This window comes from Pelobates fuscus, chromosome 5, assembly GCF_036172605.1.
Source record: "Pelobates fuscus isolate aPelFus1 chromosome 5, aPelFus1.pri, whole genome shotgun sequence".
Classification (NCBI taxonomy): Eukaryota; Metazoa; Chordata; class Amphibia; order Anura; family Pelobatidae; genus Pelobates; species Pelobates fuscus.
In genome coordinates this window covers 39,746,863-39,999,163 of record NC_086321.1, presented here as the reverse complement: position 1 = coordinate 39,999,163, position 252,301 = coordinate 39,746,863, and the positions used below count along the sequence as shown (strand labels likewise).

Here is a 252,301-nt window from a genome sequence, read left to right as displayed (position 1 = left end):
TGCCTCTTTGGTCTCTCCCATGTGGCTCTGTGTTTTCAGTGGGAGGAAGTGATGCGCGGCTGTCACTTCCTCCCAGGCGGTTGAAAAGCAGCAGCTTGGTCGCGCTGTTAAATGGCCTAAGTGCATTGGCCACCCGGTGGGCCTCCTTAGTGTGCGGGGGCCATGGGGGAAAAAGTGAATAGTTGAGGGCAGCAGGGCCCTGCTTTAGGCCCAACCGGAGTAACTGGGCCCGAGGCAGTTGCCCCGTTTGCCCTATGTTAAAGACGGCCGTGTCATGATTCCTCTTCAGCTTTTTGTCCAGTCCAATGCTTCTAATAGAGCAGTATTGGAGAAGAGAAGCACATGTCCTCCAAGCGCCATGCTCCTCCAATCAAATGCACTGACATCACTCTTCACGGAACTGACTCTCCCAAACTAGATTGTCAGCTCTTGTGAGCAGAGTCTTAAACCCATTTTATTTAATTCTGCATTCCCACACAGACATCTGCTGTATCTCCCTAATATTATCCCTGCATAACATATTGTCAGCTTGTAAACAGAAGATAATAATTACAATTAATTTATCTTGTTAAAAAGTACCAAAAGCAGCACCATCTAGCAATTTTCTATTCCTAGAATTAAAAATAAAAAGCTATGGGTATATGACAAAATGTTCTCTTTTCATTCTGCGTTTGATATATTTAGACAATCCAGTTCATTCTAGCATGATATTTCATTCTTTGCAGATAGCACTCAGTTACTATAGCTACTGTACATAATTTAATCCATAAAGACTGCTGTACTTCACACTAAGTAACCCAAGGGCACATTTAGCTGTTGTGGTTTAGCTGGCAATAGTATGTAAGGGCATTTGGAATATCATGCCCAATTCATTTCCTCGCTGTTATGATGTACTTTGTCAGTTTTTACACTAGTATAAAGCAGGGATGCACTGTGTGCCTGCTTTCCCTCTTGGTTATATAATATTTAGATTATATAAAGGAATGATCCTTTTAATTGTAAAGGACTGTCACTTATTTTTTTTAGCCCATGGGGATTTTATTGGGAGATTTTTTTTGACTTGAAATAGGACATAGAAATTACCATGTTATCCGGGATACATTGTAACTGATTCAGCCAGCCATTAATTTGTGGTCAGAATCAGTTACTCGAGGAATCAGAAAAAAAAAATAGACACCCTGCTTTGAGACAAACAGAGATACGACTGGTTCATACATTTACTTGGTACTAATAAGTGTAATGAATCTTAATACTGAGCAGCACATACTGCAGTGGGTGCATTGTTATCAGTCTCAGTTTCAATGGGATGAATTGTTTTAATATATTAAAGTGATGGGGAGGCTGTCATGTTCTATAATCTTTGTTGCAGGAATTATGTCATCAAAAGTGGCAGAAAAACCAGGGGCATAACAGTCACTACAATGGCCAGGGCCTTGATTTCCGCCTGTCAAGGGGTGGCCCAGGTCCCTCTTCGAAAGTCGAAAGTTTTTTTAATATATTGCCATTTTGGCGATATGTTAACTCTTAATGTTTGCAAAGGCGTCTTGGCAAGTGTACCCTAACAGTCCCATCACTCATTTGACGAGTCAAAGTGCTGCAGATAGGTCTCCGTGACAACAGTCTGCACCCACCCGATGTGCAAACACTATTTTCTCCTCCACTAGACCGGATCCTGCCAACAGCACCCTCAGGGACACTGCCAACACCCACTGGATAACCAGGGATTATACTCCTCTAGCTGCCAGCTCAGAGGGGGGATTGTTTAATAATAAAATAAATCAGTTTGACACTCCCACAGAAAATTATACTCAGCCAACCATACACGCAATTATACACAAAACCTCATTCAGCCAACCAAATACACAATCACACACTCCACCAACACTGCAGAGCTAAACAAAACAACAAAGTCCCAGTTATATTTTCTCCAGCAGTAATTTGAGCCCTGAAGAAGTTTACAATTCTGCGGCTAGGCCACAATACTTGTGACTTTGTACATATGTCTGTTTTGTCATGAAACTGTATGTGGGCACTTGTATATATAATTATATATATATATATATGCATGTATTTGTCGAAATGATTGTCAAGACAGCAGATTAAGCAGGAAGAGATTCACACCCAGACTCTGCAAATGAATTTAAAACCATTTACATTTATTTCTTAATTTAGTATCCTCAGCTGGGACTGTACAGCTGTGGGAAGGTCCGACGACGATGACACTTACACGTTTTGTGCCTTCTGGGCACTTTATCAGAGCATGATAAGGTATTTGTAGAAATCTGACTTCTAAAAAAAAAATCATAGTTTTCTATCTAAATACCCATAACCAGGGAATTTGATATTATCTCTGTTTGTCAAACATGTTACATGTAAAAAACAAATGTACTAATGTAATAGCTATACATCCCATGTACTATTACATGTCCCATATATAATTGTAGAGATACCAGCCCTTTCCCGGCGCCGTGCTATCCCGGACTATCCTGTGACTGGAGGGGGTGGGAAATGGGCAGTTTCATCATAGCCCTTCAGCACACCATTGCTTCATCATGGCACCCTCTCACCCAATACGCTATCCTTTTATCATAGAATCTTTGTACAAACTAAAGGGTGCTGAACAAGTGTGCCAGAGTTAATACTCCCATGGTGCTTGGTTGTACTAGATTATAAAAAATATGGAGGGCTGTCTGGGTTTGCCTTATTTTCCCTCCCCCCAGGTACTGACCCATGATTGTCCAGCTCTGCTCAGAATAAAGAAAAATTGAGAATGGGAAAGAAAAACACTCTGGGGAAAAAAGAGGATGTTGTTTTTTTGTTGTTGTTGTTGCTAAAATGTGAATTACTGTCACTTTAAAACTGTATTTTTTAGCTCTTTAACCCCTTAAGGACCAAACTTCTGGAATCAAAGGGAATCATGACATGTCACACATGTCATGTGTCCTTAAGGGGTTGAAAAAAAAACACTTTTGCCATTTGCTTAACGCACTGCAAATCTTCCCCTATGTTGAGACATACAATGGGGAATAGGGGAATATAATGTGTGAATTACTGCAAGGGAGGGATAAAAGAGAAGAAACGTGATTAGGATGACAGCTGAAGAGAGACCATACTATGCTGGAAACTGATAAAAGTACATACACTAATAAAACATCGTATCACTGGACAAAAGGTTCAACAGGAAAGGAGATTACAACGTTTACTTTTACATTCAAATAATATTTATATTGAATATAATCATTCCCTTTACATGTTTAGCACGGTCCCCTTTTATATTAATGGAGATCGTTTTCACTTCAGGAACTGTGATTCTTAGCAGTTAACCATATATGTGCTAACCATATATGTAGTTTGATACAAGGTATGGTTTATTAATATTGAATAGATACTTTTGTTACTGTATTATGGCAAGTTAGTACTAACTATAAATGTTATGCTTACAAAACATCCTCTGGGAGTGCTGTCATGGAGTCTCTATTTCCCTGGGGTCCAGTGGGGTGCTGGGCTTAGTGCGGTGCGTGCGAATGAGCTGAGCAGGGGAGAGTGCTCCCTCGCCGCCCGTCTCAATTGTCAGTGGCGGCCATTTTGTTTCCCAGAATTGCGGCGGAACCCTATTTGCGGAATACTCTGCTATAACAGGGGGGAAAATATATCTTGGAATCTTGCATATTAATACAAATTTGACCAAAAACCAGCCAATGTGTGGGTAACCTCTGGACTCAGGAAGAAGAGTCATCGCTCATGGTTCAGCACTCAGGAAAGGAAAAACCTCCTGTGGAGGAAACCTCTGGGGAACTATGGCTTGAAGGACTGTAAGAGGCAATTACAGAGACTTCAATAGATGCAGGGCTTACAATTTCATAAACTATTTAACATCGCAGAGAGACAGACAGACATAGAAACAGGCAAACATATATAGAGACGGACAGGCAGATATATAGATAGACAGATTAAACAGAGATTGATAGATTGAGAGATGATACCGATGCCTGGAAAAAAAAAGCTGTACACTGGACAATTTCCTCCTTTCCCTATTTGCGGTCCACCTAACACATTGCGTGCAATGCTTAGAGTCCCCTTTGAAGAAGCACCAGTTTTTGATAATGGGTATACGAGTAGCTGCATGAAATATAAGGTCCCCTGCTAGAACCTCCATTTCTGAGATCAGATTGAGGGTCATCAAGCTCCAAGTCATCAGACACATCCAATGAGGCATAGATCTCTACGCCATTGAGATGGTACCAGAACCACAAATACAGGTGAATAGTTATCTGAAGCAATTATTAGCAGGATTCAATATTAGCTTTGTTAAAGGACCACTCTAGGCACCCAGACCACTTCAGCTTAATGAAGTGGTCTGGGTGCCAGGTCCCTCTAGGATTAACCCCTTTTTTTTTATAAACATAGCAGTTTCATAGAAACTGCTATGTTTATAATAGGGTTAATCCAGCCTCCAAATCCTCTAGTGGCTGTCTCACTGACAGCCGCTAGAGGCGCTTGCGTGATTCTCACTGTGAAAATCACAGTGAGAGCACGCAAGCGTCCATAGGAAAGCATTGTAAATGCTTTCCTATGAGACTGGCTGAATGCGCGCGCAGCTCTTGCCGCGCATGCGCATTCAGACGAAAGGGAGGATCGGAGGCGGAGAGGAGGAGGAGAGCTTCCCGCCCGGCGCTGGAGAAAGGTAAGTGTTTAACCCTTTCCTCTCCCCAGAGCCCGGCGGGAGGGGGTCCCTGAGGGTGGGGGCACCCTCAGGGCACTATAGTGCCAGGAAAACGAGTATGTTTTCCTGGCACTATAGTGGTCCTTTTATAGGCCACTGGGGTAGAGATAGTATGACCTGTGAAGCTGAATTGGACAGACAAGTTTGTTATGTCACAATAGAGATAGTAAGCATTTCACGAGAGACAGTAGGGACACATGGCACATGGTAAAACAGCACTTTTTTGGTACGAGTGTGCTGATTCATAAGTAATACAGGCTATGGCAATTGACAGTATGGTAGCAAGATTAGATCGGTATGGCAAGTTAGTACTAACTATAAATGTCATGCTTACAAAACATCCTACATAGAGTAAATTTGGGGGCTGTAGTCGAGGCCATGGGACACAGTGAGCATAAGATAGGAAAATAAAATAAAGTTAAAATACAAAAGGTATCAGGGCCCTGGTATGTGGCAGCACAAACCCTGGTGCTCAACACCAGGAGGCGTGTGGTTACCCTGAACCTAGCCCTGATTGTCCATTTCCACACTGAGACTCCTATCATCATCATTAGGCATACAGGGGTTCCAGTCTGTGGACCACCACCCGTGACAGAGCTATGCCGCCCACCGGCATTTAGAGCCCAAGGACGGCACCAGGCCACAGTACAAGCTATGCCTCATAGCCGAAGGCTTGTATTGGCACAAATTTGGAATCGCAGAGTTCCCACTCGGTACCGGTCAGTCCACAGTGCTTGGGATGCAGCAACCAGTGTGGGTTTGTATATTTATAGCAGGTTTTGTGCTGAAAGCTTGAAGCTAAGAGAAAACACGTCCGGCCATCTTAGTTGCCAGGCCTCGCCCCCGGCAAAAATATTATTTTAACGTAAGGGTAGTGATATTGAAGAGAGGGTGGATCTACAAGCAGAATAACTTGGAAAGTTATTTATTTATCGGCACAATATTTTTTTTACTTTAGGCACAAAATAATGTAGAACCACTCTTCGAATACCGAAGCAGTAACCCAACATTTAAAAAAATAAATAAATAAAAAATTCTACATGACTGGCAGCATACTTTTAATAATTTTGTACTCACAGTCTACAACTGCATTCCCAGCAAGCAGTAAAGCTAGATGATCTTTCGCTGCTTTAAAAGTGACGTTTCTTCTTATGCAATGTTGCTTCTTTATGGACTGGTTTCACCCATATTGAAAACCTGTGATGGTGAGTAATTTCCCTTTTCCAATATTTCTGCTAATTTTGTAGGGAATAATCTAGCCACTTCTGTACCAGCACTTGCAGATTCTCCAAGGATTTTTAAGTTATGCCAACCAGCTCTTTTTTTGTAACACTCACCCACTGCTTGCACAAAACGTTTCTTCAATGTCGCCTCCTTTTTTTTTTCTCTTTCAGCATCTTAAAAAGTTATAAAGCTTTAGCACAAATGGTGGCAACCATAAGAGACCTATGGAACTGTCCAGTTTGATCTCTTATCCATGCTGTTAAAAGGTTTCCATATGAGGAACGAGGCTTTCATTTTCCTTTGTTCGTATCCAAGTAGAATGCCGGGATTGCACATTTTTGACTTCCTTTAAATATTTTTCTTTGTCTTTTAAAATTGCACTCACAGTTGATTTACTTAGTGAACATTTGGTAGATAATTCTTTACTGGTATTTCCAGCATCATGTTCAATTATGGTGTTCACTTTTGTTTCCAATGTTATGACTTTTTGTCTTTTTATGTTTTCATTACATGCACCAACATTAGTATCCTTTCTTTTTGGCAACATTTTAAGTCCTCCATCTTCACTTTCTTCCCCCTCTCCTTTATCAATTTTTTGTATAATTTTTACACCTCTCTTAATCCCTCCTCCTTCACTTTCTTCTTTATCAACTTCCCCCTCTCCCCTATCACTTTTCTTTTCCTCCTCCTATTTTTACAGCTCTCAAACTCTATTCCTTCTCCCCTTTCTTCAGCCCTCCTCCTGCTCCTCACTGTGCCAAAACATGGTATTATGTCTGACACATACAAACACGTTTTTTAGACTTACCCTTCGCACATGGGAGACAAAAAGGCGTTTAGAGACACATGGTGGGTTAAGAGACACAAAAGGGGTAATAGACGCAAGATGGGTAAGTGACACAAAAGGGTGGTAAAGAGACACAAAGAATCTAGCTCAGGCAAAGAGATTCTCAGCTACGAAGTCAAACTGTTTTAAAATGGTTTATCAAAATAAATTGGGGTGTGCTAGGGTACTCCTGACACCATAATCACTACAATGCCTGTAGTTTTTATGGTGTTTGGATTGTTCCTTCAAGCATCAATACAACTATAATGAGCTACAAATTTATTACATTATTGTGATGGACCCTGTCCTATCACATTCAGTTGCCCATATCTATTCTGGAGTTTCCCGAATGTTCCCTCGTTTTCCCCTTTTATACTACCGAACATCGACCACTCCCTGGCTCATTAACTTTAAAAGAACCCATTAACTCAAGTGCTCTCTCTGGGTGGCCACCATTCAAATGACCAAAAGTACGTGCTTTATGGAATGGCGGCTATTTTGTCTCCTGAACCAAGGCAGCGGTACTTGGTCATCGAGCGCCTGGAACTACCATAGCTCGCGAACCCCTGAGAAACTGTACTGCTGCCTGCTCTGCTCACAGACAAGCCAGGAGAGCGCTTTTCGGGGAAAGACTCGTTCGTCTGAGGGGAGCATTTGCTCCTTAAGAGCCTGGGCGAGCATTCTGTAGTATGCGTACAGGAACTCCCAAAAGTTGTCCGTCCATTGCCTCTTTTTCCCTGGAACTATTTTGGGCTACCACCTCGTCTCCGGCCGGTCAGAACTTTACCCGAATGGCGATTCCGTTACACCGGATGGATATGAGCGCTATTTGGACAACTTGGGCGCTCAGATCCGGGTTATTCATACTTGGTTTGAATGTAGTTTTGGGGTGTTTTCTGTATTTTTTGGTCTGGTTCCTGTAACTGAGAGATAATCGAGTTACCAGTTTTTTACTCAATTATCTCCCAGACACAGGGACGCCTGGGAGGGGTTTGAATTCTCTTGTATGGAGACCGGCATGCTCGTCTCAGGACAGCAACTCAGCTACAATTATATTTTACATCATGCTAAAAAAAAACCCCAAAAAACAGGGCTATCACATCTGCTCCTCTCACATATTTTGGTGCCATGCCAGATTAGATAAAAATTCTTGAAGACGAAGAACAGCTGTCTGACAACCACTGGTCTAAACTCAGGTACGCAGATGTACACCATATGGCTCCAGCGATCCACTTACTGTGAACTGATCTGTTTTCAAGGACAGAGTTGTATTCTGCTATTTGCAATAGAACCTTTCACTATACCCCACGTCCTTCCTGTGTATTTGAGTTATAATCATGTGTATTATGCACTGTGCAGTTAACCAATAGTCACAGCTCCCAGCAGCCCAATGTACATAAAAAACTGCCATATTTTCTTCTTTGTCTGTAAATTCTATTTATTGAGATTCTGTCTATAAAATACAAAGAAAACAACTGTTTGGAGAGTGAAAAGGAAGCAGTGATGTTATGGATAAACAAAAAGATGATGAAAACCAATATTAAACAGCTATACGTATTGCATAAAACAGGAAAATGATAAGTACCAGCAATCACTGCAATAGAAAGCAGATGAACAATGATACATTATCAAGTAAAGTAAGATGAACAGAGAGGGTTTCTGGGAATTTAGCAGGTAGAATCTTTATACGGCCTTCATCAGTATGGATGTTATGGGTTGGAACAGAATCAAGTGTCAAATGTATGTATGTATAATAAGTCTGATAGTTGCCTCTAGAGACAATACCCGATCCCTTTTAATTTTAGTACTATATTCTAACCTAGACATTTTCTAGCTTTTCTTGCTTATCAATTTTATTACTTTGATTGAATAAAAAAAAATATATATATTAGTTGGACGATGTAGATGCAGAATGATGGAGAATTGCCATATGTAGAACATCATTTTGGAAGACTGAACTTATCAAAGTTGCTTTTTTTTAGTAAAAGCACACTCTAAGAAGCAAAAACCACTACAGCTCATTTCAGTGGTTATGATTGTATATTGCTATGGGATCCATCTCCCCATAAGCCAAACCTACTTCACTAAAAATATGCAAAAACTTCACTTATCAAGTATAAAATTACATAGCCTGTTTAACAGTGATAGGCTCTCATGGGGTGGATTAGCCCTATCCTCTCAGCCTTTCACTGATGCCACACTTAGACGGTTTTACACTTAATAATATGGAATTGTAATTTATTTTTTGCCTGATAAGTGCAGTTGAAGAGGGTACACTCTCTGGGTGCTGAGGAGAGTGCCATCTTTGGTCAAACCAGCGTCAAATGGCTTAAAAAAAACAAGACATGGAGCCAATAGACTTATAGCACCATAACCACTAAAATAAACTATAGCGGTTATGGTGGAAAGAGTACCCCCAAGAAGTCTAAAGCAGTTCAGAAATCCTTTAGACCTGATAAAGAAAGATCCCGCAAAATTCTGTTCTAAAATTCAGTTTGACTGATAAAATACTAAAAAATAATGCAATAATCCGATAAATTATTATTATTATTATTGGTATTTATATAGCGCCAGCTTATTCTGCAGCGCTTTACAATAAGAGGGAAATTTACCAAATGAAACAATAAAAAAAATTTAATGGGAACAATAGGTAGTTGAGGACCCTGGTCAAACGAGCTTACAGTCTAGAGGAGGTGGGGTAAAAAACCACAATAGGAAGGGTATTGAGAGGGACAGCAAATAGACATGGTGGGAAAATAGCAGAACTGGAGGTGAGAGTGGAGTGTGGCCCTATAGGAGAGACCAAGAGGAAGGTTTGAGAGATAGAAGTTACTCTTGAAGGCCATAAGCAATCCTTAAAAGATGGGTTTTGAGGGACTTCTTAAAGGATTGAAGACTCGGGGGGAGTCTGGCAGGGGTAGGCAGGCCGTTCCAAGGGAAAGGAGCCACCTGTGAGAAGTCTCGCAGGCGTGAATTTGCAGTAAGGGTGTGAGCAGACAGGAGAAGGTCACCAGTAGAGTGGAAAGACTGAGAGGGGGCATACCTATGAATCAATGAAGAAATGTAAGAGGGGCTAGAGTTGGTTAGAGCCTTATAGGTAAGGGTTAGTATTTTAAATTGACACCTGTAGGGTGCAGGAAGCCAGTGTAAGGATTGACAGATACTATATAAAGAATGTGAACACTCTGATCCCACATTGTAGTAAACAATGTTCTCATCAACAGTCATTTGGCACAATTCAAGATTTATCCTTGGTAGACAGTGAGATATTATTTGTAGAGCTAGAACACGATGTGAATCTCAAAAGAATAAATGAAAAGCCAGCTGTTCAGTTCAACCTTAAAAAAATAAAATAAAATAACATCCAGCCCTATTAAAAGCACAGAATAGTTTGTAAATAATAATTGTAACATATACAAAATTAACACAGAAACATCACAAATTAAAATATAAAGCAAATGTTCAGGTAAAGGGAAAGTCATTTTAAACAGAGTCTCTGATAAACACGTCAGCATTGATCTAGCAGTTCTGCCAGCACGCCCTAGCCTTAATATGAAGTAAAAGTAAAGGTTGGTTTCTCCGTACCGGTGCAGATTGAGGTGTTTCTCGTTTCTAATAGAGAAGATCTGGCCGTTAAGTTGAATAGTAAAAGGAGATACATAAACTTCACAAATGGATTATTTTTTAATAATGATACTCTTTCTTTAAAGTTCCTTCTGTTACCATCTCTCACTCCGCCATTGGTGGAGCTACACCTATAGTAGCAATATATGATATCTATGTATGGCCATCTTTTTATACTAACCCTTTAAAAGAACTCTCTAAGTAACATCCTGCATCCTCCCAGAGTAAGTAGTCAAACTGCTTAAAATAACGTTAGCAATGCAGCACTATTAAAACATGATACCAATACAATGGTTGTGGTTTTTTAAAGAACCAAGAGCCAAAACCAGCTTAGACTTTAATAAATACCAAAAAATCAAATATGAGCTCTACAATATTGACCTTTAGGGCCTCATCAGCATAATATCAATTGTGGTCGCGGATTTTCAGTCTTTCTGGTAGTAATAGAGCTAAGTATTAAAGACCGCTAGGATTTCAGTAAATACGCTAAAACGCTCCACTGACTGTTGCTTTACCCAAGCCCTAACTTGTGATATGTAGGCGATACACAACAGGCAACTTAGAATGAACCCAAACAGTGTCAATTTATAAGGTACCAGAGTTCCTTCCAGTTACGTCCACCCAGGTGAAATTAAAGACCTTATATATTATTATAATGTGATCAATACATATAAAGCAAATTCAAACCAACGGTTACATATTACTTTCTATGCACATTACGTGAATGTTTGTCAAAATGCTTTATACATTTCCGATTAATCCCCTGAGCGACGTAAAATCTCACTGCAAGCAAAAGGGCATCTTGTCACAATCCGCAGTTTTTAAGTATACTATCTGCATTTCGGAAGCATTCTGCATCTTTTCTTAGAAAATCCAACTCCATATGGCAGGGTCTGTGTCAGTGAATCTCGTGCAGGGATAAACACAGGTGCTGGATGTTATTGCTTCACCAAGTGGCAGATTAACAGAGGACAATCACTTAGCTTCCAGGAGCTTCGTATCCTGGATATTGTAATGAGAGTCACAGCAGTTTGTTATAAGAATGGATACTCGAAAAAGCTAAACAAACAAAACTATTTAAGAAAGGATTAAGGCATTGGATAATTCTCTTGTACAAGTTAATGCATTCCCATAATTCAAAAGCTACATTTTAACACACACACACACACACATTTATAGTTTTTAACAATGTATTCTGTCACACCATTGCATTACATAGTATCAACATTTAAAGCCATGCTTTCAGTAACAATAAAAAGGACAGTCTATACACAATAAACACAGCATGCAGAGGTAGTAGGTAGTAGTTATGGTGCCATTAAGTCACTGGCGCGGTCCCCTGGTTCTGCAGATGTAGTAGTTATGGTGCCATTAAGTCACTGGCGCTGTCCCCTGGTTCTGCAGAGGTAGTAGTTATGGTGCCATTAAGTCACTGGCGCTGTCCCCCCGGTTCTTTGACAATTTTTTTAAGTGGTTGATAAAATGTACTATGTTCTATTTGGACCTATTAGTTGGCCATGTCAACATTAAAGGGAAACTCCAGTGCCAGAAAAACGATCCGTTTTTCTGGCACTGGAGGGTCCCTCTCCCTCCCACCCACCAATCCCCGGTTACTGAAGGGGTGAAAACCCCTTCAGTCACTTACCTGGGACAGCGGCGATGTCCCTCGCCGCTGTCTCCGCCTCCGCGACGCTCCTCCTAATGATTACGTCGGCCGGTGGGCGAGACTAATCTCGCTCACCGGCCGAGGAGACCTAATGCGCATGCGCGGAAATGCCGCGCATGCGCATTACGTCTCCCCATAGGAAAGCATTGAAAAATCATTTCAATGCTTTCCTATGGGGTTTTGAGCGACGCTGGAGGTCCTCACACAGCGTGAGGACGTCCAGCGACGCTCTAGCACAGGAAACCTGTGCTAGAACCCAGGAAGTGACCTCTAGTGGCTGTCTAATAGACAGCCACTAGAGGTGGAGTTAACCCTGCAATGTAAATATTGCAGTTTATGAAAAACTGCAATAATTACACATGCAGGGTTAAGGGTAGTGGGAGTTGGCACCCAGACCACTCCAATGAGCAGAAGTGGTCTGGGTGCCTGGAGTGTCCCTTTAAATGGATTTATTTGTGATTTTATTGATTTCTCGAAATGTACCGATACATATGTAAATTAACATACATTAATCATGGCTTGCAGTTTGAGCTATTTTACACAAAGACACCTGGAAATAACATTCAAAAGAATTGTGGCACTTGAAAGTGGCGGCAGGTTCATCCAGTGCGGAAATTAGTCTTGGCATGTCAAGTGCAATGCAACAGTCACAAAACAATAGAATAAAGAATGCAATGCTTAACCAATGAGTAGGGTCTATTAAAAGAGGTTTGCCCATCTAAATTCTGCTGCCATTAGACGTTAGACCATAAAGGACACCACAGACATGCTCCGTAAACGTGATGAGTAACTAAAAACCTGGCAACTGAGTGAGAGATGGAATAACGGTACAGCCAATATTTCGGCACTCAAGCGGTGGGTGTTAGCCTATAGTCTATCCATGATAAGAGAGTAGCTTTTGAAAATTAAGTAAGGCAGAACTACTGCATTCAAATGCTGGTGTAAATCTGTAGTCTTCACTGAGCAGAGACAACCATCTCCTCCAACAACCCCAACACTTCCATTTTTACTAAACCAAAGGTGTAAGGGGGAGGTGAAATGTACTGCTTCCAGAATAATGGGACTTCCTGTTTGACAACATTGAGTACACCTAGTAAGTGATTCTTTTTAAAAATTGAGGTGGTGGTATGATGTAGAAGGTTTGATGCAGGGCGACTATCTAAGAATTTATGTAAAATAGATTGTATCTTTTCCCAAAATAATTTAATCAGGGGAGCAGGAGAACATGACTGTTTTTTATTGAAGTCAAAGGAAGTGTACAACCTCCCACCCAAATTCCAGTGGGAACACATTATATACTATATACAGTAGTTTTTATGGATTAGGAGAACCCGTTTCTGTTTGAAACCAGATAAAGTTAAGATCCAAGTGGTCCAGAGAGATGGTTATCATCACACAAGTTATCTTGTATGGCTACCTGGGCTTTCTACGGACATGCTCATGTAAGCTCTCTGGGATAGCTGCTGTCATTGTAGATCACTTGTAAAGTGGCCGCCAACCTCAAATGCCAAAAGGAATGAACAGCAGCTCAACATCTATGACCCAGGACAACAAAACACCCTTGAGAAAGGCAGCCAGGAGTAGCAGAAATGTTGGGGGTTTTAGGGGCTCATGTTTCTGCCAGAATAGGCTTGTGTAAACTGTGGTTATTGCAATTAATTTATTTGCCTTATTCTTGTCACTTTAATTATTTTGCTCCATTTGATGTTTTGCTTTGTGTTTGTTACACCATGTTTTATCTAATAAAACATTTATGTGTATCTCTTAGGAGAAATCTAGTGTGCGATCTCTTCTTTATTATACAGGACAACAAGACTATCACAAGAATAGTTTTTATCTCTACTTCCTATAGGTTTCATCACTTACCCTGAATTCTGAAGTTTTTTTTTTTAATTAAGGCTTGTTAATTAATTAGGCTTGTTAACACCAACAGTCAGAAGATGTTTGTGGTTAAGAGATGGGTTTTCTTTTGTCCACCAGAGCATTTACCAATTGTACAGAACTCACGGCTGCCTCCACTGATATCGACCACAACTTACCTTTATTGTGCTCTGCCCAATTAATATTAACTCCACCACACTATATAAGCACATGCACATTAGAGGAGGCTGACCTCTCCCTGTGGAAAGTCCTCCCACCACATATTCAACTCTCCCAGTCTCTGTTGTCCTTCAACATAAATCACTGAAACAAACTTCTTTAGAGAAGCCCATTGACTCTCCTCTTTAAAGGGACACTTCAGGCACAATAACAACTTCATCACTATGAAAGTTGCTATGGTGTGATGAAGTCCTAGGTGCCATCTTACCAAAGTATGGAAGATGGTGCCCTAACACACTCCCCTTGGACTTCCTATGAAGATGAAAGGCTTCAATCATGAATCCTTGAAATAGCTCCTCCTGATAGTGTCAGCTGACCGTCTCAGTCTCTCATTAGCTCCCTGTTCTGGAGGAGAAACTAGCAATAGGCTGAGTGTCAGTACCAGCCCAGAGTGGTTTGTTAACTCCTCATCTTTTATAATTGTCCATCTCCCATCTACTGCTTTCTGTCTTCCCAAACAGCTCATTCATCCTTTCATACATCTCACTTGATTTGTGTATTTGTCCCTCATTTGGACAAGGCCCTCTTCACCTAATGTTCCTGTATGTCACACATGTTTGGTTAGAATCTTGTTTTACCTATTGTACAGCACTACAGAATGTATTATTGCTATACAAAGAATTGTAATTGTACCTGTGATCATCTAAGCAAGTTGCTCTTACCTTTCCTGACTTGTTTTTGACCTTTCTATCTTGTATATAGCTGACTTACCAAGTTTCTCAGTGTTTATTGAAAACGACACCATGCTTATAGACAGGCTTTCATGTTTAAATGTATTTAATTATAGAATAAAGGTATTGTCTAATTTATAACTTATTGAAAATTTGCAGCCATTCACTTTTCTTTTCCTTTTTACACCAAGATGAGGTAGGTATAAGTTTTAGTTCACTAAAATGAAAGCTACAGGTGGTAATTTTTACAATCTTGCATGGAAACCGGATGTTATAATTACCAGTACATAAGTAAGTTAAGAAGCATAGAAACCAGCCATTTTACCAATCACCGACGGTAAATGACTGTGACAAGCATGAAAACTAGATCATAGATTGGTATTTATGTATGCGTACAAACATTTGTATTTTATTAACACTAGTACTCTTTACACAAATATATACACAACATATAATTTTTCATATCACGAATTTAATGAGATTAAAATTTCAGTGGGTAAAGAGTTGCTCTGATTTGTAAAAACATGCACGGCTGGCCAAAATTTAATAAATGAATATTTGCAGACTGGGGTGAATCCTTCGAATATACCACATGGACCAAACGCTATGGTGCATTTAGGGGAAAAGTTATTTTAGGTACCAGGTTACGCACTGATTATCCAAAAACCTATGTTACTGCAGACAATGAATGGTGATGGCAGTGCTCCCACATTGGTAACGTTTAGCATCTTGGTCTTTGACTTCAATGTCGTCACAAGGGTTCATTTACTTAAGTGAGGATATTTGTGGGAAATGTTCCCAATATGCTAGAAGTGACTATTTGGAGCATCCAACACCATATGGTCAGGTCCCCCTCACCCCGTGTAATTTCTTTTTTTTCATAGTTGTCTTTTCCAGATAGATTCCAAGCCGTGTATAATTATGCTCCTATGTTGTTTACACTTGTGTTTAATCCCATTGAGCATGGTTATCAGGGTCAGAATCACAGTGTTATAAATGTGCAGAGCTGCGATTGTCAAGTGCAAGAAGGTTTGACAGCCGCTCTCGACTTCAGCTTATATTATCCTGAATGATGAGCCCCTAAAATGTGTGTGTTTAATTGAATTTTGCAGCTCACACCTCAGTTGTAGGCATGGTCATTAAAATGTGCTTATAAAGATATTGAAGCGTACTGCCCACTCACAGATTCAGGAACAGTCTTTTCATCTACTGCAAAACTGATCACCTCCATGGAAGTGTTGAAGTACAGATGTATCTCTCCTACTTAAATGGATTTACTAAAATAAAAATCATTTCATTCTTGTACAATGTCTTGGGCTAGCCAAGCATATTCAATAAGTGTCTAAACTCTGAATACCAGTAAATTAACTCAGAGCTTTCCTTTACACACTTTTATTTACATAATATCTGGGCTACTTAATGCCATAATGACCTAAAGCCAACCGTAAGGTAATCAGTGTATTATTTTTTTATAATCACGCTGTAAATGATGTTTGCTGGAGCAAAGCTGAGTTATCGGTTCCATGTTTAGCCATCACACGTGATACTAGATGCTGACGCATGACCTTTTACAGACACAGCATGCATCTAATGACTAGAAGCAGAGGATTAAAATGCTTTAACATGGCAGGTTAATTGGAGCCCATTTAAAATGGTATTTACTAAGGTCTGACCTTCCTGTGGCCAGTGCACAATAAATCTATAGAGAGCTGCCATTTCTTCTTTTTACAATTTCTCAGAATGATCTGTGTCTTCTCTATTGATCCAGAACAGCTCTCTGCAACACAGGATGCAAAAGAAAATACATAGACGAACACAACGGAATAAAATAAAGATCGAGAGCTGATGTTACATATAATAAGCAGTGAGATGATGGATTTAAGTGTTCTATAAAATAACCACATTTTCAGATTAGGAGAGCCCATGTTGACATCTGCGGGTTAACAACTATTTCTTTTATCGTGATTTACACAGTAACACCGACTCTTCAAGGCTTTCAGGGTTTTATTTTCTTCACTCTGTTGCCTCCAGCAATTCTGCAAGTTCTGCAGAACAAAAGATATTCCAAGCCTTTTGAAATGTTTTCATTTTCTTTCTAAAAAATAAAAAAAAAGCAAAATCTCACAATTATTTATATAAACAAAAAACTATGTTTCCCTTTTTATATTCACACAATTTACTCCTATACACATTAAAAGAAAGTGTAAACACAAATTGAAGTGGTAGTTTGAAAAAAATGTAAGATGGCAGAGTTATTATTTACTCAGATGGGGACTGTTGAGATCAGGGAATATCTCTATACCAGCTCTATATGGGGTTGGAGTAAATACACTTTGTTGCTGCATGTATAACCCCACATCTGGCAGCATTATTGGATCATGACTAGTCAGTCCAGAACAAGACTAAAGGCAAATGTCAATTCTGTACATATATTTCTGAGCACAGAAGTTCATTCATTGGCTGGGAGAGGTCAGCTGATGCTCTCAGCCAATGAATGAAAAAGTGGTGAGAATAATGATAAATCCGTTACACCCTGAAAATATGGCATTCTTTGAAGTAACGATGGCTAGGGGGAAAATAAGAGACATATGAAAGAATATGTCAAACCGGTTTCATAAACTGTGCTAAATATTCTCAGAATTATAGTCCTACTAGTGTCTACAACACTTTGATAAACCTTCCCCACAGTCATGAGTGTAGACATGCTCTCTAGCTAGCCTGGTTAGTCTCTGTACTATGACCACATGGACTACTGCAACATTCCAAACTGACCCTATTTGGAACAGCGCTGTAATGACACTACGATTACAGCGTCAATCAACAATGTTCCAATATTAACCCCTTACGCACCAAACTTCTGGAATAAAAGGTAATCATGACATGTCACACATGTCATGTGTCCTTAAGGGGTTAAACTTAAATGCCATTTTTTTAACGCATAGAGAGACAGAAAGAGAGAAAGGGAATGAAGGGGGAGGAGTTCTGGGAGTAAGTCGTTGTTGAGAACTAGAATGAACCACATAAATGTTTAATCAATATAGTGCTGTACGAACCCTTCCTCTCCCAACAATACTTGGGCTTTAGTTTACACCTACTTGCATTGCATTCTTTTCTATCCATCCGCATCTCTGCAGGACTGGAAGTGTTAGCCCTATCCTTCCCCCCCAAACAGTACAGAAAATTAAGAACAACAAAATGTATTGCTGAAATCTAACAGGCATGAAGAGGGGGATTTAAACTGGGGATTATTTTCTAACCGCTAGAATAACTTGCAAGGCCCTGTTTGTAGTATAAATAGATAATGTAAGTACACCTTAGGGCATTGAGCCTCCAAATAGATGTTAATTTTACATCCTGTTGGCATTTCTAATAATCTGCTGCATTCCTACAAATACCATCATGTTCCATAACAATACCTGTAAGCAGGATATATGACTAGGGATGCACCGTAATTTCGGCTGAAAATGAGCCTATCCCATTTCGGCTGAAAAAGAATCCAACCTGCCAAAATATTTGGCAGTGAGATGGCCCTGGATAATAAATGAAGCAGCAGACACAGAGCTGATAGCATGGTGCAGGCTGCCCCGTCCCTCCATGTTGGTAACTCTGGGTTATCTAGCGGTGTGCCGGCCCTCCCTCTCTCACATACCCTGTGGGTGACACATTCCCATCGGTTTGGGCCAAGAACCCGCAGGGAAAGTAGACCCGGTTGGAAACATGGCTCCACAGGGAATCTAACATGGCCCAGGAGAGACACAGGAGATAAAGTGGAAGCCTCCACCGCTCCTGTACTCAGCGGGATCTCTGACTCGTCCCTCCCCACCGAAGCAGCGTGCACATGAAGAGAGACCGGCCAAGATGGCTGCCAGCACCTCATCTTTGTATGTGGGCGCTGCGTTCCATGGTGAAACGCATTAATAGCGACAGTGGTGGGGTCAGGACGTCAGTAGGAAGCGACCCTGCCAGAGAGGAATGGGGATTGGTCATCGTTACTGGAGATGAAGTAGATAGAAAGCACTGGTAAACACTGCTGTGAGAGCTTTACATATTATTTATTCAGTGTCTGCTTATATAACGGCTTCAAACTCATAGCTGTTATAACTGCAATGTACTTAGTGTATAGTGTGAGGGCAAATTGTGCAATGGTACAGTAAGGAAGAGGCTTTGTGATTGCTGTAGTGTGTTTTACAAGTGTGGCTGATTATCAGAGTACTAAATATGGAATTACTAAATACGGAATTGTGGTGAATATAAAATGGTTTTAAAATCATTTGGTGAAAAATTTAATTTTCGGTTTCGGTTTTCGGCCAAGGGCATCCTGAATTTTCGGTTTCCTCACAGAATTTTCATTTCGGTGCATCCCTATATATGACCACATTATATTCATCTATTTTGTCACACCAACTTTACAAATCCCTGCAAACAAAGAGAATACTCTAGAATCGCAAACTCCCTATTGTCACAATATTTCTTACAGGATAAACTAAGTAAAGTATGTATGTATCTCTGAAGAGCAATCCATAGACAAAATTACTGTTTGACCCAACAGTGATGTCGGGCGGGTGGACTCATAAGGAGCAGCCTCATTGTGTTTGATGGAGCGGAGGTTTGTGGGAAAGTATTCAGGTGAGTGCGAGGAGGTAGCGAGGGCCTAGTGTCAGGTGCAGGGCAGGGAGCTACCTAGCGGCAGGAACCACGGGGGTATAACTTTAAAGGTGCCAAAAAGGACCTCAGCTCGTGCCAAACAAATAGAAGGTTTGCTCTCTAGTTACTAAGCTGAAGCCCCACCCACCCTCCCTCATCCCTTTTCTTTCAGCTATCACTGTTATGACTTTATTATGGGATATAAGTCGCCCTCCAGGGCATCACAGGCTTATTTGGTTGGAAATATTTATTGCTCCTGGCTTTAAGGGGCGGAGCCTGGAAATGGTGATTGGTTATTTGGTTTAAAGTTATGGTTTTTTGTATTATTATTATTTGGAAAATCCGGAATAAAAGTCATGGCCATTCGCCAAATGTTGTCAATTTTATAAGAAAAATAAACATTTTAAAGGAAGAAGTTGTGTTTTCTTTATACTATGTATAGAAACATAGAATGTGATGGCAGATAAGAACCATTCGGCCCCACTAGTCTGCCCAATTTATCAGGAATGTATCAGGAAGAATGCAACATTCAAACCCCATGTGCTAACTATGCATTACACGTTTCAAATAAATGCTGCGCTGATTTGTTTAAAACAAACAGGTCTCGATAGTGGAAGAGTTAATGTAATGGCTTCTCATGCACATGTCTACAAAAGGACTAATCCTAGTACAAATAAAATAAACTGAGCTCACGATGAACAAACTGACTTTCATTCTGTGATCACAAGCGTATGTAACTGTGAGACTGTAACATTGGCAGGGCTGCAGTGTGCACGTATGTAACTGTGAGACTTTGTAACATTGGCAGGGCTGCAGTGTGCACGTATGTAACTGAGAGACTTTGTGACATTGGCAGGGCTGCAGTGTGCACGTATGTAACTGTAAGACTTTGTAACATTGGCAGGGCTGCAGTGTGCACGTATGTAACTGTGAGACTTTGTAACATTGGCAGGGCTGCAGTGTGCACGTATGTAACTGTGAGACTGTAACATTGGCAGGGCTGCAGTGTGCACGTATGTAACTGTGAGACTTTGTAACATTGGCAGGGCTGCAGTGTGCACGTATGTAACTGTGAGACTGTAACATTGGCAGGGCTGCAGTATGCACGTATGTAACTGTGAGACTTTGTGACATTGGCAGGGCTGCAGTGTGCACGTATGTAACTGAGACTTTGTGACATTGGCAGGGCTGCAGTGTGCACGTATGTAACTGTAAGACTTTGTGACATTGGCAGGGCTGCAGTGTGCACGTATGTAACTGTGAGACTTTGTAACATTGGCAGGGCTGCAGTGTGCACGTATGTAACTAAGACTTTGTGACATTGGCAGGGCTGCAGTGTGCACGTATGTAACTGTGAGACTTTGTAACATTGGCAGGGCTGCAGTGTGCACGTATGTAACTGTGAGACTTTGTAACATTGGCAAGGCTGCAGTGTGCACGTATGTAACTGTAAGACTTTGTAACATTGGCAGGGCTGCAGTGTGCACGTATGTAACTGCGAGACTGTAACATTGGCAGGGCTGCAGTGTGCACGTATGTAACTGAGAGACTTTGTAACATTGGCAGGGCTGCAGTGTGCACATATGTAACTGAGAGACTTTGTAACATTGGTAGGGCTGCAGTGTGCACGTATGTAACAGTGAGACTTTGTAACATTGGCAGGGCTGCAGTGTGCACGTATGTAACTGTGAGACTTTGTGACATTGGCAGGGCTGCAGTGTGCACGTATGTAACTGTGAGACTTTGTGACATTGGCAGGGCTGCAGTGTGCACGTATGTAACTGTGAGACTTTCTGACATTGGCAGGGCTGCAGTGTGCACGTATGTAACTGTGAGACTTTGTAACATTGGCAGGGCTGCAGTGTGCACGTATGTAACTGTGAGACTTTGTAACATTGGCAGGGCTGCAGTGTGCACGTATGTAACTGAGAGACTTTGTGACATTGGTAGGGCTGCAGTGTGCACGTATTTAACTGTGAGACTTTGTAACATTGGCAGGGCTGCAGTGTGCACGTATGTAACTGTGAGACTTTGTGACATTGGCAGGGCTGCAGTGAGCTCTGTTTATTATATTTAATAAGGTTTATAAATGAGGTTTCTCTGTTAAAACGCTATTCCATATAAAGCGATTCCTACATATCTCACCTTCTCGTGTTGACTAGTAGCTCGAGCTCTTTTGATTTGCAAGCTGCTTTCTTTAAAACTTCCTCTGGGATATCTGCCAGTTTAGCAACATTCAGTCCATAGCTCCTTGCAGCTATCCCTTTGGTTATCTGGTACAAAAATGTAATATACTCTGGATGCTGTACAACAACAGATTCTGTAAACGAAGAAAGGAGGGCATCACGAATTAAACTAAAAATAAATAAATAAAGCACAAAAGAGTCTTGTATAAAAACTCAATTTGGATTAAACAAATAACCGGCTATACACACGTAAATACAATATATAGAAAAGTGCAAGAAAATAATAATTGGAATGGAATGTTCAAATTTCATTTTCTCCTGCACAGGTTGGACTATCTGCTAGCTTCAGAGAACTGTTACTGTAGCACAACTTCAGTTTGCTACACAAGTGGGCTCTTTGTGTAGGCTGGGGAGATTTTAAAAGTGACAACCGATCTCTGTCTAATTCAATACATAGGAAGTAATGTTTATATGTGATATTTTGCACCTATAAATCATGGATAACAGTATTAAATGGGATTTATGTCTAGAAACATTGGGTGAGATTTATCAGTGTTACGTTCTAACAAGTAGTCTAAAGTACTAAAAGTGTTTCAGTCACCATGGAAACCAGTGGAGCCAGCATGCACATTACATTGATGATTGCTCCCTTTTCCCATTATGCACCATTTTTTTGAACAGAACAGTTTGATAAATCTCCCCCATGGAGTTTATTAAGGTGACCATGTCCCATACATCACAATAAGTTAGACATATACGTATGTAACCAGCCACACAAATAAATGCATGCTTAAACAGTATAGGCACCCAAACCAATTCATCTCATTGAAGTGATCTGGGTGCAGTATCCCTGTCCCATTAACCCTGCAATGTTAATTACTGCAGTTTCTGAGAAATTGCATGTGAAGGAGCTCCCATACTCCGACCAACTACCTCTGCCAACTTGGGTCTCTCAGGAACCCTTCCACTCGAACAGGTTGCCGCTCACTCCTTCCAGGCAGGTATCGTCCCCCCTGCCTTTGCCTCTTTAACTCCTTTCCAGGGGAGGTATGCACACCTTTGCCTGCACTGTCACAAGCTACCGTCTTTACTAATTCACTTGTGGATCTCAGACCTAGCTTTTTTGATTTGACCCGGAATCCAGGGACCAAGTAGCCAGCTAACAGGTCCGAAGACTCTATTATTGGGATCCCCCCAAAAAACAGGACACAGCTCCAAAAGGACCTAACACACAATTTCATTTTTTGGGACAAGGACTAGCCTTTGGGGACTTGCTCTTGTGGTGAAATGCAATTTAAAATACAAATCTAGCAAACGAGCAATTATAATTAATATATGAACTATTTAATACAAATAAAATGTTCAAACACATTAAAAAGCAACAATATATACATTCATTTAACTACGTGTTTGGTTGCTCTAATTTGCATAACCACATTCTGTAAATGTACACACTTCAGCAGAGGACACTGAAGAGTTATCAAGTAACAATTAATAGTTTGTATATCAATTGCTACCCTCAGTTTGTTTATCAATTGCTCCTGGGACCAGTCCCATAGTCTGTGGGTAAGAGGCTGGCAGTCTCTGTCACACTGCAATAATTCCTCTTCTAGTGGCGGTCTACCAGAGAGCCACTAGAGAAGCTTTCTGGGGTTTCACAGAGTTTAACTCCGTAAAATGACGCTGGACATCTTCATGCAATGCATGAGGACGTCCAGCATCTTCAAAAACCCAATAAGAAAGCGCTGAATCAATGCTTTCTTATGGGGAAGGTCTAATGCGAGTGTATTACTCGCCACGCATGCGCATTAGGTTTCCTAATCACCATGACATTAACAACGGAGGAAGAGCCTGATTGGCACTGGAATCAGGCAAGTGAAAAAAACACTTATCATTTGCTGTATTGGGGGGCACAGCGGCCAAATGTTAATAGCCTTTTTGTGTCCCACTGTTAATATCCCACTATAGTGTCCCACTGTGCAGAGTGACACTATAGTGTTAGGAATACAATTTTGCATTCCTTGCACTATATTGTTCCTTTAAAAAGCCTTCCTACCTCATTACCATACTCCAACAGAGGTGAGAAGGGAGGTAAAAAGAAGAATTCCAAGTGTTTGGTGTTGCTGGTATCTCGCATGGTAAGAAGGATGACTTTAGAGCATTAGCTTAAGCAGCAATGGGTGGCGGTGATTGGCTTTGTGCGCCAGCTGACTTCTTTAAGCCTATCGCAGTTGCGCACTGCTAGTATGAATTGGTATGGTTAAGCTACTGTGTAATTTCTGCCTTTGCCATGCCTCCAATGACCATCAGCTTGGGGGATGGCAATAATGTAAATGTCAGTAATGTGAGGATATTTATGGGGTGATAAATATTAAAATAATATCAAAATTGATATCTCGGCACTGTTCCCCAAAATTAATAATATAATAAAGCTGAGCCTTACCCACTATTTTAATTCTCTTAGATCCTAGAGAAAGTCATCAGAGGATTTTACTTCACACAGTAAATCACAATTTCTTTATAAAAATACAATTTATTGTGACAATAATAATAAAAATAATAATAATAATATGTAACATGCGTGACAATCAGTGAATATTTAGGTACAACATAGGCATATAATATGGCAATGGTTTAAACACAATACAGCGGCTAAAACAACCAGTTGTCAAGAATTTACAAGATTTATGACAGGACACTTCACTTAGAAATCTTCACAGACAGAAAAACAACCACCACAGAATGCAACAGTGCAGCGAGAAGCAATAAAACCTTGGCTAACAGTTCGATCACACTGAGTAACCCTTTCATTGCTGGCTACAATACTCCTAGGCATATAATATCCTATTATGTCATAACTTTACGATTAAAGTAATGTTCATACCAGATCATTAACCATTACTGGAACCATCCAATAAGAATAATTCTACCAGATTTTACGTTAGCCGAATTTTAACTTTCCTACATAAGATATACTTACTATATCTTATTTCAGACTTCCTCGGACCCACGCAGCACAGCGCCCTCCTTCACTGAGCGGCACGGCACTTCTGACGCCGGCCGCTCGATCAGCTCGGAATTTCTAGGTTCGGCGCATGCGCGCCACTGCCGTCGGCTTGAAGCCGACGAGGTGCTGACGTGGCCACGCCCCCGGACCTTTTGGGGGCGTGGTTTTAAGGCTACACACACCACACTATAAAAGGGCTGCCCTGACAGCAGTAAGACGCCCTAGTGTGGTTCTTGCTGGTTCCCCTAGTGCTATTTTCTGTGATTTTGTATTCTACCCTGGTATTTGACTTTTGGCTTCTCTATTCGACTACTCTACTCTCTGGTTCCCTGTACTTTGGCTTGCTTATCGTTATCCCGTCTTCTGTTATCCCTTGACCTCTGGCTATCCCATTTGACTACTCTAACGTGAGTCCGGCCATTCTAAGGTCCGGTATACGTTCTATAGTTAGGTTACACTCTGCGAGAAGGGGTCACTGTCGTGACATTACACTAGGGCCTTGGACCCTGCAGGTGTTAACCCTCTTGGGCTTGGTACTGACAATAGGTTTGAGGAACTGGACCAGATCGCTCTCGCCGTACAGACGTTAATTAACCGTACTGCTTATCTCCAGCCGGAGGAGCAGACTCCTAGTCAGAGACCCCAGGAACATCCCATGGAAGTGCTACCTACAGGCACTCCAAATCAGGCTACAGCGCCTCTCAGGTATGGGGGTGATCCTAAGGGATGCAGGGGGTTCTTGAACCAGATAAGCATCTATTTTGAACTCCATCCTAGAGCGTACCCTACCGATAGGGCTAAGATTGGGTATGTTATCACCCTGTTAGTAGATAGGGCCTTAACCTGGGCTAATCCCTTGTGGGAAAATGACAACCCAATTGTCTTTAATTATATAAACTTTGTTGCAGCTTTCAGGAGAACTTTTGATCCCCCAGGCAGAAAGACTAACGCTGCCAAATCCTTGTTACGTTTAAGACAAGGTACCCGTTCTCTAGTAGACTATGCTTTAGAGTTCCGTACTTTAGCTGCAGAAGTCAGATGGAACGAACAAGCTTTCGTGGATGTGTTCCTGAATGGAGTGTCTGACAGAATCTTAGATGAAGTGGCCACAAGAGATTTACCAGACACTCTAGAGGAATTGATAACATATTTGGCTCATATTGACGAACGCCATAGGTATAGGCAGAATACCAGAGAGAGACCTAGGAGGGTACCGGAACGTCTTGCTCTGACTTATCCCTCGTCAGAAACCCCAACAGTTACCCCTCCAGAACCCATGCAATTAGGGGCTACAAGATTGTCTGAGACAGAGAGACAATACCGTAGGAGGGAAGGTTTATGTTTATATTGTGGCAGGAAGGGACATACACGAGTGAATTGTCCTAGCCGGCCGGAAAACTCTCGCACCTAAGTCCGCAGGGGGGACAGGCCTTGGGTGTTATGTGTATGTCCTCCTTCAATGATAAAAAAGATCTCCGGCTTCTTCTACCTATTACTCTAGAATGGGAGGGAAAGAAAGTATCCACCCTTGCTTTAATTGATTCTGGGGCTGCCGAGAATTTTGTAGATCACTTGTTCGGGCAGAAAAATACTCTCCCATTCCAAAAAAGATCTGCACCCTTGGCCGTTGAGGTCATAGATGGTAGACCACTGTCGATACCTCTTATTACCCAGGAAACCATTCCCCTAGTATTATCTACAGGTCTCCTTCATAGGGAGGTTATCACCCTGCAACAGATAACATCCCCTATTTTTCCTGTAATACTTGGGTTTCCTTGGTTAGCCCAGCATAATCCTTCGATTGACTGGGAGAAGAGGGAGATTCTTAAATGGGGAGAATCTTGTCACAGTAAATGCATTACTCCGATCAAACCAGTGGGGTTGATCAATATACCTACTATGGAACCATTGACCACCCAAATACCCAACCAATATATTGATCTTAAAGATGTCTTTGAACCTAAAGAGGCAGAAAGATTACCTCCTCATCGTCCCTATGATTGTTCTATTGAATTGTTGCCCGGCACTATGCCTCCACGAGGTACAGTTTATCCCCTGTCGATAGCCGAGAATAAAGTATTGGAGGAATACATTGCTGAGAACTTAAAGAAGGGGTTTATCACTAAATCTTCATCGCCTGCGGGCGCTGGGTTTTTCTTTGTATCTAAGAAAGAGGGGAATTTAAGACCCTGTATTGATTACAGAGGGTTAAATAAGATTACTATACGTAATGCATATCCTATCCCCTTAGTGACTTAACTATTTGACAGGTTGAAAGGAGCTACTGTCTTTTCTAAACTGGATTTGCGGGGAGCATATAATTTAATCAGAATAAAGGAAGGGCATGAATGGAAGACTGCTTTTAATACTCGTTATGGTCATTATGAGTATCGAGTTATGCCCTTGGGGTTATGCAACGCCCCAGCAGTCTTCCAGGACTTCATTAACGATGTGTTACGAGACTTTTTACAAATGTTTGTAATAGTATACTTGGATGATATCCTGATTTACTCTAAAAACATGAACGAACACTATGAATGTAGCGGAGAGCCGATCTTGCACAGCTATTCTCCACTAGAGATCCCAGTGAGGCTCAGGAACAAGGTGATGATCAGTCCACAGGCAAGGTTTCTAGCAGGTAGAGTAATACAGCAATATCCCCATCGCAATCCCAATAACTGGACGACACACAGTTTCAGGAGTAGAACTGACAAGCTTTATTTCACAGTTCCTTATAAAGCCCTCTCCCATGCAAGGGAGGAGGTTCTATCACTTAAGACATTATCCAATCTACAAGCAGTAACCTCCCACAGATCTCCTCCCCTCCTCTAGCATCATAATCCCCTTATCATGTACATAGTTTTCCCCGAGTTTTGGATGTACCCTAAATACTTGGGGTACATCCACAAATCTAATATCCCCAGATAGCTCTATTCTGGGGGACCAACATACTTTAAAATCAGCCCATTCGGATAAAGCGTTCGGGAGTTATGGGACTTTGAAGTTTGGACCGACCGCAGAGGTAAAGTATCCGAAAACAGTTCCATGCATTTTGGCCCTGCGGTCGGTCACAAACAGGCGAATACAAACGGGTGAAATATTGCTGTTAAGTGGCCTGACGGGGATTCGGATGAATCCCCTAGTTCGTGGGGTTCTTTCTACCGAACGGCGGGCCGTTCGGTAGTTTCCCCACAAAGTATTAGGAGTCTGGAGGTCTCAGCGGTGGTTGCCTAGTCAAGTGTCCGATTTCGGTTCCAGACACTCGACGGCAAAACACCGCTGTTCGGCAGTTTAAGATGGCCGCCGCCACGTGTTCGTATCCCGAATGGCGGCCACCCAGAGGACAAAGACCACACTGCACGAATAGGTAATTACCCGTTTGCAACATTGTTGCAAACGGTAATTGAAGGCACACTTTACACAGGGTGGTCTGGTTGTTCGGTAGTTTCATTCCCTTGTTTTATTTGAATGATTCTACCGAACAACTAGAGGAATACAGTTCTTTACATACATTCAACTGTCAATATAACCGGATACCATGATTTCTATACATGTTCACACACATTAAACCAGCAATATGACCAAATACAATTATTCTCATACATGTTGTGGGACAGCCCGGTACCAATCCGCTACAATGAACATGTCAGATTAGTTCTTTCAAAGTTATTAGAGAATGGTCTCTATTGTAAATTGGAGAAATGTTTGTTCCACAAGGAAGAAGTGCATTTCCTGGGATACATCATTTCTAGTACGGGTTTCCAAATGGAGCCGAAAAAGTTAGAGGCCATTTAGCAATGGCCCTTACCAGTTGGACTTAAAGCAATCCAACGCTTCTTGGGGTTTGCCAATTACTATAGGAAATTCATTAAAGGATTTTCTTCAATAACAGCCCCTATTACTGCTATGACTAAGAAGGGAAGGAATCACAGGGAATGGTGCCCAGAAGCTAAGAGAGCTTTTGATTCATTAAAAGAAGCCTTTTCTTCAGCGCCAGTATTACGGCATCCTGATCCTTCCCGTCCTTTTATACTGGAGGTAGATGCATCCGAGTCAGGGATAGGAGCGATACTATCTCAAAGACCTTCGGATGATCAACCATTGCACCCATGTGGGTTTTTCTCTAAGAAATTAACAGAAACTGAGAAAAGATACGATATAGGGGAGAGAGAGTTGTTGGCAATTATTTCTGCCCTTAAAGAATGTCGATACTTGCTTGAAGGGTCACCCATCCCTGTTACCATTTTGACAGACCATAAAAACCTCTCTTACTTCAGTGAAGCCAAGAAAATGTCTGACAGACAAGTACGTTGGTCTCTATATCTCAATCGTTTCAATTATATTGTTACATATAGGCCGGGGTCAAAAAATATTAAGGCTGATGCCCTATCCCGCCAATATGAACCTTTTACATCCTCCAACAAAGTTATGTCCTCTTTAATCCCTAAGAATCGTATTGTCGCCACTGTCTATGCTAGAGTCTCATCGGGATTAATAGAGGAACTCTCTACGTTCCAAGATCGCACTACCTTGACTGTTCCACAAGGAAAACTATATGTGCCATTGGCCTATCGGGACAGAGTACTATCCCTCATGCATGATTCCAAAATGGCAGGGCATCAAGGGATACATAAAACCACATCATTGCTGGTGGAACGGTTCTGGTGGCCTTCCTACAAGAAGGATGTTCGTGAGTTTGTCCTTGCTTGTGGTATTTGTTCCGCTACTAAATCCCCTAAGGGTCGTCCTTTAGGTCTCCTCATGCCCTTGCCTATTCCGGAGACTCCGTGGTCGAGTATTGCCATGGATTTTGTAGTAGACCTACCTCCTTCTAAGAACCACACTGTCATATTAATGATAATTGACAGATTCTCCAAGATGTCTCATTTGGTCCCTCTTTATAAATTACCTACCTCTTCTGAACTGGCTTCTATATTTATAAGGGAGGTGGTCCGCTTACATGGGGTACCCCATGATATTGTCTCTGATAGGGGACCTCAATTTATTTCTCGTTTCTGGAAAGCGTTTTGTGGACAGTTGGGTATCAACCTTAACCTTTCCTCTTCTTATCATCCCCAATCAAATGGTGTTACGGAAAGGATGAACCAATGCCTGGAACAATACATCCGCTGTTTCACTTCGGTTCATCAAGATGACTGGGCGGAGTTGTTATCATGGGCAGAATTTGCTCACAACCATCATGTCCATGAATCCACTTTACACAGCCCCTTTTTTTATCAATTATGGGTTTAACCCTACGACTCTACCAAGTTCCGTCCCTTCTACGGGAGTGCCAAGTGTGGATGACACCGTCCGGAATATGAGGGAGACTTGGCTAGGGGTTAAACAAATCTTGACTCAAAGGGCTAGTGTGTACAAAGCTAATGCGGACAGGCATCGGAGACCTGCTCCCACGTTCATGATCGGGGATAAAGTGTGGTTAAGTACCCGTAACATTAAACTTAAAGTCCCGTCTATGAAATTTGCTCCCAGATTCATTGGCCCGTTTCAGGTCCTCAAACGTGTCAACCCTGTTTGTTACAGTCTTCGTTTACCCTCTAATAGGAAAATACCAAATTCGTTTCATGTCTCACTTCTCAAGCCATTAATCTGTAATCGGTTTACTCGTAGTACCCCTCCTCCTCTTCCTGAAGTTGTGGAGGGACAAAACGAATATGAAGTGAGGTCTATTTTGGGTTCTCGTTTTTCTAGGGGTAAACTTCAATACCTTTTAGACTGGAAGGGTTATGGTCCTGAAGATCGTTCGTGGGTGGACGCTTCTGATGTTCACGCCCCTCGCCTGGTTCGTTTGTTTGAAAGGAGGCGTTCTAACCGCCCTGGGGGCGGTCCTTGTGGGGGGGGGTACTGTCACGATACCTTACCTGACTTCCTCGGACCCACGCAGCACAGCGCCCTCCTTCACTGAGCGGCACGGCACTTCTGACGCCGGCCGCTCGATCAGCTCGGAATTTCTAGGTTCGGCGCATGCGCGCCACTGCCGTCGGCTTGAAGCCGACAAGGTCCTGACGCGGCCACGCCCCCGGCCCTTTTGGGGGCGTGATTTTAAGGCTACACACACCACACTATAAAAGGGCTGCCCTGACAGCAGTAAGACGCCCTAGTGTGGTTCTTGCTGGTTCCCCTAGTGCTATTTTCTGTGATTTTGTATTCTACCCTGGTATTTGACTTTTGGCTTCTCTATTCGACTACTCTACTCTCTGGTTCCCTGTACTTTGGCTTGCTTATCGTTATCCCGTCTTCTGTTATCCCTTGACCTCTGGCTATCCCATTTGACTACTCTAACGTGAGTCCGGCCATTCTAAGGTCCGGTATACGTTCTATAGTTAGGTTACACTCTGCGAGAAGGGGTCACTGTCGTGACACTAACCCTTTGTGTCACTATACCCCACTCCCTCTAGAATGTAAGCTCATTGAGGAGGGCCCTCAACCCCCTCTGTTCCTGTACGTCCAGTGGTCTGATCTCAATTATGTGTCTGTTAGTCCACCCATTGTACAGCGCTACTGAATTTGTTGGCGCTATATAAATAACAAAATAATAATAATAATCAAGAAATTCTGTGTCTGTCTTGCCTGAAAATACAAAATGGAGTCAGCTTTGACAGAAATTAAAAGTGTGACTGGCAATATACACTTTTAATTTCTGTCTAAATAAAAAATGTCTGCCGATATAAATATACTGACACTAAGTGTGGGAATGTCAGAGTTGAAACTGCTTATTTTACTATTTTTGAGTTTGGAGGTCAGAGAGGTGAAGACATCGAACCAAGTTGATGCAGAAAGCACTTGCCATTGATTTCTTTCATTATCCATTATTTATGTGTTTCGGATAATATGAAAGTTGCTTGGACTTTGCTGAGTTCTGTATTATTTGTGTATGTATTTTAGGTATTTCACATTTGGGTGTGAATTTTGGCGGCAAATTTCAATTTAGTTTTAGTCATAGTCTTTTGACTAAAAAGCCATTTTAGTTTTAGTCGTAATTTAATTATCTGAATTGTTTTAGTTTTAGTCTAGATTTAGTTGACTAGATCTCAAAAAGTTTAGTCGACTAAAATTGTTAGACAACAAAATTAACACTGGTGTGATCATATGAAAAGTTTTTTTTTTTTTGTTGTTTTTGTTTTTTAAAATCATTATGTCCTTGAAGTTTCTCAACTGTGTCCAACATAACTAACTTTTCTAGAATGCTGAGTGAAAAAGGAGAGTTGGCAGGTCAGTTCATGTTTAAGGTGAATTATTCATATATCAATGTATTTAATGTGCATAAAAGCTTTAACCAAGAATATCCAAAATCTACATAAGTGCAAAACACCATTGTGTTGGCTTTTAGCAGTGATACTCTCAGGCATATTTACTAAATTGAGAATTCAAAGTGAATTTCAAATTTAAAGGAACACTACAGGGCCAGGAACATGCATTCCTTACCCCATAGTGTTAAAACCACCATTTAGGTAACTTGCCTCTCCCAACCAAGTTAGAAAGGGTTAAAATGTACCTAATGTCCGGAAGCCCTAATCCGCCTCTTTGGCTGACATCATCAGAATTGAAGATCTCGGCCAATCCAATGCTTTCCTATAGGAAATTGTATTGTATTGGCTGAGATAACCAAGAAGGCGGGGTGGGAGCAGGGCCAAACGCCGGTCTGGCCAATCAGAATCTCCTCATAGCGTTGCATTGAATCAATGGATCTCTATGAGGAAAGTTTAGCGTCTCCATGCAGAGTGTGGAGATGCTGAATGTCAGTGCTGCACACACTGTGCAGCACTGCCCCAGGAAGAACCTCTAGTGGCCTTCTGAGGAGTGGCCATTGAAGGTGTCCCTAGACTGTAATGTAAATACTGCCTTTTCTCTGAAAAGACAGTGTTTGCATGAAGATGCCTGAAGGCAATGATTATACTCACCAGAACAACTACATTAACCCATTAAGGACCAAACTTCTGGGATAAAAGGGAATCATGACATGTCACACATGTGTCTGTAAGGGGTTAAGCTGTAGTTGTTCTGGTGACTATAGTGTCCCTTTAATCTGAAACTTACGTAAACAGCTGATCTGGACAAATGATCTCATTCAGGTATTCCTTCTGGTTTGGCGACACTGCCATAAATTAAAAAAATCATGTTGAATTCACTCTTTGGGATCTCACTTTAGTAAATATCCATCTATATCTAGAATTGCCTTAAAATATAAACCTATATTAAACTCAAAATACAAGATATGTAGAAATGATATCTGTGTGAGTTTGGAAGTAGATACATTCCAGACAATGGGAAAAACTTTATGTATCTTAAAAAAGTTACATGGTTACATTCTAGAAATACTTTTTACTAATTCAAAAGAACCAAAAGTTATTTGTAAAGTTTAATAACATACCCAACTAGATATGAAGCCTAACATGACTCAAGACAATCCAAAAACTAGAATATCTAGTAGATTGAAAAGAAACAAAATATATTAACCACCTAAGGACTACGTGACTGTCTTTGTTGTCATGCAGTGCAGGGCTTAAATGCTCATTGGCATCTTGGACCATCATGCAGTAAAAGATAACAGCAGGGTTAAATCCCTGCTGGTATCAAAGGACTCCAGGTATAATTAGACACCTACCGATAATCTAAGGGTCCCCTCCGTAACTGTAAACTGTTAGTGCCCCCAGTCTGACAGATGAGCTATGCACAGCACTCAAAGTGAGCCCTACCCATAGGCCTATAAAACCTTTCAAATTCTGCGGCTATGCAATCTCGCTCAGCCACGGTATTTCTGAGTGTGCCCGAACCTGCCAGCAAAGAATATCTGGGAAACCCAAGTATCTTTCGCTATCTGAGGGTCCCCTCTAAAATTGGGCCACAAATAATACGATTAGAGGGTGTTTTAAGGGTAGGATTAGGACTGGAATAATGGGTTATATTATTATATTAGATTATGAATAGAATTAGGGTCGGATTATACGTAGGTTTACAGGATAGATTATCGGTAGGATTAAGGGTTGGATTATAGATAGGATTAGGGTCGGATTATAGGATAGATTATTGGTAGGATTAAGGGTTGGTTTATAGGTTAGATTATGGATAGTATTAGGGTTGGATTATACATAGGATTATAGGATAGATTATCGGTAGGATTAAGGGTTGGATTATAGATAGGATTAGGGTCGGATTATAGGATAGATTATTGGTAGGATTAAGGGTTGGACTATAAATTAGATTATGGATAGTATTAGGGTCGGATTATATTTAAGATTATAAAATAGATTATGGTTAGGATTAGGTTTGGATCATAGGTTATATTATAGATAGGATTAAGGTCGGATTATACATAGGATTATAGGATAGATTATTGGTAGGATTAGGGTCGGATTATACATAGGATTATAGGATGGATTATCGGTAGGCTTAAGGATTGGATTATAGTTTAGATTATGGATAGGATTAGGGTTGGATTATACATGGGATTATAGGATAGATTATCGGTAGGATTAAGGGTTGGATTATGGATCGGTTTAAAGTGTTGAATTAGGTGAATAGATAAAAACGTGTAGGGTATCAGTGATATTGAGAACAGAATACAAATATGTGGTGTCTACAGGAGTGGGACACGCATAATCTGTGAATATCGCCAAAATAGAACAAGTGTGAAAAAAAGCACAAAGACTTAAATATTTTGACCTAGGTCCATAATAACATGGCTAGATGAAATGTGTCCAAATGCTCTGAGTCTGGGGGATGTACCTTCTACAAATATATACTTTTGTACAGCAGTATTGGATTCTGTGATTACTATAAATGTTGTAATCTCAGCATCCTAGCTTGCAAAATTTTAGCTTTGAAATTCACTCCATAGAATATTTGCTCTATAACGTCTAAAAAGTAACTGAAATTCTAGATATTGTATCAATCAGGACTTAATCGGGAATTAGTGAATCTATCTGAAGTTAGTTTTCTTTAGTTGCATGTGGTGTGTAGAAATTCTTAAATGTAAAACTGAGAAAAAAAGTAGTTTTTTTTCTCCCCTCTATGTTCCAATATTTTTTCCCTATTTAATATTATGTTACGTTTACACATTGGATATCAAAAGAAAGCCCTATTTCTCCAAGGGCTTGGTAACAAACGTGTCCCATCTCAAAATATCCTTTGTCCTTAAGTGGTTAATTTCACGTATTGTTTTCCATTTGCCAAACATGAAAGAAAAGTTACAGTATTCAGTCTTACAGAATTTTTACTGCGACACAGGGGAGAATGTTTACTGCGACACAGGGGAGAATGTTTACAAATTTATTTATGTTTTCTAAAGGGACAAAAAAAAAATATCTTCAAATCTTGGGGATTTACATCAAATTTATGAACCTCTATCAAATGGTATTTTTTTATTTACGTTGCGTTAATTTTTTTTAAAAAATATAATAATTTATTATCCATATAAATGCATGAGAACATATGGATCAGCTGTCACCATAAGATATTGTTGGTATTGGTTTATCTCCCACTATTTTAGTTTTCAGTTTGTTCATTGCTTGTTTTAGTTTTCAGTTTGTACCCCAACACGCAAGAATAGTCCAGTCTAGAGGCAAGAAAACAAGATACGTCTTACCGGACCTTAGAATGGCCGGACTTGACGAGGACAAGAAAAGACAGAGTCCAGAACGAGCCGAGGTCAAGGGGACAGAGAGACAGCGTAACCTAGAACAAGCCAGGGATAAAGAGAAAACGGAGTCAGGAACAAAGCCAAGGTCTAGCACCAAAAACCACAACTGAACGATACAAGCATTAAAGGGAACTGAACCAGAAACCATGATAGGGCAGGGAGCTAAGGGAAAGGTGAGTATAAATACCTATTAGATTGATTTGATTGGCCCTTGTCATATCCATGCCCCCAATATGTGAGAGTATGGGGAATGTGGAATGACATGGGCCAATGGGAGACCTTTTTATTTTTTTGCTCCCGCTGTCCCTTTAAATGCGCGCCCACTCCCAGTATCAGGCGGGTCACTTGGCTGCTTCTCGCGGTCCGTGCACGCCTCCCCTTCAGAAGCAGGACGGCGTGCGGCGGAGAAGGAGGACCTCGCCCGGCCCCTGGAGAGGGTAAGTACCGCTACAATTTTGATGATTTACAAAACAAAGCATTACATGGAAATCACCTTGGAACCATGGAAAATGGAGCACAATATTCACTTTTTGCCAAATTCACAATTTTATAGCAATCTTACCATTGTCTAAACTCTCCCCGTCATCAAGAAAGAATGCCATGTGATAGTTACCAACATGTGCCGGGTATGTCTTTTCCAGTTCACACAATGGAGGGTAATGTGTAACAAAAAGTGTTAGTGACTGAACCTGAAAACATGAGAGATATATTATAAATACATCATAAAAAATATGTTGTATATGAAAACAAATACCGTACATAACAAAATGATCAATAAACCCAAGATAATAGTATTAATTGGAATTGCTATTATAAAATGCCCTAATATATTACATATGATATACTCCTACTCCTTTGCAAGGGCTACTATTTCAAATGCACATGCTCCCAAAGAGCTCCCAATACTTTTTGTAGGAAAAAAAATTAAAAAAGGTACCGAGTCATTTTTGTAGAACATCAAGCAAACTGCATAAAAATAAGTTAACTTCAGTTTAAATCTTTCTTGTGTAATGAATAATGCAGGGCAGTCATGGCTAACATGGCAAACATCACCAGAAAATGTCCTCTATCTATAAGGCTTAACATGCCTTTCTGTACATTGCTAAATTATTACGGTGAGGGTTGCTGACGTCTTACCCAGTTCCTCCGGCGTTCTCCCGGAAGCTGCACGTTTTCTTAGTGTGTCCTTTTATTCATCCAAATTACGCATTCGCCGGACCAAATCCAGAGTGCTCCGATGGCATCATGGGTCAGACTGATATGGTTTTGTACTGCCCTAAGTCATCTGAGACTCTAAGATGATGTTTTCCAATAGTAAACAAGCCCTGCCTATTTATACTCACCTGTCTCTCTCACCTTTTGTGGTTCAAGTTAGCCCAATAGAGTGTTCTTATACATTCCGTTTCTCTGGTATCCGACCCTTGGCTTGTTTATCGTTACTCCTGACCTCTGTATTCCTTGGACCTTGGCTGGTATACCATTTATCTTGTTTTTTCCTATCCTTGACCTTGGCTATTACTCTCATTCTGCCCACCATTAGCCTGGCAACTCTAAGGACCGGTACAGGGCTAGTCTATCCTTTGTTGTGTTCTGCGTCTATGTGATTTGGTTCCTACCCTATCCTGACAAATACAACCACGCCATGTGCAGTAACACAACTGATGTCTCAAAGATGCAGGCATTTCTACAAAATAGGTTTTATGTTGTTCCAGCACAGGATATTTGCTGCACTAGATGGTGACAATTCTGTATACTTTTATACCACATAGATAAGGGATACAATTAGTCAACAGAGAACAAGGAAGTTGGTCAGCAATGTAGCTTTGATTTTGCTTAAAGGACACTAAGCACCAAAAACAAGTTTAGCTTAATGAAGCAGAGTTTGTGTATAGATCAAGCCCCTGCATTCCCACTGCTCATTTTTCTGCCAATTGGAAATTAAATTGCTTTGTTTATTTAGCCCTAGCCACGCCTCCACTGCCTGTGACTCATGTAGCCTCCCTACATACTCCCTGTAAACAGAGTAGTGATTAAAGTTCAATTCAACAGAGCAGGAAGTAAGACATTCTAAAGTAAACAGACTGTGTTGTAAGATGTGATTGAAAGTGAAATCATGTTTTCACGTTGGTTGTATGAGTCACAGCCAGAAGAGATGTGGCTAGGGCTGCATAAAGAGAAAGAAAACTGATTTAACCCCGATTGGGTATCCGCGAGAGAACACAACTGGAGTTCTGACATGATAACTGAGGCAGGCGGCGAGGGAGCTGAGCAGGGGAGTGCTCCCTCGCTGCCTGCTTCAATTATCGCGGTGGCCTTTATCGCGGCGCGCACAGCAGTGATGCCAGAGCCGGGTTATGATGCAACTCCGGCATCACTAAGAGGCACGCAAGGGAGTTGAGCAGGAAGATCACTGCTCCTCCGCCGACCGCACGCCAGACGCTCAGCCCTGGACCCCAGGGACTGCACGCCAGACGCTCAGCAGGGCAAGTGCCACCTGTAAGGCGACCTAGGCAGCCACCTAGGGCGCAACTTAGCAGGGGGCGCCAGATTCCTGCACCCGGAATCACCGATGCGTCTCCTCATGCTGTGCCGCCGGATTTGAGTGACCGGCAGGAGGAAAGCGCAGATCGCTCCCTCCTGCCGGTCTCTCAATGTAGCGTGGCCGGGCGGCGCGGAACGTGGGACAGGTACCTCTGTTTCCTGTACCCGGCCGCCGGCGGACTGACAGGAAGTGCCCACTTCCTTTCAGTTCGCCGGCGGCAGGGTACAGGAAACAGAGGTTCCTGTCCCGCGCCGCCCGGCCACGCTACATTGGCAGGAGGGAAGAGGAGGGTAAGGACCACTGGGGGAGGAGGGAGTGGGGACACTAAGGACCACTGGGGGAGGAGGAGGAGGGGGGGGGACAAAGGACCACTGGGGGAGGAGGGGGGGGGGACTAAGGACCACTGGGGGAGGAGGGGACTAAGGACCACTGGGGAGGAGGGGACTAAGGACCACTGGGGGAGGAGGGGGAGGGGATACTAAGGATCACTGGGGGAGGAGGGGGGGGATTAAGGACCACTGGGGGAGGGAGACGGGACACTAAGGACCACTGGGGGAGGAGGAGGGGGGACTAAGGACCACTGGGGGAGGAGGGAGGGGGGACACTAAGGACCACTGGGGGAGAACTAAGGACCACCGGGGGAGTAGGAGGGGGGACTAAGGACAACTGGGGGAAAAGGGGGGGACTAAGGACCACTGGGGGAAGAGAGGGGGGGGGCTAAGGACCACTAAGGGGGAGGGGACTTAGGACCACTGGGGGAGGAGGGGACACTAAGGATCACTGGGCGAGGAGGGGGGGAGTAAGGACCACTGGGGAGGAGGGGGGAAGGTCCACTAGGGGTTTGCCAGAGGGAAGACCACTAAGGGAGGAAGAGGGGAAGGACCACCAAAGCGGGGGAGGGAGGACCACTGAGAGAGGGAGGGCCACTAAAAGGGGGAGGGGGAGTGAGAAGACCACCAAGGGGGGGCTGCAGAGGGACAGGGGGCCAAGGGAGAACACTGAGGGACAGGAGGGAAGGGGAAATCACTAATTGACAGGAGGGGAGAGCACTATGACATTTTTAAAAAAAAATAAAGAGCTGCTCCCCTCTCAGTCCCTATCCTGCCCCACAAACCCTCTCTTTTACACTACAAACATACACAATTCATCCCCACACACACACACACACACACACAAACATACAATGCATCCTTACACACAGACACACCCGAAACACACAATGCATCCCTTAGGCTCACACAAACACTCATTCTCTTACACACAGAAACAAAATGCATCTCTTACACACTCAATGCACCCCTTACAGACACACACTGCATTCAATTACATACACAGAAACACACCTTGCATCCCTTACACACACACACACACACAGAAACATACAATGCATTCCTTACACGCAAACACACACTGCATCCACTATACACACACTACATCCCTTACACAAATTGGTATCCCTATACACTACATTCTATAAGAACACACACATTACATCCACTACAATAACACATAAAACATCCCCTACACACATACACTCCACTACCTGTGAGAGAACTCATGGGTGGGCCACGTAGGTGGATTTATGTGTGGGCATTGTAGGCATACTCACGGTCAAGACCTGGGGGCCCAGACCTTGAGCTGTGTAAGGGGCCCAAAAAAATGGCGCTGCTTCCTGTTCTACACCAGACTTGTGGAGCCAGACTGAGCCCATCATCAGCCTATTGTCCTCATCTGGTGGTAAGTAGGCAATCCAATATATTATTAGTGGCACTAATCTCTAATTTACCTCACATTAAATGGATACTATAGTTACCAGAAGCTTAATGTAGTGGTTCTGGTGTCTATAGCCTGTGCCTGTAGGCTTTTTAATGTAAACACACTGTCTTTTCAGATAAAAGACACTTTGTGCAGACTGACGTTGGCCCATATGGCAGAGCATATGAGCGGGGCATTGTGAGGTCACATGGTGGGCAGGACATATGGGGGGGTTGGCAATTTTTTTTTTGCCTAGGGCGTCAAAAATCCTTGCACCAGCCCTGCCCACTGGACCCCAGGGACTGCACGCCAGCCGCTCAGCCCAGCAGCCCCACTGGACCCCAGGGACTGCACGTCAGCCGCTCAGCCCAGCAGCCCCACTGGACCCCAGGGAAATAGAGACTCCATGCCAGCACTCCCAAAGATAGGGAGGCTAGGTGGAGTGAAATTTAAAAAAATAAAATAAATTGTGTGTGTGTCTGTTAAGGAGTTTGTATGTGTGTATGTCAGTGAGTGTGTGTGTATTTGTGTTTGTCAGTGACAGTGTATGTGTGCTTGTCAGTGAGAATGTAATGTTCCCGCAGGGACGCATGATGTATGAACACGCTGTCCTCACTGGCGGTATTATCACAAGCGCCAAGAAATTTAATCTACATCCATCCGAGTACAATCCGAAGGTCTCTGAATAATTCTGACTTCAATATTGACTGGTAACATCTGTATGAATTTCTCCTGATGCATATTTTTTAACAATACCTATTTTTTCATATATTTTATTCTTTGTCTAATAAACTTTTTTATTCCCATCCAGTTTCAGAACCATTGCTTTTTAGTACTGCTGTTACATTGTAACAATTTTTAGCTTACAGTTCCACATACTGTATCGCTATTATATTCCCATTGTGTACTTTTTCCATCTGTTTCTTTTTAAGACACAGAGTATACTATTAAGTACAAGTGACAGCCATTCTGTTTCATAGCAGTAATAGAGGCACCTGCACTGCACAGTTTCGCTTCGGACAAGAACTTATCCTTTTTTTTTTCCCATCCATTCACTTATTCATTTATTCATGCATGTTATGTATTATATGTTTATAAGATACCGATTTCTTATCCAGATATATCCCATTTATGCTTTTTAAGTATATCTATTTATCTTGCTTTTACCTTTTATAAACATCAGTTCCCTCTTAAAGGCACAGTACCATTGCACACATACTCACTTTCATATCCATATATTCAGGGCCGGCGCGTCCATAAGGCGGCACAGGCGGCCGCCTTAGGGCGCCAGAGGAGGGGGGCGCAAAAATCCGAATCTCCTGCCTCTGGCTGGACACTCGGATTTGTAAACTCACCTCTCTCCCTGCAGCCAGCACACAGCAGAAGCAGGGCAGTGAAGTCAGCCGTCCTCCTCTGATGATGTCAGAAGGGGGCGGGACTTCTACTGCTCCCAGACTCCCCAGCGGTCCTGACTGTAGCTCCAGCCTCCCAGCCGACCACCAGTTGAAAGGTTCTCCCTCCCTGGCCCAAGGTAAGCTTCTGGGAGGGGAAGGGGGTGGGGAAGAAGCATTTTTATTTATTTATTTTTTTTAAATCAAAACGTTTTTTTTTCAGCCCCTTTCTACAGCCCCTGCCCCCACTATACTCCCCCCTGCCCCCACTATACTCCCCCCTGCCCCCACTATACTCCCCCCTGCCCCCACTATACTCCCCCCTGCCCCCACTATACTCCCCCTGCCCCCACTATACTATCCCTGCCCCCACTATACTATCCCTGCCCCCACTATACGGCCCCTGCCCCCACCATACGGCCCCTACCCCCACCATACTCCCCCTGCCCCCACCATACTCCCCCTCTCCCCACCATACGGCCCCTGCCCCCACCATACGGCCCCTGCCCCCACCATACGGCCCCTGCCCCCACTATACGGCCCCTGCCCCCACCATACGGCCCCTGCCCCCACCATACGGCCCCTGCCCCCACCATACGGCCCCTGCCCCCACCATACGGCCCCTGCCCCCACCATACGGCCCCTGCCCCCACCATACTCCCCCTGCCCCCACCATACTCCCCCTGCCCCCACCATACTCCCCCTGCCCCCACCATACTATCCCTGCCCCCACTCTACGGCCCCTGCCCCCACTCTACTACCCCTGCCCCCACTATACGGCCCCTGCCCCCACTATACGGCCCCTGCCCCCACCATACGGCCCCTGCCCCCACCATACGGCCCCTGCCCCCACCATACGGCCCCTGCCCCCACCATACTCCCCCTACCCCCACTATACTATCCCTGCCCCCACCATACAGCCCCTGCCCCACCATACAGCCCCTGCCCCACCATACAGCCCCTGCCCCCACCATAGAGCCCCTGCCCCCCACCATACTCCCCCTGCCCCCCACCATACTCCCCCTGCCCCCCACTATACTCCCCCTGCCCCCACTATACTCCCCCTGCCCCCACTATACGGCCCCTGCCCCCACCATACTCCCCTGCCACCTCTATAGCCCCTGCCCCCACCATACTACCCCTGCCACCTCTATGGCCCCTGCCCCCTCCAAACTGCCCCACCATACTACCCCTGCCCCTTTACAGCCCCTCTATAGCCCCTGCCCCACCATAGTGCTCCTGCCCCATTTGCCCCTCTACAGCACTTCTATTTCCCTCTATAGCCCCTGCCCCACCCCCACCATAGTGCCCCCACTATAGTCCCCTGCCCCCACTATAGTCCCCCTGCCCCACCATACTGCCCCTGCCCCCACCATACTCCCCCTGCCACCTCTATAGCCCCTGCCCCCACCATACTACCCCTGCCACCTCTATAGCCCCTGCCCCCACCATACTGCCCCTGCCCCCTCTACAGCCCCTGCCCCTCCAAACTTCCCCACCATACTACCCCTGCCCCCTTTACAGCCCCTCTTTAGCCCCTGCCCCACCATACTGCCCCCTTTACAGCCCCTCTATAGCCCCCACCCTCTATGTCCCTCTATAGCCACTGCCCCACCATACTGCCCCTGCCCCCGCCCCCTCTACAGCCCCTCTATGCCCCTGCCCCACCATACTACCCCTGCCCCCTCTATAGCCCCTGCCCCACCATACTACCCCTGCCCCCACCATACTGCCCCTGTCCCCTCTACAGCCCCTGCCCCTCCAAACTTCCCCACCATACTACCCCTGCCCCCTTTACAGCCCCTCTTTAGCCCCTGCCCCACCATACTGCCCTCTACAGCCCCTCTATGCCCCTGCCCCACTATACTGCCCCTGACCCCTCTATAGCCCCTGCCCCACCATGCTACCCCTGCCCCTTAACAGCCCCTCTATAGCCCCTGCCCCACCATACTACCCCTGCCCCTTAACAGCCCCTCTATAGCCTCTGTCCCCACCATAGTGCTCCTGCCCCCACCATACTCCCCCTGCCACCTCTATAGCCCCTGCCCCCACCATACTACCCCTGCCACCTCTATAGCCCCTGCCCCCACCATACTGCCCCTGCCCCCTCTACAGCCCCTGCCCCTCCAAACTTCCCCACCATACTACCCCTGCCCCCTTTACAGCCCCTCTTTAGCCCCTGCCCCACCATACTGCCCCCTTTACAGCCCCTCTATAGCCCCCACCCTCTATGTCCCTCTATAGCCACTGCCCCACCATACTGCCCCTGCCCCCGCCCCCTCTACAGCCCCTCTATGCCCCTGCCCCACCATACTACCCCTGCCCCCTCTATAGCCCCTGCCCCACCATACTACCCCTGCCCCCACCATACTGCCCCTGTCCCCTCTACAGCCCCTGCCCCTCCAAACTTCCCCACCATACTACCCCTGCCCCCTTTACAGCCCCTCTTTAGCCCCTGCCCCACCATACTGCCCTCTACAGCCCCTCTATGCCCCTGCCCCACTATACTGCCCCTGACCCCTCTATAGCCCCTGCCCCACCATGCTACCCCTGCCCCTTAACAGCCCCTCTATAGCCCCTGCCCCACCATACTACCCCTGCCCCTTAACAGCCCCTCTATAGCCTCTGTCCCCACTCTACTGCCCCATGTGCCCCTCTCCAGCACTTCTATTTCCCTCTATAGACCCTGCCCCACCATACTGCCCATGTCCCCTCTACGTCCCTCTATAGCCCCTGCCCCATGTGCCCCTCTACAGCACCTCTATAGCCCCTGCCCCCACCATACTGACCCTGTCCTCTACTGCCCCCTGTGCCACTCTACAGCACCTCTATTTCCCTCCATAACTCCTGCCCCACCATACTGCCCCTCTACAGCTCCTCTATTTCCCTCTACAGCCCCTCTTTCCCTCTAAAGCCTCTGCCCCACCATACTGCCCATGTGCCCCCTATACAGCCCATGCCCCCCTCTACAGCCCCTGTCCCCACTATACTGCCCATGCCCCCCTCTATTGCTTTTGTGCCCCCCTCTTTATCCCGTGTGCCTCCTCTATTTCCCTCTACAGCTCCTGCCTCTGCCCCCCTTTCACACGCCTCTACTGCCCCTGTCTCCCCCCTCTACTTCCTCTACCCGCCTCAACAGCCCCTGTCCCCCCCTCTACTTCCCATTTACCCCCTACCATACTGTCCCTGTGACACCACTTTATTGCCTCAGTGTCCCTCGTTACAGCCTGTGCCCACACCATACTGCCCGTGTCTCCCTCTACTGCCCCTGTTTCCCACCATACTGCCCGTTTCCAACCACATTGCCCCTTTGCTCCTTTGCTCCCACCACAGCCCCTATACTCCCTTCTACAGCCTCTAACTCCCTTACTTCACATCCCTTCCACTCCCTTTTACACCCCATAACTCCAGTACAGCCCCTATTCCCTTACTACAGTCCTTACCCCCACTACAGCCCCTCTCCCCCAATTGCTGCCCATATCCCCCACACTACAGCCCCTGTTCCCACTTGCAGCCATCAACCTACTTCAGTCCCTAACCCCCTACTACAGCCCCAATTCCCCACTACATTTCCTAAGCCCCCAAATACAGCCCCTAACTCTCAACTACAGCCCCTGTCCCCCTACTACAGCCCCTAACTCCTCAATTAGAGCCCCTATTACCCCACTGAAACTCACTACCCCCCCCCAAGATTAGGTTCTGGATCTGCCCCTGCTCTGTATACCTGTCTGCATGTCTCTGTATGACTCTGTATGTCTGTATGTCTCTATGACTGTGTCCGTGTGTTTCTGAATGTCACTGTATGCCTGTGTCTGTATGTCTCTGTATGACCGTATCCATATGTCTCTGTATGCCTTGTTCTGTATATCTTTGTGTGACTGTCTGTGTATATATGTCCCTGCATGCCTGTGTAAGTATGTATCTGCATGCCTGTATGTATCTGTATGCCTTGTTCTGTATGTCTCTGTATGCCTGCATCTTCATGTCTCTGTATGTCTGTGTTTGTATAAATGTGTCTTTATTTATCTATATGCCAGTGTCTGCATGTCTCTGTGTGTGTCTGTATGACTGTATGTCTGTGTACCTGTATGTGTTGATTGTATGACTGTTTGCCTGTATGGCTGTGTTTGTTTGATTGTGTGCCTGCATATTTCTGTGACTATGTGCCTGTATGTGTGTGTAGCTATATATCTATGTCTATATGGCTTGGGAGGGAAAAGTTACACAAAGGAGCCTGAGGGGAAGAGGGACACACAAAAAACAGGCTGAGGGGAGAGACCCACAGAAAAGGGCTGTGGGAAAGAAAGACACACAAAGGGGCTGGGGGGGGAAAGGAGATACATATGGGGGTTGTAAGAGACATACAAGGGGGTGTAAGACACACTAAAGGGGGGTACAATACACTACATGGGGATTTCAAAAGGCTGGATATGAGACACCGCTAAAGATACATCTTATTCGTGTGGGGGGGGGGGGGGGGGGGGGGCGGCAAAATTCATCTTTGCCTGTGTAGCAAAAAATCCTTGCACCGGCCCTGCATATATTCACCCTATGTCAGCCATATTCTAGGCCAGCTCCTGGTATCTGCACACACTATCAGTGTTTATCCATAGTGAGAATGTATGTGTGCTGGTCAGTAGTATATGTGTTTGTATGTGTGCCTGTCAAAGGGTATGTGTTTGTCAGTGAGAGTGTATGTGTGCCTGTCAAAGGGTATGTCTGTCTCTGTGTGTCACTGGCACATACAAACACAGATACACACACCTTGACACACACCGGGACATACAAAAATGGCGCAATTTTTGTTTTTTTTTTTACCTGGGGGCGGGGAAGGCGGGGGTTCCACAATGTTGATACACTATGTCTAAGGGTTCCACTGGAAAAAATAATTGGGAACCCTTGCCTTAAAGGGTTTCTTGAACCCTTTTTCATTTATGATAGAATAATGCCCTATTGGCGTTTTGCCATCATTCCCTCATACAAAAATGCTTCAATAGCATTTTTAAATAATATTTAGCTCACCTAAACCCCTTAAGGACACATGACATGTGTGACATGTCATGATTCCCTTTTATTCCAGAAGTTTGGTCCTTAAGGGGTTAATCCAGCACTGGGTGATGATTCCAGTGCTGCTTAGTGCACTCATAGGGTGATAGGAAGGAGGGAGGAAGGAGGGAGGAAGAAGCAGTTACGTCTGTCACCAGGATGCTGTGAGCGCTGATGATCGACATAAAATACACACAGGATTGATATTAGGCAGCCAGGAACAGAGTTCTGTTACGCGTGCCGGCGGTGCAACTAGCCCTCAGCACACAGGTGCAAGTAACTCAGGATGTGCAGTGTTTTTATGAGAAATAATGCACATACAGACTCCTACCACCATGACCACTTCAAAAAGCAAAAGTGGCGGGGGCGGGGCCGGACCGCCATGCTGACCGGTCGCATGCAGGACAGGCTCCGCAGAAATCTGGCCTGTTAAGCCAACTTCTCAGCCCTGGTACTCGACATGAGCCCACAAGATATCCACACGGTGGTGGAAGAGGCGGTGGACCCCGAGATCGGGAGCTTTGGGTCCCCTGAAGGGGGCACAGGGCTTCGGGAGCTGCGGCCTACTCGGGAGGAGAGCGGGGTGGACGGCCGCCTCCCTGCCTCCCTCCCCAACTGCCACACACCGGCTTTTTGAGGGGCTTGCCGGTCCCGTTTCCCCCCCCTGTGGGCCGGGGGGGTCATCCCGGCCTGCCCCCCCCCTGGAAAGCTCAAGAGAGAGGAGAAGAGGCAGCACGAGACCCCCAAGGCCTACCTTACAAGATGGCGGCAACGGAAAGCGATGCACCATCACGCCATCCACCTCGACGACAGCCCGCAAAGCAAGTCCGGCGAGATATGCCGGGTACAGCATGGAAACATTCCATGCAGTCCTCGCAGCTACATCGCAGCTCAGGTTCACAACAAGCGAGGAGGGCTAGTCCGGGCAAATCCAGAGGGGCTCCAGCTGCAACACCCATGGAACCAAGGTACCCTGCCAGACTAACGAAGAGTCCACAAACTCGGAAACCTTGCTCTGCCCGTGCATGGCGCCGGACGAGGGGGAGAATGGGACTTGGTCTCTAGCATGGTGCCTGACTATCACCTCTGACTCAAACACCTACCGAGTACTTGTTTTGGCACTAGAGACTTTTATTTCACGTCCAGATCAACTGCACTTACTATTACTACAGCAGCAGGGGTGACAATGCCATGTAATTATCAACTGCCCTGTAACTAATCAGGCAATGGAGACGGGCAGGCTTGGGGGGCTAGTAATATGTTGTTCTTGCTTTATTCTCTAATGTTTTGCCTAATTATATGCATTCTCTGATCTGTCTGCCACCTCACGTTTAACATATATGCTATGGCCAGACTAAGCTTAGCCTTATGTTTCAGCTAGTCTAAGCGAGCACCAAATAGAAAAATAAAAAGCATTGATTTATAGATATATCAGCGAAGTTACCTTTTAGTTATGAGACAGAATTAGCTGTCCGACCCTCTACTGTTTACCACTTAAACAAGCGAGTTACTTAGCAAACTGTTTATTATAGTTCAGACATAACTGCCTAGCTTATCAATATGCTCTTCAAAACAAAATATGTGCAAATTCTCTATGCCACTGTTTCACCTATGTTCAAATATAAATGCACGCTGTTGTGGCGTATGACTATCCTATGTACTCACCTGCACAACAAAAATAAAGAATTATAAAAAAAAAAAAAAAAAAAAGCAAAAGTGGCCAAGGTGGTTGGAGTAGCCCTAAACTGCATCATCAAGCTAAAGTTGTTTTGGTGTTTACAGTGTTAATGAAATTCTCTTGCATTTGATTGAGAAGCACGTCTGAATTGGTTATTCAGTGGAAGCGCCCCTAGTGGCTATCAGGATAATAGCCATTAAGAGTTGTGTTAACCCGGCAATCATAATATGCCACATCTATAAAATGGCAATGGTTTATATTGCAGGGTTAAAACCAAAAGGCCACTGCACCCAGACCACTTCATTGAGATCAATTGGTCTGCGTGCCTTAGGACGACTTTTAAAATATTCGTTTTAAAACTTTTAAAACATTTTCTGTTATGAACACAAAAAACAATAATTCAGGTTTTACTTGAAACAAAAAACAAACAAACAAAAAAACGAAAGCTACACTTACATCTCTTATAAAATATTCAAGTGTGGCATAGGCAATAGCTATTCCATCATGGGTACTGGTGCCTCTTCCCAACTCATCCAATATAACAAGCGACTTAGATGTTGCAGCCTTTATTATGTCTGCAGTCTCCGACAACTCTTCCATGAACGTGCTTCGACCTTTATATATGTTGTCTGCAGCTCCCATTCTATAAAATATATATAATGTCAATGATAACATTTTAATTAATAAATTGTTAGTGTTTTTTAATAACAAAACATAGTAAAGTAAATATATATATATACATATCACATACACACATATATACAATTCTACCCATGGTAAGTAGATATTTACTCCTGGTGAGTGTACCATGAACCACACAGGCTCGCAATGGCGAGAAATCTTTAAGGGCTGACTAGTTGCATAGGTGTGTGTTCATATATGTATGTACGCACACATACACAGTAGAGCAGGGATAGACAACCTTTGGCACTCCAGATTTTGTGGACTACATGTTCCATGACGTTTTGCCAGCATTGTGGCTGTAAGAGGATTATGGGAGATGTAGTTCAAAACATCTGGAGTGCCGCAGGTTGCCTATCCCTACAGTAGAGGATTTAAACGTGGAATTAGATAGATAGATAGACAGACAGACAGAATGGCAACATTCACCTATAGATACAATGTGCTGATGACAAAAAGAGTCAACATACACAATTCAGCACACTATATTATAAACTAACTTTAAAGTGCACAAATATTTTCAAAACAATCTAACTATAGAGTAGAATCTGTCAAAGCGGAGGTACATTGATGTTGTGATCAGCTTACATAACAACAATGTAGGATCATATAGTGAAACCAAGTGTCCATTATTTTACCAAACTCAGGTGTATATTACTAAAACATCAGGACCAATAATAGTTGTTTTATTTTTTATGAAGTCCTTGAAGTGTTGTCATTATTGTTGTCTTACATATTTGCTAAATTATGCACAGGGCATATCTTTTTATATTTATATAATCATGGGAAATCCAGTGTACTCCACTACATAACCAGGTAAGCCAGAAAATGCACCGACTTATATCTAATTATTTAAAGGGACACTATAGTCACCAAACAACTTTAGCTTAATGAAACAGTTTTTGTGCATAGATCATGAGGTTTCACTACTCAGTTCACTGCCATTTAGGAGTTACATTACTTTTGTTTCTGTTTATGCAGACCTAGCTGTGAGAGCCACAGCCTGCATGAAAACAAAATTGTTTCATTTTCAATTAAATGTAACTTACTTCAAAAGTGTGTATCTCCTGCTCTGTAAATGTAACTTTAACTAAATACAGGAGGCACCAGCAGGGTCTAGCAAGCTATTAACAGAGCAGGAGATAAGAAATTCCAAAATAAAACAGGATTTGCAACAAAGGAAGTGTAAACATTAGATGACTATTTGCAGGAAGTGTTTAGGCAGGCCGTGTATGTCACATGCAGGGAGGTGTGTCTAAGCTGCATAAACAAAGTGATTTAACCCCTAAATGGCAGGGAATTGAGCAGTGAGACTGCAGAGGCATTAACTAAACACCAAAACTGCTTCATTAAGCTAAAGTTGTTTTGGTGACTATAGTGTCCCTTTAAAAATAATACTGTAGCGGTACTTACCCTCTCCAGGGGCCAGCCGGGGTCCTCTCTTCTCGCCGCGCGCGGTCCTGCTCCTGCACGAGCCGCGCGCGGCTCAGCCAACGATAAGATCAGTCAGGCGGGCAGTGACCGCGAGAAGCGGTCACGTGTCCCGCCCGACACTAAGAGCGCGCCGCGCGTCTCGGGCGCGCTCTTAAAGGGACAGTGGGAGACTAAATTAGAATCAGTCTCCCATTGGCCCCTGTCATGCCACGTTCCCCATACACTCACGTTTTGGGGGCGTGGATATGACAGGGGCCAATCAAAGTGAACATTAGGGTATTTATACTCACCTGTTTCCTTTGCTCCTTGCCCTATCGTGGTTTCTGTCCAGTTCCCTTCAGTGCTTGTATCGTTCAGTTGGTTTTTTGGTGCTTGACCTTGGCTTTGTTCCTGACTCCGCTCTCTCTTTATCCTTGCTTGCTTATCCGCTGTTTTGTCCTCTGTGTACCAGTCCTCGGCTTGTTCTACGTTATGCTGTCTCTCAGTTCCCTTGACCTCGGCTTGTTCTAGACTCTGTCTTTCTTATACTCGTCCAAGTCCGGCCATTCTAAGGTCCGGTAAGACGAACCCTGGTTTCTTGTCTCTTGACTATCTGAACTATTCCTGCGTGTTGGGGGATATTTACCGTGACATTACGATAGGGCCATGGACCCCGCAGGTTTAGGACAACAGATGGGGCCACTCATGAGGCTAGATTCGCAGAACAGGATCACCGTATGGATCAAATGGCTCAAGCCATCCAGACACTGTTATCCAGATCAGCTCCGGTACCTGTACCTGCGCCTCCTGTAAACCCTATACCAGACACAGCTAATATGCCTAATGCTTCAGCACATCTAACCCCGCCACCTAGGTATGGAGGGGACGCCAAGACATGTAGGGGATTCCTTAATCAAGTGGAATTCCACTTTGAAATGTACCCACGTTCATTTCCCACTGATAGATCTAAGGTGGGTTTTCTTATGCACCAGCTTACGGATAAGGCACTAGAATGGGCAAATCCTATTTGGGAGGCTAATGGGCCTATGGTACACGACTTCAATAGCTTCCTCACAGCGTTTCGTAGAACATTTGACACGACTAAAAGGTCAAAAAATGCCGCCAGGGCATTAATGAGAATAAAGCAAGGATCTAAATCTGTAGCCGATTATGCTATTCAGTTCCGTACCCTTGCCTCACAGGTAGATTGGACTAATAATGGGCTTACTACTGCGTTTATGGAAGGTCTGTCTGAAACTATGTTGGATGAGGTAGCAGCTAAGGACCTCCCTGTACCCCTGGAGGACCTGATTGACTATCTTATCGATATAGATAACAGGATCCGTGACAGGTTATATACCAGGTCCAGAAATAGACGTTTTGTTCCCGTTAACTCACCTAGAGCTGAGACTCCCGAGGGATCTAAAGGGCTGGTTTCTTCTTTGTATCTAAGAAAGATGGCGAATTAAGGCCTTGTATTGACTATAGGGGCCTAAATAAAATCACCGTCAAAAATGCGTACCCCATACCTTTGATCACAGAACTATTTGATAGGCTTAAACAGGCCACAGTTTTTACTAAATTGGACCTTAGGGGTGCTTACAATCTCATACGTATCAAAAAGGATCACGAATGGAAGACCGCATTCAATACCAGGAGTGGCCACTACGAATATACTGTGATGCCCTTTGGCCTTTGTAACGCCCCAGCAGTTTTTCAAGAATTTATTAATGATGTCCTACGTCAATATATACATACATTCGTTATAGTATACTTGGACGACATATTAATTTATTCTACTGATTTACAGACTCATCACATGCATGTTAAATTAGTGTTGAGAACTCTTCTGGTTAACGGTCTCTATTGCAAACTCGAAAAATGTTCATTTGATCAATCTGAAGTCCAATTCTTGGGTTATATAATCTCTGCCAAGGGTTTTCGTATGGATCCCAAGAAACTTTCTGCCATTATGGAATGGCCTCTACCTCAGGGTTTGAAAGCCATTCAGCGTTTTCTGGGGTTCTCAAATTATTATAGGCGTTTTATTAAAGGGTTTTCTGCCATTGTAGCACCTATAACCAGAATGACCAAGAAGGATGGTAATACTCATGTCTGGAAACCAGAAGCACTCGAGGCCTTTGAATTCCTGAAGGCTTCATTTGCCTCTGCTCCTATTTTACAGCATCCTGTCCCTTCACTGCCCTTTATTCTTGAAGTTGATGCTTCTGAGATAGGGGTAGGTGCTATCTTGTCTCAAAGAGATTCACCTGAAAAGCCGTTACACCCTTGTGGCTTCTTTTCCAGACAGATGTCCAAAGCAGAGAAGAATTATGATGTAGGCAATCGTGAACTCCTTGCTATCATTTTGGCGCTCAAGGAATGGAGACATCTGCTAGAGGGTACTAGGGATCCCATCCTCATTTTAACAGATCACAAAAACCTCTCCTATCTCAGTGAAGCAAAAAGATTGTCTTCTAGGCAGGCCAGGTGGTCTCTGTTTTTGTCTCGTTTTAATTACATAATCACATACAGACCAGGTGATCGTAATACTAAAGCTGACGCTCTGTCCAGACAATTCGAGACTACTGACAAACTCGAGATCGATGTTACCCCTGTCATTCCGCCTGACAGAATAATAGCTACTACTGTTCTTTCTATTTCGTCTTCCCTCTTACAAGCTATTCAGGCTAAACAAAACTTGGCTCCTGGGGAGAGGCCTGCTGATAAGCTATTCGTTGATATACCGGAGAGACGAGACATCTTGTCATTATATCATGACACTAGAACTGCTGGACACCCTGGTATTTCTAAGACATTCTCAGCAGTTTCTAGATATTTCTGGTGGGCTTCCTTGCGCAAGGACGTCACCGATTACGTTAATGCCTGTAGTACTTGTGCCAGTATGAAGTCCTCCCACAGAGTTCCCTGTGGGTTGTTGCATCCGTTGCCCATACCCGAGAGGCCGTGGTCCAATATATCCATGGATTTTATTGTTGAATTACCTCCCTCTAATGGTAAAACTGTCATCCTGATGATTGTGGATCGTTTTTCTAAGATGGCTCATTTTGTGTCTCTTGTCAAATTGCCATCATCCAAGGAACTTGCCTCTATCTTTGCCAGGGAGGTGTTTCGGTTGCATGGTATTCCCACTTCGATCGTGTCCGATAGGGGTAGCCAGTTTATCTCCAGATTCTGGAAAACGTTTTGTACAGAGATGGGTATCTCCCTCTCGTTTTCTTCCGCTTACCAATCCCAGTCTAATGGAGCTGCTGAACGTGCCAACCAATCCCTAGAGCAGTATCTTCGTTGTTTCGTGTCCCACCATCAGAACAATTGGGCTGACCTTCTTCCTTGGGCTGAGTTTGCTCGTAATAATGCTGCTCATGAATCCTCCGGTAACAGCCCTTTTTACGTTGTTTATGGCCGGCATCCCGTGGTTCTTCCAGCTGCGTTCTCCTTGCAGGGCATGCCAGCTCTGGATGAACATTTGGCTAGTCTACGTAATACTTGGGAGCAGGTTCAGTGTTCTTTGGTGGCTTCCGCTGCTCGCCAGAAGGTTCAGGCAGACAAGCATCGCAGGGCGGCTCCATCCTATGCTGTGGGAGACCGGGTTTGGCTTTCTACTCGCAATATTCGTCTTCGTGTGCCTTCTATGAAGTTGGCCCCTCGTTTTATTGGTCCTTTTCGTATCTTGCATGTGGTTAATCCTGTCTCGTATGCATTGGATCTTCCTAGGAATCTACGCATTCCTAACGTGTTTCATACCTCCTTGTTAAAACCCCTCCTGTGCAACCGTTATACTCGGCATGTCCCTCCTCCTCCTCCGGTTTCTGTGGAGGGCCATGAGGAATTTGAAGTGGCGGCTATAATTGACTCTCGTTTTCTTTGGGGTCGCCTCCAATATCTGGTACATTGGAAGGGCTATGGGTCTGAGGAACGCAGTTGGATTTCCGCTGGCGCTGTTCACGCTCCTCGCCTTGTGCGTTCTTTCCACGCTCGTTTTCCTGCCAGGCCTGCTCCTCCCCGCCCGGTGGGCGTGTCTTCAGGGGGGGGTACTGTAGCGGTACTTACCCTCTCCAGGGGCCAGCCGGGGTCCTCTCTTCTCGCCGCGCGCGGTCCTGCTCCTGCACGAGCCGCGCGCGGCTCAGCCAACGATAAGATCAGTCAGGCGGGCAGTGACCGCGAGAAGCGGTCACGTGTCCCGCCCGACACTAAGAGCGCGCCGCGCGTCTCGGGCGCGCTCTTAAAGGGACAGTGGGAGACTAAATTAGAATCAGTCTCCCATTGGCCCCTGTCATGCCACGTTCCCCATACACTCACGTTTTGGGGGCGTGGATATGACAGGGGCCAATCAAAGTGAACATTAGGGTATTTATACTCACCTGTTTCCTTTGCTCCTTGCCCTATCGTGGTTTCTGTCCAGTTCCCTTTAGTGCTTGTATCGTTCAGTTGGTTTTTTGGTGCTTGACCTTGGCTTTGTTCCTGACTCCGCTCTCTCTTTATCCTTGCTTGCTTATCCGCTGTTTTGTCCTCTGTGTACCAGTCCTCGGCTTGTTCTACGTTATGCTGTCTCTCAGTTCCCTTGACCTCGGCTTGTTCTAGACTCTGTCTTTCTTATACTCGTCCAAGTCCGGCCATTCTAAGGTCCGGTAAGACGAACCCTGGTTTCTTGTCTCTTGACTATCTGAACTATTCCTGCGTGTTGGGGGATATTTACCGTGACAAATACACAATAAAGCAATTTTATGTGCAAACTTTCATTTTTTAGGAATAATAAAACCTGTCAGTTTTCCTTGAAGGATTGTGCAGTGATGAACAGTGTGCAGTGATGCTAGAGATCCCTGGAGTCCAGTGGCCAGGAGGGGCTAATGGCCTCCTAACATTCTTTCCCTGGAGTTGTGCAACCCAGTGTAGTGTGTGCCCAGCTTTTCTATTTCTGGTTACATTTTAACAAGTTACAAAGAAACTCCTGGTATGTTAATGTGAAAAATTCAGGATTTGACTCAGAATCTCAAGCGATTTTTTTAATCGTTTATTATTGAAATCGCAACTGGGGGTATTTTGATTTAAGTGTGCACAGTGACTGCAAATCAATATCATAAATTGAATAAATACAAATAAAATAACAGATGCTAGCGGATATTTATTGGTATACAGCGTAGCATAAAACTCCCCAGATTGCCTTTAAAAACAGCTGCGGGACATATGACGGCGATCAATACAATACTCTTGTGGAGCTTCTCATTCAGTGCTCAGTCAGTAGCTATATCTGTAATACGCAGTACCTCACACAGAAGTGAAGGATTATAACATGCAGAAGCTCATTCAGACTGAAACACTGTATCTTTCCAGTAATGTGCAGTACCGTATTAAGAACTGGAGCACTGTACCCAGGGCCACCCATACGGCTGCCTTAACATGGCTCTGTCACCTCTAACTTTCATTTATCCTACTGTTTCCTTTTGTATTTTTGCTACACTTGACAATCTAGACAAATCTAAAACAGAGACAGAGCACTGTATCAAGCTCTACAACCAGAAATTCTGGGGCCCTTACAGAACCTTTTGCGGGGTATCCAAAGAACTGGGCAACGTCTTTCACTTAAGGGACTAAAACACACATGGGATTACTACTTGAAAATAACTTAAATCTGTGTATAATTCACAAATTAACCCATTTACCCTGTAAGGACATGTCATTATGTAATGATGCGTCCTAAAGTCTGTGCCCCTGCAGTCCCCCAAATTATACTCGGCTCGCCGGATCCAATCAGGAGGACTGCCTGGCAACCCAGGCAGTGCCACTGCGGCCAATCTAGTCAATCTGAGTCATGTGATTGCGGTGACAATGCTATCACGTGACTCAAATCGGCTTGATAGACAGGATTGACTGCAGGGGGATTGCCTGGATTGTCAGACATGTTCCACAATATAATTAGCAAAATAAACTAATAATATATAAATAATTTATATTTACATGTACAATTAAACTTTATTCATATTTATATATAATTTCATTCTAAGCGCAATTTTATGTTATAGATAATGCCAAAATACCAGAGTATTGCAGTATGCAATGATACCTTTTTTATTGGACTAACATAATACTTAAAAGACAAGCCTTTGAGAGTTTTCCTCTCTTCCTCAGGTCTGAAGCAATACCGATCTATATGATAGTTTAACACTTAAAATAATTAATGTTGTTAGAGAAGGGGATGGGGGTGAATGGGGTGTCATAAGTAGCAGAAGATGTGCCTGAGAGTGAAAAGGGCAGATTGGTTGAGAAAAGACATAACAGGTAAATAAACAGAGGAGAGTCAATAAGCTAAATAAAAAAAACAGCAGAAAAAGGCATACAAAAATATAGCTGCGTACGGTCATGGCAAACTCAATACTTGCATTGTTTATTTACAATAACTGCATAGTTTACAATAGCTTGTATTGTTTATTTGCAATAGCTTGCATTGCTTATTTACAATAACTGCATAGTTTACAATAGCTTGCATTGTTTATTTGCAATAGCTTGCATTGTTTATTTACAATAACTGCATAGTTTACAATAGCTTGCATTGTTTATTTACAATAGTTTGCAGTGTTTATTTACAATAACTGTATTGTTTACAATAACTTGCATTGCTTATTTACAATAACTGCATTGTTTACAATAGCTTGCATTGTTTATTTACAATAGTTTGCATTGTTTATTTACAATAACTGCATTATTTACAATAACTTGCATTGTTTACAATAACTTGCATTGCTTATTTACAATAACTTGCACTGTTTACATAATATCATCAAGGTACTCACACATGTTTAACCCCTAAGCAGTAAAATATTACAAAACGCCTTTCCCCCCAGTAACTGGATGACACACAGTTCTGGGAGTCAACTCATTTTATTTTGGCCACACTCTGCTTTTATGGATCACACACAAAATTACAGGGCTTTTCCTCCCAAGATCCTCTGTGTCTGAGATATAATTGCATGAGAAAAATCTATAACTTAATTATCTCTCGGTACAGAAAAATCTAAAATAATTTCAAACACCCCAAAATTGCACTTTAATATTTCAGAACCGCACAAAATAACTTGGATCTGAGCGCACGCTTTGACGAAATATCACTCAGATCCCTGCGGTGGTTCGGGAACGCCATTCGAATGAAGTTTTGACCGGCCAGCCACGAGGTGATGCCCAAAAACATTTCCAGAGAAAACAAGGCAACGACAGGTCATCTTTCCGAGGTCCTAGCATGAACACAGATGAATGTTCCCCCCTGGCTGTTAGCATACGAATGTTTCCACTGTTCGGTAGTCTGTCTCCCGAACGCGGTTCTCCTAACGGTTCGGGAAGTTGATTGGGCAGCGGTATCAGTTTACTGGGTGTTCGCGGGGTTGTGTAGCCGAAAACAGTTCCATGTAGTCGACGACCATGTACCGCTGCCCGCGTTCGAGAGACCAAATTTACAAGTTATTGTAAATAAACACTGCAAACTATTGTAAATAAACAATGCAATCTATTGCAAACAATGCAGTTATTGTAAATAAACAATGCAAGTAAATAATGCAGTTATTGTAAACAAACAATGCAAGCAATTGTAAACAAAAAACTGACATAAAATATTATATATAAATAGTATATATATATATATATATATAAAATTATTATTGCCATTTATATAGCGCCTATATATATATATATATATATATATATATACACACACACACACAGTGAGGGGAAAAACTATTTGATCCCCTGCTGATTTTGAACATTTGCCCACTGACAAAGAAATTATCAGTCTACAATTTTAATGGTAGACGTATTTTAGCAGTGAGAGACAGAACAACAACAACAAAAAATTCCAGAAAAACGCATGTCAAAAAAGTTATAAATTGATTTGCATGTCAATGAGTGAAATAAGTATTTGACCCCTTCGACTTAGTACTTGGTGGCAAAACCCTTGTTGGCAATCACAGAGGTCAGACGTTTCTTGTAGTTGGCCACCAGGTTTGCACACATCACAGGAGGGATTTTGTCCCACTCCTCTTTGCAGATCCTCTCCAAGCCATTAAGGTTTCGAGGCTGACGTTTGGCAACTCGAACCTTCAGCTCCCTCCACAGATTTTCTATGGGATTAAGGTCTGGAGACTGGCTAGGCCACTCCAGGACCTTAATGTGCTTCTTCTTGAGCCACTCCTTTGTTGCCTTGGCTGTGTGTTTTGGGTCATTGTCATGCAGGAATACCCATCCACGACCCATTTTCAATGCCCTGGCTGAGGGAAGGAGGTTCTTCCCAAGATCTGACGTTACATGGACCCATCCATCGTCCCATTGATGCGGTGCAGTTGTCCTGTCCCCTTTGCAGAAAAACACCAAATATTCAAATACCCCCCCCCCCTCACTATATATACACACAATGTCCCACAGAAATGCACTTAGAGGGCTTGTAGTCTTGTGCAATATATCCTTTATGTGTGCAAAGGTCCAGCCAACGTTTCAGTCCGACTTCAAGATGGACTGAAACGTTGGCTGTACCTTTGTACAAATAAAATATATATTGCACAAGACTACAAGCCCTTTGATTGCATTTCTCTGGTACGTTGTATTGGGCATGAAATAGCTCCAAGGCAAGAACAGGAATGTGAGTGACAAGCCCATGTTGGAAATATATATATACACATACATACACACACAATTAATATCAAAATACAACTAGAATGTATATTTATAACATTAAAAAACGTTTAATGTGCCTTTAAAGTCAGTGTTTAAATGTGTCTGTCAAGAAAGAGTGATACAATATTTTATTGCTGTATAAACAACTGAATTATTTATTTAAACTTCTGATTTTAATTCCTTTTTCTCTTACATGGGAAAACAGATATATAAAGAGTGAATAAATATTTTAGGCTTTTTACCTCTACAGCATTTTGTTGCATACATCACTCTTACTTTGGCCAACAAAATGGCCATTTTGGGGTCCTATAAACCATTTAAAGATCAATAACGGGTTAATAGCATCCATCTCTCCTGACTATTCTTCTGAATAATAGAAGCCCTCCTACTCCTATAACTGGACATCACTGTGGTTGATTCCCGTCCCTGTGCTTCTTTAATTCTATGCATTTTCCAAGTAAAATAAAATGACCTTGCACAATAATATTAAAATGGAAAAGGCACTTTAACGGTCAATACTTCACTTACAAATCTGTAAAGTCAAGGCTTTGAAATAGCATTTTCCAGAATATGTACTATTATACAAGAATACTTTTCTCAGCTCTTGTTAGCCTTCGGGACATAGAACATTTGGCAGACATAGTAATGTGTTCATGATCAGCTCAAAATAAAATTGAATTTTTAGTCTCAACACTTCAATTAATGCAGTAAGGTAAGGGCTAGGATCCGAACGTGTAACTGCGGTCAATTTATCTTGAGTTTGGTTACATACTGTAAATGATAGCAGTAAGATGTACGTGTCCACACTAAATCAGCATTGACATAGTCACTGTGCAATTACTCGCCCCCAATCTGAACCGCTTCATCTCGGTAATTAAATTAAAATGATCCTTCTCATAAAAGCACATAATACATAACCCAACAGAGCATATGAAATTATCTATGCATTAACAGTTGTTAAACCATTCACGTGTGTAAAGTTAGAAGCACACTGGGTATGGTAATTATGTATCTTGACATCACAGAGTAATAAATGAGACAATAACTTTACACTTCTGGTCAAACACTGGGGGCAAGCAGGGCTCCTGAGGACTTATAGAGAATAACGGATTTTAGTACAATTATAAAAAGTGTCACTAGTGGGGTAGGTTGGGGGTATTACTGTAAAACACAGCTAAGATGCCAAACAGCATCTGCTGCCCCCCAAGAGGTCAATGTAACAGATTCTGATTATTGTGTGTGCGCTGTGACAGTAAATGGAACTAAAAAAGGTGTCTATACATTTACCATAAATATAATTCAAGCTGTGTGTAACATTTAATTAGCAAACAAAAACGAAAAAAAAATGCCAAAATGTATCTCCATTCCAGTGCTGAGACCAAGGTTTATCTTCAGCCTGACACTCCCTCGCTGGCGGGGTATCAGGGACAATGGTCTGAGAGAAGTTCATCACTGACATGGAGGAGGTGGGTCATTGGCTGTCTGGCGCTAGCATTCAAAGCGTGCTGGCATCGTGCCAATTTTGCACCCAATTTATATTCTCCAGCCCGAACTCTTGTTCCGCCCCAATGATGCTGTCGTGTTACACCTTTAGCAGCAAAGAGGCCAATATCTTTACCTGCAGTGTTTTTTTAAGGCACAAGACATCGTGATCGCTTCAAATCACTGAAGTGGTCATGGTGCTTTGAGTAACACTTTAAGGTTAAAATTGATCACTGAGAAAAATCAGTTAAGCTGTTCTAAAAATAAAATGTCTTTGAACTACTGATTAAATCTTCTTAGAGAACATGCCTGCTTTAACAAAATCCACAATGTATTATTTATTAAATCAGCTACAATCTATTGCGAAAAATGATGATGGGTATTTTAGCAAGAGGTATTTTTATTTGCATAGCGACTACTGTGGATTTATGCAAGTTATTAAAAAACTGTAGTAAGCGTGCAGCTGCTGATACGGAAATGGCTTTTCAAGTTATTCTGAATATTTCTAATGGAAAATACAAGTCTCCTGAGATATGGTGCAGGAAATAGTCCTAGATCTGCTATATCATGCCAACAAAACTGTATGTTTTATTTGTATAAGACGGGGAGTTGGAGGGAGGGGGAATGCACTTTCTCATAAGAACATATTCTGCAACGTCAACATCACGTTACATTAGTAGGAGTGTATCAGAGAGCGAGTATAGTTTGGGGATAACAGAGAGGGGAAAACGAGGTGAAAAAGCTCCTATAAAGATTCTTGGTAGGTTAATGGCACAGTTCTAATTCATATGCAAACATTTAAACCGTGCCTGAGTTGCTGTTATTGAGGAATAATGCAGTTTTTGAATCAGCCATAAAAGGAGTATGGGAAAGCTAGTTAGAGGTATTGTTCCTGCAAATTCCATCTCATTTCAAAGTTTTGACCCAGCTGACACTCTCTGTCTATCACTGCTGTCCAAATAGTCAATGCATAAGTGTGACCACCACGTATGCAAAATGGCAAGTTAGGGGCAGGGCTGCAGGTACCATGCGAAAACAGTTTTACACCTGCAGCCTGCAAGCATCATAATCACTACAAATGGCAAAGTGGTTGTGGTGTTTGAATGACAGTAAAGTGTCCATAGGTGTGCACAAAAACCAGAGGGGGGGGGGTGGTTGCATCCTTGCATTGAACTTTTTATCCCTACATGATTTTATTTTTCCACTTTCTGTATTTGAACTATTTTATTTTAAAAATAATGTGTTATGTAAGTTTTATGAATTAATGCAATATAAAAATGGATATTTTCAAAGATACATGCTTAAGGGTGATCCACCCAAAATAAATCAGTACAATCAGATAGGTTTAATAACATCATGATTTTAGGAGAATACAAGACACTGCATGTAATCCAGTGACTGGTGTAAAGGAATAAGAGTATAGAACGTAAGAGAGAGGGAGCTAAGGACCCATTGTACAGCGCTACGGAATTTGCTGGCGCTATTTAAATAATAAAATAATAATAATAATAAAAGGGGCAAATAAGGGTTGCAGTCAGTGCGTTAAAAGTGGGCTTCACAGTGTAATGGAGCCGAGAAGTAAATTTTCATATATACACACAAAATAATGCTCTGCGCAAAAAAAAAAAATTCAATTGAAAACCGTATGTACAGATAACAGCAGGTACAATCGGTTCCTTGAGGATGGACATTAGCTCTAACCCTAGAAAACAAAAATAAAACAAGTAAATCAATTCATTTCTTTCTTTACTTCCCATTGCAAAATATGTCCAAAACATTAAAACAATTGTCAGATAAACAGAACCAAAACATACTGTAACATTTTTTAATTATAATAATAATTACTGTACTGTTCAAACACTGTAATGTACTGTTAGCACATTATTTCACAAATATTTTTGGTGCAATTTATCTGCCGTTGTTTTAATGTTTTGAATATATTTTTGGGGTGTTTTATAAAGAAAGTTATTCATTGATTTACTCTGAAGAATTGTTCCTTTTTGACAGAGTGCATTATTGTGAGATTTTTTGTTATTTTATTTTTGGATAGAAAGTGACTGCCTGACTGCTACTGCTTAACACTGCATTTGAGCTTTTCCATTATCAAAACGTCAATCTTAAATGCTGAGTTGCACTTTAAGGCGTAAGGGCTACATCAGGGCCACAGGCTCCAATCTGGGCAATCCAACTCCAAGCCCAATTCAATCTGATGATACAGATCATTCTTCTAAAGACAATATTGATTTAGAATCCTTAGTGGTCACCCACAGAGGATGTTTTTCCAGAACTTGTAGGGAATTAGCGTTTAATGCTTCACTGTCAAATACGCCTAGGGCGCTTTAAATCGAGAAGCAACACATTACAAAGTAAATCAATCTAAACCACTAGAATGAAATACAATATCATGTGCGTTACTCATTCCAGTAACACTGCAGACAGTTATAAAATTCAACATGGCAAGTGTGATAAAGGTTTACATCAACATGTGACAAGTGTGACAAAAATGATAGTTATTTCCCCGAGATGAGTGATACATTGTGCATACGGAACAAATACACAGCCAAAACAAAGAGCCAATCACATTCTGACAATCTACAGAACAATAGATTGAATCTATTACCGGGGTTTAAGAATCCTCCGAGCCAGTGACAGTCTAGCATCCTGACAGTCTGTCTACACGTGTAAAGAATAAATGTTCAAATATATATATGCGAGGCGTAAACATGGGAATGTTAAATTGTTAAAATGAGCAGAAATTTAAGCAGAAATACATCAATATTTAAGAATACCTGGAAAAAAAAAATATATAACCTGTTTGGAGAAAAGAAAATAATTACATTAGCAATCAGAATGTGTGATTTCAAGGGTGATTTTGGGTGGCAATGTGATTATAATACTTGTCATTGTGATCTATTGAAAGGTGAAGATTGGTTAAAGTTTACATTATTACATTTTCTCTTTTTCTTTTTAAAAACCTTTAATTGATTACAATAATATTAACAGTACCAACAGAATGCTATGTAACAGAGAAATGTAGCACAAATTATCCAAAAACAAGGACTGCTGTACACAAAGGAGTCAGCAGTAATACAGAACCAGTCAATACCTTTGGGAGCAATCTCTAATGAAAAACAGAAGAATAAGGTGATGGAAAAAAAAGGAAGGAAAAAGAAGAGAAGGAGGAATAAAGAGTGGGGCTACAAAGTGCAGTCTTCATGACAAAAGATACCATAAGATACCATGGCAAAGTGCATTTTTCTGTCCAATTTCATATATTTTACCGACCCTAGCCTGTCACTGCTAGAGGGTGGTTTGGAAGGGGGGCATCCTCTAAAATGAATACAATTTCTGCCTTCCAGAAGGACAATGGATCACCTTTTCAAATAATTTCATATTTGTAAATAAATATTTAAATATTTTTTTTCAAAACTATAAAATATCAAGAAAATGTACACATATAAATAAGTGACAATTTTCAACATATTACAGTCAAGAGAAGATCGACGTCCCACTTCTGATCATTGAAGGATTTTCCCAAATTATCTTCCAAAGAGGCCAGAAACATAAGTGGCAGCCCCTGCACTGAACCTACATTCTTACATCTTAATAAGCTTTCATTCATGCATACAGCATGTACATCTTTAACCCCTTAAGGACACATGACATGTGTGACATGTCATGATTCCCTTTTATTCCAGAAGTTTGGTCCTTAAGGGGTTAAACTAACTAAATGTAACTAAAAGAACACAATAGTGATAGGAATACAAACATGTATTCTTGTCACTATAGCTGTAATAACATTATTTAGGTGCCCGGCCCTCCTGTAACCAATGTTAAAGGTGATTTTACTTGCCTTTATTCAGGTTTAGTCGCATGTGGCTGCAATCTCAGCCAATCCAATGCTTTCCTATAGGAAAGCACTGGGAGGCTATTGCGCATGCGCTGCGAAACGCTGAGCCAATCAGCATTTCCTCATAGAGATAGAATGAATACATGTATCTCAGTGTTTACATTGCTGCCTAGGGACACTCTAGATGGCCAGAGAGGTGCTTCCTGGATCAGTGTGCAAAGTGCTCCACAAGTTTGATGATCTCAACCAAGGGGGTGGAGCAGAGGCAGAGCCAGATCCGGCAGACCCATGCAGCACTGGAATAAAGGTGACTAAACTCACTGTTTACATTGATTACAGGGGGCCGGTCACATAAATAGCGTTTTCAGAGCTTTAGTGACAGATATACGTGTTGGTATTCCTGTCACTATTTAACTATTTGTTTTCCCAGTGAAAAGCAGTTGTATGCAGAGGATTTATATTTTCTTTATTAAATTGGCAAAAGTGCCAATGGAACCCTAAAGAAGAGCCTGGAGGCCAGTTATTCCTGCATTAGGTTGTATTTGGACACACCAATCACACATTTCTATGTTCATGTACTTGCATGAGTTAAACATTGATGACCTGGCATGGTGCTTACAGAATGTGCAAACTAGGTTCTTCAGCCACTGGTTACAGAGACTGTCAGCTTGTAAAAGCCTACGTTCTTTCTTGTGATAGCGAAATGTTGCATGAATATTCATAAGATGGTGTAAAGCACTGGACCGCTCTCAGAGTCTGGTCCTCTGGCCCATACCATGTCTAATACAGGGGTGGCATGGTATGAAAGAAAATTAAATTACATGATTGGCACAAGCTGTCCTGGGAGTCTGCACTTGGATCTGCCACCTGCTTACTTGCAGCCTGATTCGAGGCCACCCATTGAGACCCCTTATTGGGTTAGGCAACCTTCAGCACTTCAAATTTTGAGTACTACATCTCCCATAATGCTCTCACAGCCATAATATGGCACAGCATCAAGGGAAATGGAGTCCCAACATCTGGAGTGCCAAAGGTTGCCCATTCATGGACTAGGTTAATGGTCACTCCTAGAATGTCTCCTATTATCGGAGCAGCAAACCTTCTTTGCCAGCCTACACATGCAGCTATGCAAGAAAAACTACCACAATAAGAGGACATAGTCTTAAATTAGAGGGGCAAAGGTTTAAAAATAATATCAGGAAGTATTACTTTACTGAAAAGGTAGTGGATGCATGGAATAGCCTTCCAGCTGAAGTGGTAGAGGTTAACAGTAAAGGAGTTTAAGCATGCGTGGGATAGGCATAAGGCTATCCTAACTATAAGATAAGGCTAATAAGGGACTAAGGAAAGTATTTAGAAAATTGGGCAGACTAGATGGGTCGAATGGTTCTTATCTGCCGTCACATTCTATGTTTCTCTAAGCTTCCTTTATTGCCTTTCTGAATCTGCACTCAGTCCGTACCTGTAGCAATGTCTACCATGCTAATGGTTTGTATCTGTTTTAAATATGTAACCTTGTAACTATTGAATTGTGCATCTCAGGAAGTACGTGAAAATGAGAAAAATTGCAATGTATTCTTCCTCATAAAACACTTTCTAAATATATCACTAGAATTGAATCCAATGTAAATGGTGAACAAGGTCACTTCATATTTTAAAAACATAATTGACATTTATAAATATATATGGGAATGAAGTAATTCCCCTTACGGCAGGTAAAATAAACTGTTGTAACTATACCTGTCCACACTCTCAGTCCAACTTATCGCAAAAGTCATGTTAAAGGGTTAATCCAAGCACCATGAGCAGTTTACTTATTTGAAGTGGTCATGGTGCCTAGAATCTGTATGTGCAGTGTTTCACTGTGAAGGTACACACACAGACGTATTAGCCGCGAGGCTAATGTGTTAATGTGAGTGTGTCTGTTAGTAAGTGAGTGAGTGTGTGTCTGTTAGTGAGTGTGTGTTTGTGTGTCTGTTAGTGAGTGTGTGTCTGTTAGTGAGTGTATGTGTCTTTTAGTGTGAGTGTGTGTGTGTGTGTCTCTGTCTGTCTGTCTGTGTGAGTATCTGTCAGTGAATGTGTGTGTGTATATATTTAGAAGGCGGGGCAAATGGTTACTGGAAGGGTGGGGTGGGTGGGGGAGGGGGGCGCCTGAGTTTTGTCCTGCCTAGGGCAGCACAAAACCAGGATACACCACTGGGTACACACATACTGTGTTTAACTCCTTTGCTGCCGGATGTATGATTTTACCACTGGCAGCGCTATGGGGTTTTATAAGCCCCATGTCAACAAGAGTTTCGGGTTATCTAATGTCAGTTCTGTGCAAACTTCGATGCACAGTCACACAACAATGGTCTGAGAGCAGTCAGGTGACTCTCTCAGCCAATGAATGAGTGGCAGACATGACATCAGGCTTCCACAGCCTACCAGTAGCCAGATGTTGTAAATCTGCCTAAGGAGGAGACTTGGTGTCCGGTAGGACTAGGTAAAAGGGCAAACTATTGTAAAACAGTTTGGTCCTTTAATGGGAAATGGCAACAGGGTACTTCTACCATCAAAACCACTCCAGCAAGCTGTAGTGGTTATGATGGTGGCAGTAACCATTTAACTTGCATTTCACATGGTTTTTCATTCCTTTGTAAGTCTATATGCTATCTAAGCTTGCAAGTTGTCTGCATCCAAAATATAATATCCATTTCATATTAGATGCAATCCTGGGACAACAATAGTCTACGCGTTTTGCATGAAAACCAAGCATTATGTATGAATGTATGTAACCCATGATGGTCAATTCATTCTCGTTTAGGATTGACAGTGAATACAATATTATTTGAGCTTCTTTATGCAAATAGGAATGCTATGTTATTTGACACATAGCACCTCAAGAGGGTGGATCAGACTGAAGCGCAGTAAATGCAATATTGCGTTGTCTTCTTGAGCTGTACATTTTGAAAGCATTTACTGTGAGATATGCCATGTGATGTTTTGGCTTAAATGTACATGACTTTTGCATGAAAAATGTTTGCATTTAGCTTGACGTGGAAAACTAGCACTCTTGTCAACAAAACAAACCAGAACAAAACAGTACAGTGGAATTTGTAAGGACCATAAGAATGAACATGTTTAGCTTGCAATTGTTAGACTTGGCATCCTCAAATGTGATGCTGGCAAAAGGATTGGAATCTCTAGTAATCAATGCAGTCAAGTGGCACAGTGCTATTTGAAAAGACAGTATGAATAAACATCTGTTTAATCATCTGTTTAGATGTCACGAGCCTCCAGTTTTACAGTTCTGGAAACTGTGTTGTACAATTGTATGCTGCTTTTGTAAAAAATAAAACATGTTGGTCCTCATAAAAGCTCACACAGAACTTCATGCCTTGTTTGAGTAATCCATTTCTACTAAATGACAAAAAAGTGCAACAAAGTAATCGAGTTCTGATTTGTTAATTTTTTTACTGCATGGCGTAGAAAAACAGTCAAAAACAAATTTAGCAAAACAGAACTTTTCAGCAATCTGTGATTTTTTTTTTTTCCAGTGTGTTCTGGTTTGTTCCTACTCGAAGATGGCAACGGTGGACAGCCACGGAGAAGTGGCAATAGTAGCTTTGACGTAACTTAATTGTTAAGACAGATCACACAGGGTTTATGTAACGACAAACGATGATGATGCTTTGTCTTTAAGTTTAGACAGTGCACCATCTGTTTTTGTGTTAGGGCTTTGTTTCTGTTAAAGCAGATGGATCACTTAAAATACTGCATGGTCGTAATACCACATCTTGGAGACAGAACAAAACGTTACAGTTTATTGATGATTTATCCCGTTCAGCCACTGAACAGATTTCATTCTCTTATCTCGTGTTTTGTTTTTTTGTTTTTTAAATGATCAAACTAACACAATGCAACTTGAACTCTATATATTAGCCCACACAATAGTATTTATAGTGGCTTAGAAATGTGTTTACAATGTATTTGTGCAGGCATGTTTGAGAATGACACTCAATGTATGGCTTGTCACATTGATACGCTCCTGAAGCTGCCTTTCTTTGAGAGATACTGCCATGATGCTGTTTAATAAGCAGTCTCTTCAATGGGGAATCCATAAAGCAGTGTTAACATTAAAATGCATTGTTTTTCACTAATCTCTCTACTGGTAACTATTATATAAGGAATCTATTTTAAAACATGCTTGATGACATACAAAGGACACAGAATGAGCTCATCACCCTACATTCGATTAGTTCTCTTCGGTCTGCCATTTTAGAATTCCTTTCAGAGTGCACATGCCGCCATACTCTGCCCAATTCAATCATTAATCAAAGCCTCTCCATCACAATAGAATAAAAAAAAAACACATTCTCAAAAAACAAAACAAAAAAAACCAAACACATTCTCAATATTTTTCTTTTTCTTTTTGTAACGTAGTTTACATCTGGTCGTCACAGATTTGCAATATGCTTTAATCGTTTTATTATACTTTTTTCTTAAGAAGTGCTCTCGCATTACACATTGAGATAATTATGAAATGGAGTCTTGTTGCTCACTCGATAATTAATCTGTATAAATAAATGTAATATATTGGATTGACTGGAATATTCCTTTTAGAATAGTGGATTGCCTGTGCCGCTCATCTTTGGGAAGTATAAAATTATAACAGGGGTGGGCCAATAGAGGGGGGGGTGTAAGTGATGTTAAGTATGTAAATGTCTAAATGGGCAGGCCCTGCTAAAAAGGTTACAAAACAAGGGCACATCAGCCTGGAGTGAGTGCACACTAGGCTGATGACTGCCTCACTACCAGTACACTTTTAGCCTTGAATGCACAATGCATGTACTGGGGGCGAATCCCTGAAAAACCCGAATTCAGGACTGTCCCGCTGAACCCGAAACAGTTTGGATGCATGGATTAATGAAAGTTATCAGAGAGATGCCAGGAATAGGGTATTTTATCTAATGTATTTATATTAGGGTGGAAAAATAAACCCAAGAGTATCCCTTAACTGGTATTTTCCGGAAAATGATTGTGATTGGAAACAGTTATTGAGAAAAAGATTAATGTTAGGGATGCATTGTTGTAAAAATCTAAAGACAGCCATACAATATTTCACAAACACGGTACATGTGTTACAATACTCTGAAAACAGTAGAATAGCTCAAAAATTTCAAGAATCAGTGGAACAACTTGAAATATTAAACAGTGAAACAGCTTAAATATTCAGCAAACAGGGGCAAAATTTTGAATTCTCATTAGATTGGCACAGTTAAAAAATATTCTGCATACAGTGGCATAGTTTAAAATATTTGGCAAACTTTACAATACTCAGCAAACATTAGCACAGTTAAAAATATTCTGCAAACAACAGCATAGCTTATAGAGTGAAAGGTGAGTGGGCATGATTCTTGTAAAAACTCTAACATGAGGCACAGCAGAAAAGAATGGACTCGGACACTCCCAGCACTACATTGCAAAAATGGTGATAGGAGCCGCACTCAATCCCAGCAGCCACCCGGTGCTCCGGAGTAGGACCAGCAACGTTTCGACCTGCTAAGAGGTCTTTGTCGAGCTTGACACGTGGTTGCTCCTTTTGTTCTATTAAAACTGCCTGCGGCTTCAACACCTTGAGTGCCTGGAGAATTTCTTGTGCTACTCCCAGCCCTTCAGAATGCTAGTGCCATCCCAGGTAAGTAGCCAAACTGATTTAGTGCAGTTTGACAGCTTTCTTGGGTCCTGTAAGATGCCCACGGGCACAGCCCGCATCCAGTCTTCTTCAGCAGAAGAACTTGGTTAGCTCTAAAGAGACAAACAGGGACATGCTGGGTCGTGCGTATTTGCTGAGAGAAGAGAAGATATGGAGCGGGTGCCCCTGGAACCCAGGTAAGTTTTCGATACATACTACAATGGTTTGACTTCTTAGAATAAGCAACACTTCAAATGGACAAAGAGGGACATTTTAAATGGGGGTTATGGCCAGTGGCAGAGCGGTTATGAGAGATTTTAGGAGATTTACTAATAATTTTTATTTATTTTTTTAATTTTTTATTTTTGCAGTGCAGAAAGGTTTAACATACAGGCATGTGATGCCCGACGGCATTTCACGTGCTTATGCAAATAAACAATAACAACAGCGGGGTATCTGATATATCTTGCACAATTTTTGGGGGTATAGGGTACGATTGCATGCAACAATAACATGGTAAGATAGGTTGTAGGTTTTCAGTAGCTTGTGGTAAACATGCTAGCTAGATATTCATGATGCTTATATCAACGTTGGTTATAGTTACGCTTAATATGTATTATATAGATTACATGGTAGAAAGTCATAACAGTAGAGGAAAAAAAAAACGATAACTTGGCTTAACAATTAGTATGACTGTTCGCTCATGGGACACTGAGGTTCGGAGCTGTGTGTTGTGATGCCTCCTTTTCTCCCTGGGTGTCAATCCTGGTCACACCGTACAATAGGCTTAGGCTAAAGATGATGGGCCTGGCGCTGACCTGTATGGAGGCTTTGTGTAGAGAGTCTCTATCATCCGATGCCTTCTCTTGTGAAGCAGTGGACAGTGGATTAGGTAGTGTCGGAGGCTGCTGCAGCAGTGGGCAGTGTGGGGACATCCTTACAGCCCCAGGCTGTTGTGTAGGCCTGCATCACGGTGCCACTAACTCTGCAGCTACTGGAGCCTGAGTTTTTTCCCCTGACGGGGGCAATGGAGGGCCTGGTGGTTTTTGGCCTCTTTCGGCAGTGGAGCCTCCTTGCGTGTGGACGATGCGTCCGGGACTTCGCCCATTTGGCCTCCAACCCGGGTGGGCACTGTGGTGTGGGAGTGTGTGGAGCGCCTGTTGCTTTGCCCAAGGGTATGCTCTCCTCTCCCCGCCGCTGTCCGCCTCCCCCGCCCGTCAACCGTGCTGAACTTTGAGCGGTGTGTGCTGCTCTCATGCGGTTTCTAAGATTTGCCCAGAAGCGGCTGAATATTACCTCCAGGCGCTGTGCGGTGTCTTGGTAGATCAGCGTGAGCTGGGGTTGATTTGGCGCGGGCGGCGTATCACTATCCACCATCTTAGGGGTGCCTCGTGGCGCCGGCAGAGGTCTTTCTCCACCTCGCTTCTCGGTGTAGCTGGCGGCTCCTAACCCACCGTGCGGACCGGGATGACCCCCACCGGTCCAGAGGGGGGGGGGGGGGGGGGGTAGGAGGTGAGTCGTGTGGAGGATTTCCCTTTTGATTCGCCCGCGAGGAGAGCGGCCGCCTCTCCCCGACGGGGCCTCGAGTAGGCCTCTTGGTGCTGGTGTCGGTTCTCGGCATGCAATTGTTGAACGGCTGGGATCATTCGATTTGCCCGGGTGTCCCCGGTTGTGCTGTCACCTTCCAAGCGTTGAACGAGCTGTTTTATTGGGGTTTTTGCCCCAAATCGTGCCATAATGCCCAGGAGCTCTAGTTCAGCACGTCCTTGCAGCCTGGAAGCCAGGCTCCGCCCGAGATTTACTAATAATTTAAGGAACTAAAACGTAAATTTGAATAACAACAATGCATCTTATTTACACAGACTGATTTTAGAACACATGCCTTGTTGTTTAACCCCTTAAGGACACATGACATGTGTGACATGTCATGATTCCCTTTTATTCCAGAAGTTTGGTCCTTAAGGGGTAATGACGGAAATATTCCGTCACAATTCCCTTTTATTCCAGAAGTTGTGTCCTTAAGGGGTTAGAGATACATTACTATGAGTATTATTGTTGTGATGCTCTGTTTTGTACTCAGGCACATCAACAATATGGAGCTCATAGAAATGGGGAGCATTAGGACCGAAAAAAGGGACATACGCATTTGGGCTCAATGTAGGGACTGCACCTTCTAAATAGGGACAATTAGGAGTTATGTTGGGGGGGTTCACCAGGGCACTAGTGGCACCATAACCACTATTGCCCTAGAGCTTTTTCTGAGCAGCTCCAACCATACATGAATCCCACTTGTGTGATCCAATTATGTCCACCACCACCTTCCTAATCCTCAGATCAGGCCAGCGTAATTGGATATATTATAGGTTGTGGAGTTGGGTATGAGTAGCAAAAGAAAAATACAATTTTATTCTCCGTGTGTAGGGTTGCTTCCCTGGGCAGTCAACAAGCTGGAATACTCTATTTCTGGATCCTTGGACCACAAATACAAAAGTAATACCAATTCTATATATTTTAGATCAGGACTAGTCTTTCACAAAACTACATTCAACTCTTGGTAAGAAATGTAAAACATAACAGTAAGGGCCAAAGAAAAGAAAATGTTACTTGCGCTTTCTCCTTAATCCCTATGTATATTTAGACAAATGGAGGTCATTTAGTTGCTCCAATGGCCATTGGAGGAATGCCCGCCTGCCAACGTCAAGGCAGACCCCCCTAAGCGGGTCCTAACACTGACCCTTCAGCCTGCTTCCTTGAGCTTCTGGCAAAGATATCTCTAATGAGACAGAAAGGGGTATTTTTTATATACACCCCTATACTTATTAACCCTTAATAGGGAACACATGGGATGGGTAGCAGCATTGTAACCAGGCTGTGTGATACAAAGTAAATACAAATACAAAAAGAGAAGTCCTGCGCTTAAGCAGCAAGGACTACAACACACATCAGCCCCAATATATAGTAAAAACCAAAGAAAAGAAAATGTTACTTGCGCTTTCTCCTTAATCCCTATGTATATTTAGACAAATGGAGGTCATTTAGTTGCTCCAATGGCCATTGGAAGCAGGCTGAAGGGTCAGTGTTAGGACCCGCTTAGGGGGGTCTGCCTTGACGTTGGCAGGCGGGCATTCCTCCAATGGCCATTGGAGCAACTAAATGACCTCCATTTGTCTAAATATACATAGGGATTAAGGAGAAAGCGCAAGTAACATTTTCTTTTCTTTGGTTTTTACTATATATTGGGGCTGATGTGTGTTGTAGTCCTTGCTGCTTAAGCGCAGGACTTCTCTTTTTGTATTTGTATTTACTTTGCATCACACAGCCTGGTTACAATGCTGCTACCCATCCCATGTGTTCCCTATTAAGGGTTAATAAGTATAGGGGTGTATATAAAAAATACCCCTTTCTGTCTCATTAGAGATATCTTTGCCAGAAGCTCAAGGAAGCAGGCTGAAGGGTCAGTGTTAGGACCCGCTTAGGGGGGTCTGCCTTGACGTTGGCAGGCGGGCATTCCTCCAATGGCCATTGGAGCAACTAAATGACCTCCATTTGTCTAAATATACATAGGGATTAAGGAGAAAGCGCAAGTAACATTTTCTTTTCTTTGGTTTTTACTATATATTGGGGCTGATGTGTGTTGTAGTCCTTGCTGCTTAAGCGCAGGACTTCTCTTTTTATAACAGTAAGGGAAATCATGTAGGTAACAGCACAACATTAAGCATGACTGACACAAGAAAGGGCAAGTCAAGGATAGTAAAATTCAGATAATTCTACCTATATTGCCTGTGTCATATAACTACAACACAGTAGCCTTCAACCAACAGATGGTGCTGTTTTCTGGCTGCCTTGGGTTCTCTAGCAGAATCCACACATGGCACAGACTGTAGGCAACAGACCATCTCCCAACAGGGCCGGTGCTAGGTGTTTTGGCTTCACAGATGAAAATGTATTTTTTTGCAGGGGGATGGGGCAAAAATGTACCTTCACTTGTCTTTCTCCTTACCCCCCTTTTGAATTTCTAGCCTACTTTTCTGTACCTTATCCCCATTTTTCCCCTTTGTGTGACTCTTACATACCCCCAGATCCTTCATATGTTTTTTTTCCAGCTTCTCTGTGCATTTTTACCCTTCAACAACTTGTGTCTGCCCCCCCAATGTGTTTCTCCTCCATCCCGGCACCTCTGTGTGTCTTTCCCCCAGGCCCCTCTGTGTGCCTTTCTTCTTCCCAGCCCTTCTGCGTGCTTTTCTCCCCCAGCCATTATATGGGTCTTTCCCACCCCCAGTTCTTCAGTGTGTCTTTCCCACCGCAACTCATCTGTGTGGCATCCCACCTAACACCTCTATGTGTCTCCCCCGACACTCTGTGCGTCTTTCTGAAATAAAAAGTTCTTGTTCCTTCACTAACATGATGTCTCGACTAGTGTTTCGGTGATACCACGATTACCCTTCTGCAAGCGACTATAATCACTGGCTAGCAGCTATAATCACTCTAGTACTGGGCACAACGTGGAAGGGGCGACCACAGGCGGTAGTAACCCATCCTCGAGCATCTTTCTCCCCTTCTCCAGCCCCTCTGTATGTCTTTCTCCACCCAATGTAGTCCGTGAATCCTCATTCATCCTCATCTATACTGTAGATCTATACTCTAGCACAGAGGTAGGCAACCTACGGCACTAGTGCCATGCACGGCACTCGAGGTGTCTTTGCACGGCACTCAAGGCTGCTAGAGACAAATAGGCTCTGGCCTATCAGGAGTCCCAGTAAAACTTCAGATATCTGCTAATCCGAAAAGGTGGTGAAGGACAATCCTCAATTTATGCATTGCAGCACGTAGAGGAAGTGATCTCAGATCACTTTCTCACAGCACTTGTGAATAGGAATCCACACTGTAGTAGAGCAGCTCGCAGTTGCTGTTGCAGCTCCTGTCCTTGACATGTACCTGGCCGGTCTGGTCCCCACTGGAACCCAGGGAAGCAACCCACACTGCTAGATATACACAGGAATGCAGAATCCTGCATTCCTGTGTAATCCCTCATACAAATAGTACGGACAGCCCACACACAAACATACACATAATCTGCACAAACGCAACACCACTAACAATCCACATACATGCACACAACCCCACATGCAGTCTCTCACATGCAATACCTCAAACAGCCCCCACACACACTACCAAACACACAATGTGACATATCCATTCACACAATTCCACAAGCAGCCCCCATACACAACTCACATTCATATGTATCATACACAATACCATAAACTACTCATGAACATATACAATATAATAACTAATATACGCAGGGCCATCTTTAACATGGGGCAAACTGGGCAGCTGCACCGTGAGCCCCGCTGGCCTCAACTATTTCTAACCCCCGGCCGGTAATCCGCACACTAAGGAGGCCCACCGGGTGGCCCGTGCACAAAGGGCCACCCGGTGGGCTTCTGTCAGCAGGGTCCCGGTGGCGCACTGAGGCGCTTTAACAGCGCGAGCAGGCCCCTTGCTTTTTGGCAACAGACTGGGAGGAAGTGACAGCCGTGCATCACTTCCTCCCACAAAGAGAGGAGCGCGCGGGAAAGAAGAGTAGGCAGAGTGGAGGGGGGCTGGCCGAGAGAGCAAGACCCCAACTCCCAACACCTTCAGCCACCAGCAGGAAAGGTAGGAAACTGGAGGGTGGGTTTAAAAGTGTAATTTTTGTGTGTGTCAGTATATCTGTGTGTGTGTATGTCTGTGTCAGTATGTCTGTCAGTGTGTGTGTTAGTATGTTTGTTTTGGTATATCTGTGTGTGTCAGGATGTCAGTGTGTGTGTGTCAGCATGTCTGTGTCAGTATGTCTGTCTGTGTGTGTCAGCATGTCTGTCTGTGTGTGTGTCAGTATATCTGTGTGTGTGTCAGCATGTCTGTGTGTGTGTGTGTGTTAGTATGTCTGTGTGTGTGTGTCAGTAAATCTGTGTCAGTATATCTGTGTGTGTGTGTGTCAGTATGTCAGTATGTCTGTGTGTGTGTTTCAGTGTGTATATATCTCTGTGTGCGTGTACACTAACACTACACACAAATACACCCCTACATTCAAATTTCAACACTACGTACAAACACATGTCTGTGTTACACACCAAAATTATATGTAAATACACACCTGAATTCAAAAACCAACACTACACAAATACATGCTTGCAGTCACGCCAACACCACATACAAACATATTCCATACAAAAACTTGTTTACATTCGAACACACAAAAACCGCTTAGTGCTAAGACCTGGAAACATGGGTAAATGGTAGAGCCCCAGCTGTCAATGCATTACTGGAGTTGCATGACAGATGGGGATCTACCTTTTAATCACTCGTGCAACAGGGAGGCCCAAAAAAATTCTTGCACCTCTCTACTTTAGGTCCGCCACTGCGTTGAGGTGGAGGACGTGATTGCACGCCTGGGGAGGGGGGACAGGGTCCAGTGGGCCCCCAAAAAATGCTTTGCCCAGGGTCCAGTCAATATTAAAGACGGCCCTGCATATACGCACAAATACAACGATACAAAGCAATTACAGTAAAAATAACACAAGCAGGATACGGCAGCATACACACCTCATTTTAAAAATAATATAGGACCGGCACGCTACGGGACATCACAATCCTATATCGGCACAGTGCTGCTAAAAGGTTGCCTACCCCTGCTCTAGCATTACACAAGCATTCCAGAAATGGATAAAACTTGTTATAGCAGTTTTAAATAACTTTTTTTTTTTTAAAATATATACTTTAACTGAATTTACTGTATGTGGGCGTTATACTCAAATGCAGACATTCTTTTTATATTCTAATTTTTAGTAACCTGTACTTTTCATAATCCCTTCTGGTTTGTTGTATATACCTATAAAAAACATATTTGACCACATTTATTGTTCTATTCTGTCACACCTACTTGTATGTGAGACACGTTTTATTTTACACTAACATTTCCAAGCCGGAGTAAAATATTGCAATATAAAGGACACTGTATACTGTCTTAAGCTTTTAATTTCCCAAAGATACTTATTTTTTAATAAAGGATGAACAAAAGTGAAAAATAAAAATGATGTAATTTTACATTAATTGAATTATAAAGTTTGTGAGGTTCAGCTAAGACAGACAGTTACATAAACAAAGTTATGTAACTCCTAAATGGCAAAGAATTGAGCAGTGAGACTGCAGAGGCATGATCTAAACACAAAAACGGCTTTATTAAGCTAAAGTTGTTTTTGTGCTTTAAATCTCCCATTAAGTCCGTACTAGTCAACAACAATGCCTCCTGTCGGTGTATGATGAATGGATCAATCAGAACCGATCTTAATGCACTTTGTTTACTACCAATAATTTGAACCTAGCCTCTCTATAGAAACATAGAATGGCAGAACGGCAGATAAGAACCATTCGGCCACTCTAGTCTTTCCAGTTTTCTAAATACTCTCATTAGTCCCTGGTAGAGATGTCCCGAACAGTTTGCCGGGAACTATTCACCGGCGAACATAGCTTGTTCGCGGTCGCCGCGGCGGGCGAACATATGCGATATTCGGTCCGCCCCCTATTCGTCATCATTGAGTAAACTTTGACCCTGCACCTCACAGTCAGCAGACACATTCCAGCCAATAAGCAGCAGACCCTCCCTCCCAGACCCTCCCACCTCCATGACGAATAGGGGGCGGACCGAACATCGCATATGTTCGCCCGCCGCGGCGACCGCGAACAAGCTATGTTCGCCAGCGAATAGTTCCCGGCGAACTGTTCGGGACATCTCTAGTCCCTGGCCTTATGCCTATCCCACGCATGCTTAACCCCTTACGGACCAAAGTTCTGGAATAAAAGGGAATCATGACATGTCACACATGTCATGTGTCCTTAAGGGGTTAAACTCCTTTACTGTGTTAACCTCTACCACTTCAGCTGGAAGGCTATTCCAGGCATCCACTACTCTCTCAGTTAAGTAATACTTCCTGATATTTTTAAACCTTTGCCCCTCTAATTTAAGACTATGTCCTCTTATTGTGGTAGTTTGTCTTCTTTTAAATATAGTCTCCTCCTTTACTGTGTTGATTCCCTTTATGTATTTAAATGTTTCTATCATATCCCCCCCCTGTCTCGTCTTTCCTCCAAGCTATACATGTTAAGATCCTTTAACCTTTCCTGGTAAGTTTTATGCTGCAATCCATGGACCAGTTTAGTAGCCCTTCTCTGAACTCTCTCTAAAGTATCAATATCCTTCTGGAGATACGGTCTCCAGTACTGCATACAATACTCCAAGTGAGGTCTCACCAGTGTTCTGTACAATGGCATGAACACTTCCCTCTTTCTTCTTCTAATACCTTTCCATTTACCGTATATACTCGAGTATAAGACGAGTTTTTCAGCACATTTTTTGTGCTGAAAAACCCCCACTCGTCTTATACTCGAGTCACTGCCTGTATTATGGCAACTTACACTGCATAATAAAGACCAGGACCGCCGGGCTCATTACAAGCCCGGCGGTCCTGTTGGGGGCTGGCAGAGAGCTCTTACTTACCTTTCCTGCAGGTCCTGTCAGCTCCCTTCTCTCTCCTCCGGTCTGGTCAGCTCCCACTGTAAGTCTCGCGAGAGCCGCGGGGTCAGAGCGTTGCCACGGTAACTCCGCGCGGCACTCAGACCACGAGACTTGCTGACAGGGGAGCTGACCGGAGGAGAGAGAAGGGAGCTGACAGGAGCTGCAGGAAAGGTAAGTTACAGCTCTCTGCCAGCCCCCCTTCTACACAGCCCATCCACTGAACCACCAGGGAGTGAGAGCCCCTCTCCCTGGCCATGTATCAAGCAGAAAGGGGGGATGAAAAAATATAAATACAAATTTAAATAGTAAAATAAAAATAATATTAATATTTAAAAAAATAAATAAAAATGCCCACCCCCCACCAAGGCTCTGCATCACACACACAAACACACTCTGCATTCATGCACACACACACCGCATTCATACAAACACACTGCATTATATACACACACACACACACTGCATTCATTATATACACACACTGTAAATAAATATTCAATTAATATAATTTTTGGGGGATATAATTTTATTTAGAAATTTACCAGTAGCTGCTGCATTTCCCACCTTAGTCTTATACTCGAGTCAATAAGTTTTACCAGTTTTTTGGGGTAAAATTAGGGGTCTCGACTTATACTCTAGTATATACGGTATCTACTTTGATATTTGCATTTATTAAGGTTGTCACTAATATTAAAATATAATTGCTCTGCTGAATAACTATCTAACTTATTTTTAAAAAGTTTAATGAATTATATATGTTTTTATTACCACTAAGACATATGTGGCATGCACATATTAAACTAAATTCAGAGGCAAGGCATAGCATTAGCATGTCAATAAAAGATAAAACATTAACTCTAAATCAAGAATCAATAACCAAAGGTCACAGTAGGTAGCAGTGACTTCCTTAAAAGAGTGTAACAGGGGCCTCCTGGCACAATAACAACTTCATTTGGATGAAGTTGGTATGGTGCCTCAAGTGTTCGTTTAAGGTTATAAGTTTTAAGTTAGAGTTCCCATGTAGTAAGTGCAGTTTAAAGAGGTTAAGTAGAAGCAGCGGGGCCTCCATGTCACCAAATACTACATTAATATTTGCTTTTGTATATATTTTAAGCATGCATGGTATAGGCATAATGTTATCCTAACTATAAGATAAGGCCAGGGACTAATGCAAGTATTTAGAAAATTGGGCAGACTAGATGGGCCGAATGGTTCTTTTCTGCCGTCACATTCTATGTTTCTATGTCCGTTATATTTTATAGGAATCTGATGTACTATTGCTAAATTATGCGGAGGTTCAGGTGGACTCCCACTAAGACATCAGTGAGGATAATTGGGGATGTTTAGAGCACAAAGTATGAAGACAGTGAAGTAGATATTTACCTTAAGCTTATTTTTAAGTTTTCTACGCTTCTCCGTATCCCTATAAATATTTTTTTTATAATTGCAGACAAGTCTCTCACTCCCACATACGAGTCTCACCTACCTTTCCCACTGCTATCAAAGTGCCCACATAACTACATAAAACAACGATGGCATTTTTAATATCTAAAGGAATGTATTTTGTTTGTAATGTTCTAAATGTCTGATGAAGCTTAAAACACCAGAGTCAATCCTTTTCAACTGCCACGATAAGATGTGGATTATAACTTTTACATTTGGATTTAATTTTGGAAAGTATTTAATAACTTATACATCTCTTCCTTTTGCAGCTACAAACTTGATCTTTTCCGAATGAGTCACATAATTACACACTTTATTATGAGGACGGCAAAGAGATCTCTTTGTGCATATAAAATTAGACAAATTTTTGTACTTTATCTGTATTACAAATGTAAGAAGTGAATTGCATTTTAAACAGTTCTTGGCCAATGCTCTTAAAGGGACTCTCCAGCCAAGCCTCTTTATTCACCTGGTTCCAGCGCCGGGAGCCTCGTGAAGCCGCGCCCCCGATTTCATAAAAATTACGAAATAGGTGGGCGCGAGCAGGGAGCAATCAGACGCTTTCATTTGGAAGCGTCATTGCTCCCTTGTGCGCATGCGCGGCTTCGCCACACATGCGCACATACTTCAGAGGGCGGCATTCAGGCCGCCCTCTGAAGTCCTGAGCGCACTACCGCGCAGTGTGCGCGGCCACGAGCTGAGTGACAGCTCAGCTCGCGGTCTTTGCCCACCTCCCTCCTCTGCTGACAGGCTGGAGAGAGAAGGCGCGCACACAGTGCCTTCTCTCTCCTGCACACGTCAGACATATTTTAATACGTCTGACGTGTACAGGGCCTTTTTAGGGCCCTGCATGATAGGAAGTCCCTCTGGTGGCCGTCTGAGTGACGGCCACTGGAGGTATTCCTATCAATCAATGTAAACACTGTATTTTCTCTGAAAATACAGTGTAAACATTAGATTGCCTGCAGGGAGCTATAGATCTCACCTGAACAACTACATTAAGCTGTAGTTGTTCAGGTGACTATAGTGTCCCTTTAATTTGTTGCTTCTTTTTAAAAAAAAAAATGAAAAATTGAAAAAAGAAAGAAAGAAAGAAGAGCACACAATCTGTTGCCCTTTCAAATTGTGCATTTCTTGAATAGAGTATTTTGTTTAACATAACAAAACTCATCCTATCCATTGAAAATTTCCATCAACAGGGGTTGCTGAAGCATAGATTATACTACACAATTCTTCTTTTTTTTCTTCTACTGGGGTGTTTTACTTTTTTATGTGCAAACTTACACCTTAGAAATGTGTCTGTTTCATCAAGCATAACCATATATAAGGTCGTTTGCCCAAAAATCTGATTAAATGCTATGAGAAGTTGTGTGACTCACCCTCAATGGACAGCCACCCCTGTTCTCCAATGTATCTTTTTCAGGCAGAAATAATGCTGCCCTAAAAGACAAGCCTGCCTACTGGGCTGTCATGGGATGCTAGCACCAGGGGTGACTCCATGAATGCGGCATTGTTTAAGTGTGGTGCTTCTGTTGCAGGGTGTGAAAAGTGAAGAGTCTGACAGCCCCAGTTCCATGGTTTGATCATTTGAAAAAAAGTCTTACTTTGTTTGTAATTTTAACGGTTTTCAAGCGATTAGCTTTTAATTAATACTCGGGTTTTTTTTTTGGGTTTTTTTTTAAATAAGTTCCTAGTTTTGTATTTAGATTTCCACTGTTCTACTCAAATATCCGTGATGGGGTTCATGCCAGCCATGCCTCAAAAAGCAGAGCAGAATTTCCTCTAAAAATAGTGAGTAGAACTAATTTTATTTTATGCATATACAGAGAGCACTACATAGCTTCTACACTATAAGTTTTTCTATGTTCTTTTTACGTCTTGAGTTTTGACATCCACTCCTGTACCCTGAGGACTTTCACGTAGGACAGTGCTGCCAGCTATTATTTATCTTCTATCAATCTTAGGATCATTATATTACCCTGATACTCTCAAAGAAACTACTGTAAATACTTATCTCGGTTATTGGTGCAACTTCCATCCTTTGTACACTGTATAACCAAATTTATGATGGATTCCCAAGAATCTGATTAAATCCTATGATAAGTTGTGTGAATCACCCTCAATGGCTGATAGTCACCTGTTCTTCCCAAGGTATCCAGTAAATATGCTGCCCTAAAAGGCAAGCCTGCCAACTGGGCTGTCAGACTTCTAGCACCAGGGGGTGGGGTTGCCAGAATCTTGACTCCATGAATGCGGCATTGTTTAAACTTGGTGCTTCTGCTGCAGGGTGTAAAAAGTGAAGAGAGTGTCTGGCAGATCTCCCTAATCTACATGTTTTAACCACATCCCTGCACTTTCCCCCTGCAGTCTCTGATAATCCTCCCCAGGCCACATGACTTGAATCCCTCCTTCTCTCACTCACTTACTCATCTGCTGACAGATCTCCACTGCAGTTATGAAGTGAGAATTTCCAGGAATTCAAAGTGGAAGAAAAGCTGACTTGGACAATTTTTCAAGTTTGGTTTGGCCTTAAAAGGAACACTATAATGTTAGGAATACAAACACTCCGATAGCTGTGAAAAGATGATTTTACCCACGCCGTCCTGGTCTCGCCACGGCTAGCCCCACCTAAATCGTGATGATGTCAGCCAATCTAATGCTTTCCCAGAGGAAAGGATTGAAAGGCTATTGCACATGGATGGCAAACCGCTGCACTAACCAGCATCTCCTCATAGAGATGTATTGAATCAAGGCATCTCTAAGGGGAAAGTTTAGCGCCTCCATGTAACGTGTGCTTACGCTGAACGTCAGTGCTGCACATTGTGCAGTACTGACACAGGAAGCACCTCTAGTGTCCTTATGAGTGACAGCCACTGGAGGTGTTCCGAGGCATAAATGTAAACACTGTTTTCTCTGAAAAGGAACCATTTAACGATCACATTAAATAACAAATTTGCTGTTCGGATGTCCAAGAACTTGTATATGTCTAATAGGAAGAGCACGGTGCGGCCAGGATCAAGTAGAGGCTTATCATGTACCACAATTCCATGTTTGAGCCACAAGAGCAAACATTTAATACGATAGAGACATTAGAAAAGTTTATAAACTCATAAATTATTCTAACAAATTCTACCAATTTCTGCCATACTTACAGTGAAGGTGGGTTTCATAATAAATGATTTGATTATGTTCATAAAGGAAGAATAACTGATTATTTTTTATCTGCTATAATAGTAACTAGAAAAGCTACAATTTCTGGGGAAATTGTGTGAAGTGTTCTTGCCTCCACCAGTAGTCTACAACTGGAGTGGGCGGAGTAACTGTTATCATTTATATTGCACATTTAATTGCAACGTTGTTGCACAGTTACATTAAACCATACATTTATAAAAACATTAGCAGGTGTACAAAAGGCCCTGTCTATGACATCACTTGCTGCTGCAGCCTGGCACAGGTCAGAGTATTTTGGTGGTTGCCATCTTCAAACGGTCATATTTTGCATAGTATGTCTCTGCAATATTAACAATGAAGGCACAGTCGCAGTTTAGAAATTGCCCTTCAAATGTGAGCTTTGCAGAGTGGAGTTTCAATGAATGTCAATGGACGGCGTGAGTTGCAAACAAATGGTCATATTGAGAAAACTATCAGGCCTATGGCTTAGACATTTTTAGTGGCAGCAGGGATAGCTGAATGTTTTGATATAATATTTGTGTAGGTGGGCCTGAAAATGAGGGAGTGGTGGCAGTTTAGAAATCATGTCCTGATTTTTCAGCTTTTGCCAGCTCCCACTCTAGCTTTGCCATTCATTCCTATAGGACAAATTTCGCCACAAGAACGACGATATTCTGTGAACCATTCGGCGAAACGTTCCACAAAGTAATAGCAATCCGATCGGGAACAATCTGCACGGTTTGGTAAATGTAGTGTAAAAACTGTGGGAGGAGTTAAGGTGGCAAATTTGGCTATAATAATAATAATATATATGTGAGATAACATTAAGTGGTCTTGCTATGCAAGAACACTTAAATATATATGTGAGATAACATTATGTGGTCTTGCTATGCAAGAACACTTAATAAATTATGAGTGAGCTGGAAGGCTTCTGGACTAAGAGGAAGTGCTACATCTGTTATAGAAATATTAATCTGATTTACCCTCCAGTAGTTTGATATGAAGGGTTAGCTCTGCCATATGTAGAGAAATGTACGTCGCCAACAAAGAGTTTCTAACAAATTTACAGATCTTCTGAAAAAGTAAATAAAATATTAATAATGCTAACAAATATACAGATCTTCCAAAAAAAGTAAATAAAATATTAATAATGCTAACAAATGTACAGATCTTCAGAAAAAATACAAATAAATAAAATATTAATCATGCCTCGGCATACCAACTTGCACTTTACATTGGCAACACAGAAACACAGTGATGGATGGATGTTATTCTATTCACGCATCAAATCCATTGACGACAGAGCAATAGGTTGGCAACGTAACCAGGTGTTCTTTGCTTTGGGAAACAAAGGGCAGCATTGAAACTGGAGGTAAGCCGGTGATAGTCTAACACCCACAAAATCTGGAAGATGGTAGTAGAGACAGAGACTGATGGGGGTAAGTATATAACAAAAGACAAATTAAAACAATACAGTAAACCAAATATCAGTATTTTATTTTTTCACTACTTTATACAAGTAGAAGACATAAAATAAAAAAATAAATAAAATAACATTTCCATGTTTACTTACACTTACTATGACTCATGTCTGCATTTCCTCAGCATCTAGGGGTGCTCTTAAAAAGCCAGACACCAGACCTACTTTATTCAGCAAAGTGATCACTTCCCAACCGGCACTTGAAGCAGCACAAAAATAGGCCGCAAACAGATCACATAGAAAAAAAACAGTGTATTCAAGAAAATCTCACGAGAAAATGAAACCTCTCTTCATACAAAGAAGGATAATGGAGTCATTTTGCCATTTAAAAAACAAAACAAACAAAAAAAAAAAACACCACCACAACACACTGATATCTGATATAACCAATAGAAAAGAAATCAGGAGAAAATGCAGAATTTGTTACTGTTAAAATCGTGAATCTATTTTTTTTTATTCTTTAAAAATAATCAGTGATCACATTTATAGTATTAATATTGTTTTTTGTACCATACATAAAAAGTACAAGGAAGCAAGCTGTAGCCCACCACTGCTACATTCACATATCTGTGACTTGAACTTTAAAGGTGCTGTTACATACTTCAGGGGCTAATAGAAATCAGACCACTTTAGTTGTATTTTTCATACATTATGAGAAAGCAAACAAACACACACAAAAACACCAATGTATATACACATACATATACACATACGCATATATAGAAACACACACTTATAATGTAATTAAGTATCAAAGAATGTTGTAGTAAGAACAAAACATGATGAAACTTTTGACTGATGGGAATTCAAAATGTACTGTTTTGCATTAACTACATATGACAAGTCAGACATACACACATACCAGTCAACACACACACCACTCAGACAATTCACAACACTCAAACAATCCACACACACCACTCAGCAAGCAGCAACACACACACACACACACATACAAAAACACAGCTCAGCCAAACCACATACATACCCAAGCTAGGCACGGAGTATATATATTTTCAAGAACTTCACATTTTTAAGGGCATGAGAAAAATAAATAGTATAAAGAAAATTCTCTTAAACAGATACTCCAAGCTCCACAGCTCCCTATTACAGTGGATACATTGCTAGCAGTCCCTGAGTTTTTTCAAAGCTTTTTTCAGGCAGTTTTATAAAATCCTGGCTGTGGCAACTAGCCACTTACTGTATGCAAGACTGTGTTGGTTCGACTATTTGGGGTTCCCGAACAGAATACAGACATATTGTTCATCAGTCGAACCAACCTCCGAACTGTGAGACCACCCGAGGGAGTTGCGTACCTCCAATTTACTATATTCACACCAGAAAACCGCAAGATTCTAAATGGTCGGATGGGTGGCCGCCTTTCATATGACCGAACACGTGGCGGCGGCCATCTTTGCTCACGAACATACAGCGGTGGTCGTCGAGTGCGTGGAACTATAATCGGACACTCGACGGCGCGAACACCACTGAACTTCTATCCTTTTCGTATGTTAGTTTCCTTTCACCTATATAGAGCGGATTCGACGAACACAAGGCACACGATCACCTATTTCATGAACAGTTGCATTCGTTAGTTTAACAGGGAAAACTCCCGAAAGAAGACCACATGGATCTGTTTTGGTGCTTCACCGAGTGGTTGACCGGTCCAAACTTCACTCGAATGGCGTTTCTATTCTACCGAACGGATATAAGCGGTATTTCGACAGATTGGGCGCTCAGATCCCTGCTCTTCGGTGAAGTGTCTTTCATGGAGTTCTGACTAATAATATAGGAGTTATGATGGTTTGAAATATTGTTTAATTTTTAATTGTCCTTAGTCATATCTTTGTTCCTTGTCCCCACCAGGGTCCACTAGGGGAAAACCCCTGGAATGTAATTAAAGAAACCCCTTGCATGGGGAATTGTATAAAAGCCAGCTGTGACTCAATAAAAACCAGTTGACTCCCAAAGCTGCGTATTGTCTGGTTATTGGGTAATTTGGATAAGATTTCCGAGCTACGCTTATAATGGATATTGTACAAGTTTACCAGCAGTATTATTGATGAGAATATTGCAGCTCCGCTAAACTGGCTACCTAAGAAGCATGAACATGGTCGGCTCAGGGGGGCGCGAAAGGGAGCAATGATCTTCTTGCAGTTTTTTTATACCCCCTCACGCTGTTTAGTGATGTTGGGAGCCGGAATATGATGTCACTCCGGGATCACTACAGAAAGTGCGCAGCGGAGCACAGAGGAACTGCAGGAAGAGAGCAGTTCCACTGGACCCCAGGGGAAGATCCACTCAGCTCTCCCAAAGGTAGGGGGCTGGGTGGATTAAAATTACAATTAAAAATGTAAATTTGTGAGTGTGTGAGAAAATGTGTGCATGTCAGTGTCTGTGGATCAGAGAGTGTGTGCATGGGCGTAGGAACCGGGGGGGATGGGGGGACGCATCCCCCCCAGCAAATCATGCGGGGGGGACAGGTAATGGGGAAATCCTCCCCAGCTCCGCCGGCCCCCCTTTTGCTGCAGCCGCCCGAGCGCTCTGCAGAGAGCCTCAGGCGGCTGCAGCTCTGCCCGGGCTGGTGCGTCCATGAGGGCGCACCGCCCGGGCGCAGCCAGAGGAGAGGGGCTGACAGGAGGGAAGCGTTCAGCGCTCCCTCCTGTCACTCCCTCAATGTAGCGTGGCCGAGCCCTGTATAGTCCGCCGATACAGGGAGCATCTGTCTCCTGTACCCGGCCGGACTAAAAGGAAGTGAACACTGAGTGTGCACTTCCTGTTAGTCCGCCGGATACAGGAAACAAAAGCTCCCTGTACCCGCGGACAGTACACAGCTCGGCCACGCTACAACACAGGTAGGGGAGGGGGGAAGAAAGAAACAGGGAGGGAGGGGGGGAGAAAGAAACAGGGAGGGAGGGGGGAAGAAAGAAACAGGGAGGGAGGGGGGAAGAAAGTAACAGGGAGGGAGGGGGGATAAAGAAACAGGGAGGGGGGGGATAAAGAAACAGGGAGGGGGGATAAAGAAACAGGGAGGGAGGGGGGGATAAATAAACAGGGAGGGAGGGGGATAAAGAAACAGGGAGGGAGGGGGATAAAGAAACAGGGAGGGAGGGGGGGATAAAGAAACAGGGAGGGAGGGGGGGATAAAGAAACAGGGATGGGGATAAAGAAACAGGGAGGGGGGATAAAGAAACAGGGAGGGGGGATAAAGAAACAGGGAGGGGGGATAAAGAAACAGGGAGGGGGGATAAAGAAACAGGGAGGGGGGAGAAAGAAACAGGGAGGGGGGAGAAAGAAACAGGGAGGGAGGGAGAAAGAAACAGGGAGGGAGGGAGAAAGAAACAGGGAGGGAGGGAGAAAGAAACAGGGAGGGAGGGAGAAAAAAAGGGAGGGAGGGGGGGAGAAAGAAACAGGGAGGGGGGAAAGAAACAGGGAGGGGGGGGAGAAAGAAACAGGGAGGGGGGGAGAAAGAAACAGGGAGGGGGGAAAGAAACAGGGAGGGAGAGGGGGAGAAAGAAACAGGGAGGGAGAGGGGGGAGAAAGAAACAGGGAGGGAGAGGGGGAGAAAGAAACAGGGAGGAGGGGGGAGAAAGAAACGGAGGGAGGGGCGGAGAAAGAAACAGGGAGGGAGTAGGGGGGAGAAAGAAACAGGGAGGGAGAGGGGGAGAAAGAAACAGGGAGGAGGGGGGAGAAAGAAACGGAGGGAGGGGCGGAGAAAGAAACAGGGAGGGAGTAGGGGGGAGAAAGAAACAGGGGGGGAGACAGAAACAGGGAGGGGGGAGAAAGAAACAGGGAGGGAGGGAGAAAGAAACAGGGAGGGAGGGAGAAAGAAACAGGGAGGGAGGGGGGGAGAAAGAAACAGGGAGGGAGGGGGGGGAGAAAGAAACAGGGAGGGGGGGAAAGAAACAGGGAGGGGGGGGAAAGAAACAGGGAGGGGGGGGGAAAGAAACAGGGAGGGGGGAAAGAAACAGGGAGGGGGGGAAAGAAACAGGGAGGGGGGGAAAGAAACAGGGAGGGGGAGAAAGAAACAGGGAGGGGGAGAAAGAAACAGGGAGGGAGAGGGGGGAGAAAGAAACAGGGAAGGAGAGGGGGGAGAAAGAAACAGGGAGGGAGAGGGGGAGAAAGAAACAGGGAGGGAGAGGGGGGAGAAAGAAACGGAGGGAGGGGCGGAGAAAGAAACAGGGAGGGAGTAGGGGGGAGAAAGAAACAGGGAGGGAGTAGGGGGGAGAAAGAAACAGGGGGGGGAGACAGAAACAGGGAGGGGGGAGAAAGAAACAGGGAGGGAGGGGGAGAGAAACAGGGAGGGGGGGGGAGAGAAACAGGGAGGGGGGGACAGGGAGGGAGGGGGGGAGAAAGAAAGAAAGAAACGGGGGGGAGAAAGTGAGTGACAAGGGGGGGACGGAGGGAGAGAGGGGGAGAAAGAAACAGGGAGGGAGAGGGGGGAGAAAGAAACAGGGAGGGAGAGGGGGGAGAAAGAAACCGGGAGGGAGAGGGGGGAGAAAGAAACAGGGAGGGAGAGGGGGGAGAAAGAAACAGGGAGGGAGGGGCGGAGAAAGAAACAGGGAGGGAGGGGCGGAGAAAGAAACAGGGAGGGAGTAGGGGGGAGAAAGAAACAGGGGGGGAGACAGAAACAGGGGGGAGACAGAAACAGGGAGGGAGGGGGGAGACAGAAACAGGGAGGGAGGGGGGGAGAAAGAAACAGGGAGGGAGGAAAGAAACAGGGAGGGAGGGGGGGACAAAGAAACAGGGAGGGGGGGACAAAGAAACAGGGAGGGAGGGGGAGAGAAACAGGGAGGGAGGGGGAGAGAGACAGGGAGGGAGGGGGGGGAGAAAGAAAGAAACGGGGGGGAGAAAGTGAGTGACAAGGGGGGGACGGAGGGAGAGAGGGGGAGAAAGAGTGACAAGGGAGGGGGAGAGAGAGTGACAAGGGAGGGGGAGAGAGAGTGACAAGGGAGGGGGAGAGAGAGTGACAAGGGAGGGGGAGAGAGAGTGACAAGGGAGGGGGAGAGAGAGTGACAAGGGAGGGGGAGAGAGAGTGACAAGGGAGGGGGAGAGAGAGTGACAAGGGAGGGGGAGAGAGAGTGACAAGGGAGGGGGAGAGAGTGACAAGGGAGGGGGAGAGAGAGTGACAAGGGAGGGGGAGAGAGAGTGACAAGGGAGGGGGAGAGAGAGTGACAAGGGAGGGGGAGAGAGAGTGACAAGGGAGGGGGAGAGAGAGTGACAAGGGAGGGAGAGAGAGTGACAAGGGAGGGGAGAGAGAGTGACAAGGGAGGGGGAGAAAGAGAGTGACGAGGGAGGGAGGGGAAGAAAGAGAGTGACGAGGGAGAGAGATTGACATCCATCACACACACACACACACACACACACACACACACACACACACAATCACACAATCATGCCACCCTTACACACACAGAAACACACAATTCATCCTTACACACACTCAATGCACCCCGTGCACACACACACAATCATGCAATCCTTACACACACAGAAACACACAATGCATTCCTTACACACACTCAATGCACCCCGTGCACACACACACAATCATGCAATCCTTACACACACAGAAACACACAATGCATTCCTTACACACACTCATTGCACCCCGTACACACACTCAATGCACCCCTTACAGACGCACACACTGCATCCCGTACATACACAGAATCACACCTTGCAGCCCTTACACATACAAACACAGATTCACACAATGCATTCCTTACACACATATCAGGACATCCCCTACACACTCCACCCCCTGTGAACAAACTCATTGGTGGAACGTGAAGGTGGACCCTGGGACCCAGACCTTGAGCTGTGTAAAGGGCCCCCAAAAAATGGAGCTGATTCCCGTTCTCACAGAACATTGATTTTTGGGACCACAGTTACAAACAGCCTCCAGAGAGCCTGTTCTACACCAGACCAGTGGAGCCAGACTGCAGCTAGAGCCCATCATCATCCTCATCAGGTTGTAAGTAGGCAATCTAGCATATTATTCGTGGCACTAATCTCTAATTTACCTCACATTAAAGAAACACTATAGTCCCCAGAAGCACTGCAGCTTAATTTAGTGGTTCTGGTGTCTATAGCCTGTCCCTGCAGACCTTTTAATGTAAACACGGCGGCACTCCAGCACTGGCGTTAGTTAACATGGCAGAAAAATAATTGGAAAGGGTTAGGGGGGCTACTAATAAGGATAGGGGGAGAGGGGTAGGTAGAAAAATAATTGGAAGGGTTTAGGGGGGGCTACTAATATGGATGGGAGGAGGGGGGAGGTAGAAAAATTATTGGAAGGGGTTAGGGGAGTACTAATATGAATGGAAGAGGTAGGGTGGGTTATAATATGCATGGAAGGGGTTAGGGGGTACTAATATGCATGGAAGTGGTTAGGGGGGGTACTAATATGCATGGAAGGGGTAGGGGGTTAAAATGCGTGGAAGGGGTAGGTGGGGTTCTTTTGTGCATGGAAGGGGTATGGGTGGTTCTAATATTCATGGGAAGGGAAGGGGTGGTTCTAATCAGGAGGATCCCGGCGCTGTATACGGGTAAGTAAAACCCCTTCCTTGTAGTGACCCTTTAATGTTATTATTTAATCATTTATATAGCGACTGCAAATTCCGTAACGCTGTACAATGGGATAAACAACTCCTAGTTTACGGAATAAGAATATACCCGGCGAGTAAAAATGCTATCCCCCCCAGATTTTTTGGGGTTCCTACGCCCATGAGTGTGTGTATGTCTCTGTTAGTGTGTGTGCATACATCTCTGTCAGTATGTCAGAGTGTTTGTGTGTACCTGTCAGAGAGTGTGTAGAGAAGAGATTGGGGGCACAACCGAAATATGCATTATGCAAGAAAGGTGCTGCCGCAGTGACCAAAATTCATACAGAAAAAACTAGTTACCGCTCACTCAGACTTGTAAAAATTCATAACTAAAAAGGCTACTATAAAACGCCTATCTAAGAGAATAAATATGGGGATTTAGTTCCACCATATGGCCATATGATGTTAAGCCCATCCCAAAGAAATTAATGTAATACACTGTAGCTTGTTTTTAGTACCAGTACTATTTAATTTGTCTCCCATATTTTGTAATTAGCGTAGGACCCACTAACATTGGGGTACTTTGAAGCAGTTATTAATTTCTTAGTTATTAATTTTTACAAGTCTGAGTGTGCCATAACTAGTTTTTTCTGTCAGGGAGTGTGTGTCTGTTTATATACCTGCCCCCATCCAGTCACATGAGATAGGTGTGTTTACTCACCTTTTTTCCCACACCATGCTGGTTTCATCAATCTTTATGATCTCAGCTAAGCCAATGCTTTTCCATAGTAAAGCATTGGGAAGATATTGCTCATGTTCTCTATGGGTAACATTAAGGGCCTACATGCAGAAAGTGGAGACACAGAGACTCTCTAGTGGCCATCTGAGTGACTGTCACTAGAGGTATTACTAGGCAGCAATAAAAACAGTATTTTTTCTAAAAATGCAACGACTACATTTAAAGGGTACAGGGACAGGCTATAGACACCATACCAACTACAATTAGCTGTAGTGGTTCTGGTGACTATAGTGTCCCTTTAATAATTGCATATTTCTTGTTGACAATTTAACTTTGTTAGTTTAAAAAACAAACAAAAGAAAAACTGGCTCCTATTTTAGCTGGCTTGTAGATTCTAAACAAAGTTGTGAAGCCCTTATGTGGGGTAGGTTTGTTTGGACCCAGCACCCATCTGCTCCCAGAAACCTTAGAAAGGGCGGTGCTGTTTAGTACATATTATTTTGTATAATCTACATATATATATATATATATATATATATATTCTCCTGTTGGAACATAACTGTGGTATTAGCTTGCTTAATTAATTAGGTTTGGTTCACCTCACACATGCGAAGTATTAATAAGTGCAACGATAGCATTAAAAGCTGGCCATTTAGGCATAAATAATGCTCAAGTTTGATGATTAGTTGTTTAGAACCCTGGGAGCAGAAATTATACTTGAAGTTGTTTTGCCAATACACAACACGAAGATGCACATATACAATAGTGTATATAAATTCTGCTGTTTCAACTCTCTGCTAGAACACTTTTTATTCAAAGTAGAACCATGACTGAGAAAAGTGTATTCACTAAACTTGACACTCACAAGCAATAACCATGCAAGAATATCACCACTTTCTATACAAATCCACACAATTCTGTAGGACCAATGGACATTGGACAATAGTCTGCCCAGCTATTTCTTGCCCAGGTATGTGTTATTGCTGCACTGTGTAATATCCAAGAGACATAAAGGTCTAGCTATGACAGTGGCATCTAAACATGAGGAAACATTTGTGTAGGACATCATGAGGTTGAAAGGGCCTCACCAAAGCACTTGGTGTGTCAGGACAATGACTCAGAACATACGGATCAAGCAACCAAGCTTATAGGGCAAGAATTTGAAAGGTCTCAGTCCACAACTCAACATCCTGTACTCATGGGTTCAGCATGAGTTTCGCTTGCTGAAGAGAAGACTGTAGAGAAAAATTAGTATTTACTACTGTTAGATGTACTGCCAAGGTAGATATAAAACACACTTACCTCTGCTGCACATTCAGGTAAAAGAAATGATGGGCAATTTGAATGTGCATTAGATATTAAGAGGACAGTTTGCAACTAATACAATTACAGATTTATTTTCTGATATAAGATCGAGGTTTTCCTTTCAGAAGACTCATATTCCCTTTTAAGTTCTCAGTAGCAGCACACATTAGGATGAAACTGACAAACATAGATCAAAATGTAAACGGGTTGATCTGCATCAATGCTTGGAGCTCACTCCTTGGTCCACTCTGTGCCTATGGACATTATAACAATGAGGTCCATCTTTAATGTCTCTCTAAACCATATTTTTCCTATATAGGTCTCCACCATTGGTGCAAACCTCTCCCTCTCTTACACCTCACTTCTCTTTTACACTTTCGCTCCCATCGTTTGTATTAACACAGAACACATTTCATTTCCTTCGCATTTCACCTAAAGGCTCTAAATACATAGAAGCAGGGTTCACCTTGTTAATAAAATATATTAATCCAGAGATAGATAGTTGGATAGCCATGTGATACAAGTTGTATTTCATTAGTGACTTAACAGCCAGAGGTTCAACATCTAGCGAGGCAAAATATGTTCTTATTTGTCCTCTTAAAGCAGTTATTTTATTTACCATTAAGCACTTAGCTGGCTAAGGACAGGAAATTACACTTTTATCTATTCAGAGACTGTGTGACATTTAAAATAACCTTGTTCGCAGAAGAAGATCATTAGTGTGTGAATCCTGCATTCAGGTTGTCTGCTTGTCTAGATTCTAACTACATCACCTGCCCAAATATCAATCCGGGTCAAAACCATAATTGTAAAGAAAATCAATGATTTAACATAATGCAGAATTATAGGAAATACAGTTTATTTAATACAGTTTGACAACCATTGCACCATTATAGCAGCAGACTAACCAACGACAGGTTTTAGTTAGAATTTTGAATGCGTATAAATTTAAGTTTTGTCATTGACAGATCGTTTAAATTGGCATTATTTATTAAAAGGTGGTGCAACTCATTTAAAACTTGGGGTCGTAAAGACCAATTCTTGTGTATAGACACTACCAGGTTCTGCAGATGTGCTGTGGGTAAAAAAAAAAAGAAAAACACAATGAGAATTGATGATCTCAGCCAATCACAATGCTTTCCCGTAGGAAACCATTGGATTGCCTTGGATTTTCAATTCTGATGATCTCAGCCAAGAAGGCAGTGTGGGGGTCAGAGCCAAACACTGTGTGGATCAATCAGCATCTCCTCATAGAGATGCATTGTATCCCACCTGTCCATACAGACATGGGTGAATGCAAAGATCAGTCATATAGCACAGCTGTTCGAGAGAAATGCTCCCTGGTGACGAGGTACAGATGCCACCAAGATAGCTCTTCACGCACATACGGATTAAACATATAATTCAAACCAACAGGGGGGAACCACCCAGGACAAGCACCTTAACCTCTATACCAAAGATGTGCCTAGGAAAGAAAACCCGAACAAACCCTTATCTGCCTGCTACGCAAAAGGACAATAAACAAACAAACAAAAAAAATAGCTTAAGGGACCAATTCCAGTAAAACAGAACAAGTTAAAATGTATTAAAAAAAAAAAAAAAAAAAAAAAAAAAAAAGACTACTGGAAAAAAAATAAAACACTGAATTATTAATTTAGGGAAAGCACAAATTCACATTAACAATCATTTGCAGAGCAGCAATGGGCAGTTGAAGGCATTATAATAAAACATTATTGTTCTTGACCATATTCAGTTCTTTAAAAACTAGACTATGCCTGTGGTAATCAATACACAATTGCCATTCCTGCAAATAGAAAAGTCATTGATTAATCTAACATATAAAGATTTAGTTATGGCTTTATGTTGTCAGGATTATTTGTAATTCTTCTAAAAAGAACCGAATTCATTGAAATTAAAGGAACTGCGTAGACCTAAACACAACGTGTATTTTATAGCTTCTGCTCTATATAATTATGTGTTTAATTTCATAAATAAAAAGCTGATAACTGAACTCATAAAGCCCTGTTGTGCAAGGATTTATGGAATACAGATTCACTTCATTGTCTGGGCAGTGCTAACTATAGTAATTGTAACAAGCAGCTATTTATAGCAATAGTAATAACTTAAACAGATGAGAATCCCTTTCACCTTTTATTATTTTGATTAGCCAGTAGTTTGTATTGATAAAAACTGGAAGACAACAGCCCTCCCAGCGGGTACACAATTTATTGTCATATTTATGATATCAAAAGAATTACAGCTTTAGCTTACTTGATTACTAGCTTCATAACACTTTATATTGTAGAAATATGGCCAATGCTTGACTACACAATTTAAATGGGACTACACATGCATCAGGCAGATATGCAGATCTAATCCATCATGTATATAAAAAGATACAATTCGGTGAAGACAATATCTGCCTCCATCAATGCGGTTGCCGTGAGAGATGCTCTATGTGCAATTTCACGCCACTCTGTGCATGTTAGGATTGGACAGTCAGATGCACACATTATCCATCGTAATAATTATATTATTGGAATTTCAAAGATCAGAAATGTAGGTGCCTATAAATATATTCCATAATATATAAATCTTCACCGTACTTTTTCTAGATGAAATCAGTAGGACATTACATAGGTTATATAAGTACCTTACAAAACTATGACTGTGTCCCTTTAAGTTCCCTCCTTTTCACAGCTTACTGCTGGAGTGGTCAGCAAAAACATGCGTTGTAAACAAAACACAAGAGCGATGCTATACAGCTGAAAGGCAAAGGGTTCCTTAGAGAGACCCTGACGTTGCTTGGAGACAGTGCAAAGTATTAATCAGACGATCCCTTTACCCAGGCACCATAATTAAAGCCATATAGTTAGTAAGTCAACAAATCTTAAAGTCAGGAGGGAAACAGAAACCTAGATGGTGGTTTAAAGTAAAGCAATTAAACTTTTTATATATATATATATTTTTTTTTTAATTTTTCACTCCCAAAGCAATTATAAGCATACAAAATCAGAAAATAATATATCTCCTACATACAGATCAGCAAGTTAAACTGACATGCGTTTTATTGACTTGAAGATACATGGCTGGGGTAAATCTAGAATAACGTGGATATGTTTATTTCCCATTTCTTTGTTATACTATCTTTTTTCTATTACATCTCCTTCCCTTCTTTTAATAAATCAAGTCATATTAAACCTACCACAAAAATAAATGCTAAATAATCCTGAATTATCTTGAAAATAACAGGGCCAGAGAGACATTAAAGTCCTAAGCTGTCTGGGGAAGCTATTAAAAATACATATAAATATGATACAATCATATTTGATCTATCGATAGCTTTTTCTTTATTAAATTGGAATTTTATTTTTCAGACATTTCCTGGACATAAAGACTGCTTTAGCTAGATAACAAATGGGCCATTCTCAAAATATAATGGGCTACATATTTTTAAGTCCAATTAATCATTTTCTGCTGTTCAGATCTGTATGCTTGATCTATCCTCTAGAATAAAACATTATTGTGTAAAGAAAATGCTAGCATAAAACTTCCATGCTGAGCTGATATGGAATTAGCCAACCAGAACCAGTCCATGCACAGAACACTGTAGAACCATTTCCACATTTTGTCTGTACTGGTAAGCCCAATGGTATACTTGTTCGGAACCACCACGGGCTTTTCTCTGATATCCTTAAAGGGCAATGACCTGCATCCCAGTACCATTCCTGTACATGCACTAATGTTCAAAGCAGTAGCTACGGAAAATCCCACGGGGCTTATCACTGCTGTATTCATGTGCTGATCTTACCATTGTATTCAAGCACACCAATGAGAGTACAAATTATCGGTCCACAGAAAATGCGTTAGATGTCATTTGTGGCAGTGGACAGGAAAAAAAAAATATGGAAAAATAGAAAAAGGTTCAGGCACTCCAGAATACAACGAAGGCAACTTTTATTGAACCCACCGCCACTCACAACGTTTTGACCTCAACGGTCTTTGTCAAGGAAAAAAAATAAACATAGAAGCTAGAAATATATTCGAAGGGACACTCCACTGCACATATACAATAAAAAGCACTATTTATTACATATGCCAATAATGAAAATGTGCATGCATTTAATTATGCATTTGTTTTAATTAGGGGTGTATCTAAAAACAGCTTGAAAAACCTGTAGATCATTTATCTGGTACCTTTGAAAGCCCACCCCTTCTAACCTCGCCCACACTTTCTGTGGCTGTCCAATCACAGACAATCCAATACAGCTCAATAAGAAGTCTTTGCAAGGCAGGTTCACTGAGCAATTGCTGCCTCTTGAGCTTACCTTCACTGAGCTAGACAGGAAGTAACTGGACCAGTTATCTGATTGACAGCCATGGGAGTGGAACAAGGTTAAATTATGCAATTATCCAATTTCTTTTGAAATCTCCACTTTTGTAAAATGAAAAAAAAAAAAAAAGGGGGGGGGGGGGGGGGGTAGACTCTTCACACACAAAGCACCTCAGCATACTAAAGTGCTGTAGGTGTGTGGAGTGTTCCTTTAATATTCCAGTATGACTTTTCCTCTGGCATAATTTCAATTTGTAATTCAACTAGGAATGCAGCACAATCTTTCATAAGTATGCACCAATTTCGTACTGATTTTATAGAAATACAAAAATAGGTTAAATGGTCAAGTTAAAATCCTGTCTGACACTGGGTTTTACTATGTGAAGCGCAAGGGTTTACTTTGTGAAACATGAAAAAAAGGTTAATCTTTACCTGGTGTAAATTCCATCCACAACACCTATGGCGGCTTCTTCTGCGGGAACGTACGAGCCAATCTGCGCCATAATGGTGATCAGAGCAACTTGTTTGATGTAGGAGCTTTTTCCACCCATGTTCGGACCTGTGATAATCATTACTCTTTCTTGTTCTGCCTAAAAAAAGTACATAAACAAAACATTGCACTTAGTTTGAGTGTCACCGAAAGTGAAATATAATATTTATTTGGAAAACAGTACTAACATATAAATACTAGAATATAAATTACAGAGAAAACAATAATTTTGTGCATTAAAGGGACACTATAGTCACCTGAACAACTTTAGCTTAATGAAGCAGTTTTGGTGTATAGAACATGCCCCTGCAGCCTCACTGCTCAATCCTCTGCCATTTAGGAGTTAAATCCCTTTGTTTATGAACCCTAGTCACACCTCCCTGCATGTGACTTGCACAGCTTTCCATAAACACTTGCTGTAAAGAGAGCCCTATTTAGGCTTCCTTTATTGCAAGTTCTGTTTAATTAAGATTTTCTTATCCCCTGCTATGTTAATAGCTTGCTAGACCGTGCAAGAGCCTTCTGTATGTGATTAAAGTTCAAATTAGAGATTGAGATACAATTATTTAAGGTAAATTACATCTGTTTTTTAATGCAGGCTCTGTCAATCATAGCCAGGGGAGGTGTGGCTAGGGCTGCATAAACAGAAAAAAAGTGATTTAACTCCTAAATGGCAGTGAATTGAGCAGTGAAATTGCAGGGGAATGATCTATACACTAAAACTGCTTTATTGAGCTAAAGTAATTTAGGTGACTATAGTGTTCCTTTAATGTTCAGGGCTTTTTTTTTTTTTTTTTTTTTTTTAAATAGGCACTGTAACACCTGAAATTGTAGAACAACCAAACAGGTAAATTAAAATTTGGCTACGGGTGGTATGCAAATTAGATAACCTCTTCATACAGCACATCTAGTGATAACGCCAAGACACAAGTGCTCGTATGGCATTTATTCATTGAAGTATAAGTGCACGGGTTCTACATACACTCTCAGATTTAGTCACCATAATAAATGCTGCAATAGCATTTACTGGGTTTAATGAAAAAGGAACTGTCACATTTCTCTTTAAATGTATCTGTTTACATGTTTCCGTAATAATAGAGTTTGTCGAGAAAGTTAGAGATAATTCGTTATGCTTGTTTTAGCATTTCTGACAATATGCATAATTAGTGCAAAGTGCCAAATATCAATATTAAAACATAGAGTATATATAATAGTGTAATACATAAATATACCAACGACAGCAACAATACAAGGTAAAAACCATGTAATGGACCAGGAGTTAGCACCTAGGAAAAGTTACAATAAGTTTACAAAATAAAATATTAAATACAGTGGAAGCTCGGAACTCGAACAGTCCCTTACCTGAACAATTCTGTAGTCAAACAAAAAAATGTTGATTCTCGGTACCCAAACATATCATGCCAACAAACATGTTCAAGTATAAAGCTATGTCTCACTTTAGACAAATTTTAAAGGCCAAAAGAACAGTTACCTATCCTCATCCCATCAATAATATCTATTCTCCTTTCCACTTATGCTATCAACTCTCATCATTACAGGTAAAGTGATGTTATATTTTCTCTTCATTTACTGTACATTGTTGCGACAAACGCTCCTTCCCACAAACATTTGCCATGGACTCCTGAAGGAGGGTGGAAGCTGGCCTCCTGCCCACCAACTATGGTCCCTACACTGCATGGATCTGAGTGCTATTTGGACCACTTAAGTGCTCAGATCAGGGCTATATATATATATATATATATATATATATATACTCACTAAGCCGCGACCGCTATGGAACTAATTTCGGCATGAGGAATTCGTGGGTCCCCGGTCACCTCAGCAGGACTTCGCCACGAATGTTATATATCAGGGGATGTAGAATATGTGGGGTTATTGTGTGTTTTATTATATTTTGGGGGTACTTTTATGTTTTTATACTTTTGTGTTTGGCTCTCGGTTTCTGGGAGAAAATTAGCTTACTGGTCTTCAACTTAGTTATCTCCGAGGCCCAGAGATTCCAGGGAGAGGCTTGTGTTGAATACAACGGAGACCCCCTGCTGGAGTCTGTGCATAAAAGGCTGAGTTTGGCTCATTAAAATCAGTTGTACTGCCAGAGCGTCGTATAGTTACTGGGAGGGGAAAGGGCTAATCAATGTTCAGCACCTTGTTCCAGCTTGTGTAGGATTCGGTAGGCAAAGTCCTTGCAAGGACTAGAGCTCCCAGAACTGTGTGTCGTCCAGTCCCTGGAAGGGAATCGAGCAAGTCCCCTATCCTGCTCCAGGAGGACCCCGGTCAAGGCACGGTGACTAGGGCAGAAACGCCGAGGTTTTCCCCGGTTACAGCTAGGAAGCGGTCCTTGGCGGAGGTACCCAGCCGGGATACAGGGATCTCCACTACAATTAAGTTTTATTACTTTTTTTATATATGATTTTATTAATGTAAGGCATTATTAAGCTGTAAAATATGTGTTAAAATGCTGTAATTTTGGGTGTCAGGAATGGATTAATCAAATTTACATTCATTCTTATGGGAAATGTTGATTGGGTGCTTGAACAAAATTGGAACGCAAACAACCTTCTGGAACGGATTAAGTTCGAGTTCTGAAGTTTCACTGTATAAACAATCTGGGATAAAAAAAAAAAAAAAAAAGATATAGAAAAAGCTAACTTAGCATCCACATTCAATATAAGGAATCCAATACAATCCTCCACAAAATGGAGTGAAATACAATCAACGGCACACTGGAAAGAACAATGACTAAAATAAATCAAAATCATTATCATTAAAATCAATGGTATATGGTCATTAATGAATAATGGTGATACAATGTATAATAAAATAACAGTGTAGAAGCAGTCTTATTATGATGAGAGTCTTGGACCAGAAGAGGATGTATTTCCAACTTTGTGGTCTGTTTATATGAATATGCTAATACTCCGAGGTATTTGTTATTAAAGTTGGTATGTTTAAAACTTCAACTATAATGAGCGTTATAAGCACAAGTTCTGTACGTAATGTTCTTGCAGAGAATGATAACCAGTTCACGGTCTTTTCTGCTCTGCTTCTCACATCAGGAACGTGTTAAAGTGAGCTTGAGGCCCCCGTAAAAGTTGTTAGGGAATGACATGTCATTCTATCTGGTCAGGTTTGACAAAAGCCTCTTAAGGGTCAGTTTAGTGATAACTAAATAAAACACCAAACTTGTATATTTAGTGTGGCAGAGCATCATTTATTAATGGTTTGCTGGTGAGGCTTTGAGTGGAGACACTGCTCAAATACACTGACCAGGGAGAGTGCTTATTTGAATTTTTCATCTGATGGAATTCAAGGGGATGATGGTCAAGTAGCAGCCACGAAGAGACTACTTTGGTGTTGGCTTCATGGGAAATACATAGGATGTTAGTGGTAACATATGGAAATGAGCCAATTACAATGCTCGCTTATTTTATCTTAGAACACTTCTATTTTTTTTTAGGATAAGTGGGCCCTGCATCTGACAGCATATAGTATATTTATTTTTAACAGTGGAGTCATACTTTAAGGTGCATACCTCAATGCTTTGCACCAGCTTTGTTGTCATTGGTTCTGCTGCTTCGAAAGTCTATTGTGTTGCAAAAAAATTAAAAATGATGTGTTCTCTCCTGAAAAATGTGCAGTCATGCTGTAGTGCCATAAAAACCCAGAATCAGGGTAGCTCCCGACCTGGCACCGAAATCTAGCCCAATCCTTCTGCTCACCAGACCCATCCAGCTCCAAAAACTGCGGGCACAGATCGGGGACCTTCCGCAGCATCCACTGATGCCTTTCTTATACACCCCGAAGCAGGGGAAGCCGAAACGCAGGTCTGGGGCCTACTACACACAGGCGCCCACGTACCTCGAGGAGCTCAAACGGAGCCTAAACGGTGCTGCTGACACGCCTGACTGCCACATTCCGACACCCTCACACCTCCCGTCAGCAGTCCGGAAACATCACGGAGCAATGGGACATCGGCACTTTACTTATGAGGCAAGTACCAACCAAAATAGCGACCACAGATGGCCCTGAGAGCCCAAACCTCCCAACAACTCCTAATATGCCAAGCCTGACCCCTAATCTGGCTCCAGTAACACAGATGACCAACTCCACAGATATCCCTGGGGGGACAGTCCCTGCCACAAAGCAGGACCTCCATAACTGCTAGAAAAACAGAGGCTCCTCACTGCAGACGTGGCTTCCCTAAAATTAAAAAGAGGGCGAACGCAGCTGAAGGGAACATAGGGGAACTACGCTGTGAACTGACGTGCAAAGTGCAATGCTCCAACTCCAAACTGCGCAGCACACCATGGTGCTACAAATGACTGCGCAGGAATACAGACACCGCCGCAACAATGTTAAAGTCAGAGGGGTACCCTCCACGATAACAATGGAGGAATTACCCGACTACACAAGGAGACTCATCGCCACTCTACTACCTATGGCTCAAGCCAAAAAGTTCACCATGGCTGGACTGTACCGCCTACCTACCATCACCAAGGCCTCGACCCCATTCACGGGCGATTTAATTATTTGTTGCTCGTCACCCCAAGACAAAAGCCACATCATGGCAGCAGTGAAGGGCAAGACCCCGTTGTTGTTCGAGGACTCGCATCTAACGTTCTACCAGGACCTCACCAAGGCCACACTATAATGGCGAAAATCACTGGCAGCCCTCACTAGCCGCCTACGTTCTGCAGAGGTGGCATACAGATGGGGGGACGCCGAGATCCCTTCTTGTATCTATCTAGCTATCCTTTCTATTGCCAAGTAATTATTTTTGCTTCTTGACTTGTGTGGACTGCTTTTAGATTGCCTTTTTTCTCGCACAGGGGATAATTTGCAACTAAGTTATATAACATAGGAAGTCCATACAGTCGTGTATTATTTTGTCATGGTTCCCACGCAGGGGAGGAATTGCAAACAGGTTATACAATATGGGGAGCAGATATCATTGTGCAAAGACTTTTTTTAAATGTTTCCCCTGTATTATTCTTATTGTAGTTCCGCTTTCTGCATAGCGTGCCGTAAGTCAACATTTAACTTGCTAACATTGTGAATGCTTTATAGCGCAAAATCAGTAACAGTTACGTATGTGGTAATATTGATAACACTAAGGTGTATCTTGCCTAGTCAGTGCCTCACAGGGTGTAGTTAGGTACCTTGGATCTCATAGTATGAAGTATGGTGGTAGTAGTGTTTGGCACACCCCTCTAAACGTGCGGAACTTGATAGCGTGGTCTCGTGGGCTTCGGCTTGGTGTGGCCTGTTGTGTTCAGGAATTATTGAGCTTCAGCTAAGCGCTGAATTCAATTGAAGGAGTGTGGTGAGCTTGGGGATGGAGGGTGTGAGAGGGCGACCGGTTTGGTAAGACGTTAGAAGGCATCTGAGGAAGAGGGGGAGGAAGTGTGGGGAAGGGTTTAGGGAGGGTAGGTAAAGGCTAAGCATCGGCCCTGGTCACCTCCCTGGCCCACCGTGCCCCCTGGTTCTCCCCGATGTCAATGTGCACCTCTCTTCTCCAGTTGTTCAGGGGTTAGGCATCCGAAGTGGCATGGTGGAGCCAGTAGAACCAGCGCTGTGTGTACCTGTCTCGTGGTGTTATAACTTTCAGGTCCTCTAATTTCCTCGTGTCTTCCACCTCCTCCACCCAGCACTTGAGTGGGGGTGCTCGTGGTTGTCTCCAGGGGCCTCTTTGCAGCGTTAAGAAGCCTCGGGACTACAGACCTTTTTTTATGCCGGTGTCACCATGGTGGTATGGTTTTAGAGGAATAAGGCCGGTGAGAGCAGTAGGGATTCGTCTGTCACCTCCTGGATCACTTCCCGAGCTGACTCCCAGAAAGGCTTGATGAGTACGATAAAGGCTTGATGAGTCAGTGCCTCTCCAAGGTCCTCCTCCCATCGTCGGTTGCAAGGAGGCGCAAGGAGACATCGGCCCGTGACAAGGCTGGAGTAGATCACGGATATGGCCCTTGGGCTCCCTATCCTGTGCACAGAGCGATTTGAATTGCGTACGGTTTCTGAGTATGTATGGTTTCTGTGGGATCTACCAAGCGTATTGTGTTATGTTTTTTTGCTAGTATATGAAGGTTCCGGGAATAATTCGGCAAGGGGGTGGACGGCAAACTATGGTTGCAGCACATACGTCATGCGAAGCACCAGAGTTCGTCTTGTGAGGGTTTGGAAAGGGTTGTTGGTCCCCTGCCGGGAAGTCTGGGTTTCCTCTTAAGGGTAGCATGGGGTTGGGATCCGTTGTCAAGTAGTGTTTCGTAACTGTACTGGGGCTAGATCTGCAGGGTCACAGTAACAAACGGGTTGGTGTGTGATATGCGTTTGCATACTTCTTTTGTAATCCATGGTATGGTTTGTAATCCATTTGGTGGTGTTGGACTCCAGTTGTACCATGGCTTGTCTCCTCCTGCTGTTGACCAGTGACGATCCTGGTAGAGTGCGCTGCCAGGAAGTATTTCTCAGTCCGGAAACGCGCAATTCCCAGCGTTAACTGGGAATGTGCTATGCTTGAGGACCTTCCCCTCCATATGAATTTACAACTTTCTTCCTTTAAAGTGATGAAGAAAGAGTTCGGGGCTGAAATCAGCAACGTTTGGAATATGAAAAGAAGCTTAGGAAATAGCATCATTTTGACTGTATTCACGCAGCCCAGCCAGGAAATGTAATATGAGTTCCAGACTTGAAGTTCTTCCGTAGCGGTCTTTAGAATGGGTAGGTAGTTGTGAGTGTACAGGTCCACCGGGTCGGGTGTGAGCCACACTCCTAGGTAACACATATGTGAGTTGTACCAGCAGAATGTGAATCGGTGCTGGAGTGTTCGTCTGAGCACTGAGGTTGGTGGTGAGGCCCAGAATTTTGGATTTAGAGTAATTCATTTGGAGGTTAGAGACACGACCATAGGCTTTAAATTTCGATTGAATGGCCTGAAGGGGGGGGGGGGGGGGGTGGTTCCGGGTCAGTCAAAATGAATAGAATGTCATGAGCGTATGCTAGTATTTTGTGATGTGTTTGTCCTATTTTAACTCTATGGATGTTCTTGTCTAACCTTGTTCCGTAAAGGTTCCAGTGTCAATGCAAAGAGTAGGGGCGATAGTGGGCAGCCCTGCCGCGTCCCATTAAGGATCCGAAATGGGTCTGAGAGGGCACCATTGATCTGAATGCGTGCGGTGGGGCATGAGTATAATGCCTCCACCCAAGAGAGATATTTTGGACCGATGCCAAGGCCTCGGAGAACCCCAAACATCAGGTTCCAGTCTACTCTGTCAAACGCTTTTTCTGCATCTGTGGACAGGAGTAGAACTGGGTGTTTTAGCTGCCTGGCCGCGGAGATCAGATTCAGTGCTCGGATAGTATTGTCACAGACTTCCCATCCTGGGATGAACCCCATCTGGTCCAGGTGCACCGTTGCAGGTAGTAGTGGCCAGCAGTTTGAGATCTACATCTAGAGCGGAAATCGGGCATTAGCTCTGACACAGTGTTGGGTCTTTGCCCTCCTTTGGGAGGAGTGTGATATTCGTGGACGTAAAGTTGGCCGACAGTCTGACCCCTTTCAGAATTGAGTTCAAGGCTGTTTGTAACTTTGGGAGGTGGTCCTGCAGGAAGGTTTTATAGTACAGAAAGGGGAGGCCATCCGGGGCCAGTGATTTTCCAGTTTTTGCACATTTTACGGTGTGTGCCAGTTCTTAGAGTGTGATAGGGGTCTCCAGGGGACTCTAACTTCTGCTTCTTGGCATATCTGCTGAATCTATTTAGCTTTGCAGTTCTTCTTGTCTGTGGGGGTCTATGGCATCTCGTACGTCTCGGTATATATGGTACAATCCCTGGTAATATTGGAGGAACGTGGACAAAATTTGGTCGGGGGGATGTTGGAGTTGTTGGTAGAAATCTTTAATTTTAGGGATGTAAATTTGGGTCTATGCGCTGTTTGAGAAGGTTCGCGAGTAGTCTCCTGCATTTATTCCCATGCTCGTATATCAGATGCTTATAGTGTTGATAGGAGCGTTGGATCAAGCGGTTCAGGATTGTGGAGAGTTGTCCTTGTTTTAGTATGAGCTCCTGGTATACCCCTTCGTCCAGCGTGCGTTTGTGCCTAGAATCCCAGGCCGCAATGTCCCTTTTGAGGTCTATGGTAGCCTGTGCCGATTCCCTTTTGCGTGTGGAACATACAGCGATTGTTGGCCACCCAGCACATCAGGAGGGTGGTATCTCCTGTCTCGTTGGTAGTGAAGTAGTCTTAAAGTGTTTTCCTCGCGGTTTCAACAAATTGTGTGTCTGAAAGGATTTATTCGTTCAGGCGCCACAAAGTTTGAGGGGGCCGGAACAGGGGTGAGCTGAGTCGCAGGTGGAAGGGACTATGATCTGACCGTGTCATTTGCAAAATTTCCGACTCCAAGAGGAATGTCAGATTACCATATGGCATGAGGAAATATTCTAACCTTGTGTAAGTGGTATGGGTCGAGGAGTAAAAGGTGAAGTCCCGTGCCGATGGGTTAAGTGCTCTCCAGCAGTCCGTGAGCTGGTGGTGGTGGAGGCGGCGGATGGTCTTGGCGTGTCTGTTGTCCGGGTTTGGTCCCGTCCGGGATGTTGAGTCTTGCTTAGGGTGCAATGCCATGCTCAGGTCTCCTCCTATTACTAGGAAGCCCTCAGCAAATCTTGTCACTGTGTTGAGGGTGGCATGGAGGAAGTGGTATTGTTTCAAATTCGGGGCATAAATATTAGTGAATAGATATCTACCTTGTTTACAGCAGAGAGTGGACAGTTCTGTATAGGGAATCCGCCTTGAGAACAGGATCTCCACCCCCTGGGTGCGGTTCAGTGGGTTCTTCATGAAGTATCCCAAAGGGTAGTTGCGGTCTCTCAGAGCCAGAGCCGGCCCTCCTGGAGGAACGCTATTGATGTGTTATATCGTTTGAGATCGCAAAGAAGATGAGTGCATTCCTCACGGATATTGAGGCTATGTACGTTATACGAGAGGACCACCAGGTCCTCATGGGCGAATCGGTCGCCCCCCAGGGTCGGCATCGCTGGGGCGGCCAGCAGGGGAGCAGCCGGTGCAAAGGGGGATAGCGGGAAGGGGATAAGGAGCGAGGAAGGGAGTGGGTGAGCTAAGGTGGTCAGGTGGAGTCCAGTAGCGGACCAATAGATGAAGACGAACGGCCGCAGCTCGAACCGTCCTCGTTGTGTTCGAGGGGTCTGTGCAGGTCAATGGACAAGGGTCCAGACAGAAGGGCGTGTGGGCTCAGTATAACCGAAGACCCGAGCCAACTCCTGGAGGAAAGCGATGTCCCTATATGTGGGGTTCGCTACGAACTATCCATGACGGGGGGTGGGAAGTCTGCTACTGTCTACCGTTGTGGGGATATTTATGGGATAATAATAGTAAACAGTTGAGAATTGCCCACTATTTCAATTCTCAGATCCCAAAGATCGTTATCGTGTAAGTGAAATGTATTACATATAAATAAAATCACAATTTGTTATAAAAATAGATACAATTTATTGTGACATTTTAAATAATAATAATAAGTAACATGCGTGACAATAATCAATGAATATTTAGTATAACATGGTATGCAATACAATATGGCAATGTAAAAACATCTCCCAATGGCTAACACAGTCTTAATTGTCAAGAAGATTTATGACGGTAGTTCACAGAAAGAAAGTGAAAGTTTCACACAGAGAAAGCTTCCAGCGAATAGCCATAAAAACTTTAGCTGACAGTTAGAATAACCCTTTCAATGCTGGCTAGACCTCCTAAGTAATTAAGACCTATTCTCATGTGATTTTAAATAAAATAACATTTAAACCAGCTCATTAGTCATTTCCTGGAACCATCCAATAAGAGTAATCTACCATGTTCCATAAGCAGAATTTTAACTTGCCTAAATAGATATTTTATCTTATTTTAGAGCAAATCAATACACCTGGATAAATATCACGATATGCTAACATGTGATATGTCACATAAATACATAATTATTGTAATTCTATCTGCAGAATAGAATGGTTATAACCATGTACTTCTTATTTAACTAAGATTTCTAAATATCGAAATCTGATCGTGATTTATCCAGTCATATATCATGCTATTAGAACATTTTTATTAATTTAGATTAATTAATTGAAGCCAGTATAATTACCAGTTAAGTAGATATTTTCATCAGATTGGTAGGTAGTCTCAGGAACTGAATGTCATGGATCTCTTTCTCCAGGCTCCTGACTTAGCCTGCTTCCAACTGCTTCCTCTGCATACTCTCTGCATTTTTCTCTCTTCCCTTTGTCTTAACTTTTAAAGGAAAAATTCACTAGGTGATAGACCAATAGGGACAATTTAAGTATTTGGTCTATAGAGGGCAGTCTCGTCCCACTAAACATACCTATCCAGGAAAGAGTTAACTTTTCCTGGTGGCTATTTTGACGTCATTTACCTTATCTTTATAGTTGTCTATAACTATAAGTTTTCTGTCAGATCAAATAGTTGTGTGTCTATGTGTCTGGCAAATTCTGCTATAATTTCTAATATGACAGTTATAACTAAATATGACCCCTAAACTTACCATGGGACGTTATACAATATCGAAAGTAAAATTAAATTATTTAATCTTCTCTGTCACAAATGTCTCGGTTTAGAATTAATTATATTCCATTAGCATTTAGCTAGCAGTCTGTACATCCCACGTTCTCATTTCTTATCACTTGATTTGTTTACACTATGCATTCCTTTAGCTTCTGGCAAAGTGGTTAGTTTTACAGAAGGGATAGAAATCTTGTGTCTTTTGTTAACTTGAAAATAACAAAATGGAGTCTGGTCTGTTCAGATTGACTCTGACAATATACATTTTAATTTCTATCATAGCACAAAATGTCTGCCGATATAAATACCCTGACACCGTGGGAAGACGTCATCCTCCCTAAGTACCCAGAGTTATCGGGAGAGATTCCGTATGCTCTCTGGAGAAAGAATGTGAGAGTACTGGACGCCTACATAGGCAATACAGGGGAAGTCACTGCACCTTCCCGCAGCGGTGTGGGTGTATGTAGTTCATAGTGAGAAGCCAGTCTCTACATGCTGTCTATATCAGTGTGTGCGGGGCTTTCCCTCACGGTCGGAATGGTGGCTCAGGTCAGAAGGGACGTGTTCTATGTGTGGGCCGTCGTGAAAGGGCTACGGGGGTCCGTCTACTACAGTCTGGGGTCCATGTGACAGGCATCTAATTTGTGTTTGTCTGACATGGGTTATTGAGAAGTGCGTTATTGGCGGGCTTGTTGCCGTGGGGCATAACTTAGCGGTAGCTGGTGGGGTCCCTGTCTTTCCTCCACACCCGCTGTATGCGGCCTCTTGAGTTTGATTTCCAACCTTTCTGGGTAGGGGTGGTCGCCTCACCACTTCCTGGCTTATATTCAGGTCTAGGTCAAGTGGGGTGACGTGGCGACCAGTGACTTTTGGGCGCCCAGTGTGTGCGTGCTTGTAGTGACAGGGTCAGGACCTGGGGACACGGATATACTGCATGTGGTGCAAAGGGGGTACTATCCCGTATTATTTCACTCAGAAGTGTTTTCACTAAACATGTAGCGTTTGGGAATATTGTTATGATAAAACTAGGATCGGTTCAAAATCAACTATACTGCGTATAGTTTGTTCGTTCTAAAGCAAATGTCTGAGTAGCGATTGCTGCTGTAAAATTAATTCTACAAAGTCACTGTGAAGCATTACCTTTTAAAACCAAGTATCTGTTCTAGTGCTAGGAGTATATAACACAATAAATTATTACTGCCATACACCATACACCATACAAGTGCGTTACAGTTGGTTTGATTAAATCAGGAATTGTGGAGAATGTCTCCGTTAGTGCACCATCGTGATCCCCCATTTCCCTTCTAAACCCTCCCCTTTGCGTCCCGTTCCAAACTCACTCACTCCCCCCTCCCAATTAAGTAGGGGACTCCATCTCTACTTCTCATAAGAAGCAGAGACATTAATGCAAGGCTATAGCGGTGCTTAGGTGACATGAAAAGCTAGATCATCAGCAACCTTTACACAATCAGTATGAGCTGCATAGTGGAGATAACAGTGCATTAATCTAAGTCCTACCCACTGGGTATCGGTATATTCCGATGTGTTTTTTTGTGGTGTTTTTGTTTTATGTTCCCCACCTGCCCCCTCCCCCTGCCACAATGGGCATTTGTAGGTTTTTGTTATGACTCCCTCCCTGTCCTCCTCCCCTCCCCCAGCACTTTCAATCCGTGCCATCCCTCCACCTAGGGTACATAAGTTCCCATGGCCTCTCCCCACGAATCCCCTGACCCCTCTCCCCAGTCCCTCCTCATGGGAGATGATGGTTTGTGTCTACAAGGAGAAGGGGTATCCCCAGCGATATTGGATACCTGCGGTTTGTAGTGCTGAAGTTACCGGGCGTAGGGCCCTTCTGGCCTGCAGGGTGTAGCGGGACAAGTCTTGGTAGATGGATATACTTTGGCCTTTCTTCCTTCAGTTGGAAGTTGTCTAGACAGCACACTGTCCCTTGGCTGGTCGCCGGGTGCGGGTGGCGGACGCAGTGCCCGGTGGGCCCGAACAAGCTCCAGTCTCGGTAAGGGTCGGCCCCCCAGCACCTGGCCTAAGATCATCCGCAGGAGTTCTGGGATGTTCTTGGTGGGGCCCACTTCTCTCACACCCTGGACACCTGTGGCATCAAGTATCCAAATTATCCACCCATGTTGTTAGGTGGGCTATGTCATCTTCGCAGCCGGTCACTGCTGTTGTGGTCTGCTCCAGGTCTGTGCAGAGTGACCTAGATTCGGCTTCCGCCACCGACATTCTGGCGTCTATGTTGGCCAGGTCTGCCCGGAGCTGGGCGACTTCCTCTCACACCACACGGCCCAGGCGAAGGGAGAGGGCTTCGAAGTCCGCCTTGGTGAGTAGGCTGGGTAGAAGGGTTCGCAGTTCTCCATCAAAGGTGGCCTGTGCTTCCGGAGAATGGGATGGCGTTGGCGAGAGCCTTGCTGGGGTAGATGGGAGCCTTTGGTTTGCATTTGTACAGCTGTGACCTAGTAGCCAGACCAGAACTGTTGCTCCCTAACATGTAATTAACAAATTATTAAAAATAGTTTAGGAAGGGATAAGTTAAAACATACCAGTGGCTCCGTGACAAAATTAGCAAAGCGTTTGATTAACTTCTGTAAAAACATGTAACTGCAAGACAGGCATTAAAATCCTCCTCTCCATAGCAACTGATTTCTATTAGAATTCTACATTAATATAGAAATAGAAACACATATAATTGGTGCAGTCACTTGTACTTGACTGCAAAGTGTTTTATTAGGAAGTCGACTAAGAATTGAGTGGAATATGTTATGTTGGTCACCAAGTGTTATGGTAAGGGATAAGAGACATTAAGTTAGGATTGATTGAACAAGAGCCGATGCTTTCTCTTGGACAGGATTGCTTTCCTACCCTAATCAAAGGGTGGTGGGAGAGTAACATCAGAACAACGTTCTAAAGTAAATAATAACTGAAAATACAATTTACAATTGTAGTTACTTTTACACAATGGTAACGGAAAATGTAATATAGCCTCATAACACTCAGCTAAAAAGTAAACAGACATACATTCTCTATTGACATGGTTAAAATATGATTTTGTCACCTTGATATTTTAATTATCAATGACATTTTAATGCGCTTTTCCTGTAAGTGATGTTGCTCCGGCCCTTCCCCAGGCTAGCCTTTGCTTACAGACGTGACCATACAGTTATGGCACGCCATAGTGCCACCTCTTGACCTGCTTGGACCTAACTTCTGTATACAAATATGTGATAGGACAGTGCTAAGCCGAGTATATGCTGGTTAAAGCTAATTATCTGCTGCATACAAGCAGCTCCTGTGGATGTTACTATTTATGCAATATACAGGCTTGGTATTCCTACTTGCGTTACATTGCTGTGAACTTAGCTTGTTGTCGATACAAGGCCAGAGGAAATGATTTGGTTGTTCCTTCGGCAAGACCCAGTGCGTTCAGCCATTATGTCTCTTTCTAGATGAAGAAATTGGTAGGGCTTTGGATGAGGTTGCAGACCAACTTTTGCTTCTGTTCAGCACAGAAATGTAGAGTTTAAAAAAAAATCGGAATGAATATGTCTTTTTTAGGAACAGAGAAATCCCATGACCCAGCACCCAGCTACATTACACAGAGGCTACACATGTGAGAACATTAACAGGCATCTGAAAGCATAACAGATATACTCACATTGAGGTTAGTACTATTAGGGACATACTGAGTTTGTTCTTCCAATAACAAATCCACCACAGGATGGCGGCCATTTTTTATATTTATCTGACTTCCACTGTCATGTACAAATGGCCTGTAAAATAAATAAAACAGTTTTATGCACACATGATGCACTTACAGTGCACACACACACAAAACGATCATTGTTTTAATTTAATAAATATATATTTACTATATCATTTACTAATTTAGTTCTTATTCATTTTATACTTAATTTAACCTTAAAGCCCACCATAATAATTTTAGGGTAGTGCAATAACGTATTTGTCAATTTTAATACATCCATTACGTATACACTCAAAAAACTAACACTAGTTATCCAAAACAAAGTATCCAATACTTAAATCACAAAGCTTTTTTATTTATTTGACGAGCTCACAGTTGACCTGCACGGGATTTCTGCCTTGATTAACCAATATTATTGACCTTTCGCCAGCCGATTTTGCCATCTGGTTCCAGAATTTAGCGCACTAACATTGGACAAACGTTCATAACTCTAACCTTTCAACGGATCCCTTAAGAGGACCACAATTCACGAGCAGTCTTTTCTATATAATGCACAATGACCTCAACCAATCATTTTCTAGAGAGAACTTTGTGGATTTCGGAATGTTAACTAATGCTAGAGCACCCGTACAGCCCTAATATCAAGCTTTTAGTGTTAGGCGGCATTTAATGCATTCTGACAGTGTGCAAATCATGTTGCTACTATTAATTAGCTCTCTAAACCAGAAGATAGGCTGCTTTGCTGTATCGGGCAAGTAAATGACAGGTTAGATCAGATTGTACAGGCTTGTTTGCTCTCTCACTCCTTATACTTCACAAGTGTAAGCAGGCAGTCACGTCTGTGGGTTGTTACGTACTCTAGATCATACAATTTCGCCTGCTTTTCTACACATTGAAAGGATAAAAATATAGAGAGAGAATTGCATAGAACTGTTGGCAACTATATAAAAACAAAGCAAATAAAACCACCTGCCAGACGATGGTGATTAAAATGAAGAGATACAAAAAATATACATTATTCATTTTATTATATAAATGTTGAATATTTTTTATATCTCCCTTTTTAGCACTAACTTTTTTTAAAGCTATCCTGCTAATTAGCAGTACGTTTAACACAAACACACAAATAATAAGCAAGACATTAATGTGAAAAGTGTAAATAAACAAAGAGGAATTCATTAGGACACACCATAAAGAGCAAAAATAATGAAATTGATTACCTGCAGTAATCACCTTGTTTTGCCACTTCAGCCAAAGACATGAGGCAGTCTGCAGTTGCTAAGTGATTAACTGCTTTAGAAACGGAGTGATAATGCTCTCCAAATTCACTAAAAATAAATGAATTGAAAACAATGAATCATATGCAAACCGGTTGATTAAATGTTTATAGGAATGTGTCTGTAACTAAGGATTTCACTTTTTTTACTTTTGCATTTTACTCGTTATCACGATCTCATTATTTTATCACTATTCCAGGATTTAAATATAAAATACGATTATCCCTATATTTAATAAATATACGTTTGTAAGGTGTGAACCTGACCTTGCAATTGGCTCACTGCCGAGCGTAGATGCCAACATAGAGAAAGCAATTAGAGAACAGTAGAAATTACCCCACAATGGCATTTGAAGTGGTTATGGTGTTTGCATCCTACATCAGCATGCTGGCAACAGACAACCAATGGCTGCATGACAAACCTTTCCATGTCGCCCTAAGCCATACCAGTAACTGTATGTGGAGCAGGATGCAGGAAGAATTTGGCCTCTGTGTTGGATTGCAGGAACGTTTATGGCTAATGACTTTAAGGGAAGGGAGATGTGCCAGAAGTTTTTTATTAAAATACCAGCCAGTGTTTTATTAAAATACCATTTTTGGTAGAAGTAACATCTTGAACACTATTTCTGGGTGGGTTTAGAATGGGAAGGCTTGCAAATGCAGTAGACAAGAGATCAGCAGCTGTTGCAAGCTATTTTTTAGATATTCCCCCAATTAAAAAATGCATAATTAAATGCGTTCATGTTTTCATTTTGGGTATACAGTCATGGGAAAAAGTACACCCACTTTGGATTCTATGGTTTTACAAATCAGGACATAATAACAATAATCTGTTCCTTCGCAGGTTTTAAAATTAGGTAAATACAATCTCAGATGAAAACCTACACATGACATATCACACGGTGTCTTGATTTAACAAAAATGAAGCCAAAATGTAGAAGCCGTGAGTGAAAAACGAAGTACACCTTATGATCCCATAGCTTGTAGAATGACCTTTAGCAGCAATACATTAAAGTAATCGTTTTATGTATGACTTTATCAGTCCCTCACATGTTGTGGAGGAATTTTGACCGACTCTTCTTTACAATGTTGCTTCAATTCATTGAGGATTGCTGGCGATTGTTTACGCACAACTTTTTGAAGGTCTCGCCACAGCATTTCGCTCAGGTTGAGGTCCAGACTTTGACTGGGTCATTGTAACATCTTGGCTCTTTTCTTTTTCAGCCACTCTGTTGTAGATTTGCTGGTGTGTTTGGGATCGTTGTTCCCTGTTGCTGCAAAACAAGTCCAAATCATCACCCTTCCACCACTGTGCTTGACAGTTGGTATATGGTGTTTGTGCTGATTTGCTGTGTTTGGTTTTCAACAAACATGGCACTGTGAAATATGGCCAAATATCTCCACTTTCGCCCCGTCAGTCCAAAGGACATTATGGCAGAAGTCTTGAGGTTTGTTGAGATGCAATTTTGTAAACCTAACATCATTCTTGCAGCCAGTTTCTTGTGTGTGGCTCTTTTGACTTCTTACCACTATGAACCATCCCCTTGCTGTCTGCACCTACCTTAATCATTGCAGCTTTTACTTGCCCCATATCTATCTGGTAGCCAACTTTTCCCTTTGTGACATTTCTTTGCACCCCGTGTCTACCGTTATGTTATTTTTCAACCTCAAATTATATGTAAGCAAAGTGCTTGCATTGTTATCCATTTGTGTGGCTTTGACAAATCCGCCTTTACTTTGTGTTTGTGTTGTGTTAATTCTGGCGTCCTCATTTCATCTATGCACCGTTTCAATGCCCCTTGTGTTTCCTACAGCCCCCTTTTGTCTGTTTGCCTTTGCCCTGACTTACGTAGCATCCTTTATTTCTGCATCCACTGACAGGCGCTCCAAATACAAATGTGCCCACATAAAGTAAGTACAACTGAACCAAGTACACTATACAGGGCATTGTAGGCTGGTATTTCCCCTACATGAAATCCCTTCAATGTGTTCAGAGCTGGTCCTTCTTCCCTTTGGCTGACATGGTGAAGTCTGACTTACAAAGGCAGCTGTACTGGGTCAGCGGTTCCATTTACATTTTCTCTGCAGAGATTCAAAGAGTTAGGAAGGGCCTTGGAATAGACTATCAAAAGTCCTTGTACAGGCAGACATGCGAAAATCAAAACTGGAGCAAAGGGCAGGATGAGTGGTGTTTTCGGAGTTGTGCAAAATCAAAGTAGGATTGTGTATACACAGTGTTGGGATTGAAGGAGTTGAATGCTAAAGTGAACATTCCTGAACCATCTATCAGTGAATTCCAAAGACACTGGACCTTAATGAAACATTCTTCGTTTCTGTTTTGGCCCAGTGAATGTAAGCCATCAGAAAGGCAGGCAGCACTAAGCCCCACCAACGGTACAGACATATGTAATGAATGCTTCAGAGACTCACTCAAGGAAGTGTAGCCATTCAGTATTGCAGTCAAGGACTAACTGCTCCCGAAGTTGATTCAGATGTCTGTAATTTTCTACAATAAAGGGAGAATGGAAACGGCTGACAGCTTTTGTACTAAAAGGAAGAGAGAGAGAAAAAAAAAATTCAGAAAATAGGAAATCAAGGTTACTAAGCAATCCGTTATATAATCACTGGGACAATTATAACAGGGCTCATTTTTATTCACACTAAGCCTTGGAATAAGTGGATTGAAATAAAAAAGGATAGTTTCATTATGGTAAAAATGAAGCTCTGTTATTGTAAATAAAGCACCAGGTTACTATGGTGAAGTGAACACAGATGCCTTTTAGAAGTGTTTTATAATATACATTTGAAAGCATAACTGCATTTTATGAGCTGAAAAAAATATGATTATATGTACCAGCTCTCCACTTACAAAATCAGAGGGAGGGGTAAGAAAATGGACTAAATGGGTACATAGGACCCTCAAATAATCAAGTAGCAGCCAGAATAATAATACATTTATAATATGTGTGATGATTTAATTGCAAATGGATTGGCAAAAGAGAAGACTGAATGAAAACATATGAAATAAAAATGAAATGTATAACAGATATAAATAGGGAAATGCACTGCATACAAACAGGGTTATTTAAGGACGGAGGCAATTGTACACGTTCTGATCAAAACAAAATGTAAACAAAACCTGGAATTTGACTCTATGTCTGTTCAACTGTGACTCACCACTTCATATTAACTTACTATATCACTTACTGTATATTATTTTGTTTAGGAGAAACGGGGCTTTCGTTTCACATCAACTATTCATATATGAAACAATTTATTATGAATAAAATCTAAAAAAGTTTGAGAAATTAAGATTTTATTTGTATTTTTTAATTCTGCATGGCATTTAAACTGTGAATAGTGTTTACTGGCATAAAATACATATATTTGTATTCAGCGATATCTCACAAGTACAACAGCACACGCCATGTACAGGTTTTATGGTGTTTTGGAAAGTTACAGAGTCAAATATAGCATGTTCCAGTTTTCAGTTTGTACACATCGAAATTTGCCAGACTGGTTATGTTGCATTTAAGACCATTTGGCAGCCCAGGAATTTAGCCCATGGAATAACAGAATAGGTGGGCTCAAGGTTACCACAAGTGTTTCAAGAAAGGTAAGGCTACACTGGGAGGGGAAAGTGGTACATTTGGCCCCCAGGGTTAACTCCGGTGAAGGTCGGCGTGATGGGGCCTTGGCTAAGCCGCTACACTAACCAGGAAAATGCGAGTTTACTGTGGGTGGGGATTTCTAAAGGTTTTTTTTACTCCATTCAGGGAAAGAGCTGTCATTCATCGCTTTCACAACTTGAAGTCCGTCCTTCAGTACCCAGGGGTAGTGCGGGAAAAATAGTTTAAGGAGGTGCAGCTGAGGAGGATGGCGGGTCCATTCCGGGTACCTCCCCTCGAGGACTTACGGATTTCGCCACGGGGGTTGTTCCTAAGAAGGAGGAGGGTAAATTCAGGTTAATCCACTACTTGTCATACCCTAAAGGGTAGTCAGTCAACAATGACATTGGCGCAATACTCTGTTCTGTTTCCTGTGCGTCATTCGACCATGCAGTTTAGTTGGTGAGGAAAGCAGGTTTTGGTGCTCTCATGGCAAAAGCTGATGTGGAGTCGGCTTTTAGGTTGTTGCCAGTCCATTTGGACTGTCATCATCTCCTGGGCTGTTTTTTCAAAGGCGCCTACTTTGTCAATCTTTGCTTGCATATGGGGTGCTCTATATCATGCGCATACTTTAAAAAATTCAGTACCTTCCTGGAATGGGTGGTTAGGGAGGAACCGGGGGGGTAGTTCCATGGTTCACTACCTGGATGATTTTCTTTGCATTGGGCCCGCAGATTTGGGGGCGTGCAGTTACGTGTTACGATCGATGGAGTGGGTGGCACAGTCGTTTGGGGTGCCGTTGGCAGCTGAAAAGATGGTTGGCCCAATGACTTGTCTCAGTTTCTTAGGCCTGGAAATTGATTCAGTAGCAGAGGAATGTCGCTTACCATCTGATAAGCTGGCAAAGGTGGGATCAGTTCTGAGCGCGCGTAAGGTAATATTAGAGGAGGTGCAGGCACTGCTCGGAAGCCTTAACTTCGCATGTTGCGTGATTCCCATGGGAAGGGTTTTCAACTGGTTTCTAGCGAAGGCCACAAGTGGGATTCAATCCACCCACCATTATGTTTGGGTCTCTTATTCCATAAAGGAGGATTTGTGGGTTTGGGCCATTTTTCTTTGGAACTTTAACGGGCGGGTTTTCTTTCGGGGCCCAACAATGTCTGCAGATCTAGAATTGTTCACAGATGCATCCGGCAGAATGGGTTTTGGTGCTTATTTTGCCGGACGATGATGTGCAGCACAATGGCCGGTAGAATAGAAGGGGAAGCCAGTGATGGGTAATCTGGCTTTTCTAGAGCTGTTTCCATTTTTGGTCACATTGTCATTATGGGGGTGAAGAACTGAGAAACAAACGGGTGCACTTTTACACGGATAATATGGCTGTGGTTCATGACAATAATAGTCTGTCGACGTGCTCTGTTCCCGTAGTGCATTTGCTTCGGCATTTTGTGTTGTTTTGCATGTCTCTGAATATCGTATTCGGGGCATGACACGTGCCCGGTTATCTGAACGTGGTGGCTGATGCATTGCCTTGTTCACAATGGAAGCGCTTTCGGATGATGGTACCAGGTGCGCAGGAGAACGGTCAAGAATGTCCGGAAGAGATGTTGCGGCTCAGGACGTCCTGTATGGAAGGCTGATACAGCAGTCTTTAGCACCAGGAACATTGGCCGCTTACGTCAAAGTCTGGAGGGCATGGAATGAGGTCTTGGGGTGTACTGGGGGGCAACATTCCAGAGAAGGGCATTTAAATTCACTCTTGAGGTTTATATGTCGACTGTTTTAAGGACAGGCATCGCAATCGATTTTTGACTGGAACCTGGCAGCGATAGTATTTCGTTTTAAATTGAATGGATGGGAATATCTGACGAAACATTTCATCATAAGGCAGGCTCTCAAAGGTTTTCGAAAGAGTAAGGCCTCGTTGGATAGCAGACGTCCAGTCACTTTTGAGGTCCTTGAAAAGTTAGTGATGCCGTTAGCTACAGTGTGTTTCATGGGTGTAAAAAGAGTACTGTTCACAGAGGCCTTTGTGTGGGCTTTTTTCGGCACATTTGGGTTGGGGAGCTAGTTAGTAGGAGCCAGACAAGTGCAGGGGGGGTTCAGCTGGCTGATGTCAAGATATATCAGGATAGGGTGCGGATTCGGCAAGACGGACGTGCTTGGAAGAGGCTGTCCGGTCACGCTGTTTTCCTTGCCGGAGTCGGCCTTATGCCCAGTTTCATATGCTACGGCATTTAGAGATGTTCGTTTGGAAGCTGCAGACTCGTTTCTGATTCACGAAGACGGGTCATCTCTGTGACGCTTCCATTTTATTCGGGTATTTAGACTGGGGCTACGGAGTTTAGGGTTGGACCCCCTAGAGTTTGGCACTCACTCCTTCCGGATAGAGGCCGCAACGGAGGCGTCTCGCCTGGGGCTTGGCGAAGATCTAGTCAAGCGGATAGGACGGTGGGAATTGATAAGATTTTGTTCCTATGTATGCCCTCATCGGATTGTTTAAGGGGTGTTTCGGTAAGAGTTTTTGTTTTTTTGTTTTTTTAATGGCCCCACAAGGTTTACGTTCTTGTTCTCGATTCAGATTGGGTGGTGTGGTTGATCGGCCACTCCATCTATTGGGCACACTGGAGAGCCGCTGTTCGAAACCAGGGAATGCAGCTGGGTTTATCACATGCCTTAGTTCAATTACATTGGATGGGTTACAGTTGGTTAGGTATATGCACAGAGATTTTAAAAGTCTGGGGGTAGGTCCACCCCCAGACATTATATTAATTCATGCTGAGGGAAATGATTTAGGGCTTATTCTCAAGAGAGAATTAGTGAGGCTTATGAAGAGGGATGTGGACCAGATACGGGAACTGGTTCCTGATGTGTTTGTTGTGTGGTCTGAAATGATTTCTCGGCAGCAGTGGAGGCATGCTAGGGACCTTGCCACGGTGGCTCGGTGTAGGGGGGAACAGGTTAACAACATGATGTCAGTTTTTATATGGCGGACAGGTGGAGTAGTGGTGAGGCACCGGTAACTGGAAGGAATGCTTTCTGGGTATTATCGGCCAGATGAGGTGCATCTCCCAGATGATGGTTATGATATGCTTAATCATGGGTTTCAGGAGGGTATCAGCAAGGCACTCTTTATGAAGGGTGGGAGCGCTCAGGTGGCTTAAGGGGGTCAAGACTTGAGCTGTGGCTGGGGAGAGTGAGTTGAGAACTTGCAGGGTTAGGTTGTGTGGCAAACAGTGGGTTGGTAGGTTCGAGCTTGTCGGTAGCTCAGAACGGGGGGAGGAGGGAGGGGGGGGGTCTAGGGGTGTACCCCTACACAGTATACCCCTAGGTTTGCTATGTATTGTTAAACATGCCACTTGGTTGGTATGGTACGTGTCATGTTATTCAGTTACTGTCGTATTATGGATCATGTGTATATGTGTGGGTCATTGCCTGGGTTAATTACATGTGGTGGGCGAAGGACGTTTAAGTAACGTGTGTTTGGAGGTGGCAATAACCTTATGTTTTTATGTGTGTTATTAAATCTGTGGACAAATATTTTCCAAAGTTAAATTGTAGTCTGCGTTTTAATGGGTGTGGGTATTAAAGTTAAGCTGGATATGCAGTTAAGGCCACTATGCGCATGTCATGAGAATGGCCTCCATCATGGCATACCATTTGCAAAAGTAGACAACTCAGGTTATTGCAAATGGGGTATATCCAGTCTTTTTTTGTAGCCAGTCACAAACAGTGGCAAAAGTTAGTGTTTTAGTTTTCGTGTGAAAAATGCAAAAAAACTAATCTGACTGCTTAATTTGGCCAGTGTTTTTCAATGTTCTAGTCCCTGGATAGACAACCTTCGGCACTCCAGATGCTGTGGACTACATCCCCCATAATGCTCTTACATCCATAATGCTGGCAAAGCATCATGGGAGGTGTAGTCCAAAACATGATGCCTATGCCTGTTCTAGTCAATGATGGAATTCCCAGAAGAGTGACAGTTGCCCTTTTAGATACCCAGTGAACGTGGCTAAACCATTCCAAGAATCAGCTAAGTATGCTACCCAGCTGTCGTACCCACCCAAGTCCGGAACTGAGAATCATGACATCACACCAGCAGTCAGAGTCAATGAAGCATTGTGGTTACTAAGCAATTAACATTAAAAATACACTACATATAACTGAGAGCTAATCAATAGAATCCCTCACGTACGTTGTATTCAGAGGCAGCTTGCTTCCTAGTAACAGGTTTCTTTACTTCTCATTTCCATTTAAAGCCTGTGGGGTTACCGTAGCAGGAAGGTACATTCTTTTTCAGTAACTGGGAGATTACCTGGGCAAATTGCCCAGTGGGAGATTACCAAAGGCTGGCTTTTAGCAGTGTCTTACTTACCCAGTAAATATTTTATGTTTAGTAACAAAACATCCACTTATCCATGTATTCCTTAATTTGGATCCGGCACTTTGTTATATAATTGTGAAATCCCTAAGCTTAACTTTCGTCGAATACCTGTATAGTATGATGGCATAACAGACCACTCTTTTACCATTTATATTTACAGATTGTTTGCTAGAGGCAAAGGATAAAAAGCACACAACAAAATGAGACAATTATTAGAATATATTTATATAAGTTTATGCACATATGGGATCTTAATGAAAAACATACCTGCAGATGTTAACCCAGTTGGAAGGAACAGTAGCCAAAAGTGAATTCTTAACTTCTATCAAAAACTAAAACAAAAAAAATAAATACAAAAGAATAATATGTATTTGCAAGCCATTACAAGCCAGAACAAGCTATTATGAAATGTACATTTCTAAACACTTTAACAAAAAATACTTTCAACTGGTTATGTGGCATATTGCAGGGAAAGTGTGATTTCTCATTAGTTGTAAGTCTCTTTGACCCTCAAAAAATGCTAATTGATATCCTAAATACCATAATCTTAACCCCTTAACGCCGTTACGACGTACCATGCCGTCCCGCATTAAATGGGCTTTAAAGCCGTTGCAGCGGCATGGTACGTCGTAACGGCTTTTAGCCCCAGGAGCAGAGGTGTACTCACCTCCGCCGCGATCCTCTTCTGGGGGGGCTGCCTGACAGCCCAGGCAGCCCCCCGCGGGCAAATGAGGCCCCCGGGGGCCATGTGATCGCTCTCAAAGAGCGATCACATGGCCCCCTATAGCTGGCTATGGATCTGCCAGCAGGGGGACTGTTTGAGATATCAGACAGTCCTCCTGCTGGTAGGTAGTGTAAAAAAAATAATAAAATTAAAGGACGTCATTAAATGACGTCGAATAACGTCATACAAAGTGTATTTTATTTAATTTAATATTTTTATTGTGCAGGTAGGTACATGAGATTTCCATACGCCACAACAGCGTTCATATAGATACACATACAGACGTTTGCGTGGCATTAGTGTGTGCACATTTTTTAAAGTATAAACAAAGTTGCTATAACAAGCTTAACATTGGTTAACAGTTACTGCACTGTTGTGTAGCGTGCAAGTGAGTTAGGTTTGTGTTGCTGTATACTACCGCAGTATAGTAAAAGCTTGAACATACAGGTCTGGAGGAAAGCAAGACTGATTAATCAATAATAGGATACTGCAGACATGTGAGTATTAATAAAATAGTTAGGCAAGTAAATATACAAGCCATGCTGAATGGTTAGTACAGTTAACCCCCTAGGCTTTACTTCCTTAATCAAAGCTACATTATGCATATTATCACAAGTTCCTAGCGACAGTAGTGTTAAAATTGCATGAGAATCAATATGAATCAGTATGAGAGATCTTAGAGATGGAGTAAAGAATGAAAGGTGAGTTGTAACAAAAGGAAGGAAACATAAAATAAAATACTTTGGGCCTTATTCTCAGATATGTTGGTGTCTGAATAGGGGTGGTATGGCATGGTCAGAAAGTCCAGCGTTAGCCTATGCCCCGGCTTCGGTGGAAATTAAGGCTGTTCGTGGGTTGTGCCATGCTGGAGCTGAGCGTGGAGACCCTCCAGCCCTGGGTCATGGTGAGAGCCGTCGAGGGGCCACAGGCTTGGGTCTTCTGTCTCCAGGCCAGGTCTCTCTGATGTAAGGGACGGCTGGTGCTCTTGTTGTATCGTCGCCGCCAGCGGCGGTGGGTCCTCAGCCTCCGTGGCAGATGTCGGGGTAGTATGCCCCTGGTGGCTTTGAGCCCAGTCTGGCCCGGTTGCGCTGTATCAGGTGTGTGGCGTGGGAGTTCGCTCTGAGGGGGCCCGCTCACGTCCTGCTGCTCTCTGTTGCACTCTTCCTCTTGGTTTTGGCGCTGTGTCTCCATTTCACGGGCCTCTAGCTTTGCCCAGAAGTTAGCAAAGAGCCTGTCTACACTGTAAAGTAGACGCTCAAACGTATTTTGGAGTGACATTGTGATTTGTTTCGTGTCAGGAGTCTCCGCCATTTTGAGATTTTTGTCAGTTGTTTGATCCTGTCGCTTGGTGGCTTTTTGTAGCCGACTAGTTGATGCTGGGTATGTCAGGGGGGGACCGGGATGACCCCCACCGGTTATTAATATATATATATCGGTAGCAAAATACACTTAGAATGACATTCTATATATATCTATCTATATATAAAATACAAATAACCGCAAATATATATATAGAGAGAGATAAATACATATAATTACATAAAAGATTACATTAGTATACACGTAGAATTTAAATACCTATAAATGCATATATATTAAAATTCTACGTGTATATTTAAATAATCTTTTTACGTAATTATGTGATTTAATTAATTAAAGTTTGATTGACATGCCTGACAACACAGGGAGAAAGTGCAGAGAATTTAATTCGCAAGCACTATATTTGACCCTGTAACTCTCCAAGACACCATAAAACCTCTACATAGGGGGTACTGTTTTACTCGGGAGACTTCGCTGAACTCAAATATTAGTGTTTCAAACTGGTAAATTGTATTACAACGATGATATTTTAAGTAAAAGTGACGTTTTTCGCATTTTTTACAAGCGAACAGCACTTTTATGGACTATATTATTGTTGTAATATGTTTTACTGTTTTAAAACACTAATATTTGTGTTTAGTGAAGTCTCCCGAGAATAACAGTACCCCCCATGTACAGGTTTTATGGTGTTTTGGAAAGTTATAGAGTCACATATAAGGCTTGCATTTCATTTTTTTTACATTGAAATTTGCCAGATTGGTTATGTTGCCTTTGAGAGCGTATGGTAGCCCAGGAATGAGAATTACCCCCATGATGGCATACCATTTGCAAAAGTAGGTATTGCAAGTGGGGTATGTCCAGTCTTTGTTAGTAGCCACTTAGTCACAAACACTGGCCAAATATTCGTTTTTTGCTTTTTTCACACAAAAACAAATATGAACGCTAACTTTGGCCAGTGTTTGTGACTAAGTGGCTACTAAAAAAGACTAAACATACCCCACTTTCAATACTTTGGCTTGTCTACTTTTTCAAATGCTATGCCATTATGGGGGTAATTCTCATTCCTGGGCTACCACACCGTCTCAAAGGTAACATTACTAATCTGGAAAATCTCAATTTAAAAATGGAATGTTCTATATTTGACCCTGTAACTTTCCAAAACAACATAAAACCTGTTAATGTGCGGTACTGTTGTACTCGTGTGACATCGCTGATTACAAATATGTGCATTTTGTTGCAGTAAAACCTAACAGTGTTATGACATTCACAGTTAAAATGTCGGACGGAAATGCAAATTTAAAAAAAAATCTTATTTTCTCACATTTTTTTTATTTTATTCCTAATAAATTATTTTCCATATGTGAATAGTTAATGATAGATTAAAGCCCTATTTGCCCTGAACAAAATGATATATAATAAGTGTGGGTGCATATAATTTGAAAGAGGGGAACTACGGGTGAACAGACATATAGCGTAAATTATAGTTTTTGTTTACGTTTTGTTTTGATCAGAACGTGCACTATTGACTCCGTCCTGAAGGGGTTAAACTAGTCAAAAGCCTTACCCCATTTCCAAATCTTTGCCATCAGCAGAGGGATTCACACACATGATGTCACTGCTCACATCAGCAGAGGGACCACCCCAGTTTACATAGTATAGACTGTGGGTGCCCGAAAGGTAGATCCCCAGATGTTGTAGAACTACAACGCCCATGATGCTTTACATGCCTTTAGAATGACAAAGCATCATGGAAGTTTTTAAAACACCTGGGGGATCTACCTTTTAGACCCCACTGGTATAGACCATGCCAAATAGTGAGAATGCATAATGAGAGATGATCTTTACCTAATATGATTCTGTATGATCGTGCAGCACCTGAAAACCACACATAAATATCTCATAATACCCCATCACTCAACTCCTGCTACAATTGTATCACTGTGCATCCACAACATACTTTGCAACAAAGAGCCCTCCAGATTTAAATCCATAAAATACAGTTTGATGCTTAAAAAAAAAAACCTAACAAAAAAACAACCGCATACAATCCATTTCTGCTGTGTTCTACAGTATGTATCTTTGTAAAGTTCGCTCTTCACGTCTGAAATGGCTGCTGTGCAGCCAATTTAGATCATCTCACGTACAGGGAACAAATTGTAACTCCACGTGAGATTTCTTTCTATCCAAATGATCTGCTACCACAACTATCTTGAGATTTTACCACCTGACAGTTAACCTGGTCTGATCCCGAATGATGTACAATTGAATGTGAAAAGGCAAGTGCATAATTTTCTCTTACTTCGGCTAATTTCGACTTAATAATTTACCTCAAGCCTTTTTTAATTAGTCTCTATGGAGACAGGGGTGTGATAATTAAGCAGACTGGGATACAGATTTTATTCAAATATTGTAATTATCCTGGGTATGCTTGCTGCAACTTGAGATGAGTGAAGATTTTTCTCAGTAGACAAAGCTAGAATTATTCAAGCCATGGCGGACTGTTGTAACCTGCCAGCGTAAAATGCACGAAGAGACTAACTGCTTAAAGAGCCATCAAAAAGCTTCATTTTTATTTTTATTTTATTTTTATTCTTTATTTTTGGACAGTCAGACAGCAATCCCTACTGTTAGGAAGACAATCGTTTTGTAGTACAACAGTATACAATCGCAGTGCCGTAAGCGTGTTAAATACATTTTCACAATAAAGAAAACTGATCGTGCTTGTTAACAGTGATATCGCTAATTGCCTGTTTTTGTAGAACTAAGAATAAAAACAAAACTAAACAAAGTTAAAGCAATACGACCATGCTGTGGCCTCAGTCGTAGTATGCAATCAAGTAACTGACATTCCCTCAAGCTTTAGGTTTCACTATTCACCAAGTGAATTCAGGTTATGAACAACCAAAGCCATTAATTAGGCTGAGCAAAATAATCAATCAGAAAGAAATTAAGAATATAAAGAGAAACAAAGAACAGATGTCAGCTTTGACCCATTCCCCATAGACTTTGCTCCAACGTTATCGGGGAGGCTTTACTAGAAATACCTCCACAGTATGAGAGTAACCAACGTCAGGACCGATGACCCCTCTTTAACACAAGCCACGGAGCTCAAACGTTTTCAAAGGGCTGTGTGGTGGTGTGAACTATGGCAGAAGTTTATCCCTAAGATAGCTCTCCTGAATCTTACATAGTACCTCTGCCATAGTAGAGGCTGTATCTCCCAGCCATACCGCAGCTAAAGCCCTTCTGGTCACCAGCGTTTTTCTGTTCACAAGTTTATGGACTCTGGCTAGTAGGCCACCACTGGTCAAAAAGCTTCATTTTTAAATTTTGCTTTAAATGTAGAATAAGGAGTTAAAGGAATTGTGTAGCCTGCCAGTGAGAAACAGCAATAGCAAATACACAATGTCTTTATATCAGATAGAGCTTCTCTTTCGGCTTTATGTTCATCTAATTCATATTATGCTAACATTACATAGAAGATATATATATTACATGTCGTATTCCGTTAATTGTGGCCTTGAGTCCACTTGCTGTCCTTTATAGCTACTAGGCTATTCTGCTAAACGGAACACTGACATTCTTGGGCTCACAGTTTGTCTCATTGTACAATCTCTCACAGCTACTAGTATACTGTCACTGGCTTAGAATATGTGGCTTAGGCCTAGGCCGCTTTTTAATGGTGAACTGCTGTCATTACCATGCCTTATTACCTTCCCTGAGTGTAAAGTAATACTATATAATAATTGATTTCCACTTCGGGAACAATTGTTTCCCCACAACGCACTCCACTACAATGCTCTGAAGACCCCCAAAAAAAAAAAATACTATTGAAACCAGTTTTTTAATAATTAACCACAAAAATGCACATTTTCTTGTCAGACTTAAAAAAACCAAACACACAACAAACAAAAACAAAAAAACTAATGAAAAAAATTCACAGTAAATGCTAGAGTGCCATTACTAGACACAAAATAACACAATAAATATCATAACATAAAGCACAGAATCACATGCATTGATTGTTGTAGATTTATTAGGCTGTCTATACCTCCTACTATTGCTGGTCTTTATTATTTCCCCTGTCTGGCATGTATATAACTGAACCAAATGAATCTGTACTGAATGTCTCTTCGTCTAACTTTCAATTTAATAGCTGAATAATAGGCATTTCAATGCAGCATAGCCCATTCCACGGCCACTAGATATACCTAATTGAAATAAAGACAAACACATCCTTCTCTTCCATTTCTCTCTTTAGGCCAATAATCCGCATATTTCCCGATTCCTGGAGCAGACGTATCTCTGTCAATAACCATAAAAGTTTTACAACTAAACTTAGATGGCTTGCCGGATTGCCTCTATTATGAAGAAAGAACACCTTCAATTCACAGGCAAAGACAAATAACTTTGATTAAACCTTAACCATACTGTTGGAACACACAGGGGAGACTAAAGATCACCACTGAAGCGTTTCATCCCTCACTGGCACTTCATCAGAGACTCTGAGGTGAGTGAATCGCCGGTGAAGAACAAAATGCGTGGTTTGAGATGGTTATGTGAAGACATGAAGGTTGGGGATACTGCAGGTAATGCAGAGATAATTCTCTTACTATTATTTGATCTGTTCAACAAATACTTTTCTAATGTTTATTTTAATTTTCATTTATTAGTTTATAACTCAATTGCAGGAAAATTGTTCTTTAGGTCATAGCTGTAGTATGAGGAGGCCCTGTGAAAAGCTCTCAATTTGTCCTATTTACAAAACCAGTTTATAGATACCATGCGTCTTCCCCATGCAAGATTAATATGTCTAATATGTTTCTCAAACAGGGCTTTTTTTTTTTCTTTTACAATGTCTCATTTCTTTAGAAATGAGACATTGTATATCCAGGGAGGGCCGTTCTTTTTATCTTTTTTATATTTTCATATGTGGCTAAGCTTGATCATTATACCAGGATGCATTTCAATAGCAATGATATTTGGAATAGTTAGGGTTGATCCAACCACATATACTGTATGACCAAACACACTGGGTTTATTTGCCAGACCTCTCTGGTATCTAAAGGAAACAATTTCTTATACCGCAACATAAACTACATTAGCAAATACGTGCGATGGTGAGGTTCCTAGCGCTTGTTAGATCTGGGTATGGCATCTGGTACTTCCCAAACCAGAGTCTCTTCTATCTGGCAGTAACTATGTAAAGGTCAGAAAAGGATACAGGGGAGCAGCGCTTTGTGGATGTCCTCAAACTCGTATGGTGGTGAGTCAGTATGGAAAATATGAGGACAGGAAACAGAATATAGTGTAGTATATTCTATAGGTGGTGAGATAAAATAAGCAAAATACCACTTACAATTTTCTGGAGCTTATGTTCAGCACCATATATATGCGCCTGGGCGATATGATCCCCGCCTGTGGATATGTCGCTCATCCACCTATAGAATATACTACACTATATTCTGTTTTCTGTGCTCATATTTTCCATACTGACTCACCACCATACGAGTTTGAGGACACCCAGAAGGTGCTGCTTCCCTGTGCCCTTTCCTGACTGATAAAATACATTATGATTAGTATCATTACATTAAATGGACTCTCCAAGTACCAAAACAACTTTAGCTTAATTAAGCAGTTTTGGTGTATAGTCCATGCCCCCGCTGTCTTGCTGCTCAATTATTTCAAAATTAGGAGTTAAATCCCTTTGCTGATGCAGCCCTAGACACACCTTCGTTGGCTGCGACCCACACACCAACACTTCCTGAAAGAGACTCATTTTAACTTTTCTTGCTGCACAGTGTGTTTACGTGTGTTTAGTTTAGAATGCCTTATTTCCTGCTTTGTTAATTGCCTGTCAAAATCTGCGGGAACCTTCTGTGTGTGATTAAAGTTCAATTAACAGAGCATGAGATAACCTCTAAAGGAAACAAACTATGCTGTAAACGCCGATTGGAAATTTAACTTTTTTTGTTCATGGAGCCAGTGATTTTACTCCTAAATGACAGAGAAGAGCAGTAAGGCTGCAGAAACATGATCTATACACCAAAACCAAGTTCATTAACCTAAAATTGCTTTGTTGCTTGGAGCGTCTCTTTAACCCCTTAAGGACACATGACATGTGTGACAGGTCATGATTCCCTTTTATTCCAGAAGTTTGGTCCTTAAGGGGTTAAGTGTTTGAGCATATACTATATAACATGGATTTGCGGGACCATGGTTATTATGTCAAATTGCTCAAAGGGGTTTGAGAAAGACAGCTGTGTGGGTAGAAACGTTGTATTTAGCATGGTTCCTAACAGGCATTCCTCTATTCATTCGTGAAGACCCTTAGAACCCAACTGTTTGGGAAAGCATGTCATTGTTCTGTGTATTTTTATCTTTACAGCAGTACTACTGTATAGCTCCTCATAATTAGTGCTTCCACAGTCCACTTCACTCTCTTATCTTCCCAGTTCTGACAAACATCACTCGGTTCCCTTTTGTGTTACCTTTACCTGCCTTCACATAGACAAACCCATTTGCGACTGATCTAATCCACATCCAGGTTCACATTATTTGATAATTACCTGCGGTTTTATATCCCCTTTGTAAAATTGTTTAAAATGAGCCACTGAATAAGTTGCCACTATATAACGAATAATAAAAGAAACGAGCACATTCATTTTAAAAACATATCGGCATATTAACAATTTTATATTATACTGACTGATGTTAAAAAGCTTGTCTCTGTTGTAGTAAATTTCTAGTTGTCAAATATCCCCCTTTTACAATTGCACAGCGCTGCGGAATATGTTGGCGCTATATAAATGATAACAATAAGAAGTACATTCTGATTAAAGGCTTCACAAATGGCTTGCCCCCATGTCAGTACAGAGCTAATATGTGGAACTTCAGAAAACACGTGAAGGCTTATTCACTTACGTGCGAACTGTCAAAAAATGTATGTGAATTTCAGACTAAAGGCCAAAATAGCTGAATTGGAAAAAGTCTCCAAGTCAGCTATGCTTCCAGTTCTACTATTTTGGTCTAAGATTTTAAATTCCTAACGATTCTCCCTTAAGTAAATAACTGACAGCCAACACCATGATTTGGAATTTGTACACTGTATACAAAATATCTAAGTGTTACATTTCCGAGCGAACAGGGATAAAGACAGTTTGGAAGTAACATTGTGCAATAGCAATCACTGCATAAATTAATGTACCGTGATAATTTTCTCACATCAAAAACCTAAAGACCGCTGAAAGCCCATCAGCTTAATTAGGCTTCATTATTCTCGGTTTCAAAGCCATGAGGCTCTAAGAACACAAAGGTCAGGTAATTGGAGACAATAGAATAGCATTTATTACCTCTTGTCCAGATACAGACGTATAACACGCAGACGGGTTCTTTAAGGTTTTACGAATATCACCCAGATGCCGGTGTATCTGTGAAATCACCTGCTCGATCTCCAACTTTCTTTGCTTTATATTTGGGAAAACTGTGAGGTCTTTAAACAATTCCGTTTTGTTTCCAGTCCTATAAAAATAACGATTTTGCTTTAGTTAAAAAAAATATATATATATATTTTTTGTTGTTGTTTTGTTTTGTGTTTTATTCTATATTATTACACAAGCATTGATTATTCAATAAACTGGGAATTGTAAAGAACTGACAAGCGAACTGTAAAATTTACGCCCAAATAACTAAACTGGGCAAATACGCTAAGTAAGCCATTTTATCTATTTAGTTTCCATTTGAGCAGCTCAGCTTTTGCTATTTCGTCATCGTTCCTGCTTTTGTGAAAACATTTTTACAAAAATGACACTTGCTTATTTAGTAAAAGAAATGCATTTCATACAGTTATTCGCCAAACCAAGAATTGTAGAGAACTAACAAAGGAATGTTTAATTAGGCCACAATAGCAAAAGTGGTTCTCCAGCTGTTATATTGCCTCAATTCCATGGTCAATTTCCGGTTTAGTAAATAACGATAAGTGCGTCCGCGATATTCAGAAAATACTTACTTTGCAGCTTCTTCATTTAAGACCTTTGCAAACTTTCGTACAGGGCTAAGCATCTGTGGGATGTCGAGGAAGATATTCTGCAGCAAAGAGGATTTAACTTGGGATTTTATGGCGGGAATCAGTGCTTCAACGTGACTGTCCAAATAGCACAATGTACTGGCTATCACAAAAAATTCCTGAGGGGAGCACTGAAAAAGAAAATTGGATCATAAAATATTTAACTTAACTATACCACGTTATCACATCATCGTCTGCTGCAAACATTTGTCAAGTGGATTTGCTTACAGCACAATTTTATTTATTGATTGGACAACCGTTCCTACTAATAACGTTTTTATCAGGTCTTTCGGAAAACTGTTACGGTAAATATTCATTCACACATCTGAAACTGCTACGGGTTTAGCACCAACATTATATAGTGACATTTTTATGGAGTGCATTGCAATATTTGTATAGAATAATACAGCAGTTCTCAAAATGTTGTGACATGGCCATAGGCCACCTCAACGTGTACCACAAACAAGTAAATAGGTTCAAGGCAGTGCTTAATGGTTAATTCTAAGAAATATATCCCTATATTTATATCAAACTATTTAGGAAGCTTTTTTTTGGTGCTCAGAGATCGGATTGTCAATGGCCAAAAATGAATGCATAATTAACACATCCACATAACCAATGTCAAAACCGATTGAGAACGCAGAACGTCTTATCTATGCAGTAGAGAGGATTGTGGTCTCTTATCATTATCATTCCACATTGAGATAAAACGGAGGGAGGGGTAGCACAAACAGTACAAAAAGCAAGCTGCAGCAGTTATCTCTAAAATGACCCTTTGAGTATGTATTTTAAAAAGTCTTTGTATTACAAATAATATTTTTATCGGGCAATTAATTAAAACGAGTACCGTATATACTCTAGTATAAGCAGAGTTTTTCAGCACATTTTTTTGTGCTGAAAAACCCCAACTCTGCTTATACTCGAGTCAATAGTCTGTATTATGGCAATTTACATTGCCATAATACAGACTGGGGGCTGTGGGGGCTGGCAGAGCTGTAACTTACCTCTCCTGCAGCTCCTGTCAGCTCCCTCCTCCTCCGCGCCGTCCGTTCAGCACCTCGGTCAGCTCCCAGTGTAAATCTCGCGAGACTTACAGTGGGAGCTGACAGAAGAGCTGCACGGAGCGGCGCGGAGGAGGAGAGAGCTGACAGGAGCTGCAGGAGAGGCAAGTTACAGCTCTGCCAGCCCCCCTCTCCCCCACTGAACTGCGAATGCCACTGGACCACCAGGGAAGGAGAGACCCCCTCCCTGCCATATATCAAGCAGGGAGGGAGGGACGAAAAAAAAATATATAATAATAATAAAAGAAAAAATAATTAAATAAAAAATAAGAAGAAGAAATAATAAAAAAAAAAAATCAAAATAATTAAAAAAATAATAATAAAATTGCCCACCCCCCACCAAGGCTCTGCAACACACACACACACTGCACTCATACACACACACGCTGCATTCTCATACACACACACGCTGCAAGTTGTATTTTTGAGGATTCATTTTATTATTGAACAACAACCATGTTCTCAATGAACCCAAAAAACTCATTAATATCAAAGCTGAATATTTTTGGAAGTAGTTTTTAGTTTGTTTTTAGTTTAAGCTATTTTAGGGGGATATCTGTGTGTGCAGGTGACTATTACTGTGCATAATTATTAGGCAACTTAACAAAAAACAAATATATACCCATTTCAATTATTTATTTTTACCAGTGAAACCAATATAACATCTCAACATTCACAAATATACATTTCTGACATTCAAAAACAAAACAAAAACAAATCAGTGACCAATATAGCCACCTTTCTTTGCAAGGACACTCAAAAGCCTGCCATCCATGGATTCTGTCAGTGTTTTGATCTGTTCACCATCAACATTGCGTGCAGAAGCAACCACAGCCTCCCAGACACTGTTCAGAGAGGTGTACTGCTTTCCCTCCTTGTAAATCTCACATTTGATGATGGACCACAGGTTCTCAATGGGGTTCAGATCAGGTGAACAAGGAGGCCATGTCATTAGATTTTCTTCTTTTATACCCTTTCTTGCCAGCCACGCTGTGGAGTACTTGGACGCGTGTGATGGAGCATTGTCCTGCATGAAAATCATGTTTTTCTTGAAGGATGCAGACTTCTTCCTGTACCACTGCTTGAAGAAGGTGTCTTCCAGAAACTGGCAGTAGGACTGGGAGTTGAGCTTGACTCCATCCTCAACCCGAAAAGGCCCCACAAGCTCATCTTTGATGATACCAGCCCAAACCAGTACTCCACCTCCACCTTGCTGGCGTCTGAGTCGGACTGGAGCTCTCTGCCCTTTACCAATCCAGCCACGGGCCCATCCATCTGGCCCATCAAGACTCACTCTCATTTCATCAGTCCATAAAACCTTAGAAAAATCAGTCTTGAGATATTTCTTGGCCCAGTCTTGACGTTTCAGCTTGTGTGTCTTGTTCAGTGGTGGTCGTCTTTCAGCCTTTCTTACCTTGGCCATGTCTCTGAGTATTGCACACCTTGTGCTTTTGGGCACTCCAGTGATGTTGCAGCTCTGAAATATGGCCAAACTGGTGGCAAGTGGCATCTTGGCAGCTGCACGCTTGACTTTTCTCAGTTCATGGGCAGTTATTTTGCGCCTTGGTTTTTCCACACGCTTCTTGCGACCCTGTTGACTATTTTGAATGAAACGCTTGATTGTTCGATGATCACGCTTCAGAAGCTTTGCAATTTTAAGAGTGCTGCATCCCTCTGCAAGATATCTCACTATTTTTGACTTTTCTGAGCCTGTCAAGTCCTTCTTTTGACCCATTTTGCCAAAGGAAAGGAAGTTGCCTAATAATTATGCACACCTGATATAGGGTGTTGATGTTATTAGACCACACCCCTTCTCATTACAGAGATGCACATCACCTAATATGCTTAATTGGTAGTAGGCTTTCGAGCCTATACAGCGTGGAGTAAGACAACATGCATAAAGAGGATGATGTGGTCAAAATACTCATTTGCCTAATAATTCTGCACTCCCTGTACACACACGTTGCTCTCATACGCACACGCTGCACTCATACACACGCTGCACTCATACACACACACTGCATTCATTATATACACACACTGCATTCATTATATACACACACTGCATTCATTATATACACACACTGTAAATAAATATTCAGTTAATATATTTTTTTTAGGATCTAATTTTATTTAGAAATTTACCAGTAGCTGCTACATTTCCCACCCTAGTCTTATACTCTAGTCAATAAGTTTTCCCAGTTTTTGGGGGTAAAATTAGGGGCCTCGGCTTATATTCGGGTCGGCTTATACTCGAGTATATACGGCAAGTTAGTTTAGTTACACATATGCGTTATGCAAGTTGCTTATCCCTCCAGAAAGGCTCCAAGTAAGTGTTAATAAGCTGCTAATGAAAGTTAAAAAGTAGATATGCATTGAACATTTCTTTCATTGGACTAGCTTTACATCTTAACGTTAAGGCAAATAATTTTCTGACATGTTTACATCTTTTTTTGAAACCCTAATGTATTTTGTTCCTTGTTTCTAGGTAACCTCTACAGACTGAAGATCGTAAAGGTCAGGAAACGACCTTCTGGGACTTTCACGATCTACGATCTACAGTCTATAGAGATTATTGATGTTGACACCATCACATCAGGCACCTACAGTGAAAGTAGAATGTCATATGAAATACACATCTTACCTATTCTGAAGATATTTTTTGTAAATAAAAAAAGAATGGTTTTATTTATCAAGGTCCGAATCTGCTTCCAAGTTGGAACATTGGATGACAATAACCATAAGACAGGATATGTTTAACTCTTACAAAGTGGTGAAAGGGAGAAGGAAGACCATTCTGCTGCACCTTTTGCTTGTCTGGAAGCCTCCTGGTAAATAACAGCTCAAAGCTGATTTCTGTGTATTTTTTATTTCATTTGTATTACGGAGTCTTGTTGCAGTGCTGCTGCCCATTCCATGCCCTTTTAATGGTAAATTAATTTGCAGGGTTTATTAAAAATACATTGCCTTTCTAATTAGAGGTTTTGTTTGTTAGCTGAAAGCAGCGAGTTGAATTGTTAGAGCAGTAGTCGAGATGTATGTATTGATTTTGGCAAGAGAGCTTACACTTTAAAGGAACACTATTGAAATGGTCTGGGTACACTGTCCTAGCACCCTTAACCCTGCAAAGCTAATTATTGTAGGTTTTTTAAATTAACTGCAATAATTAGCTTTGTGGGGTAACTCCACCTCTACCAGACAGCCACTAGAGGGACTTCCGGGTCATTAGGCAACTTTTAGGTAGGAGCGAAGGCAGGTCCGAGCCAGCATCGAACTTTGTTTTCCTTGCACTATAGTTTCCCTTTACTTGTCATTACAGTGGACCATATTCTTGGTTATCTAAATGTGTATAGGGATTCGGGGTAGTACACAAGTAACTAATTACCGATCTGAATCCAAGCATGATCTTAAACATGACAACAGCATTGAAATATGTCACACATGCTATGGCACCACATCAAAAAGTACACAAAAAATAATGAAAAGGAGTCAAAATGATGGTTTGTTGAATTCATCCATTACCACAAGCACACTGTTCCTTTAATCACTAGAGCACCAAAGTAATTGTAAATGCTGTCAAAATATTCGGTCTGTCTTGGGAGAACTGAAGCAAAACTGTGTCAATAAAAAAAAAAAAATCTGCATGCATTTTTTTAATAAACCAATTAACCAACACAGTATGCCACCAATTATCTCTGCAATCAATATCAGTGACACGTTTCTTGAATATGTATTTCTGATCTATTTCGTTAAGACCTACGAACATTTTCTTGATAAATATCAGCACCAATTACTGGATCTGAGAGGTAAGAAACATTTGGATATAGTGTTGATCTTTGCCATCAAAAGGATTGCGTACCTGCTGAAAGATAAGGTTTTAGCCCTATTACTAAGCAATCGTTAATAGACCAAATTAACTTTTCGAACACATGGCAGCCTAGGATTTTGGCTTTCGAATAGGATATGTAGGTTTACTATATAATTACACTTTACGTATGTTGCATTGCACATATTTGCACATATTCTTGTGCTCACATTTGCACACGATTGTGGTGATCGCATTCTGCACTCTTATGCACACGATTATTTGATTTTATCGGTTATGTGATTGCATTATGCACTTTTATTCACGCAATTATGTGCTCATATTGCACTTAAGTACATGATCGACGTGATCATGTTCTGCACCTTCATGCACATGCTTGTTTGTTTACATTTTGCACTTTATATCCATATGTACTCTTGCACATGATTTGTGTGTTCGCCATTTTTTTTTATATTGCACATTTTTGCACTTACCATATGTGCCCTTTTTGCACTTTATGTAAATTGTTTATGTGCGTGTATTTTGCAATATATGCATGGGGTTTTGGAATTACATTAAGCACTTTTATGTCACTTAATTAGGACACACTTTTGGGCATTTATTTGCACTAGAGTATTATTGTTTACTGAGAAGATTGGGGCAATGAGTTGTGTGTTGGATTTTTTATATGGTGGCACCATTATAATGTCAATGTATTTTTAGGCTTCAAACTGGTAGCAAGGATTGTATTCTTAAGTATTAGGGAATTGTTGTATTAACTGTATAGCTTGCACCGGATGTACATTTTTTTAAATAGTATTATAAATTACTGCTGCATATCTGTTCATCGCCCTTGGTACAATGACAAAGTTGTGTCTGAATATTTATTAAAGGGACATTACGTACAGTTCATTGTTATGGTGCAAAGAATCGGTGGGAACTGTCCTTTTTTGTCAATTCCTTTTCAGTAGATTTGAAAGTGGTGAGCTAATACAACCTCCAGTCTCTTTAGGCACTATGACCATTACAGCACCTAGCAGTTACAATGCAGAGTACTACATTAAGCACTACTGCAAATTATACACTTTGCCTAGGTCAGGGATAGGAAACTTTCGGCACCCCAGATGTTGTGGACTACATCCCCCATAATGCTCTTACACCCATAATGCTGGCAAAGCACCATGGGAGGTGTAGTCCAAAACATCTGGAGTGCCGAAGGTTGCCTATGCCTGGCCTTGGTTGTAGTGCAGGGTGATACCCATTCTGTCTTTGTTTTTGCAGTAACTAAAGAGCATTCTATTTATTCAAATACATCACACGAGAAGGCAACAAAAACAACACCCGTCAGCTCATCCCTCCGGAGGAGTCAGAGGGTTTAAAGAGGTGTCACTAACACCACACTCATAAAGAAACGGTAAGTGAAATAATCCACTGCTCCCACCCAAAAAATATTAGAAAACCGCATGCACAAAAAATAATAAGAGGGACAATCGGTTCCCTCAAAAAATATCACAGTAAACGAACAATTCACCAGAGTTAATCTATTATTTTCTCTCTTTATTAACTATTCAAAAATGTATTCAGAACATTAAAACAGTGGCAGATAAATAGCACCTTATCAACAGCTGTCAGTATGTACCGTCCTAAGGTAAGACAGAGTCCAGGACTCCAGGCACTATAACAACTTCATGTAGACGAAGCACTTATGGTGTCCAGAGTGTTCCTTTAACCCCTTAAGGACCAAACTTCTGGAATAAAAGGGAATCATGACATGTCACACATGTCATGTGTCCTTAAGGGGTTAAACGAAGCATGGCATCATTCTCATCTGTCACATGACGAAGAAGTGGAAAATAAACCATTTCTGATCTCAAACTTCTGAAAAAAATATGGTCCAAGCCAATGTCCACTTGAAAATGATCAATAAAATTAATAGGCAAAAGGAAATTCCCAAACAAAAGGAGCTGTGGGAAGTTCATGGAAAGTGAGGTCTAATGGATGATTAACAATTCTTTTTGACATTCCATACACGAGCCGTCCTTCTCACTAGAATAGTTAATAAACTATGATGTACTGAATGAGAATATTCATATCTAGAACTTCATATGCTACAAATACTTTGTGGAACCCGTGGCGTGAGACCCACCCAGTATTCTAAGGTCTATTCAGCCCATCATTTTCGTAACACTGAGATGGCCTTTTATATTATTCCTATTTATCTCTCTTCCTCTCATTTAACTACTTTCCTTCTTTGTGTTTATCCAATTAAAATACCTACGCTTCCACTGAGCAATTACTATTCTGAGAAAAAGAAAAAAAAAAAAAAAAACAACAAAAACCTGTTTTTACTATTCTTCCTTTGTTTGAAAGTAGAATTTTTACATTGTATTGCTTTATGCAATTAAAACCTTCAACAAAAAAAGAGGAATCGGAAAAAAGTAAAAGTGCTTTAATTGGATGACTTTTAGAAATCGACATTCTGTTTAGTATGCTTCCAGTTTGGTTTTATATTTCAGACAGTCTGTTTATTTCAATGGAGCCCCAGGAAATTATCTTTTTTGATGAATACTGAGCAGATGTCTTAACAAAATAAGGATATCATGGTTTCAAAGCGTCTCAGTCGGTGATCTGGTGCCTTGCCACCAGCCCAGGGATGACTCCCTATAGTACTCCACAGGCCCCGGGACCGGTGCAACTCCCCTTTTCCAACAATGTACCATTTACTTCTTTTCGCTAGGTCTTGCAATTGTGCAAAAATCAACACAGAGTGTTAGTGACGCGCCGCTCCTGGAAGTCACGTGACACTAGAAGTAGATGAGTACAGCATATGACAAAGTTGACAAAGGCCATGGAGCTTGACTAAAGCTTCACCCGTTGTCACCTTTTGTCAACCTGAAGTAGTAGTCCCTACTTTTCCTTCTGTATATCTTTAAAAATAAACTTTGTTAAAAAAACAAAACACAACAACAGAGTCGCAGGGAACATCCACACTTATCCTTGCAGGCTCTATGGGGAGGGGAAGTAACAGAGCCGCTTTAACCCTTTAAGGACCAAACTTCTGGAATAAAAGGGAATCATGACATGTCACATATGTCGTGTCCTTAAGGGGTTAAATGGACACTCCAGGCACCCAGACCACTTCAGCTAATTGAAGTGGTCTGTGTGCTATGACCCTTTTGCACTTAGTGCTGCAATGTAAAACATTTTTACATTGCAGCTCTCAGTCTGCCCTCTAGTGGCTGTTTACCAGACAGTCACTAGAGGGTTTCCGGAATCCAAATCGACATTTGGTCGGTTATCTGACGCTGGACATCCTCACGGACCTCCAGCGTCAAATTTCCCCATAGGAAAGCATTGAATAATGCTTTCCTATGGTGAGGTCTAAGGCGCGCGCACTGCCATTGCCACGCATACGCTTTAGGTCTCCCCCGCCGGTTGACGTCGCCTGGGGAGGAGCATGGGTGGAGCCTGACCCAGCGCCGAGGGACATTGGCGCTGTATTCAGTTAAGTGTCTGCAGGAGTTTTACCCCTTCAGTGACATGGGGTGGGGAGCGGGAGGGAGGGGGGCACTCCAGGATCCTTTAGTGCCAGGAAAACTGGTAAGTTTGTAAAAATAAAACGCAAATAATATTTGTGTTGTTGATAGAGTCACATATATTTTGTCATTTCTGGAGTTCTGCCAAAATAAATGGTGAGATTTACTTAACTGAACCTGCCCCTCGCGGGCACTGCCATCCTCTTCCGGTAGGTCATCTTCTGCTCTTGTCGCTTCAGCTGCCAGGAGCCGACGTCAATGCTGTACTCTCATGCATGCGTAAGAAATACAGCGGTGAAATCTATGTAGGATCCTGAAAGACTGCAGGGCCTTCCATAGAAAGACGTCATTTTTCTGCAACCATCACTGGAGAAAGCTGGGGGATTGACACAGTGTCAGGCGTAGGAAAAATACTGAGACAAAGAAGCACCGACTTTGTCTCCGTATATCTTTTGACTGGGAGGAATTTCCAAGAAAGTCCAACACAACCAAAATAAGTATTTCATAAAGATTCTATCGTTATGAAATACTCATTTAGCGGGAGGGGTGGGGGTAAAAAGAAAACAAAATACTGTGCTATTTTCACTCACTGCGTTGCGGATCTCCACTTGCCTACAGAGATTGGTTTAATAGAAATTTTGAGCCCTGTGCTTTAAGTTTAGTGTGTGTCACAATGTAGCTATATCTGCACTGTATTTGTTTGATATATGTAACAATTTATTTATATGTGCTTTTCATGACACGGTTGAAAACTAGGGAACCTTCCTGGTAAAATATTTTATAAATTAATAAAAATAAGAAGCTTTGTTTAGTAAGTAGCTCTTTTTTGTAACACTTTTTTTTGTTTATTTTTAATGGATCTATTCGCTAAACACCAAATTTTATCCGAATGGACAAAATTCTATGGAATTGCCCCAATACCAATTGGACTGGACAGTCTCATATTTACTAAATCCAATTCCTGCACATTGCATTCAGGTCCACTTTAAAATCAGCGCTTTTTGCATCTGAAGCCCATAGAAACTACATTTACAACTGATCTTTCACTTGCACTACATATATAGGTAAAAAAACAAACAAACAAAAAAAAAACACAGTAAGGGTGGTGCAAAACACACAGTGATTAATACTTAGTAATGTGAGACCTCCTGATCATTTTGGAAAAAAAAACTGTATAAAAAGTAGACATAGCATAATACTAGGATTAATGATTCTATATATTTTTGTATACTTTTTTTTATATTTGTCTACTTGAAGAAGCCTTGCAAGGCGAAAAAGCATGTACATATATTTTATTTATTTATAACAATAAAGGACTGTATTAATATCTTCTCAATTTGGCATCCTGATTTACCATCTTAAAGAGGACTAAAGAATGCTAGGTGGGGATAATACCACCAGCACCCTACTCATCGAGCAGTAAGTCTGCTCAAACAAATGTGAGTACATCTCCTATACTGTGAATTATCTTGTAAATTTTATTTCTACAGTGAGCACTATATTTGCCATTTCTTATCCGGCCTGGCTGTTCCTTTCAAGACCTTGTATCACTTTCTACATACCATTGGTATTTGGACTACACTTGTTTTATTGTATATATCACTTCTGTTATTTTTAATTTTGGTATATTAAATTAGATTAAGGCGCAACCTCACTTCCTTTTTTTCTTTCTATAGCATAATACTGTATAAAATAACAATTGATCAATGGCAGATGTATTAGGTAACTCACAATCTTCAGAGCCTTAGAAAGCAGGCTCTAGCTGTATCAGCAGTCGAATAATAAGCTTATTCAGGCTATTAGCACGACACCTCGATCTCCTTCTTTCCCAGGTAGGTATGAATCAAACTATATCAGATGAGGTAGATAAGAAGTTTTACTTAAAAATAAAAACAAATATACAAAAACAACAGCAACAAAGGCGGTGGATAAAACAAAGAAAAGTCTAATGAATCTAACGCGTTTTAACCTTTCGGTCTATGTCAACGTGTATGATAATCTCCACCCGGTGCTGGTTTTTAATCTTTGTATCCGGAAATTGATTTCCGTGCCATCTGGCCTTCTGTGGTTACTTCCGCATTCATACATCATTGTGGCAGTGGCGTCAAAGCATCATGGCGTCCTGACGTAATGCGGGAATCATCCATTCTAGCATACTAGGAAGTGGAGATATCGGAAGTCCAGAAAATGCCATTATAGTGCTGGGTGTAATTAGCTCATATGATGAATAGTTCATTAGAAATATGAGCTGGACAATAAAAGGACTGATTCAATTATTTCCTACGGGGAGGTCTAATGTGCGCGCAGCATTTGCCTCGCATGCGCATTACACCCTGCTCGTCGCGGGACAGAGGAGGGGAGGAGCTTCGACCCCGCTGAAGGGATTAAAACCCCTTCAGCCACTTGCTTTATCCAGCGCCGGGCTCCCTTGGTGCTGGTGACCTCTTCTCCCCCTGCCGACGTCAGCTCCGAATGCGCATGCGCGGCAAGAGCCGTGCACGCATTCAAACCGCCCATAGGAAAGCATTACTCAATGCTGTCCTATAGATGTCAGCGTCATCTCAGGTAGACCGCCACTAGAGGCTGGATTAACCCTCAATGAAAACATAGCAGTAAAACCAGGGGGACCTGACACCCAGACCACTTCATTGAGCTGAAGTGGTCTGGGTGCCTATAGTGGTCCTTTAACCCCTTAAGGACACATGACATGTATGACATGTCATGATTCCCTTTTATTCCAGAAGTTTGGTCCTTAAGGGCACTGGGGAGGGCCTGATCAAGATTTTTTGTTAATACATGATTTATAACAGAAACAAGGGTCACTGAGGTAATTTTTCATTTAAAGAGAACATTTCGGGCAACCCAGTCAATTTAACAGAACTGCAGGAAACAGCCTCAAAGACGACAGCTGTGATTTGAAGTCACAGACAAAAGTGCATTAGAAATGAAGGTAAAATCCAAACGACAATTCAGGCTAGCCCGGCTAATGACACTGCTGCAGGTGGTCTTACACCTCTGTATGTGCAGTGTTTCAAAGCACCATGAAGTGGTCATGGTTCTTGGTGTAACCCTTTTAACCCTGTTAGGTTCTGAATTTACTACATTTTCACTTATCCCATTAAAGTGCTGATAATTCCTTTTCAGCAGGATTGGGATCATTAACACATGAGTGTTCAAGATACTGTATTAAACAGTCACTACCAGAACAAAGTATAAATGTTTTTAGCCAAATACAATTTAGAACATAAAGCCTTATTCACCCTTATTTATGCTCTACGAATGATCACCAACCTGTAGACTCTGTCACAGATTTAATGCCTGCACGTTTGCTAAAAATATCTGATAAATGCTGATAAATATCAGTTATGAGATTTTAACTTCCATATCAGTGTGCCTACTATCACCATGTGTCAGTAAACAGGTTACAATATTGGTCGTTATGTCAGTTACATTAAAAAGTAAACAGTTCGCTGTCTGAGAACTTACAATGTAATACTTAGTATCCCCAATAATCTTTGCAAAATGTTGGTCATTGATCGATCAGTAAGCTATCAGATAATATATTTCAATGGGGAGAAAATGCATTGTAGTAGAGAATAGGCACTGGGGATACAAAAAGTTAATTGTCATTTTTCGTGAAAAAAGAACCAAGAAAATAAATGAAATTGTCCCAACAAAGAAAATTAATTTCCTTATTTTTACTATCTCTGGGAAAAAAAAAGCTGCCCACTGATCAATCTTATAAAAACTCCTGATAACAATTACCTTTTTTTTTTTTTTTGACAGCTTCCATTTTCCCATCACCAATGCAGTCAGTCACATTTCAAGTAAAAAGTCATTAAAATTCAAGAACAGGAGTCTGGTATTCTAAGGAGTTGCGGGAAGCAAAATTACAGTATTTTTAAACCTTTACAGACACCTACAGCTGATGGAATAATCCACACTAACACATCTTAGACTAAAACTATCTGTAATATCATACAATGCAGAAAAGCAAAAAAAAAAAAAAAAATCTAGAACGCATTAAAAATTGTAGATTATACTAGCTTTAGTGTAACTATAATCTTAATTTTATTAATGACAGGAGGCGAATATTTGCTTAAGTCTCTCTTTACTAGAACTCCACAGCAGCACATTAACATAGAGAGATAAACACCAAAGACAAAAACATAAGGTATCTATATAAGGCTCCTCCTAAGCCACCATTTTCTCTTTCACGCTGCGACAACGTAACGTACACAACAATGACAATAACTAAATAAAGAAAAATTTACAACATAACAATGAATGCCATCTGGAAAAACTTCGGATAATGGATGAACTTGATCTTCATCCTGCCAAACAGCCGATTCTATGAACTGAAGTCGAACCATTAAACTGAAACGAAATAAACAGAGTCGAAAACACTGATTAGTGAACGAAATGTACTGATAAGACATAAATCCCACGATCCAGTACCGATAGAATGAAGGTATGAAATCCATCACTAATGACCGTCAATACAATATAACATGCACTTCCCACAACATCACCCCAGACTACCAAACCGAGCCCAGATAATCAGACAAATCAACAGAAATACAATCAATGCAATCCATCCAAAACAAGGGAGGGGAGAAACCAAACTGGGTGGGAAATATTCGCCTCCTGTCATTAATACAATTAAGATTATAGTTACACTAAAGCTAGTATAATCTACAATTTTGTAGCATGACAGGAGGCTTCATATTTGCTGTTTTAACGCTCCGACAGCAAAGCAAAAGAAACATAGTCCGAAGGTCCAAAACGAACTGGCGCAAAAACTCCTCACGGAACCGGACCGCCACATACAAAAACGTCCCGAGGAGAAACGCCCATCAAGGAAAAAACTCGGAAGCAGTAGCGCCGCTAATCGAATGCACTCCAAGAGACACATTCACCCCTGCCAGTGTCAATAACCATCTCATCCATCGAGATTGGACAGGGGCGAAGGATCGTACATCAGAAAAACGTCTGAACGAAACCAGACACAACAAGAGGACAAACACAGTAGAAAGCTGGCGAAGGGAAAAATCAAGGAACTCCGGCCGGATCTCGAAGAAAAACGCTAAAACCATACTTACCTCCCAGAGGGAAGAGTATTTAGGCGCCGGAGGACGTGCCAGCCTCATCCCACGTAGAAATCTGCAGACCAGCGGGTCCTGAACGATGGGAAAAACCTCCAAACGGAACACGCGCCGCCTAAATAAATTACTAATTACAAGAACCAGACGGCACAACCGTCCCAAATCATCGAGGAGGGACAAGACACTCATCAAGTTTGTCACGGGCCGGAAAAAAGGGTTCAGCATCCTGTCCTAAGCCCCAAGGAAACTATGAAATCCATGCTGAGAGGTAAACATCTCCTCGTCCCGGGAGCTCAGGGATCCTAGAGAAGGTCCCTGGCCGATAGTGACGACGCCTCAACATACCAGGCACTCCCGAAAGAGTCCAAGAGGAGTATTCGAGAGGACGGTAAGAGAAGAGGATCCCGACAGGAAAAAATCCAGAAGCTCCGTGAACCCGACCGATCTCGACATAGCGGAGTCAACAACACTAAGGACACACGTCGACCACAAACTAGAAGTAACACCCGGGGAATAAAGGCGAACGGAGGAAACACCTATGCTTCCTGAGAAAAAAACCGCACCTGTCGAAGCGCGACCACCACCGCGCACGCTGAATCCGGGAGCCGACCAAAGCACGTCTGAATCCGATGGTCGTCCCGGAGGCGAATAGACCCACCATGAACAAACCCTAGCGACGCACAAGTACGATGAAGATGGGTCGAAAGAGTTCCCAGTCGCTGGCATCCTTCCAAAGTAAGGAGAACGAATCCGCCGTCAACTTCGATTCACACGGTAGATACTCTGCCTGCAATGCGATGTTGCGCTGGAAGCATAAGCCGGAAATCTCCTTCCTCACCTCCAGTGTGCGAGACCGAGCGCCTCCCAAGTGGTCGGTATATTGTACCGCTGAGACCTCGTCCCTCCGAAGGAGGGCGCAACAGTCCGACAGGTGACTTGCCAGGCAATTGACGTGGAACCCCGATTCCATGTCAGACCACGGGCCACCCGCGGACCCGGACGTGTACGTGGCACCCCAACCCCAAGGCTTGCAGTCGATTCCAGAACGAAATCCGGGGTCGGTCAGATTATTGCCTTGCCGTTCCGAGTGCAGAAGCCACCAGCTCAGTCCGGCCTTCACGCCCGGGAACAGGGAAAACCATCCGGTCTGAAGAGGGTCACATGCGTAGAACAGGGGTTTTCAACCGTTGCATGGTCCCGTGGTGTAGTGGGCCCGGGTATATTGCCTGTATCGAAGCTGAGAGAAGGCCCACCATGCGAGCAAACATTTGACGGGGAATCCGGACTTGCCGTAAGATCCTTCTCATCACCTCCTGGGCGGATGCCATCAGTGTCAAAGGCAGACGGAGAACGCAAACCGTTGCATAGACCACGACACCCAAGAACTCCACCGTCTGGGAAGGTTGTAAAACCGATTTCCTCAGATGAACTACGAATGCCAGGATCTCCAACAAGGATATCGCCGAACGCGTGTAAGATCTGAGCCTGGAGGGATCTTCGCAGAGGACCAGCAAATCATCCAGAAATAACAGGAAACGGACGCCCTCTGGCCAGAATCGGGCGACCACAGGCGTCGGCAGCTCGGTGAAGCACTAAGGGGCCGAGCTGAGGCCGAACAGGAGGCATGTGAATTGGCGAGGGACGCCCTTCCAGGCGAAGCAAACCGCGATCACTCTTGTCCACCAGGACGGAGAGGTAAGCATCCCTCAGGTCCAGTCCATGAGCAAGACTCCCGGCCGGGGAAGGTCCCGAAGGAGATGAATGCCCTCCAACTTGAAGTGGGAGCAGACAACAAAGGTGTTCCAGTCCCGAAAACTGACCACCGGGCGGAGCTCCCCCGACTTCATCTTTACTAGGAAAAAACGAGCTTGGAAAGCCCCCAAATCCGGGACTCGCTGGATAGCGCCAATGGCGAGCAGAGTCCGAACCTCCGAAACTATCAAAGAACGTTGAACCCTCGTGAAGAAGGAGACACTCTGAGGTCCAACCTGCATCGGCGGGGAGGGGAAGTCCATGACCTAACCCCGTACCGACTGACGGATCCATGCATTTGAAGACACTTCCTGCCACCTGTCTCTGCAGGGAAACAATCCGTCTGTATGTAATAGGGGTGAACTGAAAGTGGCAGGAGATGTACTCACCCGCAGGAATCTCGCTCGTCCTCTTGCACAGTCTCCATGACCTCCACCCGCTCTTCGAGTCTGGGCTGGTATGGTGGGAAAAAAAGGATGGGCCACGGGATCTGTGGGGTCCAAAGACCAGCCGGGATAACAGTAAGCAAAACACCTTCTTTATAGAGGGCAGCAAATAAATTGATGCAATCCTGTAGCTCCCTAATGAAAGGTGCCCTGAACAGTAGGTCTTACTGCCAGAGGGGCCCAATTCTTTAGATCCTAGCTCCGATAGTTTGGCGTCCATACGGAACAGAGCCGTTTACCTGCGTACGGTGCAGAACCGCATTAGCATCGCCTAGAAGGCACATGGGGCGTAGTGCCCAATCCCGCATGATGGTCGGGTCCAGGTTCGTACCAACCATGTAGGCCTCGTCCGCCAGGACCAACATCCTGCACAGGGGACCCAGCATATCCCGTGGTCTATCCTGCGCTGAGCGGAGGCTTTCCTGGGGTCCCGACCAATAGGATTAAAGCACGAGGCCACCAGGGGGTCAAAATCCGGGGCCGCTGCCACATCGTCCGGCAGGACGGGCCTGGGGTAGCCCGCCCGCAGCTTCTCGCGGGCCTCCCCTTAAGGGATTTGCGGATCCAATAGTGCACGAATTGTGCCGAGTGGCCGGGCAGTGACCATTCCGAGGGTCTGTGGCGTCTGATAGACCGAGGGATAAACAGAGGCTCTCCTGTAGCGTCCAAAAGGCATCGTCCCCCAGCATCACCGTGGGGGCCTCTGTCGCCGGTGCGCCTTCATCCTCCCAGCGCCAACCGGGACCCTCCCCACGGTCCTCATCCAATCATCTCCCTCGTCCGAGGGAGACTGGTCTGCCCGCCACTCCTCCAGCAGGCCAATGTAGGGGGGGGGGGGGGGTAAGGAGGCCACCTCCCCTGCGCCCGAAAGACGGCGGCGCCTGGCCGGTGAGATTCGATAACCTCGAACCATGTCGCTTCGCCGGAGCCTTGTCCTTCCGGGAGCGTGGTTCAGGGCCTTCACCCTTCCAATAGCGCATTTGCGCACTTGCCTGCTCTCGTTCCTGAGAGTCTGACTCAGCCGAGTCGTCTGCCAAGCGGGGGGATCCTCTCGCACCCCTCTCCGTTTGTGGTTGAGGAAGGGCCCTAGCCAGGGCTTCCTCTACAGATGCATTAATCAGCCGCACACAGCCGCATTAATCAGTGCCTGCAAAGTCTGCTCCTGTGCAGAGGTTTCCATAACGTCTGAGATGACAGCACGTGATACCTAACTGGATAGAGAACAGGTATCACTAGCAGGCAGTAGGGGCAGCACCCCTAGTATGGCAGAGGCAAGTATTAAACGCATGCGGGCTCATCAAAACTTGGTCCAGGGTATGAAGCCACCAGGTCAATAGCATGCGTAATATGGCACAGACAAAGCAGGCCAATCATGGGGCACAGACAAAGCAGGCCAATCAAGGGGCACAGACAAAGCAGGCCAATCGTAAGGGCACAGACAAAGCAGGCCAGTATATGGGCACGGGTAGGACCGCCCCAGTGGCATATGAGGCAGGAACGTAGGTCCTTATGGTAGACATGCAGGTATTACTTGACATATTGTGCGTGCGGGGTAGAGGTGTAGCCAGGTCTCCAGACCAGTCTCGGTCAATGATAGTGCAGTGGTGTTAAGCGGGTCCTACGCAGGAGGCATGCAGTGAAATGCCTAGAGCCACATAGAGCCCTAGGGAACATGCAATAAGGGCATCCACAGAAGAAGCATGCAAAGCCATACAACACATGCAATGAGAAACAAACTGTAGGCAGAGGCAGAGAAACCCCCCAAAACATGCCCAGAGAAACACAGCACATGTGTAGTAATGACCCCCTACACCGAGGGAACTAAGCAGCCAGACAAGCAACCAATACCATAAAATCGGACACTGCGCCTTTAAGATATAAACGGTGTGCGCGGCAGAGAACAAAAAAGAGCCGCGCACCCCGCAAAAATTAAAACCTTTATGCAGTGAGAATATGGAATAGAATGAATATTGCTAATTTCGACTTGGCGGCTAACTCCCACTAATCTCGGCCAGGCCAGGACATAGTGGTTACAGGGCTACGCTCAGATAGATGATCCTGTGTGACACCATGTAAGTCACCTAATAAAGAACAAGATCTGAAATCAGACAAGAAGAATATATACACTGCCCTCTGTCCCTCACTGTCCGGCCACGTGGACGCGGGGGAAAGGGCATACAGGAGCGGAGGCTCCCGCGTTAACAATCCAGCACCCTGCTCAGTCCCCACGCCGCTCGGGAAGCAGCCAACAAGCGACCGGGGGCGCGGGCAGGGAGGCAATGAGAGGATTCCCGCTCGGCGGACATCAATACAAGGGACACGTGGGACCGCTGGAGTCTTTCTCCGCGGTCCCGACGGTCAGCACGGGAAGTGGTCGGAAGACCGCTTCCCCGCGACCGCAACAGAGAACCAGTCCAGGCACAAAATAAAAGAAAAATAATCAAAACAATAAAAACAAGGAAAATGAAATAATGGAAAATGAAACCTCATGCAAAGGAAAGGAAAAAAGGGGCAAATATAACAGATTAGAAAAGCAAAGCCCAAATCCCAGAACAGCCACAGAAATAAATGCAGCAATACTATAAACCCAAGACATGAGCATAAAACCACAAATAACATATAATAGACACACAGCCACCCATATAACACAGGAGGCAGTGGTACTCTGACCTGTACTGTCTGCGGAGCAGCAAAGAAAGAGGAAATGGTGGCTTAGGAGGAGCCTTATATAGATACCTTATGTTTTTGTCTTTGGTGTTTATCTCTCTACAGGGAGTGCAGAATTATTAGGCAAGTTGTATTTTTGAGGATTAATTTTATTATTGAACAACAACCATGTTCTCAATTAACCAAAAAAACTCATTAATATCAAAGCTGAATATTTTTGGAAGTAGTTTTTAGTTTGTTTTTAGTTATAGCTATTTTAGGGGGATATCTGTGTGTGCAGGTGACTATTACTGTACATAATTATTAGGCAACTTAACAAAAAACAAATATATACCCATTTCAATTATTTATTTTTACCAGTGAAACCAATATAACATCTCAACATTCACAAATATACATTTCTGACATTCAAAAACAAAACAAAAACAAATCAGTGACCAATATAGCCACCTTTCTTTGCAAGGACACTCAAAAGCCTGCCATCCATGGATTCTGTCAGTGTTTTGATCTGTTCACCATCAACATTGCGTGCAGAAGCAACCACAGCCTCCCAGACACTGTTCAGAGAGGTGTACTGTTTTCCCTCCTTGTAAATCTCACATTTGATGATGGACCACAGGTTCTCAATGGGGTTCAGATCAGGTGAACAAGGAGGCCATGTCATTAGATTTTCTTCTTTTATACCCTTTCTTGCCAGCCACGTTGTGGAGTACTTGGACGCGTGTGATGGAGCATTGTCCTGCATGAAAATCATGTTTTTCTTGAAGGATGCAGACTTCTTCCTGTACCACTGCTTGAAGAAGGTGTCTTCCAGAAACTGAGAGTTGAGCTTGACTCCATCCTCAACCCGAAAAGGCCCCACAAGCTCATCTTTGATGATACCAGCCCAAACCAGTACTCCACCTCCACCTTGCTGGCGTCTGAGTCGGACTGGAGCTCTCTGCCCTTTACCAATCCATCCATCTGGCCCATCAAGACTCACTCTCATTTCATCAGTCCATAAAACCTTAGAAAATCAGTCTTGAGATATTTCTTGGCCCAGTCTTGACGTTTCAGCTTGTGTGTCTTGTTCAGTGGTGGTCGTCTTTCAGCCTTTCTTACCTTGGCCATGTCTCTGAGTATTGCACACCTTGTGCTTTCGGGCACTCCAGTGATGTTGCAGCTCTGAAATATGGCCAAACTGGTGGCAAGTGGCATCTTGGCAGCTGCACGCTTGACTTTTCTCAGTTCATGGGCAGTTATTTTGCGCCTTGGTTTCTCCACACGCTTCTTGCGACCCTGTTGACTATTTTGAATGAAACGCTTGATTGTTCGATGATCACGCTTCAGAAGCTTTGCAATTTTAAGAGTACTGCATCCCTCTGCAAGATATCTCACTATTTTTGACTTTTCTGAGCCTGTCAAGTCCTTCTTTTGACCCATTTTGCCAAAGGAAAGGAAGTTGCCTAATAATTATGCACACCTGATATAGGGTGTTGATGTCATTAGACCACACCCCTTCTCATTACAGAGATGCACATCACCTAATATGCTTAATTGGTAGTAGGCTTTCGAGCCTATACAGCTTGGAGTAAGACAACATGCATAAAGAGGATGATGTGGTCAAAATACTCATTTGCCTAATAATTCTGCACACAGTGTATGTTAATGTGCTGCTGTGGGGTTCTAGTAAAGAGAGACTTAAGCAAATATGAAGCCTCCTGTCATGCTATAAAATTGTTATATATAATCTAATTTGAATTTATTTTTCATAGTATCATACTATTTCCATTCTGTCATAAGCGTAACTGTAAAACAAATGGATATATTTCTGAGCATGACTTTTTAAGGGTCAGCCTGTGCACAATAACCACTGCAGCCTGCGGTACTGAATATGGTGTCAGCGTGCCAATGGCACAATCCATTAGTTCTCAACCAAATAATTTTCAAGGGGGCTGACAAAAAAAAAACAGAAAAGTATCTGAAATCCCACATTTGGCATACTGCCCTAGCAATGCCAGTTCTGTCCATATTTGGATGACATTCATTGGGTAAGAATGCTGCCCATATTTGGGCAAAACTGGCATTGCAAACGTAGACGTAAAACCTGTAGCAATATATTGAGGGGCTGGGCCAAAAAGCAGCATGTTCGAACTTAATATTTGATTTATATTGTTAAGCTAGTAAGTGCAATAAAATAACGATAATTTGTGTTTGTGTTGGGAACCCATACAGAAATTTAGAGCTCTCTAAATATAGACCAAGAGGCGGACTGTAGCACTGAAACTACTTCTATTAACCATTAGATGTGACATGTTAAACATTTACCTGCCCATTTACTGATCAAAACCCAGGAGAGGCAATGATCTGTTAAACCACACTTTCTAGAGATCAATATCATTAATAAAACCAGACATAAAAATCATTTCAAATATGTTAACCATGGTTTTTTACCCACTTCTCTTTGCTTATTTATATACAAGCTTTTACTGAAACAGTTTTCACATCTGCTGCCATGGAAGCATTTACACCTATAAATGTATTATCCTATGTAATGTACTCTACCCCATTCCCTGGTGTGATACTCTCTGTCTCGTGCAGTTTTTTTTTCAAAACTATCTGGAATGATGTTAACTTGTTTCACGGCTCCTTAGTTAACATGTGGGCCATCTGTCACAAAGTTATATTGTAATCTAAATTGAAAAAGATACATCTAGGTCGCATACCTCACAACAGACCTGGATTTGAAGAGGCAGTCCTGAAGTTGTGGCTCTTTAGTGTCTCACATTTGAGGAAACCAGAGAACAAATCACCATTAAGTATCCACAGCTTTTTGGACAAGCATATCCATTTTGGCTTTACCAACAACTAAAACTGTTCCCCTTTCCCCCATCCCCCCCCCCCCCCCCCCCCCCCCACACACACACACACACACTTTCAAGTTTAACAATGTTAAGATCAACCTTCTATCAACAACTATTAATGCTGCTGATCCAAAAAGCTTAAAAAAAAAGGTAAAAATTGAGCATTATTGCTAATCATATGTATCAATATCTATTAGTAACGCGTGTTAAGTAATAATGACATCATCCATCTGCAATTACTGAAGCACAGTCACATGACTCACAGTGAAATCACCTTATATTTGCAATTTACACACAAAAAGCAAAAATATGGAATGAGAAATGAATATGGTAAGTTGCTCAGAGATGTTAAGTCTTTTTATTATTTCCAAAAGACAACTAAAAATGAACACAAAAAAAAAAAAAAAAATACCAGAATAGAATAAAATACAGGAAACTCATTTCACTTAAGTGTTAAATCCTCCACTGGCTGCCTGCGTGTCCCTTTTCTGAGTACCTATAGGGCTCAGCATTGTTTTTTTAGGATTCCTTTATTTATAAAGTGGGGTGGCAATTCTTAGAATTTAATCTGGGAATTATCAGCAAGAGAGAGAATTTACCAAAACTCTGGGAATCGGACAATTCCCCTATAATTACCGTTAAGGCATGTCTGCCTGGGTTCTAAAATATGAAACAATATAAAATTACCAAGATACAGAAAAAAGACTTCAGGCCCAATGGGTGTTGCCACCCCTTGAGTCTTCTATCTTTAAGAGTGCAGCGCTGTATTGAGTGTGAGAACACAGTGGATTACCTGTGATTCAAAGACAATTATCCTTTATATTCTCTAATGTAGTGTACATACAAAAGAAAACAGAAATATATACAGATAATTGTGTAGTATATTAAATACTGTATTGAAGACTTAAGTGAGTAACAGATATATCTACACTCACATTTTAAAGAGCCTTTTCAAGTAAATTAGGCTCTAAACTTCCGCACGTCTGTGTCTTTAAAAGTAGACCACACGACCCCTCTCTCCAAGGTAAAGTGTGTATTTTCCTCTCCACAGCGTATATAAAAGACACAGAATTATCGAACTAAGTGTAGCATCCTTTGTAATATCTCCATATATTTAGATAAGTTAAAGTGCTCACCTTGTTTAGAGCCTTTTAGTAACTGGCTCTAAGTATGTAGGCCTAGTGTCAATTTGTGGGGTGACACTGCCCCTTCCCTGGAATCACTGGTGCTGGATACAGTGGATTGTATAAAATAAAGGAATTTATTACAGAATATATAAAATCAGTATAAAAGTATGTTTCTAGAAAATAAAAAATGGATAAGAACAAAGTATTTGCAAGTATTGGTGGTTTAAGAAAAAATAGTGAGTCCACTTTAAAAGCCAAAACACTTTTCGGCGGTAAAAACGGCTTCCTCAGTCAGCTTGTGAACGTCCTCTTGGTATTCTGTTTCATGAGTGTGGCCAGCGTTCAATTTTCGGTCATCAACAATACTCTCTTGATAATTTTTCTTTCAGCTGTATCCAAATTCTTTTTTTTTTTTTTTTTTCTTTCTACAAATCTCTTGATAGTTTGTTGTAATTATTTTAATTTGGTAGTTTCTTTTTATATATAACCACTTTTTTTCGAAGTATTTGTGGTAGGCCCATGTTTAGGTATTCTGTCCCCTTAGCATCATTATACTAGACCAGAGGTAGGCAACCTACGGCACTAGTGCCGTGCACGGCACTCGAGGTGTCTTTGCACGGCACTCAAGGCTGCTAGAGCCAAACAGGCTCTGGCCTATCAGGAGTCCCAGTAAAGCTTCAAATATCTGCTATTACGAAAAGATGGTGAAGGACAATCCTCAATTTAAGCATTGCAGCACATAGAGGAAATGATCTCAGATCACTGCCTCCCAGCACTTGTGAATGGGAATCCACAACGTAGTATAGCAGCCTGCAGCTGCTGTTGCAGCTCCTGTCTTTGACCTGTACCAGGCCAGCCTGGTCCCCACTGGAACCCAGGGAAGCCAACCATACTGCTAGATATACACAAATATTGTGGATCAAACCAAGTGTTTATCTGAGTATCTGCTCCTTTCCAAATTGTTCAAATAAATGCGTGCACGTTTTGAAGTAAATTACACTGAGACACAGGTATCAGGTTAATAAAAAACTTTGGAATGTTTACTCAGGGGGCGGCAAGCCCCTTATAAAGGCAAAAATACATCATATGGAAAAATGTAGATAACAGAGAGAATACTAATTGGTTAAGTGTCTTATCTAATGCACATCCTACAAGGCGTGATGTCACCATCATCCCGGGATTTTACTCTGGATGTAGGCGCCGTCTTGTTACACGAGGTAGTTAGTCGGTGGGAGCGGGTGCTCAACAGCCATTTTGAGTAGATATTGAATACAGGTATACACAGTAAATAGACATTTTTACTATCACTAATTTACATTCATAACACAGAAATGAAGAATAACCCTCCCCTTATACAAATAATACGAACAGCCCACACACAAACATACACACAATCTGCACAAACGTAACCCGCTAACAATCCACATACATGCACACAAACCCCACATGCAGCCTTTCACATGCAATACCCCAAACAGCCCACACACACTACCAAACACACAATGTGACATATCCATCCACACACAATTCCACAAGCAGCCCTCATACACAGCCCACATTCATATGTATCATACACAATACCATACACTACTAATAAACATATACAATATAATAGCTCATATACGCACAAATACAATGATGCAAAGCAACTGCAGTAAAAATAACACAAACAGAATACGGCAGCATACACACCTCAATTTAAAAAAATAGGACTGGCACGCTATGGGACATCACAATCCTATATCGGCACAGTGCTGCTAAAAGGTTGCCTACCCCTGTACTAGACTGACAGTATACACATCGGACCTATATCTTAAGGTTCAAATAGACACCCACAACAAGCATTTTAAAGATAAATACATTGAGAGTGTACCATTAGCCAAGTCCCACGAGTTTTAATTCATATGCCCTTCTGGGACTGATATACATTTTTTAACCTTTCTTCATAACTAAAATGCTCAATTCCTTTTATCAATTTTGTAGCTCGTCTCTGCACTTTTTCTAGTGCCATGATATCCTTCTTTAAAACAGGTGCCCAAAATTGCACAGCACATTCAAGGTGTGGTCTTACCAGCGATTTATAAAGAGGCAAAATTATTTATTCATCCCGAGAATTTATTGCCCTATTTATACATGACAAAACCGTACTGGCCTTAGCAACGGCAGATTGACATTGCATTTTACTGCCTAATTAGTTGTCTATAACCATTCCCAAATCCTACTCGTGTGTTGTTATCCCTAGTTCACTACCATTTAGGGTAAGTTGATCGTGCATTCTTGACCCCGAAGTGCATAACTTTGCATTTCTCGACATTAAATTTCATCTGCTATTTTAGTGCCCAGTCCCCAAATCTATCTAAATCCCTCTGCAGCAAAGCAATATCCTGCTCACATTGTATTACTTTGTTACTTTATTACAAAGTTTTGTGTTATCTACAAACACTAAAACATGGCTTTCAATGTCTATTTCAAGATCATTTATAAACATGTTAAATAGAAGCGGTCCCAAAACAGAACCCTGAGGGACACCACTTACAACTTTTGTCCAGCTTGAAAATCTAACATTAATGACAACTCGTTGTACTCTATTCTTAAGCCAATGTTCTACTCAAGAACAAGAATATTCATCTAGACCAGGGTTTCCCAATTGATTTTTCCCTTGGAACCCTTTGACATGGTATAACAAAACTTTGAAACCCCCCCCCTAAAAACAAAATGTGTGCCGTAGAGTAGCGCAGCCCAAACCTTTCAATGAGCAGAGTGTAATGTTCTCTTTTGCTGCCAAATTCCTTTTATACCTGGTTTAATTGTTGACAATTGTATTCGCATGTTTGCATTTGCGTCAATCCGATTTCGATACTTTGTTTTTGTTGCAGAGTAAAGCGAGAATCCAGTTTCACATAAATATATGCTGGCGAATGGCAACAGAACTTTGATTGCCCGCTTGGACAATTCTGGGTATTCTTCACGTAAATCACCCCAAAAAGCAATAGAGAAACTTCTTTAAATTTGTGGCTTAGTTGACTGTCAGAAGTTATATCGATCAGATTCTCAAAATCTACATCACAAACATTGTCTGGCTTGTCTTTTATGAATGGATTTCGAATTGACTCATTATTGTTTTCATTCGAGAATGGAAAATACTGAGTAATAGAGGTGATTAAACGGCGAAGATGATCTACAATTTCATTGCGAATTTCATCTTCAAGTTCAATTTCTGATTCTTCAAGAAAATCCTTAAGTGTTGGCAAAGAGTTCAAATTATTTTGCTCAACAGATGAGGTCCAAAACTGCAGCTTACGAGACAGATATTTTATCTCTTGCATTAAAAATATTAGTGTTTTTTCCTTGGAGTGATAAACATATGTCATTTAATTTTGTGAATCTGTCTGCAAGATATGCTACTTTGGATAACCACAAAGTGTTTGTTAATTGATCAGATAATCCAAATTTCTGATCCTGGAAATATGCAAACAACTCTTGACGCAATTCAAACATTCTAACAAGGACTTTACCTCGTGATAGCCAACGGACTTCTGAATGCAAAAGCAGAGCCAATTGGTGACTACCCATATCTTCACATATAATTTTAAATAGTCGTGACTGTAATGGTCGACTTTTTATAAAAGTAATAATCTGGACCGATTCGTCTAGCACGGTTTTAAGTGAGATTGAAATATTTTTAGCTACCAGTGCATGTCTGTGAAGAACAAAGTGAGAACTGGTGCTGTTTTTTGCTACATTTCTTATTCATGTCACAGCGCCTGCCACTTTCCCAACCATTGCTTTGGCACCATCACTGCACACATCTACACATTTGTCCCAATTTATTCTGTGTGCGTTCATGAACGTTTGGATATAGTTATTAAAGATGTTCTCACCAGTGGTATGAGTATTTTAAAGTTTCACAGAAGCAAGTCTTCAATCTGTTTGTTAAAATGATATCTAACAAAAACCAACAAAATTGAAAGTCCTGCAACATCTGTGGACTCGTCTATTAGCACTGAGTACCCATCACATTGATGCAGTCGAGAAATTATTTCTTTATGGATGTCGTCAGCAAGATCATGAATACGGTGCAAAACTCTGTTGTTCGAAAGTGGCACAGCTTCAATTGTTTTACTCAACTTCTCCCTTAAAATACATGACACAATTTCTTTTGCACATGGTTTTATTAGTGATTCCCCAATTGTGTGTGCGTTTCTCCTGCAAGTGCTATGCGGTAACTCACTCTGTAAGAAGCCTATGTGGCTTTTTCATTAGCGTTTTGACATTTTTTTTTTCTTATAAATTGTTTACTCTTCTGTTACTCCTTTAGTTTTTGCTTAAAAAAGTCAATGTCCTTATCTTTGTACTCTTTGCGTGGTTTTGCTCAAAATGACAACGTAATTTAGCAGATGCTAATGAACTGTTTTGCAATATTTTATTGCCAAGTACACATTGTGCTTCAGGACAATCTTAATTTCTGGCACTTGTGAATCCAAATGACAAGTAGCTATCATCATATTTTATTTTCATTGTTTGAGAAGAAGATTGGCTAGCATTGTGTGCTTTTTGCTATTTTTTTTTTTTTTTGACCTGTCACTTTTCTCTGTTACTTAAGGAACAGTAGATACAACTATTTTGGGTATGTTTTCTGTATTTTTTGTTGTATCTTCTTTCTCAGTTTCTATAAGTGCCAAACAGGTAGAAGTAGTAATAATGTTTCTTCGAAGAGTTCCCTGCTTTAACCAGCTTTCCAAATTCATGGTTGCTTATTAATAAAAAAAAATGTTTTTTTTTTAAAATACAGATCTCACAACCTGACTAAATAGGATGCTGATTTTGAGAACGCTCTTAGAAAGAACCGAACTTAAGCAAGATTTTTGAGTTAGACTTGGAGCAAAAAGACTTGCACACTTTGAAAAATACAGTTAAGTTTTTTTGCCCCTCACAGAGTCATTCAATGTCCCTGCCAGAGCCTTTCAATGTCCCTGCCAGAGCCTTTCAATGTCCCTGCCAGAGCCTTTCAATGTCCCTGCCAGAGCCTTTCAATGTCCCTGCCAGAGCCTTTCAATGTCCCTGCCAGAGCCTTTCAATGCCCCTGCCAGAGCCTTTCAATGCCCCTGCCAGAGCCTTTCAATGCCCCTGCCAGAGCCTTTCAATGCCCCTGCCAGAGCCTTTCAATGCCCCTGCCAGAGCCTTTCAATGCCCCTGCCAGAGCCTTTCAATGCCCCTGCCAGAGCCTTTCAATGCCCCTGCCAGAGCCTTTCAATGCCCCTGCCAGAGCCTTTCAATGCCCCTGCCAGAGCCTTTCAATGCCCCTGCCAGAGCCTTTCAATGCCCCTGCCAGAGCCTTTCAATGCCCCTGCCAGAGCCTTTCAATGCCCCTGCCAGAGCCTTTCAATGCCCCTGCCAGAGCCTTTCAATGCCCCTGCCAGAGCCTTTCAATGCCCCTGCCAGAGCCTTTCAATGCCCCTGCCAGAGCCTTTCAATGCCCCTGACAGAGCCTTTCAATGCCCCTGACAGAGCCTTTCAATGCCCCTGACAGAGCCTTTCAATGCCCCTCAAAGAGCCTTTCAATGCCCCTCAAAGAGCCTTTCAATGCCCCTCAAAGAGCCTTTCAATGCCCCTCAAAGAGCCTTTCAATGCCCCTCAAAGAGCCTTTTAATGTCCCTCAAAGAGCCTTTTAATGTCCCTAGCAGAGAATTTCAATGCCCCTCAACGTGTCTTTCAATGCCTCTGACAGAGCCTTTCAATGTACCTAACAGTAGGGGTAATAGCTGCTTGATCCAAGGATTAATCGGACTGCCATTTTGGGGTCAAGAAGGATTTTTCTTTTACTAGTTTGTTTTTTACTAGTGCTTCAAACTGTTTTTTTTTTTTGCCTTCTTTTGGATCAACAGCATGTAACTATGTAATATGTAACAGAGCTTTCTATATCCCTACCCAACAGAGCTTTCTATATCCCTACCCAACAGAGATTTCTATGTCCCTACCCAACAGAGCTTTCTATGTCCCTACCCAACAAAGCTTTCTATGTCCCTACCCAACAAAGCTTTCTATGTCCCTACCCAACAGAGCTTTCTATGTCCCTACCCAACAGAGCTTTCTATGTCCCTACCCAACAGAGCGTTCTATATCCCTACCCAACAGAGCTTTCTATGTCCCTACCTAACAGAGCTTTCTATGTCCCTACCTAACAGAGCTTTCTATGTCCCTACCTAACAGAGCTTTCTATGTCCCTACCTAACAGAGCTTTCTATGTCCCTACCTAACAGAGCTTTCTATGTCCCTACCTAACAGAGCTTTCTATGTCCCTACCTAACAGAGCTTTCTATGTCCCTACCTAACAGAGCTTTCTATGTCCCTACCTAACAGAGCTTTCTATCTATAACAATAACAGAGCTTTTACTTATGACAATAATAGAGCTTTAACTATCAGCTCCACTCTCCTCTACCACTCGTGATAGAAAATGGCTTACGGCAGGGCTGGCTGGCTGATGGGCAGGCTGGCTGAAGGCTGGGCGGGCTCTCTCATGGATGAGCTAAGTCTAAGTGGCTGGCTGATGGCAGGGCGGGCGCTAGGGCAGGCTCTGCGGCAAGGCGTGCTGACAGCAGGATGGCCTTAAGATCGCGCTACCGCGATCTCTTATGAGATCACGGTTGCGCAATCTCTGCTGTTTCCAACCTTCCGGGAACATCAGGTAGTGGCGGCCATCTTGGATGTGGTGAAATGCCATGGAACCCCAATTTTGAACATCAATTGGGAAAAGCTGATCTAGACCAATTTCTTTTAGTTTGAAGACTAACCTATTGTGAGGAACCGTATCAAACGCCTTGGCAAAATCCAAGTAGATCCCATCCACTCCAACACCCTGATCTATACTTCTACTTACTTCTTCATAGAATGCAATTAGGTTAGTTTGACATGACCTATGTTATATAAAACCATGCTGATTATGGATAATAACAAAGTTAAAGTAAGTGAAGGGACCTTCACTTTCATTATTTTGCGGCACTTTTTAGCTATTAAATGTTTGGATATTGTATGATGTGGATATCCAGATGAAAGTCCAGGTACAGACTGAAACGTCAATGTGTTTTAACCTAAACTGAAAGACCTTAAAGACACAATTTCATGCAACAAGACCACTGAGTGCATTTATTTGTGGATATTATGGTGAAATGGTTGGAGGAGCACCGTGGCAAGTACATCACAAATGTGAGTGCAGGATCGTGTATAATATATACACAGAACAGAATACCAATACCAAACAGAATACCAGTAGTATATAAATCGTATCAATTAAAAGTATATTCAGAAGAAAAGGAAAAGGAGAGGCGCAGTATACTAAGTCTCTCCTGCCTACGGTTTAAAATAGTTTTAGAACCAATTAATGTTACTTTGTATGGTGAATCAAGTCCTAATGAAATAAGGTATACACTGTCACCATCACGCATCAACCATCTAGTTTATGTAATTACACTAATATTGAGTATCCTCCCTCCATCTCTGTACAGAATTCCACTACAGCCCTCTACCAATCTTTACTTAATCTATGCCTACAAAGGCATAAATACACAATAAATAGAAGATGGGTAGGCAGAAGATTTCAATGTCCTAATATTAAAAGAAAAATAGAAATCATACTACAATATTACAAGGGAAAAACAAGTGTTGAAAGTAAAGGAAAAAAGGTGAATAATGTGTGATTATATTCACAGGTCCCGAAATACATTGGGTGACTTACCCGATCAATTTATTTCCTTCAGAGTGGCGAGAGCCCATGAATCATTACGTCCCTCTCAAGTGGAGAAGAAAAAAAAAAAAAAAAAAACACACCAAAAAATGCAATGTTTCACATTTGTTTTTCTCTCTACTCCCTCCTCCATGTATCCTCATTTCTATGTGTAGCCAAGCAACGGAGGTTAAAAAATCACCAAAACAGGAAGGAACGATAAGCAGGTGAAGAACAAACCAAGGGACCAGCACCCAATGAGCCTATGAGTCAATACTTATGGGATCCGTAGCATCAAAAGACACATGCAGTAGCACCTTGAGCATCAGGCTCAGACTCGGGAGTTTACCGACAGCCAAACCCGTACTTATGGCAGATTTAACCAGACAGCTTTCCAACCATGAAGCAAGTTCTCAATGACCTGTTCAGAAAGCTTCCAATCATACATTCTGTCTCAAGGCCACCAAAGTCATAGGCAGAAGGACTGAATGACAAAAGAGACCTCTTGGAAAAGTGACCAACTGGAAGGCAGAAAGCACTGTAGAAAACTCATTCATAGTTGCATACTCAAGAGTCACTGAAAAAATATAATTAAGGAGGATGTTGACCACCCTTATAGGTGGTCAACATCAGAGCCAAGTGGAATGTTTTGACTCTGTAACTAATTTTAAGAAAATACAAAACACAATAACTCAAACAGTACACACTTACCTTTTTATGATAAATACTACATAATCCTCTCTCCAGATCAGGCATCTTCGAGAAACAGGTGCGAATTTCACTAAAAACATTACTCTCTGATTGCATGATTTCACATACAGCGTCAAGTCGTGCATTAATGTCACTGGAATAAATGAAAGAAAGTCACACAACAATAAGCATGATAAAGATGCACTGTCCTTTTAATTGTAAGGTGCAGTTTAAGTGCAGACTTTTAGCTTTATTCCAAGATGTTCACAAACTGGGTATACCGCACTCACTGTTAGGATTTCAGGTGCTTATCAGGGCCAGGGTTAGCAAAACCAAGTTTAGTAGATAAAATAAATTAGGTCCAATAAACCTGCCTTCCTGCAGCAATCCTGAGTGCCTGGACCTCATTTATTTTATTTCAAGGGGTTGACCAAAAACATTATATAAAACTTATGGGAATTGCAACCATTTTCATACACAGTATCCTTATTACAGGGGCTTAAACGTAATTGGACAAATTAACACAATTATGAATTCAATATTAAATGTTTAATGCTTTGTCAAAAATTGTTTGCAGGCAATGTCTGCTTGAAGTCTGGAATGCATGGACATCACCCAACGCTGGGTTTTCTCCTCCTTGTGATGCTTTGCCAAGCCTTCAGCCAGCAGCTGTCTTAAGTTGTTGTTTGTTTGTGGTTCTTTCTGTCTTATGTTTTGTGTTCAGCAAGTGAAATGCCTGCTTGATCGGGTTGAAATCAGGTGATTGACTTGGCCACTGCAGAATATTCCACTTCTTTGCCTTAAAAAAAAAAAAAAAAAAAACTCCTGGGCTACTCTCACAGTATGTTTTGAGTCATTGTCCATCTGTAAATTGAATCACTGTTCAATAAACTTTGCTGAATTTTTGCACAATATATCCATATACACTTCAGAAGTTATCAGGTGGCTTTTGTCGTCTGTCAAATTATCAATAAACACTGGTGAACCAGTGCCATTGGAAGCCATGCATTCCCATGCCATCACACTGTCATCCAGATGATGTGATACACTTTGGATCATGAGCCTTTCTAAGCCTTCTCCATACCACTTTCTTCCCATCATTCTGCTACATGTTGATCTTCGTTTCATCTGTCCAGAGAATGCTGCTCCAAACAGGGCTGGCTTTTTTTTTTTTTTTTTTTTAGATGTTTTTGGCAAAGTCTTATCTGGCCTTTCTATTCTTGAGGCTTATTCATGGTTTGCACCTTGTGGTGAACACTCTATGCTGTCTATGCCCTCTTGATAAAAGTTGATGCCGATGTGTTCATTTCACAAAAGTCAAATTGGCTGCCAGTGTGATGACGTACAGTGTTGTTTCACGAAGTCAAACTCTGTGAAACTGCAGCAAGCGCCTCTAGTGACTGTTTGGTAGACAGCCACTAGAGGCAGTCTTAACACTGCTTTGTAAACATTGCAGTTTCTCCAAAGTCGCAGTGTTTTACATTGCACGGTAAAGGGAACACAAACACTGCACTCAGACCACTTCAATGAGATGGTCTGTGTGCCTACAGTGTCCGTTTAATTATGGCAACTCTGACGATGTACTGAAAGATAGTGCCTTTCATAGTGATCAATCCCTATTTTTTTTTAGTTATTATTGATACAGATATATTTAAACAGCGTGTAAAGGTACGAATAGAGCAGATAATTAAGAAAACTTTATTGGGGCTTGCTCCCTAAGGGTAGTACATTTACAAAGTTGCCCGAAGTTCGGCAGGGTGTGTGGACAGTGTGGGTAGCAGTATGTGTAGGGAGCAATGTGAGGTGGGCATGTATTTGCATCTGTCACTTCTAATTTGTTACTGTTGTCCAAGAAGCCGCAGACACCTTGGCCAGAGGTATGGTTGTGCTTTTAACAGGCAGACTAGAAGTCCTCATCAGGATCTGGGTACTCCAACCAAACCCTCTCCCCACCCCTTGCTATAAAGTGGGGTGCACAGGGAGGGTGTGTAACCTTTACCTATAAAGTTTTAACCAACTCTAGCCCTTGTTACATTTCTTCAGATTCATAGGCATCTCCCCTCTCGGTCTCTCCGCTCTACTGGTGACCTTCTCCTGTCTGCTGCTCGCAGCCTTACTGCAAATTCACGCCTGCAAGACTTCTCATGGGTGGCTCCTTTCCTTTGGAACAGCCTGCCTACCCCTGCCAGACTCTCCCCTAGTTTTGCGTATGGCCTCCAAGAATAACTTCTCTCTCTCAAACCTTCCTCTTGCTCTCTCCTATAGGGCCACACTCTCACCTCTAGTTGTGCTATTTTCCCACCAGGTCTATTTGCAGTCTCCCTCAATACCCTTCTTATTGTGTTTTTATATCCCGCCTCCTCTAGATTTTGTTATTGTCTCATTTGGTAAATTCCCCTCTTATTGTAAAGCGCTGCGGAATAAGCTGGCGCTATATAAATAACAATAATAATAATAATAATAATAATAATAACAACAACAAACAGTTGGCAGCAGAGGAGATAAACTCTGTATGTGCACAGCATTTCATAGTGAAACACAGCACTCCAGGTACCATAACTACTTTAAATCAGTGAAGTGGTCATGGTGCATGAAGAAGGCCTTTAAAGCTTAGTAAGTTTCCATTGAAGCATCAGAATTTAGTTGAAACTCTCAGACCTAGATCAACCTAATGTTGACTAGATTGTTAGATTCCCGTTCTTATATATAATGAGTACATTAATACTTATTATTATATTATACAAACAATCTCCTAGTACCTGCTCAGAGCTGCTTTCTACATGCCTGTGGCTTTATAAAATAATAAATAAAATAAAAATAACTGCAATGGTTTTTAATAATAATAATAATAATAATAATATATATTATCTTTATATTAATAATATATATATATATATATATATATATATATATATATATATATATATATATATATATATATATATATATATATATATAGAGCTGGTTTGGCACTCTTCCTTTAAAAATAAAAATTAAAGATACATACCAGGGTGCAGCAAAGCCAGCGAAAATATATATAAACGAATAATAAGGCGCACTCCTGGGTTTAAATAGTGTTCAATTATTGAATAGTGTTCAAAAATTGAACTCTATTTAAACCCAGGAGTGCGCCTTATTATTCGTTTATATATATATATATATATATATATATATACACACACACACACACATATATATAATTTATTTTTTTTATTATTATTATTATTATTAAGGAAAAACTGTGAAGCATATTAAAAACATGCACACTCCTCTCTTAAAAAATTAATCTGCTCTTTAATCATCGTCCCATATGGCCCAGCTATTTCTAGTAATCTGCAACAGAACTGCCCCTGCAGCCTGCACGCCATAATCCTTGTAATGAAAAAGTCACCAACACACACTGACCTATTTTTCACCTCTTATCCCTATGCTATTATCTTTGTGTCTAGAACAGCAGCAGACCGCCCTGCCTTGCGGAGATGTTAGGTGTGAAAGCAATGTGCAGCACTAGTGATAACAGGAGAAAAACAATAATTTGTAAAAGACTGGAGGAAAAAAAAAAAAAAAAACCTATTGCTTGTAGTCTAGATCAAACAGATGCTCATAATGTGAAGTGGAGAGGAAAAAGATCATACGGGAAGGTTAATTAGGATGGAGTTGGAGTAATCTTGTTGGACATTACTAACAACTAGATTAGCATTTTTAGCATATAGTGTCAGGAATGAATGAATCCTGAAAAGATTCTGTAGGTGAAAGTAGCTGGATTTAGTAATGGATGTAGCGGCTGAATGTAATTCCAAAGCATCATATTTGGAATGTTGGTTAGATTGCAATACCATTAAAGGGACACTACAGTCACCAAAACAACTTGAGCCCAATTACGCCTTTTTTGTGTATAGATCATGCCTCTGAAGTTTCACTGCTCAATCCACTGCCATTTAGGAGTTATATCACGTTGTTTCTGTTTATGAAGCCCTAGCCACAGCTCCCCTGGCTGTGACTGACATGGCCTACATGAATTTTTTTTTTAAAACATTTTTTAGATGCAACTTACCTTAAATGATTTTATCCTCTGCTCTAAAATTTTAACTTTAATCACATACAGGAGGCTCATGCATGGTCTAGCAAGCTATTAACCGAGCAGGCAATACGAAATTCTGAATTAAACAGAATTTGCCATAAAGGAAGTGTAAACATTAGATGACTCTTTACAGGAAGTATTTATGAAGGCTGTGTAAGTCACATGCAGGGAGGTGTGACTAGGTGCATAAACAAAGTGATTTAACTTCTAAATGGCAGAGAATTGAGTAGTGAGACTGCAGGAGAACGATCTATACACCAAAACTGGTTCATTATGCTAAAGTTGTTTTGGTGACTATTTAACAGTGACGACAAATTCAGGTGCTGTGGATCCAATCTCAAGCATGAATGAAAGAAACACCTTTTAAGACAAATATTCAAATGGCATTGTATTGTATACAAGATAATATAAACATAAGCTCATGTTCTTATCATTTTATTTCTAAGCAGCCAACATATATACGTAGTAAATCAAGTAAGTGTTTCAACTATGTTTTTGTACTTTAACGTGTTTTTTTTTTTTTTTTTTTTTTTTTATTTTGCTGACAACATCTCAAATATTGAAATATTTACCTTGAATTAAGGAGTGGTTGTGTCACCCACTGCCTCAGTTTTCTTTTCCCAAATGATGTTTTAGTATGGTCCAGCACCCAAATAAGGCTGCCCTTTGTCTTGAGGTCAGTCTGAATAGAAGTTTGGGGGAAAAAAGAAAAGAAAACATGAAGATTTGATCACCAAAAACCAAACAGATCACGGATGCAGAAGTTTATTTTCCTGAGATATATACATTCTCTTTCCAGGTGTATGTTTTGAGTTGCTGGTTGAGTGTTCCCACTAGTCTTTCCATTAGAAGTACAGGCATTCAAGTGTCCCCCAATACTTTAAGCAATGCTCAAACATTTGTGAAGAGGTTTTTCCTGCACAGATCTACACACACAGGATATACATACCCCAAACTGCATGAGACAAACAGAAGATAGAGTCGGGAGTAGCTGCTGCCACCATTAATTTGGGTCCTCTTCCATTACTGCTATGATAGGAGAAATAATTATCGCTCCTCAGCATGTAACTAAAAGGTGATGGCCGAATTAGGGAAAGCAGAAACAAATACCAGGTGATATCTGAAACTGGAACTCCAATCCATCTCTGGCTTTTTAGGATAAGTAATCTTAAGGCAACAAAGGGATATAAAATAACTAACCCAATTATTATTATTTTTTATATCATGTAATACAAAATATGCATTAAAAAAAGCAAGTATTACAAGAAAATAATATCTGTCATATTTCTTTCCCCCAATATATAATTCTCCATCCTATTTTCTCAATATCTAACACATAGCTGGTATGTGGAAAGAGTATCCACAATTAATATAAATCGGTCCCCTCGTTTTAATTTTTTTGTTTTTATTCCTTTTGCTATTCCTTTCTTTATGCCACATGTATCTTAATGATTTAAAGCGGCTCCGTCATGTCAAACTTACCCTTCTTAAATTGATTCCTCTTCTCTTCCCCTATGCAAATATCTTCTACCTTTCTACTCTGCTTCTACTCCTAATATACATGAGACAAAATAGGGACTACTTTGTCTTAAGTATTGTTTCTACGCTTGACAAAACATGACTGGGAAGCTCTACTTCCCAGTCTTTGTCCCTCGCCTGTATTCTCATGATGCTCCCTTTTCTCATCGAAGAAAGAGGATTACCACACATGCGCGAGAATATCAACACTGTGCATAGGCAAACAAAGGCAGAGACCATCTGTCACTGCCAGGATCCTGAAAATGGCGGCCACTGGGAAAAAGAACAAGGGACGCAATCAAGGATTGAAAAAAGTTACAAACAGAGGCCTATATTAGTATTAATATCATTATTCAGACATCAGGTGCTATATAGAAGCAGATTAGATGAAGTTTATTTTTATGTGACAGAGCCACTTTAATGTTATGAGTGTTAGAAAAAAACATATAATGTAAAATAATCGGAATTAAAAATAAATCTTGGGGTTCAGGAGACATTCATAAACCACGTAGTCTCTGGTCTTGTGGCAAAGAACCTATTGGTAGTATTATTTTTCCTGCACATTTTTCCTGCACACACTTCACCATTGCTTATCTTTTATACTGCACACACAATATACAAACATACACACTGCCCACATAACACCAACACACACTTAAAAACAAATTGTGTGCCAGAGATGTGACCAAGCTTACAAACAATGTCACATCAACAGAGAAAAACTGTGTAAGACTTCACATTCTGTTTATGACCCCCCATAGCAATTTGGTATTTTCAATACATACTCCTGAGAAAAATCCTATACTTTTGTTTTGACCAATAAACACGTGTTCAAAAAGAATAAGCATGCAAAAACATCCAAGGGACACCATAGGCACCCAGACCACTAGCTTCTCAATGCTATTGTATGGGAAAGTATTGGGTTGGTTTAGATCATCAACATTGATAAGGAGACCGGCGCAGTGAGAGCTGAAAAGCAAGTCCTTTTTTAACCCTGGCATCATTGACCTGGTAACCTAAATGTTGATATTAATATTCCTAACACTACAGTGTCCCTTTAATGATCATACAGATGATGTAAACTCTTCAGGACAAAGGTTAAGTAAATATCTTGTTATAATGATCATAATCATCAATAAAATAGTTAAACAACTTACATAACTGACTACTTGATTTAGTTATATAGGCAGCAATTCTAAATACCATTATTATAAATAAAATGTGGAAGTAAATAAATGTTCTTTTAATCTGGTCATCCCAGTCAGTGTCCCATGGAACATAATTTGAGAACCTCCTAACAAGGATTATAGAAGGAATTACATGTATGAGTAATAAGTAATAACTTACTTGGTTTTGTAAAATTTCAAGATTCTTGAGGGTGGTACCATTTATCGTAAAGCATTCCATTTTACTGGCCATTTGTGTAAAATTACTGGACATAGAAAAACATTAATAGGTAAATAGAACTTTGCGTTGTTACGACTGATATATATGTGGTTAGGTTACCATGCCCACAATAGGTTTACATGAGAATACATTACACGTTCATCTAAAGATCCTTCTCATCAATGAGAACACTGCTGTAGAACGAAACGAATAAGACTATCCGTAAAATTGATTAACTGTCATCATCTGTTGCAATATCCTATTTTGGGACAGGGAACAAAGCTGTTTATTTACTAAACAGGCCCCGCACCCCTTACTTACATGTACCTCAACCACTTAGTTTCAAAAAGTTGATTGCAGTTGGGTCTAACATGCAAAGTTTCCCAAAACTGCACATACACTCAAAGTCAAATAATAATATTGAGCCCACTTCCCTTTCCAAGTTCCATCTATTTTACTTTCCTTTCTAACTCTTCCCCCCCACCCCCCCTTTTTGCTGTTGTGTCCCCTCTTCTCTACCCTATGCATGACTGAACCAAAAAATAATAATTACTTGCACTATATTCCAAATCCCTTTGCACATTTTAATAATACGAGCTTTTTAGCAGCACTCCAATGGCCATTAAAGTGCAAGCTCACCTGCTTCATCAAGGCAAACCACTTAGTTGCACTAAATATTGTAAGTTAGTTTTAATGCACAGAAAAATTAAAGTGAAATAAAGATGAAAATGCAGCTTATGACATCCCAATTAGAAATGTACATGGACATTAAAGGGTTACTCCTCGAACCATTACCACTTCAAAGGTTTGATGTGGTCATGGTGCCTGGAGTCAGTGCGTGTGTATGTGTAGCATTTCACTGTAAAATGCTGCATATACAGAGATTAACCCCCGTGATGCTAGAATTTTAACGTCACCTCCGGCAGCGCCACGGGGTGTTATCAGCCAGTTCTGTGCAAACGTCCATGCATGGACAATAATTTATGAGCGGAGAGCAGTCAGCTGACACTCTCAGCAGACAAATGAGCAGCCATTAACGGGAAACAGCACCGGGGTACCCTTGCCATCACATCATTATTACAATGGGCTTTACAGGTGCAATATTGCTTCTAATAGTGTTCATTCAATTAATGAACACTATGTTATTTACAAACGCACATTTTATAAATAGTCCTACTCTTCTGTGTTCTCATAGCAAGAAGAAATGGCTCAGGTTAACATATTGTCAAAACTTAACATACACAGCACAAGCAGAAATGAGAACAAACAGATACGACCAGCAAATTAAAATTCCAAAACATAGATCAAAGAATCCATGCTCTGTGATAGAACAGTATAAACATATAAGATGAGAGGGTGTCTTCATTGTAAAGTATAATTACCACAAATCTCTATAGATACAAATCTCTTCTTTGAATTACACAATACAGCATACAATGTTATTATTTAATACTGATGGATTGTATTACATAAAGCAGAAAATATAATTGAAGTAGCATCTGATGCAGCCTTGCATCTGTCCCACAGGAAATATATGTGTACATTTTATTTGGAAACATGTTTTGCATTTTCTCTATAGAACAATAATATGCAAACAAATTGAGTTTGGTAATCTTGTAAGGGTTTATGGATTTTTCTAAATAACATGAAATGAACCAATTCTATTTTATGTATAACTAAGCTGCTTTGTGCTCTAGCCCTTAAGGACTGGATAATGGCCAGTAATATGTTATGCTAAATATTCTACTGCGTAAATTCAAAGACACTGTTGCACTATATACAAGCATATACTGAACTGGCAAAAAATAAAATAACATCCAAATCAAAATATCGGGGTAAAGAAAAAATGTAATTTTAAGTTTAAGGCCAAAGTAACCAAATTTGAAGTGTAGCGGACTTAGAGAATCTTTTTAATTTGGCTATTTTTACCGTGACTTTGAAATTCGCTTGGAATTCTCACGTTCGTGAATAACCCTGTATATTCTGTGTACATTATGTTGTTTTAAATGCCAATGTCTACTTAATCTGATTAACATGATCAAAATCAACATTTACAGTTTCTCATTAGGGTCACACTGTTTAGCTAGTAAGGCAGAAGTAGCTTACGGGATATTTGAAATACGTCAATTATTTATTTTGGTGAAATGTTTGCGTATAATGATGACAGCGTTCGTTTTCGCAATTGCTCATACCTGGGGTCTAGAAGAATCTTCTCCAGATTAAATTCTTTGAGATACCTGAGGGCAGCAGCTAAGGAACAAATCACAGCTTTATCGAAATTCAGTATTTGGTGCAATCGTTGAGAACCTGTAGAAAAACGATTTTATTTTAGAAAGAATTACATAGAGTTTCATATACTTTCATATACTTTGTGCGTTTTACTTATAATAAACCTCCAAAATGTTTTTGGGTTTTTTCTAGAAAAGACTTTGGTGACACCATATGCTTTTCCTACCTACTCTTCTGTGCTTTATATTGAGTTGTAAACTAATCCATGTTCACACATAACTGGAGGTCCCCGAGTCGCAGAGCTAACAATTAGATCGGGAATAAGAGGAATATATACAACTAGGATGAGGAGAGAAGGGGGTAGCTTGACAATTCTCCCAGAGATGTGAGTTATGAAAGTGCAGGAAACATAATGGGAAGAATTGCATCTTTCTGGATTCAATGTGAGCACCTTTTTAAATGTCTGCTCTCAATGAGACCAAACTATATATATATACACACACACACACACACACACACACACCAAATCTCTCCTTAAATTATACAGACAAATATCCTTCACATGCAACAGAGTAAATAAATAGTCAGGTACTCATTGATTAGCATATGCTGTTATTCTATGCCGAACTCAAACAGGGTAAGTCACTAAAGTTAGAATTGTCAGGCTTTCAAAGTGAATTTCAAATTGAAATGAATACTATAGTGTAAGGAATAATAACATGTATTCCTGACACTATAAAAAGTCAAAGGAGTGCTGCACACAAGTAAGTTAACGTAGGAGCTCTGTGGAGGGAGGTCCGCAGTCCATCAGGAACAACAAGAAGTAGAGTTCCACAGGCATCTCAATGTAGGGTGAAGGCAAAAAATTATTTATTGGAGATCAAAAAAAAGATGCGGGGGCGGAGCCTGACTGCCAAAGCAAGAGGTCGCATGATTTCTGAGCTCCTGAAAGCAAAGGCCAAAATCGACAAAATACGGCCTCTCCTACCGATACTTTTGGGCGACAACAGATTCCCAAACCTCTAGGGCCATCATGGGGAAGAAAAATAAAAAACTGAAGCCTGACAAGTCCCGATTGGGGATGAATATCGGAGACATGTGGCGACAGGCCAGCAGCGGCCTAGGGCCCAAGATGGCGTCTATCATGGGAGACAGCTCGAATTTCTCAGATGATCAACTAAACGAGGGAGATGAAGGGTACTTAACCGCTCCGGCTACCACTGCCCCGGTGACCACATAGATCATGAAAGAGCTCCTAGTGGATCTGCAACGAAACCTCATGGCAGATATGGCTACCATATGCAAGGATATATAGGGTCTGACAGGCCGTCTGGGGGAACTGGAGAGGTCCTCCACCACAGGCACGAAGCAAATTGCATCCCTGCAGAGGGCAGTCCACGACCTGCAACAGCAAAACTTACAACACAAGCGCCGTTTTGCGGACCAAGAAGACACACGCCGCAAGAACAACTTCAAAATAAGGGGGATCTCGGACACCGTCCATGAGGCAGAGCTGCCACACATGGCCAGACGTCTGCTAGCGGCCCTCTTGACACCTAGACAAGCCAAAACAATTGAAATTGACGGGGTATTCCGGGTACCCAAACCACGGAAAGCACCATCCACAGCTTCGAGAGACCTGGTGGTTCAGTTCCGCAGCGGGAAAGACAAAAGAGCACTACTGGCAGCCTGCGGAGATAAGCTACCATACCACTTTGAAGAAATGGAGCTCACCTTTTACACCGACCTTTCGAATAACGACCACTTACATTGGTGCTACGGCAACACAATATCCGCTACCGGTGGCACCTCTCTCGTTCTCTGATCATCCACAACGGAGAAGCGATCCACACAGCCCAAGACGTCAAAGAAGTGGCAGCTATCCTACACAACATGGGCTTCTCTGGCGAATCTCAGAACCGAGATAACTTACCCAAGACGGACGAAACCCGACACCACTGGAACCCGCAGACAGCCGCGGAGTTTGTACCCAGACCACAGGCTTCGGAGCCCTATGCCCGGTCCACCACCTGAACGCAGCCGGAACCTTCACCCACTGAGAATACCGCAGACCCCTGGAACTTTACAGTTACACATACCCCTGCCGGGACACGCTAAATACCCGAACACTCAGATGACTGGCATGCATGCCTCCCCATATGATCCCTTACACCTCCCCCCATGCCCACGGGTGACCTAGGCACCAGGAGTAATCTCTCTGGTTGATGCCCACAGCGAGAACTAGCTAGGACGGAGGGACACGCTCCCTACAAGCGTCTAAGACCCCTCATTATGCCTGCTCAGACAGATTTTAGATATGTACCCAGCGACAAACAGCACCTACATCCTAACATCACTGTACACCTCCTACTGACAGAGCCAGGACCAGGCCTATACATAAATACCCACAGTACCAACCACAACGACACTACCTACATGTATATAGTGTACAATACAACACGCTATACAGCAGTGACCTAAACGACACCCGACACAGTCCTGCAAATAGGGTCTATCTCCTTGGTTACGAGCAACTAAATGGGTATAACCTGCAGTTAATCCACTGTTTACGTTTTTGTAGTTATTTAAGCCTGACATAGCACAGTCCACCCAACTAAGCTCATAAGATAACATGACAGCTTCCTCAGACAAGAGTGGACTTAAAATTATTCACTTTAATCCGGGTGGGGGCACAAATATCCGGGTGACTGGCAGGAGAGAAGTGCACAGAGCTCCTCTCCTTCCAGTCATTTCCTGTAGCATGGCCAGTACCTCGGCTGGCTAGTGCAGGAGGAGGGCGTCAGCAAGGCAGCTCCGCTCTATATCCGCATTTTCTGTATAGCTTCCTCGCGCGCCCTGTAGAGGTCCTGGGAGTCGGAATGTGACGTCATATTCCGACTCCCAGGCAAATGCAGACATAGAGTGGAGCACCCTCAAAGGCAGCCCTCTGGACCCCAGTACAACAGAAGGTAGGTAGGGAGAGAGGAAGGGAGTGTGTCTCCAAGCCCCACTCTTCCACACTATTGTCCTAGTCTCCCACACTGCTTCCCCCAACACAGTTCCTACCCCCACCATAACCCCAGTCCCCCACAATGCTGCTCTACTGCTCTCCAATACTGTCCCTACCGTCCCACCATAACCCCAGTCCCCCACAATGCTGCCCTGCTGCTCCCAATACTGTCCTTACCCACCCCCATCATAATAACAGTCCCCCAATTCTGTCTCATCCCCCACCATAACCTCAGTCCCCCACAATGCTGCCCTACCTCCCCACAATACTCCCAATACTATTCCTTTCCCCCCACAATAGCCCCAGTACCCCACAATGCTGCCCTGCCCCAATACTGTTCCTATCCACCCAACCATAGCCCCAGTTCCCCACAATACTGCCTCTACCACCACTATTGCCCCTGACCCCACTATACTGCCCCTATCCCAACACAGTGATACTGTTGCTAACACTAACACCCTAATCCCCCACACAAAATAATTAATCTCCCACATACAACCCCTGTCCCCATCACAATAAAGCCCAAATCCACAACAATACTGCCTCTATTACCCAATACTACCCCTATCCCCTATCCTCCGCACTAAAGTCCTGTTGTACAGCGTTACAGAATTTGTTGGCGCTATATATATTATAATAATAATAATTAAGTCCCTATCCCCCACACTAAAGCACAGTGACACAGGAAGGGGCTGGTGGGCAAGTAAGAGACACTAATACACTAAAGGGGGTGTAACACTCACAAAGGTGTAAGACATTCAAGAGAAGATATAGAACACTAAAAGGGGTTAGAAATTTAAAAGCGAGGTTGCGAGGCAGACAGGTGAAGATACATTTTGTGTGGGGGGAAGGGGCAAAATGCATCTTCGCCTGTGTAGCCAAAAATCCTTGCACCGGCCCTGACCCTGAAAGAAGTAATGAAAAGGGAAAGCTACCTACTATTTCTTCACTAAATAATATTTTAATATTAAAGAAATTGTTGAGAAAAATATGAAGAAATTACACATTAGGAATTGCAATTTGCTACTATGTTCATAAATTTGAGTAAAATAATTTTATTTTTTATTCAGTTTTTGCTTTAGGAGCTTGGTCGCGCACTGTATGACAAACAGGATGGACATAAATCAATTATTTAAAAAAAATATAAAAATAACCTATTTTGTAAGTTACATTAGAATTGTGTTTTTTAAACTACTTTTAGGAAAATCCATATAAAGATAGCTTCCCATTTAAGCTACATTATAGTCCAAAGGATATTCATCATGAAACAGGAATGTTTTTAGTTATGTAGCATGAGGCTGTACATCCATGCAATGTTTACAATTTTATAATTTTTTATAAATTAATTTTATTAAACCATCCACAATGTCACACTCTCCCGAATTTTCAGTGAGGTTATTTTGGACAATTTTATAATCTAGAAGAGGTTATAAGAGATGCTTGAATTTGTAATTCTTAAAACTGTGAATTTGAGTCTTCGGTAATAGCATACCTCTTCTATGCAGCTAAAATGTTATCAAATAAACATACAGAGTTCAGTGTTCATTTCATTAACCCCTTAAGTACCAAACTTCTGGAATAAAAGGGAATCATGACATGTCACACATGTCATGTGTCCTTAAGGGGTTAAACTGATATGAAAAAAAATTAAACCTTCATCTGGCTGTAAATCTTAAGATCACAACAACCATCCAGAATGAGTCTATATTGAAAACTATAATTTATAGCGTGCCTTACCTACTACTGATTTAAATTGGGATTTAATTCAAATCCACCCTGATGACAACATTCAAGTTAAATCCCCCTTTTCCTATACACTGACCTAGGTGAAAGCCCTAAATGTATTGAAGATATAATCAGGTTATAATAATTCATGCACAGTTCCCTTCTGAGTCTGGCTATCACGAGAAATCATATATGCATCTTAAGGGCAAGCTTTGCAATCTAATGTGGAATACACTTAGAATAGATTGGAAAAGCTAGCTGACTAAAGGGCTTATGGATAGGAGATGCAGCCTCACTATACGGGTTACATGAATGAGCCAATCTAAATATTTAATGTATACATTTCTATGCATTTTTTTTTTATGTAAGCATTGCTAGCTGTAAAGCACAAAACAGACAGACTGCATTTAAATTGGACTCTACATAATACATAAGTCAAATTATTTCATTTATTTTTGATTTTTTTTATAAATATATATGTATTTATTTTATAAATAAATCTGACTGATGGTAACGGCAGCTTGTTTAGTTCATTCGGGTTTCACTGTTTTGTCTTTTATTTGGTAACTTTAGTATCTAAGTAAGAGGAAGATTTTAGCCCATCACAGTATGATCTGCCATTTCAGGGACGATTGAATTACCCCCTCAAGCTGAGCTGTATACATTTGCTCTAAAATGTAGTAACATCAGATCTTGGTTTGCCTCCAAACACTACAAACTAGCAATGTGATGCACATATTTTTCTTATTTATGTTTCATGCCTGCACGGTAGGGTTACCCGGTGCCTTGAAGACCGACGCACCACACAGTGATTGTAGCAGAGCCCAACCGTAGAGGGTAAGCCCACACTCCATCAGTATTAGCATTTTGTCAATATTAAGGAAGGCATTACGTTTATATGGATATCGTGCTAGACAGGAAACTATACCAAGTTACTGTCAATTAAGCTTTACATATATCATCAAAAAAGCAATATATGTTTTTTCATCAAATTATTTCCAAATGTTCGTGGTACATGAATCTTTCTTATACATTGGGAGATAAGAACCTTCCCAACAGTTCAAAAATTAAGCACGGGTGATTTTGCTCATTCCATATGGCGTAGGTGGTAAATTCTCCACCAAGGAAATTGATTACTTAACGTCCGGATAAAAAAAAAAAAAAAAAAGCAGGAAGGTCCAAGGATAAAAGGAATCTCAGCCTATCCCTGCCCAATCGGCCACAACAGCCCCTTTCAGAAAAACATCTTCCTGATTGGATGTATACACTGTAACTCAGCCAATAAGAGGACAGCAACTGGCTGTGGGGATTCGTCATTTCTCTCACAATACTCTTTCATTTGTGATTTGATTTGTTCATACACTAAGTACTTTTGATCAAGAAGAGGTTTTGTGAAATAGGGAAGGAATGGCTAACTGGGTAGGTAATGGTACAGCAAAACAAAAGAGATTCTAACAAAGGACATCAGATACCATTTAAGCTCAGTTGGTGCCTGGAGTGTGCTTGTAGAAATGATAGCAAACATATTGATTTTAAGAAAGAAATTTTTTTTTATTTTTTTTTAAATATGGTCTCTCAACTCCCACTCAATACTAATCGTATATTGCCAAGTCCATAGCATAGCCCTTCATGCCAACAGCAGCGGACAGCAGGAGAACCCTACTACCTACAGTCCATGTGCTGTTTTTGCGATATTAAAGGATAACTGTCACATCAGAACTATTTATTAATATAATAATCATGTAATCATATTTTAAAAGCAACTAGGTTTTTTAATGAAGTATATGTACCTTTGGTATATGACAGGATCCAACAGCCATATACATGTACTTTGGTTCAGACAGTGTCTAGAAACGGAGTTAGTCTCTATGGTCTTCACTGTGTCTGAGCAGGAAGTGAAGCAGGGAAGACCATAGAGACTGACAGTTTTCAAACATAGTCTGATCCAAGGTGGAGGATCCTGTCATATGCAAAAGGAAGGGCTAAGTTTTTCTTATTTTTTTTTACATATACGTCATTTAAAAAAAAAAAGAAAGCTGAACGATGAAAGGATTATTATGTTAAAAATAGTGATGAGGTGACAGTTTTCCTTTAAGTGAGTTATGATACAGAGACAGATCAAAAATATTAGAATGTTGACATCACTTCGAAATGTCCCCAAGCAGTGATAATCATGCTGGGGGAGGATGGGAAGACTTTCCCCTTTTTCTCAAACTCTGTTTTAACATAATTACTTTTTATTTCCCTTAATCAGTGTTATAAATAGCTGGACATTATCTGTAATCTCCCTTTTTTTATTATATAAGACCTACACACTACAGACTTATCCATGCAAAGCCCTGATAATAAAACGTATCTCTGTATGACTGATGAGCTGTTATTACCTTATATTGGAGAATTATCCAACAATCGTTGTTAATTAAGTTTCTCATTTAAATGTATAATACATAACCTGCTACATTTAGAAGTGTCGTATTCTCTTTGGAAGCGCTGTTAAATATCTTTTAAATTAAGTTATTTACATTTCTAAGTGTGCATTTAATTATTCTTCTAAGCCCATATCAATAAAATATCAAATTGCATGGTGTTTGCTGGCAGCTGTGGTACAACATATTAGCTGGGGGTGGGGGAGTATATTCACAGACTTTTTTTTTTGTTATGAATCCAAATTATGTACATTGCATTGCTTTGGCAACCCATTGTTAAATCAATCCTTTAAGGTAACCCATTCTACAGATGATACATAAAATTAATTCTGGAATACACCAGCACTGGGGGACAATTGTGCTGCTATAGTAATTAAGGAGAGTTTCCTGGTGCCTAATCAGTATGACGCAACTCTTCCAAATATTGGCAAGAGTTCCATGCTGGGTAATGTCAATTCTGTGCACATTTTCGTGCACAGTGTGCCATTCAATGGGCGAGAGTGGTCAGCTGGCACTCACAGACAATGAATGGCGAGTGGATTGGGTTCTAGATTCTCAAGCTTTGAACCTGCCATTGGCCCTCACTCAAGTGAGGGGGCCTTTGGTTACAATTTAGCCCCCAATCAATGCCCATGGGTGAGTGAGGGACCAGTGGCAGGTCCTGCCCTATTAGAAGGCCCATTCCACCACTCAGGGTAAATATGAGAATTCTATAAAATGTGCATTTGTAAAGTACTCGTTGCAAACCAGACACTGAATGGTACCAAAACTGTGCTCATTGGTTTACCAGATTTGAATATGATTGGCCATAGCAAATATGAGAATTGCAAATCCACCTCAAATCCAATAGTTCTTAAAGAATTTTAAGAACATGGGTGTAAAATTGGGTGTTTAGGGAGTGCATGGCATCTACAGTTGAAATGGATTTTAATCCCAATATACAAGACATCTCAACCTGGCACGGTGAAACGCAGCATGGTCATCTGGGGGTAGGCCAATGATGTCAGTTAGGTCACAGACATGCTCCCAAACGGTGCCTTCCTCCAACAACCAATCCCCTGCTGGCTTCATAATTGCCAAGTATGCCTTCTCCTATCAGAAATTTGTGTTCAACATAAGATAGAATGCTCCTAATGTTCTGAAGTTTCCCCAATGAAGAGTTCACCGGTGGTGATATGGTATAAGCGTTGATACTTATTCTTTTACCTAAACATGGTCAATTACAGAAAGCAATCTGTACAGCAAGGAATGTATTCATCTAACAAGAAATTGTAGAGAACTGAAAAGAATAATTAAATGTAAAAAGGAAGGTCAAATCCTGACATCAGCACCCCAGATGTTTTGAAGTACGCATGAAATCCTGCCAGCCTAAAGGCTTTTATTTCCTAAATTGCATCTTGGGAAATGTAGTTCACAACATCTGGGGTTTTAAGGTTAGTTATTACTGGCCTACTGAGTAGCCGTTTGCTTGGAATTGTGGAACTTAGCACAGTGACACACATAGATCACAGTAGCTGCTATAATTTTAGCTCATATTGCTATGCATGACAAGTGCATAGTAAAATTAGGAAGTAAAAATGAAAACATGCTCATTTGGTAGCATGGTGTATATGTGAAATACTATGCTGCTGTTTTCAAATCACATAGAAAACAATATATTTTTAACCCCTTAAGGACACATGACATGTGTGACATGTCATGATTCCCTTTTATTCCAGAAGTTTGGTCCTTAAGGGGTTAAATCAGACATTAGAGGAGCTAAAACAATGGAAATAAAATACTCCAAATGATGCAAAGATCCGCTGCACATAGTCCCCAACAATTTACTCAATTATCTGGCAATCAATTGACAGCTGCATATCGATTAAATTATAACGCACGCACAGCTTCTTTGGCGTATTGGGGTAATTCACTCTCTGGGGAATTGAAAAAAAACGGACAACAAAAATAACACATTTTACACCAACATAATTGAACTGGAAAAAAATGCTGAGTTCGAGAAGGATACTGGTTTATCTACCGGTATATTGGTCTCGAACTTGAAATTCCCCTTCTCGCAGTTCCCTGGTTAGTGAAACGCTAAATGTGAAAAAAAGCAGAACTGAGTTTAGACAAGTGATTGTAGCCAACTGCAGATCAAAAGGTAAAGAATGAGATAGCTTACAGAAGGGATTATTAATGTTGCTTTGCAATGCTGCCAATATAATGATGTAAATAGCCAGACGTTTAAAACCCAGAAGTGCTCGGCTTTGTTTTCTCTCTAAAAACAACAAATTCTCAGCGGGGATATCCTCAAATCAGCCATAAATTCATGGCATATTAACTTCTTCTCTTTAGAGATTTGTACAGCATTCTAGAAAAAATAATGTTTCCTTTTCCTTTAGATAATAGTATTGAATGATCTTTCTCCATGCTGTGCTGGCAAATGCATATTCTGATGATACAAATAAAGCATATATATTTATATATTCAAAACCACTCTAATAATAATCCATTAATTATCTTTTCTTCAATACAAGGAATTGTTAAGATTTATCTGACAATGCAACATTCTTTGCTCTTCAATTACTTACAAAAATCTGTACAATAATGTATGTTTTCATTAAAACATACACAGAACCTCAAACGATTGTGTATAAGAGAAATACAGTGAATAGTGTCTATTATATATATAATATCTCAGTGCAATATTTAGCCAAGAATGAAATAAATTGTTTAAATGCAGTGGCATGCATAACCATCACAGCTTGCTGTAGTAACCTGGGGTCCCCCCCCCCCCCTCCCTCATCCCTTCACCCATCTCATCCCCCCATATTGTAAGTTGTCAAACTATTTTTGAACAGTTTGGCTTCTTACCTGGGGTCTGTCAGGAATCGTTCTCTGTTCTCATACTCATCTGTTCCCCATTCACATTGTGAAAGAATTGGCCCTGCTTGAGGATACTTCTATAAGCAAAACTGGTCCTCCTCCGTAACGCCAAATGCAAGCTTTGTTGTATCAAACACCCTGTTCCTATACTCCTCTAGACAACACTAGATGTGCTGTCAAAGGAATAATAATAGTAACCACTTACCATATAATGTGGTTGGTATGTTGGTTATCAAGAGGACATCCTGTAGGAGGGTTCTCCTGCTTTCCCTGTCAGTCTATTCTTCGCCTCTGAAGGTTACACAGTTTTGTATGTACTGCAGTAGGGTTACCCCTTAACTTATTAATCCTAACTCCGAACCTCAATCTTTTAATTACCATAACCCAATATCTCCTGAAGCCTAAACCTAACTTCTATACCTGATGCCTAACCACTAATTCCATTCCTACAGAGAATATTAATATAGATGTAGAAATACAAGTTAAATACAAAAAAAAAAAAACCTTCAAATTTAGTTATAAATAAATTATCTGTAATTCTATAAAACAAAATAAATCAGGTGTTCTAATGTGGTCGATATCTTATAGAAAGTAATAAACATAAAACATTATAGACAGTTACTGTATAATAAATGCATTATTTATGATATAACAAATGCATTATTGTGCACTGCTGTGATACACATATGTTCAAGATCTTGCAAAGTTTAAGGCATTTGACCGGTCAGTATAGGCATCACAAACACTACGAGTGCACTGAAGTGGTTACGATACCAGGAGACCCGTGGTGCTGTCTCCTGTAAAAGAGTCGAACAAATAAAACTCCTAATCGGGGCAGTGCTAGGGAACTACTGGCAGAATAACCACTAAAGCATACCCTTTAAATATCAAAATTATTAGTGACTAATAATTTGAAGTCAAGCTGTATTCTGATTGGTATAAGTCAGCCATGTAAACTTTCTGAGATTACAAAAAAAAGTGTCTATGACTTTCATGTTTTTCTTTAATTTATCCAAGTGCTCTCTTTTACATGAATGGGATTTATAGGGATTCTACTTTGCATTCGTCTGCAGTTGGCCTCAAGTAACAAAATCATGACACATAGGATATGGCACAGTCACCAGTATTCACTTTCTAGAGTTCAGATTCTTTAGGAAACAGGAAAGAATGGCAAAATTGCAGTACCTGAGGGGCTTCACATTGTTCATGATGCTCGAAATTTAGTTTGAGCATGTGTGACTTGCAATTGGCAGGCACATTATTAAAGGGACACTATAGTCACCAGAACAGCTACAGCTTAATTAAATTGTTCTGGTGAGTAGAATCATTACCTTTCTCTTTTCAGAGAAAATGCAGTGTTTACATTACAGCCTAGTGATAACTTCACCGGCCACTCCTCAGATGGCTGTTAGAGATGATTCCTGAGTCATGGCTGCCTAAAATGCATCCACACATTCAGTGTCTCCTCCCTCTGCATGCAGACACTGAACTTTCCTCATAGATATTCATTGATTCAATTCATCTCTATGAGGAGATGCTGATTGGCTAGGGCTGTGTTTGAATTGTGCTGGCCCAGCCCCTGATCTGCCTCTTTTTCAGTCTCAGCCAATCATATGGGGAAGCATTGTGATTGGATCAGGGTACCACTTCTGATGATGATGTCAGCAGGCAGTGGGCAGGTCAAAAGAGACAGTGACAAAGCATGCAGCTCCAGGCTTGAATACAAATAAGATTTTGTAGATTTAGGGAGGCATGAGGGGACCAGGGTGGCAAGATTGTGGTTTTAACCCTATAGGGTCAGGAATACATGTTTGTGTTCCTGACCCTATAGTGCTCCTTTAACAAAGCTATAACTTTGGAATACACCTGTCAACAGTATGGCTCAACAGTAATGAACGGTAGTGTCTGTATGATGGTGTCACTTTAGACATATCTCAGGAGAGCTGTTTATTCTCTGCCAGGTTACCATAAGACTCTGTAAGGTTAGAGACACCTGCTGGGCAGCTCTCAATGGTCTGGGGCCAAAAGGCTTTGTTTGATCTGCCATTTCTATTTGTTGCAGTAGCCATTCTGCACTGGTCTGTGTGTCAAGGTAGTGGGAACATGGCCAGCGCCCTGTTACATTTTTGAAAACCCTACTCTTGAGTGTTCAATTCTTACAAAAGGTGGGATTCCATTTTGAAAGAAAATATTCTCACACTAGTCCATTACTAACTGGTGAGAAGATTTTCAGCCCCAGGTAAATTCCAGCATTTGCTTAATGAGATGTCAGGCAAGATAAGGGAGTGGACGCTCCACTTTCCACATTCTGACGAAAATGTTCTTGTCCATAAGTTGGACACACAGGAACAGAGGGGTGGAGGGCCCTGCTAGACAGAGTGCGGTAAAATGACACAAAAGGTAAGGATAGTATTAGACGAGTGACAGTTGCAGAAGAGGAATCAGTCAGGAGCTATTAACAGTTTAATTTATACGCTTTTATGAATAAGTGGGTTTTTAACGATTTTTTTAAGGAGTGGAGTCTGGGTGAGCATCTAATAGAGGAGGGAAGCGAGTTCCACAGGAACGGTGCAGCCCTCGAGAAATCTTGATGGCGAGCATCAGAGGTGGGAGTACGGACAGAAGTTACATAGTTACATAGGTTAAAAAAAAAAAAGACTAAAGTCCATCAAGTTCAACCTTGAAACCTATTATTTTATGTGGTTGATCCATGAAAGCAAAAAAAAAAAAAAAAAACAATTGTAGCCATTTTCATTTATGCCACAAAAAAAACAACAACAAAAAAACCTTCTTGGCTTAATAATGGTAATTGGATTTCCTCATGTATCAACATCCTGTTCACATACATATCAATTATATCCCTGAATATATATATATTTTTTTTGTGTTTATTCAAAAAAAGCATTCAAGCCGTTTAACCCCTTAAGGACACATGACATGCGTGGCATGTCATGATTCCCTTTTATTGCAGAAGTTTGGTCCTTAAGGGGTTAAAAAATATCTTTAGAATCCGAAACATCTTTAGATACAGAATTCCACATCTTTATTGTTCTCTATAAAGAACCCTTTTCTTTTGCTGTAAGCACAAATGTCTCTCTTGCAGCCTCAATGTGTGACCTCTTGTCTGTTGTATAGTCACACTAATGAAGAGGTTAGCTTACAGCGGTTTGTACTGAACCTGTTTGTATTTGTACAGTGCTATAACATCCCCTCTGAAGCACCTTTTTTAATAAATACAAAAAAATTCTAGCCTTTCATCATGACACATTTTCCATTACCCTTACTAATTTTGTAGTTTGTCTGTGCACTTTTTCTATATCCTTCTTTAAAACTGGTGCCGAAAATGGCACTGCACCGGTAATTTGTAAAGAGGCAAAATTACACTTTAATCACATGAATCAATACTTCTTTTTATACAGTATAGCAATAATGCATATTGTTGCCTAATGTGTTATCAGTGGCATTTTAAGTTTTAAAATGTGTCTCTTGATTAAAATTTAAAATGTAAGTTTTAAATTGCTTAAAATCTATAGCGGACAAGTTATTCCCATTTAAATTCTTCTAACTTCCACTGCCTTTACTGTTATATCATCATCATATTGGTACAGACTATGAATACGGAGTAGACAGACATCAATGCGGAAAATCATAACCCTTTCTAAGCCTGGCTAGTAGTGTAGGACAGGACATTTTGAGTTCTAACGAAGAACATTCAAATTCTAAATACTGTAAATGTGTTAGGATTTTGTAGATGGATGCAGCACATACCTATTGTACCCGGAGCATCATGTCCATAGAACTCACTAAGAAGCTGAAAAGCGTGACTGTACTCAAAATGATGGTTTTCCACTCTTTCAATCCGGATCCGGTCATCATCTCGTAAACTAAAAAGAAAAAAAATTACATGGAGCATATTGTAATCTTAAACTGCAGAAAATTAAGAAAACCAACTTAAAAGGAATTCCACTGCGCAAATACAAAATATATATATATATTTTTTAAATCACTTTTTAGTTGACACACATCCACTGCATATTCATGCATTTTATTCTGCTCTTTTTTATTGGAGTTATATCTAAAAATAGTCGGCAAAAACGGCAGATCTCTTGTCTGAAGCCTTTCAAAGCCCCCTCCTTCTAACCCCACCCAGACTTTTTGTGGCTGTGCAATCACAGACTTCCCAATAATGCCCAATGAGAATGCAAAGCAGGTGGCTCTGGGCAATTGCTGCCTCTTGAGCTTAGCTCTACTGAGTTAAACCACCAGTAAGTAATAGTTGTTTGATTGTATGGAAAAACCAACAACCCAGTAAATAACATGTCATAGGCCAACCGGGTTATTTAAAGTCAGAGTGCGGATACATAGGGGAACCACTCTTACCACTGTTCTTGCCATCTCTATAACTTGCCTTTTGTGATGGGGTAGGTCAATTATGCCATTATTACACAGAAAGAGAAAGTGAAAAATTATTGTATTTGCCAATTAAAATGTAGTAGTAGTATTTCAAATGTATGTATAACTGTAAAGCACTCTAGGTAAAAGTTGTTAAAAAAATAAATAATGTTTACTATATGAAAATGTTCAGTCATTTTAAAATTTGTGTGGTGTACAATTTAAATAATTCAGTTTAGTCATTTAAGAACTTTAATTTAGAACTGTGGTTTTTAATATATTTTCTAAGAACAAATATGTATTCACAAGTTAACTTAAGAGCATATGTTTATCCAACGATCAAAATATAGTTTCTCCATCTTTAAGTGGTTACATGTATGGTACCAGCATGAAGGGTTTATTGTGCGTCGTCTATCTGCCACTATTTATGTTTTTGTGTAAAAAGAAGACTACGGTAAGGGTGAGTACATTTTCCTTTTTCTGATTATTAGAACATGTTTCAAATCGGTCTGAAAATACTGCAAGATAAGCAAAACTTTAACCGTTGAAACATTTTACAAATATTTCATTTTAAAAAAAAAAAACTATCATTTTCAGATTTGCCAATATCCATGAATAGCATTCTACACACCACACTGTTGTTGTTTTTTTTGTCCTAGCTTTCTGCTAGCTATGCTTGGTTTAAAATAAACGAATAAATAGGTTTAAAATAAATGTATTAATAAAAAAACAAGGAGCACAATCTCACATTTTATTACTAGATTATTTCTTAATGGGCCCCTCTACGATCATGTTAACTCCACTTCCTTCCTCTTTTGCATGAATAAATGCAGATACTCTCATCAGTACCAGGAAGAACATTGGTAAAGTGCATCACAATACGAATACTTGGTAACAAGTAATAACCGTGAAGAATTGCAAAGTGATCTATTTACCGTAGTTGTAATCAATACGTAACGATAGCATTGTATTGGAACACGCCTAACTCCGCTAAACTGCTGCCTGCTTCATGTATCCTAAGTCCTGGTACGCTGAAGCCCATGTTACATGCACTAATCCACTGTAGGACCGTAAAGGTTGGAATACCTTTGCTGCACCGGCAAGAAGTCTGCCATTCTGTCATACACATATATGTATTTATCCCGTCTATCAAATTGTCTTTTCCTGGACATTCTGAGATCTTCCAATTGACTGCAATAAGATGTCAGGCAGCCAGAAGAATTATAGTTGCTAGTACCTTCACATGGTAGGGCCCGTCCTACTTAAAGAAGAGCTATAGAAGAACTAGAAGGACACATATTTGAAATAAGACCGTACAGAGCAGACCAAAATTATTTGATTTGTGGCCAACCCCACAAAGCGTGGGAGAGGGTACCTATGTCGAAGTGACATCTCAAACAGTGTAAGGAGGAGCCCATACAAAGTCTGTTAATTATATCTGGAGAAATATACCATGTAAGCCAGGATTTCACCTCCAACGTGACCCCTGTTTTCCACTCCCATCTAAACATACAAGTATATTTTTTGCAATTTTGGTATCCCCTTTAGAGAAGGTACCACCTTGGTAATAAATAAGGCCATGTAAAGGTTGTCCGGCATAGTGGCAGTGCCCTCTAAAGGGCTGTGAACTCTTGTGTGGTGGGCTCAGGAGTCGGGTATACATATTTCAGTAACAAACTTTTTAATCGAAGGAATTGAAACACACACCTGGGTCACAGAAAATTCTCCCTCTGTAGATCCCCAAAGGGGACAACTACGCCGTTTGAAAACCTGTGGGATAGATGCAACTAACTCCCTTCCTAACCTATATATGCAGAGAGGATATTACTGCTAGGGAAGACAATGGTAGGAGTTTTTCTTTTAGACATATTAAGTCTAGCAACGAGAGTCCAAGGAGAGAGAAAAAAGGAAAGTTTAGTAAATTGCTATAAAAAGAGCCTTGGGTCACAGCATCTTAGTGGTCCTGGTAAGGGCATGAGAGGGTTTGGCAAGGATTGCTCTCTTTCTATATTTACCCAACCAATCGTTCCTTCAGGAGAAAGACGATTTATAACTTGGGACATGAGACCTGTTCTGTAATGGCTTGAAATTTGAGGTACCATCATCCCCTCTCTTTGGTAGGGAAAATCTTTAAAGACATATGCACTCTTGCCTGTTTCCCCAAGCAAATAAACAAGCAAAGAGATGTTTGTAAACCAATCAAGTAAGAGCCATGTGTGGAAACTTGGTTTGTAGGAAAAATATACAAAATTTAAACACAGAGAGTTGTGGAACTCAATGATCTCCGCCTTCTTCTCTTCCAAGTGAGCTGCTCTTACTCCAATGGCCCTGAATGGCGTTTTTCAGTGTCAGCTGCAATAGTTAAAAATACAGGGTGACCATTAGGCCATTTAACATCTTTTGAATAGAGCTGTCCATCATTTGGGGAGCTGGAAGCACAGATATAGAGGTGATATCTCTGTGTCCAAAGTTGCAGGCAGACGAGTGTACTCCTTATGACCGGCTGCCATCTTGGGCCATACCACGCAGTGGTTAGAGCGCAGAGATCTGCATTGCTGGCAGCCGCAGCTTGCCTTTTTTGCGGTAGCAGAGGCTACCTTCATGGGGTAGCAGAGTCTTTTAACCAAAAATGTGCAAGCCTGGGTAAGTTCTATTTCGATTTCTATTATGAAACGCTTCTTATCCTTTTTTTCAGCTTCTGATGATTTGTGTCTTGTCAAGTATTCTGACAGGCCCAGCCAAGAGAAATGGAAAAATTAGCATTAGGCTAGAGCAAGTATGGTTTCTAGAGAGAACAGGTTTTGATCAGGAGACCCAACGGTCAATGGATGACATACTAACGTTAGAAGAAATAAAAGTAACGAGACTGCAGATGGCATATTCTGCGTGTGCCAAGATTTTATAGTCTGAACTGAATAAGTGTCCTGTGGGAGCTATTTATATACTGCAGGAGAGCTCCACCGCTCAGGTTTTACATTCGTGCTGCTGGTGTTGAAGTGAAAATACTTTGCAGAGAGTGGATAAGTTCTTGGAAAATAGAACATAAGAACTGATGAAGCAACTTTCCTATCATGTATGTCTCCTTTGTTCATAAAGATTTATTTAGTGGAATATGAATAGCCATTTTTAAAGTAAAAAACAATGTGAGCCAATATTCTAAAATATTCATAGTGTTTCAACTAGGAAAGGTAAAAAAAAAAACAAAAAAAACTTAGATTCCCCTCTGTTGGGAAAGGACCACTGGTACTGCAGTTCTAACTTGCACTTACTGGGGGGCAGGGAACTGTATGCAATAAAGGAGTTCTGTATCATAATTGCAATCTTCAGTGTGATAAAGTCTCATGCGTATTAGGTCTCCCCCACCAGCAGACGTCGGTTGGGGAGGAGCATGGGCGGAGCCTGAAACAGCACCGAGGGACGCAGGATGGAGGGCGGCACTTCAGGATTCTACAGTGCCAGGAAAACGGGTTTGTTTTCCTGGCACTAGAGAATCCCTTTAACCCCTTCGGGGCAGATGACTGTTCAGGACCGTCATCTGAAATATCCCCTTGAGGACCGATGACAGTCCTGAACAGCCAAAACAGAAATATTTACTTACCTGATTGCCGCCATTCCCCTGCCGGCGATCGGCGTTGCTCCCGTCTGGGGGACTGCCTGACAGCCCAGACAGTCCCCCATCGGCGAATTAGGCCCCGCGGCCATGTGATCGCTCTAACAGAGCTGTCACACGGCCGCAATAGGCGTCCGTGAATCTGCCAGGCAGTCCCCCTGCTGGTGAAAAAAAGTTATAATAAAGCAGTAAAAGTAAAAAAATATATATATATATATATATATATATATATATATATATATATATATATATATACACATACATACACTCGAGTATAAGTCGACCCGAATATAAGTCGAGACCCCTAATTTTACCCCAAAAAAACTGGGAAAACTTATTGACTCGAGTATAAGACTAGGGTGGGAAACGCAGCAGCTACTGGTAAATTTCTAAATAAAATTAGTTCCCCCTAAAAATATATTAATTTAATATTTATTTACAGTGTGTGTATATAATTAATGCAGAGTGTGTGTGTATGAATGCAGTGTGTGTGTGTGTGTATGAGTGCAGTGTGTGTGTGTGTGTGTGTGTGTGTGTATATGAGTGCAGTGAGTATGAGTGCATGTATGAGTGCAGTGTGTGTGTGTGTGTGTGTATGTATGAGTGCAGTGTGTGTGTGTGTGTGTATGTATGAATGCAATTTTTTTAATATTATTATTATTATTATTTTTATATATTTTTTTATATTAATATTTTTATTTAATTTAAATGTTTATGTTAGGGCTCTCACTTCCTGGTGGTCCAGTGGTGTGCACTGTGTAGGAGGGGGCTGGCAGGAAGCGTTTACTTACCTTTCCTGCAGCTCCTGTCAGCTCCCTTCTATCACTTCTGGTCCGGTCAGCTCCCCTGCAAGTCTCGGGATGTGACTGCCGCGCGGAGCGTTGCCACGGTAACCCGTGGCAACGCTCTGACCCCACGGCTCTCGCAAGACTTGCAGGGGAGCTGACCAGACCGGAGGTGATAGAAGGGAGCTGACAGGAGCTGCAGGAAAAGTAAGTTACTAATCTCTGCCAGCCCCCAACAGGACCGCCGAGCTTGTAATGAGCCCACTTGGACACTTGAACACTTGGACAAGGGGATGGGGGGTTAAAGAACCCTATGGGACAGTGGAGGAGGGGTTAAAAATCCCTATGGGACAGGGGAGGAGGGGTTAAAAATCCCTATGGGACAGGGGAGGAGGGGTTAAAAATCACTATGGGACAGGGGAGGAGGGGGATAGAAATCACTATGGGACAGGGGAGGAGGGGTTAAAAATCACTAAGGGACAGGGGAGAGGGGGTTAAAGATCATTATGGGACAGGAGAGGGGAGTGGGTGGTAAGGAACACTATGGGACAGGGGAGAAAAAAATAAATATTCTGAATAAACTTTCCAATAGTAAGAAACACTATGGGACAGTTTGTTCAGAATATTTTTTTTTCTAGGTTTCCTCCTCTAAAAACTAGGTGCGTCTTATTGTGTGGTGCGTCTTATGGAGCGAAAAATACAGTAAGTGTATTTTTATATTTATATAAATTAATATAAAAATACACTGAGAATTAAATTACACACATATATATAATAAAATATAAATAAGTGAATAAAAAAAAATATATATATATAATTTTATTCTGTCTTTTGATATTAATATATGTATTATAAATATATATATATTTATATCAAGATATACTGAGAATGAAATTATATATATATATATATATAACTAAAAATAATACTAAATATATAGCCATATACAAAATTACATAAATAATTTCATAAATATACCCGTAGACTTCAAATATATAAATATGTATATATATTTAAATTCTACGTGCATATTTACGTAATATTTTCATATAATTAAGTCATTTTATTGTTTGCAATTTGAGGGACCTGCCTGAAAACCCAGAGAATTTAATTTGCTAGCACTATATTTAACCCTGTAACTTTCCATGACACCCTAAAACCTGTACATGGGGGTACTGTTGTTTTCAAAACAGTAAAACATATAACAGTGATGATATTGTCAGTGAAAGTGAAGTTTTTTGCATTTTTCACACACAAACGGCACTTTCACTTATGATGTAATTGTTGTGATCGGTTTTAAAACACTAATATTTGTGTACAGCGAAGTCTTCTAAGTATAACAGTACCCCCTATGTACAGGTTTTATAGTGTTTTTAAAAGTTACAGGGTCAAATATAAGGCTTAATTTTCATTTTTTTTTACATTGAAATTTGCCAGATTGGTTATGTTGCCTTTGAGAGCGTATGGTAGCCCAGGAATGAGAATTACCCCCATGATGGCATACCATTTCCAAAGGAAGACAAGGTATTGCAAATGGGGTATGTTCAGTCAATTTTTAGTATCCACAAACAGTGTCCAAAGTTAGGGTTCATAATTGTTTTTGGCATTTTTAACACATAAACAAATATAAATGCTAACTTTGGCCAGTGTTTTTGACTAAGTGGCTACTAAAAAAGAATGGACATACCCCATATTGAATACCGTGGGTTGTCTACTTGAACAAAATATGTACATATGGGGTGTGATTCAGAGATTTATGACAGATAACGGAGTTACAATGTCACTATTGATACATTTAAAAAATATATATATATATATATATATATATATATTGAAGCAGCAATTTCCAACTTGTACTTACTATACTGCCCTATAACTTGCACAAAAAGCAAACAAGCATATAAACAGTGTGTTTTTTAAACACGGGACAAAATTTGGAATCTATTTAGCAATTGTTTTCATTAGCTTTTGTAGAGAAGTAAAAGATTTTGCAAGTAAAAGTCAAAAAACATGTTTGTTTTTCAATTTTTCACCATATTTAAAAAAAAATAAAAAAAAAAAAAAATGCCCAAGTAAAATATACGACATAATACAAATAATGGTATGTAAAGAAAGCCTTTCTTGTCCAGAAAAAAAACAATATATAATTTGTATGGGAACCGTAAATGAGAGAGAGGAAAATTACAGCTAAACACAAACACCACAAAAGTGTTAACATTTTTTTTTTTTGGTCCTTAATGTACAACATTGCCAAAAAAGGTCCGGTCCTTAAGGGGTTAAAGACATACACAACAAACATTCCATAGCTACTAGCATTGTGAAATAAACAAAGGATAAACATTACATGCCCCCATTACATTAAGACCCAACCCGGACATTGCCTTATTCCCAAGGATGTATCTCTAGAAACAGCATTGCAACTGGCAGAACCTGTTATATGGGAGCTACCCTTCAACTATAATGTGAAGAGACTTCATGAAAACGCAACCAGTGCCTAATAGGAGCAGATATTTATAAGTAAATGCTCATGATTATATAATGTCCAATATGTTTTCTATAAATTCCATGAGATAATGAAAGTGTGTTTAATATGACTGAAGAAAATCGTAATCTTTGAAATGTACATGGTAATGACAGAATGTAATTCGTAAACTAAAAATGGCTTATTGTTTAATGTATAATAATGAGATTATTGTATGAAGAATCATTGTTCGACCTCTCTTGAAGAAGAAATAATCTCGAAGGAGAAAGTGCAAACCAGATCAGGTTAACCAAAATGTTCAGAGAAACTGCTATGTTTACATTGAGGGTTAATCCAGCCTCTAGTGGCTGTCTCACTGACAACCACTAGATGCCACTTTCGTGATCCTCAATGCGAAAATCGCATTGAACTCACGCTGGACGTCCATAGGAAATATGGAGTAAGGATGTATGGGCCATTTGAATGCATGCTCAGCTCTGACCGCGCATGCGCATTCGGAGCGGACATCGGCAGGTGGAGGAGAGGTCACCAGCCCCGAGGGAGCCCGGCGCTGGATTAATGTAAGTAGTTTTATCCCCTTCAGCCCAGCAGGAGGGGGGACCTAATAACCCTTTAATGCCAGGAAAACAAGTTTGTCTTCCTGGCACTATAGTGCTCCTTTAAACTCCTATTTTGGAGTTTGGCATGGTTATCAGATAAGGAGGAGAGGGATAAATTAAATAATAATTTCCTTATGGCGTCTTCCTCAGTATGGCCAGTTGTAATTTGTTTATAATAAATGCTTTTCTGCAAATCTATGTGACCACAATGAAAACTTTAAATTTAAGTTGTTCTCTAAAGTGACTAACCTAGTGGAATGGAGATAGGTCCAGTTTCATCACTATCTATGTATCTCCGATTCTATATTACGAAATTAGTTCTGGATCTGAACATGTAAAAACAAAGCTGTCCAGCACAAACCTTACTTCAAACAGGTGCTCCTTTATTGAGATTATAAACACAATTGGTGATGTTTATGTTAGGTTTGATTAAGGCCCTGAGATCAAAAACATCAGGAATCTCATTTGAAACCTTCATAAAGAAGCCCATGTTTGAAGTAAGGAATGTGTTGGATAGGTTGGTTTTTCTATTATAGAGCTGGCTGTTGGTAGAGCCATTGGCTGTCCACCCTGGGCTTATGTGTGTCCTGAATCATCTGGTTGCAAATATTAAAGATTATAACAACCAGCAAGAATGAGTCTTTACCTTTAAAAAAAAAAAAAAAAATCATGATTCAAATTGAGCTTACTGATTAGTGATTTAAATCAAATCCACTCGGCCATGCACTATATACTGCTATTATCTCCAATAAAAGAAACCTAAAAAATTATTTCATGCATTTATTATAAAGTGCTACTAAGGGAAAAAAAAAATGATATACGTATATATTCAAAAAGGGTTCTGATCTTGAGAAAGACCTTTTAGAGGTAGAAACGTTGATCATTTGAAAAAAAAAATTTGCACAATAACCTAATTAATAATCTTTAAAACCAGGAGTGCACCTTTATGATTTTATTTATTTATAATATCTTGATCATTTGACCAAGGAATCTTTTCAAATATGCCGTTTTTGCCTAAATTCAGTTTTTAATTCACTACAATTCAGTGAATATGCCCCTTTACAAAAACGAATGTGCAGAGTTCTTTTAAGCCGTTCCCCAGCCCTGCACTGCATGGATTCTGTTTGTGATCTGATGGTAACTCTCAGAGGTATTTAAACTTACAGCGGCTCTCTCAACCTCCCTCCCAGGTTTAGTTACTTGTTTTTCAAACTAGGTTTATTTCATTTTTTACTTAATTTAGAATACTCATGAGACATACCAACTACATTGATGTTTATTAAAGGAATGTGTAATTCAATAACTTGCACGGACGCTCTTGATACAGTCATATACGTTCAGTTTGTCATTTTATTAACTTTTATTTTATTTTTTAAGTGTCAAATATAATTTAGTGAGAATTAAAGTCCATCTATCTATTTTTTTTTGGATAATTTTAATGACTTATTTAAATTAGGTTTAAGTGAAGGGCGAAGTAAGTGCCTACAAATACCAAGGGTATCATATAATGAGGACTCCAGCCATACTCGGACGTGCCGAAGATATGTATTTTATACTTGCTGCTGCTACACTGTTCATACCAGTAATACTTCAGTAGATTTCAATGTGACATTTTCACTTTAAACACTATTCTAAGAACTTGACACATGCATGAGTCCATCAACCCATGGATGTCCGTACATACATTTACACAGAAATCGATTTCCAAGTTTCAATGTGCACCAGGCATTGTGATTTGTAGTACAATGTACATATATATATATATAAACTTTAATCCTAGATCCCTGGCCAAACTGAGGACACAGAGAAAGGTGTTCAAAAACAAACAAAACAAAAAAAGCATTTAATTTACAGAACTCAATACTTTTAATCAAAGCAACAATTTATAAGTAGAGCATCTTGCTCTGCATACGGACCTCTGGCTTACCTGTATTAATTTAGAACCTACTCCCACACAAACACTATGAATGCTTAATAAATCCAGCTGTTGTCGAATTACAAACGCATTCTCGGATTAACACCTACATTAATTATGTTTTAATTATAAAATCCAACTAAGGGAAGAAATATACTTTGACAGTTTAGACATAATTAGATGTTAGGCATACTTAATAAATAAAAAAAAATTGACCATAATTTATTTTTTGCATAAAATGATGACATTAATTAGTAATTATAGTTTGTTTTAAATTAAATAAAATTCCAAAGAAATCTTTAACCCGCTCCCTCCAAAAATGTGTAAACCCGGAAATGCAAAATAGAAGTTAGTTTATAAAGCAGTTTGCTCTAGTTACGATTTCCACACTGCAGAGAAACACAATGCCAGGGCTACCTTCTGTCCCCTCTGCATCTATGCACAGAGACTATACACGGCAGCACCTCTCCATTCTTTCACCATATAGGGCACGTTTTCTAGACAAGGTTTCTAGTGTAACTATACCTATTGTATGTGGACTTTGTGCTCTCATATAGATATGTTTAATATATTAGTGGCATGTTTAAAAAGTTGTGATGAACAGGCTGGTATTTCTGTGAATGCAGATATCTATAATCAGGATTTTGGATTATTAGATTTATGACACACCCAGAATATGTGGTTAAAATATATTGTTACCCTATCTTTCCAAACCACTGCAAGCATAAGCATCATAATATATGGAGATTGGTGTGGCCAATTACGTCCGCACACTCCACTACTCTTTTCTAAGGTCCTAGCGATTATTTATTATTATTATTTAACTGAAACTCAGGGCTATTAGATATTACATTAAAGAAGCCACTCTGGACTATGTAGATCACTCAGTGCTTGCATCTAAATGCTTATTTTAAGATAAATCTAACAAAATGGAAACACTGTTAGCTAAAACTCTACAATCAAAACAAAAAATCACTATATGGGGAATAACTCAATGCTCCAATCACTGGGAGAACCACCTCGAAGTAGTTTACAGATGGTATTTAACCCCCTTATAGGCTACATAAAATTTATCTGAACTTATCTGATGAGTGCTGGAGAAATCGTGGCCTATCTGGTACTCCATCACATATTTTTTTGTTCTGCATATGTTTAAAGGATCACTATAGTATCAGGAAAACACTCATTTTCATGGCACTATATACTCATTTGGACCCCCCAGGCCCCACCCTCAGGGGCCCTCTCCCTTGGCGCTGAAGGGGTTAAAACCCTTAATCCAGCGCCGGGCTCCCTCGGCGCTGGTGACCTCTCCTCCTCCGCCGACGTCAGCTCCCGAGTGTTAAAGGGTTAAAACCGGGGGACCTGGCACCCAGACCACTTCATTGAGCTTAAGTGGTCAGGGTGTCAGGGTGACTATAGTGTCCCTGTTTACTGGTTCCAATTTACTGGAAAGAATAACATAAATTGATTCAAATGGTAAATTCTACTATCACAGTGCTTACTTCTGAGATGGCTTTATTTAAGCGTTTTCCAGAAACCAAGATAGACAAAATGATTATTGAGCACATTCTAATAGCAGCAGCTACTGTTATTCCAAGACACTGGAGATCATCAGATATTCCTTCTATTGGGGAGGTCTTACACCTAGTACTTGGAAATAAGGGATATGAACTGGTCATTAGGCAACCGTCTGTAACATTGGCTAGACTCTGATACTACTGCGACATATGGGAAAAGGATATAAAAACGTTATACAAGATGTAATTACTATGGCCTGCTCTTATTCTGAAAGCAGTAACTAGATATTCGTATGGAACCCCCCCTCTCCCTTTTTCTTCCTTTTACCCCCTCTTATTTATTACATTGCGTCTTTTGTTGCATCATTGCATTTGACACAAACTGAGCCATGAAAGAGTTATAGACCTTTTTTACTTTCTTATATATGTAACATTTTATAATTGATACTTAGGTTTATAAGCTTTTTCAAGTAAATATATATGATGTTACATACTGTGTTTTATTTGTAGCTGTGTATAAATATATGTGTGTATTTGTCTTGATAAAAGTCTGAATAGACTGAAACATCGACATTGTAATTTATCACTGGAACTGTTGAATAAAGCAACAGTAAATTTACTTCACAAAGACTCCAGAGTGCTCTCAGTTTGGAAAATATAGTGGGCTGGAGACTGCACCGGAGCAATTGAAAAAAACGGAAACCAGGAGCATCGAGTGCTGGGACTAAGCACTGCTTCTGCAGCCTTTAGTAAACATCCCAGCGCACATCCATGTCAGGGTGGCAGTCCGAAGACCGGGACCCCTGTGCCTGATGTAGATGATGAGAGGAGTCTTCAGCGTGGAAGTGGATAAGTAAGGCCTGGTGCAGGGTAACCACATCACCAAGTATAATGCTAAGCCTAGGATTGATTAGTGTAAAGCATGCTGCCAATGGACTCTAGAGCAGTGGGAACCTGTTATGTGGGGTGACGAATCCCACTTGTTTGGCAGTCTGATGGTGTGAGTCTTGGTTTGGTAGATGCCAGGAGACTTTCATCTGCCTGACTGCATTTTTCCAACTGTAAAGTTTTTGGAGGAGGGAAGATGGTATGGGTCTGTTTTTCAGGAATTAGGCTAGACCCCTTACTTCCAGTGATGGAACACTATAGTCACTAAACAATGCTCAATTAAGCAGTTTTGGGGTATAGAGCATGCCCCTAAAGTTCCATTGCTCAGTTCACTGCATTAAGGAGCTAAATCACTTTTGTTTCTCATTATGAAGCCCCAGACACATTTTCTTTAGAAAATGACTTCTTCTGTTTTCTATCTTCAAACTTGTGTATAGCCATAATGGAAGATGCAATTTAATTACATTGTTAAATTAAATATTATAAGCAGATATCTGCTGTCATTTGTTATATTCAGCTGACAACAATGGCTTGTGGCTATGTACTTTAGCCTGCAGTAGGAACTTACATATAGCCATACTGAAACACAACTCTGAAATTAATAGAACGTTGGTCATCTCATGAATGCTAAAATAGAATTTATTTGGCCATTTACCCTAATGCCCTCCTACTTAATCCAGTCCACGTCATATTTAATATTATTAACTGGAGAGAGAGATAGAACAGAATTGCCATTAGATGAAAAGGTGACATTTCTTCTTCAAGGTTGCAGACTGCTTGATGTCCAGTAGTTGACTGCCAGATGAATAATCTCTCTTTTTTTTTTTTAACCTTTCAGACGTTTGCGAGCCTAGTGTTATTTTTTTTCTCCTGGTGCATCTGTGATTCAGGCCTTTGTACTCTTGTCATCATGAACATATCCTGAAATGTATTACCGTATATACTCGAGTATAAGCCGACCCAAATATAAGCAGAGGCCCCTAATTTTACCCCAAAAAACTGGGAAAACGTATTGACTCGAGTATAAGACTAGGGTGGGAAATGCAGCAGCTACTGGTAAATTTCTAAATAAAATTAGATCCTAAAAAAAATATATTAACTGAATATTTATTTACAGTGTGTGTATATAATGAATGCAGTGTGTGTGTGTATGAGTGCAGTGTGTGTATATGAGTGCAGTGTGTGTATATGAGTGCAGTGTATATGAGTGCAGTGTGTGTGTGTGTGTGTCTGAGTGCAGTGTGTGTGTGTGTGTCTGAGTGCAGTGTGTGTGTGTGTGTCTGAGTGCAGTGTGTGTGTGTGTCTGAGTGCAGTGTGTGTGTCTGAGTGCAGTGTGTGTGTGTCTGAGTGCAGTGTGTGTGTGTCTGAGTGCAGTGTGTGTGTGTGTCTGAGTGCAGTGTGTGTGTGTGTCTGAGTGCAGTGTGTGTGTGTCTGAGTGCAGTGTGTGTGTCTGAGTGCAGTGTGTGTGTGTGTCTGAGTGCAGTGTGTGTGTGCGTGTGTGTGGCAGAGCCTTGGTGGGGGGTGGGCATTTTTATTATTTCAATTTTATTTTGTTAAATTATTATTATTATTATTTTTTCGTCCCCCCTCCCTGCTTGATACATGGCAGGGAGGGGGGCTCTCTCACTCCCTGGTGGTCTAGTGGATGGGCACTGTGTAGGAGGGGGCTGGCAGAGCTCTTACTTACCTCTCCTGCAGCTCCTGTCAGCTCCCTTCTCCTCCACGCCGGTCCAGTCAGCTCACACTAAGTCTTGCGAGAGCCGCACTATGACCCCGCGGCTCTCGCGAGACTTACACTGGGAGCTGACCGAGGTGCTGAACGGACCGGCGCGGAGGAGAAGGGAGCTGACAGGAGCTGCAGGAGAGGTAAGCGCTCGCTGCCAGCCCCCAGTCTGTATTATGGCAATATAAATTGCCATAATACAGACACTGACTCGAGTATAAGCCGAGTTGGGGTTTTTCAGCACAAAAAATTTGCTGAAAAACTCTGCTTATACTCGAGTATATACGGTAAGTGTTTCTTTATTTCTACCAAATTCCCTGTGTCCCTACCTGATCCCTCCCACCCACCACCTGTAAATTGAGTCTTATTGAGTATTTTTGTCGATCAGTCTTGATTCCCCTACTTGCTTTGGAGAGAGAGAGCTCATCTTGCATCCTTAATTTACAATACTTTTTTAGTTATGTATGTCTGCCCGTTTTGGGGAGTTTTATACATTCAACCTGTTTCCTCCGCTCCTCTTCCCTGTCGCTTGCTATAAATTGTGCCCTTGTTTATTGCTGCAAAAAAATAAAGAAAAAAAAGAGAATCAGGGAGTGCGGGAGGTCTCGAGCGGGAAGTTCAGAACTATAGTGATGTATATTAGGTGTATGATTCCATTTTGTTTATCCATGTATTCCAGTCTTCTATTTGAGTACATCTATTTCCTAAGTTCGCCAAGATACCCCTTTCCATTTTTGCCTGTCAAATGACTTCTATGATTAGTTCTTGAATGCCTGGGATTGTCCCTCATTTCCAATTTCAAGCTAAAAGTAATGAAATGCCGTGATGAAATGCAGCGTTAAGATTAGTGTATTTTGTCATGTTGGCCAGTTCAGGTTTAATATGACCACTTCAGGTTTTAAAACCAGTTTAATTTCTGTTATTTATGCAAATAAAGGTTTCTTTACGGGGGATATTAAAAGGACCACTATAGGCACCCAGACCACTTCAGCTCAATGAAGTGGTCTGGGTGCCTGCTGTAAACAGAGCAGTTTCAGAGAAACTGCTATGTTTACATATGGGTTAATCCAGCCTCTAGTGGCTGTCTCATTGATTTTCACAGTGAGAAGACGCCAGCGTCCATAGGAAAGCATTGAGAACGACTGAAGGAGGAGGAGAGTCCCCAGCGCTGAGGGAGCCCGGCGCTGGAGAAAGGTAAGGGATTAAGCCGAGCGAGAGGGGGTCCATGAGAGTGGGGGGGACCTATTAATACTATAGTGCCAGGAAAACGAGTTTGTTTTCCTGGCATTATAGTGGTCCTTTAAATTTCTCCATAATTTGATTTAAGGACTTAATTTTATGTTCCACTAAAATATTTTTAAATTCCCTTATCCCCCCGGTTATCCAAGTATTTATTTTAATATTGTCTAACATATCTGGAATCATAGACATTGGGAGCACGTCTATTATTCTATTTCTGAGTCCTATATTACAGTAGTTATAAATTTGTCCCACCACTTGTTAATTCTTTGAGTATCTGTGACTTCACTCTTGCCGCTATAATACATTTTCTATTTGTATCTAAAACCCCAAATAGTGAGGAGTACTTGATGTGCAGTGACTGTATTGATTGTTGCAACAGAGCTTCATTTTCTTCAACTCTGCTGCACTTTCCCATTGAGGGGCTTCTGTTTAGATTGTTACTATTTGTTGCTACATTATATCACAAATCTAACCTTTAGACACGGTACAATTTTCCTAAAAATTCCCTTTGCTTAAATCCAAGGTTTAACCTTTTCTCAAACTTGAAATATACCCGAACGTTAACACCTTTCAAGTTGCAAATCCCCTGGCACTAAGCACAGTTTAATCTTATTCTGACTTTAACCCCTCTCTAACCCAAATCCCCAAACCCTAGGCACCCACTCCTAATATTTGGCTCAAGTAGTAAGTAACCAACATTTCCAAAGTGCAGGATTTAGTGTCTTTTCTTTCTTTTAATAATTCAGCTCTTTGAATAATATTTACTTAATTCTTAACCTTAAAATGAATCTTTTCTTTTATCCTCTTTCCATAAAATATTTAGCTAAAGACATAGAAGCTTTCTGACAGTTAGCGTCTTTATTGGAATAATGACTTTAGCACTGAATGCTTCTGTTTAAGAATCTAGCTGAAGTGCTTAATGGGTTATCAGAGAGTCTGCTCCATGTCACTTTATAGAAGTTCTGATTTCAAGAGAAATGAACATTTTATAAAGTAACAAGGTTGCAACCTACCAATTCTCAATCAGACAACCCCCGGGATGCACTACCTGATTGCTCTGTGACCCAGCACAAAGCAGGAGCCTGCCTATGCTTCTCATAGAGAGGCACTGCAGGTACATCCCACACTGGCTAGGAGAACATTGCACTGGTTTATTTATGCTGGAGTGTTTCTTTAAGCAAATCATTAGAAGGGCAAGAATCTGCAATGAAGTATTACTTACAATTTTAAATGCAAAAAAATAAAAAACTTCAACTTCATGCCAGATTTTAATTAATCTTAAAATCACATACACTGTAATTCAGAGGGTCACATATGATCCACTAGAAACGGAGAAGTTACTGCCCCCCAAAAATGTGGCTCCTCTGCCGCCAACCAGTGAACAGGACGGCAAAGGAGCCATGCCTATGGACATATTGAGCCCCATCGAACACAAAATAGGAAAACGAACACAGCTAATGTAAAACAGTATTGCTTTTGCAGTTACATTACACACTTGTTTTTTGACATTTTATTTTGCATTTTTGGTAGAATAAATGTATTCACCTGTCTCATGTACAAGTCCTTCCTCCTGTATATCCTCTGTAATGAACATATATTATTATGGTGCTTGCAATGTATCTTTATTTAAAGTGTTACTCCAAGCACCATGACCACTTCAGTGATTTGAAAAAGTCATGGTTATGGGACTATGTATGAAATGCTGCAAATACAGAGATAGTTGGGCTAGCTGCCAGAGGTGTAAATCCAGCTCTGGCAGTAACATTAGCAAGTCCTTAATGAGAGTTCCAGGCTGGTTAATGTCACATTCTGTGCATAGTTCCATGCTCATTCATTGGCTTAGAGCAGGGGTGGGGAACCTTCGGCTCTCCAGATGTTTTGGACTACACCTCCCATGATGCTTTGCCAGCATTATGTGTGTAAGAGCAATATGGGGGATGTAGTCCACAACATCTGGAGAGCCGAAGGTTGCCTATCCCTGGCTTAGAGCACTCAGGTGATGCTTTCAGCCAATTAATTAACAGCAGGATCAGCAACCAGCTTCTGCAGTTTTGAAAATCCTGGATGTTGTTAAGCCAGAGTGAGAGGAGAACTAGCACCATATAAAAGGGTAAATCATTGCAAAATGCTGGTGCCAGGGTATTCCTAACAGCAAGCTGCACTTGCTAGAATACTTGAAATAGCCCTTTAAAACAGTAGCATCACTATTTTTAAAATAGCTTTGGCTCTGAAAGAGTTAATCCTGAAACCTACCTGGCAACAGTTATGCTTCTGATCAGACTTTCAGTTTGAGCTGAAATCTCACAAGGGAGGATGATTTCCACGGGCTGCAAGCGTAATATCCTTGTCTCCAACTCGGAGCGCGATTTCGAGTCGTGGAAGCTATCAACTATCACTTCACCTGTTGAAGGCTGCAATGCCTGAATAAATAGAGAAACGATGTGGGGAACTGGCTCAAATTAAATAAACAAGTAAATTATATTCCATGGTTAAATATGAAGTCTATAAATAATGCTGTTTATTCTCTAAGAGTCGAACAGAATTGAGACAGAATAAATGTTAAAATGATAAACATACCCTACTAGAACATCAAGGTATAAATTATGCCCAACGTGATTCGGCTACTGCCTAATAAATACTTCTTTACCATTACAGATTTAAAGGGGCACAAAGCACCAAATCCATTTAATCTTAATTAGAAAACCTGCAATATTTACAATTTGCCATAACCACACCTCGAGAGGCTGTCAGAGTGCTGGCCAAAGGAAGCACTTCCTAGTGAAGACTTTAAATAAATTAGTGTTTTCACGTTTGGCATCATCACACGCAACAGAATGCTGTGAATGAGTCTCGTAGTAATGCTATGTTTCTCTAGGAGAAGCCTTCGATTGGCTTAGTGTTATAATTGCAACATTTGTCTAGTAAGTCCTCAATGCTTTTTCATTTTTTCACTGCTCCATTCTTATTTACATTTGTATATATGAGACGCATTGGACTGGACCTGAGATCATGCAGGCAAATTATCTCAGAAGAGAAGGAGCAGCCGCAGCAATGGGACCGCCTGGTGCTGGATAAAAGGTGATTACAAAGGCTGTTTATTTTTTGGTTTTTATTTTTTTTGATACATCTGGAGACGAACCATGGCATATCTTTCCCTGTTTATAATTTTTTTTATATACATTGCTCCTCTGCCTCATAAACCACAAAGGCGAGCCTACAGAAAACTTCAGCTACATTTTTTTTTATAACCTTAATAAATTAAGTTTGCAAAATTAGAAAACAAGTTTAAAATGTCATATTTTGTTTTTAGATTTCATGCGTGTGTATGACAAATCAATGCACATCTGTATTCCCTTCAGGACTATTTTACCTCTACATAAAACAGAAAGCCTAATGCGTTCTAGGTTTGAAGGAATCATAAACAGGTCAACCTTCTATCCACATAAAATGCACGGGCATTCGGATTCAGACAAATTGAAATTTGTTTGAATTTTGGGATATTTGTCCATATGTAAAAAAAAAATATAAACGGAGCAATGACATTTAGCCCAAAACAAACAGAAAAATAACTACAGAGTGACTGTAGTGTGTTCAGTTATTTTTGATTTGTGTAATTCATTACAAAGAAGGTGTAGAGTGTGTAGAGATCAGCATAGCCACTGACGACAAAAAAAAAAACCTTACAATGGCTGTGGCACGGCCCTCTCTCCAAGGTCTTAAGCAACATTGATAAAGGATTTCCGACTGCTAAATTTCTATAAATTATTGCAGTTGCGGTTCTAAGCCAGCCTCAGGGCAGAGAGTGGATACCAGGAACAAATTTGATATAAAGTGACCCTTTTAAAAAATAATGCTCCAGATTTGTTTTTATATGTTCTGCAGATGCAGATAACACTGTATTGCACACATATGTGGTGCAATAATTATAACATGGAAGAAAATTCTAAGCTTCTGGAAGACACATACATTTGGGTTATGGTCAACAATTACCAGATTCTTACCACTAAACCGAAGACGCACACATCAGACTTCTTATATTTAGCCACATCACTTTTTTCAAATATGCACAAAAGATAGCTGTTCGGGACATCTGTTATTACAGAATCAGAATCAAGTGAGTCATCTAGATTCATCAATGGGCTGACATTTGTGAAATGTTAAAGAAAACGCATGACAAGAAAACGAGAGAAAAAAAAAGAACATGCAAAATAAATTGTTTTCCTTCAGTAAGATTCAAATTATTGATAAAATGGTCATTGATTGTGATAAATGTAATATCTGCAGTTTCCTCTTTTACATTATTACACGGTGTATCACTCAAGGAATGTTCTGTTATTCATAATTACTAGAACCCTAGCTGTAACATTGTATAAAATAATAAAATAAAAGAACTTCATGTTACTAAAATATCTTCTAGAAACGATCTGTCAGGTTCTGGTTCTATTTCCCAAAAATAATACATTTCAGTATGCTTCCTGCGATACAGTAAGAAGAAGAATTCTACAATATTACTGAATAACTTGGACAGTTTCTTTTTTAATTTAATGTTAACATTACAGTTTTATCAGCATGATTCATAAAATTCATTTAAATAAACAGATAAAATAAAACATGTCCGAGTATTTTGTCTTTGATGAAAATCGTGCAGTTGGGATGTGTGATTGAACAGGTAAGAGCAATGAGAAAGCTTAGAACATGTAATGATAATACTCCCTCCTGCAGAGTGCGTCAGGCTGCTTCATGCGTTCCAATCACACAGGCTGACCGCTGCCTGGGGAACACTTATGGAAGACAGCGGCTTACCCTGGAGAGAGGACAATTAACTTAGTATATTTACCAGCAGAAATGGTCTGAAGTTTGCACTTTTTATTTTTCAAATAACAGTTTTGGCCTGTATTTTCGGTGATTATCCTCAGTGCAAGATTAGAAGAGTCCCAATCTTTGCCGGGTAATACGGACTGTCAGTATACACTGTGGTGGGCTAATGAAACACTCACAAGCCCACCATGATCGAAGGGGAGTTGGGCAGATATTTTATTAAATGTAAAGCAACATAATAATATATTGTTAATACAAATAATAGCAGCATTGCTTATGGATTATTAGCACTTACAGTGAATCTATAACCACAGGTTCAGATTTAAATAAAATATAGAATGTATATTTAAAGGAGGCGTTCACTTCTCCAGATTTTTTATATTTAACGTTTTGATGTTGCAATAATGTTCATTTAGTATAGGTGATTTTCAATACGTCAATCAGAGATATAAAACCTTTTCATTGAGAATGAATTCTAGGGAATTAGTGAGTTATGGCACCCAGCTAATATTTGGAATGAATTGGGAGGGGGCACATGTTTAAAGCCATTGTGAAGGCAAGGCTGATTTATAACAGAAGATTAAAAAGGATATCTTCTCCAATGAGTGTGGATTTTGTATAGAGTGCAGCTAACTGTCTGCTGAAGAGGGAACTTTTGTTGTCTCCAACGGCTTTCAATGCGGCAGTTTCTGTTTGTTTCACTACCCCGACCTGAAAAATAAAGTACGTACAGTTATGGACACAGGAATTAAAGAACAGCAATGCCACGTTGTGGACAATCATTGAATTGCAATCAATGAAACATGTTTTGGAATCAACCTTGACCCTAGATACTGACACACAGAGAACAATTGCTGTGTATAGTCCAGATATTTACACACCCACATCTGTACTTGATGGAACGCGGCAGTATTGGATAAGCTATTTAACAGCAGCTTCATGGCCAGATTCAGAGATTTCATGGGGAAAAATGTTTACGCAAAGTAAAGCTGTAATGCAGGTAGAACACTACAAAGAGGCATTCGTGGTTTAGTAGTAGCGTTGGTTTAAAAAGATCAGGTTTATTTGCAGAGAATTAAAATTTTAATTGCAGTACAAATTAACATGGTGAAATAAAGTTGAATCCTTATAAGGCCTAAACATAAATGAATAGTGCACATTTAAGCCAGGCATGTTTTTTTACTTCACTTGTGGGATATTTTCTGTTACATATAATTGTTTATCTACCTCTAAAGACATTACACCTTCTACTTCCAAACTCTATGAAATTACTATTTAATATACACTAATCAGTCACAACATTAAGACCACTGACAGGTGACGTGAATAACACTGATTAAATCGTTACAATGGCACCGGTCAAGGAGTGGGATATATTAGGCAGTTCTGGAATTTCATGTGTTGGGCAAGGGAAAAGATCTGAGTGACTTTGACAAGGGCCAGATAGTGATGGCTAGACGACTGAATCAGATCAATACCACAGCAAGTCATGTGGGGTGTTCCCAGTATCCAGTGGTTAGTAGCTACCCAAGTTGGTGCAAGCAAAGACAACCACTGAGCCGGCATCAGGATCAAAAGCGCTGAAGGCTCATTGATGTATGTGGGGAGCTAAGGCAAGCCTGTCTTGTCCGATCATACTGAAACCGGACGAGGGAGCAATGGAAGAAGGTTGCCTGGGTCTGGTGAATAACTTTTACATTTAGATCAGGCAGATGGCCGTGTGTGTGTATGTGTGTCGTTTACCTGGGAAAGAGATGGCAGCAATCCTATGGGAAGAAGGCAGGCCGGCAGAGGCAGTGTTATGCTCTGGGCAATGATCTGCTGGGATAACCTGGCATTCATGTGGATGTTACAGACACATACCACCTACATCCACATTGTTGCACACGACATACATCTCTTCATGGCAAGGGTGTTCCCTGATGGCGGTGGCCACACTGCAAAAATTGTTCAAGAACGGTTGACAAATATGACCCAAATCATACTCTTAACGCAACACCTTTCCTCGGTTCCTTATCCATCTAGCCACATCTCCCCGATCATACTCCATACTGATACAGTGTAATTTAGCAATCTCCAACACATAACTAAACAAAGAATGTCTGCACATCTCATTAGCACCAAAAAAAGCAAAAGAACACAGAATACTAAAGAACAATTCTTATAAGAACTACTTTTCAGAGAAAACTCCAATCCTGACATTTAATTAGAAATCCTGTGTTTCAAAACTGCCAATTTACACTTTATGAGAATGACAAAAAGAGAAACAGAAGTCAGTTAGTGAAACAGCCCTGCTTTAGCTGAACTTATCAAACCTAATAGACAGACTTCAATATACCTACCTTATAACCTTTGGCAACAAGTCGCCTGACATGAACAAACAAACGATGCGTAGGAATGCTTGCCGTCATAAAGTTGTGGTCAAGATGGCAAAAAATATTCAGCTCTCGGGCTGCGATCTAAAGATAAAAATAAGGAAAAGTAAAAAATGTATAAAATCCGCTATGAAAGCAAATACAAAGTCAAATTATGAGCAACACAACTTTGATACAGTTTAGTTTTTTTCAACAAAATAATTAGCTTGCTTTCTTAATTCTGCATCGTGTATGCAAAAAGTGTGTTTAAAGTATCCTGCATCTTATTCCAGCTTCCTCTGTACCAGAGCCCACATTTTAAAATACCATATATACTCGAGTATAAGTCGAGTTTTCCCCAGCACATTTTTGTGCTGAAAAACCCCAACTTGACTTATACTCGAGTCAGTGTCTGTATTATGGCAATTTACATTGCCATAATACAGACAGGGGGCTGTGTGCGTTTACTTTCCTCTCCTGCAGCTCCTGTCAGCTCCCTTCTCCTCCGCGCCGGTCCGGTCAGCACCTCGGTCAGCTCCCAGTGTAAGTCTCGCGAGAGCCGCGGGGTCATAGCGCGGCTCTCGCGAGACTTACACTGGGACTTGCAGAGGGAGCTGACCGGACCGGCTCGGAGGAGAAGGGAGCTGACAGGAGCTGCAGGAGAGGTAAGTAAACTCTCTCTGCCAGCCCCCTCCACTGAACTGCCAATGCCACTGGACCACCAGGGAGTGAGAGCCCCCCTCCCTGCCATGTATCAAGCAGGGAGGGGGGACGAAAATAAAAAAAATATATAAATAATAATAAAATAAAAAAAATAATAAAATAAAAAATAATAATACAACAAAAAACGATTAAAATATATATATTTTTTAAATAATAAAAATGCCCACCCCCCCACCAAGGCTCTGCAACACACACACTGCACTCATACACACACACTGCATTCATACACACACACTGCACTCATTATATACACACACTGTAAATAAATATTCAATTAATATAATTTTTTTAGGATCTAATTTTATTTAGAAATTTACCAGTAGCTGCTGCATTTCCCACCCTAGAATATACTCGAGTAAATAAGTTTTACCAGTTTTTTGGGGTAAAATTAGGGGCCTCGGCTTATATTCGGGTCGGCTTATACTCGAGTATATACGGTACTTCCTTCATGCTGGTTAAAGTGCCAGAGTACATGATGTCACAGCTTGGGCACTTACACAGATATTTACTAAGATGTAACCTTAAGCTGTAGGCACCAAGATCACTTCAGCTCATTGAAGTGGTCTGGGTGCTGTGTCCCTTTTGCACTTCGTGCTTTAATGTAAAACATTGCAGTTCCAGAGAGCTGCAATGTTTAAATTGCAGCTCTAAGTCTGCTGTCAGTGTCTGTCTACTAGACAGCCACTAGAGGGCTTCCAGAATCCAAACGGACCTTAGGTCCGTTATCTAATGCAGGCTTAGCATGAGAACCTCCAGCGTCAGATTTTCCTCATAGGAAAGCATGCGCACTGGGCCTCCCCCACCAGCTAACATCAGCGCTGGGTTCAGGGAGCGGGGGCTCCTTAGAAACCTATAGTGCCAGGAAAACCGATTTGTTTTCCTGGCACTATAGCATCCCTGTAAGTAGAATAAAGCAATGCCTTTTTTATATTCCCAGCCCTATCTCCAAAAATAATAATAAATACGTCCAAGGCTGGCTTTTGTTACAGTTTGTTAAGCTTGATGTTTTTGTAAAGAACAAATATTAAAGGGATACTGTAAGCACCAATACAAATTTAGCTTAAGTGGTTTTGGTGTATATATCATTAAACTGGAGTCTCACTTCTCAATTATCTTGTCATTTAGGAGTTAAATAATTTTGTTTATGCAGGCATAGCCTACACACGTCCTGTAAAAAAGCCTACATTTTTAAACTTGTCTTATTGCACAGAGTGTTTACTATTTTCATTTCCTGCTTCTGCTTGCTAGAGTTTATATGTGTGTGATTTAAGTTCAATTACCAAAGCAGGGGATAGGAATTCTAAAGTAAACACACTGTGTTATAAAAAACTGAAACCATTATTTTTCATGTTGACTGTGTGAATCACAACCAGAGGAGGTGTGGCTACGTGATTAGAATATCCTGTAAGTTCCGTGTGTCTCTTTATGTGCACAGAAAAGGCTTTCCTGATTGGCTGACCACTTCCTGTTCAGGGCTGGGGTCATTTTTTTGCACATTTTTAAATGCCTTATCTTCTACAGTATGGCATAAAGGGAAGGAGTCAATAATGAAATAACATGTGTTATATGATTATTATTAGAGTAGTATTCATATGGAGCCAACATATTCTGCATTGCTTTACAACTGGAGAAAGGTGTAAGGAAGGCTCTGCTCAAACAAGCTTACAATCTATGGTACATACTGCAAAAAATTTCAAGAAATGCTCAACAACATGGTCTAAATCTGTGTGTGCAGAAAAACATGATGTACCGTATTTATCGGCGTATAACACGCACTTTTTTCCCCTGAAAATAGGGGAAAAATCGTGGGTGCGTGTTATACGCCGATATCCCATAATTACTTACCTGTCCTGAAGCGTGGGCCGGCTTCACAGCGCGCACCGCGGTACAGGAACTTTAATTTCAGGTTCCGGTTTCCGGCGGGACTGAAAGGAATGTGCACACTTCCTTTCAGTCCCGCCGGAAACCGGAACCTGAAATTAAAGTTCCTGTACCGCGGTGCGCGCTGTGAAGCCGGCCCACGCTTCAGGACAGGTAAGTAATTATGGGAGGGGAAGTACACTATGGGAGGGATGGGGGGGGGGGGAGTACACTATGGGAGGGGAGGGGGGGGAAGTACACTATGGGAGGGGGGAAGTACACTATGGGAGGGGAGGGGGGGGAAGTACACTATGGGAGGGGAGGGGGGGGGAAGTACACTATGGGAGGGGAGGGGGGGGGGAAGTACACTATGGGAGGGGAGGGGGGGGGAAATACACTTTGGGAGGGGAGGAGGGGAGAATACTATGGGAGGGGAGGGGGGGAGAATACTATGGGAGGGGAGGGGTGGAGAATACTATGGGAGGGGAGGAGGGGAGAATACTATGGGAGGGGAGGGGGGGAGAATACTATGGGAGGGGAGGGGGGGAGAATACTATGGGAGGGGAGGGGGGGAGAATACTATGGGAGGGGGGGAGAATACTATGGGAGGGGAGGGGGGGAGAATACTATGGGAGGGGAGGGGGAGAATACTATGGGAGGGGAGGGGGGAGAATACTATGGGAGGGGAGGGGGGGAGAATACTACGGGAGGGGAGGGGGGAGAATACTATGGTGGGGGGGAATACTATGGAAAGGGGGGGGAGAATACTATGGAAGGGGGAGGACACTATGGGATGAGGGGGGAACACTATGGGATGAGGGGGGAACACTATGGGATGAGGGGGGAACACTATGGGATGAGGGGGGACAATATGGGATGAGGGGGGGGGGGAATACTATGGGAGGGCGGGAAATTTCCTGGAATTTCTTTCTAAAAATGAGGTGCGTGTTATACGCCGATAAATACGGTATCTAACAATTTTGTCTATATGCAATACTAGACAAAGAGGCAAGGAGTCACAATATTAATCACTGGTTTACACTGGGAAAAAGAAGAAAAGTAAATATCTCTACCCCCCACACAGGATAAGGAATAGAAACACAGATCATGTCCAACACTGAATCTTAAAGCTAAACGCAACAAAACCAAACCAAAAGGCAACACAGCAAAAAAATTAGCACATAAACTGGTAAATATATTTTAGATATATAATAGATATGTGTTCAAACTATATCCTGAATGCACATAAACATGATTTATTATAAGAGAATATATTTTTATATAAACATTATATAATGTGCATTTTTTAGTAGAAGGTTTTAATTGTATGTGTAGTTTATAGAGAGAACATTCTGCTGCGATACTTGGAGTAAAAACAACGGTTCACGTTGGTGTGATATCAGACAAACTAATTAAATAAAGGTCTTAATCCCCGTCTGTTCTGATGTCACACTGTGCAATAATTGCTGAAACTATCAATCTCACCTAAGTCTGGGCTGACAGAACATTTAAATGCACGAGTCACAATAAATACATTCTAGAAGCGGTTATTTGTAAGCCGTGGAATTCCATCAGTGTATTAACCCCTTAACTCCATTATAGGACGTCCCATGCCATCCTACATAGAGTTGGCTTACATGCCTGCAGGACAGCACGGCTGGCTGGCCCCAGACTTTTCGATGAGCTGCATGCAGCACTGCAAATAGCTCTTTAATTAGGTATTTAAATGCCTATGTAATGATTGCGGTGTGAGCAGGGTTATATCCATGCTCAATATAATATACAATATGGTGAGAGCAAAATATATGGTGAATAAACCAGTATGTGAATAAAAAACATGCGATTTTACCATGTATCTGTATATCCTAAAAATATAAAAACACAAGACATAGTATAGCCTGTATAATGAATTAAAACAAGAATGGAGAAGAAATAATCTCACTCACAATTTGCTGAGCCTATGGAAGTGGATCAGACTTATAGCGCCTTTTTAGATAATGTGTGGGACCAAAAGTGCTGGATGTAATGCAGAAGCTTCACTGCAAATCCTCAATTTCCCTCCTGGATGGTTAACCTACGCCAAAAAGAAGGTGTAGGTGCAGGAACAAAATCTTTATTTGTACAAAACAGCATAAAAATGGATCTCCAATGGATAAAGTGCACAACGCGTTTCGACCGATGGTCTTTTTCAAAGTGCTAAATTTTATGACTACTTGTCAGGTTTAAATATCTAAAAAAGGCGCGTTTTCTGTCTCCGTTACATCACTTCCGGTTTTCAATTGCGTCATTTCCTTTTAGAATGTTTCCGGGTCAGCGGTCATTCTCTCCTCTAGTGACGAACTTCCGGTATTACGGAGACTTTTCTTCACGTGGACCAGTTCAAAGTGCGCATGTGCATTGAGACAAAGTCCATGAAAACTTCTAAGTCCGAGAAAATATCGGACTTATATTACATGAAACAGCAAATGCTAATACAATATTAACTAATACATTCTGCAATAAACTATGTAATGAGTAAGACTCTAAACCATATAATTTATAAAAATGCTACATATCTAATAATACATTTTAAAAGTATATAAAAAACGGGAGTTTATGATAAGTAAAAAACTCCACACCATATTTAAGGGAAAAACAGAGGGAGAAAAGAAGGAAGGAACAAATGGTTAGATAAAAATACATAATCAGGGGCTAAGAATATGTAAATACTAATACAAATAATAATAATACTACTAAAAATATCATAAAAAGACAAACACATTTATAAAAAGGAGGTAATCTCGAAATCTACATTTAAACCCTCTGGTGTTAATGTATTTAAATTAAACATCCACTTCATCTCTGCTCTGCTTAAAATGTTATCTTTGCTTCCTCCTCTCCAGTGGACTTTAATTTGTTCTATGCCTATAAATGAAAGACCTTCAGGACTGCCTCCATGGTGTTCAGAAAAATGTTTAGACACACTGTGGTTTATAAATTTCTTTTTTTATGTTATTAATGTGTTCGCCTATTCTTATCTTTAATTTTCTAGTGGTCTTTCCAACATATTGATATCCACATGGACAGGTTAGGAGGTATATAACATTGGTTGAATTACAAGTAATGAATGTGTGGATCTTATATTCTTCTTCTGGGTTTTTCCTCGATGAAAACTTTTTAATACTCCTACTCGAACTTCTTTTTACTCTACATCCTGTGCAGTCGTTACAATAATAAAAACCTTTTTGTCCGTCTAGAAAATTGGTTTCTCTTTTATTTTTATCTAAAAACTGGTTGTTAAAATCTGTCTAAAATTCTTTGCCCCTCTAAAAATAAATTTAGGCTGTTCGTTTATAAAAGGTAAAATATCCAAATCTTCCTTTAAGACATGCCAATGCTTTTTAAAAATATTACAAACTGACTTATTGTTAGTGCTAAAATTTAGAATAAGGGGGATAGATTCACTCTTTTTCTCTTTTTATTATTATTATATTCCAAAAGTTGGCTTCTATCTTTTCTACCTATTTCTTCTATAATCTTTTCGATAGACATTGGATCATATCCCTTATCTATAAACTGCTGAGCTAGATCTTTTGATTGGTTCTGATAATCTTTAAAATCAGTACAGTTTCTTCTTAGTCTAAGGAATTTGCCTTTTGGTACATTTACAAGCCACAGTTTAAAATGGCAGCTTTGTAATTCAATAAAACTATTAACATCCACTTTCTTAAAATGGGTTTTACTTTTGATTTGATTAGATTCAATAAAAATATCCAGGTCTAAAAACGTAATACTTTGATCGCTAATCTGGTAGGTACGGTAAGTTTTATTTTCCAATCATTGGAATTCAGGTTATCCAAAAAATGTGTTAGGGAGCCTGTACTACCCTTCCATATAATAAAAATATAATCTATATAGATGAATGTATTAGTTAATATTGTATTAGCATTTGCTGTTTCATGTAATATAAGTCCGATATTTTCTCGGACTTAGAAGTTTTCATGGACTTTGTCTCAATGCACATGCGCACTTTGAACTGGTCCACGTGAAGAAAAGTCTCCGTAATACCGGAAGTTCGTCACTAGAGGAGAGAATGACCGCTGACCCGGAAACATTCTAAAAGGAAATTACGCAATTGAAAACCGGAAGTGACGTAACGGAGACAGAAAACGCGCCTTTTTTAGATATTTAAACCTGACAAGTAGTCATAAAATTTAGCACTTTGAAAAAGACCATCGGTCGAAACGCGTTGTGCACTTTATCCATTGGAGATCCATTTTTATGCTGTTTTGTACAAATAAAGATTTTGTTCCTGCACCTACACCTTCTTTTTGGCGTATGTTAACCATCCAGGAGGGAAATTGAGGATTTGCAGTGAAGCTTCTACATTACATCCAGCACTTTTGGTCCCACACATTATCTAAAAAGGCGCTATAAGTCTGAGCCACTTCCATAGGCTCAGCAAATTGTGAGTGAGATTATTTCTTCTCCATTCTTGTTTTAATTCATTATACAGGCTATACTATGTCTTGTGTTTTATATTTTTAGGATATACAGATACATGGTAATATCACATGTTTTTTATTCACATACTGGTTTATTCACCATATATTTTGCTCTCACCATATTGTATATTATATTGTCGACTTTATTTGTGTGATTTGGAGTGATACACACCTGGTGATTTAGAGCATTTTCTCTTCAGTTTTTCGTTTTCCTTTTCTTTTTACTTTTATCTTATATCCATGCTCATACAACTAACCCTAATGTATCAATGGATACCTGGGGATCCTGTTAGTAAGCTGGGGTCCTAGACTGACTGATGAGCTCTGTGATGAAGTCACGCTGCATCAAGCACTTTAAATTAATTCATAAAACTTTTTTCTTGGCTGCTTTCTGCTTTGGGGAGACCCTCAAGGGTCCATGGCGGTCACTCACCACTATCTACTGTGTTAAATTGTCAAACCAATTTTTAATATTAAACTTGACGTTAGCAGAGGATTATCTGAGGGTTAGTGTAGGGTTAGATTTATGGGGTAAGAGTGGTGTTGGGTTAGAGTTAGGGTAGGGTTATGATTAGGTTAAGGTTTAATGCTTTTTTTAGGGTAAAGTAGTGCAGGATGAAACAAACTTGTATTCCTGACTTTATAGTGCTGGAGCTGCTATTTCTGTCCCCAGCCCCTTTCTTTGTGGAGTGCAAATGTTATTTTACTCCATCACTACACCAGTCTCGCCGCTGCTGGCCCTTTGCAATCTTAATGATCTAAGGCAGTCCAATGCTTTCCTATAGGAAAACATTGCACACGTAAGAAAAAACACAGCGCTGGGCCACTTAGTATCTCCTTTTAGAGATGCATTGAATCAATGTATCTTTATGGGAAGATGCTGGATGTAGATGCTGCACACTGTGCAGCATTGACATAGGAAGCACCTCTAGTGGCCGTCTGAAAAGTCAGCGTTAACAGTGCTAAGACTGTAGGGACATACTATAGACACCAGAACCACAATGTTAATCTGTAGTGGGTCTGTGACAATAGTGTCCCTTTATGGGTAAGATTAGGGTAGCCATACGGTTAGGTGTAAGCGTTGGTATAGGGTTAAGTGTGGGATTTGGCATAGTATTAGCATTGACTACAAAAAATTCATTCAGATCCTAGACATATTAGGCATTTAGCTATCAGGATTGGTATGTGAATCTATTTTGAGATTTTTTTAGTTTGTTGCACTATATGTGTAAATAATATCATAAGCAAAAATGTAGAGAAAAGTCTTATGTAATGTTGTGTTAGGTATACATACAGGATGGTAAATGATAGCCCTTTCTGTCCTTATAAAAATTATATAGAACATGTTTGGGGGGCACTTGAAAAGAAACCCTTAAATTACGGTGGAAAAAAAATTGTAATTCAAAGTCAGAACGTGAATAATTGTCTTCATCCTTAATGGTGTTAAAGCTTTTATAACATTTTATTTCTAAAGAAACAGAGACTGGAAGCAAAAAAAAATAAAAAATCTCTTCTTTTTTCTTAAAGAGGCTCTGTCACTTTGCAGGTTTCTGCTTTTAAATTCGTAAGTTCTTGTCCTTGGTTTTTATTTATTTATTTTTAAATACACTTTGGTTTTTAGTTATACATACGAAATGGCAATGGGCAGAGCTTAAGTAAAATTCAATTTAAGTTGCTAAGCTAATTTACCTACAATCCATTAGTCAAAAGAATGCCACAGAAGAACAAACTGCAGACATCATGAACAGAGGAGAACAAAATAGATTCATCCAAATATTAAGATCTGACACAAAGGAAGAAAAAAACAATAAATATAAATAAGGGCATGTGGCAAAGAGGGGAGTGTAATCATTAAATTGACACGCATCGCTTTGAGAATTGTCTCATACAAATGTTTTAGCTTGGAATGAGACAGTTACTTTACTCAGCAGGCTGTAAAAATATTTACTTGCTTCTTCATGCTTATCCACACTTCAGGAGCACACTGATCATAGTGTACTATCCCTAGGAATGCTGAAAACGTGCATTGGGCATGCTTGACAGCAGGGCCGGACTGGCCCACCGGGATACCGGGAAATTTGTCGTGGGTTGCGGCTCTTGGGGCCAGGCTGACAGCCCTGATCATCAGGCTAAGGTCTTTTAAGTATTTCCCCCTTGGACTGTGCCAGCCTGTGCGGCCGCAGTTTAGGCTGCTGGCAGCCGGAGGGAGACCTGTCAGTCTCTCCATTCAAAATTTACATCAATTTTGGCTGCACGTCCTGCCCCTGCACGTAAGCCCCGCCTCCCGCATGCAGGCTCCGCCCCACGCTTGTTGCTGGCCTCACAGGAAAAACAAGGCCACAAAATGGTAACTTCACCTACCAGTGCCAGGTAAGCTTCAGCCATGACAGTGTGTGTGTGCCTGTTAGTGCGTGAGCTTGTGTGTGTGCCTGCTAGTGAGAGAGCTTGTGTGTGTGTGCCTGCTAGTGAGTGAGCTTGTGTGTTTGCCTGCTAGTGAGTAAGCTTGTGTGCCTGCTAGTGAGTGAGCGTGTGTGTGCGCGCGCCTGCAAGTGAGTGAGCTTGTGTGTGTGCCTGCTAGTGAGTGAGCTTGTGTGTGTGCCTGCTAGTGAGTGAACTTGTGTGTGTGTGTCTGCTAGTGAGTGAGCTTGTGTGTGTGTGTGTGTGTGTGTGTGCCTGCAAGTGAGTGAGCTTGTGTGTGGGCCTGCTAGTGAGTAAGCTTGAGTGTGTGTGCCTGTTAGTGAGTGAGCTTGTGTGTGCGCAAGTGAGTGAGTCTGTGTGTGTGTGCCTGCTAGTGGGGGAGCTTGTGTGTGTGTGTGTGTGTGCGCCTGCAAGTGAGTGAGCTTGTGTGTGGGCTTGCTAGTGAGTAAGCTTGAGTGTGTGTGTTTGCTAGTGAATGAGCTTCTGTGTGTGTGTCAGTGAGCTTGTTTATGGTGAGCATGTGTGTGTCAGTGAACTTGTCTGTAGTGAGCATATTTGTGTCAATAAGCTTTTCTGTGGGGAACGTGTGTATCAATGTGTCAGTGAGATTGTCTGTCAGTGAGCCTATGTGTGTGCATCTGTGAGCTTATGTTTTTATGTCAATGAGCTTATGTATATCAGTGTGATTGTTTGTCTATGAGCCTGTGTGTTAATGAGATTGTCTGTGTCTGCATGTGAGTATGCTTACTGTATAATTAAATGTTTTACTCTGAAAGGACCAATATTTTATATAAGGAAAAAAAAAAAAATATATATATATATATATATATATATATATATATATATATATATATATATATATATATGTGTGTGTGTGTTTATATATTACTCAATCATCTGGGGTGGCAAAACATAGCCTTACATATTACATGTGACAATATATGGTGCAATGACTTATTGGGCTGGCACATTTGTTTTTTTTTTTCCCCAGGGCTGCTTTGTATCCCCAGTTCGGCCCTGCTTGACAGATTTACACGTGTACAGTTGGAAGATCTCACAACATCTCACAGGTGAAGAAGAGAGAGTCTGATCACAATGATGTCCTGTTTATGTCATTAATGGACTGGTCTGAAATTGAGAAAGGTGGGTAAGAAGGAAAGGGGGGAGCTGAAGAAGAAACTCTGCTAGATGAGAAGTGTGTCCAACAATACAATCTGACCAAGATTATAGTAAGATTATAAATGTTTATTACATACGTTTCAAAGATTTTAATTTTTTTTTCTTTAATGTGATTTGTGTATTTGTTTAAAATGTTTGTTTGCAGGTTTAAAAAATAATTGTCAAGTGATGCATGCAACTTGAAGATACAAGGAACATAGAAAAATGGAAAACTGAAAGAAATTAAAAATAAATTAAAAAAACAGCCGCTTTAATGTCATAATCAAACACTCTGCAAAATTAGCACAGTATAAATGTTTTATCAGCACCATCTTGTGGTTTGATTAAAGTATAAAAATGCTCAAGATGTTTAGGCATATCATTCAGAGGTTTTATACAAATTGATGTACCACAATTTACTCCATTCCACTTCAGCTATATAAAAGTTTTGTCATTCAAGCTTTTACTGAGACAAAGGTAAAATACGGTACAAAAGACGAAAAGGGAGGTATATCAGATACACAATAGACAAAAACACAGTTATCATACATTCTCCCGAACAAATGGTCTAATTTTTTCTTTAAGTTGAGCAATAACATGCTATGCGATCATGTCTAATCATGCGATAAAGTAGTACAATTAGTCTTAAAAGAACAATAGACATGATTTTTTTCTTTATTTTTGTGGTGCTTACATTACATAGTAAAACCAGAGGTGACATTGTATTGGACATAGGCAGGATACGGTATATATTTCGTGAGTACATCAGGTATTTTGCATCAGTTTTATATTTAAAGTAAATAGAGAGTATGAACATAGATCCAACACACTCGACTAAGGGAGCATATATCAGCGAGTACCGTTGGCTAAACATACTTTTTACATTATATCAGCTTGTATAGTATTAGTTTAGGCAAGCGCTGGTTACCAGGGGGAATTTAGCTAACTGCAATTGGCTTGGTGTGAGCTTATGGGGCCAGGTTAAGAGATACAACATATTAGAAGAAACTGGGGGGAAAAAAATAAAAATAAACGGGTGAACTAAACGAAAACAAAACCAAGTGATTATCGAGCAACAAGTGTGAAACGGTAGTACACAGATGCTAGATCAAGTTTTTGCTCAAGGTGGTAAGTCTCTTGACTTCGGCACTGCTGTTCCTGGTACGAATGGCGTTATTCTGTCCACAGACCATGTAGGGCGAGTCACTGCTGGAACTGTTCCCACCACCAGCCCTAGGTCCCGTAACATAGAGTGTGCTTCTGATGGGTTGTTAAGAGAGTAGGTCTTGCCACTTTTGTCCCCATTTGTAGGGGTGTCCTAGGGGGCTTTGGTAGATGGAGGCAATAATCAAAGGTGACCTGTTTTGCCTGTTTTGGTGTCAATAGCGTAGACAAGAGGTGCCTGACGAAAAGGTGAAGTTCCTCAATGGTAATGGCCTCGGAGACCCCCCTCAGCTGCACATTTCTAGCCCTGGACCTGTCCTCCAGGATAGCCATGCAGTCGGTCAGATCAATATTGCTTTTTTGTAAGGCGTTGAGGACCGCATCCGTGGCATTCTGTGCCACATTTGTGTCGCTTAGATTCTCCTCCGCTGTAACCATTGGGCTGGTGAGCGCCGCCATTTCCTTCCCTCAGTACTGCCATGTCAGCTTGCAGCATTGCCCTGGTTTTCTTGGGACAGGGCTTTGATGCCTGCTTTGGTGGAGGGTGCATGGTCTCTTGATGTAGAGGGGCCTGGTATTGGCACTGTGGCCTGTGGAAATGATGACAGAGTCTCAGGGCTTTCCTTGTCTGAGAAAGCCGAGGTATAGGCCTCCGCCGGCGCCATTTTGGTTTTCTCTGGCCTACCTTGCTGGCGCAGTAACGTCCCGATATCTCGGGTCCGGATCTGCCTGGTGCTTCTTGGCTTTTATTCCCCATCGGTATAGGAGGGGAGGCCCATCGTAACCGGGTGTCTGGAACACTGTAAGGGGCAGGTAAGTGTCTATTTCTAGCTGGAGCTCGTGCTGTGTTTCTGGCTCAGTCAGGCGCTGGCTCCGCCCCCAATAGACATGATTTTAACATGAGAAAGGGTTAGTAGAGAATGCAATGTTGAATAATGAACGATAAACCACTAGATTTAAGCTCCTGAGAGCGGTGGAGCGTCATGTAAAGGCAAGTAGCAAAACCAAAATGAAATCAAAACTCAAAAAGAACTAGGCCTAGCAATCATGTGTACAAAAATAGGGCAACTCTTACAAACAACACGGGAACCCCTTGGTCGTACTGGTAAGTAGCCCATGAAGATATGGATTTGTTCAGCCAATTTTCTGGGTTGGGAGACGCAGGATTATTATCAGAAATTCACCGGATTGAGCGGCAAGACCGGAGCAAACTAGACCATCCCTCTAGGTCTGATCAAAGGCCCGTATTTCCGAGCCACGGAGGCTCCGAGAGTCCACATTTGTCCCTTTCGGTGTGCGCAGAGGGCCTTGGTGGAATCTCACCCCTTGTGTCTGCGGGTGATGCAGCGGGGATCTAACCCCTGGTGGCCCTCTGGTGGCCCTCTGGCTGTCTAATAGACAGCCACTAGAGGTGGAGTTAACCCTGCAAGGTAATTATTGCAGTTTATAAAAAACTGCAATAATTACACTTGCAGGGTTAAGAGTAGTGGGAGTTGGCACCCAGACCACTACAATGAGCAGAAGTGGTCTGGGTGCCTAGAGTGTTCCTTTAAAGATGGCTTGCACAGTGCATGCCCCCGCCTCTCTGCTTTCCTCTTTGTCTCCCGCCTGGCTTAGTGCTTATCTGGAAGGAAGGGACTGGATTTTGCTTCCTCCCAGTGCTGCCATTATTATTGGGCCGCAGCACATGACCAGGGCCCTGAGGCCACCTGATGGGCCCCCTCAGCGTGCTGGTCCAGATGCAGGCACACCGGTTGCACCACAGAAGATCCACCACTGGGGCCAGGGTACTACTGGCATCATAAATGCTACAGCATTTCATTTTTACTCTGTAGAATCCTCAATTCTAGAAGATTGTAAAATTCACTGCTAGGATAGCTTTGTAAAAGTTGATAATTATACTTTGTCGCATGCAAAATTACTCACCTCTGCATCCTCTCCAAAGAACCTGTATTTGTAGCCACATTCCACACATAATACTGCATCCTTGTTTTGTATTTTGATTTCCAAATATTGTTCTTCCAGTGGTGTATATATGCTTTTTGTTCTTCGATTGTGAGACTTTATTTCTGGATTTGTTGACTTTTCACGTGTTTTTGTAGAAGAAATCTTGACAAATCTTGATTTTTCCTCCTGTGACAAAATTACACATACGGTTTATCATATATAATTTAAGCATGTTTTTTTGTCATTACACTGAAAAGGTACTTTAGGCAAACATAATTACGTACAAAGTTGAACCTATGCATTAAAGAAACACTTCACTGAAAAAACATATACATTTTAACTATTTACTATACATACCCACAAAGATTACATGCATGTATTTTTTTCCTGCATGTTATCTCTGGGTGTATATAAAAACACAGCCGGCACAATGAATGGAATCTTACTACACTAACATGCTTTTTTTACTGTAATCCACCTATTCCCGTTTGATTGACCAATGATTCTGGCACTATTTGGTTCCTGAGCTCTACGAATCTGTTAACACCTGGTGACGAAAAACATGTACATTGAAACGTTAAGGAATTTTGCATGCTCTAACATACTAACTTTCCTTTCTGTAATACGAATATAACATGCATTGTGATTTGGCTTCTGCTCAAGCCTACACTGTAGTGCAGTCGCATCTCAGTTTCTGCAAAAATAAAGAATTAAAAAAAAAAAAAAAAAAAAAACACAGCTGGCAAATGCTACAGACCTGTCTGTCACCTGGCCTCCTCTTTATCCCCAGTGCAGACTGTGCCAGGGTACACTCCAATCAGTGGTTTCTCACCGAGAATCCTCTGTGCCGGAGAAATTAGAAAACGCAATCGCGGTTTTTCGATACAAGGGGTGGAAGGCCAGCATGCAGCGTAGTAGATATACCACTTCTGTTAGCTCCAGTTGTGAGATAAATAGGGTTTGTATCATTGAGACTTAAAACGAAGACTAACAATTTCAAGTCCTACACTACAAGCCACTTGCCTCTGCAAGCCTGAAGGATTCATAGCATAGTCATCATGATTGAATTTCTACTTGCCAGGGTTTAAATTTTTCACTAGGGTTCTACAGTTGGAATAAGTAGAATTGTTCTGTTGGTTTCCAATAGAAAATCTGTACCAGAAATGCTCTGTCTACATAACTCTTTTTGTGTTTCTCTGCTGGTGATGAGTGTGTGGAGTGAATATAAATGGAATACAGGATGACATGGAGAAGTAAAAGGACACAGCAAAGGGCATGACTATAATATTTAAAGAATTGTAGAATTTTTGGGTTTGTTTTTTATTTCCATTTTTTTTTTTTTTTTTTTTAAAGGGACACTCCAGGAACCCAGACCTCTTCTGCCCATTGGAGTGGTCTGGGTGCCAACTCCCACTATTCCTAACCCTGCAACTGTAATTATTGCAGTTTTTTTATAAACTGCAATAATTACATTGCAGGGTTAACTCCTCCTCTAGTGGCTGTCTACTAGACAGCCACTAAAGGGAACTTCCTGATTTCTAGCAAAGATTTTCTTTGCTAGAGCGCCGCTGGACGTCCTCACGCTATGTGAGGACCTCCAGCGTCGCTCATTTCCCCATAGGAAAGCATTGAAAATCTTTTTCAATGCTTTCTTATGGGGAGCGCTAATGCGCATGCGCATTAGGTCTCCTCGGCCGGTGGGCGGGATCAGTCTTGCCCACTGGCCGACGGAATCAGAAGGAGGAGCGGCGCAGAGGAGGAGACAGCGACGAGGGACATCGCCGCTGCCTCAGGTAAGTGACTGAAGGGGTTTTCACCCCTTCAGTAACCGGGGATTGGTGGGTGGGTGGGAGAGGGTACCTCCAGTGCCAGGAAAACTGATTGTTTTCCTGGCACTGGAGTTTCCCTTTAAGTCAGAAAAAAATAAATTCTAAATTATTTGGTTTCATTTTGTTTATGTACGTTCCATTAGACTTATGCAAAAAAAAAAAAATCTTCTGGCCAGTTCCGCTGAATAAAATTCAATTTAATCCACACCGGAATTAATCAAAAGCCTGGGATTTACCTGCAGAGTCTTTTTTTTTTGGTTTTATATACAAAAAAAATAAGAGTTAAAATATCATTACAGGAATTATGGCACACTAATCCATATCAACGAACATTACACATCCTTTACTTACCCCATGATTTGAGGAGGAATCTACATCTTGACTCACACTTTCCAGTTTAATGATCCCATCTCTAAATTCAGGCCAGGGGGCCAAGCATTCTTGCATCTTAAACTGATGACATGAACCATCTTCTCTCCCGGACTCACTGCAGAACTCTCTTAGTTTATTCAGGGTGTTATGGGAGATTACTGGTTTTTCACTATTTTGTCCTAAATAAACATAAACATAATCCTAAAATATTTATGTACCAACATTTAAATCAGAGATAAATTCTTATTGAACACCTAATTTTATTAAAGGACACAGAGGCTCATATTAGGCGTTATCTCTTTCTTTATTCCTCAGCAGCAAAGAAAGGATATTGATATTTTAATATAGCAATAACAAGAAAAAACACAGAATACCCTTAAGGTTGACTTTTAAGTTGACTTTTCACGTGTTTTTGTAGAAGAAATCTTGACAAATCTTGATTTTTCCTCCTGTGACAAAATTACACATACGGTTTATCATATAACATTCCAAACATATTAATCAATGGGATCAATCCTTGTTCTATGTCTCCTCGTGTGACCTAATCCACTTCCTCTTTCTTTACTGCTGCCTAAGCTAAGTACCTCATATTTTTTCATGCTCTGACACTATTCAAAGTGAGTTTTTTTTTCACCACTGACAGTTAGCCCCTGGGTCATAACTCATTGTAAGGGTATTTTGTTTTGCCCTGTGCCGTTTTCATTAGTCCAAAGTACCTTCCCCCAGCTGTCCCTCTGTAGTGCATCCTGACCAGTATGCAGTCCCCTGCTGACAAACAGGTTATTGCCCCCCCCCCCCCCCACCTCTGCAAAACCTAGCAGTCGCAATACCGCAGCCCTACCTATGGGCATTGCGGCCGTGGGGAGTGGGGAAGAAGCATCCCAGGACCACGTGAACTCAGAGGAGTTCCAGGCACTCCTGGATGCTACAATGAGCAAGTCAGTGACACAAGCCATTGTTAATGCCATGGGAGCAATGTCTGACACCTTGTCACACACTATCTCCTCCGCTATAATGGCATCTGGCAGAACCCCCAGCTCAGCCCCTGTAATCTGATAGTAAGCCGATGGTCCCTAGCGGCCTCCAGGCTACATGCAAAACGCACCATCTAACAGCTGCCTCCAAAACCAGTGTGACGGACAGGTTGCGCCCTGTTGAAACTGAGGACGTGGTGCTCCCACGTAAAAGAGCCCCCCGCCGGGCAAAAGCGGTGCGGAATTGGAAGAGGGCAAAAGCCCTACAAGATTCGCCCGACTCCGATTCGGACTCAGAGGAGGTGTCAGATGGGTCCGATGCCATCGACCCGGTTGATTTAGACAACTTGTCCCCTGAACGCAGCGAGTCTGTACTCCCAACGATAGACTGAGCAAGAGGCGGACGAATCCGCAGTTTTAGATCCCCAAGGGGAACCCCTCTTTGATCCGGATACCCTGCACAATCCGCGCTCAGCGGACTGGTATCCCATAACGCACGTGGCCATCTACATAGCCACCAGGGTAAGAAAACCCCTTGATAAGGCCACAAGGAGTAAGCTAAGGGCAGAATGCCCACGCCCCACGGTCCCGGACATGGCCTGTGTAACCCCAGAGGTGGACCCCAAGATCGCCCAGTTCATGGGCAAGTCGGGAAGAAGGCCAAAAAGGGACTGGACTACTCCCTCAAACTTTGCCAAGACAAGGTCCTAGACATTCTCGGGCCTATAGCAAAAAAATTTGATTTAGTCGAAACTGCTCTTACTGAGGGGACCTCTGTTGACTTACTGGCCATCAGGGGATGGATCCAGAGAGGCATTTGCCTAATTGGAAACGCCAATACCGCTTTGGCTACGGAACGGTGTAAAGCCATATTAATGAAAATTGAACCAAAGCTAATACATCTATCAATTTTAGAGCCTGGCATACAGGCAAAAGGTCTTCTATTCGGAGATGACTTTGTAAAATGGGAATGGGACGATGTCCAATGGGAAAAGACGATGTGGCGTTTCCGATGTCTCCCTTTCGGCCTGTCCTCAGCCCCGTGGTGTTTCACCAAACTGCTGAAACCGGTAGTCGCCCTTCTCCGCAGCAGAGGTGTACGTATGATCATGGCTCACGACACTCATCTACTCAACCAACATCTATCCTGGGCGTTGACCCTGCTGCAAAACCTGGGTTTCCTATTCAACTGGGACAAGTCAATCTTGCAACCTTCGGATGTCCTGTTTACTATTACCAGACCTATGAAATCGAAAATCACGTCAGTCTTCTATCCCTCCTTTCCTCACAATGCTAACCTCTGCCCGGTGGCATGCCTCCAGGAATACGAACGGCGGACACAGGCATTTCGGAACCCAACAACACACGACCTGTTCTTGGCGGTGAGGTGCTATGGCCTCTAAGGCATTCTCTATTAGCTGTAAATTGGAAGACCTTCTCCGCACAGCTGATTGGTCCCGGGAATCAACGTTCAAAGAATACTACTTCAGGCCAACAGAACATATCTCATCTATGGTTATATCACAGCTTTAAACTAGCCTAATATGAGCCTCCGTGTCCTTTAATAAAATTACCAGATTTTACTAATTACATGACGTAAAGTCATGATTTTATAAAGGACACGGAGGCGAGTATTAGCCCGCCCAATGACAGGTAAGTCGTACATGTTATTTTCCCACCCAATTACCAATAAACAGGTAGGAGTGAGTTAGATGTTCAAGTGATGTACTATATACTATAATGATTTGGTTTAAAACAATTTTTGGCTGGACCCAAATAATATTATGAGTTAAGATATAACGCTTCTTTAAAACCTTCTACAGTTTATATGTATGACAAGGAAATTGGAATATATTTCACCACATATCTCTCTGTTTCCTACAGCTTAACCCTGTAATGGAATGTTCAGGATCACCTTCTCCTGCCTATCTATACCAGAACAGACTGTCAGGATCGGGACAGGGATCCAACACGCAGAGTACAAACAGTAGAAAGGTACGTATACCGGACCTTAGAATGGCCGGACTAACGCACAGAAAGAGTAGAGAATGGTCAGAGACAAGCCGAGGTCGGGGGAACGAGAAGACAGGTAAGCGAGGAACAAGCCGGGTCAAAGGAATACAGATAAAGCAGAATAGTACGAACAAGCCGGGTCAAAACCAAAAGGATAGCAAGGATACAAAAGCACTGCGAGACTAGACTGGCTAGAACCACGACAGGGCAATGAGTAAATGAGAGGAACACTGTTAAATACCCTGGTTAGGGAGAGGAGACACGCCTCCGACGAGTCCTGATTCGTCTCCACAGAATTGAGTGACAGGCCGTTCCGGGTTGGCGTCATGACGTCGGCTTCCGGACGTCCTGCTATAAAAGGAAGTGACTCCCTCGCGGCCGGCGTTTGCAAGACCGGGTGAACCGCGAGGGACCGAGGAGACATGCCGTCCGGACGGATAAACTTCTAAGTCTCTACCTCTCTCAGAGGTAGAGACTTCAGGTACCCTGACACAGACTCACTGGAACCTCTACCTGAGACATTTCAAGTTCATTGTTTTACCCATTGATATGCTCAGCTTCGGTGTCAGCTAGAAAGAGGAAGTGGATTAGGTCACATGAGGAGACATAGAACAAGGATTGATCCCATTGGTTAATATGTTTGGATTGTTATATGTTAACCCTTAAGGGTATTCTGTGTTTTTTCTTGTTATTGCTATATTCAAATATCAATATCCTTTCTTTGCTGCTGAGGAATAAAGAAAGAGATAAAGCCTAATACTCGCCTCCGTGTCCTTTATAAAATCATGACTTTACGTCATGTAATTAGTCAAATCTGGTAATTTTGCACGCAGACGGGATAATAAGCCCTACAGGTAGAAAGGTTGCACCGTTACATATAGTCATACAGCTGAAAAGAGACTTGCGTCCATCAAGTTCAGCCTTCCTCACATTTGTTTTTTGCGGTTGATCCGAAAGAAGGAAAAAAAAAAAAAACAGTTTGATGCACTTTTGCAACAAGCTAGGAAAAAAAATTCCTTCTTGACCCCAGAATGGCAGTCAGATTTATCCTTGGACCAAGCAGCTATTACCCTACATTGAAAGATTATATCCTTGAATATTCTGTTTTTGCAAGTAAACGTGGTGAGATAAAACGTTTCCATAAACTTCCTTACAAAATAACCAGGTTGCATCAGATATATTAACCCTTTCTCCATTATATGAAGGGAGTGAGTAGGAGGGAGATTTGGGCGCTCTCCTTTTCATGGGGCTCATGTATTAATCTATAGAAACTCTCCATCTGAACGAATTATAAAACGGGTGACGAAGGGTGTGCAAAGTTTGAGAGATGACTAGAAAGAAATAAAAATCTGGGGTCTACAGCCCCCCTGCAAATCATAATAATCATATGTTGCACATGGTGTAATGGACTGGAGGTCTTACTGTGCAAGGTGCAAATTCTGAATGATTTGCGCTAGTAAGCATTCTTTTAGCGAACTCCACATGCATGAGGTTAGGAAAGTAGTTTATCCTGACGCTCTCAGGTTTGTTGGAATCTCAGGTTTCTGATAATTATTTTGTTACATGGAATGTCCATTATTATTGCTTCACTTCCTCCTATGGACTCGAGAAACAATTAGAATCAGCTGGAAAGCCAACACTCACACAAGCCATGCCTGCGATTGGAAGTAGAGCTGGCTTGGCGACCATTGAATAGGAGAACCAGCATTTAAAGGGGAGGAGAGATGGAGACAGGTTAGTTCCAATTAAAAAAGCCCAAGTGCTGTGCAAACTGCGCCTCGGAAATTTCAAGCAAGCCTGTGGACATTTATTTACAATTATTATCAAAATTATTCAACCCCCATTGAAAATCAGGATTATTGTCAATATTTACAGACTTTCAGCTGTTTGCAATGAACAAATGAAACAAAAGCAATTTAAATTATTATTATTTTATTATTTATATATCGCTAGCAAACTTCATAGTGGGAAGGTGTTGTCACCTTAGTACACACCAGCCATTGTGCCTTGAGCCTATCCTGTTTGACTTTAATATATGTAAATTCATCCCCTTATTTTATGAACCATTATTTAACACACATACTACACTATATGTCTATTTCTCCTTTGTTCCCATTATTTATAGAACTGGATTTTTCTGTATCCTAGTGCCTTTATAGGGCTATCTGTATATATTTTGTTTAGCACTCCCTTTTAAGGATAGGTGGTGGTTTCTACCCCCCAACCCCCTATTTTGTAATTTGCACGATATTCTGGTGGGCAGGAGAGATACCCACAATAGTGTACCAGCAGCTGGGTTACCGGTGTTTCCTGTAATATATCTTAAGCGCCTATTTGCACAGAGCACTTTTTATCACTTTGCATGATGTATCGGTGAGATATTCATGGATAGATAAGCTTGCTTCATTAATGGATTTCACACACAAGAAAAAACACACACACATTAAACAAGCTATTCTTCTAGTTCTTGAAATAATTGCAAAATAAGGGTTACATCCCAAAATTATTTTTTTAAAAACCTTTTCACCTGTAAGTTTACCTGTATGTTTTGCAGTAATCTCTTTACCTCCACTTCCTTCATGGCTCCTTGATATCTTTAAAACTGGTTCCTCGTGAGACTCTCTCAGCTGAAAACAAATGAAAATATTAATCCTGAAACCATCAAACACCTTCTGTGCAGTGGAAGCACTTCAAGTGGCTGTCAGTGGGACGGTCATTAGAGCTGAAATTTTAACCCTGCAATGTAAACAAAGTTTCTTAACCCCTTAACGCCGTTACGACGTTCTATGCCGTCGCGCTTTAAAGCCGATGCGACGGCATAGAACGCCGTAACGGCTTTGAGCCCTGGAGCGCCCGGTATACTTACCATACCGCCGCTCCGCTTCGGGAGGACTGCCTCACAGCCCAGGCAGCCCCCCCACGGCAAATCAGGCCCCCGGGGGCAATGTGATCGCTCTCAAAGAGCGATCACATGGCCCCCTATAGCTGGCTATGGATCTGCCAGCAGGGGGACTGTCTAAAATATCAGACAGTCCCCCTGCTGGTGGGATCTGTAAAAAAAAAATATTAAACATGTTTAAAAATAAAATAAATATAAATATATGTATATATTATATAATACATATGTATATTATATATATTTAACGTCATACATAGTGTATTTTAATACTAATATAAGTACATATATTAGTATTAAAATACACTTAGAATGACGTTACATATATAATATACATATATTATATATATATATATATATATAATAGATATATACACATATATTATATATATATATATATATATATAAATACGTATAATTACAATAATAAATAAATAAAATAATAAAATTAATAAATAAAATATTGAAACAAAATTTTATATAAATTATATATACATATGTAATTTAATTCTAACTGTATTTTGTTATTTATATATATATATATATATATATATATATTGGTAACAAAATACACTTAGAATGACATTCTATATATATATATATATATATATATATATATATATATATATATATATATATATATATATATATATATATATATATATATATATATATATATATATATATATATATATATATATATATATATATATATATATATATATATATATATATATATATATATATATATATATATAGATAAATACATATAATCAGGGGCGTATTAGCCGCGAGGCAAACAAGGCATTTGCCTTGGGCGGCATTTTCCAGGGGGCGGCAAAAAACGCCGCCCCCAAATGCCCAAGGCAAATGTCTTGTTAGCCTTGCGGCTAACAGACATGCTGGGCTGGTTGCTGGTTGCTGGGCGGCCGGCGAGGGAGCTCTTCCCCTGAGCTCTCTGCTCAGCTCCCTCGCGCGCCGCCCGCAGAGTGAGACTGGGAGCCGGAATATGACGTCATATTCCGGCTCCGCCTCCCAGCCTCACTCTGCGGGCGGCGCGCGAGGGAGCTGAGCAGAGAGCTCAGGGGAAGAGCTCCCTCGCCGGCCGCCCAGCCTGCCCGCCAGTGCCGCCCTGCAGCCACTGGACCACCAGGGAATTGGAGAACCCCCCCACCCCCAGCATTCCCAAAGGTAGGGAGGCGGGGGGGGGGGGAGTAAATAAAAAAAAAAAAATGTGTTAATGTGAGTGTGTGTGTGTCCGACAGTGTGTGTGTGTCCGACAGTGTGTGTGTGTCCGACAGTGTGTGTGTGTGTCCGACAGTGTGTGTGTGTGTCCGACAGTGTGTGTGTGTCCGACAGTGTGTGTGTGTCCGACAGTGTGTGTGTGTGTCCGACAGTGTGTGTGTGTGTCCGACAGTGTGTGTGTGTCCGACAGTGTGTGTGTGTCCGACAGTGTGTGTGTGTCCGACAGTGTGTGTGTGTCCGACAGTGTGTGTGTGTCCGACAGTGTGTGTGTGTCCGACAGTGTGTGTGTGTCCGACAGTGTGTGTGTGTCCGACAGTGTGTGTGTGTCCGACAGTGTGTGTGTGTCCGACAGTGTGTGTGTGTCCGACAGTGTGTGTGTGTCCGACAGTGTGTGTGTGTCCGACAGTGTGTGTGTGTCCGACAGTGTGTGTGTGTCCGACAGTGTGTGTGTGTCCGACAGTGTGTGTGTGTCCGACAGTGTGTGTGTGTCCGACAGTGTGTGTGTGTCCGACAGTGTGTGTGTGTCCGACAGTGTGTGTGTGTCCGACAGTGTGTGTGTGTCCGACAGTGTGTGTGTGTCCGACAGTGTGTGTGTGTCCGACAGTGTGTGTGTGTCCGACAGTGTGTGTGTGTCCGACAGTGTGTGTGTGTCCGACAGTGTGTGTGTGTCCGACAGTGTGTGTGTGTCCGACAGTGTGTGTGTGTCCGACAGTGTGTGTGTGTCCGACAGTGTGTGTGTGTCCGACAGTGTGTGTGTGTCCGACAGTGTGTGTGTGTCCGACAGTGTGTGTGTGTCCGACAGTGTGTGTGTGTCCGACAGTGTGTGTGTGTCCGACAGTGTGTGTGTGTCCGACAGTGTGTGTGTGTCCGACAGTGTGTGTGTGTCCGACAGTGTGTGTGTGTCCGACAGTGTGTGTGTGTCCGACAGTGTGTGTGTGTCCGACAGTGTGTGTGTGTCCGACAGTGTGTGTGTGTCCGACAGTGTGTGTGTGTCCGACAGTGTGTGTGTGTCCGACAGTGTGTGTGTGTCCGACAGTGTGTGTGTGTCCGACAGTGTGTGTGTGTCCGACAGTGTGTGTGTGTCCGACAGTGTGTGTGTGTCCGACAGTGTGTGTGTCCGACAGTGTGTGTGTCCGACAGTGTGTGTGTCCGACAGTGTGTGTGTCCGACAGTGTGTGTGTCCGACAGTGTGTGTGTCCGACAGTGTGTGTGTCCGACAGTGTGTGTGTCCGACAGTGTGTGTGTCCGACAGTGTGTGTGTCCGACAGTGTGTGTGTCCGACAGTGTGTGTGTCCGACAGTGTGTGTGTCCGACAGTGTGTGTCCGACAGTGTGTGTCCGACAGTGTGTGTCCGACAGTGTGTGTCCGACAGTGTGTGTCCGACAGTGTGTGTCTGTTAGTGTGTGTGTGTCTGTAAGTGTGTGTGTGTCTGTAAGTGTGTGTGTGTCTGTTAGTGTGTGTGTGTCTGTTAGTGTGTGTGTGTCTGTTAGTGTGTGTGTGTCTGTTAGTGTGTGTGTGTCTGTTAGTGTGTGTGTGTCTGTTAGTGTGTGTGTGTCTGTTAGTGTGTGTGTGTCTGTTAGTGCGTGTGTGTCTGTTAGTGTGTGTGTGTCTGTTAGTGTGTGTGTGTCTGTTAGTGTGTGTGTGTCTGTTAGTGTGTGTGTCTGTTAGTGTGTGTGTCTGTTAGTGTGTGTGTTTGTTAGTGTGTGTGTTTGTTAGTGTGTGTGTTTGTTAGTGTGTGTGTGTCAGACTGTGTGTGTCTGTTAGTGGGTGTGTCTGTTAGTGGGTGTGTCTGTTAGTGTGTGTCTGTTAGTGTGTGTGTGTGTCCGACTGTGTGTGTTTGTTAGTGTGTGTGTTTGTTAGTGTGTGTGTCTGACTGTGTGTGTCTGACTGTGTGTGTTTGTTAGTGTGTGTGTCTGTTAGTGTGTGTGTCCGACTGTGTGTGTGTGTCAGACTGTGTGTGTTTGTTAGTGTGTGTGTGTCCGACTGTGTGTGTTTGTTAGTGTGTGTGTCCGACTGTGTGTGTTTGTTAGTGTGTGTGTCTCACTGTGTGTGTCTGTTAGTGTGTGTGTGTCCGACTTTGTGTGTTTGTTAGTGTGTGTCCGACTGTGTGTGTTTGTCCGACTGTGTGTGTTAGCTAGTGTATGCGTATCTCTCAGTGAATGTGTGTGTATTTAGAAGGCGGGGCAGGGGGGAAGGGTTGGGTGGGGGTGGCGCGCGCGCGCGGGGGGAGGGGGGGTGTCTGAGTTTTGTCCTGCCTAGGGCAGCACAAAACCAAGATACACCACTGCATATAATTACATAAAAGATTACATTAGTATACACGTAGAATTTAAATACCTATAAATGCATATATATTAAATTTCTACGTGTATATTTAAGTAATCTTTTAACATAATTAGGTGATTTGATTAATTAAAATGTGATTGACATACCTGACAACACAGGGAGAAAGTGCAGAGAATTAAATTCGCAGGCACTATATTTGACCCTGTAACTCTCCAAGACAACATATAACCTGTACATGGGTGCTGTTTTACTCGGGAGACTTCGCTGAACTCAAATATTAGTGTTTCAAATTGGTAAATTGTATTACAACGATGATATTTTAAGTAAAAGTGAATTTTGTTGAATTTTTTACAAACGAACGGCACTTTTATGGACTATATTATTGTTGTAATATGTTTTACTGTTTTAAAACACTAGTATTTGTGTTTAGTGAAGTCTCCTGAGAATAACAGTACCCCCCATGTACAGGTTTCATTGTGTTTTGGAAAGTTAGAGAGTCACATATAAGGCTTGCATTTCATTTTTTTTACATTGAAATTTGCCAGATTGGTTATGTTGCCTTTGAGAGCGTATGGTAGCCAAGGAATGAGAATTACCCCCATGATGGCATACCATTTGCAAAAGTAGACAACCCAAGGTATTGCAAGTGGGGTATGCCCAGTCTTTCTTAGTAGCCACTTAGTCACAAACACTGGCCAAATATTCTTTTTTTGCTTTTTTAACACAAAAACAAATATGAACGCTAACTTTGGCCAGTGTTTGTGACTTAGTGGCTACTAAAAAAGACTAAACATACCCCACTTTCAATACCTTTGGTTGTCTACTTTTTCAAATGGTATGCCATTATGGGGGTAATTCTCATTGCTGGGCTACCCCACCGTCTCAAAGGTAACATTACCAATCTGGCAAATTTCTATTTGAAAATGGAACGTTCTATATTTGACCCTGTAACTTTCCAAAACACCATAAAACCTGTTAATGGGGGATACTGTTGTACTCGTGAGACATCGCTGATTACAAATATGTGCATTTTTGTGCAGTAAAACCTAAAAGTATTATGACATTAACAGCTAAAATGTCAGACGGAAATACAAATTTAAAAACAAATCTTATTTTCTCACATTTTTTTAATTTTATTCATAATGAATTATGTTCCATATATGAATAGTTAATGATAAATTAAAGCCCTGTTTCTCCTGAACAAAATTATATATAATAAGTGTGGGTGCATATAATATGAAAGAGGGGAACTACGGGTGAACAGACATATAGCGCAAATTCCAGTTTTTGTTTACGTTTTGATCAGAACGTGCACTATTGACTCCGTCCTGAAGGGGTTAATGTAGGGTTTTACATTGCAGGGTTAAATGGACAGGGCCACTGCACCCAGATTACTTCATTGAGATAGAGTTATCTAGGTGACTATAGTGTAACATTACTAAACTTAACCTAGCTAAGCTAACAAGAACTAACCCTACACGGTTCGCACATAGGACCCCAGGTAGAAAGATTTCTGTGAGAGGTATTAAAGGGAAATTATAGTGCCAAGAAAACAAACTCGTGGGGCAGAAACAGTTTTAAAAAAAAAAAAAAAAACTACTGACACTTTCCTGAGTCCAGCGCCAATGTCCCTCTGCGTGCGCTGGCTCAGGTCCGCCTTCGCTTCTCCCCCACTGGCAGACGTCACAATAGCTGTGCTCGCATTAGGATTTCCCTATAGTAAAGTATTATACAATGCTTGCCTATGGGGTTTTGGGTGATGCTGGATGTCCCCATGCATTGCATGATGAAGTCCAGCGTCAGGTGACCAAAAGTCGCCTAATAGCCCACAAATCCCTCTAGTGGCTGTCTGATAGACAGCCGCTAGAGGTGGAGTTAACCCTAACCGGTAAGTATTACCGGTAATGCACTAATTACCACTGCAGGGTTAAGGGACCTGGGACACTGCACCTAGACCACTTCAATGAGCTGAAGTGGTCTGAATGCCTATAGTGTCCTTGTTAACAGTGACGACTTTGGGATTGGCTACCAGGGTGATGGATTTCGAGACCTAGTCACACACAATTCCTAGCTTGGATCGCCAATCACAAGGTGTGTCGGTTAGAAAGACAGCGCAAGTCCTGCAAAATGGGCTAACGCAATAGAAATACTATAAATGCGTCCCAAAATACATATATATCAGAGTAACCTTACGAGGGCTACTGCCGGTCACCCTCCTAATGAGGAGTCCTGCAATAGGCGGGTCTTGACGTTTTCACTGAGAGCTGCAATTCTGAGTATTTATACAGCTCACGTCACTCACGCATATAAGGCGCCAACATATTCCGCAGCGCTGTACAATGTCCTAAAGTACAATAATCATGGCCATGTACAGGGGAGGTTTCGATCAGAAAGGGGCTCAGTAAATCTCTTTAACGGGAGCTTAAACAGCTTAAAGGACCACTCTAGGCACCCAGACCACTTCAGCTTAATGAAGTGGTCTGGGTGCCAGGTCCAGCTAGGGTTAACTAATTGTTTTATAAACATAGCAGTTTCAGAGAAACTGCTATGTTTATCAATTAGTTAAGCCTTCCCCCTAATTCTCTAGTGGCTGTCTCACTGACAGCCGCTAGAGGCGCTTGCGTGATTCTCACTGTGAAAATCACAGTGAGAGCACGCAAGCGTCCATAGGAAAGCATTATGAATGCTTTCCTATGTGACCGGCTGAATGCGCGCGCAGCTCTTGCCGCGCGTGCGCATTCAGCCGACGGGGAGGAACGGAGGCGGAGAGGAGGAGGAGAGCTCCCCGCCCAGCGCTGGAAAAAGGTAAGTTTTCACCCCTTTCCCCTCAGGGCACTCTAGTGCCAGGAAAACGAGTATGCTTTCCTGGCACTAGAGTGGTCCTTTAATGTAGTTGTTCAGGTATGATCTATAGCTCCCGGCAGGCAATCTAATGTAAACACTGTATTTTCAGAGAAAATACAGTATTTACATTGATTGATAGGAATACCTCCAGTGGCCGTCACTCAGACGGACACCAGAGGGACTTCCTATCATGCAGGGCCCTAAAAAGGCCCTGTACACGTCAGACGTATTAAAATACGTCTGACGTGTGCAGGAGAGAGAAGGCACTGTGTGCGCGCCTTCTCTCTCCAGCCTGTCAGCAGAGGAGGGGGGCGGGCAAAGACCGCGAGCTGAGCTGTCAGTCAGCTCAGCACGCGGCTGCGCACACCGCGTGCATGCGCGGTAGTGCGCTCAGGAATTCAGAGGGCGGCATGAATGCCGCCCACTGAAGTATATGCGAAGCCACGCATGCGCACAAGGGAGCAATGACGCTTCCAAATGGAAGCGTCTGATTGCTCGCTGCTCGCGCACGCCTATTTCGTCATTTCGACGAAATAGGGGGCACGGCTTCACGAGGCTCCTGGCGCTGGGACGAGGTAAGTAAAAGACTCTGCCTGGAGAGTCCCTTTAATAAGACCACATAACTTCCAAAATGCCATTGGAGGAAAACAGAAAGGGTCACAAGGAGGAATCCTGGCAAAGCATCATGGAAGTTGTAGTTCTCCAAGTTAGGGTTGTGCACTCTGTACACAATATCCGCCCACACAGCCCGTGGGTGACCCTCTCCTTACCTGCGGGGCGGCCTGGGGCAGGAAGAAGCGGCTGATGGAGGGCTGGTTGGCAGACGACCTCTTGCCCTGTCTGTGCCGCGGCATGGCTGGCAGTCCTCAGAGTGGCCGGCCGGAGGGGCGGGGCGCCGCAAAACGTCAGACGTACGGACACGCCCGCCTGTCAAATACCGAGCAGCCATTGGTTGTCACTTGAAAGCAGTGTTTGGCGCCCAGACAGGAAGCACGTGGGAGTTTACACTGTCAGGAGCCACGTGCTGGGGGAGGAGCTTCTCATATACTATAGCTGGTCCTGAAAGGAAAGCAGTTCAATGTGTTCAGCACAGACTATACCTGGGGGGGATTATAGATACCACTGCTCCCAGTAACTGTCTGTATGGGGGGGAGAGGGTGTCATGGATAACACTGCTCCCAGTAACTGTCTGTATGGGGGGAGAGGGTGTCATGGATAACACTGCTCCCAGTAACTGTCTGTATGGGGGGAGAGGGGGTCATGGATAACACTGCTCCCAGTAACTGTCTGTATGGGGGGAGAGGGGGTCATGGATAACACTGCTCCCAGTAACTGTCTGTATGGGGGGGAGAGGGTGTCATGGATAACACTGCTCCCAGTAACTGTCTGTATGGGGGGGAGAGGGGGTCATGGATAACACTCTGCTCCCAGTAACTGTCTGTGTGGGAGGGGGGAGAGGGGGTCATGGATAACACTGCTCCCAGTAACTGTCTGTATGGGGGGGAGAGGGGGTCATGGATAACACTCTGCTCCCAGTAACTGTCTGTGTGGGAGGGGGGAGAGGGGGTCATGGATAACACTGCTCCCAGTAACTGTCTGTATGGGGAGGAGAGGGGGTCATGGATAACACTGCTCCCAGTAACTGTCTGTATGGGGAGGAGAGGGGGTCATGGATAACACTGCTCCCAGTAACTGTCTGTATGGGGGGAGAGGGTGTCATGGATAACACTGCTCCCAGTAACTGTCTGTATGGGGGGGAGAGGGTGTCATGGATAACACTGCTCCCAGTAACTGTCTGTATGGGGGGAGAGGGTGTCATGGATAACACTGCTCCCAGTAACTGTCTGTATGGGGGGGAGAGGGTGTCATGGATAACACTGCTCCCAGTAACTGTCTGTATGGGGGGAGAGAGAGGGTCATGGATAACACTGCTCCCAGTAACTGTCTGTGTGGGGGGGGGAGAGGGGATCATGGATAACACTGCTCCCCGTAACTGTCTGTATGGGGGGGAGAGGGGGTCATGGATAACACTGCTCCCAGTAACTGTCTGTATGGGGAGGAGAGGGGGTCATGGATAACACTGCTCCCAGTAACTGTCTGTATGGGGGGAGAGGGTGTCATGGATAACACTGCTCCCAGTAACTGTCTCTATGGGGGGGACAGGGGGTCATGGATAACACCGCTTCCAGTAACTGTCTGTATGGGGGGAGAGGGTGTCATGGATAACACTGCTCCCAGTAACTGTCTGTATGGGGGGAGAGGGTGTCATGGATAACACTGCTCCCAGTAACTGTCTGTATGGGGGGGAGAGGGTGTCATGGATAACACTGCTCCCAGTAACTGTCTGTATGGGGGGAGAGGGTGTCATGGATAACACTGCTCCCAGTAACTGTCTGTATGGGGGGGGGGAGGGTGTCATGGATAACACTGCTCCCAGTAACTGTCTGTATGGGGGGAGAGAGAGGGTCATGGATAACACTGCTCCCAGTAACTGTCTGTGTGGGGGGGGAGAGGGGGTCATGGATAACACTGCTCCCCGTAACTGTCTGTATGGGGGGGAGAGGGGGGCATGGATAACACTGCTCCCAGTAACTGTCTGTATGGGGGGGAGAGGGGGGCATGGATAACACTGCTCCCAGTAACTGTCTGTGTGGGGGGGGGGAAGAGGGTGTCATGGATAACACTGCTCCCAGTAACTGTCTGTATGGGGGGGAGAGGGGGGCATGGATAACACTGCTCCCAGTAACTGTCTGTATGGGGGGGTGAGGGGGGCATGGATAACACTGCTCCCAGTAACTGTCTGTATGGGGGGGAGAGGGTGTCATGGATAACACTGCTCCCAGTAACTGTCTGTATGGGGGGAGAGAGAGGGTCATGGATAACACTGCTCCCAGTAACTGTCTGTGTGTGGGGGGGGGGGGGGGGAGGGTGTCATGGATAACACTGCTCCCCGTAACTGTCTGTATGGGGGGAGAGGGGGTCATGGATAACACTGCTCCGAGTAACTGTCTGTATTTTTTAATATGTTTTTCCCCTGAATGGATTGATTGTGAATATGTAATTTTTATGTGAATGTGATGTATGATTTTAGAGTTATGAAAGTTGGGTAGAAAGTATGTTTTAACTGTATGTGTAATTGAGTTTCCTCTCAGCATAAGGGGAGGGAATATGTGGGATGTAACTGTGATGTGATTGGTTGTTTTATACCTCCCTGTGGGCGGACCTGTATTTGCAACAACTGTAATAAAAACCAGGCTGGGTGTGCCAGCACCTGAGATTCTGCTTGACCCTCAAAACGAATTGTCGTCTCGTTATTGGGGGAATTGGATTGTATGCTCACTGCCAGGAGTGTAAGCGGATTGTATGCTTTTCCTGTTCAGCTATTCCAGGGTTTGTGTGTTTCCAGTTTGGGAGTTGGAAGATTCGTACAGTTTGCAGTTCGGGAGATTGGTGCTTGCAGTAGCTGTGGGTCTATGGGAAAGGGGATCATCGCCTAAACGGTTTTTATCCCCTTCTGAGCGAAACGGTCCGCAACAATTGGTGGCAGCTGTGGGATCCTTTCCACAGCCCAGAAGGACAGCTACAGGGCAACACCATTCTGTGGATTACAAATTGAGGGCAACGCTAGTACCCGTACTGCGACCCTATCTACAAAAGAATCAACTTCAGCAGAGCAAGCATGGCATATGACTACACCCAGGAGGAATTTGACAGAGAGGTTAATGAGGTGCTGTCTGGCAATGGATCCAACCCCCCGGAGAGAGCCGTGCAGCTTGCCAGGAAACTAGTAGGAGTACCTGCAATCCCTACTAGATTTGGCCAAAGAGGAAGCCCAAGGAAGCTGAAGGTGCAGTCCTTCCTCCCCAGTGGCAGTGTGTATCCCAGGGAGCTGAAGGTGTTGTCCTTCCTCCCCAGCGGCAGAGTAAGTCCCAGGGAGCTGAAGGTGCAGTCCTTCCTCCCCAGCGGCAGTGTGTAACCCAGGGAGCTGATGGTGTCGTCGGTCCTCCCCAGCGGCAGTGTGTAACCCAGGGAGCTGAAGGTGTCGTCCTTCCTCCCCAGCGGCAGTGTGTAACCCAGGGAGCTGATGATGTCGTCCGTCCTCCCCAGCGGCAGTGTGTGTCCCAGGGAGCAGAAGGCGCCGTCCTTCCTCCCCAGCGACAGTGTGTACCCCAGGGAGCAGAAGGTATCGTCCTTCCTCCCCAGCGGCAGTGTGTGTCCCAGGGAGCAGAAGGTATCGTCCTTCCTCCCCAGCGGCAGTGTGTATCCCAGGGAGATGAAGGTGCCGTCCTTCCTCCCCAGCGGCAGTGTGTGTCCCAGGGAGCAGACGGTATCGTCCTTCCTCCCCAGCGGCAGTGTGTATCCCAGGGAGATGAAGGTGCCGTCCTTCCTCCCCAGCGGCAGTGTGTATCCCAGGGAGATGAAGGTGCCGTCCTTCCTCCCCAGCGGCAGCGTGAGTCCCAGGGAGCTGAAGGTGTTGTCCTTCCTCCCCAGCGGCAGTGTGTAGCCCAGGGAGCTGAAGGTGTCGTCCTCCCTCCCCAGCGGCAGTGTGTGTCCCAGGGAGCAGAAGGTGCCATCCTTCCTCCCCAGCAGCAGTGTGTATCCCAGGGAGCTGAAGGTGCCGTCCTTCCTCCCCAGCGGCAGTGTGTACCCCAGGGAGCTGAAGGTGCCGTCCTTCCTCCCCAGCAGCAGAGTGTCCTGCAGGGGGCAGAGACCGTCAGTCTCATACCCCAACAGCAGTACAAAATAATGAAAGGGGAGACAGCTGGTCCCCCTCTCCACCAGCAGAGAGAGTGCCAGAGAGAGGAGCCTGCTAACCCCTCTCCCCAGCGGCAGTTTACCGTCCAGAGAGAGGAGCTTGTTACACCCTCTCTCCAGCGGCAGCCTAACCCACCAAGGGGTTAAGCCCCACAACTGTGCAGATGGGACCGTAGTCTCTGCACTTACAGCACAAGGGGTAGGGACGGTCGGTCCTGTCCCCCAGCCACAGAGCGGTGTATCCAGATATGAGACAGTCGGTCTCTCCCTCCCACAACCAGGCTCCAACCAGGCTACTTCCGCAGTAGTACTGGCACCAGGGCAGAGTACCGCTGGTCTCTGCCCACTCAGCAACCCACCAAGGCAGACTACCAGTCCCCCACACAGCCGTGGTGAGACACCTAGACCTGGACAAAGTTCTCCTCCACCCAGGTGTAGTAACCAGTTATGGTGGGTGGGCTGTACTGCGGTTTCTGCTTTGTGGGTGGATTGCTGGACTACCAGGGCACTGACCGTTAGGTACCCTGTTAGTCTAATTGGTAAAGGGGAGAAGTGTGTCGAAACCAACCTCGCCACTATGAACTGGAGAAGCCTGGTTGCCCGCCTGCTGCCTTTGGACTATGGCCCTGGGAGATTGGGCCCTTTAAAAAAAATGGATTTGGCCCTAACAGAGTGCATGTCACTCATTCTGGCCCTTTAAATACAGTGGGGTCATTCGGTACTTGCCCTGTGTGAGCGGTGATACCCCAGATAGCTATGCCAGGGAGCCCATTCATATAAAGAAAGACTATGGGAAAGACTTCGGCTCCATGGCAATTGAACTGTGTGAATAGGATCTGAGCGCTATTCGGTAGGTTTGTGCGCTCAGATCCCAGCTATCTGGGGATATGTGAAATGTCTGTGTTTTATGGATAAAAGGTGACTTTATGTATTTTAAAGTGTTTTACTGTCTTTGTGTCCCCATGTGCATAATGGAGTCTGGTCTCTGTCCTGGAAGGTAATTGGATTACTTCTCCATTGTCTCCAGGAGAGAGGGCTCTGTAAAACCGGTCTGAGCCAGATAGTCATGTGCCAGCCAGGGCCCAAAAGATATTTTACTAACTTTTGAACCCCTGGTCTGATTCATGCCATTTTTTAATATGTTGTTCCCCCGAATGGATTGATTGTGAATATGTAATTTTTATGTGAATGTGATGTATGATTTTAGAGTTATGAAAGTTGGGTAGAAAGTATGTTTTAACTGTATGTGTAATTGAGTTTCCTCTCAGCATAAGGGGAGGGAATATGTGGGATGTAACTGTGATGTGATTGGTTGTTTTATACCTCCCTGTGGGCGGACCTGTATTTGCAACAACTGTAATAAAAACCAGGCTGGGTGTGCCAGCACCTGAGATTCTGCTTGACCCTCAAAACGAAGTGTCGTCTCGTTATTGGGGGAATTGGATTGTATGCTCACTGCCAGGAGTGTAAGCGATTGTATGCTTTTCCTGTTCAGCTATTCCAGGATTCGTGTGTTTCCAGTTCGGGAGTTGGAAGATTCGTACAGTTTGCAGTTCAGGAGATTGGTGCTTGCAGTAGCTGTGGGTCTATGGGAAAGGGGATTATCGCCTAAACGGTTTTTATCCCCTTCTGAGCGAAACGGTCTGCAACAATAACACTCTGCTCCCAGTAACTCTCTCTGGGAGGGGGGGGTCATAGATAACACGGCTCCCAGTAACTTTCTGTATGGGGGAGGGTCGTGGATAACACTCTGCTCCCAGTAAGTCTCTCTGGGAGGGGGGGGGGGGGGGGCATGAATAACACTGCTCCCAGTAACTCTCTCTGGGGGGGGGTGGGGGCATGGATAACACTGCTCCCAGTAACTCTCTCTGGGAGGGGGTGGGGGCATGGATAACACTGCTCCCAGTAACTCTCTCTGGGAGGAAGGGGGGGTCATGGGTAACAGGGGGGGTTGTTATGGATAACATTGCTCCCAGTAACTCTCTCGGGGGGGGAGCGGCTCATGGATAACACTCTGCTCCCAATAACTCTCTCTGGGAGGGGGGCAGGGGGGGCAACGGGGCAATTGCCCCCCCCCCCCGAGATTCTCCTCTGCCGGCTAATGCAGGGCTGACATTGCCCAAGTTCCAGCCCTGCCATGTGCCTGCGGACCGGGGAGGGAGATCTCTGATCTCCCTCCCCGGTCTGCAGGCACATTGCTGACAGCCGGCAGGGGAGGGAGTGAGAGAGGACCCAGGAGCTCTTACCTGCAGCTCCTCCGGGTCCTCCTCTCGCGAGATTTGGAGCGTTGCCGCGGTAACCACGGCAACGCTCCAAATCTCGCGAGAGTGAACTCTAGCCCTGTAGCTGGGCTAGAGTTCACCTCACCACCACCGGACAACCAGGGAATCCCGCTGGACCACCAGGGAACGAAATATGTCCCCCCTCCTCATCAATAAAAGTAAGAAGGGAGGGGGGACATAAATATTAATTTTAATTAAATGTAAAAAAAAAAAAAAAGCCTCCCTACCCTCCTTAACCCCCATACACACGCTACCACACACTGCCCCCATACACACACTACCACACACTGCCCCAGAAACACTGCCCCCCATACACACACTACACACACTGGCCCCCATACACACACTACAAACACTGCCCCCCATACACACACTACCCCACAAACACTGCCCCATACACACACTACACACACTGGCCCACAAACACTGCCCCCATACACACACCGCCCCACACTGCCCCCATACACACACTACACACATTGCCCCACAAACACTGCCCCCATACACACACTACACACACTGCCCCCCTACACACACTGCCCCACAAACACTGCCCCCATTCACACACTACACACACTGCCCCACAAACACTGCCCCCATGCACACACTACACACACTGCCCCACAAACACTGCCCTCATACACACACTACACACACTGACCCACAAACACTGCTCCCAGTAACTGTCTGTATGGGGGGGGGGAGGGTGTCATGGATAACACTGCTCCCAGTAACTGTCTGTATGGGGGGAGAGAGAGGGTCATGGATAACACTGCTCCCAGTAACTGTCTGTGTGGGGGGGGAGAGGGGGTCATGGATAACACTGCTCCCCGTAACTGTCTGTATGGGGGGGAGAGGGGGGCATGGATAACACTGCTCCCAGTAACTGTCTGTATGGGGGGGAGAGGGGGGGCATGGATAACACTGCTCCCAGTAACTGTCTGTGTGGGGGGGGGAAGAGGGTGTCATGGATAACACTGCTCCCAGTAACTGTCTGTATGGGGGGGAGAGGGGGGCATGGATAACACTGCTCCCAGTAACTGTCTGTATGGGGGGGAGAGGGGGGCATGGATAACACTGCTCCCAGTAACTGTCTGTATGGGGGGGTGAGGGGGGCATGGATAACACTGCTCCCAGTAACTGTCTGTATGGGGGGGAGAGGGTGTCATGGATAACACTGCTCCCAGTAACTGTCTGTATGGGGGGAGAGAGAGGGTCATGGATAACACTGCTCCCAGTAACTGTCTGTGTGTGGGGGGGGGGGGGAGGGTGTCATGGATAACACTGCTCCCCGTAACTGTCTGTATGGGGGGAGAGGGGGTCATGGATAACACTGCTCCGAGTAACTGTCTGTATTTTTTAATATGTTTTTCCCCTGAATGGATTGATTGTGAATATGTAATTTTTATGTGAATGTGATGTATGATTTTAGAGTTATGAAAGTTGGGTAGAAAGTATGTTTTAACTGTATGTGTAATTGAGTTTCCTCTCAGCATAAGGGGAGGGAATATGTGGGATGTAACTGTGATGTGATTGGTTGTTTTATACCTCCCTGTGGGCGGACCTGTATTTGCAACAACTGTAATAAAAACCAGGCTGGGTGTGCCAGCACCTGAGATTCTGCTTGACCCTCAAAACGAATTGTCGTCTCGTTATTGGGGGAATTGGATTGTATGCTCACTGCCAGGAGTGTAAGCGGATTGTATGCTTTTCCTGTTCAGCTATTCCAGGGTTTGTGTGTTTCCAGTTTGGGAGTTGGAAGATTCGTACAGTTTGCAGTTCGGGAGATTGGTGCTTGCAGTAGCTGTGGGTCTATGGGAAAGGGGATCATCGCCTAAACGGTTTTTATCCCCTTCTGAGCGAAACGGTCCGCAACAATTGGTGGCAGCTGTGGGATCCTTTCCACAGCCCAGAAGGACAGCTACAGGGCAACACCATTCTGTGGATTACAAATTGAGGGCAACGCTAGTACCCGTACTGCGACCCTATCTACAAAAGAATCAACTTCAGCAGAGCAAGCATGGCATATGACTACACCCAGGAGGAATTTGACAGAGAGGTTAATGAGGTGCTGTCTGGCAATGGATCCAACCCCCCGGAGAGAGCCGTGCAGCTTGCCAGGAAACTAGTAGGAGTACCTGCAATCCCTACTAGATTTGGCCAAAGAGGAAGCCCAAGGAAGCTGAAGGTGCAGTCCTTCCTCCCCAGTGGCAGTGTGTATCCCAGGGAGCTGAAGGTGTTGTCCTTCCTCCCCAGCGGCAGAGTAAGTCCCAGGGAGCTGAAGGTGCAGTCCTTCCTCCCCAGCGGCAGTGTGTAACCCAGGGAGCTGATGGTGTCGTCGGTCCTCCCCAGCGGCAGTGTGTAACCCAGGGAGCTGAAGGTGTCGTCCTTCCTCCCCAGCGGCAGTGTGTAACCCAGGGAGCTGATGATGTCGTCCGTCCTCCCCAGCGGCAGTGTGTGTCCCAGGGAGCAGAAGGCGCCGTCCTTCCTCCCCAGCGACAGTGTGTACCCCAGGGAGCAGAAGGTATCGTCCTTCCTCCCCAGCGGCAGTGTGTGTCCCAGGGAGCAGAAGGTATCGTCCTTCCTCCCCAGCGGCAGTGTGTATCCCAGGGAGATGAAGGTGCCGTCCTTCCTCCCCAGCGGCAGTGTGTGTCCCAGGGAGCAGAAGGTATCGTCCTTCCTCCCCAGCGGCAGTGTGTATCCCAGGGAGATGAAGGTGCCGTCCTTCCTCCCCAGCGGCAGTGTGTATCCCAGGGAGATGAAGGTGCCGTCCTTCCTCCCCAGCGGCAGCGTGAGTCCCAGGGAGCTGAAGGTGTTGTCCTTCCTCCCCAGCGGCAGTGTGTAGCCCAGGGAGCTGAAGGTGTCGTCCTCCCTCCCCAGCGGCAGTGTGTGTCCCAGGGAGCAGAAGGTGCCATCCTTCCTCCCCAGCAGCAGTGTGTATCCCAGGGAGCTGAAGGTGCCGTCCTTCCTCCCCAGCGGCAGTGTGTACCCCAGGGAGCTGAAGGTGCCGTCCTTCCTCCCCAGCAGCAGAGTGTCCTGCAGGGGGCAGAGACCGTCAGTCTCATACCCCAACAGCAGTACAAAATAATGAAAGGGGAGACAGCTGGTCCCCCTCTCCACCAGCAGAGAGAGTGCCAGAGAGAGGAGCCTGCTAACCCCTCTCCCCAGCGGCAGTTTACCGTCCAGAGAGAGGAGCTTGTTACACCCTCTCTCCAGCGGCAGCCTAACCCACCAAGGGGTTAAGCCCCACAACTGTGCAGATGGGACCGTAGTCTCTGCACTTACAGCACAAGGGGTAGGGACGGTCGGTCCTGTCCCCCAGCCACAGAGCGGTGTATCCAGATAGGAGACAGTCGGTCTCTCCCTCCCACAACCAGGCTCCAACCAGGCTACTTCCGCAGTAGTACTGGCACCAGGGCAGAGTACCGCTGGTCTCTGCCCACTCAGCAACCCACCAAGGCAGACTACCAGTCCCCCACACAGCCGTGGTGAGACACCTAGACCTGGACAAAGTTCTCCTCCACCCAGGTGTAGTAACCAGTTATGGTGGGTGGGCTGTACTGCGGTTTCTGCTTTGTGGGTGGATTGCTGGACTACCAGGGCACTGACCGTTAGGTACCCTGTTAGTCTAATTGGTAAAGGGGAGAAGTGTGTCGAAACCAACCTCGCCACTATGAACTGGAGAAGCCTGGTTGCCCGCCTGCTGCCTTTGGACTATGGCCCTGGGAGATTGGGCCCTTTAAAAAAAAATGGATTTGGCCCTAACAGAGTGCATGTCACTCATTCTGGCCCTTTAAATACAGTGGGGTCATTCGGTACTTGCCCTGTGTGAGCGGTGATACCCCAGATAGCTATGCCATGGAGCCCATTCATATAAAGAAAGACTATGGGAAAGACTTCGGCTCCATGGCAATTGAACTGTGTGAATAGGATCTGAGCGCTATTCGGTAGGTTTGTGCGCTCAGATCCCAGCTATCTGGGGATATGTGAAATGTCTGTGTTTTATGGATAAAAGGTGACTTTATGTATTTTAAAGTGTTTTACTGTCTTTGTGTCCCCATGTGCATAATGGAGTCTGGTCTCTGTCCTGGAAGGTAATTGGATTACTTCTCCATTGTCTCCAGGAGAGAGGGCTCTGTAAAACCGGTCTGAGCCAGATAGTCATGTGCCAGCCAGGGCCCAAAAGATATTTTACTAACTTTTGAACCCCTGGTCTGATTCATGCCATTTTTTAATATGTTGTTCCCCCGAATGGATTGATTGTGAATATGTAATTTTTATGTGAATGTGATGTATGATTTTAGAGTTATGAAAGTTGGGTAGAAAGTATGTTTTAACTGTATGTGTAATTGAGTTTCCTCTCAGCATAAGGGGAGGGAATATGTGGGATGTAACTGTGATGTGATTGGTTGTTTTATACCTCCCTGTGGGCGGACCTGTATTTGCAACAACTGTAATAAAAACCAGGCTGGGTGTGCCAGCACCTGAGATTCTGCTTGACCCTCAAAACGAAGTGTCGTCTCGTTATTGGGGGAATTGGATTGTATGCTCACTGCCAGGAGTGTAAGCGATTGTATGCTTTTCCTGTTCAGCTATTCCAGGATTCGTGTGTTTCCAGTTCGGGAGTTGGAAGATTCGTACAGTTTGCAGTTCAGGAGATTGGTGCTTGCAGTAGCTGTGGGTCTATGGGAAAGGGGATTATCGCCTAAACGGTTTTTATCCCCTTCTGAGCGAAACGGTCTGCAACAATAACACTCTGCTCCCAGTAACTCTCTCTGGGAGGGGGGGGTCATAGATAACACGGCTCCCAGTAACTTTCTGTATGGGGGAGGGTCGTGGATAACACTCTGCTCCCAGTAAGTCTCTCTGGGAGGGGGGGGGGGGGGGGGGGCATGAATAACACTGCTCCCAGTAACTCTCTCTGGGGGGGGGTGGGGGCATGGATAACACTGCTCCCAGTAACTCTCTCTGGGAGGGGGTGGGGGCATGGATAACACTGCTCCCAGTAACTCTCTCTGGGAGGAAGGGGGGGTCATGGGTAACAGGGGGGGTTGTTATGGATAACATTGCTCCCAGTAACTCTCTCGGGGGGGGAGCGGCTCATGGATAACACTCTGCTCCCAATAACTCTCTCTGGGAGGGGGGCAGGGGGGGCAACGGGGCAATTGCCCCCCCCCCCCGAGATTCTCCTCTGCCGGCTAATGCAGGGCTGACATTGCCCAAGTGCCAGCCCTGCCATGTGCCTGCGGACCGGGGAGGGAGATCTCTGATCTCCCTCCCCGGTCTGCAGGCACATTGCTGACAGCCGGCAGGGGAGGGAGTGAGAGAGGACCCAGGAGCTCTTACCTGCAGCTCCTCCGGGTCCTCCTCTCGCGAGATTTGGAGCGTTGCCGCGGTAACCACGGCAACGCTCCAAATCTCGCGAGAGTGAACTCTAGCCCTGTAGCTGGGCTAGAGTTCACCTCACCACCACCGGACAACCAGGGAATCCCGCTGGACCACCAGGGAACGAAATATGTCCCCCCTCCTCATCAATAAAAGTAAGAAGGGAGGGGGGACATAAATATTAATTTTAATTAAATGTAAAAAAAAAAAAAAAGCCTCCCTACCCTCCTTAACCCCCATACACACGCTACCACACACTGCCCCCATACACACACTACCACACACTGCCCCAGAAACACTGCCCCCCATACACACACTACACACACTGGCCCCCATACACACACTACAAACACTGCCCCCCATACACACACTACCCCACAAACACTGCCCCATACACACACTACACACACTGGCCCACAAACACTGCCCCCATACACACACCGCCCCACACTGCCCCCATACACACACTACACACATTGCCCCACAAACACTGCCCCCATACACACACTACACACACTGCCCCCCTACACACACTGCCCCACAAACACTGCCCCCATTCACACACTACACACACTGCCCCACAAACACTGCCCCCATGCACACACTACACACACTGCCCCACAAACACTGCCCTCATACACACACTACACACACTGACCCACAAACACTGCTCCCAGTAACTGTCTGTATGGGGGGGGGGAGGGTGTCATGGATAACACTGCTCCCAGTAACTGTCTGTATGGGGGGAGAGAGAGGGTCATGGATAACACTGCTCCCAGTAACTGTCTGTGTGGGGGGGGAGAGGGGGTCATGGATAACACTGCTCCCCGTAACTGTCTGTATGGGGGGGAGAGGGGGGCATGGATAACACTGCTCCCAGTAACTGTCTGTATGGGGGGGAGAGGGGGGCATGGATAACACTGCTCCCAGTAACTGTCTGTGTGGGGGGGGGAAGAGGGTGTCATGGATAACACTGCTCCCAGTAACTGTCTGTATGGGGGGGAGAGGGGGGCATGGATAACACTGCTCCCAGTAACTGTCTGTATGGGGGGGAGAGGGGGGCATGGATAACACTGCTCCCAGTAACTGTCTGTATGGGGGGGTGAGGGGGGCATGGATAACACTGCTCCCAGTAACTGTCTGTATGGGGGGGAGAGGGTGTCATGGATAACACTGCTCCCAGTAACTGTCTGTATGGGGGGAGAGAGAGGGTCATGGATAACACTGCTCCCAGTAACTGTCTGTGTGTGGGGGGGGGGGGGGAGGGTGTCATGGATAACACTGCTCCCCGTAACTGTCTGTATGGGGGGAGAGGGGGTCATGGATAACACTGCTCCGAGTAACTGTCTGTATTTTTTAATATGTTTTTCCCCTGAATGGATTGATTGTGAATATGTAATTTTTATGTGAATGTGATGTATGATTTTAGAGTTATGAAAGTTGGGTAGAAAGTATGTTTTAACTGTATGTGTAATTGAGTTTCCTCTCAGCATAAGGGGAGGGAATATGTGGGATGTAACTGTGATGTGATTGGTTGTTTTATACCTCCCTGTGGGCGGACCTGTATTTGCAACAACTGTAATAAAAACCAGGCTGGGTGTGCCAGCACCTGAGATTCTGCTTGACCCTCAAAACGAATTGTCGTCTCGTTATTGGGGGAATTGGATTGTATGCTCACTGCCAGGAGTGTAAGCGGATTGTATGCTTTTCCTGTTCAGCTATTCCAGGGTTTGTGTGTTTCCAGTTTGGGAGTTGGAAGATTCGTACAGTTTGCAGTTCGGGAGATTGGTGCTTGCAGTAGCTGTGGGTCTATGGGAAAGGGGATCATCGCCTAAACGGTTTTTATCCCCTTCTGAGCGAAATGGTCCGCAACAATTGGTGGCAGCTGTGGGATCCTTTCCACAGCCCAGAAGGACAGCTACAGGGCAACACCATTCTGTGGATTACAAATTGAGGGCAACGCTAGTACCCGTACTGCGACCCTATCTACAAAAGAATCAACTTCAGCAGAGCAAGCATGGCATATGACTACACCCAGGAGGAATTTGACAGAGAGGTTAATGAGGTGCTGTCTGGCAATGGATCCAACCCCCCGGAGAGAGCCGTGCAGCTTGCCAGGAAACTAGTAGGAGTACCTGCAATCCCTACTAGATTTGGCCAAAGAGGAAGCCCAAGGAAGCTGAAGGTGCAGTCCTTCCTCCCCAGTGGCAGTGTGTATCCCAGGGAGCTGAAGGTGTTGTCCTTCCTCCCCAGCGGCAGAGTAAGTCCCAGGGAGCTGAAGGTGCAGTCCTTCCTCCCCAGCGGCAGTGTGTAACCCAGGGAGCTGATGGTGTCGTCGGTCCTCCCCAGCGGCAGTGTGTAACCCAGGGAGCTGAAGGTGTCGTCCTTCCTCCCCAGCGGCAGTGTGTAACCCAGGGAGCTGATGATGTCGTCCGTCCTCCCCAGCGGCAGTGTGTGTCCCAGGGAGCAGAAGGCGCCGTCCTTCCTCCCCAGCGACAGTGTGTACCCCAGGGAGCAGAAGGTATCGTCCTTCCTCCCCAGCGGCAGTGTGTGTCCCAGGGAGCAGAAGGTATCGTCCTTCCTCCCCAGCGGCAGTGTGTATCCCAGGGAGATGAAGGTGCCGTCCTTCCTCCCCAGCGGCAGTGTGTGTCCCAGGGAGCAGAAGGTATCGTCCTTCCTCCCCAGCGGCAGTGTGTATCCCAGGGAGATGAAGGTGCCGTCCTTCCTCCCCAGCGGCAGTGTGTATCCCAGGGAGATGAAGGTGCCGTCCTTCCTCCCCAGCGGCAGCGTGAGTCCCAGGGAGCTGAAGGTGTTGTCCTTCCTCCCCAGCGGCAGTGTGTAGCCCAGGGAGCTGAAGGTGTCGTCCTCCCTCCCCAGCGGCAGTGTGTGTCCCAGGGAGCAGAAGGTGCCATCCTTCCTCCCCAGCAGCAGTGTGTATCCCAGGGAGCTGAAGGTGCCGTCCTTCCTCCCCAGCGGCAGTGTGTACCCCAGGGAGCTGAAGGTGCCGTCCTTCCTCCCCAGCAGCAGAGTGTCCTGCAGGGGGCAGAGACCGTCAGTCTCATACCCCAACAGCAGTACAAAATAATGAAAGGGGAGACAGCTGGTCCCCCTCTCCACCAGCAGAGAGAGTGCCAGAGAGAGGAGCCTGCTAACCCCTCTCCCCAGCGGCAGTTTACCGTCCAGAGAGAGGAGCTTGTTACACCCTCTCTCCAGCGGCAGCCTAACCCACCAAGGGGTTAAGCCCCACAACTGTGCAGATGGGACCGTAGTCTCTGCACTTACAGCACAAGGGGTAGGGACGGTCGGTCCTGTCCCCCAGCCACAGAGCGGTGTATCCAGATAGGAGACAGTCGGTCTCTCCCTCCCACAACCAGGCTCCAACCAGGCTACTTCCGCAGTAGTACTGGCACCAGGGCAGAGTACCGCTGGTCTCTGCCCACTCAGCAACCCACCAAGGCAGACTACCAGTCCCCCACACAGCCGTGGTGAGACACCTGGACAAAGTTCTCCTCCACCCAGGTGTAGTAACCAGTTATGGTGGGTGGGCTGTACTGCGGTTTCTGCTTTGTGGGTGGATTGCTGGACTACCAGGGCACTGACCGTTAGGTACCCTGTTAGTCTAATTGGTAAAGGGGAGAAGTGTGTCGAAACCAACCTCGCCACTATGAACTGGAGAAGCCTGGTTGCCCGCCTGCTGCCTTTGGACTATGGCCCTGGGAGATTGGGCCCTTTAAAAAAAAATGGATTTGGCCCTAACAGAGTGCATGTCACTCATTCTGGCCCTTTAAATACAGTGGGGTCATTCGGTACTTGCCCTGTGTGAGCGGTGATACCCCAGATAGCTATGCCATGGAGCCCATTCATATAAAGAAAGACTATGGGAAAGACTTCGGCTCCATGGCAATTGAACTGTGTGAATAGGATCTGAGCGCTATTCGGTAGGTTTGTGCGCTCAGATCCCAGCTATCTGGGGATATGTGAAATGTCTGTGTTTTATGGATAAAAGGTGACTTTATGTATTTTAAAGTGTTTTACTGTCTTTGTGTCCCCATGTGC

At 42.4% G+C, this 252,301-nt stretch overlaps 1 protein-coding gene across 1 annotated transcript; it reads right to left on the bottom strand.

The window, feature by feature from the left end:
* Window positions 1-16,073: 16,073 nt before the first annotated feature.
* MSH3 (mutS homolog 3) lies at window positions 16,074-236,697 on the bottom strand. Its single transcript, XM_063453727.1, has 24 exons — window positions 236,594-236,697; window positions 229,092-229,179; window positions 223,545-223,744; window positions 221,344-221,550; window positions 207,599-207,715; window positions 205,850-205,967; window positions 204,440-204,585; window positions 202,692-202,858; window positions 185,054-185,169; window positions 171,220-171,334; window positions 168,989-169,073; window positions 166,696-166,805; window positions 162,064-162,196; window positions 131,233-131,420; window positions 130,577-130,745; window positions 121,448-121,512; window positions 115,619-115,735; window positions 113,133-113,240; window positions 111,865-111,979; window positions 97,534-97,691; window positions 48,200-48,386; window positions 35,894-36,020; window positions 21,624-21,798; window positions 16,074-16,929 (listed from the first exon to the last, which is right to left on the bottom strand). The coding sequence occupies exons 1-24, from the start codon at window positions 236,675-236,677 to the stop codon at window positions 16,848-16,850; spliced, it is 3,177 nt and encodes a 1,058-aa protein (XP_063309797.1). The 5' UTR covers window positions 236,678-236,697; the 3' UTR covers window positions 16,074-16,847.
* Between the last annotated feature and the right edge of the window lie 15,604 nt (window positions 236,698-252,301).

What these genes read in the sequence shown, in the direction of transcription:
- MSH3 (XM_063453727.1), bottom strand. Translation starts at nt 236,677, where the DNA reads ATGCCGCGGCACAGACAGGGCAAGAGGTCGTCTGCCAACCAGCCCTCC. An exon ending in TGATGCTCCGGGTACAATAG is followed by an intron (nt 171,335 to 185,053) that starts GTATGTGCTGCA and finishes GTTTTTCTACAG; the next exon opens with GTTCTCAACGATTGCACCAA. An exon ending in CGTCTGTATCTGGACAAGAG is followed by an intron (nt 121,513 to 130,576) that starts GTAATAAATGCT and finishes TTTTTGTTTTAG; the next exon opens with TTTTTGATAGAAGTTAAGAA.